Source organism: Meles meles, chromosome 4 (genome assembly GCF_922984935.1).
Source record: "Meles meles chromosome 4, mMelMel3.1 paternal haplotype, whole genome shotgun sequence".
NCBI classification, from domain to species: domain Eukaryota; kingdom Metazoa; phylum Chordata; class Mammalia; order Carnivora; family Mustelidae; genus Meles; species Meles meles.
In genome coordinates this window covers 33,097,412-33,385,769 of record NC_060069.1, presented here as the reverse complement: position 1 = coordinate 33,385,769, position 288,358 = coordinate 33,097,412, and the positions used below count along the sequence as shown (strand labels likewise).

General features: G+C 41.5%; 2 protein-coding genes across 4 annotated transcripts; both read left to right on the top strand.

Moving 5' to 3' along the window:
* Positions 1–86,413: 86,413 nt before the first annotated feature.
* STAC (SH3 and cysteine rich domain) lies at positions 86,414–233,080 on the top strand. 3 transcript variants are annotated; one of them, XM_046001455.1, is made up of 12 exons: positions 86,414–86,703; positions 146,572–146,851; positions 179,747–179,847; positions 181,397–181,478; positions 182,590–182,705; positions 190,187–190,265; positions 200,880–200,944; positions 202,764–202,852; positions 217,848–217,899; positions 218,017–218,154; positions 224,548–224,594; positions 230,862–233,080. In XM_046001455.1, the coding sequence occupies exons 1-11, from the start codon at positions 86,593–86,595 to the stop codon at positions 224,590–224,592; spliced, it is 1,158 nt and encodes a 385-aa protein (XP_045857411.1). In that variant the 5' UTR covers positions 86,414–86,592; the 3' UTR covers positions 224,593–224,594; positions 230,862–233,080. The 3 variants fall into 3 exon arrangements, with proteins under 3 accessions (XP_045857411.1, XP_045857410.1, XP_045857409.1); XM_046001454.1 differs by lacking the exon at positions 224,548–224,594 and having other exon boundaries at positions 146,605–146,851; XM_046001453.1 differs by lacking the exon at positions 224,548–224,594.
* A 39,243-nt stretch (positions 233,081–272,323) lies between these two features.
* LOC123940575 (60S ribosomal protein L21-like) lies at positions 272,324–272,860 on the top strand. The gene has a single exon (XM_046003494.1). It carries the CDS (start codon positions 272,341–272,343, stop codon positions 272,821–272,823), a length of 483 nt encoding a protein of 160 aa, XP_045859450.1. The 5' UTR covers positions 272,324–272,340; the 3' UTR covers positions 272,824–272,860.
* The last annotated feature ends 15,498 nt before the right edge of the window (positions 272,861–288,358 follow it).

Genomic DNA, 288,358 nt, shown 5'->3' with positions numbered 1-288,358 from the left:
TTATTTGTGTGTGTCTATGTGTTTTCATGGATATTTCAATGGGAAGATCATTAGAAAGCTAAATCTGCTAAAGATTGCAAGTGAGGCATTTGGAGCTTTAGGGATTATTTGTTGCTTTTTATCATCTACTCCTCTGGGGCCAATAACCATGAACTAGATAAAGAGAGGAAATGCAATTATTTTTGCTGCTTCTGTGTTAAAGAAACAAACCTCTCTCATGGCCTTTCTGTTGACTCAGTGAATCTTCCCTGACAATTCTTCTGGCTTTGTGGAGTTTTATTTCTCCACATGCCGCAAATGGAAGGTTTCCCACTTCGGGCCATCAGCAACTCTAGGTCATGAGAGCCTCCCCCTTCTATACCTCAGGAGGAATGTGTCTCCAGACATGGGTGGGAGCGCCCATCCATGAGTCTGGCAAGAAGACCCCCTAATGTCCTTTCCTTCTGCCTCCCGTCCTTTCCCCACTGCGCAGGGCAAGGACAAGCAGCAGACAGAGGAAGGCTGGAAGCAGAGGATGCCATTTCCAACATCCAAGATGAAAGCAGGCCTCCAAACAAATTATATGCTGGAATATGTTGCATTGAGTTGGAAAAAATAGAAAAAAAAATCTTGTAATGGCAACATAAGCACAGATTACCAGTTTTACCATTTTCTTGTTCATTTGTCGTCCTTCCAAATGTGCTGGCACAATTTTGAGAGTACTATTAAGGTTAGCTCATTCTTTTGTATTCTGCATTATTCAGTAAAATATTACATTTTAGGCAATTTTTCATGAAGCTATGTCATCTTTATGAGGATTGATTTAAATGTCAGCACAGTAGTTTACAAAGAGCCAGTTTCATGGGCAATATCCCATTTGCCCTTGTTTGGGGATATTCCATTTTGTTTTATTTTCATGCATTATAAGAGCACCATAAATGATATACTCATGTGTGAGTAACATTCTTAGAGTTTTTAAAATTTTTTTAGGTTCCCAGGAGCAAAACTCTTGGGTCAAAGGACTGAACATTTTTATAACCACCAAAATGGATTGTCAAATTGCTTGCTAATGCTGTTCATGTTCTCAAATTTTCCAGGGTCATTTCAGCTAACATCAAATGTTTATTTTCTCCATGACTGGATATTTAAAGAGACATATCTTCCTATGTCCTTGGCCCAGTGTTTGGTTCATTACTTGTTTGGACAACCACTATGATTCAAATTTTCATCTTTTCAAAGTGATCCTGTCACAAGGAAAATATGCGCAGGAAGCATGGGTTCTTACAAATGCCAGGGGGACTTCTCGTACATTTCTGCCTTCATAAGTGTGGTTTCGTTTACATAACATGGAAGGGCTATGCAATCAGGCAAGGTAAAGTGGCTCACCATCCATGAGCTGGGTGTAGGGGAAGGAGCTCGCTGGGCCATAGCCAGTCTGCAAGGGACTCATACCTGCTAGACTTGTGCATCCCAGCCCCGGCTTTATGACCTTGTGCAGTCCCTTAACCTCAGTGAACTTCAATATCATACCCTGGAAAATAAAGGTGGCTGGGAAAATCAAGCAAGAAACTGCTATCAAATAGCACATGGTGAATTATGCTTCTCCCCTTTCTTGGTAGGGAATGGTTCTATTTGAAGGAATTATATATAAAGTATTTCAAATGCTCACACCCTCCCCTCCTGGCTGTGTCATAAATAATCTCCATGCTTCACCCTCAAAATCCGGATGCGTGTATCCATGGCCTCCCTCCCCTTATTTCCTACCACCCCCCTCCCTCCTGCACACCCCAGGGGCACTGGTCTGCTCTCAGTGCCCAGAACGTGCCATGCTCACCCTAGTCTGAGGGGCTTTGCACTTGGTATCTCCTACATGAACAATTCTTACTGCCCACCTTTCCTGGCCATAATGCAGGCGTCGGCCAGAAGTCCCCGCAGGCTTCTCTGTCTGTCCAGGCGGAAGCCCAGTTCTTCGCCTAGGTAATTTACACCTCGCTACGTGATTTTCGTACCTTTGTAGACCCTATCACTTCCCAGAATTATGTTACTCACAGAGTCGTTTATTTGTTTATCACCAAAACTGCGTTTACTGACAAATGCCTAGAGCCTAAAGCGCCCCTCAGCACGCAGCAGGTGCTCATCAGCTGTTTCTTGCTTGGGAGCCCAGTTGTAACTCCTGTGTTGCCTCGTGAGCAACAAAAATTTGTTGACTAGTTGTTTCAGCTTGCAGAATATTTTTTTTATTCCTCACCAAGAAATTATATGTGGCAGTGCACTTAATCCGTGTATAGCACTAGTCAGACTTCAGATCCTAGAGCAAGGCATTCCAGATTCCCGCTCCTCTAAGATGCCTCGTCTCCACACTGCTGATCACTGATGCCAGAGAGAATGCTAAGATTTATGGCGACTACCTCTGAAGGGGAAATGGTGATTTTTTTTTCCTCTGGAATTCTGCAAGACTTTTAAATAGCAACGCCTTCCCATAATTGTTGGAGAAACCATGGAAATCATGGGGCTTCTTTCTTGGGGAGTCACTTTAAGATTCATCAAAGCTGATGCCCTCCCGTCTCCTTGGCCATTACAACAGCTTGCAAAAAATAGCCTAGACATAAATTATGCATCAAGTCTTTAAATATCCTGGTCTTTTTCCTTTCTTACCCCTCCTCCACACAAAGAGAAAGATTGCAATGCTTTTATGAAGTACCTGTTGTTTCTGCTGTTAGATTGTTTTTTTGTTGTGCTAGATCATTTTCTTTTCTGAGAGAACCTGATGTTTGATGAGAATCTTTCTCCAAACAACACACACACACACACACACACACACACACACACACACACGCTAGTGAGGTGCATTTTTTAAAAATTCAAAGTAGGAAGCAAAATATCTCATTATGGGAATTTGGTATATGATTGGCATGTCACATGGGGGCATAGAGCTACGAGGGTACAAAGAGGACTTTCCTTGTATTAGTCATGTTTTATGTCATATTTTAAAATGTGAAAATAGAACAAAAATTAGATTTTGGAATTCTGAATAATTGGTGTATAGGTACATTTTTATGCTCAATTTTTCCAGGTAATAAAATTTTACAAAGAAAAAAGTGAGTATTTTCACTTCAAATCTCTCTTTATTAAAATAGGAAGATGGGAAGACCTATAGACCAACAATTTGAATGCACAAGGCAAATGGATTGGAGTTACTATAGCAGAGGAGTTCACACACATTAAAAATTTGCTATGTCCCGGGGCGCCTGGGTGGCTCAATGGTTTAAGCCTCTGCCTTCAGCTCAGGTCATGGTCTCAGGGTCCTGGGATCGAGCCCCGCGTCGGGCTCTCTGCTCAGTGGGGAACCTGTTTCTCCCTCTCTCTCTGCCTGCCTCTCTGCCTACTTGTGACCTCTCTCTCTGTCAAATGAATAAATAAAATATTTAAAAAAAATTTGCCATGTACCTGAGGCTAAGCCAGGTGTTAGGAACATGATAGAGGAAGTTCTCTCCACGTCAGTAAGACAGAAAGGTCCTGATACAGAAGACAGAGATAGGAAAGCATATTTCAAAGGGTGTAATTCTGGAGTAAGAAAACTTACTCTCAAGGTTTAGGCACACATCTTTGCCATTTCTCGAGATGAAGCCCGGAAGCACAGTTTGTAGCACCAGAGGCCTCATATTTGGTTTCTGTTTTAAGGTGTTTTCTAATGATAAGGTTTTTAAACAGCTACATAAACTGAATGGTAGCACCTACATGTGATTTTTAAAAATTATGGGGAGAGTATACAGGGGAGCACAAAAGTTCAAATTGGAATCGAGCAGGAAAAAGACATAACCCGTGGATGCAATTACATGACTGAGTGCATTTTAAAATAGACCCTAAATGAGATTTTCAAAGGCTATGAAAACCATTCCAATAGATACTTAGTGCTTTCTTACTTTAGAACTAAATGATCTTAATGGCCAAATTAAACAGAGGAATATTATGGGTATGAAGAAATCATATTCTCTACATTTATGTGTGTGTATACAACTAGATGAGTGTGTGTGTGTGTGTGTGTGTGTGTCTAATTTAGCTAAACTTGGAAATGTGGTTCGGAGTTGTTATGTGGGCTTTTAGCATACCAAACAGCAATAAGCTGACTCACTAGAAGGGAAAACATTTTCCCACATTTTCAAGTGCCCTCTTATCAGAATCAGAATTAGTGAAATTCAGGGTATAAACCCAAATGTCATGGCCAGATTCATGGAAGTGTTCATTCCCCCTATGATTTGCCTTCTTCCTGTGATGCTTGTAGTGACTCTCGGTTCCAGACTGCTGCCTTTTCTCAGCAAGGTTATGCTTCATAATTTTTTCTAGAAGGAATCTGATGAGAATAGCAGACCTAGAACCAGGGTGCTTAGTTAGCTCCAGGTAGAGGTGTGGCCTGGCTGGTTCTTCTCTTTCAGATCTGCGTGAACCTTACCTCACTAATCCTCCCGGAGCGTGGCTCTGCTGAATGCTCCTCCTTCCTGACACTCCTGCCTGGGTACACGCTCTGCCCTGTGAGATGGTTCCTCCCACCCTTCTAGACACTCGGGCTCCTTCGGCTGGTTCTCAGCTTTCTCTTTTTCTCCTTTCTATAAGTTGTCTTTGACAATTTGCAGATTTGTATCTATTTTTCTAGAACAGATTTCTTTCCTAAATCTAGATCCACATTTCTAATTGTCCAGAGCTGGGGGTACCACTCTGAAAGGGGTGTGGTCAGAGTTGAGGCAGAGAGATCTAGAGGGCCAGCTTGTCCCTGTTATACACCTGCCCTGTGTCCAGCTCAGCTTCCCAGCACTGGCCCACAGCCCAGCAGTGGCCCCAAGCCCATGACAGGGTCCTGGACTTCAGTCCACAGAGCTGATGCTTCCACAGAGGTGGCTGCTTCCATAGAAGCAGGCTCCACAGACTTCTTCACAAGTGTACCATTTCTCAAAATTTCCAGCAAACTCTGGTTGATATGCCCTGATGCCTCAGGTTGACTTAGTGTCTGCCTTTCTCATCTTACCACCCCTGTTTCCAGACCTTCATTTATGCCTGCCAGATACATGGAAGTTCTCATTCTCCTATGAATTGCCTTCTTCCTGTGATGCTTGTAGTAGCTCTCGGCTCCTGACCAAACCCTGAAGGATACACCAATTCCAACCTGCTCGTCCTTCTTTCCTCATCTGACCAACACGTCCTTTCTATTTAAAGAACCATCACACTCTTTCCTACCCCTCACATCCAGTCAGGCACAAAGCCTCTCTCTCTAGGGTCCCTTGGACTTATTCTTTCCTTTTCCTCTCCATTGCCACTTCCTTAGTGCAAACATTCATTATCTCTGACCTGTCATTTCTTATCTGTTCAGCCCCCTCGAGGGGACGTGGTCTAGTAATACCCCTCTCACCTTAAATCCAGAAGCGTAACCAGAGTCTCACTCCCCCATGCCACCTGCCTGTGAAACAGCTGCCCCTCTTGTTTTTTGGCATTGGGTAATTTATCTCCATCACTCCTGCTCTGAACAAACCTCTGGTCAGCCTCTCCGTCAGCTGAAGGGTCTGTCACCCATTATACAACACCCATTTTCCCCCACATCCTGTCACCACCCTGGGTGACTTCAGTGTCCACTGGGATGGCCCATGTAAGCATCCGCCTTCTCAGTTCCTTGAGTGACCCAATTTCAATGATCTCCCTTCTGCTTCCTCTTCAGCTGCCCATCCCCTTGGTCAGGGTCTGGACCTCTGCTGTAAGTCTCGAATTATGATACCTCAGTCTTGCAACTCTATCACTCAGTTCCTAAGGCTTCCAGAGTTCCGTAAACTCGCTACCCTAATCATTTGTACAATTTCTCCCTCTTTCTCAAGCCCTAGCTGAGAAAAGGTTATGCCTACTTACCTCACTTACCTCCCCATCGAGATGAGATCCCGGGTACCACCACTTCCGACATCTTCTCATACAAGTCAGTAATTCCCTCACCCCCTCCCTGTGGGTCACATATCCCAGTACAGCCCTGGTCTCCCTCTCAACGTCTGCACACAGCAGAGGGATGCTACAGAAAAATCACATACTTATACAGACTGTGGTTTCCAAACTTGAATTTCCCAAACCAAAGATACCAACATCTCCATTCTGTGATTCCCTTCTCTGCTCTGCATCCCACTCCTGCTCCTGTAACCACCTCCACTATCAAGTCTCCCACCTCAACAACTACTTTCTCACTATCTACCTACTGCTTTAAAAAATTCAAATATAAAGCCCTTCAGCTCTCTGTCAACCTGCTACAAACTCATGCAAGCACTGAATTGGGTACTGAGAGTAAAAGAAGGTAAGCTAGGGCTTTTGGCATGTGAACTGTGGTAGGGTCTCCCAGTGGAGAAGACATGGGCTCAAACTGCACTCTGCTTCATGCCTTGCCCCAACTCCTGAATGACTTTAAACTGAAAACAATTATGGATAATGCTGACTTCTTAGGGTACTTGAATGAATTATATTAAATGAGACAACATAGAAATCCACCTGTCTCCATGGTGCCTAATAAACATCGTGGCCCTAGCCTTGCTGTGGAGGAACTCATAGGTCAATGTGATTGATGGAGCCAAGTAAAACCACCACCTGCAGCAAAAGACGTTTCTCTTGGAGGTGTGACCTCAATAGTGGAAACTCAGCAAAGAGAGTTACTTTTAAATCTCTACACTCTTATACACATGCATGGTGATTTGTTTGAATTTGAGAGAGAATTCGGGGAACGGGAAAAGAGGGCTGCAGCTCAAAGATTTGCAGGAGTTTTTATATGATTCAGTTCAGGGAGTCTCAACATATTTTCCTCAAGCAAACATAACGTGATTAATGTAGCTTATTATAGGAGGAAGAGCTCTCCTGACACAACTGTTCATCCCCCTCATATCCTGAGAGTTGCCCTGCAGGAATCCCATCTTGGCTGGTAATTCATGAGGAAGAAATGCATTTATAAGTGGCAACCTTGTTTATGAAGAATTCTCTCTGTCTGGCTGAAGACAGTACCGCTCTACTTTATTAAATATTTTGTGAAGCATGACAGATGTTTTTAGAGGTACTGATACAAAAGCTTTCTTTCTAGTTGTCTGGCTTCTCTCAGACTCCAGGGTGCCTCAGCCTGCTGAATTCACTCCTCCGTCAGTGACCTCCAATGGATCTCCACAGGACAGGCTCTATTCAAGGTACAGATGGTGACCAGAAGCTAGTTCTGCCCTCAGGCACTATATGGTCACTGTCCAGTGTGATGGATTTCATTTTTAATCGATTTCCAACATCTTACTTGGAACCTCACTAAAACTGATTGAAATCTATAAAACATAACAAAGAATAGTGGTTCTGATTGGAGCCAGGGAGTAAGACCAGGAGCTGTCTTCTCTGGAGCAAAATTAGAAGGAGACATGTCTGATGAGTGAGAGTTAAGATGCTGCCTGAATTTCAGAGGAAAAAAAAAAAAACCACTGAAGAGCCCTCAGCAGGTTCCACAAATTAAGCTGTTGACAGGAAATAATCAAATCAATCTCAACCCTTGCATACCTTCCTGCAGATAGTGTCCCTTCTCCCCAAGTTCACCTCCAGAGGAGAGGGGTTGCTATACCACGTTAAACTCTCCATTCATCCCTCTCTGGCTTCTAAAGTTTGAAGGTTTACTGTATTTTCACTTTACTTGCCAATCTCTTTCTATCCATGTATGACCCCTGGATTCAAAACTCTGCTCCATGGAGACACAGTCTTCCCACTTCCTTCTAATGGTTGTGTCTGGGGTCTCTGAGGACTTCCACCGAGTCAGTTTACACTCTATCTGTTCCCCCTTAAATATCACAGACCCTCCCACAAAAGCCCTACCCTTCTCTGAGGGCACTGTCATCCCACCTAGGGTGATCAAACATCCACGTTTGCAGGGACTTTTGTGGTCTTTCAACTAAACATCTCACATTCTGGGAACTGGGACCTTTAACTTCTCTTCCATGGTGTGGATCAGGGACGTGGGATAGAACTCTCTCTCCTCCTTTCTCTGCCCTTGTTAGCATGCTACTCTCTTACCTCACCATCCGGAATACCCAGCATGAGCTCTCCAGTCCTGATCATCAGGAAGAGCTAATAATATGTACAACATCTGCCTTCCATCCTGCAGAAATCCTTGTGGCAGAGAAGCCCTAGACACTGGTAACAGTTAGAGAACCAACAAAGAAAGGAGACCGTAAGAAGACTAGTCTAACTAATCAACCTACCATATGCCCAAGTCATTGAGCACAATGGTAAAGAGTAACCACTATTATTTTTCCTGTGTGCCAGATGTAATCAAAGCAAAACAGCACAGGGCTCTGACCCCTCAAGGGCCTCACACTGAGGTGAGAGAGGCAAGAATAGTGAGTGTGTGCGCTTTAAGTTAATCCTGACTCTAAGTATGAAAAACCTTATCTGGCCTGGTATGTGCAAGGTGGACCACATATTCCGGAGTCAGGAAAAATTAATGGAAGAAGGGCAGAAGGTCTGCGGGTTATGGGAGGCGACCATTCGCAGCCATCTCTGAAGCGCTCTGCTCCTCCGCGCGCGTGGGTTCATATTTTATGGTTTCTCCTCAGGGATTGCTCCTGCTTACGTCGTTTCTGACAGACTTCTAAATCTTCCTTTGTGGTTAAAATGAAATTCTTCTGCCTGTCTGGAAATGAAACGGGAGTTTATTTCTCTAGACGCTCATTTTATTGATCTCGGAATGTGCTGTAGAGTTTGGGGACACCTCATCATCTATAGCTAATGGAGACGAGGTTTTTTTAAAGTGGATTGTTCTCTTGCACTTTTCTAATTAGGTCAATAAACAAATAGACTAAAGAAATGCTATGTCTGCAAGCTCTTGTTAGCTGTGCATCTCGAGATTGCCCTGGAGACCCTCGCTTTAATTAGATTCAGTAGGGGGTCTAGACACTTTCATTGTCTTCAGGATTTTTTGGTGTCCCACTTCAGGCATGAATTGAGGAAACAGAGGCTAACACGAACTCCAAAACGAAGCATGTAACAATACAGATTTATTTGTTATCGCTTGGACAGTATCTTTGCCAAAGCTCAGCTTGTTGCTCTGCTTTTCGAATGTGTATTTCTCAAGTTCAGGGAATTCTGTCCTGGTTGTCACAACTTGGTCGATAAGAATAAAAATTGACAATAGCCTAGATACGAAGCCACAGACTATGGGTAGTTCACACATAGGCTGCAGTGCAACCATTCAACACATAGATCGGTGCAGAAAAAGCAACCGGCACAGAAAAATCAATTGGTAGAACAATATGTATGTTACAGACCTATTTTTAAAAATAAGGATAGACTATTAATGACATAGTGTTTTTGAATCTGAATTATGGGAATCTGATGATTTTCGCATATCTGAATATTCTATTTCCGGCATACCAGTGAATTACTGGTATGTGAGTAAGTGGCATAACTAAAACTAAATAAAATAATATAAATTAGAAGATAGAAATTATTTTCTGTTATAGCAGAAAATTTCTACTGACTCCAGTGGCCCCATGGACCTGGAAAGTGACTCAGCATGGCAGGAGGTGCTAGAATCAGAGCACAGCAGATCCAATGGGACCCTGGAGACCCAGCTGCACTCCCTCATCTCATGGTAAAGAGCTAAAGCCCTAGCAGCCAAATGTCTTGCTCAAAACCCTACCGTTCATTAGCGCAGGAACTGGGTTTTCTGACTCACATTTGAATTGTTTTCACATGGCTCAGAGTCTTAATGAGAACTGCTCACACGGAAGCCCATCAGCTTCTTGTCTCACACACAGTTTGATGCTTTGAAGAATACGGAATAAATTTTCAATGCAGTTGCTACTCACAAATAAAAGGGTGGAAAGTTTTGGAAATCCATGGCATCAACCAGGCTTGGCTAGGTAGACTGATGGGTGTGGGGTTGGGCTGAGATGGCTGGAATGACCAGCTCCTCTGTCCACACAGTCTCATCCTCCAGCAGGATGGTCCAGGATTATTCACTTGGCTCCAAGAACAGTGGGTGGGAACTGGAAAACCTCTTGAAGGCTAACATGGAACAGGTCTGCTGCCATTTTCACCTCATTCTGTTAGTTAGTCAAAGCAAGTCACAAGGCTAGCCCAGATTCAAGGTGTAAAGAAACAGACTGCTCCTGGATGGTAGGAGCTACAAAGTTGGGCCACGTTTGCCCTGTATTACACTTAGACAAGGAGGGCAGTCAGTTCCAACAGGAATAACTGAATGTGATCCTGTGTTTTTTGGGGCACGACTGAAAGATGAGCCCAGATACAAAGATGAGCCAATTAAACTGCTTATAATAATTGAGTCCCAGAGTTGGAATTTGGACTTGGGCAAAACAAGGCTAAAATGAGGCTCTCAGCCATAATTCTTCACCACTCAAGTCAAAGAGCAGCTCTTCTTTCTATACCTAAGCCAAACATACCAAGAGTCTTCATTTGAGCCTCCTCAGCAGTATACGGTTCATCTGTGATAGTCCTTATCTTGCCTTTCTATGTAGTAAAGTCGTGTTTGATCCCTGATTCTAAATTTAAGCTACTTGAAGGTAGCTTCTCCACCACTGCCTCTCCCAAAGCCTCAGGCACAGCAAACGCAGGGAAATGCATTTGCTACACTTTAAGACTTTTTTTTTTTTTTTGAGAGTTGTTGACCAAATGTTACATTAGTTTCAGGTGTACGATATAGTCATTTCACAAGTTTGTACATTATGCTATGTTCACCACATGTGTAGCTACCATCAGTCCTAATATAGCACTATCATTGTATATTATATATATATAATCATATATATGTTATATATGTATATTATTTATATCTATATATTTAAGATTTTATTTATTTACTTGACAGAGAAAGAGAGAGACAGCAAGAGAGGGAACACAAGCAGGAAGAGTGTGAGAGGGACAAGCAGGCTCCCCACTGAGCAAGGAGTGCAACATGGGACTTGATCCCGGAACCCTGGGATCACGACCTGAGCCGAAGGCAGATGCTTAACAATTGAGCCACCCAGGCACCCCTATGTTTTATAGAGAGAGATATAGATATAGATATCATTGACTATATTCCTTATACTGCTTTTTTTTACTGTCTATTTCTTTTTTTTTATTTATTTATTTTTATTTGTTTATTTACAGCATAACAGTGTTCATTGTTTACTGCTTTTTATTCCTGTTACTTACTCATTCCATAACTGGAAGCTTATACCTCCTACTCCCCTTCACCCATTTTGCCCAACCCCCTCTCCTCCTCCCCTCTAGCAACCACCAGTTTGTTTCCTCTATTTACAGGTCTGATTCTACTTTTTGTTTCTTTATTCATATTTTTAAAGATTCCTCTTATGAATAAAACCAAATGGTATTTGTCTTTTTTAGTTTGACTTATTTCACTTAGCATAATACCCTCTAGGGTCATCCATGCTGTCTTAAATGGCGCGATCTCATCTTTCTTATGGCTGCATAATATTCCTGAGTGTGTGTGTGTGTGTGTGTGTGTGTGTGTACATCACATCCTTCTTATCCATTTATCCATCTTGGCTATTGCAAATAAAGTTACAATAAACATAGGGGCACATATGCATTTTTTAATTAGTTTTTAAGTTTGTTTTCTTTAGGTAAATACCCAATTGTGGAGTTATTAGATCATATAATATTTCTATTTTTAATTTTTTGAGGAATTTCCATACTCTTATAGAGTGGCTGTACCAGTTCACATTCCTACCAACCAGTGTGCATGTGTTCCTTTTTCTCCACATCTTCATCAGCATTTGTAGTTTTTTGTCTTTTTTATTTTAATCATTCTGATAGGCCTGAGGGGATACCTCATTGTGGTTTTGATTTGCATTTCCTTGATGATGAGTGATGTTGAGCATTTTTTCATGTTCCTCTTGGCCATCTGTATGCCTTATTTGGAAAAGCATCTATTCAGGTCCTTTGCTCATTTTTTGATCAGATTGTTTGTTTTTTTGGTGTTGAATTGTACAAGTTCTTTATATATATAAGATATAATTCTTTATTCTATATATCATTTGCAAACATCTCTGATTCAGTAGGTTGTCTTTTTGTTCTGTTGATGGTTTCCTTTGCTATGTGAGAGCATTTTATTTTGAGGTCGTCTCAATAGTTTATTTTTGCTTTGATTTTCCTTGCCTTAAGAGACATATCTTAAAAATTGTTGCTGCTTTAAGACATTTGCATTTATATTTATAGCTGAATTTGTTCTGTAGTTTTTCTTCCATTTTGCTGTCTTTGGCAGGCTTTTTAAACAATGTATATATGCTTTATAAAGATAATTTGGAAACTCCTTTTTTGTTATTGTTCATGAGATAATTTAAATATCTTTGGAATGATTTCTGCCTTAAAAGTATAGTAATAGTCTCCTCTGAAACCTTCTATCTTAGAAGGAGGCAGTCTTTGACATCTTTCTCGATCTTTCTATAATAATAAACTGTTTAAATTTTCTGTTTCTACTAGCATTTCTTTTAGAAATTTATATTTTTCAAGTTCTCAAATTTATTGAATAGATATGAATATAATAGTTTCCATTGATTTTTTTTCATTTATTCCCTTTGTATCTGTGTTGATTTCCCCATGATTATTGCTAGTTTTTGATATTTGTGCACTAATGGTTGTCAGTTTTGCTATTTTTTCCAGGTGAATCAAATCTTGCCCTTAGATATTAGCTTTGCCATGTTTCCATTTAATACAATACTTTTGTGCAATACTATAAAATATAATACTCATACCTAAAGGTGAAAGCTCATGAAATAATGTGTAACTTCATGACTTATCATCCAATTAAAATTTATGTACCCATCACTTAAGTCAAGAAATCGAACATTTCCGGAAACCCAGAGCCCCCAACATGATCCTTCCAATTTCAACATTATCCCTCCCCCCCTTAGAGCTAAACACGCTGACTTTTGTGGTAATCATTCTTTGCTTTTCTTTGTAATTTTAGCAACTATGTTGGCAACCTCAAAATTCTAACTTAGCTTTTCCTATTTTGGAATTTTACATAGATGGAATCACACAGTATGTATCCTTAGATTATTTCATGTAGCTGAGTACAACCACTGTTAATGTTATTGCTAAATAATATTTCATTGTATGAATATACTTTTTTAACCATTTATTTTATTTTTAATGAGATGAATAACCTTTCTAAATGTTTACTGTTACAAATAATCTTGTGAAATGTAGTCTTCTAACTGTACCCTAATGCATACCTCTACAAAGATGTCCTTAACCCTTGGATCCATGGATAGAATTCAGAGAGTCCATAAACTTGAATGGAAAAAAAATTACATCATTATTTTCACTAACTTCAATCTTAAAAGCAACATTTTTTTCCCTTACAAATGTAGACAAAAGAAAAACAATACTTATACCTGTAACTTTGTCACAGATAATTTTGTCATTGACAGAGATAACAGATATTTTATATCACATCATGGTTGCAGGTATCTAGAAATATAATTTGTGCTTATCACTATCTTGAAATTATGGTAGTTATTAAACCTACTAGTTATTGTATTTAATATGTTAATAAAGATGGATAATATTTATTATAGCACAGATTTGTTGTTTTAATATTTGACAGTGGTTTTCTGATGCAATTTTTTCCTTTGTAAATACTACATATTTTACATATTTTAAAAAATCATAAGTTACTATGAAAAAGGATCCCTAGGCTTCACCAGACTGCCAAAGGGTACATGACACAAAAACAATCTGGTACTTCAGGGAATGTAAGTAAGGAAAATGGAGTTTGCATATCAGCCAGGGATGAATTAGGCTAAGCTTTAGAAAGAAACAACACCTAAATCTCAGTAGTTTAACACCGAATGTTTATTTCTCACACATTCTACATCTTGGTGTATCTATCTTAGGGAGCTAGGGACCTCACTCAGCAAAGAAGAAGGCTAGAGTTTCCATCATCTAAATAATGACTGGTTGCTGTGGCAAGGAAAGTGGAATACAGCAAATCATACATTTGACCTTAAAGCATTCACATAAGAACAAGTAACACTTTTTGCTTTTCCTCACATTTAATTGGCTAGAGCAAATTACATGACCAAACCTAACTTAAATGGGGTAGAAACAAAGAATTCTATCAAGTGTCCAAAAGGAGGAAAAACTAAAAATATTGGTAAATAGCTTTATTGGCTATCTGACTACACAAATCTTCAATTTTATTATATAATGTCCAACATGTTTCAAAAAAGGTTGTCAATGTACTGTCCCATCACTATATATACAAATTCATCTTGCTTAATAAGTCCTCGACAACACTTGGTATTTGTCATGTTCTTCTTTTTTTTTTTTTTTTCATTTTGGTCATTCAGGTTGTTTGAAATTTTCTTTTCATATACCTTTTTTCATATGTATATCCTGTTTTTTTAAGTGCCTTTTCAAATCCTTGACCATTTTTAAATTAAATTGTCTATATTTTTCTTATTTTTTTCACATTTTTCTAACTTATATTTTATCTTTTTCTATTGTCTTGTCCTCTATTCCTTATATCTTTTGTCTCTGTACTTACAGAGACAATTGCTTTTCTGATGGTTTTTAATTCATGAAGATAAATTTGATTATAATTTTCTTCTCTACCAGTGTAATATAAATATTTTTTATTTATAATTTTTCCCATATCTTCAATCATCTGTTGTGGTCATTGTTTTTACTCATAGTAATTTGTTAAGGACCTGTTTTGGGTCCTTTCTATTTATCGCTCATATTTGGATAAGATCAATTCTTCCTGGACCAGCTAAAAGCAATCAGTTGATTCAAAAGGTCATCTAATTTTAAAGAGTTCTATGAAACAGGGTTTTGTGCATGCAAGTGTAAATTTTTAGCCTTAACTTCTTCCCAGACCACCAAGATTGACACCTGTGATCCCATTGTGAGCCTCTCTTTTTAAAATTGTCTCATGATGTTTTCCAGAGTGGTTGCACCAGCTTGCATTCCCACCAACAGTGGAGGAGGGTTCCCCTTTCTCCACATCCTCGCCAGCATCTGTCATTTCCTGACTTGTTAATTTTAGCCATTCTGACTGGTGTGAGGTGATATCTCATTGTGGTTTTGATTTGTATTTCCCTGATGCCGAGTGACGTGGAGCACTTTTTCATGTGTCTGTTGGCCATCTGGATGTCTTCTTTGCAGAAATGTCTGTTCATGTCCTCTGCCCATTTCTTGATTGGATTGTTTGTTCTTTGGGTGTTGAGTTTGCTAAGTTCCTTATAGATTTTGGATACTAGCCCTTTATCTGATATGTCGTTTGCAAATATCTTCTCCCATTCTGTCAGTTGTCTTTTGGTTTTGTGAACTGTTTCCTTTGCTGTGCAAAAGCTTTTGATCTTGATGAAATCCCAATAGTTCATTTTTGCCCTTGCTTCCCTTGCCTTTGCCGTTGTTCCTAGGAAGATGTTGCTACGGCTGAGGTCGAAGAGGTTGCTGCCTGCATTCTCCTCAAGGATTTTGATGGATTCCTTTCTCACATTGAGGTCCTTCATCCATTTGGAGTCTATTTTCGTGTGTGGTGTAAGGAAGTGGTCCAATTGCATTTTTCTGCATGTGGCTGTCCAATTTTCCCAGCACCATTTATTGAAGAGGCTGTCTTTTTTCCATTGGACATTCTTTCCTGCTTTGTCGAAGATTAGTTGACCATAGAGTTGAGGGTCTATTTCTGGGCTCTCTATTCTGTTCCACTGATCTATGTGTCTGTTTTTGTGCCAGTACCATGCTGTCTTGATGATGACAGCTTTGTAATAGAGCTTGAAGTCCGGAATTGTGATGCCACCAACTTTGGCTTTGTTCTTCAGTATTCCTTTGGCTATTCGAGGTCTTTTCTGGTTCCATATAAATTTTAGGATTATTTGTTCCATTTCTTTGAAAACAGCATGGAGGTTCCACAAAATGTTGAAAATAGAACTACCCTATGACCCAGCAATTGCACTACTGGGTATTTACCCTAAAGATACAAACATAGTGATCCGAAGGGGCACGTGTACCCGAATGTTTATAGCAGCAATGTCTACAATAGCCAGACTATGGAAAGAACCTAGATGTCCATCAACAGATGAATGGATAAAGAAGATGTGGTATATATACACAATGGAATACTATGCAGCCATCAAAAGAAATGAAATCATGCCATTTGCGACGACATGGATGGAACTAGAGCGTATCATGCTTAGTGAAATAAGTCAATCGGAGAAAGACAACTATCATATGATCTCCCTGATATGAGGACATGGAGAAGCAACATGGGGGGGTAGGGGGATAGGAGAAGAGTAAATGAAACAAGATGGGATTGGGAGGGAGACAAACCATAAATGACTCTTAATCTCACAAAACAAACTGGGGGTTGCTGGGGGGAGGTGGGATTGGGAGAAGGGGAGCGGGCTATGGACATTGGGGAGGGGAGGCGAACCATAAGAGACTATGTACTCTGAAAAACAACCTGAGGGTTTTGAAGGGTCAGGGGTGGGAGGTTGGGGGAACAGGTGGTGGGTAATGGGGAGGGCACGTTTTGCATGGAGCACTGGGTGTTGTGCAAAAAGAATGAATACTGTTACACTGAAAAAATAAATAAAATGAAAAAGAAGAAAAAAAATTGTCTCATGAACAGACAATTTCCTACATAAGAGCTCAATTATTTCAAATTCTGACAAGTGGAAATGTAGGGGTATTCCTGCTTCTAGATCATGCACGCAGTGCCTGTTGTTACAAACAAGGGATTGTTAGTTTCGTACTTAAAGTCCTGGCACACACACATAGGGAAGTGCTCTGATTTGGCTTTTTCTGAGCACTGTCTTTGAATCTTCCTACACCTTTGTTATGCTGTAATTGTTTAGCCTATTTGTGGTGTGAGTTTTTAGGTGTATCTTAATTCCATCAAAGACTGAGGTTGTCCTTCTATTTCTTATTGTCCTAGCTTTCATGAATATAAAAGAGACTAATAATATCAACTTTACATCATTTTTTTAAAGCCAGAAGTGCATCAAAGGTTTAAAAATTAGTGATATGCTCAAATTTGTCTTTTTCGTTTGTTTGGTGGGAGGATGGAAAAGGAGAGAGAGAATCTTAAGCAGGCTCCACACCTAGTGTGAATCCCCTTGCAGGGCTCTGTTTCACAACTCTGAGATCATGACCTGAGCCAAAATCAAGAGTTAGAAGCTTAACTGACTACACCACCCAGATGCCCCTCAAATTTGCATTTTAATAGTATTCACAAGGAGGTACATGAAAAATGAAGACAAAGTAATGGCCAGTTAAGAATCAGTGTCAGTACTCATGTCAGTTGATGATAATTTGTGGAGCTGGGCTATCACAGACAGCAATATTTAGATTGCAGAATCAATAGAAATTGAAGGACAATTTAATATGGGACAGACCAATTGAAAGGAAAAAAATTCTCATGCTCATAGCATATTAGAAGAATCTAGATGTTTTCCTCTTTTATGGTATTCAGATCAGAGCTCAGAGTATATTTCCATGTTTACACTACAGTCTTCTAAAACATGTGTATATCTCCTGATAAGATGTCATTACTAGCTAGGACCTGAGATATTCCAATAAAGACAATGATACGAGTTATAATCATGATGTTGAAAGAGATGTTACTTCTGTAATAGGAAACCCCTCTGTGGATTTCCTTCCTCAGAATTCCTGAAAGATTAATGATTCTCCCTCCATCTCTGGAATACTCTAACCTCTGACAGTGTAACTACTTAAGTCGATCTCACCTCCATACTTACACCACAATAACAATTATATGTGCAGACATTCCATTTAAAACATAAAGTTTTATCCCATTTCATAAATATAGATGGATGAATGCATAGATAAACCAATGGGAAATAGATCAAAGAGCTCTATAAATGAAAAGTGTGGACAAAGGTTATTTTAAAATTAGCAAGATTAATTCTGAATCTGAGAATGATGGAATTAAAGGATCAGATATACATTGCTGCCAAAATAATTGAAAATTATTGTTTGTGAATACACAAACAAAATAAATAAAGTGACAGTTTTCAAGTCACTTCTCAGGCAACATAAAACAGTGATCCTTAATAAAAGGAAAACAAGGGCACCTGGGTGGCTCAATCATTAAACATCTGCCTTTGGCTCAGGTCATAATCCCAGAGTCTGGAATCTAGCCCCACATCAGGCTTCCTGCTTGGCAGAAAGCCTGCTTCTCCCTCTCTCACTTCCCCGACTTGTGTTCCTTCTTTCGCTGTCTCACTCTCTCTGTCAAATAAATAAATAAAATCTTTTTAAAAAGAAGAAGAAAAAGAAGAAGAAGAAAAAGAAGAAGAAGAAGAAGAAGAAGAAGAAGAAGAAGAAGAAGAAGAAGAAGAAGAAGAAGAAGAAGAAGAAGGAAAATAAATTAGTTGAGCTCCAGTTTACAACCTTGAGAACATTTCTAGTCTGTGATACAGACAGGAATCCAGGCAGAGCATAACAGTTTCCCTAAATTGAAGGAATGGACCTGATATTCTGGAGAGATCAAGGCAGCTAGAGTTTGCATGACAGAGCCATGAAGAGAGAGTTGCACAGAGACAACTTAGAAATCTTACAAAGATCCTGTTCCCTATTCAGCAGAGATCACCAAATGCATGTGAGGAATATCAGAAGCCAGGGAAGAATGACCAGAGAGGATTACAGGAGAACCAGGCTCCCACACAAGCCTGAGAAGAGTCTGCCACTGTCCAGAGTAAAACTCATAATTCACACAGCAGTAGGCAGAGTACACAGAGGTTCTCACCTTGGTGATGGGGAAAAATTAGCTCTACATTAAATGCTTGTGTTCAGTTCCATCCCACCCAACAAATCATAAAAATAAGACATAAAAAGATCAAACTGTTTCTATAATAACTATGTCTCAGGACAAAGCTCAGGAATATTTACAGAAATACAATAACAAACATCCAACACTTACCTGAAAAGGTAAAATTCAGAATGGCTCGCATCAATTCTAAGATTACCAGGTGTGCAAAAACAAACAAGGAATTAAAACAGGAAAATATGACTCAAGTGAGGAGAAAAATTAACCAATCACAACTTAAAACTGAAAAAGATATTAGAAATAGCAAAAAAGGAGATTTAAATTATTCTAACTGAATTCCAGGTGTGCAAAAAGGTAGAAAGATACATGAAAAATATTTAAAAATCCATATGAAATCTCTACAGATGAAAATCACAATGACCAAGATGAAAAAAATACTTGAAAAGGTTTAATGAAAGATTTGATATTGCAAGGGGAAAAAAAAGATTAGTGAAGTCTAAGACATAGCAATAGAAACTAATGAAAAGGAAATACAGAGAGATAAAACATCAAAAACTGAAACTATTTTCAGCAAGTTCTGTGGTCACATCAAGTATTATGATATATATGGAAGGAAAGGGCAAAGAAAACAAGAAAATTATTTGAACTGGTTCTTCCAAGTATGATGAAAGCTATAAAGATTTAAGAAACTCAATAACTCCAAACATGAGAACATGAAGAAATCATAATCAAATTTCTGAGAACCAGTGATAAAATAAAAAAATAAAAATAAAAAATAAATAAAAAAGAAGCCAGAACAAAAAAAGCACATTATACACATGTATAATGTATACAAAGAGAAGAAAGACACACTTCTCATTGGGACTGCAATGAAGAATAACAGCTCCCCAAAGACTTCCATACCCTTATCTCCAAAACCTATGAATATATCCCCTTATACTGACAAAAGAGGCTTTGCAGATATGATTAATGTTAAGGTCTTGAGATGGTGAGAATATTCTGGTTTACCCAGGTAAGCGCAATCTAATTGCATGAATTCTTACAATCAGAGAAAACTTCCTGGCTATAACTGGAGATACGAAGTGAAGACTTTAACCTCTTTTGCTAGTTTTGAAGGGAAGGTAGAAGACCACAAACGAAGGAATGCAACGACTTCTAGTAGCTAAAAGAAGAGCTCTCAGTTCAGAGCCAACAGAAAACAAACAAACAAAAACCAAACCAAACCAAAACAAACAAAAAACAGTGACTTTGACCCCCCACCAACTACCACAAAGAACTTAATTTTACAAGCAACCCAAATAGCAGCAAACTCTTTCCTAGAGCCTCCAGGCAGCAAAAAAAAAATTGCTGACACCTTGATTTTAGCTTGCTGAGACCATCAGAGTTACCACTGACAGACAGAACTATAAAATAATAAGCTTGTGTTGTTTGAAGTCCAGACATTATTCTATTTGTTATGACAACAATATGAAACTGATACAGAAACAGTGTAAGTGAGAAGAGAGGGAAGCATTATATTCAAAGTAATGAAAGGGAGGAAACACTATCAACATAGACTAATTTAATACCTGACAGAATGTTTCAAAAATGAACATGAGGGGCGCCTGGGTGGCTCAGTGGGTTAAAGCCTCTGCCTTCAGCTCAGGTCATGATCCTGGGGTCCTGGGATCAAGCCCTGCATTGGGCTCTCCACTCAGCAGGGAGCCTGCTTCCTCCTCTCTCTCTGCCTGCCTCTCTGCCTACTTGTGATCTCTCTCTCTCTCTGTCAAATAAATAAATAAAATCTTAAAAAAAAAAAGAAGCACATAGTCAGGTAAGTAGATAAGAAAGTCGCCAAAAAGCTAAATATTTCTATTTCATTCACACAAATGGCATGAGTTAAATCCATCTTAAAGCAACAGAATACACATTCTTCTTGAGTGCACATGGAACATTCTCCAGAATAGATCACATACTGGGTCACAAATCAGATCTCAACCTGTACCAAATGATCAAGATCATTCCATGGATATTTTCATACCACAATGCTTTGAAACTTGAACTCAATCACAAGAGGAAATTTGAAAAGAACTCAAGTACATGGAGGTTAACAGCATCCTACTAAAGAATGAATAAGTCAACCAGGAAATTTAAAAAGAATTTAAAAAATCCTTAGAAACAAATGAAAATGAAAACACATCTGTTCAAAATCTTTGGAATGCAGCAAAGGTGGCCCTAAGAGGGAATGACAATACAAGACTTTCTCAAAAAACACAAAAGGTCTCAAATACATAACCTAACTCTACATCTAAAAGAACTGGAGAAAGGACAGCAAGTAAAGCGTAAACCCAGCAGGAAAAGAGAAATAATAAATCTTAGAGAGAAATCAATGAATTAGAAACCAAAAGAACAGTAGAACAGATCTAGGAGCTGTTTCTTTGAAAGAATTAATAAGATTGATAAACACCTAGCCAGACTTATCAAAAAGTAAAGAAAGAGGACCCAAATAAATAAAATCATGAATTAAAGAGAAGAGATCACAACCAACACCAAAGAAATACAAAATACAAAACACATACTATGAGCAAATATATGCCAACAAATTAGGCAATCTGGAAGAAATGAATGCATTTCTAGAAATGTATAAGCTACCAAAACTGAAACAGGAGAAACAGAAAACCTGAACAGACCCATAACCGGTAAGGAAATTGAAGCAGTAATCAAAAATCTCCCCAACCCCGCCAACACTTGTTTCCTGTCTTGTTAATTTTGGTCATTCTAACTGGAGTAAGGTGGTATTTCATCGTGATTTTGATTTCTATTTCCCTGATGGCTAGTGATATTGAATATTTTTCCATGTGTCTGTTGGCCATCTGTATGTCCTCTTTGGAGAAGTGTCTGTTGCCGTTTGCCCATTTTTGACTGGATTATTTATTTTGGGGAGGTTGGGTTTGAGAAGTTCTTTACAGACATTGAATACCAGCCCTTTATCTGTCCTGTCATTGCCTAATATCTTCTCCCATTCTGTAGACTGCCTCTTAGTTTTGTTGACTGTGATTTTCTGTGCAAAAGCTTCTTATCTTGATGAAATCCCAGAAGTTCATTTTTGCTTCCCATATCAAAAGAAGTTGCTGCAGCAATGTCAAAGAGGTTATTGCCTATGCTCTCCTCTAGGATTGTGATGGGTTCCTATCTCACATTGAGGTCTTTCATCCATTTTGAGTTTATCTTTGTGTATGGTGTAAAAGAATGGTCTAGTTTCATTCTTCTGCATGTGGTTGTCCAGTTTTCCCAGCACCATTTACTGAAGAGATGGTCTTTTCTCCATTGGATGTTCTTTCCTGTTTTGTCGATGGTTACTTGACCATAGAGTTGAGGGTTCATTTCTGGGCTCTCTATTCTGTTTCATTGACCTATGTGTCTGGTTTTGTGCTGGTACCATAATGGCTCGATGACTATGGCTTTGTAATAGAGCTTGAAGTCAAACATTGTGATGCCACCAGCTATGGTTTTCTTTTTTAACATTCCTCTGGCAATTCTGGGTCATTTCTGATACCATACAAAATTTAGGATTGTTTGTTCCAGCTCTGTGAAAAATGTTGATGGTATTATGACAGGGATTGCATTGAAAGTATAAATTTCTCTGGGCATCATAGACATCATAGACATGTTTATTCTTCCAGTCCATGAACATGAAATATTTTTCCATCTCTTTGTGTCTTCCACAATATCCTTTGTAAATATTCTATAGTTTCTGGAGTATAGGTCCTTTATCTCTTTGATTGGGTTTATTCCTAGGAATCTTGTGGTTTTTGAAGCTATTGCTGAGGTTGTGGAGAAAGGGTAACCCTCTTACACTGTTGGTGGGAATGCAAGCTGGTACATCCACTCTAGAAGACAGTATGGAAGTTCCTCAAGACGTTAAAAATAGAGCTACCCTCCAACCCAGTGACTGCACTGCTAGGTATTTACCCCAAAGATACAGATGTAGTGAAAAGAAGGGGAACATACACCCTAATGTTCATAGCAACAATGTCCACAATAGCCAAACTTGGAAGGAACCAAGATGCCCTACAACAGATGAATGGATAAAGAAGATGTAGTACATTTATACAATAGAATATTACTTAGCCATCAGAGGGGATGAATACCTAACCATTTGCATTGACATGGTTGGAACTGGAGGGGATGATGCTAAGTGAAATAAGTCAAGCAGAGAAAGACAATTATCACATGGTTTCACTCATATGTGGCACATAAGGAATACGTGGAGGACCATGGGGGAAGGGAAGGAAAACGGAATGGGAAGAAGTCAGAGAGGGAAACAAACCATGAGAGACTCTGGACCCCAGGAAACAAACTGAGGGTTACAGAAGGGAGGGAGTGGGGGCATGGGATAACCTGGTGATGAGTATTAAGGAGGGCACAAGTTGGGATGAGCACTGGGTATTATATGCAACTAATGAATTTTGAACACTACAACAAAAACTTAAGATGTACTATATGCTGGATAATTGAACATAATAATAATTTTAAAAATCTCCCAACAAAACTACAGAGCCAGATGGCTTTCCAGGGGAATTCTATGAAACATTTAAAGAAGAATTCATACTTACTCTTTTGAAGCTGTTTCAAAAAAAAAAAAATGGAAGAAAAACTTCTAACCTCTTTCCTGAGGCCAACATTACCTTGATCCCCAAACTAGACAAAGACCCCACCAAAAAGAAGAATTACAAACCAATATCCCTGATGAAAATGGATGCAAAAATTCTTACCAAGATACTCGCTAATAGGATCCAAGAGTACATTAAAAGTATTATTCACCACAACCAAGTGGGATTTATTCCTGGGCCACAATGGTGGCCTGACATCCACAAGTCAATCAATGTGATACACTACATTAATAAAAGAAAGGACAAGAACCATATGATCTTCTCAATAGATGCGGAAAAAGCATTTGACAAAGTACAGCATCCTTTCTGGATTAAAACTCTTCATAGTGTAGGGATAGATGGAACACACCTCCATTTCATAAAAGTCATCTACAAAAAGCCCATGGTGAATATCATTCTTAATGGGTGAATACAAAGAAGTTTCCTCTAGGGTCAGGAATATGGCAGGGATGTCCACTCTTACCATTTCTGTTCAACATAGTAACAAAAGTCCTAGTCTCAGCAATCAAAACACAAAAAGAAATAAAAGGCATCTGAATCAGCAAAGAAGTCAAACTGTCACTCTTCACAGATGACATGATACTCTAAGTGGAAAACCCAAAAGACTCCACCCCAAAATTGCTAGAACTCATACAGGAATTCCACAAAGTGGCAGGATATTAAATCAATGCACAGAAGTCAGTTGCATTTCTATACACTAACAAGAAGACAGAAGAAAGAGAAATTAGGGAGTCAATCCCATTTACAATTGCACCCAAAACCATAAGGTACCTAGGAATAAACCTAACCAAAGAGACAAATGATCTGTACTTAAAAACTACAAAACACTCATGAAATAAATTGAGGAAGAAGCAAAGAAATGGAAAAGGTTCCATGATCATGGAATGAAAGAACAAATATTGTTAAAATATATATGCCACCTAGAGTAAAACTATACATTCAGTGCAATCCTGTCAAATTAACATCAATTTTTTCACATAGCTGGAACAAATAACCTTAAAATTTAAATGGAACCAGAAAAGACCCCTGAACAGCCAAGGGAATGTTGAAAAAGAAAATCAATGCTGCTAGTATCACAATGCCAGACTTCAAGCTATATTACAAAGCTGTAATCGTCAAGATGGTATGGTACTGGCACAACAACAGACACATAGATCAGTGGAACAGAATAGACAGCCCAGAAATGGACCCTCAAATCTATGGTCAAGTAATCTTGCAAAAAACAGGAAAGAACATCTAATGGAAAAAAGACAGTCTCCTCAACAAATGGTTTTGGGTAATTGGACAGACACATGCAAAAGAATGAAACTGTTACACTATACACAAAAATAGACTCAAAATGGATGAAAGACCTAAATATGAGACGGGAACCCATCAAAATCCTAGAGAGAAACAAAAGCAGCAACCTCTGTGATGTCAGCTACAGCAAGTTTTGCTAGACACATCTCCAAAGGCAAGGGAAACAAAAACAAAAATAAACTCTTAGGACTTCATCAAGATAAAAAGCCTTTGCTTAGCAAGGAAACAGTTGACAAAACCAAAGACAATTCACAGAATGGGAGAAGATGTTCGCAAATGTTTTATCATTTATAATCATTTTATCACTTTTGCTTGTATCCAAAATCTATAAAGAACTTAATAAACTCAACACCAAGAACATATAATCCAATAAAGAAATAGGCAGAAGCCTGAAAGACCCACAGCAAATATCATCCTCAATGGGAAAAATCTTGCAGACTTCCCGTTGAGATCAGGAACACGACAAGGATGCCGACTCTCACCACTCTTGTTCAACATAGTATTAGAAGTCCTAGCAATGGCAATCAGACAACAAAGAGAAATAAAAGGTATCCAAATTGGCAATGAAGAAGTCAAACTCTCCCTCTTCGCAGATGACATGATTCTTTATATAGAAAACCCCGAAAACTCCATCCCCAAACTACTAGAACTCATACAGCAATTCAGTAACATGGCAGGATACAAAGTCAATGTACAGAAATCAGTGGCTTTCTTATACACTAACAATGAAAATACAGAAAGGGAAATTAGAGAATCGATTCCATTTACTATAGCACCAAGAACCATAAGATACCGGGGAATAAACCTAACCAAAGAGGTAAAGGATCTGTACTCGAGGAACTACAGAACACTCATGAAAGAAATTGAAGAAGACACAAAAAGATGGAAGACTATTCCATGCTCTTGGATTGGAAGAATAAACATTGTTAAAATGTCTATACAGCCTAGAGCAATCTATACTTTTAATACCATTTTGATCAAAATTCCACTGGTATTTTTCAAAGAGCTGGAGCAAATAATCCTAAAATTTGTATGGAATCAGAAGAGACCCCGAATTGCTAAGGAAATATTGAAAAACAAAAACAAACTGGTGGCATCACGTTATCCGATTTCAAGCTTTACTACAGAGCTGTGATCACCAAGACAGCATGGTACTGGCATAAAAACAGACACATAGACCAGTGGAACAGAGTAGAGAGCCCAGATATGGATCTTCAACTCTATGGTCAAATAATCTTCGACAAAACAGGAAAAAATATACAGTGGAAAAAAGACAGTCTCTTCCATAAATGGTGCTGGGAAAACTGGACAGCTATATGTACAAGAATGAAACTCGACCATTCTCTTACACCGTACACAAAGATAAACTCGAAATGGATAAAAGACCTCAACGTGAGACAGGAATCTATCAGAATCCTAGAGGAGAACATAGGCAGTAACCTCTTCGATATCAGCCACAGCAACTTCTTTCAAGATATGTCTCCAAAGGCCAAGGAAACAAAAGCAAAAATGAACTTTTGGGACTTCATCAAGATCAAAAGCTTCTGCACAGCAAAGGAAACAGTCAACAAGACAAAAAGGCAACCCACGGAATGGGAGAAGATATTTGCAAATGACAGTACAGACAAAAGGTTGATATCCAGGATCTATAAAGAACTCCTCAAACTCAACACACACAAAACAGATAATCATATCAAAAAATGGGCAGAAGATATGAATAGACACTTCTCCAATGAAGACATACAAATGGCTATCAGACACATGAAAAAATGCTCATCATCACTAGCCATCGGGGAGATTCAAATTAAAACCACATTGAGATATCACCTTACACCAGTTAGAATGTCCAAAATTAGCAAGACAGGAAAGAACGTGTGTTGGAGAGGATGTGGAGAAAGGGGAACCCTCTTACACTGTTGGTGGGAATGCAAGTTGGTGCAGCCACTTTGGAGAACAGTGTGGAGATTCCTCAAGAAATTAAAAATAGAGCTTCCCTATGACCCTGCAATTGTGCTGCTGGGTATTTACCCCAAAGATACAGATGTAGTGAAAAGAAGAGCCATCTGTACCCCAATGTTTATAGCAGCAATGGCCATGGTCGCCAAACTGTGGAAAGAACCAAGATGTCCTTCAATGGACAAATGGATAAGGAAGATGTGGTCCATATACACAATGGAGTATTATGCCTCCATCAGAAAGGATGAATACCCAACTTTTGTAGCAACATGGACGGGACTGGAAGAGATTATGCTGAGCGAAATAAGTCAAGCAGAGAGAGTCAAGTATCATATAGTCTCACTTATTTGTGGAGCATAACAAAGAACATGGAGGACATGGGGAGATGGAGAGAAAGAGGGAGTTGAGGGAAATTGGAAGGGGAGATGAACCATGAGAGACTATGGACTCTGAAAAACAACCTGAGGGTTTTGAAGGGGTAGGGAGTGGGAGGTTGGGGAACCAGGTGGTGGGTAATAGGGAGAGCACGTATTGCATGGAGCACTGGGTGTTGTGCAAATCAATGAATACTGTTACACTGAAAAAATAAATTAATTAATTAAAAAAAAAAACAATGAATACTGTTACGCTGAAATAAATAAATAAATAAATAAATAAATAAATAAATAAATAAATAAATAGAAATGGCCAGAAGCCATGAACAGAAATTTCTCCAAAGAGGACATACAGATGACCAATAGACACATGAAAAAATGATCAACATCACTCGGCATCAGGGAAATACAAATCAAAACCACAGTGAGGTACCACCTCACACCAGTCAGAATGGCTACAATTAACCATTCAAAAAACAGATGTTGGCAAGAGTGCAGAGAAAGGGGAATGCTCTTATACTGTTGGTGTGAATGCAAGCTGGTGCAGCCACTGTGAAAAGCAGTATGGAGGTTCCTCAAAAAGTTGAAAGTAGAGCTACTCTATGGCCCAGCAATTGTACTACTAGGGATACAAATATAGTGATCTTAAGGGACACGGGCACCCCTATGTTTATAGCAGCAACGTCCACAATAGCCAAACTATGGAAAGAGCCCAGATGTCCATCAACAGTTGAATGGATAAAGATGTGGTATATATATACATATAATGGAATACTACTCGACCATGAAAAAAAATGAAATTTTCCCATTTGCAGTGACATGGATGGAACTAAAGGGTATTATGGTAACCAAAATAAGTCCATCAGGGAAAGACAATTATCATATGATCCCACTGATATGTGAAATTTAAGAAACAAAGCAGGATCATAGGGGAAGAGAGGAAGAATTTAAACAAGATGAAATCAAAGATGGAGACAAATCATAAGAGACTCTTAATCATAGGAAACAAACTGAGGGTTGCTGGAGGGGAGAGGAGTGGAGGGGTAGTGTAGCTGGGTGATGAACATTAAGGAGGGCACATGATGTAATGAGGACTAGGTATTATATTAGACTCATGAATCACTGACCTCTACCTCTAAAATTAATACATTATATGTTAATCAATTAAATTTAAATAAAATAATAAAAATTTTAAAAAATAAACATGAAATAAGGTATACTTCAGATATACAAAAGCTAACAGAATTCTTCATAAGTAGACTTGGGTTGTAAGAGATGTTAACGTAGGTTCTTTTTTTATTAAGATATTATTTATTTATTTGACAGAGAGAGACATAGCAGAAGAAGGAACACAAGCAGCAGGAGTGGGAGAAGGAGAAGGAGGCTTCCCACCAAGCAGGGAGCCCAAAGCGGAGCTTGATCCCAGGACCCTGGAATTGTGATCTGAGCTGAAGGCAGACTCTCAATGACTAAACCACCCAGGTGCCCCAACATAGGTTCTTCTTCCCTTCTTTTTTTTAAGATTTTATTTATGTATTTGACAGACAGAGATCACAAGCAGGCAGAGAGGCAGGCAGAGAGAGAGGAAGGGAAGCAGGCTCCCTGCTGAGCAGAGAGCCCAATGCAGGGCTCGATCCCAGGACCCTGGGATCATGACCTGAGCTAAAGGCAGAGGCTTTAACACACTGAGCCACCCAGGTGCCCCAAGTTTCTTCTGATTGAAAATGAAAACCAGCCAAAAGATGAGAAAAACAGCAGAGATGGTAACTACCTGAGTAACTGTATAAGAGAATTTTTCCATTATTTAAATCTCTTTAAAATAAAGCTGATTGCATAAACAAAAATAACAACATATTGTTTATATGTTATTTATTATATTGTGCATATAACCACAAGCAAAATGTCTTGCAATGATAACATGAAAGCCAGGAGAGGGAAAATGGAAGTAAATTCTTGTTAGTTTTTTATATAATATGTGAAGTGATATAATATCACTTGAGACAGACTGTGAATTCCACATAATAGTGAAATCTATGGCATTTTTCTTTCTCTGACAGACTTGTTTCCACTTAGCATAATCCATCCACATGGTTATAAATGGCAAGATTTCATTATTTTTTAGGGCTGAGTAATATTCTACATATATTATATATAAATAGATATAAATTATATTTTACATATAAAATATATAAATATATTATATATAATTTGTAGATATAGTACCGCATCTTCTTTATGCATTCATCAGTCAATGGACATGGACGTTTGGGTTCTTTCCATAATTTCGTTATTGTTGATGATACATTGGGGTGTATGTACTCCTTTGAATTAGCATTTTTGTATTCTTTGGGTAAATACCCAGTAGTGCAATTGCTAGATTATACGATAGTTCTACTTTTAGCTGTTTGAGGAATTTCCATACTGTTTTCCAGAGTGCCTGCACCAGCTTGCATTCCCACCAACAGTGTAAGAGGGTTCCCTTTCTCTACATCCTTGTCAACATCTGTCATTTCCTGTTTTGTTGATTTTAGCCATTCTGGCAGGTGTGAAGTGATATCTCATTGTTGTTTTGATTTGTATTTCCCTGATATTGAGTGAAGTTGAGCATCTTCTCATGTGTCAGTTGGCCATTTGTACGTCGTCTTTGAAAAAATATCTATTCATGTATTCTGCCCATTTTTTTAAACTGGATTATTTATTTTTGAGGGGTGTCGAGTTGTATAGGTTCTTTATGTATTTTGGATAGTAACCCTTTATCTGATTTCTCATTTTCAAATATCTTCTCCCATTTCATAGGCTGCCTTTTCGTTTTGTTGATTGCTTCCTTCACTGTGCAGAGCTTTTTATTTGGATGTATATAAGTCTTGAATCACTAACTTCTACACCTGTAACTAATATTACACAGTATGCTAACCAACTGGAATTTAAATAAAAACTTTAAAAAAAAGAAGGTAGACTTTGATGTTATACTAGGATCCTAAAGCAATCAACAAAATAAAAAGTTGTAAGAAATCAATCAGCTCAGATAGAAAGGAATCACAAAATGTAGTCAATTGATCCGAAAGAAGGCAAAGAACAAAAAAAAGGGGGGGAGCGGAAGGGAACAAAGAGCAGATGAGACCCAAAAAAAAGCAAATGATAGTTTTGTACTTAATCATATCAATAATCACATTAAGTGCAAATGATCTAAATACCCAATTAAAAGCTAGATATTGTCAGATTGGATTAAAAATAAAGATCTAGTTAATATTACTAATTGTGCATTTGGAAGTTGTGAAGAGAGTAGATCTTAAAATTCCTTATCACAGGAAAAAAACTGTATGTTTGGTGATGGATGTTAACTAGACTTATTGTGGTGCTCATTTTGTTTTATACCAAATAAGTTTATTGTAGACCTGAAGCTACTATAATGTTATATGTCAATTATATCTCAATAAAAAAATAATTTGAAAAAATTAAAATGTGGAGCTCCTGGATGGCTCAGTTGATTAAGTGGATGACCCTTGATTTTGGCTCAGGTCATGATCTCAGGGTGTGAGATCAAGGTGAGGAGTGCTCCCCACTCAGGTGGGAGTCTGCATGAGATTCTCTCCCCCTCTGTCTGCCCCTCCTCCTGCTCACGCTCTCTCTCTCTCAAATAAATGAATCTTTTTAAAAAATCAAGATGTGTAATGATATACTATTTATAAGAAACACTAAATATGAAGACACAAATGGATGAAAATTAGAATGAAAAATATATGCCATTTTACCACCAATTGAAAGAAAGTAAGAATAACTGTATTAATATCAAAGTGGATTTCAGAGAGAAAAAAATGTTACTAGAAATAAACAATGTAAAACCAAAAGCTGGCTCTTTGAGATCAATAAAACTAATTATCTAACCGGACTGATCAGAAATAAAAAAGAGAAAACACACAGTACTCATTTCAGGAATGAGAGAAGTGATATCACTACAGATACTAAAGATATTATCCATGCCTGTCTCCCAATGCTAAAATTGGCCCCCACGGCATACACATAATCCATGCTGGGGAAGCAGTAAAAAATACCATGCCTTGAGGCTGGATGTGGGGAACTTCTCTTAGGGCTTCCAGTGCTGTGCGTACAAAATAAGCAACTAATCTTGTTTAAAATGCATCAAATAGTGAACTGTTCCATACTGAGCCCCCAGCGAAGAACAGTATCGGGCTCACAGACAGCACACCGTACTGACAATGGTACGAGTTCCATTATGCACACTGCCCCTGGGCCACAAGAAGGGGGCCAAGCTGACTCCTGAGGAGGAAGAGCTTTTGAACAAAAAATGATCAAAGAGAGTTCAGAAGAAATATGATGAAAGGAAAAAGAATGCCAACATCAGCCGTCTCCTAGAGGAGCAGTCCCAGCCCAGAAAGCTTCTTGCATGCATTGCGACAAGACCAGACAAGTGTGTCCGAGCAGATGGCGACCAGCTAGAGGGCTCTAGGTGCTAGAGTTCTATGTGAGGAAAAATCAAAACCTGGAAAAAATAAATCTTCCTCCCTCCTCTCTTTGGTCATGTAATAAAGGTGTCTGTTATTCAAAAACAAAACAAAAAAAAAAGATGCAGTACATAATGTGAATAGTCTAATATCAAATAAACTGAATTTGTAGTTAAAAAATCTTCCCACAAAGCAAATTCCTAGGTCCCTGGCTTCATTTATATTTCTACAAAATATTATATGAGGCAATAGTACCAATTCTACCCAAACTCTTCCAGGAAATTAATCAGGAGGGTAATTACCCAAATGCCAATCAACTGTTACTAATTGTTATATAGTTACATAATGAAATATTACACAACAATGAGAACAGAGGATCTACAATGATATGCAACCTACTAATAATTCTTATAATGTGTTGTAAAAGAAAGTAGACTTCATGTCTATTTTTACAATGTATGTGTGACATGGTTCAGTTCAGAAAGTACGCATGCAGCCAATGCTAATCTGTGCTGTTAGGAATCAGGAGAGTGTTACGCTTGGGAGGTGTACCGTATCACCTGGAAGAAAGCACAAGAGGACTTACTTCCTAGGGTGCTGGCAATATTCTACATCTCGATCTGGTGCCAGCTGCATGGGTGTGTTCATTCTGTGAAATCTGGATAATGCAGACACTAACAATAAATACATACACTTCTATGCAAGTACATATGTTCAATTAAAAGCTTTTTAAGTGGTTGATTTGCACATCCTTTTTTTAGTTTCAGATTTCCCCCATTGAATTGTGACCAACCATGTTTGCATTTTTCCAAGCATAAGGCAACAGATTTTATATCTTTCATGCTGTACAGAGAAATGGGTTTTCCTTGAAAAAAATAACATTTCCCTCATTATCTCTGTAACTAGATGATCTCTCACTCCACAAGCAACCCACAGAAAATTCTGTAACTTTAATACTTTTTTCCTTTTTCAATTTTATGGATAGTTTTATTTTCTTGCTTTGGCTCTGCAAGAGTTTGCTGCCACACAGCTGTGCTAAATCAAAGAGAACGTGCTTTATCTGCTTAGTAAACACAGACAAAACCAACACAGCTGATGTCCAAGTGTCACAGAGTGTTGTGAGCAAGAAATTAAAATCTAAAAATATGAAATAATAAAATTGTACATAAAATTCTTCCTATGGTTGATTGAAGATAAAAAGGAATGATTGTGTTTTCAAACAAACGTTCAACTGTGGCCATACATATTTTAGCTGACTTACTTCAGATTGACGTGGTGGTTTTGATGAAGAGGTATTTGGGTCCTTTGCAGATTCTCAGCTTGGCTCCAAAGGAGAGCTACTGTGGTCACAGCCACCTTCCCTCCACAGTCCCAGATCACATCTAAGTTCTATTCAACACAAATAGGTACAGAGGATTAAAGTCAGATCAATGTATACAACTATGTGGCTAAACGCCTTAAATCAGTGATTGATAAGCACCACTATTTGTGTCCGAACATTAAGGGCTATAAGTAAAAAGGTGGAATAATAGAAATACAATGTTGTCTTCATTCTAGAAGGTTTGCTCTTTCATTTTGACATTACCATATTTTCTTAGTATTATGTAATTGAATTTTAAGTATACAGTGGACAAAAGATTATTCATGAGTCCTCATTCTTAGCCCCTTTACAATAATTCATAGGAAATATATGTTTGATCTTAGGATTTCCTTGTATTTTGTTATACTTTGCACATGGTATTAAGATCTGTATTAGGTGTTTCCACGTAATTTCTGGATTTTACAATTAATTGGAATTTTCCTTGTTCTACAGTTCATAACCCATTTTTTAATAAATATCCTATAAACCATTGAAAAAAACTTTTTTTTTTAGTAGACCCCAGAATTTTGTGTTTGTATTATGTGTGCACTAACCTCTTTTTTTTTTTAAGGTTTTTTTGTTTTGTTTTGTTTTTTTGTTTTTTTTTTTTTTTAATGAGAGAGAGAGAGCATGAGCAGGAGGGACAGCAGAGAGGAGGTGGGGAAAAGAAATCTCCCCAAGGAGCAGGGAGCTCAAAGCAAGTCTAGATTCCAGGACTGGAGATCATGACCAGAGTTAAAGGCAGATGTTTAACCGACTGAGCCACCCAAGCGCCCTGCATTTGCCTCTTTAAAATAATCATACACGCCTCACTGAGTTTGTTTGTTTGTCTTTCTATCATAAAGACTTGTGCTAATCTCCAAAATGTCAGAGGTGGTTTTGTTAATTTATCATTTTTATATGATGACTTTTGTTTTATGTGTTGATAGTCATTTTATATGGAAGACTTAATCCTGTTTTCCTATTATTGTAGATTTGAATACTTGAACACCATATATGAAGGTACAGTTTTGAAAATAAAATTCTAATTTGACAAAGATTCAAAAGGTGAAGACTACTTTTAACATATCTATCTGGAGATAGTTAAAGGTAATTTTACTTCATTTTTGTCCTCTTTATTTATTCAGCCATATTATTTATTTAGCAAATCAAAGTAAATTTTACTTGATGACATAGACTCAAAAATATATAAAGTAAAAATTAACAGCTCTACTGACAAATTTGTTGTCATAATGGGAGATTTTAAGATAAGTTTCTCAATAAATAACACATTAAGAAAACCAAAAAACTAGCAAAACCTTAAGTAGACAGTTTGAACAGCAATGTTGATAAGATTAGTCAACAGACACAGAAAATTGGATGCTACACATTTTTTCCATACAATTTACAATGACAGACTGCTTTATACCACAAGACAAATCTCAGTGAAAATGTATGGCATTGGAACTGCTGTGTTCTCCAATCACCAAACAATTACATTTGACAATAATTTTTAAAAGTGTAATGAGAAAAAAAGTATACATGTACACACATTTATATGTATTTGAAATAAAGAAATATTTTTAAATAGTGGTTTAAATAAAATTAATAAAAAATTAGATAGACTTTAACCAAAATATATAGTTCAAATACTACATACCAAAAGATGGAATAGACATAAAGCTTACTTTAAAAAAAAAAGAAGAGAATATGAAAATTAGAAATTTACTAGTGTAATTAATGTATTTTCAAAAAGGAAATATGAGCCATTTCAACTGATGCCGGAGAAGCATTTCTGAAATGAGACATATATTCATGATTTTTAATTTTTTTGGAAAACAAGAATCAAAGAAAAGAAAGCATAAGCTTCAGGCCAAATTGTGTGCCCCCAAATTCACACTGAAACCCTAACACCTGCTCCCACTGAATATGAATATTTGGAGATAGGGCCTTTAAAAAGGCGATTAAATCGAAATGACGCTGTTAAGTCAGGCTAGATCCAGTCTGATCAGGGTCCGTATCAAAAGAAGAAATTTGGACACAAGAGGGGACATCAGGGATCCTTGCAAACAGAGAGTGGCTGTGGGGGCCCAGGGAGAAAGCAGCCCTTCGCATACAGAAAGGAACCCTGCTCGCATCTTGATCTGACTTCTGACCTATGACAAAATAAGTTTCTGTTGTGGAAGCCACCCAGTCTGAAGTATTCCGTTATGGTAGCCAAAGAAAACTAAGATGCCATGTGTTAAAAACAAAACAAAACAGAACAAAGATCTTCTTTCACTTTGAAATGTCTAAAGCATTCCCTCTAGATTAGGAGCAAAGCAAGGATAACTGCCATCAACTCTTTTACTCTGATTTTACCCAAAGTCCTTGTCAATGTCATAGGGAAAGAAACAAAATGGGCAATGATCAGGAGAGAAGACACAATGCTGACACTATCACAGATGATAAGAGTTGCATACTTGAAAAACTCAAATTCAAGCAAATTATTAGAATAAGAGATTTTAGCAGGACCGTTAACAATGTCATGTTTTATATGCAATTAAAAATTGCATGTAATTTTATGTAATTAAAGTGTAATTTTAAAACATTTACAAATGCATCAAAAAATACTGTACTTAGAAACAATATGATTAAATTATTAATTTTTATTTTTTTTAAATTATTAATTTTTAGAGACAATTTTAAAATTTCAATGAAAGTCATCAAAGAAGAACTAAATAAACAGTGAGGTATACTTTGGTTCTGGATAAGAAAAATCAATGTCATCATGATGTCAATATGCCAAACTGTCTAGTGGAGTTGATACAATTCTAATCAAAATCCCAAAGCCCTGCCCCTACCCTCAGGTACTCAATAAGCTATTGTAAAATTTACAAGGAAAAACAAGAAGCAAGAACACACAAGACATTTTGCAGAAGAACAAGGAGGAAGACTTGTCCTATTTTAAATCAAGACAGATTTTAAAGCTCTAATAACTGGAACACCTGGGTGGCTCAGCGGGGTAAGTGTCAGACTTTTGATTTCAGTTTAGGTCATGATCTCAGGGTCCTGGGATCAAGTCCTGCATCGGGCTCCAGGTCTGGTGAGAAGTTTGCTTGAAGATTCTCTCTCTCTCTCTACCCGTCCCCTCTGCTCATTTACTGTCTCTCATTTAAGACAATATGCTAAAAGTGTCCATATTGATAAATGGGCATTAGAACAGTATAACAAATGAACAAGAGGAGAGAATTAAGAGCCCATACATAGATTTACATATGTGAAAACTTCCCGAAATGCACAACAGTGAGCATTTCTGACCAGCGAGAAAATTAATGATTTCTTAATGGCCATGGGATAATTAGGTTTCTATGCAAAATTTAGAAAATTGATTCTTTCCCAAAAAAAGAAAAAAAGAAAGAAAATGGATCCTAATTATATCACTTCAAAAAATACCTCTAAGTGGCTTCTGTATATAAATACAAAAGTAAAATATGTTAAACCTACAGAGGTCCCTGGATAGAAAACTGCTTAAGATACACACACACACACACACACACGAACAATCACAATGAAAAAAATTATAAAATCAACTGCATTAAAAATAAGATTTTCTATATAAAATTGTTGGTTGAGAGTCTGACCCCCATACACGTAGGGCAGGAAGAGATGAGGAAGCAGGCCACTGCAGATCAGGAGGTGGCAAATTTAACAACCAAGGGAACTTACAAGGCCAGTAGATCTCTGCACCCACTTCCAGAATCCTAAAGCTTTACACAGAGGGCTTAATGGGACTAAGCCATATATGCCATGCAGATGATCTCAAAAACACCTTACACTATCAAGGCTATGACCTGGGACAGCTCCTGCTGTGGAAGAGGTAGGCATAGCATACATGCCAAGGATAAGGTAGAAGGTGAGGAGCCTGTGAATGTCAGGGTCCAGCTCCTGGGTCAACTGGGGTCATATTTTCTTGACCTCTTCCAACATTAGTAAAAAAGGCAGAGTATATTTGCAAAACCAAAAATAGTACCATAATTAGAAAAATGTAAGAAAATATAAGAGGAAGTCAAGCAACTCAGAAGGAAAAAAATGTGTGTAAGAACAACAGATGAGGAAATCCAAGGGCCAATAAACATATATTTAAAAAAAGTTTCAGCTTCATTCGTTCTTAAGGAAATGTAAATTAAAACCACAATATGATACAATTTCACTCTATCTCACAGGAAAAAAATTTAAAGTGCGCTTATAAAAAACTATTGACAAGGGCACCTGGGTAGCTCAGTTGGTTAAGCATCTGTCTTCAGCTCTGGTCATGATCCCGGGGTCCTGGGATTCAGCCCCACATAGGGCTCCCTGCTGGGCAGAAAGCCTGCTTCTCCCTCTCCCTCTGCTCCTCCCTCCTCTCGTGCTCTCTCTCTCAAATAAATAAAATCTTAAAAAAAAACAAAAAACAAAATAAAAACTATTGACATCCTCTCTTGACATACATATCTTCAAACACAATTACAACCAGCTACATATACTATTAAAATTCCTAAAAGCATTCACTGAGTGAGATGTATAAGAATGTTCAAAGCAGAAAAAAAAAACGGAAAAACTGGAAATCATCCAAGCATCTATCAAGAGCAAAATGGATTAACAAATTTTGGTATATATGAAAATGAATGAACTATAGCCACAGGCATCAATACAGATGACACATTAAAAAGGAGAGTAAACAAATACACATCATAGAGGATGGATCTGGTTTCATTCCATGTATATAAAGCACAACAGCAGGCAAAGACTGAGCAATATTTAGCTTAAAGATACAAACACATGTGTTAAAACCATAAAGAAATCAAGGGGATAAATAACACAACATTTAAGAAATTGTTAACTTGAGACAAGGGAGTAGGATAAAATTAGGGAGACATATATGTGAGCTAAAGTTCTAATATCCTATCCCTTAATCAAGGTCATAAGTACACAGATATTCATCTTATTATCTAAAAAATATATATAAATTATGAAAAAAGGTAAAGACCAACTGCCAACACTTACCAGGCAGAGAGAATTTAGGAATTTAAATACACTCAGTCTTTAAAGGAAAAGACAATGCAAACAAAATTTTTTTCTGAAGTCTCCAAAGAGTAATAATGACCTCCCTTAAGGTAATAATACTCAGGCAACACCAAACACATACCCAGGCACAGTTTAACAAGAAGTCTGTTTTTACATCGATAACTCAGCTGTCCATCATATGCATTTAGCCTTTCTTTGAGGTTTTTTGGTTTTTTTTTTTTGAATTTTTTTTTTAATCCCATGTCTCCATTTCCATAGTAGCCTCATTGGATTGTTTCCTGGAGGCTCTACTTTCTTGATATGCTCTCAAGATTCCATTTGGAATGTTTTTAGGACCTATGAAGTAGCAACCTCACGAGTTTTCTATAATAAGGAATTTCGAAAAACAACTTTAGAAAGAAATGTTGAACACCAAACGGGGAGGTGGAAGCCTGGTTTCAGGGTCAACCGAAGGAAAGAGTCTGCAGCGCCCCCTATGCGATTTTGTCTTACTTTCTCAAAGCCACTGGCTTTCTTGCTATTCAGTATAAACAAAAGTCCTAAGCCTTACAAAATAAAGGTAAGATGACAGGGAGAACAAATACAACAAAATAATAACCAGAGAGGAGAGATTAAAAAGAAACAAAACTGTCAACTGAAAATAAAATAGAAAATTAAAATAATTAGAAGAGAATTTGAAAAACAACCAATATGTAAGCCTAATTGCAAAACTAATATTAGTAAAACTTTAGAAAACCAGATAAAAAGCTGATCAGGTAAAAGCATATAATAAGAAAGTGAAAGCAACAGAAGATAAAAATAGGTTCCAGAATTTTAAGAAATAGTAAATTAAAAGTGAAGGATTAAGAAGCCAAGGGAGGGGCGCCTGGGTGGCTCAGTGGGTTAAGCCGCTGCCTTCGGCTCAGGTCGTGATCTCAGGGTCCTGGGATCGAGTCCCGCATCGGGCTCTCCGCTTGGCGGGGAGCCTGCTTCCCTCTCTCTCTCTCTCTCTGCCCGCCTCTCTGTCTACTTGTGATCTCTCTCTGTCAAATAAATAAATAAAATCTTAAAAAAAAAAAAGAAGCCAAGGGAAATGCAATATTTTTTAAATGAAAATGAAAATACAAGTATATCAGGGGTCCCCAAAACCATGCTCAGGCTTCACGATTCCTGAGAATGATTCATGGGACTCAGAAAAGCTATTGTAGTCATGGTTATGGTTGATTATAGTGAAATGACACAGAATAAAATCAGCAAAGGGAAATGTCCATAAAGTCCAATCTTCCAGTTGTTCTCTCCCAGTGGAGTTACAGAGATGGGCTTAATTCTCCCAGCAACAGTATATGAGGACAGGTGCAAAGGTGTCTAGGATTTTTACTGGGGCTCAGCATGCAGCACCTGTATGACTGACCTTAGCTATCCTTTGCATACCAAGACCTTAGGCATACCACTACACTCTTATCAGGCAGAATATCCCAAAGGCTCAGAGCTCATTCTCCCAGGAACCAGCCACTGGCCAGTCCAGAAAACAGGTCATTCTTTTTTTTTTTTTTTTTTTTTTTTTTAATATTTATTTATTTGACAGAGAGAGATCACAAGCAGGCAGAGAGGCAGGCAGAGAGAGAGGAGGAAGCAGGCTCCCTGCCGAGCAGAGAGCCCGATGTGGGACTCGATCCCAGGACCCTGAGATCATGACCTGAGCCGAAGGCAGCGGCCTAACCCACTGAGCCACCCAGGCGCCCCAAAACAGGTCATTCTTGCGAATGCGCAAGTCTGGAGCAACCCTGGCTTGCTGAGTTAACTCTTTCCTGCACAGGATGGTAGGAAAAAATATATATAAGAAAATGGGAAAGAAGCAGAAAAATTAAAAACCGAAGAGCTAGAAGAATTAAGAGGTAAATCTTTAAAAAAAGCAATGAAAAATCAACATCTCAGAAACTGAATCTATTAATCATGCCGAGATTCTCAATTGAAATACTAATAGAGGGAAACAAAGAGAAGGAAAGAACTGAGGGGCATCAGCTATAGGCAAGAAAAGTGCTCCTTGTTTCCACCTCTCTCCAACTTCACATGCCCAGCATTGTCTGAAGTTCTATTAGCACCCACCAAGGTGAACACCCTGGTCAAAGAAGACACCCTCTCCAGAGAGGCTCAGCCAGCAAGCACCAGCCCATGCCCTGTGGTCCTGCCATATTCCGCAGGTGCCCACGTACCACTAGGAATGTTGCCAGCTCTCCTGTGCTTGGAAATTAGGCAGCACATTCAGGTAGGCATCTTAGATCACAAGTGTATGGCTTATTCCATCACTAATCACCTTAATTACATCTTCGTCCTTTGCTCATGGTGCATCACCTGTTAGTCTACCCATCTTCCCCCTCCCCATGTATCTACATTTGCAGAAACGCAGCAATTGACCATTTAGGACAACAAAAAGCCTAATGAACATCATGTCACAGCAAATAGCCGATGTCTAAAAGCTTCCATGTTAACCTGTAGGAACAGGCAACAGAAGGAAAGAGAGAGTGCCACAGGCTTTGAGAGCATGTTATACTCCACTGCAAAGTGAAAAATGCATTTGCTAAAAGCAAACTGTCACCACTTATGAAAAGCTATCAGGGCTCCGAGTCCAATTAGAAAGGGAAAAAAATCAATAGTGATTCACTTCCTTGTTAGAAGAATTGATTTTCCTGATAAAATTCACAATATTCTTAGAGTTTGTCTTAATCATTTTCTGGCAGAATGGCACAGCTCCAACTCTCCCCAAATTGTATAGTTAAGTTGAGATCAGTGCTTTAGCAATTCATGGAGTTACAAATCAATCTCATCAAAGAGGACAACACAACCCCTGGATAGAAGGTGAGCAAAACGCCAGCCAGTCCTCCTGCTGTTGCCAAATATTCAGTTATTTATTTTATCTTTTTTAAGAATCTAGGTAAAGGCCACTAGCTTCCAGTTTCCATTCAGACTTTAGTATCAACATGGATATGTGGTTTCATTTTTCCTGTGCTAATAAATAAAAACTCTGCCCTTGGATTTAGAAGAGCTAAATCTGCATTCCAGCTCCATCTCTTGCTGGCCACATGACCTTGAGAAAATCATTTCACTTACTTGAACTGCTTCTCGGTCTTTAAAAAAGAGGTTGGATTTGACCGTGTGTGTGTTAGATATTTATGTGGCTCTAAAGCAGTTACACATTTTCCCTACTGTCCAAAAGTAGAGCATTCTTATGAAATCTTTCATAAGCTGAAATAGCGTAAAGCCGAGTATCCCTTGCTTTTTGAAAGTTCACTTTGCTTTTGCAAAAGATCTACATTAGTACAGGAACAGCTTTTTCCACCAAAGTGAAAATCCTCTTCAGATTTCTTTTGGTTAGTGAAAATAGGTTCCAATGTACCTGTATGTGTAATTCAGCAATTACATATAATTAAGCAATTACATGTCACATGCACTGGGCTAATGCATCAACTCATTGAACCCTTCCAACCACCCCATGAAAAAACTATCATCGTCATTCTTTTTTATAGACAAGGACACAGGGGCTTAGAGAGGTTTATGTACTTTGCCCAATCTTCACCCTCATCCAGGGTGACATGAAACACAAGCTCTTGACCACGTGGCTCCTAAAACAGGACTCTAGAAACACCCCAACCTATATTTTCCTTTTGGCAATTTACATTTCACATTAGCTTATGAAAGTTTCTGGGGGGTCCTGAAACAAAGACACCAGTTCATCCCAGCATTTCTCAAGTCTTATAGAACTTGCTTTTTCATGTCCATTCGAGCAACATCCCAAAGCAAAAAGGATACTGGACTAAGAATCAGAAAATATTTGAGTCCCAGTCCTAAACATAAGCTACTAAATATATCACTTGCAAACTGTTAGAACTTTATGGATTCCTGCCTCACATTTAGGTCTTTCATCCATTTTGAGTTTGTCTTTGTTTATGGTATAAGAGAATGGTCTATTTTCATTCTTTTGCATGTGGCCATCCTATTTTCCCAGCACCATTTATTGAAGAGACTGTATGATATGTTGGCTAATTGAATTTAAATTTTAAAAATTGCTTAAATTTTGTAAGCCTTGGATTTCATTATTGAATCAGTGGAACATCTACCTTAGGAAAGCTGTACATAAATCAGATAGGATGCTATATGGAGAAGTTTTTGTAAATAATAAACTACAACACAGATCCTTGGTGATAGTATCATTAATTCAGTTTTTTGAACATGAAATGTGAGGAATGGTTTCCCAACCACAGGCAACACTTGTCACTCAGTCATTCATTAGACTTCTTTTGTAAGACCCCTTTCTTCCTTGGTCTTTTATTTTTGTAACCATCTAGTCCACTCCAAAACATCCAAATAGCAAAATAATTGAACCTCATCAAAGGCTTTTTTCTCTTACACTCATTGACATGAATCTCTATTCAATCTTGATATTTTAACTGATTGCCCTAAAAAATTAATTCTATAAAACCCACAAATGCTGTTTGAGACTAAGTTTTAAAGTAAGCACAGACGGGTGGTGGGCATTAAGGAGGGCATGTGATATGGTGAGCACTGGGTGTGTTACATGCAACTGATGGATTGTTGAACGCTACATCTGAAGCTAGTGATGGACTATAGGTTGGCTAATTGAATTTAAATTTTAAAAAATTAAGCCAATACATAAACCTGGTATCATTCCAACAAATGGATTTACCCGTTACCTGCGGATGGCAAACTCTGTTCCAGCAGCTCACCACCTCACATGCTTTTTTTTTTTAATATTTTATTGACAGAGATCACAAGTAGGCAGAGAGGCAGAAGCAGGCTCCCCGCTGAGCAGAGAGCCCGATGTGGGGCTCGATCCCAGGATCCTAGGATCATGATCTGAGCCAAAGGCAGAGGCTTTAACCCACTGAGCCACCCAGACGCCCCCTCACATGCTTTATTATGTTGTTCATTACTTGGTATTTCCCCCCACATCATTGCTTTCATGTTTTACATCTCCTATACATCCCATAAAACACTGCTAATTCACTATGGTGTGATACAACAAGATTGAGAATTCAGCATGAGAAAAAATCTCTCTCCAGACTCAAGGAGTTTAATGTTCAAAGTACCATCAGGCATTCCATGTGTGTGTCTGTATGTATATGGATGTGTGTGTGTGTGTGTGTGTGTGTGTGTGTGTGTGTGAGAGAGAGAGAGAGAGAGAGAATTATGGTCCACAAGCCAAACCAAATCCTACATCCTCCTATTTTTATACAGCCTGGGAGTTAAGAGTAGTTTTTACATTTTTAATGGTTGAGAGGGGAGAAAGGAAATATGTTGTGATAAGTGAAAATGATATGAAATTCAAATTTTAGTGTCCTTAAGTGTCACAGGAGTGAAGCCACACCTTTCAGTAAAACAGCAGAGTTGAGAAGTTGGGACAAAGAGTAGAAGGTTTGCAAAACTGACATATTTACTATCTGACCCTTTACAAAAAAGTTTGCTGACCTCAGTCTTATGCTCAGATTTTTCATCCAATGTGATTTAGCTGAGAAACCATAGTTACTACACTGAGCAGACATCTGGGGACAGATTTGGGGGAATAAGCTTAGTTAGCTTTTTAACTTGGCTTACAATCGAAGGTAGTCTGGGTTAGCAGAAATCTCAGGGCTTTGGGCCTGGGCGAGCACTTTTCCTCTGGTTTTCCTAGCTGTCTGTCCTAGGATATGCTGTTTGTAAATCCCCATTCTCAATTTCCTTATCTATAGAGTCAGACTCATGAATGTAGCCCAGGACCTAGCAAAAGCAATCTTCCGGTAAATGTCAGGTTCCTCTCTCAGGGTCACAGTAAGAGCTCCAGGGGACATATTACAAATGGACCCCAGCAATTCATTTTGCAGTCGAGGCCACACAACGATTGAAAAGGAAGGAGCAGACCACCCTCCAGATTGCTTCCTGCAGCTTATTCACAGCACTTTTCAGGTCCAGCCAACTGAAAAATAACATAATTCAGACAGATCACTTAATTTCGCCCTTCCTTTTTGGAAACAATTACCAAGCTACATGGACTTCTCTAGAAACGGGCTTAAATCTGGACCTCCAGCCAGCACCCTCCAACAGCCCAGCTCAGAGCAAGAACTGTGGACAATGCTGGTGTAGCATCTCTACAAGTGGGGAAAAGGTGGGAGGAGGGCACAGCCGGAGAACTGGCCCCCTCAGTGCTTAACCCAGTCAAATGAGAGGTACACTCTTTCTCTGCCCCAACCTGCTCAGTGCTGGAAATGAAAGAACACAAGGCTTTGCCTGGGCACTCAGCTCAAGTATGTTTACACCCACCTACTCACCTGATTCATGGCTGTATTCCAGCAGGGTCACCAAATGTAAGTGTGGTGACTCTCCCGGATCCTCTCTGGCAGGTGATGTCCATCCCTAGACTTCTGGAAGTGATGGCTTTGCTAAGGGACACAGGTGTCCCTGCTCAGGAGAACAGCCCTCGACCGAAAACTTGTGGTTTTGCACTCCCCTTCTCACCTAGGAGAAACACCAAGCCAACACATAACTGGTACAGGGTACAAAAGTCTGCCCCCTTGCCTCACAATGGGACAACTGCACTTCTCTGTTCGCTCCAAAGCCGCCTCCCATTATCCCCGGGCATCAGGCCAGAGCTAGACTTTTCCTGAAGTCAGGTCCTTGCTCGGCTCCTTCTGCTTTCCTAGCTCACTGCTTTAGTCTCTCCCTGAGGGATATTTCTTTTTTTTTTTTTTTTAAGATTTTATTTATTTATTTGACAGACAGAGATCACAAGTAAACAGAGAGGCCAGCGAGGGGAGGTAGGGGGGTGGGGAAGCAGGTTCCCTGATGAGCAAAGATCCTGATTTGGGGTTCGATCCCAGGACCCTGGGATCATGACCAGAGCTGAAGGCAGAGGCTTTAACCCACTGAGCCACCCAGGCACCGCTCCTTAAGGGATATTTCTGAAAAGCCCTCCCTCCCGAAGTCACAAATCCCTGTCTCCGTCCCTACTTCTAAGAGTCTTAACCTGAGGCACCTTGAGACGCCCAAAAAGCACAGACTTGGACTAATTCATGCCTGGGAAGGTGAGGTCACCAGGACAAGCCCCAGCACGGGAACCAGCAGAGTGGACTGCTCCCCCGAACGCTTCACTCAACATTCAGTGCACATTGGATGACGATGGGGCCAGATTCAGACATGGGTGGGCTGAGGAAAAACCAGAGGGCCTCTAGGGATGAAATTCCAAGATCATTCTCTGAAATTATAATCTTAGCATTAAAGCCCAGAAAGGTAGTAATGGTTTAAAGCTGACCCAAAGAGAAAGATGACCCTTTTGCAAAGTGAGGCCAAGGTGAGGGCCAGGAGAGCAGGCAGATCAGAGCAGCCTTGGGAAGAGATGAATGCTTGCAGATATTCTGCTTACCCCATGATCAACCTGTGATGCTATTTGACCTGCAGTATAGCACTAACCTGGTTAAAAAGGGGACTGTGCCAAGTCCATTGGGAGCTTAGGAGGGTAGGGACGAGAATGCACTTTCCTCCCACTTTCTTAACAGGGGGAGAATGATGGGAAACAGTGAGGCGACCATGAGGACTAGGAGGTCGCCACCACATCATCTGACAGTGCCACACACCTGCAGCTGCCAGTCTCATTGGGGTGGCAGGAAAGGTGGCGGGCTCTTACTCCACAAAGGTAATTTAAAAGCCTGCAGGTGAGACTCTTGGCCAGATCAAATGGCCAAAGTGACCAAAGTCACTTCAGTGACTTAAGGCTGATTAAGCAATCAGGGAGAAGAGGAAGCTTAAAGAGGATGAAAGGGGAGGTATGGAAATAATCTGTCATAGTAAAAGGAATTATGGCTTCAAAGGCAAGTCAGGGATGTGTCTGTGAACCCAGGAGAACCATGCAGCAATGGAGACTGAACCGTGATAGAGGACTTAGGTGGGAGAAGGGAAGAATGAGAAAATGTGAGCAGTCCCCTGGCGTCACGGACACGGGGGAAATTGACAAAGCGCCAACTTGCCAGAAAAACCGGGATTTGCCTGGTGGATAGAATGTGAGTTACAAGGTAAATTCGTAAATCTAATTCTATGTAACAAGTTTCTATACTAGATTGCAAAGGGCAGGAATCTTTTGGGAATGTAAAAATAATCTAGGTCTTAATGGCAGGTAAAGATTTGTCAAAATTAGATATCTGTGCGCTTGAAATGTGTGTCATTTGTTTAAAAAGTGTCAATTTTATGGTATGTGAATTATGCCTCCATAAAGTTGTTTTTTTAAGTTTGCACAGTGAATATATACTGGAAATATACTAATAAAAGGTTATTTCTCCTAAATAACATTGATAAATTAATCAGTTACTCAGTATAGATTAAATCTTGGTCTTGAGATCACAGAATGGTACAAATTGCACTGCTAGCTAATTGAGTAAAAAAACGAATTTTCAGAGATATCAGTTCATTTGAGTGAAAGGTGCCATTTTTACTTTGTGCAAATAAGCTACTTTTTCCTAAGACTTCTTTATGGAACAATTGTGTATATGTGAACTGGCAAGAGAAATAGTTTGCAATGTTTGGACTAAATGGGTGAGAATTTTGAAAACTAAATTTTATTATTTCCAAAATGGCTAATAGTCCTCAAACATACTGATGAATTGCATTGGGGACACAATGGAATTAAGTAGGGCATCATTATTTATCACACTGTATTTTTTTTTATTATAAACTCTGTGTGTTTTCAATCATTATTTCCTGTATTTCAGGAATAAATTTGTTTTGGAAAGCAATTTGTTGGACCAAAGCTGAAAGAGACAGAAAGAGCATATAGATCAGGCATTAATAAATGGCATTGTGTTTTGAACAATGGTTGTCAACATGATTTTTTTCCTAGCTGAACATTGGAAGGAATTTTTCCCATTTTTTGGCTTGCTTTAGAACCTCATACTGAAGTCACAATTTCTGTGGCTTTTCTAGGAAAGGCTGATTTTTAAAAAGCAAAAGTTTTACAAATACAAATTGGAACTGTGCTCTATTTGGAGACCTAACATTAAAAGTCTTCTCGTGGAAACCAACAAATTAAAAGGTATTGGAAATAAGTGTATTATAAAACTTGGAGAGGTAAAACCAAGAAATGCTTTCTCTTATTGTTCCAAATCGGATTAAGAAAAATGTTTTTGGCACGTTGCCAATTTTTGTGAGCATTAATCTGTTAAAAGTAAAGTTACTGCAGAATATAAAATTGGAAGGACTCTAAAATTTATTTGACTTTTAACCTTAAATTATTTTGCTCTTAGGTGGCATATTAGCCACAGGTCTCTAGAGAAACAAAACCAACAACATGTATGTATATATAGAGAGAGGTTTATTTTTTTTTAAGATTTTATTTATTTATTTGACAGACAGAGATTACAAGTAGGCAGAGAGGCAGGCGGGGGGCAAGGGGGGGAGCAGGCTCCCCGCTGAGCAGAGAGCCCGATGTGGGGCTTGATCCCAGGACCCTGGGATCATGACCTGAGCCGAAGGCAGGGGCTTTAACCCACTGAGCCACCCAGGCACCCAAGAGAGAGGTTTATTTTAAAGGAATTGGCTTCTGTGTTTGTGGAGACTTGGAAAGTCCAAAATCTTGAGGGTAGGACAGCAGGCTGGAGACTCAGGAAAGCATCTCAGTTCAAGTCCAAAGGTAGTGGTCTGCTTGCAGAATGTCTTCTTGCTCAGAAGAGCCATACTTTTTCTACAAAGGCCTTCAACTCTCTGAATGAGGCCCACTCCCATTATGGAAGGTAATCTGTTTTACTCGCAGTCTACTGATTTAAATGCTTATCTTACATATATAAGAGTACATTTACAGAAAAGTAATGTTTGGCCAAATATCTCAGTACAGAGTCCCAGCCAGGCTGACGCATAAAATTATCCACCACAGGTGGGGAGGAAGGGAAAAAAAAATTGAAATATATCAAAAATGACTGGGAATCACACATAACAGTATCAGGGGATACCTAGATTTTAGATAAATGTGGAAAGAGTACTGAAATATGATATAGCCACTTGTCCTTGAACTTTGATGACATGTTTTTGGTGGAACACTGCACAGTCAATATTGCCAAGGTCACAGTTATAAGTTGTGTTATGAAAACATTCTCAGCCAGTCTTCTCATTTTAATACAGGCTGTATTTCTCTGAGAGTGGAATAATAATAATTCTATTTTCTCATACTTCCAAATTTGGAATATTTGGCAGAGTGAAAGTTTAGGTAATAGTTACTCTATATACATATATCAAGGCCTCTGGGAATTTGAAATTCAACACTAAACAGTCTGCAATAATTATTTTTTAAAACTTCATAGTAAAAAAAAAAAAAAACTTGATAGTAATAGTGGCACTAGTGAAAAGCAAAACAGGAATGTGGAGGGAAAGAGAGGCAACAGGTACCGAGGTGGCTCCATTTATTATCAAACCCAGGCAAGTGCTCAGACCACGTGATTCCTGTTCCTCACAGTGGACCATGAGAAAGGAGAGAAGAATTTATCTGCCAGTTCCCATCTCCCTTTGATCAAGGGTTTAACATAAAGCCATGAACTCCCCTGCACTTCCAGCTCATGTAAGTGTGGGTGCCAGCAGGTGCCCATGGAGTCTCATGTCTCCACGGCAACCGGAAGCCAGGGGCGGCAGGCAGCGCGCAGAACAAGGTGTGCAGCCAGGTGTGCCTGGAGAAAGTTGCTCAGAGCCCACGGAGTACCTGTCACAGGTTGGGGTTCCTGGGAAAAAACCCCAAGATGGAGGAGCACTTGGTGGCTCAGTGGGTTAAGCCTCTGCCTTCGGCCCAGGTCATGATCTCGGAGTTCTGGGATCGAGGCCCGCATGGGTCTCTCTGCTCAGCGGGGAGCCTGCTTCTTCCTCTTTCTGCCTGCCTCTCTGTCAAATAAATAAATAAAATCTTAAAAAAACAAAACAACCTGAGATGGAGATTTTTCATACAGGTGGAATGTTGGGGGGTGTGGGTGCTCTTAGGAATAAGACTGGAAAATGAGTGAGGGAAGCAGGGTGGAGCTGGAGGGATCTGGGCAGCTCGCCACAGCCTCCATTTCAGTAAGCACTGCGGTGAAGGGCCGCGTCAGTGCGCAAGGTCCTGGAGTCTGGGCAGGCTGAAAGAATCTGCTTTTTTGGCATTAAGGGATGTGTGAAGAAACCAGTCCTAGGTCTTAATTGCAGGTAAAGATTTTACACGAAGGGTGTAAACCTTTCGGATATGCTCATATTCCACCATTACATCTGGCCCCTATGCTACAATATTTAGGGCCTCTATTCTTTTTTTTTTTTTTTTTTTTTTTTTTTTTAAAGAGAGGGAGGTGGGGAAGGGCAGACGGAGAAGGAGAGAATCTTAATCAGGCTCCACAGCCAGTGCAGAGCCCCATGCAGGGCTAGATCTCACAACACTGAGATCATGACCTGAGCCGGAATCAAGAGTCAGATGCTTAACCGATTGAGCCACCAGGCACCTCGGGGCCTGTATTTTTGATAGAACATACAACACTTCTTCCCTGAAAAAATAGAATTAATCAGCCCTAAGTTTGACTTAAAGGTTGTAGACAACCTCAGTCGTGTAAAACAATAGAATTAGTGGGAATAAAAGCTACAGTTCCGGCTGCTACGATATATCCCGAAACTCTTCCCCACCCATTCTGGATGTATTTAATCTTAGCTGAGCACTTCGGCTAGCCTGAATCGGTTGCCGGTGGAATAAACCAGAACTTAATCCTGAAGGGGTTTGAGCCGTTAATTGCTTTATCCTTGTCAAGTGGTGATCATATTTCTCAGCTGCCTTTATTTTTTTTAAGATTTTATTTATTTATTTGAGAGAGAGAGTATGAGAAGGGGAGGGTCCGAGGGAGAAACAGACTCCCTGCTGAGCAGGGATCCTGATGCAGGACTCAATTCCTAGACTCCAGGATCATGACCTGAGCTGAAGGCAGTCGCTTTACCAACTAAGCCACCCGGGCACTCCTCCCAGCTGCCTTTAACTTAAAAACACAAGAGACGCAGCAGTGAACTCTGGGTTGAAGACATAGTCCATCCAACCCATCTCTGCACCAGCAAGCCTAGCCTAGCTCTTGTGGAAAATTGGGTTGAGTGTGACTCTTTGTAGAAGAAGCAGACAAATGAAAACCTACAGAAGCCTGAGTCAGGTTCTACTAGCAAAGACAATTCATTCTGGCTCCTGAACAAACTGAATGAACAAAACAGACTCTCAAAACTCTGTAAACTCCTCCAACCATCTTTCAAACAATCTATCAATTAGTGACCTACAATAAGAGGCTCAGTGTTTCTTCAGACCATGTCAAAACAATTACCAGTGAAAAAATAAATTAGAAAAAGTCTGAGGACCTGGCTTCTTTTGATGCAAACCACTCCTGATGACTCCTGGCTTTGACCCTCCCGCCCACCACCCCCACCCAGGAAGAAGAGGCAGAAGCAGACCAGGTTAGGCTGGCATAAACGTAGTGTGCAAAAGGAAATGAGCAATCCTAGCAGTGTGGTTGATCACCAAGAATTCCTCCCAGTCAAGCTGGGTTTTATTCTTTCACATCGGCTCACAAATCATTGGCTCAACTGGATGGAAAATAAAAAGTTCAAATTACTTGAAGAAAGCCATCTTTTTAAACAAGTAAATTCAAGACAAAACAAAACAAAAACAGAAACTTGAGGCAGGAAAACTGAACACAGACATATTATAAGAATGTAGCGTGTGTTCAGAGATGTGTGACCCCAAGCAGAAGAGAGAATCCACAGAGGTCAAAGAGTGATAATTTCATCATAAAAAAGAAAATAATCATGACAATCAGAGGTAATAAGTTGAATTTTATGAAGGAAATATTCATCCATAATGATGTCCAAAAAAGAGAGAGGAAGATAGTTCAAAATGAGTTAAACAATGTTAAGTCACAAATTTTTGATAGTGTTCACTAAGTATATTATGAAGAGGTAAACCCAAATTATGAGTTCTATACTAGTTATACCCCAAGAAAATGTTTTACAAAAAAAATCTCAAGCATAACAAAAACTTGTAAGAATTTTACAGAGACCATCTGCATGCTTGTTACCTAGATTCTACCATTAAGGTTTTCCTCTACTTAGTTTATCATCTACCTATCCTTCAATCCCCGGTACCTCTAACATGACTTTGCTAGGGCCACCAGAACAAAGTTCCACAGACCAGGTGTCTTAAACAACATAAACATGTTTTCTCACAATCCTGGAGGCTAGAAGTCTAAGATCCAGGTATTAACAGGATTGGTTCCTTATGAGGGCCTCTCTCCTTGGCTTGCAGATGACTGACTTCTCTCTGTCTCTACATGGTCTTCCTCCATGCACTATGTCTTAATACGCTCTTCTTATACTGCCTTAGAGCCTACCTAATCAAATGACCTCTTCAAATCTGAAGGCCCGGTCTCCAAATAAAGGCATATACTGAGGCACTTGGAGTTGCAACATCAACATATGAATTTGAGAGGGACATGATTCAGCCTGTATTTTTTTTTCAAAATAAATTGAAAGCATTGAAACTCTTTCTTCTGTGATGGACTGTTGACCTAAAACTAGCTTTACAAATCCAAAAGGGTTTCACGTGGACCAAATCCTGTTTCTTGCCTTTTACAATTTTTTTCACTTCCCTGATACTATCAAGCTTCTGCTGACCCTCCTATTTTCTCCCTTCAAAATGCTCAGTCACCTCTGTATAAGTCAAAATTGAGTTCATTCATGCTACACTCTTTTCACTATCATAGTAGTATATTACTAACTAAAATCTGTGCTTATCACTTTAACTAGTGCCCAGCTGTGTTTATCATGGACAGAAGATGAGTCAACAGTTAACAGGTTCTGTCATAAACATGGAGTATTCTATTATTATACAGGAAAACAATACTGAGGGCTGATGTTAGGGAACAGTAAGAATAGATGAGAAACAATCATAAATAAAATTGTTTTTATAAGGAGAAATAAATTCAGAAAAACATGGAAAAATGAGTCCTTTTGAAAGGGCTGTGATAATCAAGTGGGAATTTATTTAATTGGAGGAGGAGGAGAACTTAAGATCACTTAGTAAAAGTTAAGTTCAAGGAAATGGGTCGGTGTGTTCAGAATATGTACAGGTCACCATGGATGATGTGACAGAACTGTGTCCTTCCCAAATTCGTACGTCGAAGTCCCTACCCCCAGTGCCTCAGGATGTGCCTATAAACAAAATTAAAAAGGAGCGTTGTAAAGTGCTTTCATTTTTGCGACCACAGTAGTCAGATGTGCCAAGAACAGTCTAGATACGACAAAATGAAGCAGAGGGTCCAACTGAGGCAAAACTGAGGATACAGCTCAACTGATTCCATGCAATGAGCCTCCTCCCCATGACCACATAATAAGAGGGAAATCACTAGTCCTGGGGACTGGATTGTGCACCCTCAAAGTTCTCACACTCATGTGCTAGGATCCTCTCAGTGGTGTCTTGTTCTTAAACAGTTGTTAGTAGTTCTCCTTGTGAGGAACAATGAGGTTAGGAGCAACCTATGTTGCCATGGTGGTGGCATCACTCTCAAGAGTCTTGATTGTCAGTGTTTCTTTCCTCTAGCACTTTGAATATGTCATTCCACAGCTTTCTGCTTTCCATTATTTCTGCTGAGAAGTCAGATGTTAATCATATTGGGCTTCCCATGTTAATAATCAGTCATTTTTCTCCTGCTGTACTTCCAGATTTTCTCCTTGTCCTTTGCATTCAGTGTTTTTGCTATGATGTGTCTATTTGTGTATCTCTTTGCTTATTCACTCTACTTGGAGTGTTTTGAGCTTCCTGGATGTGTTGGTGGTTTTTTTGTTTTGTTTTTTTAAAGATTTTATTTATCTATTTGACAGACAGAGATCACAAGTGGGCAGAGAAGTAGGCAGAGGGAGAGGGGGAAGCAGGTTCCCTGCTGAGCAGAGAGCCTGATGCACGGCTCGATCCCAGGACCCTGAGATCATGACCTGAGCTGAAGGCAGAGGCCTAACCCACTGAGCCACCCAGGTGCCCCTGGTGGGTTTTTTTTCCCAATATTTTTCCTTTTCTTATTTCCACTTATTTATTTTATCTTGTTTCCTGTTCTTGTTTTGGTACTCCCCTTATGTAAATGTTGGCACACTTACCACACTAATGTTTCTCTAAGGCTTGTTCATTCTTCTTCATTATTGTTTCTCTCTTCTTCAGATTGAGTAATCTCTATTGATCTGTCTTCAAGTCTGCTCATTTTTCCTTCTGCCAGTTCAAATCTACTGTGAAGCCCTTCAATTGAATATTTTATTTCACTTATTTTACTTTTAACTCAAGAAATTCCTTTAATATGCTTTCTAGCTTATTGTGGATATTTTCTATTTGATGGAAAGTTATCATCACACCTTCCTTTATTTCATTAATCATGATTTTTTTTAGTTCTTTGACATATTCATAACAATTTTTTAAAGCTTTTACTTATTTATTTAACAGAGAAAGAAATAGCAAGAGAGAGAGAGAACACAAGCAGGAGGAGTGGAAGAGGGAGAAGCAGACTTCCTGCTGAGTGTAGAGCCTGATGTGGGACTCAGTCCCAGGATCCTGGGATTGTGACCTGAACCGAAGGCAGATGCTTAACAATTGAGTCACCCAGGTGCCCCTTATAACAAATTTTTTAAAGATTAAATGTATTTATTTGAGAGAGAGAAAGTAGGAGAGAGCACAAGTGGTGGGGGAAGAGGAAGAAGCAGGCTCCCCACAGAGCAGGGAACCCAAAGTAGGGCTCCATCTCAGGACCCTGGGACCATGACCTAAGCTGAAGGCAGACACTTAGCTGATTGAGCCACCCAGCCACCCCTCATAATAACTTCTTTAAAGTCTTTTTCCACTGTATCTGACATCTGGTCTCTCTCAGAAACAGTTTCTGTTACCTGAATATTTTTTAGGTCTATGGGTCAAACTTTCCTGTTTCTTTGCATTCCTCATAAACTTTTTTGTTGGAAACTGGATATTTTAGGTAATAACAATTCTGGACACTGGTATTATCCTCCTGGGACTTGTTATTGTTATTTACTCTTTTGTTTGTTTAATGATGATTTTATTTTATTTTATTTTTTTAGTTAGGTCTATTCCCACATCTCACAGTGTTGGTCCTCTGATATTGAACCTTAGTGGGATGAAGAATTGGATATGCCCAAAATTGCTCTGGAACAAGTGTGATTTTGGCAGGTCTCTCTTTGACTCTCTTTCCCTGACCACACCCATGAGCCTCATGTGTGCCAGACACATTCCAATCCAGGGCATTTCACCATTGCTTCCCCTTCCTGGAACACTCTTCCTCCAGATATCATCATTTCTTACTTTCTCATTTCATACATATCTTGCATCAAATGTTATTTCCAAAGAAAAATCTTCTCTGTCATATCTGTAGAAAATAGCAGTCCCTCTTGGAGTGCTTCCTTGTTTTATTTTTTTCCCATAACACTTATACTGACTGGCATAATAACATGATTTATTTTTATTGTCCATCTCATACACTAGAATGTAATATTCATAGAGCAGGAATTTTGCCTGCCACATTCACTATTATATTATTTCTAGGGCCAAAGACAGTCCTTGGCATATAGTAGGCACTCACCAAATATTTGTTAAATAAATTACATTTTTAATTAATAAATAAATACTGTCACCCTATACCAGGTATTGAAAGTGGAGGGAAGTATGCTCTGAGAAGAAGACTAAGAAAGAGAAAATTCTGGATGCAGAAACACCAAAATCAACCTTCTCACCTCTTCCTTCCTGGTCTTGCTCCGCTATGTTTTGGGGGAAGTTATTCCCTATTACTTTACTCTAAAATTTTACACATCTCAAGCTGCAAGGTAGGAGAGAGGAAGAGCTGGTACAGAAGGAGAAAATAATTTGACTATGATTAATATTTACAGACATACTCATTGCCAGGCTTAGAAAGATATGGACAAGAGCTCAAGTGCAAAGGGTCACAACCATGCAGGAGGAAATGTTATATGCACATTTTTCAGAATGCTTACATAGAGCTCTATGCAATCAGTTCACTTCTCTGGTTCAAATCCTTCAAATATTTCCCTATTTCCCCCAGACCTCTAATATGTTTAAAAGATCCTGTAGGAACTGGCCTCAGCCTTCTTCTCTCAGTGTCTATCAAGCCACCTGCTTCCCAGCCTTGCTGGGCTTTCTTCACATTCCCAGATGGTTTCCCAGCATCAAACATACATGGTCTTGCACCCTGAAAGCATTCCCCTTCAGGCATGGCCTGGATAATCTTAATCATGTTTCAGGTGTCAGCTCAAATATCACCTCTACCAGGCTTCTTCTGACCATGAACTTAAATAGTCTCCTATGGTATTTAGGGTATATCCAGCTGCTGTAACAAAAGACTTCAACACTAGAATGGCTCAAACCCATAGAAGTGTGTCTCACATGGGTAGCAGTTCAAGGATAATTCAAGCACACAGGCTGATGTGGTCTCCAACTTCTTCAACACAGGGCTTCTAGGATCCCATGATTATCTCCATTCTGGTCAGCTGGGCCAGGTAAGACTATAGAGGAGCATATATGGGAGGTTTGATGGGCTAACCCAAAGTTGGCATATCACACATCTTCTCACATTCCAGTGGCTAGACATTAGTTATGTGACCATGCCTAACAGCACGAAAGATTGGGAAATGTAGTCTAGCTGTATTTCCAGGAAGAAGAGGAGAATTTGGATTTGGGCAAAAAGGTAGCAGATTCTGCCATAAGGTCCCTTTCTCCTCCCCTTCTGTTATTTTATAGCACTTGTTTTTTCTCTATCACAAAGCTATATAAAGTCTACAAAGGTGGGGAATACCCCCACTATATCCCTTGCAAGCCTAGCACATGGCTTTCAATATACATTACATTGAACTATGTGAAATTGCTGTTTTGTTTGTCATAAAATGTCTGATATCAGTGATTTCAAAGAACAACCTTTGAGGCACACCTTTGACAACCAGTTGCTCAGCAGAGCCTCTCCCACAGGTTAATGGAAACTCAGAACTCAAAGGCTTTCCAGCTTGCTTCTTTCCTCTTGTCTTAAGCCTTATTATGTTATTTAACTCCTTGCCAGGGAAACACTTATAGAACAAAGTGTTCTATGGACAACCTCTGAGGCCATGTAGCCTGTGGAAGCCCAGGGGAGGAGCGGGGGACTCACACGCAGACCTCCTCTTAGGCTGAGCAGAATGCTTTGTCATGCATGTTAATGAATGACAGACCTTCTGTTATATCCCAATTAAGTAAACATTTGTTCAGCATCTACTATGTGCCAGGCACTGGATCCAGAGACAAGGACACAAGGACTATTACTTCCTTTGAAGAGTTTATGGACTTGCAGGGGCTCACAGTCAGTTTGTTTTGGAAATACCCCTTTGGCAGTTTTCAGAAGAACAGGCAGGAGAGAAAGGAAAACCATCTGGGAGATGATTTTAATAATCCAGGCAAGAGATGGCGTCTCATATTGTTTTCCTTCACAGCTTTTTTCTTCTTGTTTTTCCCTCTAGGGGAAAAGAGGGTGGGAGGAGAGGTGTCATGGGAAGGGTGAAGGGGCTGGGGAAGACAACCAGTCAGGGAGAAAGGCAGTGGTTCTTCCCCTGCTGATGAGGGACCAGGTAAGTAACAGAAAGGGGCCGCCACTGTCTAGATAAACGTTGGGGATGCCTGTGCCTTGTTTAGATGGTGCTTCAGCTGAGAAGTTCCCACTCCTTTCCAATCCCTTTAAATAGAGACATCTGCTTCCAAAATTCGGAAAAAAATTGGGATCACAGTGACATCAGCAATGAGGCAGTACAGCCTTTCCTGGCATCCTTAATCCTTGGACTCCACCTTAATCCTTGTGAATGTAGTGTTGGAGAAATAGGAAGGAAAACCCACTCCAGAGTGTGTGCATTCCATCATTTGTCAAGCAGGAGCAGTCTTTTTGCTGGGTCTTTGTTGCTCTCAGGCTCAGAGCTAAAAATAGACCTTCCAAAGAAAGCTCCCTTTAGGTGGTCCTACCAAGGCAATTTACATTATCAGCTCCTAGCTTCAAGACTAATTTGGAACACTCCTGCATTTGATGTGCTCCATTTTTTTTTTTCAGGGGTGGCTGCTTTTTCACAACAGACTCCAAGGAAGTGCTCACCACAGGGATCTCAAATCTTGAGTCAAGAATTAGGACAGGAGGTCGTTAGCACCCTTTAGGTGTCCGGTAGACTCCGTCTGGATTCCCTGCACAGGGCTATCAAATGCTTCTAACCATTTTTTCTCCTAGGTGAAGGTTAAAAATATCTGCCCAAATAATCATATTCCTCTAAGCTTTCTACTAAACCCAGTAATTTCATGGACTACCAATTCCCTTTTACCTTGCATGGAGTGACAGGTCAGCTGGAAAGTAGTCTGCAGTTGTCACTGTCAAAGCAGAAAGAGCATTCACGTCAGAGTGCAGAGAACAGTAAGACTGTCCTCAGACTGAACGGCATGTCCTATCCAGGTCATTCCAAGCAGTGTCAGGGAGCCTGAGCCTGAGCCTGAAACCTGGCAGCACGGCCGCCTGCATCATTGTGGAGAATACTGTGGAGCCCATCATGGAGACCGTGGAGCTGGGCAGCAGCAGGGAAGTGCCTAAGCCATCAGAAAGTAATAAGCTGTCACTGTTGACCCCGCCCAAGTGACCCCTGTGGTGGTCTCTGACACCGACTCTGACAGGCCTGACTTCTCTTCCCAAAGGGCATGTGGATAACCTGTCACACTATAAAAAGAGCTTTCAAAGCCAATTTTATTATTCAGCCATTTTGACACCTTCATGGAATGACTTAAACTCTATATTAAAGATGAGGAAATGAAAACTCGGGAGGGTTAATTGACTTGTCCGAGTTCAAACTCGCCCAAATCTCAAGCATCAGAGTACGGGAAATAAAACGGACGCTCGTTTTAGTGACATCCAACATCTATTCAGCAATAATGTCTTACCACCCAGAAGCAAGATACCTGTCACCATCTATTAAAATCTCAAGTTTGTCTTCCACTTACTGACTCAGAAGCTACCAGACTAAGTGCAGAGTCTGTGTGTCAGGCACGTAGTAGATTTTGCTGTTATTGTTCTACTTTATTTCTTTCATTATACATAAGTTCTGCATGATTTTATAAAGGCTATTTCTTAATATATTTTTGAAGTATTCTTGCTGTTTGAATGTGATCTTGTTTGCATTATATTTCTCATTTACTCCAGGTAGAGAGGAAAGCTACTGCCATTTCTGTTTAATTTTCACACCAACTGCCCAATTGAGCTCCCTAAAGAGTTTGCATAGTTTCTAAGTTAGTTCTCTTGTTCTTTTCAAGTAGACAGCTATGTTGTCTGAAAATAACGATACTATTAATTTAAAATTTTCCTAGATCATTCCCTCTTACCACCTTCTCTTTCTCTCTTCCCTAACTACCTTCATTAATAGGACTATCTTGAATTGGTAAAAAGAAAGATGTTCTATGTTGGAATGAGGGTAGTTGGGATTCAGAGAAAAGTTCCAAGTTTCAGTATCTCAGTGGCTTTCAGGAGTTGAGAAGAGGGGCTATGCCTCCTATAGCCAGGTTCTGTAAAATAAGCTTAGAGAGGAAGGACTTTGTGGAAGAGCTGGAAGCAATAGCCTATTCTGGGCTCAGTTCTGATGGACCAGAGGACAATAAGGCCCTGAGCCATTGCTGCTCCTTTCAGAACCAGAGAACACCCATCCCCTGTGCGGACAAATTCGAGCAACAACAATATGTAGGGCTACCCAGCAAAACAGCACACCTCTTGCCTAGCACTACGCAGACCACCTCTCCAGGTGTTCATATCAGTTGGCTTATCCCATATGTCTCCTGGTGTTGGCCCACAAGATTAGAACCACCTTCCAGGAGCATCTGGGTGGCTTAGCTGGTCAAGTGTCTGACTCTTGATCTCAGCTCAAGTCATGCTCTTAAGGTTTTGAGATCAAACTCTGCCTTTTGCTCTGAACTAGGCATGAAGCTTACTTAAGATCCTCTCTCCTGCTCCCTCTGCCCCTACCCTCTCTGTCTCTCTCTCCCTATTAAAAAAAAAAAAGAACCCCCCCTTGAGGCAAAATGTGACACTGTTGCCTGAGGGGTAGGCATGTGAGCTCCGGAGCCCATCTGTATGGGCTCAAGCGCTGGCTTCACCGATCCTCGCCTGTGAGACCACTTGGGAAAATTACCCTTCTGTGCCTAATTTCCTTAGCTATGAAATGGTACTAATACTTATACCTACCTTCCAGGGCTTTAGAGAAGACTAAATTAGTAAATATATGTAAAATGCTTAAGTATATATACAATGTATATATGTATACATATAATGTATATATATACACATCTAATGTATATATTACATGTATATATAATATATATTAATATGTGTATATCATATATATATAACATATATTTTGTTTTGTGTATACATATGTATATGTATAAAATATATGTAAAAAGACTGGCTTATAGAATGTGCCCAATAAATCTTAGCTGGAATAGAGCCTGGTGAGTGAGTCTCTGGCATGCTCTCATGGTAAGACTGCAGGAAAGATGCTTCAAATTTCCAATTAATCTCTCTGAGCCTCATTTCCCTCATCTGTGGAGTTAAGAATACCTTCTTTATTTAACTTATAGGAGAACTACTTCAGACAAGGTATATAAAACAGCCGAAATGGCGATGACCTAAAGTTGATTTCCTTCCCATTAAATATCTTTATTATGTCATAAGTTCCATGAGGATGGAGACTCACCTCTATGCCTAAATACATCAGGGACTTAACTAGATCCAAAGAGGAAGCAAGGTTCTGCACTAAATAAGTTGTAGGGTTAAATTCCATCTATTCTTCACTCTACAACAGAATCGTTTTTTTAGAAATACCTTGACCTTGGTCTTGTCAGTTCTCTTTCAGTAGGATAATTTAAGAAGGGTCAATTTACAAAGAGACTATTTACAAAGCTATAATGATATTTGAGGTTCTTGCAGAGAATAAGTAACATAGGACTGGTAAGGTGAGTAGGGCTATTTCTATCCCTCAGCCTACAGAATCAAAGGGAAGCACTGGTCCCAAGTACTTGGAAGGAGGGAGTCCCTAAGATAAAGTCTCTGTGAGAAGCAGTGAGCTCCAATCAAGGAACAAAGCCAGGCCAAGTTCATCTCACACAAAGGGAAGCAGAAAGATAAATATTTTGAACTCCCTCCCTGATCTTACATCAGTCTCCTGCTAGAACTCCCCAGTAGTGAAATTCAACCAGAAACCAGGTGGGATGAAAGAAGTGTTGCCGGATTTAGCAAACTGAAAATGCAAGACACATAGGTAAATTCCAGTTTCAGATAAACCAATAAATTTTTAGCATAAGTATATCCCAACTATTTCAGAAGATATACTTACACTAAAAACTTACTGGTTAGTTTCTGAAATTCAAATTTTAACACTTTACCCTGCAGATGAGAGATCATTGATGGTTTCCATATAGGTCACCCTCCCTAAGCCGAGAGCAGGATGGAAAGGGATGGAGGGTGGATTTTGAGAGGCAAATGCAAAATAGTCTGACACACTCATTAGCTCACTTCTTTTGCTCGAACACATCCAGTATTTTTTCTTGTCTGGAAAAGTTTGAAACTCTAATATAGAAAATACGTGAAATCACAAGAACTGCCAAGTCATGACTGGGTCAATTAGGTCACAGCCCTCTCTAAAACTAGCATGGTTTTCTATACACTTGTTAGTATGGAAAAATTGACTTACTCTTTGATAACAATCTGACAATAGTGTTTTAGTCACTCCCTAAATTTCAATACCATAAATTTTAGACTGGAATTCATAAAACTTGGATTGCAGGTTTGGGAGTGAGTTTAGAAACAAAGAATATACAGAAACGAATACATATTTGAAGCATAAAATAATTGTTTATTAGCAATATTAAGAGTTCTTAACAATGTGTCATTTTAATCTATTATATTGCTATAACATCGTTATATCACATGTGTTTGTTTCAAATTAATAAGCTTGAAATATCTGATAAATTTAATAGTATAGTCTCTCTTGATCTTATGGTTCTTGCAAACAAAAGATAAATTCTAAAATTGCGTATCTCCAAGGACCAGAAGTAAGAATTAAGAAGCCAAACAGTTACTAGCATTTTAGTTTTAGTTTTAGAGGTTATGTCTACTTTTTGAACTTACAGGACTTTACATATCATCTTCTGGGAATTCATCACTGTCTCTATAATTTTGGCAGTGCTAATATTCCATTTAGGTGTTCAGTGAATGAATACTATAATTCAGGCACCCACAGAGGAGAATTCTAAAGAATTTTGATAGCACTTTAATGTAGTTAACTAATAAGAAAATGGGCACAGAGGAGACTCACAAGGGAAATTCTCTGTGATGACGCTGAAAGACTTTTCTAAGATTTCAGCTAGACAATTCACAAAGTAGATAGTTGTGGGTAGAGAATACATCAGGGACCATGTATAGAATCATAGTGCAAGAGGGATGTAAACAATATCAGAGAACATCTCTCTGAAGGACCTGATTTAGCCAGTAAGGAAGCGGGTGCTTAAGACAGTGAACAAATGTGCCAGGCCATGGCAATTTTTTCTGGTTTTATGTCCAGCTCTAAGACCCTGTCCAGAACCATTTCAACAAGAATGACACATGCTCTGGTGAGATTTTAATCATGCCTGAAGAAAAGATTGCCTATAAAATAGGATGTTTGACCTGGTGATACTTGGATGTATGGCTCCAGGAAAAAGAAAAGTGTACTTCATTGAAAAGAGCACTTATCCCTAAAGTGAAGGGTAGAAGATTCTCTGATGTTTTGCTGACATGCTTCTTTTTCCTGCTCTTGGTCTAATCACTGGGGTCAGGCTTATCTGGAAGATTTGGGGCAGTAAATGGCTACCATAATTTCCTACGGGTGACACCAGCAGATCCCACCAAGATAAGAGGCTGTGCCCCAGACACATGGCCAAAGCGTTTTAAAAGCATCCAAGTGAAATAATGCAACGACATAGCATGGCAACACGAGTTGGCAATGTATGCTATGAAGGAAAGGAACTCAACAACTGTGGCTTTCTGGAAAGAGGAGGTAGATTGAAAAGAAGACTGGAGCAGGAGCTAGAAAGTCTAGATTTTTAGGTTCATCTCAATGTTTCACTGGATTCAAAAGACTGAGTAAGGCACTTGGCTTCCCTCCCTGAGTGTCCAATCAGGATAAGAATGCTGAGAATAGGCTTGTCACAAAATAAGCACTCAAAAGTGTTATTTGTAATCATTTGGATTTTATTGTTATAATCTTGCAAGACTACTGTGTTACATAAAAATGCATCTATGGAAAATTGCAATGCATTATGTACACCCAAGGAGCTCCGTAATTTACTGTAGATTGTGATGCTGGTATCCTTTCTAGCAGTTGTTACTTGGACCTTTAAAATTCAGGTGATTGAAATATTTTTCAGGATATAACACTAGTGAAAATTTTAAGACATACACCAGAATCATTTCCTTCACAATGACTGCAGCTAAAGGGGAAAAAAAAAAACCCTCCTATGTGTATAGATATGTATATAGGAACATGGGAAAATGACAGTAATTGGATTTGTTAATGGTGGTAGAAATGTGACTTATCCTTTTGTGTTTTTATGTATTTGAATCTGTTCTTTAAATTAAAATAGCTTTAATTTGAAAATAATGAAATGCAGGAAGTTAAGCTAAACCTTGAGATTTACACGAGGGAACTCTGATATCCTAAATAATACTAATATAACAGTAGTTCGTCTTACTGAGCACCTCCCATGAGTTGGGCATGGCGCTGAGTGCTTTCCGTGCACAGATCTGTCTCATTTTCCCAACAACACTGTGAACTGTAGGAGACACATAAGGAAACTGAAGCTCACAGATTACCAGCTTGCCAAGGTCTCCCAGCTGGCAAATGCAGAGTACAGAAGCGCTTTGTGTGTAACAGTTCGGAATAAATATTGGTCCCTTTAATCCGGGGAACACAGATGGGTTCGCGTTCTACCAGCTTTTTGGTGGTATTTGGAGCACTGAAGAGAAGGTTAAGTCACTGATCATGAGTATTTTTCATTTATGTCTCATTCACTAGTGTGAATGCACCAACTTCCCATGGCTTCCTGGTTGCCTGCACACACCTACAGAGTGTGCAAGGACTATTCGAACAGCAAATGACAGGTGAGGAGCGAAGCCCAGAGAGGGAGGAGTCTGAGCTGGGGAGCAGAAAAGAACTGAAATGGCTTTGGAGGCCTCCTGGAGCCAACATCAGCTGCTAAAAAGAAGGAAAACACAAGCAAAGCAATGGATCTAAATTTAGCCATGGAGCCCTCCAGGCAGTATTTCACAAGGGCACTGCTATTTCTAGGAAAGAAGGAGGGGGCTTCTGAGAACCTGTTTCTCTTAAGGTGCTTCAAGCATCCTTCTTAAACAAGTGCAGACAAATTGGGGAACCTCGGCTACACCCCATGCTTGATGTCACTCAACTGGATGTAAAGATGGTTCAAAATGCCTTTCTTGCTCTCTGCATCTAATTTGCATTTTTCTAAAAATTAATGTAGCTGATATTATAGGAGATATCCTATAAAAAGAAATAGAGTACCCTTTTAAAATTTGGGAATCAAAAGTAAAATGTTTATTATTACATTTTTTCCAGGGATTTGAGGACATTTAACAGAAGGTGATAACAGTAAGCACGGCTAACTGTTCTATGATGTCAGTTATGACTGAAACTGATTACCAGTGGGTACATTATCATGACTTTCTTCAGCATGTCGTTTTCAAGCATAAACCCTGTACCAAAGCATCAGGACTATAGATAATAATTAGACATAATCGCCGCCTAGTCCAGAGACTGAACACTGTATGATGATAAATGATTCATTATAATGTGGTAAGTGCTCTGTTCGATGAATGTGCAAAACAGGGGTGCACAGAGAGAACCAGTGGGAGCTGGAGCACAGCAGGGTTTATCAGATAAAGAGAAGGTAATGTCCTCCAAAGTGGGGCATTATTCTTAAAAACTATGAAGGGATCCTTTTTTGAAAGACACTGTAGGATCAGTATTAGGGACAGACAGAAGTTCTGGAATCAGTGTTCAGAGCCAGGCTCTGTCACTTACTAACTGATGTAGCAGATTTCAAAATACAGCCCAAATCTTCTATTTCCCTCACAACGTGAAGCTAACTCCGAACAAGAGGGAGAGTCTTCTTGACTCCTTGAGTCTGGCTTCGCCATGCCACTTGCCTTGCGATACAAGCAGAAGTTTGACAAGCCTTGAGTTTCGCGTCGTGTCCTCTCTGGGTTTGCTGAACCCTGAGACCAGCGCGTGTGCAGCCTGATTACCCACTGTCGGATAAGAGACTGTGAGACCTGGCAGGGGACCTCAGATGTGTGAGTGATCGACCATAGGAAGACTAGCAGAAGTGCCCGGCTCAGTCCACACCAACTGTCTACCCACAGACTTCTGAGCTGAAGAAATGATTGCTATCATAAGCGCTAAGTTTGGACATAGTTTGCTATAAATAAAAACTAATTGGTACGTTCTGTGGCTCTGGATAATTTTATTCACCTCTTTAAACTTGGTTCCCTCATCTATAACATGGAAATAATCAGAGTAATTGTCTCTTCGGTTGCTGAGAGTATTAAATAAGATAAGGCATACGAAGAAATTACAATGCCTGGCACCATAGAAACAGTGACTAGATAGATAGTGACTAATGGTATGATTATATGCTTATAACCAGAATTGGATTTTTCCAAAAGTCAGGAGTGGCCCTATGGCATGTTATATGCTCTGTAACTACTAGAAACATAACATTTCCTGTGACATGTTTTAAAAGTAAACAACGCGAGGGGTGAACCTGAGTGGCTCAGTCCTTCTGCTCGACTCTGGGATCGAGCCCCACATCCAGGCTCCCTGCTTTGTGGGGAGTAGGCTTCTCCCTCTCCCTCTGCCCCTGCCCCTCCCCCTGGCTCGTGTTCTGTCTCACTCTCTCTCTCTCTCTCTCAAATGAATAAATAAAAAAAAATTTTTAAATAAACAATAGAGATTCTTGTTTCTTTGTTTGATGTTTCAGTTTCTTTGGGAGTTTCATATATCAGTTAATAGGTTTTAAAATGTTATTTGGTGAAGTGCTATGTATTTGTGGGTTTTTTTTTCCTAAATCCAACTTCTACTTTTTCTTAACTATTGCCTCTGCACCACAATGTTGAGCAGCTGAATCTTCTGCTTTCTCCAACTTCAGTGGCATATAACATCTTCCTGATTCATCTCTCACAGGGCAACACGGGGAATGCAATACTTAACTACATCATAGGAAGGATACGTGGGTTTGCTAATGGTCTCCTGAAAAAATTAAGTGTTAAGTGGTTTGATTCTTTCCACTTCTCTATTTTAAACATCAAGTCTAACAGAATTAATTTCCTAAAAATTAAAACTCTCTCCTAATGGAACACAATTAGGAAAATACATGAATGTACCCTTTTCAATAATGTGTTTTATATTGTTTATATTCTAAGTGTTTATATTCTAATTGAAGTCAGAAATTGACATAAATTTAAATTAGCTGCAATTACTATATAATACTCACATTTTGAATTTGTGCCTTTTTGTAATTAGTCATATGCTAGTGTTTCACACCTTTGAACTGGGTTCCCCCTGACCCTCAGTTCTCCCCTCAACCGTGGTAACCCTTAAATACAAAACCTTGCTCAAGGTGACATGTTTATTCCTCCTGATAGAACTAGCAAAAGAATCTTCAGTGATGCCTTTACGAATGGCTATTTCCTGGTAGGCAACAGAATCATGACATCTCCATTCTGAGTTCTATCTGAACGTAAAACATGACTGTTTGTAAGAACATGCATTGGGGCTACAAAAATCAAACCACCAGCTATTAAGACACTTAATGAGGGAGTTTTCAATAATAGTCATGTTTCTGTTGGTAGCATCAGTTCCTCCAATTTGTTTGAACTTATCTATATCATAGGCTGTGATTATATGGGCCTATAAATGAAAGATAAGGTGTTTAAGTCACAAGGATATGCTTGCTTTTCCCACTTGTATTTTCAGTCCAGCAAGGGGCTCAGGTTGGAGGCAATCTAACACATGAAAGCTTGAGTGTAGTCAGAGTGCCTCCACTTAATAGCTCTGTGCTGGTCCACAGGGTCCGCACCTGCAAAGTGGAAATAATAATATTTCTTCCTAGACTTCAGTGAGGCAATGCACACAAAAGTGTTAAGTGGAGGGGTGTCAGGGTGGCTGTCAGTTAAACATCTGACTTTGGCTCAGGTCATGATCTCAGGGTCCTGGAATCCAGCCCCGTGATGGGCTCTGCGTTCAGCGAGGAGTCTGTTTGTCCCTCTCCCTCCCCCTCTGGACCCCCCCCCCCACTGGAAACAGTGTCTGGTGCCTAATAGCCCTCAGTACATGCTTTTTGAATTTGACCTTTGTGGAATATTTCTTGTGGTGGAAATGGCATGGCTTAGATCACTGTTTATGAGTAGGACACAATAGTCAATGTTAGGGCTATATACATGGCTCCCTTTTAATAGAAATAGTATTTGAAACCAAGATTTGGGCACTCAGTGTGTTTGTTGCACCTGAGGTGTGCTTTCTTACAGGTCCTCTACAATAGTGAAAGACAAATATGTGTGCATATCACTCATGTATGTGTGTGTGTATGTAGCAAATATATATATATTTGCATATTAATAAGGTATATTTTGGGGCACCTGGGTAGCTCAGTCTGTTAAGCAACCACCTCTTGGTTTCCGCTCTGGTCATGACCTCATGAGTCATGAGACTGAGTCCCTCATGGAGTATCTCATCCAGCTTCATGCTCAGTGGGGAGCCTGCTTGAAGATTCTCTCCCTCTGCTCCTCCCCTAACTCATGCACGTGAGCACACGCGCTCTCTCTCAAATAAATAAATAAATCTTTAAAAGCTAAGGTATATAGAGGTATATATTAATATAAAGATGTGTGTATATATATGGTATATATATAATATATAATGTATAAGGTATATATACTTTATATATTAGTATTTCTACATGTAGCCATCCATGTCTATATTAGGTTACATGTGAGTTCAGATGTCTCCAACTTTTAATCCATTACCATGTGGATCATTCTCATCTCCACCTTTATGCATCTCCCACCCACAGTGGGAAACCTACTCCCACCAACATCTATCATCCGCTATCCACTGATGTAATTGTTCAGTTTCAGTATGCACGTATATCCGTATCAGAACTGTTCATCTCTCCTCCTGTGGGACCAGCTGATCAGCTAGAGCACAGGGCTTATGCCTTCCCCTCCAGTGCAGACAGGGTTCTGAAAAAGTTGTTTCCCTTGGTGTGTTTGACTTTGTTATGGAGATTGCTCTGGGCCTAAGGCAAAATAGTTATTTTTCTGTCTCCTTGCTCAAAACATGAGGAAGTTTTCCTATGATCTTCACTGAGGGGATCTGGTGAGTTTCCTAAAAGTAAAGCTCATAAAAGTGTAAAGTTCCCCCAACACTGGGTTCCAGGAGTTTCTCGCTCTGAAGCTAGTCTACCCTCATCCTCCAGCAATTCATAAAAATCTGTTTCTAGTCACTATTTCTACAAGTTTATGGCTCCAGTGGCTTTGGCTTCAAAGAAGCCAACCTTAGTTGTGTATAACATTTTTAGTGCTTATTCTATGCATTACATATATATGCCTGACTTATTATAGACTACTGGGAGTGTCATTTTACCAATTTGAGTGAAATATTAAAACCTTACCTTTTTTACATCCACGTACCCTCCCCCACTCATAATAATTGTCTTAAATATTACCTGTACATACCTTTAGAACCATACTCAGTGTTATTATCTTTGCTTCAGCAGTCAAACAGAACTTACAAAACTCAAGAAGAGATTCAAAGCCTGCTCTATTTACTGATCAATTTTGCTTACCATGTTTTTCTTCCTTCCTCGTGCATACTTGCTTCTGTTATCATTACCTTTCTGTCTAGAGAACTTACTTTAGCCATTATTTATGGTAACCTTCCAGTAACATATCCTCTTATTTGTTTTTCATCTGAAAATATCTTGATTTCCCTTCAGAACTGAAGGATATTTTCACTGATCACAGAATTCTGGGTTGATGCTTCTTTTCTTTTAGTACTTGAAAACAGTATTATTTCTTTTTAGCTCTCATGATTCCAGATGAGAAATCCTTGGTCATCTGAACTAATTTTTGAGTTTTTGTTTTAATGTGTTTTGTTCTCCTATAGATAAGGTGTCACTTCTTCTCTGGATGCAGTCAAGATTTTTTTTTTGTCTTTAGTTTTCAGTAGTTTAATTATGAGGTGTAGCTTCCACTTCACTGATTCTTCCTTCTTTCTCCTTCCTTGTGCTGCTGAATCCATCCATGGAGCTTTTTTAAAATCTTTTTAATTCGATTTACCTAACATATAGTGTATTATTAGTCTCAGGGGTAGAATTTAGTGATTCGTCACTTACATATAACCTCCCGTGCTCATCCCAACAAGTGTCCTTAATGCCTTAATGCCCATCACCCTTAATGCCCATCACCCCGTTACTCCATCTCCCTAACCCCTTCCCCCCCAGCAACCTCCAGTTTGTTCCCTACAGTTAAGAGTCTTTTACGGTTCACCTCGCTCTCTGTTTTTATTTTAGTTTATTTTTACTTCCCTTCCACTATGTTCATCTGTTTTGTTTCTTAAACTCCACATATGAGTGAAATCACACGGTATCAGCCTTTCTCTGACTGACTTATTTCTCTTAACATAATATTCTATAGTTTCATCCATGTCATTGCAAATGGTAATTCTTTTTGACAGTTGAGTAATATTCAATTTTGTTTCAATTTCTGTATTTTGTATGTCTAGAATTTCCACTTGGTTCTTCTTTATGTCTTCTATTTGTTTACTGAGATTTTCTATTTCTATGCTGAGCTTCTTACTTTTCATTTGTTTCAAAGATGGCCATATTGGTATTGGAAGCATTTTTATTGTGCTGTTTTAAGATCTTTGTCAGGTAATGCTAACATCTCTGTCATATCACTGTTGGTGTCTTTTGATTGCTTTTTTCCATCCAGCTTGTTATCTTCTAGTTTCTTAATATGATGAGTAACTTTCTGTTGAAACCTATATGTTTTTGCATTGTGTTATGAGACTGAATGCATTTAAACCTTCACTTTTAGCTAGTTTTCTCTGTCCCACCTCTTGCAGAGGAAGGGGGGCAGGTTACCACCTTATTGCCAAGTCGAAACTGACATCTAGAGCCCTAGGGCCTGTTGGCCCTTTGTTACTGCTGGGGGAGAGTGAAAGCCCTCCCCCCATGTGGTCTCCAACAACACCACAGGGCATGGGGAGGGGGGATCTCATTAGCAGCCAATGAAAATTAAAGTCCCAGATCCCTACTTCACATTCTGACACCCACCCAGCAGGGATGTCGGGACACTGCCTGACAGCCTCGTAAGAGTGGAATCCTGGGCTCCCCACTTGGCCTTTGCTGACATGGCTCTGGTACAGTCTCTGTTTTTTATGTGGCATTGGCTGCAGGAGAGCAGTTATTGTCTAAAATCTGTCTGCACTGCTGGGTTGACCCTTTCTTGACACTTTAACTAGAAGAACCAGCCTCTGGCTTGCATTTTTTCCCCCTGGTCTGTCCCCATTGGCATTTCTGGTTTACAAGCCTGTTCACTTCCAACTCTGGGATGTATAGAACAAAAAGAAAATTCAGGGGACTCACCATCCCTTAGGTCCAGAAATCTCAAGCCAGTCTGCCTCCTTCTCTCCACCTTTCAAAGTATTCTTACATTCGGTTTACATAAAACATTCAGAGGTTTTAGTTGTATCTAATAGGAAGACTAGGGAAAAGCATATCTTCTCCATATTCTTGTTAAGTGGAAGATGACTTACTTTTATTTGGACTGTTTACCTTCCTTTTGTAAAATTCTTACATGCTTTATTGAAACATAATATATGGACAGAGAAACTCACAGACTGTTCACATATAGTTCAGTGAGTTACCACCGCCAAAAGTGGAGAGCTTCACTGGTAGGTGCCCCCGGAAGTCACAGTGCTTCTTTCTAGTTATGAGCTGTCCTTCGTCCCTAAATATGGCCATGGTCCTGAACTCTACATAAATTATATAACTAGTATGTACTCTTCTGTGTCTGATTTCTTTTTTTCTATTTTGTGACAGAATCTGAATGTCCAACAAACATATGACAAGGGGATTCAACTTCATTAGCCATCAGGAAATGCAAATAAAGCTGAAATAAAATAAAACATGATGAAATAAAAAATAACGCAGTATCCATGTTCGAGCAAACAACTGGAACCTGTAACTGTGCTTCAGCTACAGCTGAATGATACAACTGATAACTACGCATCAGCTCCAAAAGTCATACACAAGAATGTTCAAGCAACCCTATTCGTGATAGGGAAGAAATGAAAACACCCTAACAGTCCAGCCACACATAATGGATTAAATAAATAACGGCAGATTCATACAATCAAATTCTATACAGCAAGGAAAAAGAACAAATAATCTGCATATTTTACTTCTAAGTGACTTTAAAAAATGAAACTGTTTTTCCTGCGATAAATTAGAAAGAGGAAATATGCTATAATGTAGGATGTTTTATGCAACTTAAAACACTTATACACATGAATTAATGGCATATATTTCTCAAATAAGCATACATGTCTAACATAGCTATTTTCAAAACATGATAGTGGGGGTGTCACTGAAGCAAGAGTATTTTGAGCAGGATGTGGGTTAGGTTTGGGACAATTAAAAAACAAATTAAAATGAGAAAGAGGAGTTACAAGGAGTGATGATGACAATTCTAGGTCCCTCCACTTCTCCCTGAGTATCAATAGTAAAATAAATAGACACACAAAATATAAGCAGAAAAGTAGACTCGTATTGAAATGTCAAGAATGCCCTTCCCCTTCTCCTTCTGGAAAATTGCTCCTTTTCTTTCAATAATAATGTTTTTCCCCTTGGTGAGCCTTCTCCTAGCTCCTCAGTGGAATTAGCATTTTCCTGCCCTGGTGGCTATGGCCTCTCTTCATATTCGTGGTTATCATTTGTCCCCAGTTCTGTCCTCGATAAGCCGAATTTCCCTCTGGGTCAAGAAAGAGACATATATCTCTCTCTATCCCTGGACCTAATAAAGGGCCTGGTACATAGCAGTTCTCAGCAACTATCAATAAATAAATCAGCAAATAAAGTGAGGACTTCATTTATTTAGATATCTCTGCCTTATTTTGTAATGATCTCAAATATCTTAAGCTGAATAACGCCTTACTCCCGGGACCACAGAAGCAGTAGAAGCAACAGGACATGGTGACTCACTACATAAGATGGTTGAGGAAACGCAAATGGTTAATTCTGCAGATTTTATTTAAAATCTGAGTGTTGGGATGCCTGGTGGCTCAGTTGGTTAAGCCCCTGCCTTTGGCTCAGGTAACGATCCCGGGGTCCTGGGATCGAGTCCAGCATCGGGCTCCTTGCTCGGCAGGGAGCCTGCTTCTCCCTCTGCCTGCTCTGTCTGTCACGCTCTCTCTTGTGTGCGTGCTCGCTCGCACGCTCTCTCTCTCTCTCTCTCTGACAAATGAATAAGTAAAATCTTTAAAAAATAATAAAATAAAATCTGGGTGTTTCTCTGATTGACACAGCAGCAGCTCTACGTGCAGTCTAAGGAACTCAGGGATTCCATGTCATATAAAACTACCAGCCAGGTTGAGTGACATCAGAGCCCTAGGCCATTGCTTGGTAGAGTCTGGCATTGTAGCAGCTTGCATTTTGGGGAGGAAACTGGATAGAAACAGCCAACAACCCCTCTGAGTGTTTGTCCAAATAACACCACCATCAATATTAACTCCTACTCTACTCCACACCATGATTACCTGCATCCAGTATCATTATTAACCAAGGAGACAAAATGGGCCAACTCGACAAGCATAAAGACAGATGAAACAGAGGTATGTTTCCTAAGTCCAGGTTTTGTGGGTAAGCTGGCCTCAGCTATGGAGGGAAGAAAGTAGCATTTAAGCTTAAGGTCTGAGTCATCTTTTCCAGACCAACTGTCAACTGCCTGATGGATGGCTCATGGCTGCCAAGTGAGTTACTGGAGGAACAGAGAGGGTTACAGAAGGCAGAAGGACAAAGAGGTAATATAACCCCTCTCTGGAAAATGGTTAAGAGAATCTGTGAGATTCATTTGCCCCCAGCATAACACTACAGGCTTTTAGAACATATTTCAAAGTAAATGCAAAGCTTTAGAGATAAAGAGCAGGAACTATTATCCGTTTTTGTTGGAGTTCTTGGTTTTCGTTTTTGAGAGTCACTCTTTACTCCTCATTTCTAGGGATGTCATTTAAGATACAGAAGGATTAACTGAGCATACATTGAATATCCATAATCCTCTACAGATTGTATGCTAGTGACACATGTGTTTGAATTTTAGGGCCCTTCGAGCAGAATACGTCCCTGACTCAGAGGGAGCCTTAGCTCTCCCTGTCTGGAGACCAGGCATTGAGAATCCATGTGTGTCTCTCGGAACTCTGGATGCTGGCTCTTTCTTACTCTGTGACCCAGAAATCCTCATCATTCTTTTTTTCCTCCCTTTGTTACTAACAAGGCTGTTCCTCCCAGGCTGACTGGGATCCAACTTTCCCCATGGACCATTTATAAAAGTACTTAAAATGATTATTCAAAGGATTTCTCCAACATTTCCCTTTTTTGAGCATCATGTGTATCATCTTACCCACAAAGAAAAGAAACTGTAGTTTTCTAGGAACCAAACATGAACAGCCCTGCACTAGCACACTCCTTGTCTGTATGGACACTGTACATTCCGCTCAAGATTCCTTCCACCAGGCGCACCTGGGTGGCTGGGTCCATTAAGTATTTACCTTTGGCTCAGGGCATAATCTCTGGGTCCTGGGATTGACTCCTGCATGGGGCTCCCTGATCAGTAGGGAGCCTGCTTCTCCCTCTGAATCCCCTCCTCTGCCCTACCCCACTGCTCATTCTCTCTCTCCCTCTCTCTGTCAAATAAGTAAATCTTAAAAAAAAAAAAAAAAAAGATTCCTTCCACCAAAACCATAATCACTTTTCAATTTCCACAAGAACCTTCCTAAACACTCTTTCCACTGATAGACTTCATCCTCCCCTGGCCGGTGCTCTCAGATCATGTTATATAGCCCCCTATATAGCAGTGATCCCACTGAGTTTTTACAGTTTGCTTATGCATGGCAAGGAGGCTGAGGTTTCGAGTCCGAAGGTGGGAGATGGAATCTCTACTCTACACTTGCCATTTACCATTAGGAAAAGTCATAAAACCTCTAAGGCTTCTGACAACCTCATCTGCAAAATGGGTCTAATGGTACTTACCTTGCCAGGGTGACATTTAGAAACACAAGAGATAAATGAGTTTTTAATTGCCCTCTAACAGTTCCTAGGAAAAAGCATGAAAGCTCCTTTGTAAATAAATAATGGCACATCTATACAATTGGATACACATTCATTAAAAAAAGGATAATGAATACTTACATTTATTGACACAGAACTATCCTTATGAATTATTATTAAAGACACGAACCCTTGGTGTCCTGAGATCATTTTATGTGAATATATATACATTTAATTTATACCCATAGGGTTCCGGTCAAGATGGCGGAGAAGTAGCAGGCTGAGACTACCTCAGGTAGCAGAAGATCAGCTCAATAGCTTATCTAAACATTGCAAACACCTACAAATCCAACGGGAGATTGAAGAGAAGAAGAACAGCAATTCTAGAAACAGAAAATCAACCACTTTCTGAAAGGTAGGACTGGCGGAGAAGTGAATCTAAAACGACGGGAAGATAGACCGCGGGGGGAGGGGCCGGCTCCCGGCAAGCGGCGGAGGAACGGAGCACAAAATCAGGACTTTTAAAAGTCTGTTCCACTGAGGGACATTGCTCCAGAGGCTAAACCAGGGTGAAGCCCACGCGGGGTCAGCGTGGCCCCAGGCCCCGCAGGGTCACAGAGGATCGGGGGTGTCAGAGTGTCAGAGAGCTCGCAGGTATTAGAACCAGGAAGCTGTTAAGGATTTCAGCGATTAGTCACAATAAACATCATGGTTTTAAAAATAAAAAAAAATAAAAAAAATAAAAAAAAAAGAACCAGGAAGCTGGCTACAGAGACAGAGCTCTCAACTCGGCGTTACCTTGAACTGGTCGCAGGCTGGGTGAGCATGGAGCGCGGCTTGAGGCTGGGGATACGGGAGTGATTGGGTGCTATTCTCTGGGGGCACACTGAGGAGTAAGGCCCCAGGCTCTTGGCTCCTCCGGGCAGGAGACTAGGAGGCCACCATTTTCATTCCCGTCCTCCCAAACTCTACGGAAAGCGTTCAGGGAACAGAAGCTCCCAAAAGCGAACCTGAGCTGATTACTTAGTCCGGCACGGGTAAGGGCGGTGCAATTCTGCCTCAGGCAAAGACACTTGAGAGTCAATACAACAGGCCCTTCCCCCAGAAGATCAGCAAAATATCCAGCCAGGACAAAGTTCATCTATCAAGGAGAGCAAGTTCAATACCTAGGACAGCAGCGGAATTCCAGAGGAGGAGAAAGCAAAGCATGGAACTCATTGCTTTCTCCCCATGATTCTTTAGTCTTGTGTTAATTTAATTGTTTTTTCTTTTTTTTCCTCCATTTTTTTTCTTTCTATTTTTTGTCTTCTGCTAAATTTTTTAAAACTTTTACCCTTTTCTTTTTTAATGTTTTTTGACTAAATTATCTAAAATATATATTTTTTCTTTCTTTTTTATATTTTTTCTTTATTTGTTTTATTTTTTTAATTTTTTTTTCTGAACCTCTTTTTATCCCCTTTCTCCCCCCCACAATTTGGGGTCTCTTCCGATTTGGTTACAGCACATTTTTCTGGGGTCTTTGCCACCCTTTTAGTATTTTATTTGATCCTTCATATCCTCTTATCTGGACAAAATGACAAGGCGGAAAAAATCACCACAAACAAAAGAACAAGAGGCAGTACCGAAGGCTAAGGACCAAATCAACACAGACATTGGTAATATGTCAGATCAAGAGTTCAGAATGACGATTCTGAACGTTCTAGCCGGGCTTGGAAAAGGCATGGAAGATATTAGAGAAACCCTCTCTGGAGATATAAAAGCCCTTTCTGGAGAAATTAAAGAAATAAAATCTAACCAAGTTGAAATCAAAAAAGCTATTAATGAGGTGCAATCAAAAATGGAGGCTCTCACTGCTACGATAAATGAGGCAGAAGAAAGAATTAGTGATATAGAAGACCAAATGACAGAGAATAAAGAACTTGAGCAAAAGAGGGACAAACAGCTACTGGACTACGAGGGGAGAATTCGAGAGAAAAGTGACACCATAAGACGAAACAATATTAGAATAATTGGTATTCCAGAAGAAGAAGAAAGAGAGAGGGGAGCAGATGGTCTATTCGAGATAATTATTGGAGAGAATTTCCCTAATATGGCAAAGGGAACAAGCATCAAAATCCAGGAGGTGCAGAGAACCCACCTCAAAAATCAACAAGAATAGGCCCACACCCCGTCACCTAATAGTAAAATTTACAAGTCATAGTGACAAAGAGAAAATCCTGAAAGCAGCCCAGGAAAAGAAGTCTGTAACATACAATGGTAAAAATATTAGATTGGCAGCAGACTTATCCACAGAGACCTGACAGGCCAGAAAGAGCTGGCATGATATATTCAGAGCACTAAACGAGAAAAACATGCAGCCAAGGATACTCTATCCAGCTAGGCTATCATTGAAAATAGAAGGAGAGATAAAAAGCTTCTAGGACAAACAAAAACTGAAAGAATTTGCAAACACCAAACCAGCTCTACAGGAAATATTGAAAGGGGTCCTCTAAGCAAAGAGAGAGCCTAAAAGTAGTAGATTAGAAAGGTACAGAGACAATACACAGTAACAGTCACCTTATAGGCAATATAATGGCACTAAATTCATATCTCTCGATAGTTACCCTGAATGTTAATGGGCTAAATGCCCCAATCAAAAGACACAGGGTAGCAGAATGGATAAAAAAAAAACCCATCTATATGTTGCCTACAAGAAACTCATTTTAGACGCAAAGACACCTCCAGATTTAAAGTGAGGGGGTGGAAAATAATTTGCCATACTAATGGGCATCAGAAGAAAGCTGGGGTGGCAATCCTTATATCAGATCAATTAGATTTCAAGCCAAAGACTATAATAAGAGATGAGGAAGGACACTATATCATACTCAAAGGGTCTGTCCAACAAGAAGATCTAACAATTTTAAATATCTATGCCCCTAACGTGGGAGCAGCCAACTATATAAACCAATTAATAATAAAATCAGAGAAACACATCAATAATAATACAATAAAAGTAGGGGACTTTAACACTCCCCTCACTGAAATGGACAGATCATCCAAGCAAAAGATCAACAAGGAAATAAAGGCCTTAAATGACACACTGGACCAGATGGACATCACAGATATATTCAGGACATTTCATCCCAAAGCAACAGAATACACATTCTTCTCTAGTGCACATGGAACCTTCTCCAGAAGAGATCACATCCTGGGTCACAAATCAGGTCTCAACTGGTATCAAAACATTAGGATCATTCCCTGCATATTTTCAGACCACAATGCTCTGAAGCTAGAACTCAATCACAAGAGGAAAGCTGGAAAGAACCCAAATACATGGAGACTAAACAGCATCCTTCTAAAGAATGAATGGGTCAAACAGGAAATTAAAGAAGAATTGAAAAAATTAATGGAAACAAATGATAACGAAACACAAAGGTTCAAAATCTGTGGGACACAGCAAAGGCAGTCCTGAGAGGAAAATATATAGCGGTACAAGCCTGATTCTCAAGAAACAAGAAAGGTCTCCATACACAACCTAACCCTACACTTAAAGGAGCAGGAGAAAGAACAAGAAAGAAACCCTAAACCCAGCAGGAGAAGAGAAATCATAAAGATCAGAGCAGAAATCAATGAAATAGAAACCAAAAAAAAAAAAAAAAGAAAGAAAAAATCAATGAAACTAGGGGCTGGTTCTTTGAAAGAATCAATAAGATTGATAAACCCCTGGCCAGACTTATCAAAAAGAAAAGAGAAAGGACCCAAATAAATAAAATCATGAATGAAAAAGAAGAGATCACATCTAACACCAAAGAAATACAGACAATTATAAGAACATACTATGAGCAGCTCTACACCAACAAATTTGACAATCTGGAAGAAATGGATGCATTCCTAGAGACATATAAACTACCACAACTGAACCAGGAAGAAATAGAAAACCTGAACAGGCCCATAACCAGTAAGGAGATTGAAAAAGCCCAGGGCCAGACAGCTTCCCAGGTGAATTCTACCAAACATTTAAAGAAGAACTAAGTCCTATTCTCCTGAAACTATTCCAAAAAATAGAAATGGAAGGAAAACTTCCAAACTCATTTTATGAGGCCAGCATCACCTTGATTCCAAAACCAGAGTAGGATCCCATCAAAAAAGAGAACTACAGACAAATATCCTTGAGGAACAGAGATGCAAAAATTCTCACCAAAATACTAGCCAATAGGATTCAACAGTACATTAAAATGATTATTCGCCAATAATAAGCAGGATTTATTCCAGGGCTGCAAGTTTGGTTCAACATCTGCAAATCAATCAATGTGATAGAACACATTACTAAAAGAAAGAACAAGAACCATATGATACTCTCAATAAATGCTGAAAAAGCATTTGACAAAGTACAGCATCCCTTCCTGATCAAAACTCTTCAAAGTGTAGGGATAGAGGGCATATACCTCAATATTATCAAAGCCATCTATGAAAAACCCACTGCAAATCTCATTCTCAATGGAGAAAAACTGAAAGCTTTTCCGTTAAGGTCAGGAACACGGCAGGGATGTCCCTTATCACCACTGCTATTCAACACAGTACTAGAAGTCCTAGCCTCAGCAATCAGACAACAAAAGGAAATTAAATGCATCGAAATTGGCAAAGAAGTCAAACTATCACTCTTCACAAATGATATGATACTATATGTGTAAAACCCAAAAGACTCCACTCCAAAACTGCTAGAACTTGTCCAGGAATTTAGTAAAGTGTCAGGGTATAAAATCAATGCACAAAAATCAGTTGCATTTCTGTACACCAACAAGACAGAAGAAAGAGAAATTAAGGAGTCAATCCCATTTACAATTGCACCCAAAACCATAAGATAGTTAGGCATAAACCTAACCAAAGAGGCTAAGAATCTATATGCAGAAAACTATAATGTACTCATGAAAGAAATGGAGCAAGACACAAAGAAATGGAAAAATGTTCCATGCTCCTGGATTGGAAGAATAAATATTGTGAAAATGTCTATGCTACCTAAAGCAATCTACACATTTAATGCAATCCCTATCAAAATACCATCCATTTTTTTTCAAAGAAATGGAACAAATAATCCTAAAATTTATATGGAACCAGAAAAGACCTCAAATAGCCAAAGGAATATTGAAAAAGAAAGCCAACGTTGGTGGCATCACAATTCCGGACTTCAAGCTCTATTACAAAGCTGTCATCATCAAGACAGCATGGTACTGGCACAAAAACAGACACATAGATCAATGGCTCAAAATGGATGAAGGACCTCAATGTGAGAAAGGAATCTATCCAAATCCTTGAGGAGAACACAGGCAGCAACCTCTTCGACTTCAGCCGCAGCAACATCTTCTTAGGAACATTGGCAAAGGCAAGGGAAGCAAGGGCAAAAATGAACTATTGGGATTTCATCAAGATCAAAAGCTTTTGCACAGCAAAGGAAACAGTTAACAAAACCAAAAGACAACTGACAGAATGGGAGAAGATATTTGCAAATGACATATCAGATAAAGGGCTAGTATCCAAAATCTATAAGGTACTTACCAAACTCACACCCACAGAACAAACAATCCAATCAAGAAATGGGCAGAGGCATCAGAAAGGATGAATACCCACCATTTGCATCGACAAGGATGGAACTGGAGGGGACTAAGCTAAGTGAAATAATTCAAGCAGAGAAAGACAATGATCATATGGTTTCACTCATGTGGAACATAAGGAATAGCTTAAAGGACCACAGGGGAAGGAAGGGAAAACTGAATGAGAAGGAATCAGAGAGGAAGAGTAACCATGAGAGACTCTGGACTCTGGGAAACAAACTGAGGGTTATGAAATGGAGGGAGGTAGGGAGCTGGGGCAACTGGGTGCCAGGTATTAAGGAGGGTACGTGTGGTACATGTGGTGATGAGCACTGGGTGTTATATACAACTCATGCATCATTGAACACTTCATCAAAAACTAAAAAAAAAAAAAAAAAGAAAAGAAATGGGCAGAGGACATGAACAGACATTTCTGCAAAGAAGACATCCAGATGGCCAACAGACACATGAAACAGTGCTCCACATCACTCGGCATCAGGGAAATACAAATCAAAACCACAATGAGATATCACCTCACACCAGTCAGAATGGCTAAAATTAACAAGTCAGGAAATGACAGATGCTGGAGAGGATGTGGAGAAAGGGGAACCCTCCTCCACTGTTGGTGGGAAAGCAAGCTGGTGCAACCACTCTGGAAAACAGCATGGAGGTTCCTCAAAATGTTGAAAATAGAACTACCCTATGACCCAGCAATTGCACTACTGGGTATTTACCCTAAAGATACAAACATAGTGATCTGAAGGGGCACGTGCACCCGAATGTTTATAGCAGCAATGTCTACAATAGCCAAACTATTGGCTATTGGAAAGTACCTAGATGTCCCTCAACAGATGAATGGATAAAGAAGGTGTGGTATATATATACAATGGAATACTATGCAGCCATCAAAAGAAATGAAATCTTGCCATTCGCGACTACGTGGATGGAACTAGAGGGTATCATGCTTAGTGAAATAAGTCAATTTGGAGAAAGACAACTATCATATGATCTCCCTGATATGAGGATGTGGAGATGCAACATGGGGGGCTAGGGCGATAGGAGAAGCATAAATGAAACAAGATGGGATCGGGAGCGAGACAAACCATAAGTGACTCTTAATCTCACAAAACAAACTGAGGGTTGCTGGGGGGAGAGAGGTTTGGGAGGGGGTAGGGGGGTTATGGACATTGGGGAGGGTATGTGCTATGGTGAGTGCTGTGAAGTGTCTAAACCTAGCGATTCACAGACCTGTACTGCTGGGGATAAAAATACATTATATGCTTATAAAAAAAGAAGAAATAAATAAATTAATTAAAATACACCCATATATACATGTGCTTTGAAAAGGCAGCTTACCAAAAATCTAACAGTTATTACAAATAGGTGGTAGAATTCATGAAGATTTTTAAATTTTCTCAGGATTCTTTTTGATACTGTTTGATACTGTTTGAAACATGATAAAGGTGCTGTTTCAGAAAAGACTATCTAGAAATACTTTGCATAAGGGCAAAAATGAACTATTAGGACTTTATCAAGATAAAAAAACTTTTGCACAGCAAACAGTCAACACAACCAAAAGATAACCAATAGAATGGGAGAAAATATTTGCAAATTACATATCAAATAAATGGCTAGTGTCCAAAATCTATAAAGAACTTATCAAAATCCACACCCAAAGAACAAATAACTCAATCAAGAAATAGGCAGAACACATGAACAGGTCTTTCTGCAAAGACATCCAAATGGCCAATAGATACATGATAAAGAGCTCAACATCACTTGAAATCAGGAAAATATCACAGAGAATACCACAGCGAGATATCACCTCACACCAGTCAGAATGGCTAAAATTAATCATTCAGGAAACGACAGACGTTGGCAAAGATGTGGAGAAAGGGGAGCCCTCCTACACTGTTGGTGGGAACACAAGCTGGTGCAGCCATTCTGGAAAACAGTATGGAGGTTCCTCAAAAAGTTGAAAATAGAGCTACCCTATGATGCAGCAATCGCACTACTGGGTATTTACCCTAAAGATACAAATGTAGTGATCCAAAGGGACACATGCACCTAAATATTTATAGCAGCAATGTCCCCCATAGTGAAACTATGGAAAGAGCCTAGATGTCTATCAACAGATGAATGGATAAAGAAGATGTGGTGTATATATACAATGGAATACTATGCAGCCATCAAAAAACCTGAAGGCTTGCCATTTGCAATATGAATGGACCTAGAGGGTATTATGCTAAGTGAAATAAGTCAATCAGAGAAAGACAATTTTCATACCATCTCACTGATATGAGGAATCTGAGAAACAAGACAGAGGATCATAGGGGAAGGGATGGAAATATGAAACAAGACAAAACCAGAGAGGGAGACAAACCATAAGAGACTCTTAATCTCTGGAAACAAACTGAGGGTTGCTGGAGGGAAGGGGGATGGAATGGATGGGGTGACAGGGTGTTGGACATTGGGAAGGGTATATGCTGTGGCGAGTGCTGTGATTTGTGTAAGACTGATGAATCACAGACCTGTACCCCTGAAACAAATAATACATTAAATGTTAATTTTTAAAATTCTGTTAAAAAAAGAAATATTTTGCATTAAATAATAAATTTAAAGACTCGGGAAAGAAACATGTGCTTTTAGTAGTTTGGTCATATGTTCCAAATCTGAGTGTAGCAGTGAGCATTGAGATTGGTAAACAAGTAAACAGACAGTGTTTCATTGTGCCACATATTAATTAACTTGGCACAGTATTTAACATTTGTGAGTTTTGAGTTTCCCCTCTACAAGAGTTTTTCCACCAGACCTGTAAGTTTCTCTACAGGCTGGCATTTTATCTTTCACTCATTTAACAAATACTCACTGAGCACCTATTACACAAGGACCTAAGCTCCAGAAATAGATGATGAAGAGGAGACATGAGGTCCTCAACGTCACAGAGCTTAGATCCTAAGGACACCAAACAAGGAAAGAAAGAAACAGGATTCTTTAGATGGTGGGCTCTGAGGTCTGAAACTGGAGGAAAGCTGACCATGGGGAACAATGGTTAGGGATTCTCAGATTCAGGAAATGGTGACAAGCACCAAAACTAGTAGAAAGAATATACCAGGCATTTTGAGAAACAAAAAGGCTAGGGTGAAGGGGTTCTCACATCTCCGAAACTATTACCCTGAACCCACAGAAGAGGATACGTGAAGGCACATGCTAATCACTAATCAAGGGACCAAATTCTGTAGGAAACTGCATCTGAAGTTTCCAGGTAGGAGCTGTCAACAATTGTAGAAATGTGATACTCCAGCTTGTTCTTCTTTCTCAAGGTTGATTTGGCGATTCAGAGTGTTTTGTGGTTCCATACACACTCTACACACTTTAGGATTGTTTGTTCTAGCTCTGTGAAAAATGCTGCTGGTATTTTGATACGGATTTCATTAAATCTGTAGCTTACTTTGGGTAGCATGGACATTTTAACAATATTGGTTCTTACAAACCATAAGCACGGAGTATCTTTTCATGTTTGTGTCGTCTTCAGTTTCTTTCTCCAGTGTTTTATAGTTTTCTGAGTACAAGTCTTTCAACTCCTTGGTTAAGTTGATTCCTAGGGATTTTATTATTTTTGGTGCGAATGCAAATGGGATTGGTTTTTTAATTTCTTTTTCTGCTATTTCACAAGTAGCGTATAGAAATTCAACTGTTTTGACATCGTACATGCAGTTGGTTGTAATGAGCAGAAAACCCAACTCAAAATGAATATATTTGAGCAAAAGCATACAACGAATAATGACGATGATAGTAACAATAATAATTAGCAGTATGAGACTAGTTTTGACCAGGCCTTTAATCCTCTGATCCTTACAGAAACTCTATGAAGTAGGAATCATTATCTCATTTTAGAATTGAGGAAACCAAGATTGAGGCAGATCAAGTCAATTGTCTAAGATCTTGTTATTTTTAAGTGGAAGAGCTGGGGATGTTTGAACTTCGGGCTCATGGCCCTTCCACTAAATGTGAAGATTCAAGTCCCCCTCCATCTCCCAGAGGTTAGAACCAACTAGAAGCAGCCCACAAATTTACTCTTTAGAGAATAGAAGCAGATCTTAACCAGAAACTAGCTCTATGAGGCTGTCTTTTCCAGCTTCTTCCAGTGGGAGACCATTAAACTGGTCTCAAACTGCCATCTTACTGTCATCTCACAAACTGTCATCTCACAAACTGTCTCACTGCCATCAAACAGTGCTATTCAAATATAACCTACCATCATTGTTGCTGTCATTATTATTAATTGGCAAGTCCAAAAACAGGTTAAGAAGGCTTGCACTGGGTCTCGTCCGCCCTGATAACAGGAGTCTCCAAATAAAATGATTAGCTTTGATGCTGAGGAGGGAACAGTCAGGAGTTTTTGTGAGGACTGCAGTCCCACATTAACCATTTTTCAAAGCAGGGGCTGGTGGGGTTGCTGGTAGGACTCTGGGAAAAGCGTTGGGTTTCTCTGGCTTCCAGGCAGGTCCCTCAGGCAAGGTGGCCAGAGGTGACAACTAATGTCCCTTCACAGGTTGAATGACAGCGGTTGGTGCCTCCTGCCACATTTGTCTTGACTTCTTGGCTATCACCTCCAAAATGTACATACGGTGATTTTTCACTTTTAAGATACAAGAATGGAGTGGGCAACTCTCCGTCCTTTGAGGACTCTCCCTATGCGTCTTCTAGGCTTCTGTCTGTCAATCTACGTCACTCTTCTCTTTAAGGCCTGAAGCCTCTTCACCAGATCTGAGTTCCACATACGTGTAAGGGACAGCAGAACAGGGTAGCCAAAACTTGGCCCAGGAGCAAGATCTATCTGAGTTCGAGTCCCTGTTCTCACAGTCACTGTAAAACCGAGCATAATTATCTTGTTAAATAAAAGATTAAATGAAAAAACACAAAGAAAATGTTTATAGCATAGCAGAAGCCCAGTGCAGGTTAGCAGTTATTATTATCATTGATTTAACTGCCACACTCCATACCCTTCATGTATCTCATTATTCACAACAACCCCATGCATCAGACATGGAGAACCAACTGACTGAGACACGTTTTTCCTCTATCCTTGTCATTTCCCATTCCCTGGTCATTCTGCTTATCTCCTCTCTTCCTTTCCTTGCTATTCTTTTTTGTACCCTTCCTAGGTATGGCATTTTAAAATTTTAAATAGTCTTGATAGTATCTTTCTACCAAATGGCTCCAGAAGAAGCCAAAGCCCACAGAATCAAAGTCTGAGCATACAGCTGGCTTTCAACTGTTTAAAAAAATAAATAAAATAAGATCCAAAGATGAAAAATTCTTTGTACTTACGTTACGGTGTGCTTACCTACCGAGATTGGAACTGCCCATGATCCTGGGGGGCTTCACTTTCTCCAAAGATCCCTCTCTGGCCACACACTTATTCAGTCCTTACATTTATTCATAGTCATTAGATTCCTATATTTTTCTTTATCACAGTTCATAAAATCTGTGTGTGTGTGTGTGTGTGTATGATTTAATTAATCTCTGTCTCTCTCTCTCTCTCTGTCTCTCTCTCTCTCACCAGGCTCTCCATTCCAGGACAACAGACTAAATCTATTGATATTTTCTCTCTGCTCAATCATTATTTTCTAGCACAATGTCTGGTAAAGAAGAGATGCTGGATAAAGATCCGTTGATACTGTTGCCCCTGTCATTGTGTGCTCTGGTTGTTGCTCTTGTGATTTTGGCTACTAGAATTTTGTATCTAATGAGCAATTAGGAATTTTGTTTTGAGAAGGAAAGAGCTGTGGCCATTTGAGTTAGCCAGTCTGGCCTGGTCAAATGAGAAGTGAAGGGCCACTAGGGTATTTGGAGCTCTTTGAGAGCCAAATGCCCATTAAGAGCCTGGCGCTTGGAACAGGAGCTTTCAGTTGATGTCCAGGATAGAGAGGGTAATAGGTTCTTTCCAAAGACATGAGCTAAGGCAAACATGCAGGACCAGATATATAATTCACAGGATCCAGTTCAAAATGAAAATTCAGGGCTCCTTGTTCAAATATTATTAAGAATTATAAACAGAGCCATAAATACAGAGAGAACAAACTGGTGGTTGCCAGAGGGAAGGGAGGTGGGAAGATGGGCAAAAAGGGGGAAGGGGAATGAGAGGTACAGGCTTCCAGTTATGGAGCATATAAATCACAAGAATGAAAGGTAGAGCACAGAGAATACAGTAAGTGGTATTGTAATAACATCACATGGTGACAGATGGTAGCGACAGTTGTGGAGAGCAGAGCATAATGAATAGAGATGTCCAATCGCTATGTTGGACTCCTGAAACCAGTGTAACACTGTGTATCAACTTTGAACAAAAATTGAAAATAAGGGAATTTCAAGATGGTGATAGAAGAGCATCAAACCAAGTACAGGGTCCTGTGTGAGACTGCACAGGTTGCACACCCATGAAGCTGGCATTGCAAAATTTACAGATAATCAGGAAAACCTAGAACATAATGTTACAATTTTCTGTTAAAACAATTGTGGGAGTTTTGTGTTTATGAAAAAAAATAAGATCTTTTAAATATCCAGATGTATTTCCTTTCCCTGAATACCAAGGTTGTGTCTTCGAAACATAATGGATCCTTCTGTCCCTTTATTCAGTGGGGCCATCTCTCTGTTTCCAAAGGTCCTATTAAGGCAGACTGGTTTGCCCCTCTGTGAACAGCCCTGAACTCCTTGCTATGCAGAAACACCCTGTGGGGTGTTCAGCCAGGCAGAGCTGGCCTCCATCTGAGGCCTCCGAGTCCAAAGGGCATGAATTTTTGAAGCCAAAATGGGTTTCAATCCCAGCTCCACTATTTATAGTTCAATGACTTAAAGCAAATTACTTAGCCTCCCTAGAACCTCGGTTTCCTCGTCTATAAAATGTGAGTGATGCTACCCAGCCCAAGAGGTTGGCCTTGAGGATTAAATAAGGTTAAAAAAAAAAAAAAAAAAAAAGTCTAGAGGGCTGAGCACAAAAAGTACACAACAAAATGAGGACACAGCCTCTTTGCATTTTGCCTCTGCTTTAGTCCAAGGCTGAATGCGGGAGCGCGGAGTGCCTTCAAGCAGGGGGAACCCCAGCTCTCCCCGCTCTCCGTCACTGAGCCCTATAAATAACTTAGCTAAGTCACCGTCTCCCTTGGAGTCGCTGTTCCTTAGGGTGCGGAATGAGGGTGGTGTTGCAGGTGGTCCCTCCCGGCTGAATCCTTCCCGGGTTTTGTCTGCCTTCCACTACCCCTCCTGGGGCACCCCTCGCGCGCGCGCGGCTGGGCTGCAGGACCCCTCAGCCGCGGCCTCCACCCCTCCCCCCACCTTCAGCCTCCCGGCGGCTGCCACGCAGCCCCGCCCCGCCCCGCCCCGCCGCCCCGCCTCCCCCGCGGCAGGCTAGCGCTCCCGAGCCGCCCGTCCGCCGCCGGCTGCCAGTCCCGCCAGTGCGCTGGCCGGCGAGGGGCGGCGGGCGTGCGGGACGGGCGTGCGCACAGGCGGAGTCCGCGGAGGACGCGTGGGCGGCTGGGCGAGGATGGGAATCCCTGGGACCCGCGGCTGAGCTAGCCCGAGAGGCGGGAAGGCCAGCCTCGCTGTTCCACCGGGAGCCCAACACCGTTCCCGGGCCGCCAGGATGATCCCCCCGAGAGGCGCCCGCGAGGACGGCGTGGACGGGCTGCCCAAGGAGGCGCCGAGCGCCGAGCAGCCGCCCTCTCCTGCATCCACCAGCAGCCAGGAATCCAAGGTACCGCTCACACTTGCCCCAAGAAAACATGAACTCACTCTCCTGCCCTCTCGGTCCGCCTTCGTTTCCCTGGAACTGGCGCCGACGCCGGCGGGAGACGTACCCTTAGTATCCTCAGGGCTCCCCTGAGACTAGAATGTCGGGCAGGACTCGCTGTAACGGTGCTGGACCGCGTCGCGTTGACCCAGCCACCTGCCCACGCAGACCCGAGGCTGCGCTGGCTTTTCCCCGCAAGCACACGCCGGTTGTGCGCACTGACTCCAAGCTCAGAGACCGCTTTCCTGGGTGCTCGGTGGCTTGGTGGTTCCGTGCTTTCAACCTGCTGGTGCCCAAAGTACCTGGAGGTGTTCTGCTGCTTCTGAAGGATGAAGTATGATAGCGAGGGATCCGCCTTCAGAAAAGCTAGGGCACTTGTGGCCAGTAAAGGGGTGTTTGTGTCACAGGGGTCCCTGAGACTCTGTTTAATTTAAGGGCTCACCCCTAACTCCGGAAAAGCTAAGGGAAAGGAAAAAGCCGCGTTCGTGGGAAAGTTGAGGTTCCTCTTGTGGAAGTTAATACTTGGAGAACTTACGCTTGCTTTTTAGGAGTTACACCAATACACACACACAAAGCCAGCCCCGCGGCACTTGTGCCACCGTCCCACGTCCTCTGAAACTCTCGTGGGGGCCAGGCACATGTTTGGAAATCTTGGAGGAGGAGCAAGTAAAATGTGAGCGTTAGCAGTGACATGTCAAATGGCATCTCAGCCTGGAGTGAAAATCCTAAGATGGAGTTTGTGGTTATATGGATTTCTTTAAGTGCAGGGCTCCTGGTTCTCTATACAGATCTCCTTGTGAATTCCCCAGGCATCTTTGGAATTCTGGGCGGTTCCTGTATAGGAGTGAAGGGAAGGGGGATGCCGGTTTGGAAGGCAGGGCAGATGGAACCAAAACAAGTCCCATCCCTCTCTCCCTTTAGGTACATCCCTAAAAGCCATTGACAAATCAGCAGGATCAAAATCACAGCCAAGTGCATCTTGGTTTAAGTGCTGCTGGGCACTATACACTTCTCAGCCTCTGGAAGTTAGCCATCAAGGAGAGCTTTGCATTATCTTTATCTTTTTCCCCCTCATAAATGTCTGATCTGGGGCATGTGTGTGTCAACTTTTCTAAAACTCGGTTGGAAATAGGGACACCAGACCCTCCTTCCAAGGTCACTGTGAAGAATAGGTAAAATGACCCAGTGCAATGTAAAGACTCAGTCTGTGTTTATCCTTTTCCTTCCTGAGATCAAGGGGCTCCACCCCACTACAGATACCCATTCCAAAGCTGTTTCATAACCTGCACACACATACCTATCACCTCTCTTTTGACTGAAAGTTTCTGGGTGTCTCATCATTGTCTATCATTGACCATCAGCCACCCAAGAGGTATGGGTTAGGAGCCATTTCAAAGATGGTCTCATAGACTGTAAATGAATGCAGCAAAACTCAAGAGTGAAACCGGTACAAAACTTTTCGAGTTGGGCCTGTTGCTCTGCAGTAGGTGTGTTCTGGTAGGGGCTTAGCATTTGCGTATACCACGGCATGGTTTAAACACACTATATGGGTTTGCTATTTATAGATATCCTGATGCAAATTCTTTGGCAGAGCAAAAACTACATATGTAATACCCATAATTATCCGCTGACTTCTCTGACTAGGCTTTCAAATTTGTACATGCCAATTTTTCTCCAAGTGGGCTACACACCTGAAGGGCGCATATATGTTCTGAAATTTGTCATGCCTTCGGTGTTCTTAATCAGTGGAGATGACCCGGGGGTGGGAGGGATGGACCATGAACCCCAGGGAATTGAACGCAAAATAGTGTGCCTGAATGTGAATTTTTACGGTGTGGCGTGGGTGATGTTCTCAAAGGGGTCCAAGCCCCTCAAAAAAAGCTTAGCTGCTGGCATGGAGGAACATGTGGTAAGAGACTGGAGGGCGTGAAACAGGAGCAGAAGAAGGTTCTATTTATTCTTCACCAGGGGTGCCAGGTCTGAAAGTTCACTGCCATTTATAGGGATTTTCTGCCCTGAAGATGAGAGCATAGAAAGGAAAGCCTGAACAAGGTAATAGTAGTCATTTCACCTCACTCTGCTCGGACGGTCTGTTTATGAATCTACCACGTGTTAGGCTTCTCTGGGCATTAAACTTCCGCAAGAAAGATTTCTAAAATTACCTTCTAAAAGACTTTTCTTCTCTGATTATAAGGGTAGCAAAATGCTCTTTGTAGAAATTTGAAAACCCCAGATAAAAATAAAGGAAAAAGAAATAACCCATTGGCTCACAATCCAAGGCAACTACTGATAACATTTTGATCTATAGCGTACGTCTTTTTTTTTAAGATCTATTTTTATATTTGCACAGTTGAAAGAACTTTGGTCAGCATCTACTGAATGTGTACTCTATGTCAGGTACAACTTGATTCTTCACAATAACTCTGTGAGGGAGATTGCCCGTTTCTTTGATTTCATGAATAAGGAAGCAGAAGCTCAGAAAGGTTGGGTGACTTGCCCAAGATCATACAGCTAGTTGAGTGACAGACACAACCAGGACAGGGTGCTGGGCAGCAGACCTCTGGAGCCCAGCCCCCACCACATCTATCGGTCATGCTTGTGTACTCTTTCACTTGCTCCTCGTTCCCGTAATATCCTAACCACATAGGTCACACGCCACTCAAAGTCATTTAGCAGTATGTTCATCTTCTCTTAAGAAATCTTTGAAAACGAGTTGAGCTGCATGTGAAATGATTAAAGACCAATTTTTGTTGAGCTTCTTCGGTTTGGTTTTGCTACTCTTCCTCCAAAAATAGACTTATGGAGATAATTAAATATAATGTCACAGAAATATCTGGAAAAGGAGAACACAAACCCTTTAGGAACAGAGAATCCATTAGGAGTGGAAGAAGGTTCTGTGCCCTGAGCCCGTAGCATGTTTTTGGAAGCCCATTTCCTTTGCAGGTTCTTTGGAATGCAACATCATAGCTTATTGGAGTTGGAAACATGAGCGATCATCTGCTTGGAGTATTTTTCAAATCAGGGATAATTTTTGTTGTGTAAATTTATTTTAGTATGAAAAATTTCAACAGGCATGAAAGTAGAGGAAACAGTATAAAGAACTGTCATGGAACTAATTACCTGGCTTCCCCAGTGACCAATTCTTGGGTGATCTTGTTGCATCTGTTATTTCTGTTACCACCACCATCCCTCCCCAGATACACTGGATCATTTGAAAGCAAATTCCAGACATCAGTTCATTTCATCCATAAATATTTCAGGTTGCCTCTCTAAAAGATAAGGGCTTTTTTAGTGAGCATGACTGTAGTTCCCTTATCACAAATGCCAGGTGTATTCATCAAGGGTTAGTGTGTTCTTTGGGGGTCCACAAACGGTCTTTGGAAGATGCATGCACAACCAGAATCTGCATTCAAAATTGTGCAGTTATGCACAGAGGTACATCACCTGTGGAAAGGATCCACAGCTTGTATAAGATCGGTCAAGTACCTAGAGCCCTCAAAGTTTGCTGAAATGTCTTCTCTTTTCTCTCTTGAGGAAATCAAAGCCAAGAGAGAGACAAGGACTTGCCTAAAATCACACAGATTGTTAGCGGTGGGACTTCTGTTTAAGAACACTCTTTTGGGGCACCTGGGTGGCTCAGTGGGTTAAAGGCTCTGCCTTCTGCTCGGGTCATGGTTCCAGGGTCCTGGGATCGAGCCCCACATCAGGCTCTCTGCTCAGCGGGGAGTCTGCTTCCTCCTCTCTCTCTCTGCCTGCCTCTCTGCCTCCTTGTGATCTCTGTCTGTCAAATAAATAAATAAAGTTCTTTAAAAGAAAAAAAAAAAAAACATGGGGCACCTGGGTGGCTCAGTGGGTTGGAGCCTCTGCCTTCGGCTCAGGTCATAATCACAGGGTCCTGGGATCGAGTTCCGCATCGGGCTCTCTGCTCTGCGGAGAGCCTGCTTCCTCCTCTCTCTCTCTGCCTGCCTCTCTGCCTAGTTGTGATTTCTCTCTGTCAAATAAATAAAATAAAAATAAAAAAAAAACTCTCTTGGACCTTGGATACCCCATGACAATTTCCTCAGAGCATATGCCTGTGAACCGAAGTAATAATGTGGTTTATGTGGTTTTCTTTTTCATAAAATTAGTTGAAGTGAAAGAATGTGAAAACCACTGATGAACCTCACCCCTCTATCTTTCCACTAACTGTTCCAGAAAGACCACAACCTCATTTTTTTTTAAGTATAGAGACTGTTGAATACTAAGAAAAATGTCATGTTTCAGCATCCCTTATTTCAATGAATATCCCTTCTCCTACTGACTTACTGACGGCATAGAACTCTACCTCATAGGAAGGTTTTGTGTGGATACCCTTTGACATCACTTATATGACCCAAGATGTTGTGGAGAGATTATAGGTTTCCAGGCCAAACAGAGAAGAATTGAGATCTTTTCTTATCAGTTGCCCTATGACTCTGGGCCAGTTGTCTAGCCTCGCTGAGTTTCAGATTCCTAATCTCTAGAATGGGGATGCTAATACCCAGCTGACATGGGTTTTTTGTAAAACCTGTAACCTAGTATGTTGTAAGCATATATGAGCATATAACATTATTTACTTTCCCTTCCTGCTTCACATTAGATGGCTTCTATCCCTAGTCAACCCCACATGTCATCACTGGAATCATTTCAGTAACCAAAACTGATGTTCCAATAGTATAACTGAATTTGCCTCCTTTTGGACTTTACTTATGCTGTTGAGTGCTGAGGGTTTTCACCTTAGCTGTTTTGCACCTCTGACGAAGATAAACCATTGACTCACCAGCCTATGGCTTCAATTTTGGAAGAGGGATATAAGCCACTCGGTAGCCCATAGGAGCCATGGACCAAGGAGTCCCCTCCTTCCATTGTTCTCTCTGAATCTGGACTACCATCCGAGCTAGGGTGAAGGAATCTCTTAACCCTAAGGATGTGCGCTGCATCTTCCAGAAAGGTGTGTGTTCACCAATCAGCAGCTGTTTATCGAGTGCCTCCTTTGTGCCCAGCGCATCTCATACGTGTATGTGAAGATATTATTGATAAGGGACTTAACTGCTATTCAGGGGAGAAGATGAAAGAAAATGGGACCTTGGCTTCGCCTTCAGATCCCTTGGGGGAGTCCGATCCATCAGTTAGACTACGAAATGGAAATCTCTGAATGAGGGCTCCAGGGATCAGTATTGTTGTAGAGATTCCTTCATGATTCTATTGTGCAGCCAAGTTTGCAAAACACTGATTTAGACTCTAAGAGTTCTAGATTGTCGAAGAAATAGAGAATAAGAATTAAATAAGAATGGTAGACTGTCAAGATCCTCATCTTTCTAGCCACAGTACGTGAAGGAATCATTTGTAATTAGTCTCTCTTCTTCCCCTTCCTATTTACCATTCAGTCCAAAGGATTAGCTCTGGCAACAGTGACCCGCTGTTGATTTCCATGTTACCAAATAATCCTAAGCATTTCTTAGACGCATCTGGTTTTACAACAGTAGCGATGTCCTTACTGAGTTATTGTCATAATCATAAAAATAACAAGTATTCACTGCAGAAAACTGGAAGACAGAAAAATAATTAAGAAAAATTTCTTTATCACACAACAACCTGGAGATAAGGATGGTTACGTTTCTTGCTGTATTTCTTTCATTTACATTTCCATTATGCATGCACACACACCCTTGAAACAAAATTGGAACAGCGTATATACATAAATGCGTGTTGTACTTTTTCTTCCACTTGATGTTATGCAGTTTCCTTATACCCTTAGATAATCAATAACATGAATATTCAAAATGGTATAATATTCTACTTTGTTGTTATACCAAATCTATCCCAGAAGTCCCTTCTGACTGCATATTTAGATTCTTTCTTACCGTTCACATATTTTAAAATATTAAAATTTATGTCTTGCTACATAAACCTTTTATTATATTTCTGACTAGTTTCATGGGAAGTAGAATTGCTGGGTCCAGATATAAATACTTCTAAGGTCCTTTATTCTTATTGACACAGTACCCTCAAGAAATATTATACCGTAGCTTTTTACTTCTTAGTAAAGTTTGACTCAAATATGGCATCATACCAAAAAAGGCACACATTTCAAGATTCCAGCTTAATGAATTTTGCAGAATATAAACTTTTTATCTGTCTGCAGCCAATGGAAAATCAAGAAATAGGATGTTACCAGCACCAGAATCTCCCTCAGACCCACTTCTATTTCTGCCTTCCCAAAGATAAATAATATCCTGACTTCTAACAACATAAATTAATCTCAGTTATTTGAACTTTATGTAAATGGAGCCATATACTGTATATTCTTTTATGCCTGGCTTCTTTCACTTAGTATGTTATGAAAGTTATCTATGCCGTTGCATGTAGCACAAGTTTTCCTTTTTCGTTGTTGTATAGCATTCCACTATATGAATAGTCCACTATGGATCTACTCTTCTGATGATGGACATTGGATTGTTTCTTGGTTTTGACAGCTATAAGTGGCACTGCTGTGATCATTTTTATGTATATCCTCTGTGGCACATCTTTTTTTTTTTTTAATTTTTTTTTTAAGATTTTATTTATTTATTTGACAGAGAGAGATCATAAGTAGGCGGAGAGGCAGGCAGAGAGAGTGAGAGGGAAGCAGGCTCCCTGCCGAGCAGAGAGCCCGATGTGGGACTTGATCCCAGGACCCTGAGATCATGACCTGAGCCGAAGGCAGCGGCTTAAACCACTGAGCCACCCAGGCGCCCCTGTGGCACATCTTTTAGGTGTATTCGTAGGAACAGCATTGCTAGGTTGTAGGGCATATGTATAGATACTGTCAGCTTTCCAAAGTAGCTGTGCCAATTCATACTCCCACTAATGGTTGTTATGCTGTGTTCTATTTATGAAATCTTTGCTTACCCCAAAGACATGAAGGTATTCTTCTGTATTATTTCCTAGAAATGTTGTTTTGCCTTTCACACATAGATTTATAATCCATTTAGAATCACTGTTTTGGTATGGTGTGAGGTAGGGGTCAAGATTCAGGATTGCACTGCTGCCTTTGCTCTTCTAATAACATATACCACTCAAGAGTGTTTGCTTCTGGGATGCCTCAGTCAGTTAAGTGTCTGCCTTCGGCTCAGGTCATGATCCCAACGTCCTGGGGTGGAATCCCGCATCAGGCTCCCTTTCTTCCTATCCCTCTACCTGCTTCTGCCTCTGCTTGTGTGCACGCTTTCTCTCTCTCTCTCTGACAAATAAATAAATAAAAATCTTTAAAAAAACAAACAAAAAGAAAGAACGTTTGCTTTTGCAGGTATCCCAGGGCATCACTAGCTGAGAACCTAATTTTATATTACTTTTTCAGTTTGGAAGTTCTCAGACCAAACTGTGTTATATCAATTCGAGCCTCAAATCTATGTGAAGGCAGATCTGTAATTATGAATTCTCAGGAAATATGTATATATGTATGTATATATTCTGCTTTATGACTATGTTAAGATTTCTTTATCATGAACCTGAGTTGGTGAGAAATTTGATTCTAGTTCATTCTTTCTTTCCTTTTCAAGTCTCCGTTCTATTTAGGCATCAAAATCCAACCACCCTAGTTTTTTTTTTTTTTAATTTGTGATAAAATATACATAATTTATTATTTACCATTTTTACCATTTTTAAGTGTACATTTCTGTGACATTAAATAGATTCTCATTGTTGTGCAACTATCACCACCATCCATCTCCAGAACTTTTGCATCTTCCCAAACTGAAACTCTGTCCCCATTAAACAATTATTCCCCATCTCCTTTTGCCTCCAGCCCCTGACATAACCATTCTACTTTCCGATTCTCTGAATTTGACTTCTCTAGCTACTTCATGTCAGAAGAATTCCATAATATTCGTCCCTTTGTGATTGGCTTATTTCCCTTAATGTAAATCTTCAAGGTTCATTCATGTTTTGGTATGTGTCAGAATTCCCTTCCTTTTGAAAAGCTAAATAATATTCCATTATATGGATATATCACATTTTTTGGAGCTAGGAAATTTTGCTATATTTTCAATAGGATAATATTTGATATCATTCATAATTTATTATTTTTTATTTTCTCACTCTCTGAACTTCTTTCCCAGTTACACTAATTCACTTACCATCAAGGGACATTTGGATTTCTTCCATCTTTTGGCTATTATGAATAGTGCTGTTATGAATTTAGGTATGCAAATGTCAGTTCAAGTCCCTGCTTTTATTTCTTTCAGGTCTATGGCATGAAACATGATTGCTTTATTATATGGCGATTTCTTTTTTTAATTTTTTGAGGAATCATCATATTGCTTTCCCCACTGGCTGCACCATTTTAGATACACGTCAGCAAAACACAATGGTTTTAATTTCTCTACATCCTCTCCAACACTTTGTATTTTCTGGTTTTTTTGTTTTGTTTTTGTTTTTATTCTAATGGGTGTTCAGTGGTATCTAATCATGGTTTTTATTTTGTATTTCCCAAATGATCAGTTGAGCATCATTTCATGTGCTTATTGGCCATTGGTATGTCTTCTTTGGAGAGATGTCTGTTCAAGACCTTTGCCCATTTTTTTTTAAAGATTTTATTTATTTATTTGACAGAGAGAGATCATAAGTAGGCAGAGAGGCAGGCAGAGAGAGTGAGAGGGAAGCAGGCTCCCTGCCGAGCAGAGAACCCGATTTGGGACTCGATCCCAGGACCCTGAGATCATGACCTGAGCCGAAGACAGCGGCTTAAACCACTGAGCCATCCAGGTGCCCCCCTTTGCCCATTTTTTAACCAGTTTGCTTGGGTGTTTTGGTTAAGTTGTAGTTTCATAGCCTTTTAATCAGAACATTTGAAGGACAAAGATATATGGAATTTTTCTTATTGTTTTAATTACATTTATTTACACAAGATTATTTTTTTTTAAAAATTTGTCTTTTTTCTTTTGCATATTATCTGATCATGTCCTTGTCCATTTTAATAGAACATTCATCCATTTCCTATTGATTTTTTAAAAACTTCTTTATAAATATTAAAACCATGATCTTTCATATATGTTGCTAAGCTTTTCCCTTAGACTGAAACTTGCTTTTTTGATTTTATGACATTTTCGTATGGCTTCTTTTTTCCATTTATATTTAGAAAGGTCTTTGCCACCCTGGAAGCAGATAAATAATAACCTGTTTGTTTCTCTAGATCTTTAATAAATACTTGTTATTTTTATCACCTTAATCCATCTGGCTTTTTTGGTGTTATGTGGTATGGGAGAACTCTAATTTTTTTTTCCCCAATGATTACTGAGTATTTCTAAAACCATTTATTGAATAATTCATTCTTTTTTCACTGACTTGAAATGTTACACTTATTATGTAATAAATGCTAATATGTACTAGGTTCTCCTTTAGAGTCATCTGTTATATTCTAATGATTTTGCATGTATTACTCTACAGTACTTTGGCATGACTACTATAACCTTTTAATCATTGTAGCTTTTTAATAGATAATTGGTAATACAAGCACCTTCTTGGGAGTTTTATTTATTTAGCTGCACACATTTCTGTTTTTCTACCAAGTTATAAAAATGATATTTTGGAACTCACTGCATGAAACTTTTAAGATCATCTCAGTGAAATCTTTACTAGTAATGGGGTTTCTTATCCAGGAACATAGTATGTATCATTAGGTATTGACATGCCTTTTATGATACTCATAAACACTTGAGAGTTTTCCTCAAATCCTTTCTGCCCAATTCTATGTTAGCTATTGTCTGGGTGTTTTATACTCTGGCTTGCACTTATAAACCATCTCTTTTATATTTTCTGACTGCTGAGAGCTGATATACAGGACATTTGTTTTATATTAATTTTATAACCTAAGATTTTCCACATTCCATTTCTTATTCATCAATAAAGAAATACAGTCTTGCTTAGCGGCTCAAAGCATGGGCTCTGGAGTCAAAAATAGCTGTGTTCACATCCACAGTACCACTCTGGGACGCCACTTAATACGCTTCCCTGTCCTTTGCTTTCCTGAGCTTCACTGTTCTTTCTGTAAAGTGAGCATAATAATGCCCTTCTGCAGCATTGTCATTAGGGTTACATTAATTAGTGGATGCTAAGTGCTTAACACAATGCCTGGCACATAATAAGTAAATGTGAGCTATCGTTATCAGATTATAATTATATCTGCAATAATAATTTCACCTCTCTAAATATAATTTTCATTTTGGGAGATGGGAGATTAGGGTAGGTTTGGAACAGGGGCTTACTGCACTCCCAAAATACGATAAATATTAGTGGAGGTATTGAGCTAATGCCTGGCTTACTTTAAATGCTAACACTGTTTGGCCGTAAGTGTACATCCTCTGTAAGAGTGCATTGTACAGAGTTGGGTGCTAAGGACTGGCCTTAGCTCTCTTGTTTATCAACCCATTGTGGAAGCCACTGCAAATTTACACACTCAGCCTGAGAAGCATAAGGTGGTGCTTTGCAAAGGAGGTCCTTAAGACCTCCTTCTCTACAAATTCCAGACTTCCCACTCATGCTCACAATTAAATTGAGACAGTCTTTCTTGTGTTAAGATGGGTAATGTTCTTAGCTTACTAAGAATTTCCATCAGGAATGGATGTGGAATGGTTTCAAATGAGTTTTTGGCAAGTATCAAGGTAATCGTGTGATTTCTTTTCTTTTTTATTTATTTTTTGTCCTTTGGCCTCTTTATGTGGTGGATTATATTTATAGATAGCCTAATATTAAACCCTTCTTACATTCCTGGAAAAGGTCCTACTTGGCCATGAGGATTTTCTTTTAATAAACTGCTAGGATTTGATTGCCAATACTTTATTATTTTTTACATCTATATACATAAGGGAGATTATTCTGTAATAGTTACTTTGTGTTCTTGGTCCGATTTTATTTTTAAGGATATGCCAAGTTTTAAAAACCAATTTGGGAAGATTTCTATAGAAGCTTTCATTTGTTTTGTTTTGTTTTGTTTTTTTCCCATGGAGCAATTTGTAGAACCCAGATCCTGTCTTTTAATGTTTGGGGGGAAAAAAAAACCTCCAATAATATCTAGACCTAACACTTATTTTAAAATAAATTTTGAGAACATTTCTTTGATTTTATTATTCTATTCTTTTTTTAACGAATTGGCATGATTCAGATTTGTTAATTTGTATTTTTCCATAAAATTATTCATTTCCTTTCAATCTTACTAACATCCCTGAATGGGTTATTATAAAACAGCTCCAGACCGTCCTTCAGTCTCTGTTCTCACTTTCTCTAGTGGGGTTCCCATGTGCTCCTATGTTGTGCACACCCCGTTTTGTAGTTCTCTGTATTTATACAGCATTAGTCCCTTAGATCTGGGAATCAGAAGAGTTAAACACCAGTGCTCCCCGCCTTCCTTCTCTCACTCCATTGATTCCCCTCCTACTGCTGGAACAATTCCTGTCTGGTCCTTTGGACTATCACTTTCTCCTCCAGGGGTCACTCAAATGCTGGTCTTCTCCAGCATCCTAGTGTCAGCCCTCAGCTCTTCTCACCCTCCATAATCTCTCTACATCTCTCCTGGGACATGTTACCTGTTTTAATTTCACCCACCAGCCGATATCTTCCGAATCTGAATCCAACACAAATCTGAGCTCTAGACTGATCTATCTAGCTGCTTTTCGGACCGCCTGACTTGAGGCCATCCATGCCTTTTAAATTCAGCCTATTCTCAACCAAACCCATCCTGCTCGACTCAAGTGCCAGCCCGGTTCTTCATGTGTTCTCATCTATTGGTGAGCATAATCCCTCAAGTCAACTGAGCCAGAAAACCAGAAGTTATCCTTGATGACCCCCGGGGGCCAGAGCAGAGAGGTGGCTTGGCAGCAGGTGGACGAGGGACAACATGTCTGTCAGCTCCCAGAGGGTGCTTCACTGATCTGAAATGCAACTTGTCCATGCTGCCTTTTGGTAACAGCCCCATAGCTGATGTTCCAGTCCGCATGTTTTCCTCAGGTCTGACAGCAGCTGTGACCACAGCATGGACGACTGAGGTGAGACACAAGAGAAGGGGGCAAGAGGAGGGATCCAGAACACCCTGGGCTCTCAGGAATGCCACCATTTTTGCTCTCAAAACCAACATGAGGGAAAGTAGTAAAAAGGGATACTAGAAATCCATGTGCCCCTGGAAGGGCCTCCCCTCCATCTCCAACATTCTCAGTTTTACCAGAACAGGGCAACATGGAGAACTTGGAAAAGAATCCCAGCAACCCCCTCCCCCAGTAATGTTGGTCACCAAAAGAAGCACAAGATGGCGGAACCCTGTCCTCTCACAGTGCACCCTCCACACAGGTCTGCACATCTGCTAAATCATCCTGTCTGCCACCCTCCCCAGGGTCAGCATTCCCAATTCTACCCTCTGCAGCTCACTCTTCAGCAAAATCTCAGGTAGTGGCTCTTGTCTCCTTCCCCGGGCTTGGTAGCTGGGGGGGCACCCTCAGTACTGCTTCCAGACTCTGTCTCTCCTCCTCTGAAACTCACAGTTTTAAAATCCATGTGCTCAGGCTCCTCCTCCCACCACCAGCATCCCCAGTCAGCTGCCAACTCCAACTCCAACTCCAGCTCTCTCTGGTCCCCACCATGACAGAGCCATGCCCTCTCTCGCTCATTCCAACATCACTCCTGCTCTGATTGTTGGTGACATTCATACACTGCAGATGACTCTGCTAAATACCCTGGCTTCTGTAGCCCTTAAGCTTTTCTCCTCCTAAGCCTTTGTCTTCCATTTTCTTGCACATCGCCACCCACTTCCATGATCCTTCCCAGGACTTTGTCTGAGTAGTGGTTGTATCATCTCCAGAATCTCCCTTGCAAGCTTCCCGTTCTGGGACCACCATCTGGCATCTTTCCATCTAATTCTTTCTGACACCTCTACTCCAAGAATATTTCAACTGCACCTGAGTATAAAATCCATTAACTGGGGAGCTTACCACCTTTTCCTTGTCCCCCACCCACATTAGGTTCTCAGATTCCTTTTTGTCATGATTGTATTTCCTCCCTTGCAAACACCCCGAACTCCTTTGCCCTTCTGTGCCTTTGTTCAGAATCACCTAGAGAAACCTCAGCTCTGCCTGAAGGCAGTTTCCCACCTACTCCATACCCACACTTCTGGAGAAAGTAGAGAAGACAGATAATAAACAAGGTGAAAACATGTGTATATTTCAGGCAGTGATAAGGCCACTTAGAAGAGAACAGTGTGGAAGCAGGGAGCATGAGGACCTGTTTTACTTCTGTGATCAAGGAAGGATTCTCTGAAAAAGTGACTTGAGTCAGAGACTGGAATGGAGTGAGGGTATGAGCTGTCATTTCAAGATCGAAGATAAGAAGGGAGTAGGGGGAAGATCTGGGCAAAGCCCCAAGGTGGGAATAATTTTGCATTGTTGAGGAGCAGCAAGAAATCTTGGGTGCTTGTTCCTGAGTCCAGAAAGCGAGATTCACTTCTGAAGAGTCCAGCCACTAGAACTGTGCCATCCAATATGGTAGCCATTAATTATGTGTGGCTGCTTAAGTTTATATTTATTAAAATTTAAAGTTTAGTTTCTTGGTCATACTAGCCACATTTCAAGTACTTATAATCATCTGTGTCTAGTGGTTACTACATTAAACATCATAGATTATTATTCTCATTGTAGAACATTCTTATAGACAGCACAGGCTAAACCCTATGGACTTTCCATGGCTGTGATAAGGAATCTGGATTTTGCTCTAAGTTTGAGAGGCCACCACTTGAGAAAGCCCAGGAGGAAATGGATCTGGACAGTACATGGTTTACATTTTACCAAGATTTCTGTGGCTACTCCCTATAGTAGAACTACAGCATATCAAGAATGGAAGTAAGGAGGCCAGTTAGAAAGCTGTGGCGGTCCAGATTAGGGAGAATGGTGTGTTAGACGAGGTATTAGTTAGTGAAATATTTAAGGAGTGATGAGTTTCAGGATATATTTTGAGAGTAGAATCAATGAGATTTGCTATGAATATAATACAAGGTATGTGGGAGAAAGAAGAACCAGGGTGCCTCCTAAAAAGTGAGAAGGGAGGAGCACAACATTTCATGATCCGCGAAGCCCTGTGCAAACATGACTGGGTAGTAGTCACAGTACACTTCAAAAATATGGGGCATGAATTTAATTTTATGGATGACCTTTCAAAGATGGAGACAATATGACTGGCTTGACTGATTCTGCATACAGGGATGTTAATGGGGGTCAGATTAACATCTTAGAAGCAGGACAGAGGAAATCAGATTTGAAGAGTGAAGACGGGAAGCGCCATTAATGTTGCCTCAGTAAAGTGAAAGATGGATTGGTGTGGAGAGAACCTAAACCAGGGAGAGGGGCAATCTAGGCCTGAGAAAATGCAGTGGAGAAATAGGAAAGAAGAAGAAAGAGCAAGAATGGGAGGACTTTCAAAGACAAGGGAAAGTGCCTGGTTGCTCCAGAGAGAGTTGTCTTCACAGAGCTTGCATGGGGTTAGAGGCTGGGTTCACCCACGAGGACCTTACCCAGCCAGAGACTCCACAATCAGAGTGAATAGCCAGAATAACTGAGTAGCAGTTCCACGATCAGAGCCAGAAACATGGAGATGGGGAACATCCCAAAGGGTGGGATTAGCAGGCAAGAGAGCATAGAGCTGATGCTAACAGTGAAAAAAAATCAGACGCAGGATGGAAAGAGGTCCAGAGTCATTGAGAATCAAGACTGTGAACCTCACTGCTTCACTGAAGTTCCCCTCTGGTGCCTGGGCCATGGAGGATATCAGACAATCATTAGTTGTGAGGTTGGTTGTTAGTCACCGTGATCTACATTCATATCTCATCATGTGACAAGACAATCACCACAATATACAATGGAATATGACTCAGCCATCAGAAAGGATGAATACCCACCATTTGCATCGACATGGATGGAACTGGAGGAGATTATGTTGAGTGAAATAAGTCAAGCAGAAAAAGACAAGTATCATATGGTTTCATTCATATGCAGGATATAAGGAACAGCATGGAGGACCACAGGGGAAGGGAGGGAAAACTGAAGGGGGGGAAATTAGAGGGGGAGAGGAACCATGAGAGACTATGGACTCCGGGAAACAATCTGAGGGTTTCAGAGGGGAGGAGAGGGGGTTGGGTGAGCCCGGTGATGGGTATTGAGGAGGTTACGTGTTGTAATGAGCACTGGGTATTATCCAGAAATAATGAATCATGAAACACTACATCAAAAACTAATGATGTACTATATGGTGACTAACATAACATTAAAAAAAAAAAAAAAAAAGAATAACACAAGGGCCAGAGTCATCCAACAAGAAAATACTTTGATTTTTTCCTTCCATAAGCATGGGCCATCTCACTGTAAAACTAAAAGCCAGGTGAGGGGCGGAGATAGACCTTGGATTCGAGAAATTTCCTTCAGTCAGGGAGTCTTTCTGGTAAATATTGTTGTTATCTCTGGAATAGAAAAATCTCCCTGATTATAGTTTCAGCAGAAGCCTATTTCTACCCTTCCCCATTAATCTTACTCTAAAAGCTCAGTGGATGTCTCCACCCTGAAGTTGAATAAGCTTAACAAGATTTTTAGACTGGTTTCTTTAACCACATCATCTTTTTAGACCATATGAAACCAACGTTTCTTCAAGTGGGGTGCAGGTGACATAAATATATGTACAGAAGCCAATTATAAATTGTATCTCGTATCTCTGCTCATTGAATGAAATTTGAGATGAAGTTCCTTGGGAAAAGAACACTAAAAAATCACATGATACACATCCAATCTTTTAAATTCTATTTCCTATTGAAAAAGGCTAGGGATGATTTTCTGATAACATTACTACTGTTATGCAAAGTTAGTTACTACTTTTTGTTCCAGAAACATTTTCTTGGAGCTCCATATTTTGGGAGAAGTGTGTTCCTTCCATCTCAAAGCAGCACCAGGAAATCTTACCAGGCACAGACGCTCAGGAAAAGAGTCATCCTGGAGAGTCAAGCCTTCCTTATAACAGAGAACATGTCCTCTGATGTGCCAAGCATTTCCCAGTTGAGAATTTTGCTTGCAAATCTTTCCGTAATCTAGTTCACATTTCCCTGCTTTCAAAAGGAGACTATGACACATGGAATTTCATTCACATAGAACAGGGCTGCAAATGCTTTGTAAATTTCAAAGCAATTACATTGTTTTTGCAATTTACTTTGCCTAATTACTCAGGATTACCATTTTAAACAGCAGCTATTGAACTTTATGCAGATAGCAGAGGTTTTTTTTCCTTGTACCAACAACTCCACACTGCTGTGCTCTCCTGGATCTTGTGTCTAATGCTAACATTTTTCTAACTCTTCCTTCAACAAGGCCATTTCTCTGTGCAGAATACTTTGAGGCTTTTAATGTGCTTCTTCTAATTTGCTTTTGTATTAGAAGCTAAATCATCAAACTAGTTGGAATCACATTTTCCTTAGAATGGAAACTGAACCTAGTGGACTACCAGGGAAGTAAATAAAGGGTTTTTAATTTTTAAGGTTTTTTGTTTTGGTTTGGTTTTGCTTTTTACTTAGTGATTGGTCTGGAAGTTCATCAGGCTTTGCTTACACATCCTGGTTCTTGGCTACATTTTCTCTAAGTCAGTTGCCAAATTTCTAATATGTTTGCTCTTTCTGAATCCTTGTTCAAAGGGCAAACTGGTATCCATTTGTTTCATATCAATACATTTTTACTGGATACTTTATATTGGTCAATTTCTCAGTGATTGTCCTTGGTGGACCTGATATTCCGGTTAAAACATTTGGAAAGATAAATTCCTAAATATAAGGTTTCATTACTGTCAATTTCTTTGGAATGGATTTTTTCTAAGTTCTATATTAGAATGTATCCCTTCTATTCAGCTATATAGCCTGTAAGTGATATGATCAAGATAAATATTCCATGAATAAGTTACATGAGGAAAAAGCGAAAGAGCAAAAGACAAAAACATCCAGCTTACAAAATTTAAACATGCAGTTATGGTTCTTCTGATGAATATAAGGAGGAACACAATATAAAATCAGGAGGCTTCATGTCAGATCACGACTCAACCCACTGGAGCCCCTCAAACCATTGACTGTGCATATTCTTGCTGTGAATGATCTTTTTTCCAGAAGGAATAACTTCAATCTGGTTCTAGAATTTCATGGGTTTTATGAACTTGTCTGAGGAAGCAGTGTGCACTATTTCATATGTGATTGACTTGTTTGTTTGGTTGGTTAGAATTACTTTGGCAAAGTTCTTTTCATAGACTGCTGATAGGATGACCTTGGCAGAGAGAAGAAAAAAAAAACTGATTTAACAAATCATAGGGTCAAAGATGGCAGACATTTTAAACTTATAAGTCAGGAACCAAGAACGAAATGCCAGGACCTCCAGGTTCATGGCAGGACAATTCCTTATTCTTAATTGGACCTTCACTTGTAAGTTTGGCAACAACCCATTTGGACAGCAGCACAGGGAGCCTAAATCTCTTTAGAGTCTTAAAGCCCGTGCATCTGGCTCCCAGGCTCTGGGCAGCAGCTGTGAGATGGACAGAGGTCCATTGGGAGACATGGCTTTCTCATCCCAATGGTGAGACTCACCATCTTGGACCAGCTCAGAGGAAGCCTGCTTCCAGCTCATAAAGTTGCTATAGCTGCTGAAGTTACCAAGTTTCTGTCTTTTTCATTATTCCCTTAACCTTTACCATAATTTGGTAAAGATCCATGAGGTTCAGAAGCATGTAATTTATTGTTTTTATTTCTTTTTTAGGGGGTTGAGACAGAGGGAGAGGGAGAGAGAAAATCTTAAGCAGGCTCTACACCCAAGGCAAAGCCCAATACAGGGCTTCATGTCATGCCCCTGAGATCATGACCTGAGCTGAAATCAAGAGATGATTGCTCACTGATGGAGCCCCCCAGAAGCATGTAATTTATCGAGGCACACTCTCAGGAAAAACCTACAAGGAGGAGAGGAAACAGCAAAGGGCAGGAGACAGGGCTGAAGAAGAATGTAGTCAAAAGTGAAGTCTTCCCTGATCCACAGTGGGGCTCTCAAGTGCAAGAGTTGTCCCTGCCTTTACGGCAATAGGACAGGACTGTTTTACTCGGCATCAGTCAGTCTTTGGCCCAAGGTGGAGGTGGGGGCGGGTGTAGGTGACGGTTTCCATTAGCTGAGGTCAATTCTCAGAAGAAAGAGCCCTCTGCAAACCAAAGCAGCTGTGAGATGGGTGCAGTGGCCCCAGCAGAAAGGACCTGGGTGGGGTACCAATGGCACCTGCCAGCTCGGCTCTCTACCTGTGCTATTTCAGCCAGGGCAGTCATTTCCCTCTTTCATGCTCCATATAATTAGGAATTTTGCTAACATTTTTGCTCAAAAAAAGAGTGCTGCGTTTGAAAGAAGTCTGGTAGAAACCCAATGAAAGCCTATGAGATGTTGGCTATGGGAACTGATTGCTCACTCCCTAACACAAGACGCATCCTGTAGCAGGAGAGCAAGCCAGGGATCTTGGCAGAAATGTGCCCTGATGGAGTCTTGCATACCGTGCCCCAGGAAGAAACAGTATTTTAAAGTGAGGGGTGCCACTTGTTGAGATTCCGGTTGGCCAGTTTGAAGTGCAGAAATGACTAGAGGACAGGTGGCCCAGGTGCCTTGCTTCTCCAGGACCACATTGGTGGTCTTATCCTCTAATATAGGCATTCTTTAACCTTGGGATAAAGACCTCCTGAGAAACTGGCCAGTATGGGGTAACAAATTTAAGACTCTTGGAAAGATTTTCATGAAATTGATTCACACATTGGCAGGTTTGTAGACAAGTTCTTCCAACTGACTTTGAAGTCATGGATGAACTGAAGTCCTTCCCAGAATCAGTGCCTGGACAGTCCGCCTGGATGGTGTCTCTAGGTTTAGTGGGTTTGAGCGGCTGCTGTCAGTTCAATGCCTCACACAGCCCCACACAACATAGGAGCACTCATGCTCGAGTGCTTTGGGCAGGACTGTTTGGGGAGAGGGATAAAGGGAAAGGAGGGGCTTGTTGTGCTTTAAGATGGGTGGGAGATAATGCTCAGGTCTATGGGTGTAAGGCGACACGGTAACAGTGACTGCCCTTTGGAAGCTCTCAAGCTCCAGACCCAGAACCAGACACTGTCTATTCATCTTCTCCTCCCTGCAAGGAAGGCGATTTCCCAATCTGATGGATGATAAGTTGCTGGTGTCAAATTCGGGTCATCTGACTCCACACCTGAGCTACCATGTTCCAGATTCAGATAAACAATAGAGAGGTAAATAGATACAGAATAGAAGTATATAAATAGATATAAATATATAAATAGATATTTATCTATTGTAATATTTATCTATTGGAACAGCTGTTCATCTGCTGTCAAATGACCATTTGCCCGTGTGTTATATAACTATTTGTGAGTGTTACTAGGTGACTTTGAACCCCAGAGCATAGAAAATATAACGTGCAAAGAACATCCGAGATCATCACAGAAAAATCTGATGATTTTAGGATTGGGGAGACTGAGGCCCAGAGAGGCTGAATTTTTCTCTCACTTCCACAACAGTCACTACAGGCCAAAGCCACAGGACAGGCCATTTAGGCATTCACATGGGGTTAGGAAGCCTTATGAATACCTCCACAGAATGCCAGAGAGCAGTGAGTTACAAATATCATGTGCACCAGAGTGACCTGAGGAAGGGGGCTATGAAAAAACAGAATACTAGATCCTACGCTCAGAATTTCGGTCTGGTGGGACTGGGGTAAGGCTTAAGATTTTGCAGTTCAAATGCAGTTCGGGAGATGCTGGCACTACAAGCACAGAGATGCTCTGGGAACGAGCTCCGTTGATGTAACTAGCTACTCCGCATGCTTGTGTACTGTGCTCTACGTAGATCACCCTGGCTGTAATTATACAGAGATGTTCTCTTGACTCAAGATGGGCTGCCTGGGGGCGCCTGGGTGGCTCAGTGGGTTAAGCTGCTGCCTTCGGCTCAGGTCATGGTCTCAGGGTCCTGGGATCGAGTCCCACATCAGGCTCTCTGCTCAGCGGAGAGCCTGCTTCCCTTCCTCTCTCTCTGCCTGCCTCTCTTGTGATTTCTCTCTGTCAAATAAATAAATAAAATCTTAAAAAAAAAAAAAAAAAAGATGGGCTGCCTGTATGCAAGGTCTCCAGCCATAGCCTCTGTCAACCCACAGAGAACCAGAATTCATTCCGCTGGCAGGAGGGAAGCCCCAGGACCATGCTGGGTTGATGCAGCCTCTCCCGACCTCCCACACTCACTGCCTCCCTCTCCAGCTGTGGACTTGGATAAAGAAGGCAGAGGGGGTCAGCAACATAGGACTGAATTTAACCTGAAACCTCCAAACTTGTGCGTTCGTTTTGAAACAAGCAGGGGATCAAGCCTCTAAGGTTTCTATCCCTCCATTTTGGAGTCATATTAGCATGTGAAAAACAGTCTCCCTCCCTTCTGGAAATAGAGGAACAGATGGCCAGCTGAAGGTTCGTGAAGGAGGCAGGGGAACCTCCCAGCTATGCGTTTCCTTGGCAGGGATTTCGCATCCAAGTCCACACACAGCATGAGCCTGCCTTTCCCAGCATATTCATAGAGGGCGTGTGTGTGTGTGTGTGTGTGTGTGTGTGTGTGTGTGTGTGTGTTTTCTTTTATACTCAAAAAATACTCATTCCTTTTAAAGTCATAAACAAAAAGGTAGTAAGGTGCGTCACTTCAGAATCTGACAGAGAGGGGTACCTTAAGAACCCGGACAGAAAAGAACATGTGTGTAGGACCGGGGCTAGAGTCCGAGCTGCTGCAGGGAACCCAAGGCAGCCTGCAGGGACTGCTTCAGGGACGTGGATGGAAAGGGAGCTGGGCGAGGGGCAGCCACAGCCAGGTGCAGGACTCCAGACCTGCTGCCTCTAGGCACCTGAGCACCTGCTCCCTCTGTCCGCCGGGAGGGCAGCAGGATGGATTCTTCCGTGCATCGTATCACAGCGAGCAAAGCCAGCCACATAACTTGTGGGGTCTAGTGCAAAATGAAAGCAGGAGCTGCTTGTTCAGACATTATGAAGAATTTTAAGACAGCAACAGGAGAGTACGAAACCCTCCTAAGTGCAGACCCTGCACAGCACACACTGGCCCTGCAGCAGAGCTTGGCGGGGGCGAGGGAGGGGCACGGACTTTTCCCTAGGACTTTCTGTGCAAGGCCATGCTCGCATAGCCTTTCATTTGTCCTCATTTTACAGATGAGGGAACTGCAGATGCCCAGGCTCGGGAAAGGGAACCGGCTGGTCTGGAGGCGTGTGGCTGCTCCAGGCCTCCCCTAAAATTCATACCCAGTTCTGGCACTAAGTCCCAGTTGGCTGGCTGGTTTGTTGGTTTTTGCTTTTGCCACACCCACTTTCTTAAAGCAGTAATGGGTTGTAGGGGAAGCTCTTACATCTGTTTTCAAATGTTATTCCCCACAAAGCCAAAGTAAACATTTCGTATAGTTTTTCTTAATGAATAAACTGATGAGTGAATGGTACAGATCCGGGTTCAATTAAAAACAACGGTGACAGTAATAATCATAGTGGGAACACAGGAAAAGAAGACAAAGAAAAGGAGGAGAGAGAGAGGGGCAAAGAGTGAGTAAGAAGATGGGAGAGAGGGCCGGAAGGAGGAGGCTGGCATGTGCCCACCTTCCATGATTTACCATTCCCCATGCCTTGTTTTATCTAATCCTCACAACAACCATCCCAAACAGACCTTGTTTCAATGCCATCTTACAGATGAGACACTTACAACAGTTGGTCAACTTGCCCGAGCTCTTGGCCCCCCCCTCCCCCACCCCCACCATCCACAAGAAGCTAATGCCCCGCAGGCCATGTGCCCTGTATCCGTGAGTCTCACGGCGCCCAACTAGTGGCCTGTCTGCACTTCCCCTCCAGCAATGCACAGCAAAGTCACATTGGTGCAAACAGTAATGGCAGGTACCATTCGCCGAGCCCCTGCTTCTGGTTGCCAGCTATTCACCGAGTCCTTTGAATCCTGTTATAAGCCTCAGAACAGTTCCCGTGTCGTAGGTTAGTAGGTGACCCAACGGAGGCTGAGAAGGTAACACGTCCAGGCAAATGGTGGGCCGTGCTTTAGATGCCATTAAAGACTCATCATTTTGAAACCAGACCAGGTATAGGCGTTTCATCATCTTCCCTTGCAAAATCCCATCGGTGTAGCAGAAACGGTATGTGAAAAGATGACATAGAGAAGAGTGTGGGACAACCAGAAAAGATACCATCAGCAGGCTGGAATTTGTGAAGAAACTGTAGAAGATTTAAGCAGAAAACACTGAGGAAATGGAGAAACCAGATGAGAACAGTTGTCCAAAGCAGGTTGTCAAATTGGTAGTTACAGACCTGAGCACAGATGTTCCCAGAAAACCCCCGGAGACTGAGTCAGCAGATGCAAAGAGTAGGGGTGGTCTCAGCAGGGCCTCAGGTAAGCCACAGCACAGAGGACCCATCATACCTCCCCATTCCCCAGGAATGTGGAGAGCTAGAAGCATAGCCTCCCAGCTGGGGTGAATGCCTCGGGAGTTCTATCTAAACACCCAAAGCATTGGCTTGGGAGGTCACCCAGAATGGATTCAGGGGCCATTCAGAGAAGCAGAGCCCAAGATAATACCAGACTTCAAATATCATAACTGCAAGAAAATGACAAAAGAGAGCTCCATCCAGGAATAAAATATACAAAGGCCTTCAGTCCTCAAAGTAGAACCCACCATACGTTGACTTTTGTGGGAGTCTCCATCCTGCCTGCTTGATCTCCACCCACGTATCCTAATAGAGGCTACTTGTCAGTATCCCCGAGTCAGGCAGACTCAGGACACCACACCACAGCTATCCATATAATCAAGCTCGTTCTTCAGCCATAGGTACGAACAGACAACCGAAGCACGAACAAAAAGAACCAATGTACACTAACCCTGAGAAATGAGAGGTAACACAAGGATTATGGCTGCCCATGGAAACTTTCCAATTGGTACCTTCAGAGAGATTCAGATATATTTTGACCATATCAAAAGAACAGGTTTCTAGTACAAAAAAAAATCAATGAATAGGAATCAGTTTTTTGGAAAAATACAATTTCCAAAGTAAATTTAAAAAAAACAACAATGCAAGGTCTCGGAAGTAGAATAAACAAAGGTGAAGACTGAATCAGTAAGATGGAAGATAATGTCATCTCCCAAAAAATACAGCAAAAGAAAGGATATTTATAAAAGAAAAGCCTCATATTGAGAGTAGAAAGGAGACCAACCAGTCATTGCCCATGGGAGAGGGCAGCTGAAATGGAGTTGAGGAGATAATTAAAGAAAAGGATATAGAAGAAAAAAAATATTTAAAAAGGAAAAGGAAAATGAATAGAAAGTTAAAAGAAGATTAGATTTATACGTTCAAATCGAAAGGCCCCAATAAAGGCTGGGCATTACAAGTATTTCTCTTATAACCAAGAAGAATATATCCCAAAAAAGCAAGGGCAGTGAAACACAAATAAATATATAATCCCTTTCTTTGATAGAAAAGAGGAGAAAATTGCCTGGACTCTGCTGGTGCAGAATCAACTGGAATTGCTGATTATCAAAAAGATCCCTAGTAAGCTGGGATTTATTTACCTGTTGAAGAGTATCTACCAGAAAACTGTAGCAATCACCCCATGAGTGCCTTTAAAGTAAGGGACGCACTCATGCCTGTGTTATTCAGCATCGCTCTGGAAGTTCCAGGATGGGAGACATAAGCAAGAATAAGTATTAGAAGTGAAGAGATGGGTGCCTGGGTGGCTCAGTGGGTTAAGCCTCTGCCTTCAGCTCAGGTCATGATCTCAGGGTCTTGGGCTCTCTGCTCAGCGGGGGGCCTGCTTCCTCCCCCCACCCCCAACGCTTCTCTGCCTACTTGTGATCTCTCTCTCTGTCAAATAAATAAATAAAATCTTATTTTAAAAAGTGAAGAGACAAAGTCGCTATTACTAAGCAGTTGATAAGAAAGTCTATCTGTTTAAAATAATCAGTGAAACTCCTACAACTCATAGGAGAATTTGGTATGCTACAAGCTCAAAATCAAAATGGAAAATCCATTCGTTTTCTTCAAACCAGCAATAACAACTATGTCATGCCTAGGAATATCTTTAGCAAGAAATATGTTATCCAGTGTAAGGAACATGCAAGCATTATAGAAAGACAAATGAGGATATTTAAATAAATGAAAGGACATGACATTGTTTCGATGAGAAGGCTTAATGTTGTAAAGATGTCAGTCCAACTCAAGTTAGTTCCAATCACATAAAAACAGGACTTTTTAAAAAAAAAATGACAGTGAGCAATTCCATTCCAGTCTCTTTCTTGGGGAATTAATTGCAGGTTGCTTAAACTCTCTCAGGCACTGTCTCTTCACTTGTAGTATTGGGATCATAATGAAATCGACTTCAAAGAGTAATTGTGAGAATTAAATGAGTAACACATATAAACACTTTAGCACCGTGCTCGACCCACAGCAGACCCATGAAATTAGTTTTAATCATATTACTAAGTGCACCTGTGCATTTGTATATGCAAATACACATGTGGTAATGTTCATCGCAGCAGTGCTTACAACAGCAAAAATTAGGACCGCCCCAAATTGCCATCATTTTTATGGTGATTAAATACAACACCCTGACCCCGTAGCATGGAAAAGTATTCGTAAAGTTGATGACATACATGTCTGATCGACGTGGAAAAAGCAAGTCACGGAACAAAGTGTGTAGGATGATCCATGAATTTTTAAAATATTGAAATAATAGATCAATAGATGATAGATACATGTGAGTAAGTTCTCAGAAATTGTTCTGGGATGCACACCAAACTGTTGCCGGTTGTTGTTTGGTGGGATATTAAAAATGGTGATAAAAATTACATAAAGTGATTTTCTTTCTTTATTATAAACACCCTTATCAGGGGAGACATATTCCAAGAGCCCAGTGGATACCTGAAACTGTGGGTAGTACCAAACCCTTTATAGCTGTTTTTTCTATACATACCTATCTATGACAAGATTTACTTTATAAACTAGGCACAGTGAGAGAATCATAATAATAACTAACAATAAGCTGGAACAGTTACTGCGATGTGTTAGGATGAAAGTTATATGGACGTGGTCTGTCTCTCTCAAAATTCCTTATTGGCCTGTACTCACCCTTCTTCATGGGATGACGTGAGGTGATAAAATGCCTACACAGGGAGATGACGTGAGAGTGACGTAGGCACCGCCACACAGCGTTAGGCTACCGTTGACCTTCTGAGTTTCGGTCAGTGGGAGGAACATCTGCTTCCGGACCACAGGGAGCAGAGACCATGGAAAGCAACACCCTGAATAAGGGGGGCTACTGTATAGCCATATTGTTTGAATTTTTTTGAAGATCAACTCTTACTTGTTTATTTTTTAAGACTGTGAAATAGGAAAGCATGGATGGTTTTCTAAGGGTCTTCTTAGGCTTTAGGAGGTCTTGGTGCCAGGGGAGAAGCTCTCACAGGCTACTTCCTTCCTTAACCCCCAGAAGGCAAGCCCTTCCGGCCACACTCTTTCCCTTCTGGCTTCTCTGCATTCTGATCTGAGCTTGCTGTCCCTAACCTGTGGTGTCGGTCTCCAAGCCCCAGCCTTCCACTGTGTCGTCTGAGATCTGGAAGCCTGGGGGCCCTACTTCGACTGTGAGGGTCTTCAGATTTCCTCCATTGGGTGACTCCCTGAGGCCAGACTTGCCCCAAGACACAGAGCTCCCTGCAGCCCTCTCCTTGGAGAGGGCTCAGGCACGGTACCCTCGACCTCATGATCAGAAGGTGGAGAAGGGCCCTGCAGACACCTGGGGCTGCTTCTTGGCAGTTACTCCCGCCTCTTCTGCTTTTCAAAGCCTTACGTGTTCTAGCTCCTGTCCCTCTCCGCCTCAGATTCAGCTAATTCCTCAGCCACACATCACACCCCTGCAACTATGACCACATCTGATTCCTGGAAGCCATCATGAGTCTCTTGTTTCCATATTTTTGTCCCTGCTTTGCCTTCTCCATTTCTCCTGCAGCCCCTCTCCCTCCTCACTGGCTCACCGCTACCTCCCTGCACACAGACTCTGAGATGGAGAATCACCTGCAGGGAGTTTCCTGAGAGGCATTCTTGAGAACAGCCCCTGGAAGAGACTGGAAAGCAGGAGTGAGCAGAAGGGGGTGTGCAGCGTCAGTGCGGTGACAACAAAGGCCTCCGCCACCTCCTCGGGGAGCTCTGAAGCGAGGGTGGCCCATCACGGTTATTCCGAATCGAGCAAAGAGTGTGGGGACTCTACCCTCGTGTGCATCAGCCATGCCTCAGAGGGGAAGGAAGGCCCCAGGTGAGGGAGATCCCTTCCCTGAGAGCCTGCAGTCAGCTGCATCCCAACAGCAGGGGGATGAGGCAGCTAACCAGGCCGTGCCCCACAGCTGCTCACCAGACCAGGGTCTGCCCATGACAGCCCACAGGCCCAATCCAGCCCACTGCTGTTTTTGTAAGTAAAATGTTACTGAAACACATCCGTGCTTATTCATTTACATATTGTCTATGGTCACTTCACACTGTATCCCCGAGTAACTGTGACAGATATCCTATAGCCCCCACAGCCCAAAGTGGTTATTAAATGGCTCTAGACAGAAGGAGTTTACCAACCCCCACTCTTTATCTTGCTCCTCACACCCTATCTGGTGCCCGGAGACAGAATTTTGGATGAAGGACAAATGAATCCATGGATGGGTGACTGAGTCAGGTGGCCTTGAGTTTGATTCTCTGCTGCACCATTCAAAGCTGTGACCTTTGGCCCATTGTTTAACCCAAGTCTCGAATTTCTCCTCCAGAAGATGAGGTTGACATTACTTCCTTTTCAGGGTTGTGGTGAACACTAAGTAAGAAGGCAGGCCGGATTACCAGTGCATTACCTGATAGGTGCTCTGTGTTCACTTAAGTGAGAGCCATCAGGTCTGTTCAGAAAGTGTTATGACATTTTTTAAAAGCCTGGAATCCTACTAGGGTAGAGTAGATGTTAGTGTGTTTATTTCATTAAATAAATAAATAAATAAATAAATAAAATTTTTTGGAATAAAATATAATGTAAAATCCTTAGCACCTGCCAGAAATGCAGGACCTTTTCTGCTACATAAATGTGACAGACCGTGCTGATGATTCTCAGAGGTATCATGCTTTATGTATCTGGCCCAGATTATAATTAATTGGAGCAAACCAGAACCCAAAAATGAAAAGGAATGTAGTTTGGAGGTGACAGCTAGTAAATCGTAGCTGTTCAGAATTCCATTTCATCAGCAGGTAGAACCACGCTACAGACCAGCCCCAGGAGAAAGTCCCCATGAAGAGACTTCCAGAGGAGACAGTCCCTAATCATTTGACAGGGCTTTTACTGCCTTTCTGTGAGCAACCTTGTTAATATCATCATATTTAGATAAAGGGGCAATGCTAGCTGTTATGAACCCCCAAAGTGTAATGGTGTAACATAAAAATAAGTTTATTTCTCGCTCATCCCCAAGTCCAACGTGGTGTATCTGTTTCTGTTGCTGCATAACAAAATACCGCAAATTCAGCAGCTTAAAACAAGACGCATTTATTATCTCCCAGGTTCTGTGGGTCACAGGTGTAGTGGGCTCCCTTGCTTAACATCTTACCAGGACAAAACTGAGGGGTCGGCCAGCTCTGTCCTCTCGTCTGAGGCCCGGGGTCCTCTTCCAAGCTCACTTATTGTTGGAAGAATTCATTTCCTTGCAAGTGTATGGCTGCGGCCCCATTTTCTTGCTCAGCACAGGCCAGGGATTCTTCCCAAGGTCAGGAGCACGGCCTCCCTCCAGTCTGTGAGGATGGAGTTTAAGGTAACATCGTAAGTGATGGCTCCATCACCTTTCTCATATAATGTGTCCTAGCCAAGATGGTGCCTAGTCGTATTCACAGGCCCTGCTACGCCCCCGGGGGACAGCTGATGTACTTGCATCCCTAAGGTCGTGCCTTCCTCTTCTGCATCTCCCCTACTTCCCATCATTCTCTACCAGGGGTCTCCATCTGTTTACAAGACTGTGATGGTCGTCTACCCCATAGTCATTTACCTTTCACCTTTCTAATGAAATGCTCATTTTGCCCTAGTATTCACCCTTCTCTGTGCAGCCCATTTTTTTTCAGGAAACGCTCTGCTCAGCACTGGTCCTGAGGAGGTAAATCCTGACTGATCGAAGCCAATCTTGGCACTTTCATTCTCCTTGCCAGTGTTTGGTGTAGGAGGGAGTGTGTCACTGCTCTGGCCAACACGGGGAGGAAGTCTGAAGACAAGCTGCTGGGAAAGGTTCTCCAGGCCAGGGAGAACAGACATAAGGGAAGATGCCAGTACTCTTTGCTGCTCAAGATTTCCAAACAGGCAGCCGTGGTTTTTTTTTTAATTAATTTATTTATTTTTTCAGGGTAACAGTATTCATTGTTTTTGCACCACACCCAGTGTTCCATGCAATACGTGCCCTCCCTATTACCCACCACCTGTTCCCCCAACCTCCCACCCCTGACCCTTCAAAACCCTCAGGTTGTTTTTCAGAGTCCATAGTCTCTTATGGTTCGCCTCCCCTTCCAATTTCCCTCAACTCCCTCTCCTCTCCATCTCCCAATGTCCTCCATGTTATTTGTTATGCTCCACAAATAAGTGAAACCATATGATACTTGACTCTCTCCAGGCAGCCGTTTTTTGTTGTTGTTTTGTTTTTGTTTGTTTGTTTGTTTATTGCAAGGGAAGCCAACTTTAAGGCTGGGATGAGGAAGGCAAAGTAAAATGGTGAAAAGAACTTGAGTTCTTTGTGATGTCCTTCTACTGCTGAATTAGCTGTCTTTAGTGTTTCCCTGCATTACAACCTCTTGTTCTGTGAAGCAATATCTTTATTGTGTGAGCCAGGTTCAATCTGGGTTTCTTAATACCTGCAGTTGTAGGTACTAAATAATGTGTGTGTGTGTGTGTATTAGTCTTAAATTGTGGCACCTACACCGGATCACGGTGAATCAGTGCAAAATACTGTATTTCCTTTACTTACTGTACTATAGTTGGAAATATTAATAACCATTATGATGATGACAACAGGTACCTCTGTCCAGGGAATGTTGTCAAAGTCACCAACATGAAATTTGCAAAGTCCATTGCTGCTGATTTTACTGAATGGCATCTAGAGGATATAACTATGGATTTGGCCTATTTCCTGTAGTCTCCCAGATTCAGGGCTCTGCAGTTTGAAAATCCAGAGTAAGTGTGTCAAGACAGACTTTGGAGGAGCTGTTAAAGATACAGTATTTAGATCTCGATGGAATGCCTCCTTCCAATCCAGATCAGGAAAGCACAGTGGTCCAAATTGGAATTTAATTGGTTTGTGCATATTAAAGTTATAAGGAGGTAAATAGAAATCATGCTCAGGTTCTATTAGCATTGGGCCAATGGTGTTGATTTTCCCAGTATAAAATGCATTCTAAGTGTTGTAGTATTTTGATTTGGGGGAGGAGGGGTGTTGTGTTTCTTTTTGCCACAAACCTATGCATCCCAGCAGTGTGGGTGATGTGAGCCGAGTAGTCCTTGACCCAGAAAGTCAAGCAAACTCTTGAAGAATCATGTCTATCAAAAAATCGTTTGGCTTGTAATGCTGAAAGCAATTCATCTGCTTCTGCACAGTGACAGTGGCTTGAAAAGTACCTTATATCCACTCAGTTCATTCAGGTGCGTCTGGAAGAAGAAATAGAGAAATCAAGTCACACATTAAATTATCAAGGTAAAATACTCCAGGTAAACAGCTCCATAAGGCCAAACAGAATGAACATTCAGCTGGCAGAACATGGAGAGAAGTGTTAGCCTTACATTTATATTTTATATAAATCCAATAAACAGGTGGGGCAAAACTAAGGCATTTTGCAAAAGAAAAAAAAAAAAAACGTTCATTTTCATAGAGTCGTATTACTTGGGATAGATTAGCAGTAAACCTCTAAAAAGAATGGAATTTTTCTTTTCCAGGTGTATGGAAATGAGAATTGAGGGTAAAGATCATCGGGGTGGTCTATTTTTAGGGAAAGTGATTTGCTGAGTGTATTTGTCATTCATTCAGGACAGACAGCTGTGAACCACGGCAGGCATTGGTAGTAAAAGCCAGCTCTTGGTTGGGGGGTGGGAAGAAAGAAAAGAAAATCTTTCCATTCTTGAAAAGCATTAAAAAGGAATGTTATCAAGTCAAAGGCAGCGAGACAGCCGATGAAGGGATGAGAAATTTTAAGGCATTTTCTGTATATATGTGTGCATGTACTGTAGACGGAGATTGACTGGTGTGTGTTTATCGGTGCATGGATGTGAAGATATGTGTTCAGTGGATGATGAGTCTCTGGCTTGCATGCCTCTGTGGATGTGAGTGAATAATGGCTCATATTTATTAGGTTGATACTTTGTACCAGACTCAGTACTAAGAGTTCAATGGAGATTATGTCTTTGAATTACCCCACGGCCTGTGTTATCCAACCACCAAGAGGTTAAGGAAGCTATTAGGAATGAAAACCAGAATGCAGACCCTGACAGCTGGACCGTTGGGGGCAGTCCACTCCCCAGAGCCCTTCGCACTGATTCCATTACCATGCTGCCTAACAGCCGTGTTTATGTGTGTTTGTATATTTTTTGTTTGTTTCAGAGAAAATCTTAGAGGGAGGCAATTCTCTCTGTTATCTGCAGTAAAATATAATCAGTATGTTTCCCAAGCTGAGGCAATGGACCAAACGAGTAAATACACCAAACTTTTTGTCACATATCGATGGGCTCAGCTGCAAAATGAGGTAAAAAGCTAAAATCTCAGAATGGGTGTTTGTGACTCCTGATGGATATTTGTCTTCATCTTCAAGGATATATTATAACCTATCCAGTTCACTCTAAAGCCTTGCCATCTGGCCTCTGGCTCATCAGAAGAGTTTGGGGTGATGTTTGGGACTGTAAATTTAGTGGATTTGAACTCTCTCTGATTACCACATCTTCACATGGGTGTCTGATAGTCATCTCAAAATTAACCTGGCAAAAACAACTGTCCTGTGCCATCCTCCTCCCCTTCAGATGTGCTTCTCCCCACTGTCTGTCATCTGAGTAAACGCCTCAAAAGGCCACAGCTCAGGGCATGACCTTATCTGCATCTTTTTCTCCTCCTGTCCTTCCCTCAGTGTGTTCTGGTCACTGATGCTCAAGGTCCTTGGCATTCCTCAAACACACACAACGTACTCCCATCTCAGGTTGAGAGGATGCCAGAAGGGTGCTGGTGGCCGAATTCTAAAGGTGCTTTTAAAGAGATGTCCAGGAAAGGCAGGCAGGGGCTCCTGGGTGGTCAGTCAATTAGGCGTCTGCCTTTGGGTCACGATCCTGGGGTCCTGGGATCAAGCCCCACATCCCGCTCCCTACTCAGGGGGTAGTCTGCTTCTCCCTCTCCCTCTGCCCCTCTCCCCTGCTTGTGCTCTCTCTCTCTCAAGTAAATAAAATCTTAAAAAAAAAAAAAAAAAGCTGGTCGCATTTGGCCAACAGAGTTCACCCCCATTGTAGGAAGTGAGACCATGGTAACTAAGCCCAAGAGAGAGTGTGCACCAGGGTGAGGTCTTCAGAGGTCCATGTATCTTCATGAGGCCAAGGCATTTGGGTTTTGCAGGCAGTGCACACCATGCTTATGGCCAGGAAGGCATTAGCATGGGCTCTGCAGTCTTGAGGGACCTGGGTTTGATTCTTGACTCTGCTGCTTCCTATCAGGAGACACTTGGCCTCTCAGAGCCTCAGTCTCTTCATATTTCAAAATTTTTCAGTGATTTGCTTTCCTGCGGTAATATTTTGGGTTTGCCAAATATCTGCGTATAATCTTGGGAGTGTGGCAAATACATGCTGTACCAGTTAAAGATATCAGCTGGATGAGTTAAAGATAATTTTGGCTAAAAGTGACAAAAAAAAAAAAACAAAAACTGACTTACAATGATAAACAGCTCTGGGTTTTTTTTTCTCACATTTCAAGAAATCTAGAGATAGGAAGTTGCTGGCCTTGGTCCAGCTACTCAACCAAGCCATCAGGATTTTCCTCTTCTCTGTACTGTCATCATAGCCTGGTGGCTTATGTCCTCCTATTTAGGGTCCTGAGATGACAAGATGGTGCTATAACTTTAGACATCATATCTGTACATAAAATGAGAAGGAACGAGAGGCCAAACGAGTCTTCCCTCTTTTATCAGGAAAAGAACTCTCGGGAGACATCCATATCGGATGTACACTTCCTTGGCCAGAACCATGTTACAGCCATTTTCAGCTATAAGGAAGGCTGGGCACACTGCTGTTCCACACAAAATGGAGATTTTGTAAGAAAAAAAGAAGCAGAAACTGGAAGTTGGGTATGTAGTTAACAGAATCTGCCAGCTAAAAGTCCTACGAGAAAGACTGAAAACTGCTTTGGGAGAGGTTCAAAGTTGATTGAGACCTAATCCAATCTACAAGAAATTTGCAAATCTTGCGGTGGGGAGACATAAAAAGAGAGTGGATTATAATAGCTACATAGTAAAATAAGAACTGTACTTAGAATACAAGCATCATGTTATAGTAGGCCCAAGAGGCAGTTAGTTCTTGTCAGAACAATGGAAAACTCTTCATTGATCTGGACAACAATGATCTTTGAGTACTTCCTGTGTACCAGGAATTTCTTTTTCTTTTTTTTTTTTCATTTTATTTTATTTTATTTCTTTTTAGTGTTCCAAAATTCATTGTTTATGCACCACACCCAGTGCTCCATACAATACATGCCCTCCATAATCCCCACCACCAGGCTCGCTATTAATTGCTAAGATGTCCCCAAGTGAACAAGGCAGAAAGCTGCCTGCATTTGTGGAATTCACATTTTAAGAAGGACATAGACAACAAACAAATAATTCCAACTGTGGCAATCCTGACATAGCAGATGGCTTTCTGAAAGGGTGGGAGGGTGTTCCCAGGCAGAGGAATAGCATGACCAAAGCTCAGAGGCAGGAAACTGCACCCTTGCTAGTCACTTGCTGCTGAAATACAGAATGTGAGGAGGGAGGGGCATGCTAAGACTGGGCTGTCTGCAAATGCCCAGCTTGGTCAAAGTGAGCAGAACTGACTCCTGGCTTCACCACTTACTTGTACCACGTCCTTTTCCACTCTGACCCTCAGTATCAGCATCTATGCATTGGAATAGTAATATGTCATAGAGTTGTAGAGTGATTTTAATGGGAGTGTGCATATAATGTATCTGCTACACAGTAACTTCTCTGGGAATGAACAATAGCTTGTTGTTCCTCTTCCTTTGAATACTGCTTCATTAGGCATCCCCACTGAAGCCACCCTATTCCCAGTTCATAGAACATTTTTAGTTACTTGTAGTGATACAAGACTGCACAACAAATGGAAAAAACTAATGCATACTGATTACAAGAGCCATTTGGACTAACATGCTTATTCATTCTTTTATCCAGCATCTTTTAGCCCTGTAATATTCCACTCATTACTCTAGACAAGCACTGTCCAATAAAATATAATGCAAGGCACATATAGAAGTTTAGGTTTTCCAGTTGCCATATTAATGTAAGTTTTTTAAAAGCAGATGAAATTAATTTTAATAATGTATTTTTAGGGGTGCCTGGGTGACTCAGTGGGTTAAGCCTCTGCCTTCAGCTCAGGTCATGATCTCAGGGTCCTGGGATCCAGCCCCGCATTGGGCTCTCTGCTCGGCGGGGAGCCTGCTTCCCTGTCTCTCTCTCTGCCTACCGCTATGCCTACTTGTGATTGCTTTCTGTCAAATAAAATCTTTTAAAATAATAATAATAATATATTTTTACTTAACCCAATATGTCCAAAATACTACCATTATAACATGTAGTGGATGGAAAAAAATTATTGCTAAAATGTTTAACATTCTTTTTTTTTTCTTTGCACCAAGTCTCCTGAATCAGAGTGCATTTTAATGAGCATCCCTCGGCCATGGGTTGCAATTGGTTACATATTGGGCAGCACAGCTCTGTGCGCTGGAGTGAATGAAACAGACAAAACTCTGCTCTGGAGGACTTTCCATTCCGCTTGCCCCTCTGGATTTTTTTTTTTTTAAAGATTTTATTTATTCGTTTGAGGAAGAGACATAGCAGAGTGAGAGAAAGAGAGCATGAATGGGGGTGAGAGGGAGAGGGAGAAGCAGACTCCCCGCTGAGTAGGGGACCCAATGTGGGGCTTGATCCCAAGACCCTGGGATAATGACCCCAGCCGAAAGCAGATGCTTAACCGACTGAGCCGACAAGGCGCCCCTAGATTGTTTTTCATTAATTGGGGTGCAGACTTTATGTGAGGATTTTAGTAGGGTGACACCAAAACTATACAACAGAGAATATGTTCATCTCCTACGGTTTCCGGCAGAGTAACCTGCTCAATTTTCATTAAAATTCTATTATATTGATCCGGCATTTCACTATTAGACATTTATAGCTCTATTGTACAAACAGAAACCCCAACCTCTTGCCAGACCCCCTGCAATTAATACCAGACATAAGCCACACTGTTTTGGTATGCCAGTTGTCCTGCTCAGTTGTGTAACTAAAAAACCCCCAAATCCCATTGGTTTTTCCTCACAAATGATTACTTTTCACTCACATCAAAGAACAATGTCAAGCATGTGCCAGCAATTGTTAATGTTGTAAAACCCACCAAAATTGTCTCATATGGTTTATGATGACTGGGTCTGTTTAAGAAATTTTCCCTACCCAGGTGCCAAAGATACTCTCGTACATCTTCATTTGTTAGCTTTCTTCTTCCACATTTAGATTTTTAATTCAACTGTGAATGTGTGTTTGGTACAAAGAGAGGAAGGAACCAAATTTGTCTGTCTCTGTGTGTGCTAATGCTTTTCTGACAAACCGTTGTAACACTCACACGGTTCTACACACGCCCACACCCTGTTTCAGGGTTCTGTGTTTAATTTGAGTCCTTTGCTTTATATAGTTCTACATAAATATCACATATCTTTTTATTCCTGTGACTTTGTAGTATGTCTTCAAATCTGGTTGGGATATCACCATCTTTACTCTTCTTTTTAAATAGTGCCTTTACTCTTTATTCTGGTGTAGGGTAATTTTTATATTCAGATGTCAATTTGTTCAAACTAGCCTATTGAAATTATATTGAGTGTTTACAGTAACTTGGAGAGAATTAATAAAAAATGTTAGGTCATGCCATCCATGAACATGGAATATCTTTCTTTCTATTCAGGTATTTTTATATGTCCTTTAATAAAACACTTAAAATTACCTACAGAAAACTATCCTGGTGCAGTCAACCTTTCTCTTGAGTTCCTTATATCAACTCATATTTTTACATTCAGTGTTTCCACATCTCTGAAAGCTTACTTATTCCTGCACCATGCTAACGTTGTCCCTTCATGCTTTGAGATTTTTATTATGCCTGTGTTAAATTCGTATTCTGTTCTGGTCCATTAATTTTCTTCTCTGTGTTATTTTTCCCTGTGAGCTAATATTATCCTGGGAGTATTTGCTGCCTTGGCTAGTGATCTCTACCTGATGGGAAGTCCATCAGGTGCAAAAGCCCAAACTGTACAGCATGTCCCTGGTGAGTTTTAGGGGGAAGGATACCAAGAGCAGCCATCCTTTTTTTTTTTTTTCAACACACTGATTTTTATTGATCAAAAAGCCATACAACCCACCCAGAATCAAGGGAATCCCCCCTCTTAATGGGACAAGGAACAAAGGCTTTATGGCCATATTTAACCTCCTGTACTGCATAGAAATAGCCCCCTTTGTCTGGGTGATTCCAGGTGAGCTGAGTCCTGCTTTAACAATAGCACCTATGAAACTTGATGGCTCTGTAGAGATGTTACCAAGAAAGACCTCAAACTTGATCAACAGTGTCTGCCGAGCTGCTGTGAACAGATACAGATGTAGTGAAAAGAAGGGCCATCTGTACCCCAATGTTTATTGCAGCAATGGCTACGGTCGCCAAACTGTGGAAAGAACCAAGATGCCCTTCAACGGATGAATGGATAAGGAAGATGTGGTCCATATACACAATGGAGTATTATGCCTCCATCAGAAAGGATGAATACCCAAATTTTGTAGCAACATGGACGGGACTGGAAGAGATTATGCTGAGCGAAATAAGTCAAGCAGAGAGAGTCAAGTATCATATGGTCTCACTTATTTGTGGAGCATAACAAATAACATGGAGGACATGGGGAGATGGAGAGGAGAGGGAGTTGAGGGAAACTGGAAGGGGAGATGAACCATGAGAGACTATGGACTCTGAAAAACAACCAGAGGGTTTTGAAGGGGCGGGGGCTTGGGAGGTTGAGGAACAAGGTGGTGGGTAATAGGGAGGGTACGTACTGCATGGAGCACTGGGTGTGATGCCAAAACAATGAACACTGTTATGCTGTAAATCAACAAAAAAAAAAAAAGAGGAGAGGTGGCAGAGCAGAATTTAAATAATGAAGGACTTAGGGCGCCTGGGTGGCTCAGTTGGTTAATCATGAAGGACTTTCCTTTTTGCTCACCCTTTTAATGGCTTCCTGAATTGATCTCATCCATTTTTCAGCTCCTGCAAACACTGAAATGAACTAGGTGGGTCTGTGTTGTTGAGAGCTCCCAGTTTGCTGCCTCCTTCATTGAACACCAGCTGGACTCTTGGGTGTGAGCATCAGCACTGGTAATCCAGCAGTGAGGCCTGCATCCTTTTTTATGGTTGTGTGGACTCAGTCATTCTCTGTTTACAGTCCCCCTCTCCCAACTAGACCACCTTGCGCTTCAGGAGACTTCCCTGCACTTCCACTTCTCTTATATCAAGAGCTGCCATAGAGTTTACATGTGGGGGGAAGCCTGGAAGGAGTTTGGACAAGTCTTTGGCTTGTCCCCATGGTACCAGGTATCTGGTACCAGGTACCAGAGATCCTTGATGTTACTCCATGGCCCCTAATTGGCCTTCAAGCTGGCATTGCTTCTTCAGTCTCCGCATGAATATGAGTGTGGGGAAAATGAGCTTCCTAAAGCCTTGTAGGAGAGGAAAATGTCCAAACAAAAAGTGTTTCCCTATGCATCTCATGGTGTTCAATTTTCTTCCAAATGTAAGCTATTTTTTCCAATACAGTGGAACCAAACACCTACTAGTTTCTCTATTTTCCTATGTTGGGGGAGCCTTCTACCTCCTTCTTGCGTATGTGGTGTACCCAGGAGTTGATTCAGGAGAATCAGGTAGCACAGTCTATGTTTAGTCTTCATTTGGTGAGATATAGTGTATTTTATGAACATACATAGACACACAGTGTTATACACATACACTCTCACAAAAATTTTCCATTGTTTGCTTTACTATTTCTGGCCAGAATTTTTCAGAACAGTGTAATAGTCTATTCCTAGAATAAGCCCTCTTTGACCATGAGATATAATCCTTTCAACACATAGATTTATTTGATTTCCTTGTGTTTAGAATGCCCCCCCATATTAAGAAATGAAATTAATGTGTAGAATGTGGATATTTGTACACTTTTGGTACCATTCTCCTCATAAAGTTCTAGCAATGATATTTATAATACAGTGAGGAAAGAACAAATTCTATTTGTATCTATGTTATGATATAGCATATAAAGTATAGAATTTATTTGTTCCTTAAATTTGAGGGGGAACTTGCCCATAAAACACTGGATCCAACCACATTTTGCAGATGATTACTTAGAAATTGTTTCCCATATTTCCTATGGCAATTGAGCTAATTTGCTACACTGCCAATAGCATAAATCAATCTTAGCAATTTATATTTTTTTGGAAGTTATCTTTTTAAATTTAACAAAATATTCAAGTATGTTATTAGTAAAGGATTGCAGATCACTTGCATTTGTGATTATGCTTCCTTTCTCATTCTACATTTTGTGTATTTAGTGCAGATATTTTCTTTTCCTCTTGATTAGACTAAGTATTTCCTGTTCTCATATTTTTAAATAAACTAGGTCTTGAATTGATCTAGTCTCTGATTTTTCCTTAACTTCTGCTTTTATCTATTAAACACTGTCTCCTGATTTCTTCATATTCACTGTCTTGTTCTTACTACTTTTTAAGTTACATTCTTAGTTTGTTAATTTTCACTATTTTGTTGTAACAATAAACATAAACATTAAATGTAACTCTTTTATGGCTTTGGAGTCACTCCTGAATGTAATTGTGATTATACCCTCTACATTTCTATGATTGTTAATTTCATCATTATTTTCTGAGTACTTCAAAACAGGAGCAGAGGTGTATGCACCTGCAAGCTAATGAGATGGTGGAGGGGATTCATTTCCAAATGTTTGGGTGTTTTTATATTATTTATTTAACCTCTGGTTATTAAATTCTTGTCCTATAGCTCTGTGTTCATTGTCTATGTCCTGTGTAGTTATCTATGTTGAGGAGCTCTTTGAGGATTCCTTTGTGGTTGCTTATAAGATAATGCTTGTGTTTCATGGGCCCTTGAAAAGAAATGTATTTACTAACATGTAGAGAACTTAATACTCTCAATTAAATCAACATTATGCATTTAACTTCTGAAATTTTATGCTTTCTTTTACAATGTTACATGTATTATGGACTGAAGAAAATCAGGTATTTAACTACTGATTCATTTCAATCTATTTCTTTTTACAATTTAAAAGTTTTATATATTCTAATGTCATATTATTTGGTGCATAACAGTTCACAACTGTTTATACTTCATTATGGATTGCACCAGGCACCTGTAACTTCCCATTCTGTCCCACTGACTTTTTTCAACTTAAATTCTTCTCTGTGAGACAAACCCTAAGAGACTGTTAATCATAGGAGACAAACTGAGGGTTGCTGGAGTGGAGGAGGGTGGAAGACGGGGTAACTGGGTGATGGACATTAAGGAGGGCATGTGATGTAAAGAGCACTGGGTGTTATACAAGACTGATGAATCACAGATCCGTACCTCTGAAACCAATAATACATTATATGTTAATTAATTGAATTTAAATTTTAAAAAATTCTCCTCTGTGTAATATTAATACTGCAAATATCCCTCTCCTTTGCTGGCATTTGCTACTCTTTTTGCTCCTTCGTTTATTTTATCTCCAGGAATTGTTTTTGTTTTGGTGGGGCTCTTCTAAAGTACATTTTAAATTTATTTAAGAAGAACAGAATCCATTAGCATTTATTGACATGTGTGATTTCATCTTTGTCATTTTAATTTCTGTTTCTGGAGGTTTTCATGCTCTTTGCTCTTTTCTTTTTCTTTAACTATTCTCTACTATATAAATTATTTTTCTAATAAACTGAAGATAATACAAGTTTTAGAATGTACTAATGGTTACTTTTTAAACTATGCTAACATTTATTGAAACTATGTGCTTCGAATTATTACTATTTAGAATAGAATAGCACATCATTCAGTCTCCTTTTTTTCCTAATTGACAATAATAATAATAATAGCACCTACCTGATAGGGTGGATTGGCAGATCAAAGAGATGGTGGATGTAAATTTGTGTGACGAGGTAGTAAGACTCACATGTCAGCTGTAACTAATACCTTTGTGGTCCGTGTTCATTTTCCTCCATATAAAATGGGGAAATTGACACAACCTGATTTCCTCTTCCACACCCCGCCCCCCACTGGCCTCCACTGCTTGTTTTGTTACTACAAGTCGTGAGATTTTTATTCCTGTTAAAACATTTCTAGAGGTGCCTGACTGACTCAACTGGAAGAACATGGAACTCTTGATCTCAGGGTCATGAGTTTGAGCCCTACATTGGGTGTAGAGATTACTTAAATAAATAAACTTAAAAAAAAAAAAACTTTTCAATTATGTGAATCTCTTTCATTATGTATTTATAAGAGGTGGATTTTCTCTGTGAACTGTTTATACCAGTCATTTTAACTTAAACGTGTTCGAATTATTTCACGCACAAGTCCTTTCATGCCTCGTGTTTTCCGTATTTTCCCATCCTTTGTTTTCTGTGCTCATTAACGGTAATCTGTTTGGGTTGGTTGTTTGATTGTTTTAATGTGTCTTGGAATAAGAATACTTGGATCATCATTTTGTCTTCGAGTGTTTCATGGGGTAAAAGAGAGATTCGAAGTGAGACTGAGGTCTCTTTCTTCAGAGATGACCCCTTTTCCTGCCTGTATGCTTGAATGTCCTTCTTTACTTTCAACACCCTACTATTCTGACAGGACTCTTCAACCTGCTGGCAGGAGGAGAGATGTCTGATCTGGATCTGTTTTCCTCATTTAGCCAGGGAACTCTCTTATCTTTGAGCCATGCAGCTGCTCTTGTCTTTCTGGAGTCTCCTTCAGGATTCAGTTGCTTCTGTATGGCTTCTCTAATAGGATCATCTCTAGTGGTTTTCAGATTACTGTACCCTCCCTTTGTATTGTGTAGGACATCCTCAAACCTATGCCCCCACCTCACTGAATCACGTCTCTGCAAAGCTAGTCTTTCTTGCTTTTACTTTTCCTGTTGTTGTGAATTTCACTACGCTATTACTGGTTGTTAGGCATTCTTCCTTAACTCTTCCGGATCCCTCCCTCGCTAATCTACTTTGGTCACGTCAGTTTGCATATCTTGTTTTGCAGTATTTGCAGACATTCCCTCAGAGGTATTGAGAGCCCAAAGTAGAGAGTACATAAAATTTTATTTTTATTCCAGCAGTAAGCATTTTTATAATTATGTCCTTCCTTTACTACCTGAATGTTATAATCTTTACTCATTTTATGTTTTAGAAGTTTTCAGAGGCTCACCATATTATTAGTTTGTGTTTTATGTCCTTTCATTTCTAAATGAAAAGAGTTTTTCACAATCTGGAATTTGTACCTACACGAGTGAGAAAAGGCTCCTGTGATCACTTTAGTATTCCTGTTGATATTGTTAAAGTCCTTATGTTATATCTTAAGCTGGAAGGGAGGACAATATAAGTATATATCATGAGTTAAGTGATAGAACAGCCTCAAGGACCACAGAATAAGCAAGTACTGGAAGTCAGTATGTGTTGGCCCTTATCAGCAGCAGATGATAAACTTGACTCCAGAAAAAATGTTAATTCATCCACTGTAAACACATTCAATGAATGAAGTCCAAGATAAATGACAAATGGAGAAAAATGTTTGCTATTCAAATATAAAATCAGTTTATAAATCTATAAAACATTTACATATCAGTAATGAGATTTATAACCTACTAGAAAAAAATCATCTTGAGCAGTTTTTGTTCATTTATTCCACGGAAATTAGCTTATCAACACACAAAAAGAAATTTAGTCCTACTGATCATTAAATATGGAAAGTTTTTAAAGTTTGTATATCATTTGTTATCCATAAAATGGGCAAATACTTAAAAAATATAACAGGTTTGGCTATAGTATGGAGAAAAGGAGACCCTCTTGTACCAACTAATGGGACTGTGAATTTAAAAACATATTTTTGGGGCGCCTGGGTGGCTCAGTGGGGTAAGCCACTGCCTCGGCTCAGGTCATGATCTCAGGGTCATGGGATTGAGTCCCGCATCAGGCTCTCTGCTCAGCAGGGAGCCTGCTTCCCTTTCTCTCTCTCTGCCTGCCTCTCTATCTACTTGTGATCTCTCTGTCAAATAAATAAGTAAAATCTTTAAAAAAAAAAAAACATATTTTTGGCCAAGCAAATCTAATTCCAGCACTAAAGCTCCTAAGTATCTTTGTATATATACAAAGATGTATGTGCAAAGTGTTCACTCCAGTATTGTTTATAATTGAAAATATACTAGTGAGGATAACAATAGACTGTTGTAACAATGAAGCCCAACAAATACTTAGTGGCTCAAGAAATATTTATTTCTCTCTCACACAGATTTCAGGGAAAATTCTACTCCTTATGGCCATTCAAAGACTCATTTCCTCCCAAGATGCTGCTCCGTCATCCTCTAGCATGGCCACTATCTCCATGCTGAAAAGAGGATCGACACCACGTCCATATTGCAGTTGGTGCGGAAGGGGAAGAGAGGACAGAGCAGACAGGCACACAGCCTAAAGTCCTAGTTTCAGAAGTGAAACATACCATGTCGTTATATTCCATAAGCAAGAATGCTGTGCCATTTGGACAATTATATGCTGAATGCTTTGGGAAATGCAATCTAATCATACACCCAGGAAGAAAATGAAAATGGATTTTGGTAAACAAATTCAGGTCTCTGCTTCAAGAAAATGCTAGAAACAATCAAATGTCTATCAAAAGAGCAACAGCCTGGTACCCCCATTGGATGGAATATTAGACAGCAAGTAAAGAATAGGTTGAATCTCCCATATTGTTAGATGCATATCATAGGAAGATCCCAGTACACATTATGAGATGGAAAAGCAAGATACAGAAAAATGTGCACAATGTATTCACATTTGTGTTTTTCAAATGAAAATGCGCTACATACTTACATGCAGATATATACCCAGAACAATCCTGGAAGAAGTCGTTAAGGTAAGTCCCTTTTTCTATTGTATGATTTTTTTTTACCATAGGTATGCATCCTTATTAATATTGCAAGGCATAAATATATAAATACGAGTAAGTTCTTCCCTTGCTTAATACTTGCTAGCAATTCTCAATTGCTATAAGATAGTGTCCAGGCTAACTGCCCTTTTTTTCAAGCTCCTTTTTTTCCTCAGGTCCCTTTGTACCTTTTTATGCCTTAGACTTGAAGCTCGCTTCATGTGCTATTCCTCATTTTCCTACCTTTGCTCATCAATAGTCTATTGGCCTAAAATACTCCTCCAAAAACCCCGGTACACTGTATTTTACATTATTCTTTTTTTTTTTCTTTTTTTCTTTTGGCATGCAAGACTGAGTTGTTTAGTACCATAAAACTAATGTCATGGATCTGTCTGGGTATCTCCCCAAGATGAGAACAAGGACAAGGGCCAATGTTCTTCCCCTCCTCATCCCTAGCAGAATGGATAACAAATAATAGGGAGTCAATAAACATGTCTTGAAGTGAATAAATCGTTTCAGCCACTTAATTTAAAAAAAACTTATTAAGTGACTTCCAGATTCCTCTCTTAAGTAGCTTCTCTGCTCCTTAATTTTTTTTCTAATTTTTTTCTTTTGTCCTGTATATTTTCTTCCAACTAATTTCTGTCCCCTCTTCCTTGAGGACACTCACTTTAGAGTCCAACTATGCACATTATAACCGGGGGGGCGGGGGGATGAAACATTCTTTTAATTAGTAAAGGAGTACATCTGAATGAAATCATGGATTTTAATCGCTATCCAGATAGAAAAATAAACATAGATAAGTGCGTAGGGGTATTGAGTATTCAGGAATGTATTTCCTAGTTCTGTTCAGTGAGAGAGCCGTAGGTCACTAACACCACAGCAGCAATGAACACGTCTAGTACCCAAATGCCAGCTTGTAAGAACCATTACAAAATAAAACTAACCAGGCTTCTTTGGAGAAGTGACTGGCTACGAGACCAGTACGGGGAAAATATTATAAGAAATATTATAAGATTGTCCAGAGAGCCCTGTAGTGTTAGAGAGTAATGAGGTGTTCAGAAAGAATTGGGGCATGTTGCAAAGGACACAGATGTCAGTCTAAAGGAGCTCACGGTGACCAAACCCGGGACAGTTTGAGCAACAGTAGCGAATTGTAACTCGTAGAGTAGAGGACATATCCATCAACCCACACTAATAGAAATGAGTAATTGAGTAAATGAATGAATGAATAAGTAAGTAAGTAAATAAATAAATAAAGGAAGGAAGGAGACTTCTACAAGAGACTGCTGATTAATAAGTATAGGACTGATGGACATGAACACCACCATTAGGAAAATGCCATGTAGTAAGTTTTGCAGGCAATAATCACCAATAGGTATTGAAATTAGAAGGCAAATGTGGGATGCAAAATAGGATATTTGCACCATCACAATGTGTTTTCCCTACACAAAACTCATTCACTACAAATAGAGAAATACGCAGTAATTTTACAGTGGAGCAGTCTGGCCAATATCACTTTAATCCAGCAGTCAGAGTTAGTACTGCCAGCCATGGGACATGTTTGACATCAGGTACTTCTTCATATGCGACACTAAGAAGAATGCATCATTTTTGTCCTTTTGTTATGAGCAATATATAAAGTCAGTCTAAGGAGGAAACATCAGACACACCCAAATTAAAAGACATCCTACAAAATACAGGCCAGTAGTCTTCAAAAGGGTCAAGGTCGTGAAAGACGGATTGAGAACCTGGTATGGATTGAAGAGACCAAGGAAACATGACTAGATGCAATATGGGATCTTGGGTGGATCCTGGACCAGAAAAAAAGACCTTTTGGGACAATGCAAAATTCCAATAAGGTCTGTAGATTAGTTAGTAATTTTATATGGATATGATTTTCCTGGTTGCAGGAAGTTTTGCTATGGTTATGTAAGATGTTAACATTAGGGAAAACTGGGTGAAAGATATATGGGGGGCTCTACCGTTTTGAAACTTTTCCGGAGAGCTAAAATTGTATCTATTTCTTTCTTAGAAAACATGGTTATTTATTTTTTTATTATGTTCAGTTAGCCAGCATATGGTACATCATAAGTTTTTGTTGTAGTGTTCAACGATTCATTAGTTGCATTTAACACCCAGTATTATCATCCAGTTACTTCCCAATCCCCCTCCTTTCTGTAACTGACTGATCCACCCAGGCTAAAATTATTTTTAAATACAAAGCTGAAAAAAAAAAAAAAAGAAATAGAGCATGCAATTTATCACTGGTTTACTCTCTGGTAGGTCAGGGGACCCAGAGCCCTGCTGAAGTAGACAGTTCAGAACAATTCTCCAACACTTAATGGTTAATGTTTAAAATCAGTAGGGTTTTTTTTCCCCTCATTTCGTGTCATTGAACACTGAGGTTTTTTCTTAGTTATCCAGAAGAAGCAACATCTTGGTTGTTCATTTAGTAAAGGAAACTACCCTGATCTAATCCTTAGCTAAACACATGGCTAAATCCAGAGGAAGTGCCAGATGGGGCCCTTCCATGGAGTTGGGGTTCTTGCTAGGTGCTGCCCTGAGTCTCCGAGCCGCCTTTACAGCTGCGAGCTGTTTAAACGAAAACGGTTTCTCAGGTTTCTGTAAATCTGACGTGCAGGTTTAGAGGTACCCTGCAGTGGTCTGGGAATGCAAAGTCAAGGAGAATCCTCAGTGTATGAAATACACAAAAGATTCAGCAAACAAACTGACTTCATCTATTAGCCACTTTTTTCAAGACTTAAGTAAGTTTTTCCTGAGTAAGTCAATAGGAAAGAACAGAAGCAGGCTGTGGGAAAGGTGTTCAGATGGGAATTCAGAGCTTGGGTTCACGTTCTGATCCTGCCACAGATTATATGGTATATCTGAAAATACATCTCGAACAGGGATAGAGACACCAGTAGGAGGGGTGCTCAACCCCGTGTGGTGCCCTCAGCTATCGGTTTTATGTTTCTTCTTACCCTCCGCTAACATAGTTGGTGGGAATTCTGTTCATCGCCTCTCACAACATTTTGGGCACATGTCACAGCTTTCCTTGCCGGCCCTAAGAGTCTCACCTTCAGGTAATTAAAGTTCACTCCACTACTGGGGATTTACCCTAAAGATACAAACGTAGTGATCCGAAGGGGCACGTGTACCCGAATGTTTATAGCAGCAATGTCCACAATAGCCAAACTGTGGAAAGAACCTAGATGTCCATCAACAGATGAATGGATAAAGAAGATGTGGTGTATATATACACAATGGAATACTATGCAGCCAGCAAAAGAAATGAAATCTTGCCATTTGCGACAATGTGGATGGAACTAGAGGGTATCATGCTTCGTGAAATAAGTCAATCGGAGAAAGACAACTATCATATGATCTCCCTGATATGAGGACATGGAGATGCAACATGGGGGGTTAGGGGGATAGGAGAAGAATAAATGAAACAAGATGGGATTGGGAGGGAGACAAACCATAAGTGACTCTTAATATCACAAAACAAACTGAGGGTTGCTGGGGGGAGAGGGGTTTGGGAGAGGGGGATAGGGGTTATGGACATTGGGGAGGGTATGTGCCATGGTGAGTGCTGTGAAGTGTGTAACCCTGGCGATTCACAGACCTGTACCCCTGGGGATAAAAATACATTATATCTTTATAAAAAAAAATTTAATAAATTAAAAAAAAAGAAAAAAGTTCACTCCATCTGAAACACGATGTCAGTCTGACCATTACTTCAGGGCCCTTCTGCTTATCTGCCATCATCCCCCTCCTCGCCTCCACCCACAAACACCCCCACTGAGGCCTCAGGCTAAATAAGCCTTTGGTAGAGAACCTGCCTTGGGAAGATGAGCCGACTTCCCTTCTTCCAGTCAGCGTCCGTCTCCCCTGATTTCCTCTCCACCTTTCACCCTCCCTCCCCCACTTCTGAATCAACAGGGAGTTGGCACACAGGAGCTCCGGGGGGTCTCAGTCATGCCCCACTCTGAAAGGTGAGGATAGAGCCCACCCTTCCGGTGCTCTGACGGCTCCTGTGACGGGGAGTCTGTGAGCCTGTGGAGCACCTCACCTCCCTCCACAGCCATGCGCACCACCCAGCACGACTGCTCCCCCTGCACAGCCTTACCCACGCCCTCCCCCCACCAGCAACATAACATCATGGCTCCCTGCCCCCCCTCCCCCTGCTCCGACAGCCTCCAGCCAGTCCAGGGGACATTCCCTCTGGGCTAGCCTTGGAAATAAGTGCCTAAGAGCCCCCAAGGATGGATTTGCAGGCCTTAACCTGGCTGCTCAAGGTGTCTTGAGGCTGCCTGGCATGCTGTAACTGCTCAAGAATACACAGGATAGGGGCACCTGGGTGGCTCAGTGGTTTAAGCCTCTGCCTTCGGCTCAGGTCATGATCTCAGGGTCCTGGGATTGAGCCCCGCATTGGGCTCTCTGCTCAGTGGGGAGCCTGTTTCTCCCTCTCTCTCTGCCTGCCTCTCTGCCTACTTGTGACCTCTCTCTCTGTCAAATAAATAAATAAAATATAAAAAAAAAAGAATACGCAGGATAAGGAAATGTTCTGGAATTCTCTGAAGGATGCTGGGATAAGTGTTTTTTGTTTTGTTTTGTTTTGGCTTTGTTGTTTGTTTGTTTCTGGTGGTTAAGTGCCTCGGAACTTTAGAGTCAGCCACACCTGGTTCATTCTTTGGATGTTTCTTGAGCACCTATCACATGCCAGGCTTTGTTTGAGGTTCTGAGACACAGAAGTAAATAGAACAGTGAAAATTCTCTTCCCCTCCCCCATGGAGATTACATTCTGGTTTTGGAAGCAGATAGTCAACAAGTAAATAAATGAGTACATGATGTGAAATAGAAAGAATCATATATGCCTCCTGATATGATCTGTTGAGAAGGTCACAACATCACTTTTGTAAAATTTCTGCCAAAAATGTGTAACCCAAATCTGTGAAGAAACATCAGACAAGCCGAGATTGAAGGACATTCTACAAGACAGTTTTTCTGCACTATTTAAAATAAAAATGTCATAAAACACAAAGAAAAGCTAAGATGCTATTCCAAATTAAATGAGACTTAACTTATCACAGTGAGCATGGAGTCATGTATGGAACTGTTGAATCCCCATGTTGTCCTCCTGAAACTGTTATAATAGTGGATGTCAAGTACACTTCAATAAGAAAAAAAATTACATGAAAATCAGAAGCAGTGCATAATCCTAGATTAGATCCCAAAGCAGATTTTTCATACCCTGAAAGACAGTATTAGTATAATTCTCAAAATTTGAGTATGACTTGCATGCAGAGTAACAGAATCTCATCAATTTTAATTTATCATATTGAGTTTGCATAACAAAATATCTTTGTTTCTGGGAGATACACGATGAAATATTTAGGCATAAAAGGTCATGATATCTGCAGCGCATTCCCAGATAGTAGTGAAAACAATAGCGCTGATGACAACAATCATAATAATAGCTGTTACTTTAGAGAGAATAATAAAAAGCAAATACTGCAAAACATTCATAATTGGCAAACCTGAGCATAGGGCATGATCAGCATTTGTGGGACTATTCTTGCCATTTTTATGGGGGTTTAAAGGTTTTCAAAGTAAAACCTTAAAAAAGTAAACAGCAATAATCATTCTGAAGAAGGTAGGGGAGATGGAGCATGGGGGTCAGGGAATGTCTCTTGTGACATGACCTTTGTGCCGAGAGCTGATGGGAGGGAGGAGTTCATGAATTCTGCAGAGGGAAGAGGACAGCAGGAAGAGAGGACAGCAGCCCCTATGTGGGAGTGTTCTGGTCTTTCTGTGGAACAACATGGAGATGAGGGGCTCTGGGGCCCTGGGGCAGTGTAAGTGATGAAGGACAGTGGTAAAAATGGTCCCAGGTCAGCTCCTGGAGGGCCTGGGAGGCAACAGAAAAGTTGTGAGGTGTTTTAAGTGTGATGAGACACTACAGTAAGGTTCTGAGCAGAGCAGTAACATGACCTGACTTTCATCTGCAACAGTCACTTTAGGTGATGTTGCGGCAAGTAGAGTACCGGGAGGCAAGGAAATTGATTGCCGTTGATTCATTTTTCGGGATGACCTTGAAGAAGCACGTGTGCAGGTGAGATAGGACATCAGATCGGTCTGGGATAATGGTGGTGGAAGTGGTGTGAAGCGGGTGAATTCTGCACGTGTTTTGACAGTCTTGTTTGGCTAATGTATTGGCTCATGGACTGGATATGAAGCGTGAAGGGGAAACTGGAGTCAAGGTCAGTTCCCAGGCTTGAGGCCTGATAAAATTAGATAAAATGGGTCATGCCGTTTACCGACTGGGAGCCTCGAGGGTAAGGAAACTAACTGGAGGACTGCCTCCTCGGCCCTCCAGGGGCACGAGGGTCATCAGCTCAGGGCCTTTCTCTGTAAGAGTCCAGCTCTTGGACACCTGGGTGGTTCAGTGGGTTAAGCAGCTGCCTTCAGCTCAGGTCATGATCCCAGAGTCCTGGGATCAAGCCCCACATCGGGCTCCCTGCTCAGCAGAGAGCCTGCTTCTCCCTCTCCCTCTGCCTGCCGCTCTGTCTACTTGTACTGTCTCTCTGTCAAATAAATAAATAAATAAAATCTTAAAAAGAAGAAAAAAAAGAATCCAACTCTTCCCTATGTTTTGCCAACACCCCACCATCAACCTTTGTTCCCGGTGCTTTCTCCATAGGGTACTTGAGAGGAAGGCTGAGCAGACAGGCGCTCCCTGTGACCAGCCCAACCTTGGCTTCGTCCACCACCAGGGGGCGGTCTCGGAGTGCTAGAGTACATTTCAGAACCTATTCAGGGTCTTCAGGACTCTCTTTTTCCCTCTGTCCGTGCATGAGGATCGACATATACTGTAGAAGATGTTCCCTCCCCTTGCATGTCCTTCGGTCATCTAAGGTCTGTCTCCTGGTTTTCTGATGTGAAGAGTAGAACTTTTCCTTTGGTTTCGGCACTAAGGACAGCGGGAACACACTCATCTGTTTCCTTCTGTTCCAAACCTTCACACAGGCCTGATGTGTTCCCAGGCCCATCTTTGACCCCCCCACTCTTGCCAAAGCCAGGCAGGCAACCCTGCCTGACTGCTGGAAGATAAGTCTGCTAGAATAGGTACAAAAGGAGAGACTTGGGGCCACAAGACGGGGGGAAACAGAGTTGGCGTGGTCTGGAGAGAAGAGGGAATACAGGAGACATTTTCAAAGGAAAAGGAATTAGCCTTGGTTACTGGCAGAGAGTAGGGTTTAAGATTAGAGAGAAGGAAAACTCAAGGAGTCCTCTGCCAGCAGATTGTTCCAGGTCAAAAGTTTGAAAGGATGACTCCTCTTTCATTCTGTCACTACTAAATGAGGAGAATTCAGACACGCTTATATCATTCACTCAATCACTTATTCCACAGAATGCCCATACCAGACCAAAACCCATAATGGTGTATCAGAGATCCGAACCTGAAAAGCGTTGACCTCAGTGAATAAAATGAGTATGTGGAAGGTTCGTTGTGGTGATGTATTTCTGCTGCAGGTTATGGCGCGATGATGCTAAGTCTCCCAGAGCTCACATAATGGAGAAGTCGGGGAAGACTGGGGATGGGCCTTGGGAGGCATCACTAGAGCTGTGACTTAGACAATGAGCAGAGGTCCCCAGGGATGTGTGTGAAGAAGGACATTCCTAGCCAGACAGCACAGACAAGACAATCTACCAAGGCTTCCATTCTCATTACCCAGTGAAACGCATGGCTGGGCATATTGTCATGTGGGACATTAGAGACCCTGAGGGTAAGGCCTCAGTGTAGCTCTTTCTGATTGGAACTGACAGCTCTAGGAACACCATGTTTCACCCTGACAAGCTTTAACTGAGCATTGTATAGTTTTCTAGGGCTTCCATAACAAACTAGGAGGGACAGAGTGGCTTGAGCAACTGAGATTTCTCTCAGAAAAATCTCTCAGAAGAAATCTCAGACTGAAAGTCTGAGATCGAGGTATCCGTGTCTCTGAGCCCTCTCCCCTTGACTTGCTGGTGACCAGCTTCTCCATGTGTCCTCCCATGGTCTTTCCTCTGTGCACATGCATTCCTAGTGTCCATGTGTCTGCATTTCCTCTTCTTGTAGACACCAGTCAGGTTGGATTAGGGCCCACGGTGAAGGCCTCACTTCAGCTGAATCATCTACTGAAAGGCCCTGTTTCCAAATACAGTCATACTCTGAGGTATGGAGGGTTACAGCTTCAATATATTAATTTGGAGGGGGGGGCACAACTCACCCCATGATAAGTTCCTCCTGCTTGCAAGGCACCGTGGAAAGTGGTATTAATAAATGAGGCCCAGCATAGTTCAATGTAAATACTTCTGTTGCTTGGTCCATCACTTCATCAGAAGAATCAGTTAATATATGAATCAGAATCATTAATTCTAAGCTCATTTGCCCTCGAAACAGTTTTTCCCTTTTAGACAACCAGCACTTTTCCATTTTCTCTGGGTTCATTGGCCCTTCTAGGGCCCAGCCCTCTCCCTTTGCTCATGGGAATAGAAAATAATAATAATGTGATCCCTGGGACTTAGCCCTCCTCCCAATCTATCACAACAGTGACAACAGCAGCAGAGAGGGGACTGGCCACTGCTGGACCTTTGAGGAAGGGGGGCCACAGCATCACACAGTCCAGTGTGACCCCCACTTGATGGGCCACATTGTTCGAACCCAGTACTCTCAGTCCCCGCCTCTGTGCCTCCTCTCTCTGGCAGGATTCCGAGGCTAAGGAGTATACTCCAAAATGGGCCACAGAATCCATGTTAATTCAGGCGCTCATGCCCATGTCAGCATTCTCCCTGAAAAGGTACCCCCTCACGGAGTGTCTGGATGGCTCAGTTGGTTGAGCAACTGACTCGTGATATTGGCTCAGGTCATGATCTCATGGGTTGTGGGATCAAGCCCAGCATTGGGCTCCATGCTCAGCCGGAAGTCTGCTTGGGAGTCTCTGTCTCTCCCTTGCCCTCGGCCCCTTCCCCACTCTCTTGCATGTGTGCTCTCTCTCTCTTCCTCAGATAAGTAAGTCTTAAAGAAAAGTTCTCCCTCACCAAAGCATTAGACTTCACTGAAGATCTTGAGAAGAAGGAAGAGATTTCTGTGGCACATCCTATTCAGTAGCTTTCTGACTTAAAAATCCATACCACCTCTAAATTTGTTTTCTCACTGCCTTTTCTTGCACACCTCCTTCATGGCAGCCCGCCCCCACTCCCAGCTCACCTCCAGTGTACATTGTAGTATGACTCCATCCCTCAGACAGCAAGCCTCACCCTTCTCAGTGCTTCCCAAAACTCAGTGCCATATTGTTACTATTATTGTTGTTGTTGAGTTTGGTCCTTGAGGGGCCATCTTCCCTTGCCTTTGGCTTCTCTAAGTATTTGTTCTGAGCACATATAGTACTCTTGCCCAAGAGGAATCTTAACCCATCCCTGACGGTGATGCCACAGCCCGGGATTGTGACTCTGACATCCACATGCATGGGAAGGATAAGAGCAATTCTCCCAACCTCAGGCCGACCAGAAAGGACGGTGGTGTGCTGGGGATTCTGGGACATTGAGAGGACGTGGCCCCTGAGGGCCAGGACTGTGCCAAGGGCGGCAGAGGTTTATCTTATTTAATCCTGCAAGGAAAGTATTATTGTCCCCATTTTGTAGATGGGGAAGTTGGGTCTCAGAGAGGTCAAGTAACTTCCTTGTGCTCATATTGCTGGAGATCCCCAGGCTGGAAAGGGCAGCGAAGTCTGTCTGACCCCAGAGCCTTGACTGTGTCATCCTCAGTTTTGAAAGGATCCTCTGTCCCTGGGCCTAAGATGATCTTTAAAACTCTTCCTCCTCGTTAAGCATTTCACCCTCTATGGATCTTGGGAATGTCACTTTAAATCTTTTGTCTCATTTTGCTCATCTGTGAAATGTAATATTTGCCCAGCTGCATTCATGAGGCTGTTTCATGGAAAAGTATGTCAAATAAAAGTGTGTGTGCATGCGTGTGTGTGTTGCTGTACCAAAAAGTGAAGTATTAGTATCTTGATGTGTGCTATTGAACAAGATCTAACCAGCGAGGGCCACTACTCTTGGCTTAAACACTATAGGTGAGGACTGTTTTCAGGATAAGACCAAAAAAAAAAAAAAAAAATGCACAACATTTAGGACTTCTAGAAAGGAACATGGTAGTGTCTCAGGAAACTGATGATCTTGAACTTGTCCACAAAGAGCAGTGGGTGAGAAGCAGCCAGGAGTTCCATGCTACTACATTTTTCCTGTTCTGGACTCTGTGAACTTGGGAGCTACACAGAAACATCTTTGGAAGAAATATGACTGGAGGGTGCAACTGGCTAATTTGTCCATCCCAGGGTATGTCTCTCACATTACTTCCTCTAAGACACCTAGGTCCTACCACAACTTGATCATCAGGACTTGTCTCTTCCTTCTAGAAAACCTGCAATGGGTCTCTGTGGATTACCATACTTAACACTCTTTCCACCAGGCTACCGTCATTACCTGGGACACTTACCCACATGGACTCACACACATTTCCTTCGTCACCCACTTGTCCCTCATACCAGCACACCTAGGGAACCAGGCAGGCTGACTTTTCAGTCAGGGTTTGCTTCATAACTAGTATGTTGAGAGTCTGGTTGCAAGCACTGCCCCAGAGCACGTGTTCTTGGTACACTCATTCCTGCCTCCATATCCAAGTCTCCAGTCTGAATGTGGCTTTTCCTCTTCATTCAGTCCATCCATCAGTCTGTGTAGCAGTCATTTAACAAATGTGCCCAGAGGCTAAGACTTGGATTCTGAAGTCATCTGGTGCTTGGTTCTAATCCTGACTTGACCACTTCTTGTATTTGGGCACATTATTTCACATTGGTTCAAGGTTAGCACAAAGGTTAAAAGACATCTTAACCTAAACCATCAAGATAGAGTCTGGTGTGTAATAAGAGCTGAGTGATTTTTTGCTAGTCTAATTACTATAATTACTACGTGCCAAGCACTTGGTAGGAGTAGCCTAATGGTCTGAAGAGGAGGCCAGAGCAGAAGGCAGGAGGGACACATCTCCACTCTGCACACTTGGGTCACACACAAGAGACAGTCCCTGTCCAGCTGCAGGGAAGATCAGGCAAGAGGCCAGAAAAAAGTCAAGCAACCAAGGAGGATCAGGCATTTTCTGAGTAGACTGGAACACCACTTCCGGGCAGAATAAAGGCACTGAAGTCTTCCCTATCCCTGAAAGTCTTTGGGCTCCTCTTACTGTGTCTGTGTGCCTAGGCTGGCAGAGGGGTGGCTAGAGTCTGCCGGCAGGTGTAAGGCCGTCACCCATCAGGGAGGGTCTTGTATCACACAGTGAGGAGACCGGGTATAACCTAAATGTATGGAATGCCATCAAAGCACTTGTACAGTTCAATTATGTGTTTTAAAGTCAATTCATTCTTTAAGTTTGGAAAGAATGTCTCTGCCTCTTCCCTTTTCTGACATATTAGAACAGACAGCAAACAAAACACTCTTCTGATCACTTGGTGATCTGAACATACGGTCTTGTGCCACCCTTGGGTGGTCTTAAACATTGCTACTGGTCTCCAGAGTTAGGTCTTAGATTTCCGGTATGTAGAGACTGTTTCGAATCTTTTGTATGTCCTCACTGTGCTGACTTGCTGGAGCAGGAAAGGACCTACCAGCCGCTGAGCTCTTCCTCTCTGTTTATGGATAGAACCCAAGCTAAGGGGCTTGAGGCCCTGCCCAAGCTAGCTGTGTTCCGTACTGTTTCTTTACCAACATAGTCATTAGCAACAGTTTTGGCAGCTGTTAGGACAAAGCCAGGTAGATGTAAGAAGACTATTTCTGACTTTGAAACCCCATCCAAACGGAAGCTAATCAGGACCTGGCGTATATTGTGTCTTAAAAGAAACCAGGCCGTGAATGGGTAAAAGGATGGTGAGAAGGCCCTCATCATAGCCATCACATTTCTCAGAACCCCAGTGCTCGCTCTCTGCCTGCAGAGTCACACATAAAATGTTAGGGGTGAGTGTGGGAGGGACCAAAGCATCACCCAGACTTGCAAGGGAGGAAGTGAGTCTGTGTGGCTGGCGGAGGACGTGGCGGAGGGACTTGAGTTTCTGAGGGAGTGAGCCGGACTGTGATACCATGGCAGGAAAATAACTCATTTCCTCGAGTCTTAGCTGTCAGCAGTTGGTTTAATAATACCTTTTCAGGAAAAGAAAATTAAAAATGAATATTTCAGGGGTACCTGGGTGGCTCAGTTGATTAAGCATCTGCCTTCAGCTCAGGTCATGGTCCCAGGGTCCTGGGGTAAAGTCCCATATTGGGCTCCCTGATCAGCAGGGAGACTGCATCTCCCTCTCCCTCTGCCTGCTGCTCCCCATGCTTGTGCTCTCCTTCTGTGGCAAATAATTAAAATCTTTAAAATAAATAAATAAAAATGTAAAAAAGAGTGAGCATTTCAATTAAAACACATCCCTATTTTAGAAAAGTTAAAATACAAACCAAGGATGTAGATCACATGTGGGCACCAAGGATGAGGCATGACCTTGCAAATGACCTCATTTCAATCCAGAAGCAAAAGGCAGCACATTATTGGTGGAGTCTCAGATAGCAAAAGAAATGTTCATAGAGGAGTCTTGCCAGGAAACAAACGGATGCGGTGACTGTGCCTCCCGACTCATGCCTGTGTGGACGGGGGTGCTTTGCAGCAGACCCACCTCTTTCCCACATAGCACGACTTCAGGTCCTGGCTGAAATGACCAAGCACATGCTGGTTAATTAACCTGACAAGCTTCTGCAGAACAGCCCAGCAAATCACGCGTATGCCGCTGCCATCACCTGCAGGCTGTAATTCTCCCTGTTCCGTTGCTCTAATGATGCCTGATTTCTGTGTTCCCCAATTGATTGCCATGGAAGTGTTGCTCAACATGGCAACCACACAGACTCTGGCTAATTCCAGCTGGCGCCAGAAGATAGAGCACACCAGACAGAGGACTTTCCCTAAGAGGAGGCGAAGGGTAGGAAACCTTGTGTTTTGTTTTGTTTTTTTAAAGGTTTTATTTGTCAGAGAATGAATACAAGAGTGCACAAGCCAGGGAGCAGCAGGCAGAGGGAGAAGCAGGCTCCCCGCTGAGGGGGAGCCCGATGTGGGGCTCCATCCCAGGACCCCGGGATCATGACCTGAGCTGAAGGCAGACACTTAACCGACTGAGCCACCCAGGGGTCCCAATAGTAGGAAACCTTATGAAAGTCTGACTGGCTTAAGGGGATTTGGAGTTAGCCCTGGATGTGGATCTTCATTCTGCAACGTAACCAGCTATTTAAATTGGGATTTCAATTGTGTCCTCTCTAAAATGAGGTGATAACCTAAAACGGGCCCTGTGTACCACCCGCATCCTTCCACTGTGCACGGTGCTAATAAATGCACTGACGCAGCTCTTCTCCATCTTCTCACCTCCAGCTTCCAACTCTCTCCCTTTCCCCTCACTCAGGAGATAGATTTGCTTCTGTTTTCACTGAGAAAGAAGAAGCAATCGAAAGAGAAGAAGCACATCCAACTAGACTCGCGCCAACTTCACCAGCCTGTCTGCCTCTCTCTCTCTCCGCATGGATCAACCATCTCATTCCAGTCAAGACTTAACTGTTCCTCCAGTGAACTGGGTCTCACCTCCTCCCATCTACTCGAGGACATCACTCCAGCATTTTCCCACTCTCTTCTGCAGCATCAGATTAATAACATGCTGAAATCATCTCCCATGTTGAAATAAAACCAAACCCACCCTTCATGCTGCATCCCCTTTCCCTGTAACTATCCCCCTCTAGAGCAGAACTGCTTGTGCTCACCGCCGCCATTTTTTCTTGAAATCTTATCAGTTAGGTCTTCACCCCTACCACATCACTGCATCTGCTACCATTAAATGCCCTCCCCTCTTTGGGACATCTGGATGGCTCAGTCAGTTAAATATCCAACTCTTGGTTTTGGCTCAGGTCGTGATCTCAGAGTGGTGAGACTGAACCCTGCATCAGGCTCTGTGCTCAGCATGGAGTCTGCTTGAGATTCTTTCCCTCTGACTGTCCCTCCCCCTCTGTAGTGTCCCTCCTCCCTGCTCACATGGGCATGTGTACTCTCTCTCAAATAAATAAATAACTAAAAACCAAAAGATCCCCTGAAGACATTCTCCCTAACCCTCACATTATTTGATGTATAAGCTTCATTTGATGATGTGGGTTCTTCTCTCTTCCCTGAATCATTTTATTCCCAGAGATTCCACTCCTTCCTCTCTTCAGATTCCTTTGTTTTTCCTTGATTGTCTTGGCTCGAAATATTTCCTTAATCTCCTTGACCTTCAGGTCTCCATCCTCAGAGCACTTCTCTTCAGCGTCCACACGAACTGCATAGTGGTCTCATCAAGCCTCATGGCTGTAAGTACCCCCTGTGCCTTCATGACTCTCACGTGTATTTCCCTAGCTTGGACCTCGCACCTGAATTCCAAGGTCATACATCCAGCTCCACATGAATTCCACATAAGCATTTCAAACTTACTTTCCCCAACTCAACTCCTCATCCCCACGCCACTTCCCCATACCAACTCTCTTCTTCTCCAGGACTCTTCCTTTGAGTAAATGGACCTTCTGTCTACCCACTTCCTCAAGCCTGAAACCTTGAAACCATCCATGAGTCTCCTCTTTCCTTCGTATTCCATATCCAGTCCCTCAACAAGCCCATTTTGTTCTACCTTCACGCTGTACCCCATATTCAACCATGTTGCATCATAACTATGGCAGGCCAAGACAAAAAGAATTCTCCCAGGGATAATTGCAAGAGTCTCCAACTGGTCTCCGGCTTCCTTCTTGCCCTCGTGTAGTCTGTTTTCCACAGAGAAGCCAGAGGAACTCTTTTAAAATTCTCTGCTCAAAACGATCATCCTTAGGATAAATTCTAAGGCCCTTGCCATGGTCTGCAAGGCCTGGCATGAAGCTAACCCTTGACTTCTCTGCCCCTTGTATCCCTCAACCTTCTTCCCCAGGCACACTGACCTCTTGGTATTCCTCAAACACACCTACCCCTTGTCATGGCCTTCGCCCATGGTTTCCCCCACTACCCAGAATGCTCTTCTCCAAAGTGGCTCATGTCCTCACCTTTCATGTGTCCTTGCTCCAATGTCACCAGTCAGAGAAGCCTTCCTCATCACCTTTTTTTTTAAAAAAAGATTTTATTTATTTATTTGATAGACAGAGATCACAAGTGGGCAGAGGCAAGCAGAGCGAAAGGAAGGGAAGCAGGCTCCCTGCTGAGCAGAAAACCTGATGCGGGGCTCGATCCCAGGACCCTGGGATCATGACCTGAGCTGAAGGCAGAGGCTTAACCCACTGAGCCACCAGGCACTCCTCCTCATCACCTTTTAAAGCCTGGCTCCACGTTTATTTCCTTCATGCCTCTTATCCTTAGCCAAACTTATATACATCTTTTATTATTTATTTACTTTCTATCTCCACCCACTAGACCTTAAAACCTTAAGGGGAAGGATTTTACTTTTTTCCACTGCTATAGCCTCAAAGCCAAGGCCAGTGCCTGGCTCATTGTATGACATAATAAATATTTATTGAGTGAATTATTGAATGAGTGAATGATCTCTTACTCATCAGATCACTAAGATGATTACATGAATTAAAATACATAAAGCAATTTCTAGCACATGGCAAAATACTCAAGAATATATGTTTCTTCTCCCATTATTATTAGTATTAGTATTCGTATTGTATTTAAAAATGGAGCTGGGCTATCACAGTGTTACCACAGCTAATCATTTTGTGACATCTGCTATTATCAAGGTTTGCTTCTATTTCTGTATTTTATATGTTCCCATCTGACCTCTACTCTTTGAAGAATAATTTGAGAAAGCGTGTTCCTTTGAGCTCACTGCTCAGACTTTGTTTAACTTGTAGGCATTTCTTTTAAGCTATCCACTTGAATAAGAAATGTCACATTGGCTTCCAAGGCAAATTCTCCAGCTCTATAAGCAGGGAGGCTCTGAAGGTCTGAAACAGTTTCCAGCTACATCCCACAGGACAAGGAAAATGCTACAGGTGTCTTGGCATCATGCTAAACTTCCAGGGAACACTGAACACCATATATGGATAGTTCTGAAGTCAGAAATAAAGCACATGAACACAGGAAGGAGACCAGACTAGATGTACATAGGTAGCACCCCATGACCTTCCCGGCATAGCAACAGAGTCCATAGAGTGTCAGAGAAGCCTTAAAGGGGAGTCTGCTGCTCCCCTTTGATAAACAGGCACACTCTTTTATTTTTAAGAAGTTTGAAATCTGTAAAACAAGGGAAATAGCTCCCCAAAAATCAGATTTGCTTTCTCACTGCACATTCTTTCCCACTCTCACTGTCCTCCAAAAGTAGTTCTATCCCCCTCAGGGGTGAGGGTCAAGCTCTCCTCCGTGCCCTTTCCATCACCTGTCAATCACTGTCAGTGCGAAGAGTGTAGGTTTAAAGAAAGGTCAATTTAATCCTGATCCCTGGGCTTGACTCACGTGAGCTGTGTGACTTTGGGCAAGTCCCTTAACCTCCCACAGCCATTTCTCCAGGAGTGAAAACATAGTGCCTTCACTGGATGGTTGGGAAGATGAACAAGGGTCACCTGGGGATGAAACTGCTATTATTACAATCAGGATAGGTGCTTTTGTTCTGCTTCTGAGACAAGGCGAGCCAGTTTATTGAACCATCTAACCTTCATGGCAAGCAATAGGCAGGACTTCATTTTTCTATATGATGATATTTGCTCAGATAAATCACCCTCGCCCTGGGTTGCACAACCCACGACAAAATCGTAGCACATTCCTTAATTTCCTGGTCACTTTATTAAAATCTGTCCACAATAAAACTCTAGTCTTATCTATTTAAACCTTCCCCTGCCTCCAGCACCAGCCCAGCTGATAGCCTGAAGGACCGGAAGTGTGGAAGTTCTGGTCTCCAGGGCCAGAAGCAGAAGCACCTTGGAGCCTCTTTGGGCAGTCTGGCTCAGCACGGGGTGGAGAAGGGGCTGCCAGATACCCCCTAGGCACAGGGACATCGGGGAGCCTCCGTGGGGCGGAAGGTATCAGCGGAAAGAGCGCAGTAACCTGGAGCAGACCTCACCCAGACAGCATGAGTCTGCATGACTGATCGTAAGAGAGTGTTCTGTCATTGCATTGCAGCTCCAGAAACTAAAACGATCACTTTCTTTCAAGACCAAGAGTTTACGGAGCAAAAGCGCTGACAACTTCTTCCAGCGAACCAGCAGTGACGCGAAGTTGCCGGCCGACATGCTGGCTGAGGTCAGCCCCGGCTCCAGCCCCCTCCCCGCCTCTGGAAGCCTGACGTCCACGCCCACCAGGGCCAGCCTGCATCCAGGAGCTGGCGGCAAGGCCCACGCCTTTCAGGAGCACATCTTCAAGAAGCCCACTTTCTGTGACGTCTGCAACCACATGATCGTGGGTAAGGCCTCCCCCACCCCCCATCCAGGGTCCCTGCGCCCCCTGGAAGGGCAGGTGAGAGTGGTATAGCCTGAGTCCAGGCCCCAGGACATATTCTGAGCCTCAGAGATGTACCTGAGAGCAGGCTGTTTGGGAATGTTCTGGAGAACAATAGTTGTGCAAAGGGAAGGGAAGTAGGACTGGGCAGAGGGAGAAATTGGATGGTGATACAGTTGGAACTTCAGCCATTCCCCCAGGAAGCCCTGGACAGTCAACTGCACTGAGGCTAGTGGTCTGGGACTTTGTACCACTGTATCACCTCTCAGTGTGGCTGGGCAGCCCCTGGGGAGGGGACATAATCTGGACAAAGCAGCTCTTTTCAACCAGAGGCAGTGGGCAGAGAGGAAATCAGTGGGAGGCAACCAGGATGCTGGGCAAGTGGGCACAGAATGCTTCGATACATCAGGGAGACCTAAGGGACACATCCCAGAATCCACCACGGGGCACGTGGCGCTGTCTGTCTGGGGCAGCCTGGGCAGGGAGTCTGTAGCTGGGTGCATTACAGGGGAAGGACCAGACGGGCAGGTGTGGGAGGGATGATTCTGGCGGGGAGACGCTGAACCGGGCAGGAAAGGTGATTGAGCCACCATTCCGTACAAGTCTGGACCTGGCACGGACTCACTCACAGTACCTCAGAGAAATGGGGGCAGCCTGAGAGTTTGGGGTTGTACCCAGATGAAGCAAATGATCCATAACATGTCCCAGCTACAAGGAAAAGGTAGGCCATTCAAAGCCACATGCACAGCAATGCCACAGTTCCTATTGTTCTGCCTCTCCTATGTCAGGAACCCAGTGACCAAACAGATGGAGGAAATCATAAAGGCAGTTTGGAGTTGCGGAGTGGGGCGGGACTCAGAGTGAGTTCAAACCAGTTGTTTCAAGAGCAGCTGTCAATCCCGGTAATTGACTAGTGGCCACAGAACAGACAGTCCTGTGCGTGCTATCAGGGCACAGTGAGGGTATTACCCAACCCCACACCCCACCCCCAGCGGGAGAAGTTAAAGGGCATCACGAACGGAAATGAGGCCGAAAAATGAAAAATGCAGGGCTGATCCAGATCCAGATGTGGACTGTCTTCCCAAGATGGTGCTGACCCTCCAGATGTGTAGCCATTCGAATTCCTGGAGCACCTGGAAGCACCCTGAGGCCTTCCCCACCCCCTTGCAGCCCAAATGCCACAGGGCTGGGTTTTTACATGAATGCTTTAGGGAAGGACACTTTTATGATCCAGTTGGCCCCAGGGCCCAGTGAGGACCCAGGCAAAAGCCAATAAGCCCTGCAGTCTCATGTTCCAGCTCTTCTACCCTGACACGCACCTCCCAGCCCCACCCCTTCCCCACCAGGACCAGCTTCTTATAGCCTGGCATCTCTTCTGAGGCTAACTGTTGTCTCAAGCCAGATTCCCTAGAAGCAGAAGCTTGAGCGGGGAGTTAGGTGCGCTGAGATCAGTTGAGGGGGCTGAATAAGAAAGTGGTCTTAGTAGGGGTCTCACTTCAGCCAGCTCTGGAGGGAGCTCTGCCATGGGTCGCAGAGCTGGTCCTTCCTTGAGGCAAGCCTTTTGTAGCCTGCTTTCAGTGGGCCTCCGTCCTCCTCCCACGATGGAGGCCCTTTCAGAACTCCCTGGGCCAAGTGGCTCATGTTCTGCTGAGGCAATTTTCTGGAGAAGGAGTGTAGCTGTGAGTCATCAGCAGCCAACACACACGCCTCTGGTATATTAGGGGCTTTTTGCTACTGTGAGAGAATATCACAAACTTAGTGGGTTAAAACAACACAGATGCATTATCTTATAGTTCTGGATGTTGGAAGTCCACAGTGGGTCTCACTGGGCTAAAATCAGGGCTTCGGGAATCAAAATTCCTTTCTGGAGGCTGTAGGGGAGAATATATGTTCTTTCCTCCTCCAGCTTCTATGGACGCCCCCCACCTTGGCTTGTGGCCCCTTCTGTGTTCATACAAAGTTATAATGACAGGTTACATCTCTCTCACACAGCTATCTCACTGGTCCTGACTCTCCCTCTTGCGCCCACTGGGATACTCCTTCCATCTCAAGGCCTCCTGACTAGCCACCTTACTCCCTTCTGCAACCTTGACTTTCTCTTGCCTTGTAACATAACATGTTCTTCGGGTCTGGAGATTAGGAGGCGGACACCTATGGGGGGCCATTCCTCTGCCTGTGCCCACCCCATAGGAGTATCTGGGCAGAGTATCAACAGTGTCCACCACAACAGTGGAAGAAAACTGTGGTTGAAGATCACAAGACTGGCCTCTTGATTCCTCTCCATCCTGGCTTTGGTGCCAGTCATGTGATTGTCGCGCAGCTGATGGCTGTGTCATGTGACGTGGTGAGAGGTATTTTCATTCAGCGTAGGCAAAGAGGCACCTTTCTGTTCAGTGCACAGCGTGAGGACAATGCCGACCCGTGTTTTGCTTGTGGCTACTACCACGGTATCATTAGCCTTTTGCTTTCCAGATAAAATGATGAAAGGGAGTGAGGATAGGAGAAAGATCAGGTGCATGGAATCAGGCTGGATTTGAACCCCAAGCAGCTGTGTAACCGAGTGCCAGTAACTCACCTTCTCTGAGCCTGTGTCCTCATTTTATATGGAGATGAAAATACCACCCTCAGGGGGTTTGAATGGTTTAGTGAACTGGCAGAGGGGAAGTACTAGGCATCAGAAGGCTCAGTAAAGGGGGCCCATCGGAGTTGGTATTATCATCATCATTATTAGAGGAGAAAATAGTCATTGCTGTCCTGAAGCAGAGACATATACTCAGAGGATAAACCAAATTAGCTTTACTTAATAGACATAAATAGTTGAAATAAGTAATGTCCAGCTAACAAGAAGTAATTAGTCCCTCATGTATGTGGCAGTGTTTTAGGGACATGTCAAGGATTGTCTGTCATTCTGCATTTCATATTTTATGAGGGATATGGACAAGCAGGTGGGTGTCTGGAAGAGAGTGATCAGAATGGTGAGTGATGTGTCAAAATAAAATCGTGAGGAAACTCTGGGAGTTTGGTGTGTAAAAGATTTAGGATGTGCAGCTGTGTTTGAAAGTACCGTCTTAGAAGTCGAGACTCATGCAATGTGGCTTTAGAGGGGAGGGTTGGGAACAAGGGGTAGAGTTAAAAGGCAAATTCCAGTGGGAATGTAACCATTTAACCCATGCACTTGACCTGTGAATAGTGCGTGGTTTAACTTCTGTCAGGCAGAGGTCATCTGAAGGGCTTTTCTCACTTAATTATCTGACAGTCTTCAAAATGTTCGTGCTTCCCAAAGAAGCCAACGTCTCTCATCACTGAACTTGGACGTATCAGTGATTTCCAGTATGCCCAGGAAGGCGGGATTCTGCTGTCCCCTTCACTCTTGGCCAAGACCCAGTTAAGGGTGGAATGCTCAAACAGGGGAGCAATGTCTGCCCCTCTGGCGATCATGGACACAAGGACTGTCTTCATCATCATCTTCAGAAAACCGTATTCTGCTCTTGAGCCCCAGCTTTCTTGGACTCTTCCTCAGGCTTCTTTGGAACCGCTGAGGTTGATCTTCTCTTGCATGTTCTTGCTCATCTCTTACCCTTTCCTCAGACAAGTGGACCATCCGGGGTGTGTTCTTCCCATGGCAAGGACAAGGGCAAGCACATGGAGCTTCTTAAGGCCTCAGCATCCCGGAGGAGGCACGCCGTCCCATCTGGTGGCATTCCTCCAGGGTGTGGGCCCAGCCCACGTCAAAGGGTGGAGAAATGCACTGTCTCCAGGGACGGCAGAGCCACCTGGCAAAAGACACAGGTGTGGGCCGGGGCAAAGATGGGGTCAAGAATCTAACCTACCACAGTACCGAAGGTGACCTCTGGATCATTGAACCTTTTTGGTGGGTGGATGGCACCCAGTCTTGGGGCTGCCCCACCCTTCCGCTTCCCTTCCCCATCTGGAAGCGATGCCTCGGGTCTGACTGCGAGCCTGGCGGGAAGGGGGTCTCATGTCCTGCGCTCAGGGTGCGGAGGCTGCTTGGCCTCTAAGCTTGCTTTCCTGTCTGCCTAGCTGTCTTCCAAGGCTGCTGCGTCACTTTCAGTTCCCTATAAATTCCCACCAGGCCTTTCAAGGCAGTGCTCTTCGTAATCTTTCAGCAGGTGACGATGTGTCTCTATTTTAATTCTCAGTGTGATGAGTGTGAAAAGACAAAGGAACGTGTGTTTTTTAAATGAGTAATGGAAATGAGTTTGCCTCTGAGGAATATCACAATCATTAACCTCAGGGGGGATTTTAGGAACTTCTCAAGTACAGCCCAATTTTGAAAGACTCTATTTTGGGGAAAAAAAATTAAATAAAATGCCCTGTGCTAAAGAGAACTTTACCCTATTTTTCCCTTATGAGAATTAAATTGATATCATAGCTACCATTTTATTTTTAAAAAGACAAAGGGAAAAAAGAGGTCTGCCAGGCATTCTGCTGTTTTCAAAGATGAAAGTGAAGGAAAGCAAGCAGGTTCCTTCTAGGAAAGAGGAAGGAGAATTCGTGAAGGGCTCTCTGTGAGGTGAGGTGAGGTGAGGTGGCAGAGGAAGGAGGTGAAGAGAGTGAGCCACAGTGTGAAGCAGAGACTGGCAAATGTTCTAAATTCCCAAAAGGAGGCGTGGGGTACCATTGTCAGTGACACCAGAGCACAGGTGATCTGCCCCCACTTCCCTTTCCTTGCTCTTCAAATTTAGCCTCCTGTCTCCACACGTATTACCTGCAGATTCGCTTCCTACAAGCCCCATCTCATCTCCATTTCCCGAATTCCAGGGAAAGGCCACCTGCAGCTATCTCCTGGGAGGGACATTTCAGAAAATCTGTTAGAGCAGTTTCTGTTTTCCTTTCAACTGAGAACCAAAGGTTATACAATGATGGCCAAGAAAAGTCAAAAGTCATGTGTGAGGTTCCTAGCTGATGGATGTTTGTTTAAAAATAAAAGGAATCTGTCTGGCTTTCTCACTGTCTGGGATTTCTGAAGTAGAATGGACACTAAGGGTTGGGTGGACAGGGCCTCACATTTGTTCCCCGCCTGACTGCCCGTGCCCTAAAGCTGAAAAGGCTACACATTTTTCACAAGAAAGTGACCAATAAAAGTAGACCAGGACCCCAGCCTCATTCCCCGTTTCTGTGTTTCTAATTTCCTCAGCTCTCACACTCCATAACTCATTACCTATTGCCAGCTTCACCCTTGCCCTTGGATTTGCACCTCCCCCCCACCGATGTGGCCCCCAGGCCCTTGGGTTGAGCAGGCACTGAGGCAGTCTCTTCTTCAAGCCTAATCTTGCCTCCAGGATATGGCTATCCTTTATGATCACTTCCTAAGACTGTCCTTTTCCAGAAAACTTGGTCAGCTGTGCAAGTCAAAGATGGTCAACCCAACCATTCGTGGAGACGTGAGAGAAATAGGCAGCCCCGGTGCTGGAATTCCCAGCCCTTGAGTCAAGAGAACTGAAGACCCAGTCTTAGGCTAGGAGAATCCTCTTAGTCTGAATGCCCGTTCTCCACCAAGCAGATCCACTCTTCCAATCCCTGGGCCTTGGTGATTGGGGCTGTCAGGGGTAGGGACTCATCTTCATTGTACGTCAACTCAAATGTATTCCATCTATGGCGGCCTCATTTCAGGAAAGCATTGCAATTGCTTTGAAATCTGCCTCTCCTTAAAATTGCAGAGACTTGAAGAAGCACTATTAACATAACTGACTCAATGTATGAATCTATTCCATCAATTAAGGAGGATTTTTCAAAGGACTTTGTTCTTCCATTACTGTGAGATACCTTGTTTCCTTCATGATTTTTATATTAACTACATGTTCTTAGTTGGCATCCACTTAGAAGACAGTGTATTAAATGGGCTCATATTTTCTAAACATGCTCATAGTCACTGCACAAAGGATCACTCACTTTCAAACTGTCCAAGTGGCAACCACAGAGGAAAACAATAATGACTTTGATTTAGGTCAGCATCCCTAAAACAGAGCCTGAGATAGAGATCCTTGTGAAAGTGGTTTACTGGGGGGGGGGGTGCCCTCAGGAGAGGAGGATTCAGACTCTGCTGCTCTCAGCAGAAGAGGCAGGGGAAGGAGCCAAGCAAGGATGTGCCCTCGGTCGGAGTTGACTCAGACTGATGCCACCCATGGGGAGCTCTGGGACACAGATTGTTCTTACCTGGTACTCCCACCCTGGGATGAGGGTGCCCAGCCTGTATCTCCTGTCATTCAGTCTTTAGAACGATTTATTCTCTAAAAAAAGAGCACCTGCAGGCTATCAGCAGCCCATCGTCACAACATCAGCGTGATAAACCAGATCTGGACAAGGCACCAGCCGTATCACCATATCTTTAAATGTAGATGCAGCATAAAAACATCCTCCATTATGAGTGAATATAAAATACAGATGGACCTTGGCATTGTTGTACCAATAACATCATGCTATCCCATCACAATGAAAGGTAATACGATAACATTATTAGATGAGGAAATATTACATTACCCTCAGTCCAGGAGCCTACTGCTATGATCTTCTTTGACCATTAGTTTAACTGTTTTCTGACCTCATCTGATTGCTCGGAAAAGCCATAAAACTTTAACCAAATCATAAATGGAAAAAAAATTGTAGACACACACACATACATAGGTACATAAAACTAAAAAGACAAGGCAGTGTTTGCTCAGCAATGAAGTGTCTCTTGATGGGAAAGGCCAAACAGAAATCAAAGGGAATATTGAAAAGCAAATGTCAAATCTGTGTGTTCTCAGAATAGAATTAAAACTCTGAGGTGCCATCAATCACTTAACCAGACAATTGTTTTAGAAGTTGTACAGCCAATAGATAAGAAAACACCAGTGCTCTCTAGAATCTTTTTCTTAAGTTTCAAGTAGATCCTTTCCATTGGGTCATGGTATGTATCTGTGTTAAGTACCCAGACCTCAGTACTTTGTCAGAAAGGATTGTTCGCCTCTGGTGTCTTCACTGCTTCCGAGTAGCACAAACTTAACTGCTACTTTTCTGTAGAGGACAGAATGCTAATACAATGCCCAGGCCAAAAGAGGTCGTTTTTCTGTATTCTTTGCTCCTCTGGCCCTCTTGAGAGAATCCTGTTGACTCTAGCAACAGAAAGTCAGTAGCTAGCACACAGGCAGGGTAAGGAGATGGTGACCCTTCCAGATGAGGAATGTTTGCAGGACATGGCAGTGTTTGGCGTGGAGAAGACTTTGGGGGATATGGTCAGTGTCTCAAACAGCTGAAGAGATCGCATTCAGAAGCAGATTTAAACTCGCTCCGGATCCCAAGTGCCAGGTGATGGAAGACACCAAAAGGGAGAGCTTTTAAAGATGATTCCAGAAGCTCCCACAAGCTTGGGAAGGTGGGGGTTCCACACTAACGTATATGTTTGGGAAATACTGTATACTCTGTTCCCTTTGGATACTGATAGCTCTCATGAGCATTTCATAGTTCCGCTCTTCTGAAAACCGCCAAGTGTTATCAGCGGAGAACAGGCAGTGGACCAAGTGGATTATAACTACAGAGTTCTCTCTCCCAACATCTCCTTTTCCCGAATTCCACTTGGCTGCTGTTGAATAGTTTTTGGCTTCTATCTCTTCAGTGCATGTAATTCACAGAGCCTTTTCAATGCCCGCAAAGGCATTAAAGAGTTATTAAGACTTCAATGCAGGTCCAGCGTTCTCAGAGAACATTGTACCCAGCGCCTTTCAAGGAAAGGGGCACAAAACACTTTTAAGGTAGCATCTTCTGTTGGCTTCTAAAATGTGATGCTTGCCACCACATGCTAAGGATTTTATGAAATCTCTCACTGGAAATTACTTACATGAGAAAGTGATCCACATTCTTTCCAGCAAACGCTGAGCAGAAATGGATGCTGGTGGGCTCCAAGAAAGGAGGTTTCTTGGAGTCTCACACAGAAGTGGAAGCAACTAGGGTCTAGGGGCCAATGTTAGGCTCTGGGGTATCACATGGGACCTGCACATCTTTGCCTTGGAAAAGTAAAGATCCTTTACCAGAAAAAAGATAGGACAAGAGGAGAGAGGTGGAGAGGATGTTACCATATTTCCCACCACCCTCCCTCAAACATCTACTCCCTGGGGAACGTCCTAATGTGTTTTTTGGAGCCCATTTTCAGTTTGCTGGCATTTTGCCATTCCTTGAGGAACATCTGAATGCCCTTCTTTCCTGCTTCTCTCCATCGATTCTGGTCCCAAAGCTATCAAGACCCAGTTACAGTGCTTCTTGGAGTTCTTTAGTGACCACTGTTTCTCTGAACTTGCATATCATTCCTCAAACAGACTATACTTCAATAAGCAACCTGAAGACATGACCAGGTCTCATTTATGTGCCCATTTTCATGACAGCTAGCACACACCTGTACACCCTGAGTCTTTAGAAAATAGTACTTCGTGGGTGGGAAAAAAACCAGTCTGCCCTCAAATACCAACCAACAGAAATAGAAGCCAATTAAAAACAAAATAGGAGAGGTGTCCAGGTGCCTCAGTCAGTTAAGCATCTTACCTCTTCTCAGGTCATGATCCCAGGATCCTTGGATAGAACCCCACGTCCGTCCAGCTCTCTGCTCAGTGGGGAGTCTTCTCCCTCTCCCCAACTCTGCCCCTTCTTTCTCATGTTCTCTTTCTCTCTCTCTCTCAAGTAAATAAATAAATAAATAAATAAATAAAATCTTTAAAAAAATAGGAGAAGTACATGGAAAATTCCTAATCCCTCTGAAAGTTATGTCCAGGTATATTAAGTCTTCAGCCTGCCTAAAAAGAAGCTTGACATGGAAGCCCTATTTCCTCTTCTGTGATCTTCCTCTTCATTTCTCTTTGTGTTGCGTATTTTAACACAAAGTTACTCAGTACACCAAGGGTCAATAACAGGGGTATCTTCTTCATTTTGAATTATATCCAGATACAAATACAGTGCCATTCCAGTCTGTTTAACACTTGTGTCCTGAGCTCCCACTGTTAATAGTAATACTTCCACCTTAGTTTTGGTTTTGTTTTTGTTTTAGATTTTCCTTTATCTACTTTCGATTTTAAACATTTTTGATCATTTGTCTAAGTGCTGCTTGCAAATAAACATAATTGGATTTTAGATTTCTTTTTTCCCCAACCTGAAGTTGTATTCTTAAATAACAGAGATTTATGGATTCACATTAATTGTTATGAGTGAAATACTTGCCTTTCCATCTTAAAGGAAGGAAACTAGAAACTGTGCCTATGTAGTTTCTATTTTGTGTTTTCTGCTTCCTTCCAGTTCATGTGTGTGTCTATGTGTCTCCTTGTGTGAGTGTTAGTCATGTGTGGATTGTGTGTTTCTTCTTTGTATGACCTCCTGTGTTTTTTGGAACATGTTTAATACACTCCTCCTTCTGATTACCTTTGAGTAAACACTCTTTATTCTACATTTCTCAAGTTATTAAAAAGTAAAAATAAATCTTGTATAGATTTCTCTATTATTCCAGATAATTTACCAAACTTTTTTTAAAGATTTATTTATTTATTTTAGTGAGAGAGAGAGCATGAGGGGAAAGAGCAGAGGGAGAGGGAGAGAGAAACCCAAGAAGATTCCATGCTGAGCATGGAGCCCAATGTGGGGCTTGATTTCACAACCCCAAGATCACGACCTGAACTGAAAGCAAGAATTGGACACCTAAGAGACTGCATCACCCAGATACCCCATAACGTTAACCTTGACCCAATATGTCACCCATGTCAATTCAGACTTTTACCATTCTTCCAATGTTTCACAAGTCATACTTTTGAGAATAAATACTAAGATAGATAAGCATTTTATAAGATTTATACATCTACTTAGACATTTCTAGTTCTGATTTCTGTATTTACCACTTGTTCAATTGTTGCATAACATCTCCATTCTTCAACTCTTGTTTTTGTTTTGTTTCTTAGTTGTTTGGTGTATATTTTTGGCACCAAAGGCATATCAGAGTGAATTTCCAGGGGCCCCACTTACTTAGCTAATGAAACTCTTGCAGACCTGGACAGATTGGTGAGCCACTGAGGGCTTCTTGCAGTTTCTATGAAATGTCCCTTAGCCATGTCCCGTAGCTCTGTCTCCCTGCCCACTCTGCTTCCTTTGAAGCTAGTGGCACACTCTCCCCTTTCCTCTTAGTCTGGAAAGTCCAAAAATCTGGGAATTGCTGCTTTATGACAGTAATTAGATCATCTGTAGGGGCACTTCTGTCCGGCACCATCTCTCCTAAGAACTTTGATGGTGAAATTTTATCTCTTGCTTCCCTATATTCCCCACACTATTCTTCTGGGGGTTTGTTTCATTATTTCATTTTATTTCTTCTCTTGACTCCTTTATCATAATATCAGGATCTCTTGTATTTTGTTGTCAACCCAAAGCAAATGCTGTCTATAATTGTCTTTTGTTTAATATAGTATAATCTTCCAAAAGATGTCTTCCCCTAAGTCATTGTGGAAAGGAGGCAGGTTATGAGACGTGGTCATGTTCATGGACAAAGGACAAGTGTGGCCGCATAACTTCCAGAGGGTGGACGCCGTGGTGCAGGTGTTCTCTGCAGTATCCTCAGCACCAAGCCTGACACCATCCTGTAGGGGTTGCTCAGTGCAAATTTATTAAACGAGTGAGTGAACAGATAAACGAGTAGTCAGCCAATCAGAAATAACGGCATCAGAATTATGGGTAAGAGGATCACTTTTGTTATACACAAAGCAAAATATTCAGAAGTACGAAGGTAGAACTACGGATAATCTCAATAACCATGTATCCATTAGACACTGAGCACGAGCTGTGTGCCAGGCCCTGAGCTGACATCTCACATCTTCATTTATTTGAGTCAGGAGTCTGGGAGGTAGCAAAGGAAAGGGATCGGCGTTATTCAGAAACTGGAGAAATTGAGAAGGAGCCCCTGCCACTTCCAGCTGAAGGTGCACTGGACCTACTTCAGTGACAGACACTAACATTCAGTGGACAGGGTGGGTTTAACAGGCCTCACGATGCTGTCAGTAGACTTCCGAGGCCCTCTCTCCCCAACCCCCTTCCAGGGGACCCAACTGGGATGCCTTGTAGCCAGGTCACTGCTGGGATAATATTTGAACTCCATTTGGGGACCAGTTTGGGGAAGTCAGGAAGCGAGAGGAACTGTCAGAGTCTGGTTTATCTAGACATGAGTATGATGTTGGTCACACTTACACAGATGTTCCTAAATATGTTTCTCATGTTGTACCCATAAGTTGGTATTAGGAAGACATGGACACTGCCTCCCTCTTCTATCCCATCCTTAAATACCTCACAACTAGGAAGTATAAGAAAGGGACCAAGTGGTGAAGGAATAATCTTTCTATGCATAAAGGTCTCCAGAAAATAAAAATTTCTCAAGTGCCAGACACTGCCACTCTTTAATCAGTGTTACAGAGAAAATGTGAGATGTTATTCCTGAGAACTGTTTACCTTACTAGTAATGGACCAAAGTCTTACGTGTTACAATTTGGGAGAAAAGTCAGCCAAAGGACAGAGACTGTCCCTCTTAAATTATAGATCATGATGTCTGAAAATACTTTGGTGATTTCTTTTTTTTTAAGATTTTATTTATTTATTTGACAGAGAGAGATCACAAGTAGACAGAGAGGCAGGCAGAGAGAGAGGAGGAAACAGACTCCCCGCTGAGCAGAGGGCCCGATGTGGGGCTTGATCCCAGGATCCTGGGATCATGACCTGAGCCGAAGGCAGAGGCTTTAACCCACTGAGCCACCCAGGCACCCCACTTTGGTGATTTCTTGAATCATGGCATAGCAATGATCTCCTAGAAGAATAATGTTTTTTGTGCCCCAAAGAAGAGATTTGTATTTTAAGAATCTTTTAAGATCATATCTTAGCAGAAAGAAAGGGCAACACAGGACAGTATTTTCCCTGCATAGATGACCCACCAGAGAAGGGAGAGTGATCATTTTAGGTGGTCTTTTGTTCAATTTATAGTCCTTCCTACGGATCACCAGCTAGGTGTAGTAATATAGCAATATTCTGAATATGGGTGTTTCCATGTTCCCCCAAGACCCACTGTGCTTCACATTTTTTTCTCCTTGACCCATCCACCAAGAAATAAAAAAAGGTGCCCAGGGCAAAAGGAAAGGAGGAGGAATCACCCAAGGCAGAGTTTGAGCAGTCAGAAAGTGGGAGCTGCTGTGAATCCTGGCTATGCTCAGAGAGTTTTCTAGACCTGAAGCTGCAAAACCTTTTCCTGACTGATGCTGCTGATTTGTGCCTTCCTACTTGAGGTGCGGACCAAGTCCTGACAGACACAAGTAGAGGTCACCTGCCTTTGGACCCATTATTACTTCTGTGTTTGGAGGCTGGGAAACCACAGGAATAAGCCATCTCCAGTTGTAAACCTGGGAGATACAGACCTGTTGGAAAGTGTGTAGCCCGCACTTCTATTCAGCTGCCTTATTGGAGAATGTTCCACTGACCTACTTTAGAATGGTCCCCGTTGGTTCTCCACTGTGGATACTGCATCATAAAGTAACAGAATGAGGCTGGTAAAATATAGGGCAGGTCCTTGTATGTGTCTGGGGCTCAAAGCATCCAGCAGCACGCGCGCGCGCGCGTGTGTGTGTGTGTGTGTGTGTGTGTGTGTGTGTGACACCTGTGCATTGTAACCCAGCTATTCAAGACTGCGGTTTGGGGGGTGGTGGACAAGGTGGTGGGCAGGGGGGGGGGACATTCATTGCCAAATGCTACTAAAGCATTTACTTTGTAGCTTATCAAACACTGCCTGGTTGTTGAAGGAGATAAAAGAAAGCAGACTGTTCTGTCACAGGCTACACTTACCTGGAAAGAAAATCCAAAAGCAGATTGTGACCCTTTCCTCCACACCCCAACAACCTAACAACAAACAAATGAAATGTGGGTGTGCACACATGTACACACCACGCACGCACTCACTTTCCATCAGGGGAAAGCATCTGCCGTTGCCACAGCAAGAACATTGTCTAAAACCCCGTCGCTTCAGCCTGTCCACGATATCCAAGCACCACCTCTATCCTGTTCCAAGGCCGTAAAGAGAAGCAGCCAGAATGACTTACTGAAACTGAAGAAGGAGACTGAACCAGCCTGAGTCTGTTTGATCCGGAAGGCCTCTATCGCTTTGCCTGAGATCAGCCTGCTTTCCCGGTTTGAAAAGGACATTTCAAGAAACATTTTCTGGGCATCCATTTTCTTATTTTAAAAATAGAAATAAAAAATGCCGATCTGGCGGGTTTGGTTTAACGTTTAAGTGAGACAATGCCCAAAAGCAGTAGTGTCCACTTCTAGTAACTTTCCTTGTTTCTCCCTGTTTCCGGTCTTACCACCCCAGGGAGCAGGAGCTGCCTCCTGCCTCCCTTCTCTGCCCAGGCCCAGTCTCTCACTTCGACAGCCAGAACTTGGCTTCCCAGATGCCTTGGCAAAGCTGACAGGCTTCAGTATGTCCACAGTGGCGCAGAGCCGCTCCTTTCCTTATAAAACCTGTCACATCCCTGAGGACCTCTCCTGCTGGGGCAAGTGGTCTGACCATCTTTGACCCCTTCGTCCAGAAACCCCATCCGTGCATGCACTCTGATTTCTCTGTGCTCAGGTCAGGCTCCTCCTCTCCCCCTCACCCGCCCTGCTGCTCCCACCCCAGCCCAGGCTTCATCCAGCCCATCTCACATGAACTATTTCAAGAACTACCCCCGTCATGTTCTTTCTCTCCATCTCTACCTCCTCGTCTACTTTACTTACTGCTGCCAAACCTTGTCTGAAAACAAACGGACATCGAATTACTGATGTTCTCAGGAATGGCTCTCTATCTCCTTGCCTAAAGAATTACAATCAAGCTTCCCTGACTTGACTCTTTTTCTGAAACCTCCAGGAGTCAATAAAAGCAGAGAAGCAATGGGGCTTGTCCCATCAGATCTCCAGAAAGTGAAACTTTGTTTGCTACCCCTGACAGTCCTCATCAGTGGCACGAGCAAACATCTGTAAGTGGGTCATTTGCAAACAAGCTCAAAATGCAGGCCTGCGCGAGAGAGCGGGAGAGAGGCCAAATGGTGCAGAGGAGTCTGGGTGGGTATGCATTCTGGCTCTGCACTTAGCAGATCAAGTGACCTCGGACAGCTGATAGACCTTCCCTCAATCCCAGTGTCTTTCAAACAGGATTGAAAATTACAATACCTACCTATTTCTTGGAATTTACTGAAAACTACATAGAGTGACACATGGGAATATTCGCTGTGGACTATGAAACATATCTTTAGGTACAGAAGATTCATATTAACAGTATGCCAAATTCCTAGGCAAGCACTTGGGGGATGGAGAGAAGGCGTAGAACCTACACTGGCCAATCCATTCTGGAGAGACCTGAGAAGAAGTACAAATTCCCAAGACTTAAGCTAGAACAGTTATGAAGAAAGCAAGGGGATTTCTTCAAGGGACTGTAAAAACCCCACACCTAAGGCAAGGGAGAAGACAGAGCAGCAGTGATTATCAATATCAGGGTCATGGGTGTCAAGTTCAGATAGTTGCCAGATGGTCATGGGAAAGTAGTCATTCAGGAGGATGTCTTCACTCAACATTTGAAGCCAAACACATGTAATAGAGGGAAAGCTTGGCGGCCACGTATTCCAGTGTGAACCAGTGACCCAGAGGGCAGAGGCTGTGGTCTCCAAACACAAAGCCCTGAGCCAACCCAACTCCCGTTGCTATTTTTAAAACTCAGTGCGGGTGAGGGGAGGGGTAAGTAGGGAGAGTTTTTCCACTAGCAGTCAGGAACCGAAATAGGAAAGATCAACAGAAGCATTTATAAACAATGAATGCCATTAATTTTTTTTAAGCTAAGAGGGGGTTGGAGAGATGTAGAGAAGCAAGGAGTGGGGACTAGAGGCAAGGAAAGATGGCCCAGGGGTCTTCCCATTTTTTAGTGGTCCTTTCTGCTTGCTTAATGGCATTTCAGGCCATTGGTGAATTACTGTATTAGCGAGTTTCCCGGAAAACTGGGAAACCACCTTGTTCAAGTGAAGTAGGGGAGAGATAGGAAAGGTTATTTTTAATCAGGGTCCCATGACTAGAGTTCAGCTGTGATGGAAAATATGTTCCCTTTTTTCCCCTTTAGCAGAAAACTTTCTAAGTATTAAGTGTTAATCTAAAGTTTGGGAGCAGTTTAAGCTGTCTTGTTCTAGGTCCAAAAGTCAAGCTAGCTCTTTCTGGTACACCACATTGTGAGGACAGTGACAGGTAACCTAGGGCTCTTTTGTGGATGGTGAGAAAGAACTGTAAGTCTTGGACTGAGCTATGTCTGCCTCACTTCCCACTGTGGTGCGACAAGAGCATTAGAACAGGGGGCTGGACCCGACTCATTCAATACAGCTCTGCTGTGAAGGAAGAGTGTATATGTCAGATCACATTGCTTCTCTAAGCCTGTTTCTTTATCTGTAAAACGAGAGAGTTGGCTAGGTCAGCCGCGGTGGGGGGGAGGTGCACATTGATTTCCATACTAATGGATTGGCAGTGATTGCCGAGAGAAGCTTCTAACCCTTCTCGATGAGAAAATTAGTATGATTGATGAGTGGTGTCTGCCGTGTATACAAAATGAAGTGCTTCTTCAGTACACGTACTATGTATTTGCCGTCTTCAGGCTACGGATCTCAAAGGCAGGACTTTGCAGAAATTGAATATGTGTGCCCATCACCTGGAAGTCTTGGTGAAAGGCATTTCCTGATTTAGTGGGTCTGCATTCTGCATTCCTCCCAGGGTCTTAGGAAATGTCAGTCATGCTGATCTGTGGGCCACACTTTAAGTTACAAGCCACTGAGGATCTTTATGACTAAATTTTGTGACACTCCTGGGGCGCCTGGGTGGCTCAGTCAGTTAAGCGTCTGCCTTCGGCTCAGGTTGTGACCCTGAGTCCTGAGATCGAGCCCGGCATTGGGATCCCTGCTCCCCAGGGAGTCTGCCCCACCCTGCTCCTTCTTTCTCTCTCTCTATCTTGTGTGCATAATTAATTAATTTTAATTTAATTTAATTCTCAAATAAATAAAATATTTAAAAAATTAAAAAATTTTAAAAAGAAATACTCCCAACAAAAGTCACCTAAAAGAGAAAAACGAAAATTAGATAATTAATTCTGTAACACTAACTCAGCAAGTCACAAAGATTTCTGTGGGAGGCCTTGCCATACCTACCTGGGAAAGAGAAGTGAGGTACATAAAAGAAGAAAAGAGCTCATTTTAAATTTTCATGAGATTTCTGACTTTGTCTCTTGCATAAATATTCATCTTTCTTTCCATAGATAATAAATACGGAAAACTTAATAAGTAATTGTTGATACACCTACACATGAAAAAACATGCACCAATGCATATAAAAAGTGCCAGGAAAACCCAACTGAGAGAACAGTAGTTCTACCTGAGAAGAAAGAGGTCAATGAAAGTTCCATAGAGAATGTGACCTTTCAGGTGGGCATTGAAGGATGAGTAGGAGTTTACCACTTCATACCAAACTTAAAATATTATAAGTCTTAGACCTCCCCATTGAGTATGTACAAAGAGCCAAAGTATGCCATATTTTCTTTTTAAAAAAATGTTAACTGAGAATCAACACTTAATTTCTCAAAAACTGATGATAAAGCCTATGGATGTATTCGGGTTAACCACAGCCTCTCTGTTCTTTTGGTAGACTTCTCTCATGGGAGGCACCATACCAAAAAGCAAACTAGCAGTTTCACTACTTGGTTTTTGTCTGAAATAGTATTTGAAAAGAGTTCTGATAGGCACTTGGATGGCTCAGTCGGTTAAGCGTCTATCTTTGTCTCAGGTCATGGTCCCAGGGTCCTGGGATCAAGCCCCACATAGGGCTTTCTGCTCAGCAGGGAGTCTGCTTCTGCCTCTCCCCTCTGCTCGTGCACTCTCTCTCACGTGCCCGCTCGTGCATGCATGCGCGCTCTCTCTCTCAAAATAAACAAATAAAATAATTTATAAAATGAAAAGAAAAGATTTCTGAACCAGTTCATCCTTTTATCCCTGATTTTCAAATGCAACAGATCAGATCTGATACCATGATGCACCCAGAATATACAGCTAAAAGATTTCAATCAGACCTAGTTGATTGAGGGGAAGAAATAAATAAGCAAAGGACACCAGCCAGAGGTACGATGTTGAGTATGGACTAAGTCAGACCTGCTTTACGATTGCCACCTTACTACTTACCAGCTAAATAGACTTGGGTCAATTGCTTAAGCTCTGATCCTTAATTTTCCATCTATTAAGTGTGGAATAATAATAACTAAGTTCAAGGGGTTATTGTATGACAGAGAACAACATATGGCAAGAACCTAATTCTTGGTGATCCTGGGCACCGGCTAGGTATTCAGGGGCCCTGATCCCTGTGGTATCCCAGTTTTCAGTTTCCCAGGAGAAAAGACAAGCAGCTCTGTGTGCAGGAAGGAAGAGGGAATTTGTAATCACAAAACTGGGTTCACATCTCCTCTCCACCCTTGTCTCCATAAGGACTTTAACCTTAAAGCAAGGACTTCCATCCCCAAAAGCTTCATTTTCCTCTGCTATAAAAGAGGGCTGAAAATAATTGATGCCTTTCAACTGTGGTTCTCAACCAGGGGGCAATTTTTGCCTCGCAGGTAGGGATTCAAGATTCAGCAGGTAAAAACACAAGACACTACGTTAAATCTGAATTTCAGAAAAACAACGAATAATTTTTTAGTGTAAGTGTGTTACAGGCAATATTTGGGACACGGTTATCCCTTGCAATATTTGAAATGTTCATATATTTTAAAATAATTTGTTATCTTAAATTAAAATTTAACTGGACTTTCTGTGTTTTATCTATCAGCCTTATCTCCAGGGACATTTGACAATGCCTGGTATTGCTTTTGATTGTCATAATTCTGGACAAAGCATGCTAACCGGCCTCAGGCAAATAGAGGGTTCTGATGCTGTTAACCATGCTTCAGGGCATGGGAAAGCCCATCACATACACGTGCAGTGAAGAATTATCAGGCTGCAAAGGTCAGTAGGGTAGAGACTGAGAAACTCTGCTCAGAAAACTTGGATTTGAAAAAAAAAGACTTTGAAGGGCTCCTGGGTGGCTCAGTTGGTTAAGCGTCTGCCTCTTGATTTCAACTCAGGTCATGATCTCAGGGTCCTGAGATCAAACCCAGACTGGGACTCAGCACTCAGCAGAAAGTTTGCTTAAGATTCTGTCTCCCTGTGCCTCTGCTCATCCCCCACTCATGCCTGTGCGTGCGCACACTCTGTGTCCCTTAGGGGGAAAAAAAAAAGACTTTGGAATCTAGAAGGCAATGAAATCTATCCACTAAATTTTAGGGGTGGGGAACAGAGGGGTTGGGGGTCGGGGAGGTTGATGGTCACGTTTCCCTTGCAAACTAGAGATAATTGAGATGGAAGAGTCTATGAAGTCCGCAGCAGAATGTGCTCTGGGGAACCCAGAGGAAGGCCCCACCTCGAAGGACGTTGTTCCAGGAAAGGAAAACAAAGCCCGCTGTGCAAGTTAGCATGCCCCGGCAAGCAGCACGGGAACGAGTGGGCAGCCAGGGCCTGGCAGGACCAGCAGGACTTGGTATCCAGGACAACACTCTCCATTCTACCGAGTCCAAGGTCGCGGTGAGTGCAGATGGGGGAGAATTGCTGTCACCTTATTTTCCCAACCTGTCCACATCCTGACCCCAACCACAAATTCCCCACAGTGGGAACTCCCAAAACCACACCATCAGGGTGATCCCTCTCATCTCAACGTGACCTTATTTTTATAATTCTTCAAAAATAATTGCACTTCCTTTCAACAATAGGTAGCATCTTATTTCTCATTACAAAAGGGAAATGTACTCTGTAGAGAAAATGAGAAAATACAGATTAAACAAAAACAAGAACTAAAAAGCATTTGTAATTCCACCATCCAGATAGAAATACTGTTAATGTCTTGGGTATGGCCTGCCGGACTTTTTGACATCTATGTGATGTTAATTTTAAGTGAGGGTTTTTCTAAACATTGTGGTGTATCACCCATGTTTTGACACTTTAACATTATACTGTGAGCATCATGTCAATCATTATTAAATAAAAAATTGCCTCAGTAGCCAAAAGGTATTTTGGTTATGGGTTTTCAAGCTTTTATTAACTAATACCTTATTCTGTGATATTTTAGTTATTTCCTGTTTTGTAATATTCACAAAGCAATGGCAAACATCTTTGTAGACATATTTAGGTATTTTTTAAGATCAATTCTGAAATTTAAATTGCTGTAGCAAAGAATTATGCATCTCTTTAAAGTTTTTGGTACATATTCCCAAATTAACTGTTGCATGTTCTCAAATTAACAAATTAAGCCCCCAAATTAAGGGCTACCATTTACCCTCCTAGCAGTAGTGTGTGGGAGTGCCAATCATCCCACATTCAAACACTGATGGTTTTCTTTTCCATTTTTTTAATCTTTGCACATTTGATAGAGGAAAAATGGATATCTTGCTACTTTGATTTCCAGTTCTTTGATTACTAAGTCTGCCACTTAATAAATGTTTAACTTTTAATTCTGTTTCTTGTATAAGCTGTAAGGTTATGTCCTTGTACAATGCACCTTTTACTTTATTTATCTCTCCCTTTTAATTGGTAAGAAATGTTCATCAACCCCATATAATACAGTGTAACATCCTAAATTTTATAAGGCACATATTTTCCCCAATTTATCTGCCCTTTTTTTTATTAGTGACTATATTTTAATGTAATCAAATTTATAAATCTTTTGTATATTTTCTCTCATAAAGTCATACTTAGAACGATCTTCTCTATTCAAGAATAAATAAGCTAATGTTTATATTTTCTTCAATTAATTTAATAATTTCAACTTTTTAAGGTTTTATTGATTGATTGATTGATTGATTTTAGAGAGCAAGAGTAAGAACAGGGGGAGGGGCAAAAGGCCTGGGAGAGAGGGGATCTGAAGCAGACTCCCCACCGAGCATGGAGCCCAATAGAGTTGGCTCAATCTCAAGACCCTGAGACCATGACTTGAGCCAAAAATTAAGAGTTGAGGGGTGCCTGGGTGGCTCAGTCGTTAAGTGTCTGCCTTCAGCTCAGGTCATGATCCCAGGGTGCTGGGATCGAGCCCCACACCGGGCTCCCTGCTTGGCGGGAAGCCTGCTTCTCCCTTTCCCACTCCCCCTGCTTGTGTTCCCTCTCTTACTGTGTCTCTCTCTGTCAAATAAATAAATAAAATCTTTTTTAAAAAAAATGAAGAGCTGGATGCCTAACTGACTGAGCCACCTAGGCACCCCTAATGGTTTCAACTTCTTGGTAAATTTCTTAACCCATCCAGACTTTTTTCAGAATTTGTTATGAATTAAATGTCTGGTCTTTTCTCCAAATAATTTACCAGATTACTCACCAAAATTTGTTGAATAATCCTTCTTTTCACTGCTGATTCAAAAGTCACTTTTATCAACCATTAAATTTTTAAAGATATCTAAGTATATTTCTTGGTTTTCAGTTCTTTTTATTGGTTATTTTGTTTGTTTGTTTTTTCAGCACCAATATGTCTCTGGCTTAATTATTATTGTGGGTTATCACAGATTCTTTTTCAAAAATGTTTTGCTATTCTCAAGCATTTATTCTTCAAGATTAATTTTAGAATCACTTTAGGAAATCCCCCACCTAAATCCCAGTGAGACCTCAGCTGGGATTCTGGTGAGTATGCAAAACTATTTGGAGAAATTTGGCATCCCTTCATCACAAATTTTTTTCTTTTCTTATTTAATATGCTGAGTATTCATAACCACAGGCATCTTTGTCTTCTTTCAAACTTAAAAGGAATTCATTCAACAAATATTTGTGGCGTATCTCCTCTCTTCCAGGTTTTATTTTAAGCACTTGGGATGTAACAATGAATAAACCTGGAAAAGATCCTGGCCCTTGTAAAGTTGGCATATTCGTCATGGAGACGGATGGATGGATGGATGGATGGATGGGTGAATGGATGGATGCGGGTGGATGGATGGATGGGTGGGTGGATGGATGAATGCATGAGTTTTCTAATGTTCTAAGTTCTGTGGAAGAAAGAACAATGTAAAGCAAGGTGAGGAGGATTGGGAGTTCAGAGGCAAGGGATGGTTACAGGATCACAGGAAGTGGTCAGTGTACGCTTGTTGGGATAAGACCTGGGCAAGACTTGTGAAAGGTGGGAGAACTCTAGGGAAAGGGCATTTCAAGTGAAAGGAACAACTAGAGCTAAAGCCTAAGGCAGGAGTATGCCTGGTATGCTCAGTAACAGCCCAGTAGCCAGTGTGCAGTAGAGCAGAGTGAATGATGGGCAGAAGAAAGGAGGGCAAATCTCTTGTGTAACTCTGTAGACCATTGTGAGGACTTCGGCTTTTACCCTGTAAAGTAATTATAGGACTTCAATGGTATTTGCAAAAGGTGGTTTTAGCTTCTGTGTGAAGAATAGCAAGACTTTGGAGGAATGGGACAGGGATTGAAGCAGAAAGGACGGTCAGGAGGCTGTCATAGCAGCCCAGGTCAGAGGTCAGGGAACAGTGGGAAGAACTGAGAAGGGTCCGGACTCTTGATATATTTTGAAATGCCCAGCAGGATTTTCAGCTTGTGAGCTGCATGAGGAAATTAGCATACAGGGATTTTTCCAACAAGGTTTCTGGCCCGAGTAACTGGAGAAATGGAGTTGCCATCGAGCGAAATGGGAAAACTGCAGGTCGAATAGGTTCTGGGGTAGGTGCTGAAGGGGAAAGATCACGAGATCAGTTCGAGACATGTTGAAGTTTGAAATGTTTATCTGGCAGCCAAGTAGAAAAATACCAAGAAGTCAGGTGTGTACGTAGATTTGGAATTTGAGGGCCTTTTCTAGGTAGAAGATTAAAAATACTGGAGTCGTCGGGGCGCCTGGGTGGCTCAGTGGGTTAAAGCCTCTGCCTTCGGCTCAGGTCATGATCTCAGGGTCCTGGGATCGAGCCCCACATCGGGCTCTCTGCTCAGCGGGGAGCCTGCTTCCTCTCTCTCTCTGCCTACTTGCGATCTCTCTCTCTGTCAAAAAGATAAATAAAATCTTAAAAAAAAAAAAAACTGGAGTCGTAAGCATGTAAATAGTATTTGAAGGGATAGTGTGGGATGATATGACCAAGGGAGTAGGTACAGACAGAAAAGAGAAGAGGACCAAGGAGTTAGCCTGGGTAAATCTTAAAATCTTAAAAAGTTGGGTAAAAGGAGAAAAACCAACAAGAGACCAGGAAAAAGTGCCTAGTGTGGTAGAGATAAGCCAAGAAGATACACCATCTTATAACCCAAGAAAGAAAATGTTAGAGAATGATCAACCTTATCAAATCCTGCTATTGGTAGATCAGTTATGGGATGAAATTCGACTACTGGATTTAGCTTGATGTTGGTGTCTGGTAACAATGAGAGCAGTTAGCTGGTAAGAGAGAGTTTCTAATGTTTCCTCATTAAGTATCAGACAGATTCATTTCAGATGTGCATCCTTTATTATATTATAGAATATCATATCGTTCTATCCCACCTTCACTAAGAGCTTAAATCAGAATGAGAAATCTATTTCTATGAGCAACTAGATTAATGGCTATTTCTAACAATAAACTAGACTGCATATAATGGAATATTCAGTCATAAAAAGGAATGAGATACTGATACGTGTGGGTAAACCTCAGAACCAAACTACGTGAAAGAACCCAGATACAAAGGTCACAGATTGATGAGCTGTTTATATGAAACAGCAAGAATAGGCAAATCCATAAAGACACAAAGCAGTTTGATGGTTTCTAGAAGCTGGGGGAGGGAGGAGTGGGACATAATTGCTTAATGGATATGGGATTTCCTTTTTGGGTGATGAAAATGTTTCAGAATTAGATAGAGGTGGCGGTCACACAATATTACAAATGTACAAAATGCCACCGAATTCTTCACTCCACGGTGGTCAATTTTATGTTACGTGAATTAAACCTAAATTTAAAAAAATACTGGGAAGAATTAAAAGCTGTGTATGGCCCACTGGCCAAATTTGGCCCACGGCCTATTTCGAGCCAGGAATAGAAATGGTTTTTATTTTTAATCGTTAAAAGAAAATCTAGAGAAGAATATTTCATAACACATGAAAATTATATGAAATTAAGTTTCAGTGTGTCTAGATAGAGTTTTATGGAGACACAGCCATGCTTATTTGATTACTTGTTATTTGTGTCTACTTCACGCTACAACAGTGGAATAGATGCAGTAGAAACTGTAAGTTTGCAAAGTCTAAAATATGTGTTACATGCAAGTAGTGAATCATGCAACACTACATCAAAAACTAATGACGTACTGTATGGTGAGTAACATAACACAATTTTTTAAAAAATGTACTCTCGGGGCGCCTGGGTGGCTCAGTGGGTTAAAGCCTCTGCCTTCCGCTCAGGTCATGATCCCAGGGTCCTGGGATCGAGCCCCGCACCGGGCTCTCTGCTTAGCGGGGAGCCTGCTTCCTCCTCTCTCTCTCTGCCTGCCTCTCTGCCTACTTGTGATCTCTGTCAAATAAAGAAATAAAATCTTTAAAAAAAAATGTACTCTCTTGCCCTTTACAGAGACACTTTTCAGGCTCCTAGTCTAATTCCTCAGGAAGAAAAAACAAACAAAACCAAAAACAAAAACAACAACAAAACTCCTTTATGACCAAGTTTTTCATGGTGGACAGGTTTTCTACCAGAGAAATGCTCCATTTTGCTACTAGAATCTCCAGATTCTTAAAATATAAAGTGTTTTTCAAAGAAGGAATTGGGAGTTATCTGCCTTCCTCCTGGTAATTACGCCTTCACTTGATTAGCTTGTAAGCTACAATTTTAAAAGACTAAACTAGATGACAGGAAAGCATTTCTAATGCTGTGGTGAATGTCGTAAGAATGTCATTGGTGGCGTGCTCAGCATGGGCGAGATTCTTAGCAGAGAGTAAGGCCAGAAGAGTAATTCTGTCCCCTCTCCATCCTGAAAGGGTAAACTCCAGAGAAGTCTAAGCAGCATGGTCCTCCGCAGCACTCAGCTGCTTTTTTCTCCCCTGCTGCCCTAAAATCAAAGTGACAGACGGAGTCAAGGGAGGACCGCGCCCATGTCAACGGAACTGACATTCTCAGTTCTGACAGCTTTTCTCCACAGTCCCTGCCAGGGCTGCCCAAATCCTAGTCAAATCTGAAATGTGAAGCTTAACATCTCGGTGGTCCATCTTTCTAGAGTGTGGATGGAAGTGTCTACCTATTCGTTTTGTCTTGCTTTGCTTGGGGGATGCTTGTTTGTTTATTGGTTTGTTTTAATATTCTCTTCTCAATCTCAAACCTCTCCCAGTGCAGCCCTTTCATACAGATCCTCCAGGATATATGTGACCCTTTAATGCAGAGATGCTCCAGATGAAGGCCCAGTTTTGCACTGCAGACCTTCTCCCAGAAAGCTGAGGGATCAATGTCATGCAACTGACAGTCCACCTGGGCTTTAACCATTAGTTCTAATTCTCTCTCGCTGGCCACGGCTGCTAAAACTTCCATCAGCCTGGTCTTCATCAGGTGTTAGAAGCCCTTAAATGGTTAGCTTATTGAGTTAATACATTTTTAAAAAATCATTATATATTATTGTATTTAAATGTTTAACTATTATTTAAATAAATCAGTAACAGTTAATAAATATGAATCTTATTTATAAAAGATCACTGGAATGAATTCTTCTATAAATAATACATTTCTTTAGTATTTGATGCCATAATCGTGTTTCAAGGGTATTTGAGGTAAACCTTTACAGAGCAAGGGTCACTTGGTTAATTTCTAAACTGAGTGTCCTCTCCTGAGGACAGGAGAATGTAGTTGGTGCTCTAGCAGAGTCATGCCTCATCAAATCCTGAGTTTGGAATATCCAGCTCAGCCTTAAGGAATCTGGAAATCATGACCTCAGGGAAAACTGTCATTTAGAGCTGCAGGTGATGCACTTTTAGCCCTGTGACCATTGACTTTTGCATGTTGAATTGTGCCTCTTAAAAAGAAGGCCCCTTGGTTTTTCCACTTGGTGCTCGCGACACCCTTTCTCGGATGGAGAGACTGAGGTCCGAGGACTGGTGCCCGTCCAAGGTCTCAGACCTAAGGACTAAGATCTAAGTTTTTTGATACCTTAAGTCCAGCTTCTTCTACCTCACCATAGTACATTTATTACGTGTGCATATATATACACACATATCCAGATCAAACATAAAAATAGAAGACAATTTATGCATGGACGTCATAATAAGTTGTAGAAGAACTGTCCTGCTTTGGTACTTTTGTCTTCTTACATTTGTATCTCTCCACCTTGCCTCCAATCCTCCTTTTAAAAAGAATCAACCAAGATGAGAACATTTATGACATCAGTGTCATTTTCGAAACAAAAAGAAGTCCCCAGATAAGTGCATAGGAAAACTAGAAACAGCAGGGTACTCTTATATTGGCTAATGCATTTGCAGCCTTGATTCCTAATGTGTATTGATCGCATGAGTCATCACCAGCTTAGTGGGTTTGGCAATGTCTGCAATGGAAAATACTCCGTATTTCCCACACGTTCCTTCTGCATGATTCAAGAGCCTGCCCTGAGCTGCAGAGTAGTGGAGCCTATAATCCCTTCTACATACCTGTTACATGGACCCGCATCTCTGCAGTGGCCAGCTCATGCAAAAAATTCCTGTTCACCTCCGTCCGCTATGAGAGCCTATCTGTTACCCATTGTAAATGTGATCGGAAGAGGATGTTGGGACAGGAACCATTGCTGACCCAGAATCTCCTCAGGGAAAACTTTGGTATCTAGAAACTCCTTGACGCTTCTCCTCCAACCTTCCAACCCTGTCTTCAATGGCTGTGGTAACATACTTGCAATTTTATTCTACGATTATCATAAACAGAGCTTGGAGGACCATGAATGCCTTTGGAATTTTTCCCTTTCAGTTTCAATAGGAAAAATGCAGACCAGGCCAGGGTAGAGATCTGCTGATGTGTGGACATCTGGCAGGAGGCAGTGGGGGCAAGGGAAGACAGCCAAGCTCCAAGTTGTATAGACCTGGACCCTCGTCCCATCTCTGTCCTCACTTGCTATGTATCCCTGAGCTTCAGTTCACTCTCTGTAACAACAAGAGAACAGAGGCGCCTGGGTGGCTCAATGGGTCAAGCCTCTGCCTTCAGCTCTGGTCATGACCCCAGCATCCTGGGATCGAGCCCCGCATCAGGCTCTCTGCTCAGCAGGGAGCCTGCATCCTCCTCTCTCTCTGCCTGCCTTTCTGCCTACTTGTGATCTCTGTCTGTCAAATAAATAAATAAAATCTTTAAAAAAAATAACAACAAGAGAACAAAAATCCCTACCTCACAGTACTGTGTGGTTAAAAACAGGGGGAAGATTACAGTATTGAGTTCAGAGCTAGTGAATCACATATTCAACCCAACTCAACTTTAGTCCATTCTTTGCCATCGAAATTATTGATTACCCCCACCTTCTTCAATTAAAATGATGCCTTGCATATAACAGGTAACAAGTATTAATAAAATGAAGAACATCCAGGAAACTGCCCAAGAGTGCACAAGAGCACGATAATTTTTAGTTCCTTCCTGTTGCCTTTCCTTCCAGAAGGATCAGGGTGAGAATTCCCTTATGACTTCTAGTACAATGTTCTTCGATCTCAAATATGTGTGTGCAAGTGTGCGTGGGTGTGCACACACAAGTGTGTGTATGCAAGTGTGTGTACGTATTGACTGCCGAACTCCTTCTGTCTTAATTATGCTGATTTTTTCCTCCATTCATTTGTTTTTCTCTCAAGTTACCTTCTGTCTATAGGAGATGAGAAAGGATCATGCCCAGTGACTCTGTTTGGCTTAGCTGGTTTCACGTGGCCTCACAGTCTTAAAGATCATCTCTTTAATACCATGATTTGACGTCAAAAAGAAGTAGCATGTGAAAGTCACAGAAACACTTCCCATGTCCTGCATGTATTACTTTTAATTCCACTATGGAGCACTGACTCTTCCAAATAATCCTATTATTATTTAGATTCTGAAGCCAGAGTTTTTAAGAATGAAGCTACCAAAGATACAAAATGTAAGCATTCCCGTACTAGAAATCAACATTCCACCTGAGGTCATTCAGGCCATCATTTACACAGGGTACCCTCAGATGTCTCTTCATTGCACCAGTACAGGGAACCATGGCTGAAGTTATGCCTATGCACTCCTATAATCAGGCAGCTTTAGGTATGGAGGGACTGGCCTTTCTGAGTTATAGGTATGAGATGAAAGCAATGATGGAAATCTGAAGCTTCTCTCTCAGGACAACAGAGCACTCACAGACACTGCCGTAGGTCACCTGAGAGGTGTCATGGGAGCTCATGCCAGAAGGAGGACTCAGAGGCCCATGTAAGCTGTTAGCTGCGAGGTGTCCACAAGGAAAATGACATAAGTCAAGGGGCATGGCTAATAGGATTCCAGTGCAGATAGTTTTCAACACCTGCAGACCAATAGCAGAGACGGACAGTGGTTCCCAGAATCAGCTTTCAGGTCACTTCCTAGGTCAGGCAGGCAGTACCTGGCCTGGATCGTATGGCCACGCAGGACCTGGGGAGTTCTGAGTCCCAGCAAAGCAGGATTAGTCACATTGGAACGTGGATGTGAAAAGTTAAACCCAGGTGGGGGCTCATACAATGCAGATCTGCAGGTAGTTTAGAACCCAGTAGTCACACAAGCCTCCAGGATTTGGGGCCACAAGGAGAAATCTGTCTCTTTGCATAGAATGAGGGGGGTGGACCCCCAGCATTGGACCCTCATTCTCCATGTTATTTTCCTGGTTAAGGGGTCTTGATTGTAAACCCCTGGTTTATCCTGTTTTATTTTTAAGAGATATAATATGAAATGTGACTAAGAGTTAAGCAATGCTTAAATGGCCAAATGTTATCAAAATGATTCTTGCCAACTCTTTTATAGATATATATATAATTAATGTTATTTAAAAAAAAAAAAGTAGCGTGTCATGCAGTGCTGTTGATTAACCATTCGCATTGAGAAAACCCTTTTTATATTTCTCCCAGTATCTATATAGGGACCCGTTTATTCACAAGAGCTTCAACACTTGGTTCCTCTAGGGACAGCTTACTTATCCATAATGGTAGACCTGACCATGCTCATAAAAGATCCCAATGCCAGGAAGTTAGTCATTGTTGTCCTGGCTTGCACTGATCCATTCCAAACTCCATCTGAGTATCATAACTAACATTCTTAACAATTTTCCACTGTAACTCATAGGACTATCTTAGTTTATCCCAGAAGTTCAAGCCCCAGGGAATAACTGATCGTTACATGATGAGCCGGCCCTCTATTTTCCCTGTATCTCCATATACCACAAACCACATCAATCCAAGGGGGGAATAGGACCCAGCTTCCAGCAGCTTCATTTTCACTTGCTTTTTGCCACAGTAGGACACGAGAGTAGTTTAAATACGGTACAGTTGGTACTGAAAATACTTCATTGGAAACGTTCTCATCCTACAACTAGGACACTTCTGAAAGGTAGCCACTTTCATCCTCTGCAATTGTTTCTTTGGCATTTATTTCAATATGTCTAAATATTGTGCTTACTCTTTGTTCATTAATGAAATATTTATTGATTTCTGGCTGCCACCCTCCAGCACCCCCTGTTTGTTCTCTGCCTCACTCTCACCTTCCCACAAGAGTTACATACAGCACAATCTTTGCTCTCCCTTTGTTCTCATCTTCCTAAGTAGTTTTGTCACAATTTTGTGTGAACTTGATAGTCCGTGTATACACTATTGTGACTATTGCTGATTCAAATATTGTATTAGGATTACATTTCTATTCTTACACAGATTTTACATTTCCTCAAGTATAAATCACCTTTTTAATTCTCTTGACTTTTTATGTATCTATAATTTTTTTCAAATGTTTCTGTCAGGTGCCATATCTATTACAGCATCCAAACGTGAAAAGCATCAATAAACTTCTAAGTTACATTTTTCCCCCGAGGATATGGCCTTACTTCATCTTGCAGCACCTGTATAGGCCTTATCATTTACCTTTCCTCTGTGTCGGTTCCTCTGTTGTGCACTGGATCCAACAATTTCCTCTTCCTTGATTTATTCCCTGATCTCTCTGAGGCACATTTTTCATTAGTGTTCTGAGAAATGGTGTATGGAAAGCAAATATTTGGAGTCCTGAATATGTGTCTGTTCTGCCTACATAATTGTTACTAATTTGCCTGGGTATAAAATTCTAGGTTGGAAAGTCTTTTCTCCCAGAATTTTGAAATTCCACAATTTTCAACAGTCCCTGATCCTCCCATTTCCAAATTGCTATAGGGAAATCAGTCTCCCCCTTTTCTGTGAAATTCCTTGCCCTTCCTCCAGTTGCTTTCTATCTTCTGAATACATGCTGAACTCTCCTCTATGCTTGCCACTCTTCCTGGTAATCTTGTTATTTGGGGCTTATGTCACTTTTTATTATTTATCTGACATTTTAGTGGGCTTTGGTATGAATAAATGGGACTCTCTTGTGGCCAGTCCACCATGTTTACTCAGAGTCTAGTGACATCTTTATGTTTGCAAGTATTTAAATCCATGCAATCCCCTTTGCACGTATTTTGACACTATTACTGTTAGCAACCCTAGGAGGACTTAGAAGCATTGCCATTTGATGAGGAGACAGCTGAGGCTCTGGGAATGTTTGTAGCTTTCATAAGTTTAAGGGGCCAGCATGAGACAGATTCCAATTTAAAACCATGTTTTTCCCACTCTTACTGAGGCATAAGGGTCACATTCAGTGATGCCTTTGTGATGGAGGTCACTAGTAATGGACCAGACCGTAGATTTCCCATATCCTGTTACAGTAAACTAACACCACAGAGTGATGTGAATTATCCCTTTGAACTATTCTCTGAACCACAGAATACAGGCTTTCCTCTTCAGTCACACTCATGCTATTCCACTGTAGAAATTGGAACACCTAAAACCAAATTATTGCTGGTGATCTGATTCATTCAAATAGTGGAGTGTATTAGAACAGACAAGGAAAACTGAAATTATGGTGTTCAGGTCTGATGGAAAATATACCTTAATACATAATAGTGCTATTTCAGAGTCCAGCACACAATGAAATAACTCTTCTTTGAAGCTTTTACTTACATTCTCTCATAGGGCACAAATAGCATTCTCTAATTTGAAAACAAAAAAATGAGTGATTGTTTTCAAAGTCCAGTGTTTAAAAGGCATTGCAATAACCACTCTCAAAAAAAGGAAAAGAGCCTTTCCAATTAGTATTTATGAACAAGCACACATACCCAGTAATTCATGGTTTGTTTATATGTCACTTTGCCTTTCTGTGGTTGTAAGAGCAGACACACTTTGTGTTCAATGATACCTTCTTGAAGGCAGTTTTCAGGTAATACCTCCTGAAGGGTTTGTGGATCTTTGTCCAGACAAGAGTTTGCCTGTGGCTTTTCCCAGCTGAATATCGATTCTTGTACTCTTCTTTTTTTTTTATTATATAATTATCCCCTTTCATATCTTCATGTACCTTACTCCCAATAAAGGGAGGAAGTTTTAGGGTCAAGCAGAGGAAAAGTGATACTAGGCAGGACCTCTTCTGACCTGGTACCTCAGGCTTCTCATCTGTGGAATAAAATCATGCCTACAGTTGATCTTCAAGTCCTCTCTCAGCTCTGGAATGCTGCTTCTACACCATTAATGAATCAACTCCACTTAATTATCTCAGTCAGTCACTCCTGTTTGAGTTCATGTGTGACTGTGAGAGAATTTGTTGGTTAATGTATTTAGCACATATTATTGGACATCATGCTTAGAGCTGGGTACACAGTGACAGATGAACAAACATAGCGCTTAGCCTCATTGGGTTCACAGTCCAGGAGGAAAGACATACAAAAACAAACTCTTGAATGAGTAATTGTGATAAATGCTGTGAAAAACAACAACAGAAAGCTGCAAGAAAGATTAATTTTAAAGAAAAAAAAGATAATTTAGACAGGAAAGGAGAAATGTGGCCAAGAAAGCTTCATGGGAGGAATGACAAGAGACCCAAAGGATGAGGACTGACCAGCCAGGTGAGGAGTGATATAGACAACATTCCAAATATTTAGGGCTACATGTTTGAAAGACCCTGCACAATTAAAGAGCTCATGCCTTCAGGGAACTCGCTAGAGCATAGCGAACAAGGGGGTTGGCCTAAGATAGGACCAAGTATGGGCTCCCACCAAATCATACAAATCCTCCCCACCATGCTGAGCATTTTGTATAATGCCAGAAAGGCAGGGAGAACCTACTGAAAGCTGTTTACACAAGAAAGGGAGGTGATTCATGTCGTGTTTAAATGATTGTTCTGGTTCCTGTGCATGCATTGGAGGAAGACAAACACAGATAAACTAGTTCAGTTAGGAATTAGTCTGGACAAGGGCCAATGGTGGTTTGGATGGCGTAGAAGAGGGTGATTTTCACATATGATCTTCATTTTGCTTCTGTTGTCAGCTGTGTTTGCAGCGGGGGCTTTCTGTATCCTCATGTCTCCAAGTATATGTATGAATTAATGCCTGTGAGATGTTGGGAGTCCCATTGCCTGTCCAGCAGTGTTCTTGGTCAGCATTCTTCATGTGGTATAGCCACAGCTGTGTGTCCGGCAGACTCCAGGTCATATAAGCCAAGCTTTTAAAATAATCTCCTTGAGGCTTCTCTAAGTAGGACTGAGTAGAGACAGTCCCATCCTTGTCGCTATGTGGGAAGAGCAGGATGAAAGGAGTAGGACCTCAGCAGTTCCACAAGGAAACCCTTTCCTGTACCCCCTTTCCTCACTTTCCCAATGTGCTTCATGTGCTTGGTCATCTAAGAGCTATAAACTCCCATTTTGGCAGCCCATGTTTGGGGGTGTGTGAGGAACCTACCAGCTCACTCCCTCTGTCTTGCACATCTTGTCTTGGGCCAAATGAAGACAAAACATCCCACCGTGACATCCTCACCTAACCTCCCTCTAACTGCTCTGCATAATGTGAATGCAAGTGGCCAGCACCCCTCACATCTTTGAGGCCGTCCGGGCCCTTCCCTTGTGTCTGCCTGCTAACACCGCTGCCTTGAGCCTCACTTCTGCAGCATGGGCTCCAAGGGGCCTCTCTCCTCTGTCTCCTTTCTTCGCACCCTGTCACAGCACCCTGTCCCGGGAGGCTGCATGACTCCCTGAAGCAGTGCTCTCATGGCCACTGACCCTGCTCCTCTTCCACCAGCCAGGAGCTGGTGTGGGACCCAGTCCTCCATCCCCACTTTAAGTACCATCAGCCTGTCTCTCACACAGACTGTGCCATTCCCCCTTTATTGGCCATTTTCCTGAGCATCTGTCCAACAGCTCAGACTCTGTGACAGAAACTTGGGTAAAAATGGGCAAAACTGCAGCACTTACCCTCCTTGGCAAGACTTACAGAAGAGCGGAAATGGGTGACCTCTGTGAGGAGCAAGAAATTGGCATTTGCTAGATTGAAGTGAGTGAACAGTGACATGGAGGAGACAGATTTTCTGGAGTAATGAAAAGGAAAGGAGTAGAAGGAAACCAGAGCTGCTACCTGAAGTGGTACCAGATGTGGGAGAAGGTCAAAGAATCTACCATAAGATCTTGTCCATTTCAAAAACATCATGCGACTTCAGTGTGTGAGAAAAGAAGAATTACCCGGGTCTGGGGATTAACCCCTCTTTCGGGGACTTCATGTTAGCCACTAGGTGAAGGCAGGCTGTCTCCTAACCAAAGCTCGCGCATGTCTGACAGGAGCAAACGCTAAGCATGGGCTGCGCTGCAAGGCCTGTAAGATGAGTCTCCACCACAAGTGCATGGATGGCCTAGCACCCCAGCGGTGCATGGGCAAGCTGGTAAGGGCCGGTGCCAGGAGTGAGCCCAGACCCCCCTGCCTATCCAAGCTCCTCCACCCTCATAGCCAGACACTAGGGAGGCAGCCCCCAAGGCCCTGGCCTACCAACCGGGCTTCCTTGTTGGCCTAATGACCAATCAGAAGAGCAGCTTTATCATCCTGAGAGACAAATGTTCCCCATGTGAAAAAGACTCTGTGTCCTTAACAGGGTGACTGACTTGTCCCGGGTTAGAACTTCTCCAGCGTTAGCACTGCAAGGCCCACATCCTGGGACTGTCCATGTTTGGAAGTTGAAAGTGAGGCATCCCTGGAACCCTCTCTGCCCAGAAGAATGAGGGTGGCTGGTCACCTCAGTGTTAAATTGGCTCAGCGGATGTCAAGAGAGGGAGAGAGATTAACCACCATCCTAAAAATGGAGCAAGTAATAAAAATCAATGTACCACTTTAAGAGATCATGGCGGCCAAACCAAGGAAGATCAGATGGCCGTGGCCCATTCTAGGCTGGTCTTAGCATCTTGGAAACATGGGCTTCAGTACTGGGGCAACATGTGGAAAAAAAGGAACCCAGAGCATTTTTTGAGGGTATTGATACTAGGATGGCCAAAGAACTGTCAAGGGGACCAAGAATGTCTAGCCTAGAGACACTTGGACTGTGACAGCTGCCTTTAAAAAAAATTTAAGACCTTTCATACAGAAGAGGAATTATCTTCTGTCCTATGGCTCCAGAGAAAAGATCTAGGATCAGTAGATACCAAGTCTTAACAAAGAGAGGAGGTCACCAAAGACCTGCCTCCTTGGTTAGTGAGAGCTCCGCCCACCCACACCTCAGAAATGTCAGTGTTCAAAAAAAAGAGGATACCACTTGCCATGAACAAGGGTGAGGATTCAGGAATTCCAGTAGGGGCTGGGCCACAAACGTCCCTTCCAGCGCTGGGATGTAGTAAGTCAGGGTTCTTAGAGAGTTCATCTCCTTACTCTGACTGACAGTGTCATCTTCTCTAAAATCCCGGCCTCACTTGTTCCCCTCCTTCTCTTCCAACGGTGACTCCCACATACCAAGGCAAAGACTAGGAATGAGAGATCAGAAAAACATGATAGAATCTAGAACACAAGACAAATGACTCTGGGGGAGCCACATATACAAGGTCCTTTGGGCCTCCCTCTGAGGTCTGCTTCCCCTGGCCCAGGTCTTTTATGATTTTAATAAACCTTAATCATGAACTGCTATGAACTAATGCATGCCAGTCCATTTGTACTGTGGGAGAAAATGGGGAGCCTAGCTGCTAAGGTCTGCCGAAGGAGGAGAGGCAGGAAAGGGAAGGGCAGGGTTGGGGCTTGCTTTCTGGGTGGAGTGTAGCTTGCTTATTGCCACCTGTACCTCCCGTTCTACCCCCCCACCAGGGATAAATTCAAGGACAAGTCAGCATCTTCAAGGGCGACAGAGGGGTGCCCCCTGGAAAAATCAGCTGGTATGATTTTCAGAGCTCTTGTGTGGTTTTCTCCATCACCTCTGTGACATTAAGCCTTTCTCTTTCTCATTCTTTCTCCAGCCAAAGGGGTTTCGGCGTTACTACAGCTCCCCCTTGCTCATTCATGAACAGTTTGGATGCATTAAAGAAGTTATGCCCATCGGTGAGTTGGGACACGATGAGTTGAGTTGGTCTGGGGCAGCAGCATCAGCCTTAATAGCTGTTACGCTCCTCTCTTGGGACTGCAGACCCAAGGGCCATGTTTGTGCATCGGTCTGGTGGCTGATTGCGTTATGACTGTTTGCTTTGCTGGAAAGGAGATTTAAGGAGGAGCAAATTCTCTCCCCGATGAAGCTTGAAAAACACTTAAGTCCCAAAGGCTGCTGATACGCTATTCCACCCATTAGCAGAATAGCAGAGTGGGAAGAACTTGGAGCCTAGCAGCCCACACACCTGGCTCGGAGCCCAGCTTCCCCGCTGACCCACTGTGTGTCTGGACAAGCTACTCAGCCTGTCAGACCCTACAAGTGAAGAACAGCAAAAGCTGCTTTTCCTAACGGTTGCAGAACAAACAAACAAACAAACAAAAAACACAGATTATAGACCCATGCTTGGAAGGAACTCTGAGTATCAGTTTTTCTTTAATGAGGACCAAAAAATGTCTTATATTTATAGATATTTCTGGCTTCAGTTTATTCTTTAACAATATCTTTCAGTTTATTTCTATTTTTTTTCCCTCTATCTGTGAGAATCTCTACATCTTTTTGCCTTTGGAGGGAGGCAAGTTTTAAACTTAGAAAGCTTTTAAACAGAAATTCACAAGGCCTGGTAATGTCAAATTCCTTCAGAAACACTTGCCTCCTACAACGAACTTTAAGCCATGCTCAAGGCTTCGAACCTTGGCGAGTAGAACCTCACACTAGGGCAAATAAAGCTGGTGTCCGGGAAGAAGCTTGCTATTGGAGTCCTGAGACTGGATAACAAAAGAGGAAAACCGATAAATCAGGAAGCGTCTGGGAGCAGAGAGTTCTGGGTGTAAGTGGTGGGTGCACCGGAAGAACCTGGTCAATGGCACATATTGTGGGGGGCCGATCTGCCCGGTGAGCTTGACCACACACAGCTCCTTTTTTCCCAGGGGTTACTAGTGAGCCTGTGGCACAGAACCTTCTTCTTAAGTGCTGTTGACCCAGAAGGTATGATAAATGCTTGGCTGCCCTCCTGATGGTGAGTGGAGGAAACCTGTCACTCAGACGACCTTTCTCTTCCCGTTGCAGCCTGTGGCAATAAGGTGGACCCTGTCTATGAGACCCTCCGCTTCGGCACCTCCCTGGCCCAGAGGACGAAGAAGGGCAGCTCCGGCAGTGGCTCTGAATCACCTCACAGAACCTCTGTAATTATCCTCTTTCTCCCTCAGTCCACCTGCAGTGCTCCGGGGAGGGCAGACCCCAGACACAGCAGCGCAAGGGGTTCCCCATAAATGTATCATGAGGACAGGTCTCTGAGAGTCAGGCATCCTCTGAAGGGAAATCCCAGGTGCCTTGGGCCACTAAAGGTTAACTTCCTGTTTGTGGCCAACACCCAGGGATCATTGGACTTTTGTCCTCAAAGACCATGTTCTTGGTTTCATGCACCTCGATTCTCCATGTACTTGCCCTCCCTCCCCTCCCACCAATGCCTGATGGCATGGCAGTCGACAAAGAGAAAGGTTCACCAAACAAGGGCAGAAGCAGGGAAATCCCGGCGGTGGCCATTTCTCCTTCCGGCTACATCCCAGTTCAAGAATACAGATCTTTCTCACATTTTCTCATTCTTTTCTCCCAGAGACAAGGTCCTCTTCTTGCTTTCACACAAAAGCTGCCCTCCCCAGAGGCGCTGGACTGGTGACTTAACAGGGTCTGTTTCCAAGGGACACTCACCCTCCCAGACACCTCTCCCACATGTTTTTTGGTCTAAAATGACTACCCATGGCTCTCCGTGACATGCTGTCATCATTCTGTTTCTGGTGGTCCCAACCAGAATTTCTGGAAGTGTCCCAGGATGCCACACAACTCTGCTGTTCATGCTGAAGGCCACCATCTGTCCTGCAGAGACAAGGACCTTCCAGCCAATGTTGCCAGCTAGGATGGCTCGTACCCAGTTACTGGTTCCATTGTTGCTGCCCATGTTAAAATGGGATTTCAGGGCAAGGCAAAGATGAGCCGCCAGGTGGTCTGCCCAGCTGGGTCCTATAACATCGAGTGATTAGGGTGGATCATGGGAGAGGGAGGGGCGCGTACCCATTGGAGGGGTTCTCGCGCTGAGTGAAAGCCGCTCCCTCAATGAGTGCAGGTCAGTCCACAAGATAACTGAGATTATAGGCTGTAGGCAGGTGTGTAGGTCAGGTGGGTGAGTAGGTAGGTCTGAAGGTCTTCTGATTGGTGCCCCATTATTATCCTAGATGCCATCTTTTTTTAAAGATTTTATTTGTTTATTTGAGAGAGAGAGATAGCATGAGCAGGGGAGAGGGAGAGGCAGACTCGCTGCTGAGCAGGGAGCCCAGCATGGGCCTCTTGTTCCCAGGACCCTGAGACCCTGACCTGAGCTGAAGGCAGATGCTTAACAGACTGAGCCACCCAGAGGCCCTTAGAGGCCACTTTACACTCACCAAAAGCCCTGCTCTTCATGCATCCCACCAACTTCTAAGAAGGAAGAACCAAAACTTCGGGCACACTGATTCCTTGCTGACCCTAAAAGTGATGTCAGTTTTACTCAGGTAGCAAACATGAATTAAGTACCTACAGTCCGCCAGCATAGAGGACACAGAAGGGGAGGACATGACTTCTTACCCTCCGCATTCACCACTTATTTCAGAAGACCAGAACAATAGAGCGCAAAGCAGATGGTGACGGCATTGTCTGGCACTTCTTAAAGAACACACTTTTATATGTCTTGTACTATTTGTATTATGAATCGGAACATAACATACACGTTATGAGTATTATAATAGCTATGCTATTATATTATATTGGAGCACTGCAGGATTTCAGAGTAAAGAGGGAAACAGTTTCAGTAGACATTGCCCTCAAAGCAGTGCAGGTATAAGCTGGGACATTTTAAGGTACCTGATCCTGGTGATCTCCCTGGGGAGGCTATACATCAGATTGGCAGTCCCGATGATAACGGTTCTGGTGACGTGGGTTGGATGACAGTAAGAGTATAAGTAATTTTCTAGCACAGAGCCTGGCACTCAATAAATGAAATTTGCTGATGTTTTATTTCAATTAAGCATTTAGCCCTTGGCTGGGATTTCTTTGAATTTGAGTTATGATGAAGTGAAACAAGGGTGTGATCCATTAGAAAGGTAAATCCATTCCCTGAGGACATTTCCCTGGCCATTCCTTACTGGGGCCCATTCTTGGGCTCTGTAAGAGGCCTCTGGGTCCAGCCTCTGTAAGAGGCTCTTACAGAGGCTGGACCCACTCCTGCTGTCCTCCTCAGCCAGTCTCCTCTCATGTGTCCTCCAGTCACTCCTTAAGTCAGGGATGTTCCCAGATCTCTACTTTGGTTTGGCCTTCTTGTGCTACTGGTTCTTTGCGATCATCTCATTCACAGGCCTCTGGTCCAGCCCCCTGGAGATGACTCCTTAGATACTTCTCGTCCTAACCTCCAGATGGGTCGTACAGCTATTTCTAAATCAGCAGGTCCATGCTCTAAAGATGCTCCACTGGTGATTGTGTCCTCTAACTCAGAACTCAGAAATGTAGGGGCGCCTGGGTGGCTCAGTCGTTAGGCATCTGCCTTTGACTCAGGTCATGATCTCAGGGTCCTGGGGATCAACCCCACCCATCGGGTTCCCTGCTCAGTGGGAAGCCCGCTTCTCTCTCTCCCACTCCCCCTGCTTGTGTTCCTTCTCTTGCTGTGTCTCTCTCTGTCAAATAAATGAGCAAAATCTTAAAAAACAAACAAACTCAGAAATGTGCATCGAAAGTGCCCTTTGTCTCTGTCCGCAGGGCTGGACGTTGAATATCATCTCTCACCCAGACTATTTCAGAGGAATAGCTGTGTTCCCCTCTTCTCTTGGGTCATTTAAAGAAAGACCTTTGCAGTTATCCAAATCGAAAGACTGTATTGACTTCCTTATGCCCAAAAGACGACATGTAAACTGTAGCATGGCGTGGGAGGCCTGTCACTGCCCTGAAGACCCACCTTCCCTTGAACACGCCAAGCTCTTTGCATCTTTGTACTTTAGGACATGCTGTTCCCCCAGCTGATGTTCTTTAAGACCAGCTTGGTTTTTACACAAACCCGGAAGAGTTCTCAGACTCCCCCAAGCACAACAGTTGTTCCTCTCACAGGCCTTCAAAAAATCCTTTTCTTACAGGGTAGAGACGATTGCAACATAATTTTCTGTTTTTACCTCTCTTTCCTGTACTAGATACTGAGTCGCTATACAGCAGGGCCCTGTTCCCTGTTCATCTCATTTTACCAGGGCCTGGCATCTCGTGCTCAAGAAGTGCTCAAAGAGTGAGGAAAAGTATCAGGGATTCTTAAAGACTGACCTCAGCACCCTCAAAATCGACCTGACCTTTCGATGTTCCTGCCCCCAGTTACATTCACACTTTGAAGCTCTCTGGACTGCCACATTGTGCCCCCATCTTGTTTCTACCTCTACGCAGACAACATCTCTTTGGGGTCTGGGTTGGGGTGTCCCTTCTGTGGACACCCACAGCAACCAACTCATCAATCATAGTGATTTGCAGATTCCTTGGTATTTTTCACTTTCGTGTTTCACTTTTCCCTCTCTCCTTTAGTTTCCTCCCCAACTAGATGAAGCTGCTCAAACACAAGGACTCTTGGTTCCCTTCTTCTCTCTGTTGTTTTATACCAGTGATTCTCAAATGTTGGTGGGGATCTGGATCCATGGAAGGGCTTTGTAAAAACAGAAAGCTCAAGGCCCTGTCTTGCTACAAGTTGGGCATCTGTGTGCTTTATTACCCCTCCAGGTGATTCTGACACCTACAGAAGTTTGAGAACCTCTGATCTGTAGATCATGTCCTTAACCGCACCTACCACGTTAGGTCTTCTTCCGTAGGAGCGTGAGGAGGGCCATCGCTTCCCCCAGGGCCACACAGAGATGGCTGTCAGCCTGTAGCCGTCACTTCTTACAAATCAAGACTTTCTGCCAAAAAGAAAAACAGACTGCTCTGGTCACTTGCCCTGCATGCTGAATGGGCCTTTCTCATGTCGCTGGGAAGAACTGGTATATACCCTCACCCCCTCCCAGTGCCTACATCTCTCATGCTTGTCTGAGGCCGGCATTCGTGGAAAGGCCAATGAAAGCCAGCCTGGGGAGGCAAGAACAGAGAGGGGGCTCCCCGGGGACGGCCCTCAGGTACACATCTCGGCAGCGGAGAGCTGCCCCTGCGTCTGGGGCTGTGGCGACCCCAGGACGAGGAGACCTCCTCAGAACCTCCGCGGCAGGCAGTGACCATGTTAGCCTCCATGGTTTGTTCTCACGCAGAAGTAGCAAGAATGTCAGAGAGACAAATTAAGGATGTCCAGTTTGCTTTTCTGTCTGAAATGGTTTTGTTTCTAGCCATGTCTGGCCCCTACAGACCAGTTCTCAGGGTGGAAGACTCGGTTTTCTGAATGTCAATAAGGTATCCATTCATCACAGTCCATTTAAACTTCCTGACACTGGTTCTATCAGTAAATATTCTCGGAACTGTGCTCTGTGAAGGCATTGTTCTCAGGGCTGCGGGGAGACAAAGACAAATCAAATTGTCCTTAAATATCTGTCACTTCACTCTTTCTCCAGAGTCCCTCTTGCTTCAACGAAGAAAACAGAAACAATTGATTGATTGGTACTTTAAAATGATTTTGCTTCCTTCCTGCAGGGTCAGATGGTAACGAACTTCAGCCACTTGCCATTCTTGCAGTTTTGTTGTGTCCTAAAGCTAACATATTCCCACACAGCAAACTCTGTTCCACACATTTATTTTCTTCCAGGGCTGTGGGGCCGTTGGCTTTACATTGTCGAGGAGTCACCACCTGGCTGTTTCTAAATCATTATGTTTCTTTTAATGTGTTTTCACATATTCTGGAATATAAAAGGCTGGATGGCTTTGGGAAGGCCTGCAGAAACCAAATTCAAAAACTTTCTGGGAGTGGTTTGACTAGTTTGGGAATCATCTTCAGTTTCCTAAGATTAAATTAACATAATAATAGCAACTTTTGTTCAGAAATAGCCAGCTTCAAAGGAGCAGGGTATAAGTGACTTAGAAATCCTGTGACTTTTTTTTTTCCTTCTTTCTGATGTGTCATGCAAGTGAGAATGGCTGGGGAAAATCTTAAAGCCGGATTATATTAAAAAATCAGTCTCTCAAGGGTCGTGCTAAAATGCTCTGAGCTGACTGGGAGGGCTAGAGGGCTGGGAAGGCAAACTTGTTCCTCTGAAATAAGGTGTAAGCAAATTGTTTTCAAAAAGCCAGCGCCTGGATAGCTCAGTCCTTAAGCGTCTGCCTTTGGCTCAGGTCATGATCTCAGGGTCCTGGGATCAAGCTCCACATTGGGTTCCCTGCTTGGCAGGAAGCCTGCTTCTCCCTCTCCCACTCCCCCTGCTTGTGTTCCCTCTCTCACTGGGTCTCTCTCCATCAAATAGGTAAATAAAATCTTTTAAAAGAAATGTGATCCTCTTCTGAGGCCCCCTAAGTTCCTCTTCCAAAGAGATGGGGGCTAAGCAGATGAAAGCCAGGGCATCTGGCCGTTTGATAGAAGCAATCAGGGGTGTACTGATAAATGTTTAATGACCAGCTGGGGCTGGACCCTGATCTGCAGCATTTGCCAATTTCTATGGTGTAAATACTCCCACGCAGGCCTGTTTCACTCTTCCAATGTGAAGGCCCTCAAGGCTCTCACCAGCCCACATGATCCCTTCCTGCACACCGCTGGAAGAAGCTCAGACACATGAACTCTGAAGAAAGCACCCGGGGTTCAAACCCCAGCTCTGGCACTTAGTGGCTGTGGGACCTTGAGAAGGACTACTGATTTCTCTCTGGGCTCCGCATTCGTCACTGAAAAGTGTGTCTGTCACAGGATTACTGTGAAGAATAAACAGATACATATTTGGTACATAAAACAGCACATGACAAATGACCAGGAACCATCAGCCGTTTAGAGTGATGATGTTATTTCTGTAACGGAAGCAGAAGAATGGCTGTGGCTTATCCTGTTAAAAGAAAAGAAAAGGCAGAGTAAGTATTACATAAATAATTGTGCAGCCGAGGAAACAACATTTAACTCATACCTAGGTCACGCGCCCCTCGATGCTGCATCTTGTTCTCTATAGTCAATACAAGTCTTCCTCAGCTTATAATGAGGTTACATCCTGATAAACTCATCATAAGTTGAAACTATCTGAAGTCAAAAACGCGTTCGCTACAACTGACCTCGAAAACATCGTAGCTCAGCCTGGCCTATCTCAGATGTGCTCAGAACACTTGCATTCCCCTAGGGTTGGGCACAATCATCTAGCAAAAAGCCTATTTGGTAACAAAGTGTTGACTTGCTCATGTCATTGATTGAAACTGCACTGAAAGTGACAAACAATGGCTTTGTGGATGCTGCCTTCGTGATCATGGGACTGACCCAGAGCCCTGGGGGCTGCTCAGCAACCTCTGGGGATAAACTCCCATGTAACTCCAGCCCGGGAAAAGATCCAAATGCAAAATTCAATGTAGCTTCTACTGATGTGTTTTGTAAAGTCAAAAAATCAAAAAAAAAAAAAAATCAGAAAGGGACCATCTATATTTATTTTTTTTTTATTGTGTTATGTTAGTCACCATACAATACATTATTAGTTTTCAAGGCAGGGTTCCAACATGCATTGTTTATGTACAACACACAGCGCTCCATGCAATACGTGCCCTCCTTAATATTCACCACGAGGCTCTCCCCATCCCCTTACCCCCTTCCCCTCTAAAACGCTCAGTTTGTTTCTCAGAGTCCACAGTCTCTCATGGTACATCTCCCCCTCTGATTTCTCCAATTCACTTTTCCTTTCCTTTACCTTGTACCAGTTAGAATGGCAAAGATTAACAAGACAGAAAACAAATACTGGAGGGGATGCGGAGAAAGGGGAACCCTCTTACACCGTTGGTGGGAATGCAAGTGAGTGCAGCCACTTTGGAGAACAGTGTGGAGGTTCCTCAAAAAATTAAAAATAGAGCTTCCCTATGACCCATCAATTGCACTACTGGGTATTTACCCCAAAGATATAGATGTATTGAAAAGAAGGGCCATCTGTACCTCAATGTTCATAGCAGCAATGGCCACAGTTGCCAAGCTGTAGAAAGAACCAAGATGTCCTTTAACAGATGAATGGATAAAGAGGATATGGTCCATATAGACAATGGGATATTCTCAGCCATCAGAAAGGATGAATACCCGACTTTTGCATCAGCATGGATGGTACTGGAGGAGATTATGCTGGGGGACCATCTATATTTAAAACTTACCACTAAAAGAGTTCTAGTGTCAGTGAGAATTTGCCATGACAGCATATGGGCATGACTTCTGATTTCTCTCTGTTGTGTGTCCCTGGGAAGAAGCCTCACTATGACCTGTGCATCTAGAAATTCATTCCACACTCACTGAGTGCCTCTCATGTGCCCCCTCCTGCTGAGCCTGCAGACACACCGGAAGGGAGCCACCACCCCCATGAGGGAACACACAGCCTCTCTGAAGTTAGCCAGACCAGGGAGCATGATTGGGTTCCTTAGTCAGTGTCGGGCAAATTCTACCTTAATACCTCTACTGACATCCAATTTCTCTGCTCAGTTGGCCCACTGAAAGGGTTTTGCTCATTTCATGTCGCTCCCTCTTTTCTCTAAGACTTCAGATCTTGTGGAGGTTCCTGAAGAAGCTGATGGGCCTGGAGGTGGATATGACCCACGGAAACGCAGCAACAGTGGTGAGTGCTTGAGCCCGGAGGCCGGCATCGCCCCAGCAGGGACCTGAAGGGCCTTGCCCAGGTCCAGTCCGCAGCCAGGGAGAGTTGACTTGTAGTTCTTTTCTTTCTCTCCTAGCTCTGGAATTCACTCTGAGCAAATGTACAATATTCTGGAGGAAAACTAGGCCGAATTCCTGGTGGATCTCCCTGATTTTACTGCAAAATTCCCTGAGTTCTCATCCCTTATGAACTTAGCTACACTGGGGTCTAGGAGTCACTTCTGAGCCTTTTTGTTAATACATCATTTCCCTCACTGACCGACATTAGATTAGCAAACCGTTCTGGAAAGAAGCCACTCCCCACTACAGCTGAAGTACCCCAGAGCAGGTGGGTGGTGGTCCAGGTAAGTAGGGGTCTCCCACAGGGCTCCTCCCCAGCACAGATAAACTGACACTCAAAAACTGATCTGTATGATGGAGCCAAACACTCTTTCCTAATGTTATTTAATTTTCTCATAGCTTAGGCCCTTGTTACGATCATTTCTAGAATTTTTATTGAATGCTAACTACACGCTGTTGCTTGCTAACGTTAAGAAAGAACAACCTCTTAAACCAGAGTTTAAAGATACAACCAGCCCCTTATGGAGGAATCTTGCCAAGCCTCTCTGTCATCAGCAACTACTTAACTCCACTCATTTATGCAAAAGGTATTTATGAAGTATTTACTATGACCAGCAAAATGATACGAGTCACTGGGCTGTCCTCAGGTCCGCTCATAACCCAGCCAAGTTGTGGGTTCTGATTCGAGTTGCTGACCTGGGCTGAATGTATTCTTCTGGCAGACGTTATCCCTGCATTGGAAGCATGGGGATGTGGCACCCTGGGTAGATTTTCCACTCAACTGGTCACCTCTGCCCTTCCAGACTGGAAGCAGAAGTTCTGCATTCAGTACCCCAGAGCTGCTTTCGCAGCAAATGTCTTATGAGGCATCTCTTCCATTTCCTTAGCCCTAGGAGCTCATTTATGTGTCTTCTCTAGTTAGGGCAGTGTCTCTGTGATTCCGCATGAGAATCCTCTGTGATTCTCCTTCCTAAATAAGCATCAGTGTTCACCAGGGGCCCCCCTTGCCAAGCCCACTCACATCTGCTAGAGCGCACTGCTAGGCGAAGGATTCTTTGGCATCATCTGGGGAAAGCTGCACTTTTAGATCAATGCAAACATTCACTGAGCACTTAGCAGTGCCATTAGACGAATTAGAGTGCTGGCTGCCAGGGGAACCTCACAGCAGGGCCATAATGCCGCAGGACCCCCCCAGCCCATGTCTGTCTAGCCCCACAGATACGTTAACTGAGTTTGATCAAAATTCACCAGCATCTGAGCACAGACGTATCAGACACGGGTATTCAACCAGACCTTCATGTTAACACTTCAAGTGTGGTCATCTGTGCTGTCCTCTGAGTCTGCCTTCTGCCTGCACCCTTCCCTTCCCCCAACTGCTGATGGTCTGCTTATGACTACCTGCAGGGATGTATTTGGTCCTCAGCCCCTCCTTACTCTGGAGGCTGACCACTGGACTTCCCTCGGTGGTCATGTGGCCTCAAAGCAGTGACCTTGATCTCTCGGCATCAATCTCTTCATCTCTGAAATGAAGGATAGTGATCATACCGAATCCATAAGGTGTTGTTCATTCAATGAAATAATGAATGTAAAGGCTCTCTATATACTGATGACTCTGAAACCTCAGGCCCCTTTGCTGCCTCCAGATGCCTATCGCCCGCTGGACATGGCCATCTGAATGGGGAGTAGACATCGTGAAGTTAACACACCCAAACTGGATTCTTGATTTGCTCACCCACCCACCCACCACCACAACCTGCTCTTTGCCATTGTCCCTGCTCAGTAAATAGGAGCTCTGTTCTGCTAGTCAGTCTTACTCCAGGTCAGAACTTTTGACATCAGACTTGACACCCCTTTCTTCTCATGTCCTGTAGCCAATCTATCAGTAAATCTTACTTTCTGCTCTTCAAAATCATTCCCAGAATGTGCCCACCACTTATCTTCCTGCCTCAGGCATCCTGGGCAGCAGTTTTGGTGCTCTTGCTCACCTCATCCTCAGTAGCTAAGGTCTCTGTTTGCCCTGGAGACTTCTTTATGCAAAAAGTGGTCTTCAATAAGTTTTTATAATGTGAGGCAGCTATATTTGGGAATCGTCAAAGGGAAGCATGTTTCCTTCTAATAAACCCATCATGAGGTCATCAGGTGTCAGAGGCACAACCCAGGACCGTCCCACTCTCAAGTGTGGCCCATGGACAAGAATCCTGGACATCACAAGAGAAGTTGTTAGAAATGCAAAACCTCAGGCCTTGCCAGAACTACAGAAGCAGCGTTTCAATATTAATCGTATTAAAGTTCAAGAAGCAGGATGAGAAGTCATCTAGTCGAACTCCCTCCCTTCCAATACACACAACACATACACACACCCACAAACACATACTGTATGGATAAGGAAACTGAGTCACGGAGTAATACACTCAAAGACACAAAGTTTAATATTTGCCATTTCTTTTATGTTAAGAGGCATTTTTAGAGCCTAATTCAAAGAAATCTGTTGAAAGAACTTCACAAGCAATAAACCTCTATAAAGCTTTGGGGATCTATTAACTATTCCTTTGATCAGCAATAGCTTTCTTTACAATGCACCCGTGGAAGCTGGAGGGATTAATTATACAGCAGTTTGCTTCAAAACATGTTCTTGTGATTGGACTTACTCCCCTGTCCACGCAATTTGGGAAACAACGCAGAGAAAACACCCTGCTTGTGTGTCCAGGCTCCCACTGGTCTCCCCACAGTCATGGCATGGAGGGTCCTGGCCTTTCAGAAGTAGCACTTGGCTTCCGGTCACAAGCTGTTCTGCATGACATGTTTCGTTTATGTTCTAAAAATTACACAGTGCATACAGGTGTTATTTCTGCCAGCTAGGTGTCATGTCAAAATCCTTGAGGAAGATTTCCAAAGTCTCCTTGGAAGAGGATACAAGTCATACTCCTTTCTTTCTAACCAAGTGTGCACTCTCTGTTTTCTCTCTCATGAAAGATGTTGGGCTGCTCTGTCTGTTTCTGGTTGTTGTTTTCAACACTATTTGTGGATGCATCAGAAACTTAGAGGGGAGAGTTGTTGGTCTTCATCTTTGGCCAGAAATTCCACTTGAAGCTATGTGGTGAGCAAAGGGAGAAGTAAAATCTAGGCTGCCTATTGCAGCTCAAAATGCCAAATAATGACATTGTTGGCTGCCTTCAATAATTGCATTTCAGTATGACTCTATGTGATTATAACTTTCCTGGAAGAGAAGCAGAGGGAAAAGAACATAAGTAAGACAAATTCCTAGAAATATTCTTCACAAAGAACTGGGATAATCACATCCACTGGAGAATATTACGAAGCCCAATGATACCTTACTTTTCACTGAAGCAAAGAAATTTTGCCCAGAAAGGAAAAAAGCAAGCTCGGATTTGGAAAATTTGTCCTTGCCTTTAACATGCACTGATTTTATATCTCACATTTTGATTTGTCACCCAGAAAATGAAGCAAATATTTTAATGCCTTCTTCAACAGATACCCTAATATCTAGATGTCTCATATCTAAAGCAAGTAAAGGTCTTTTTTAAAACATAGAGGACTCTCTTTTCTTAAAGAAGTTTTTTTTTCCACTTTAGTACACCTAAAATTGCTGGGAAAAAGAATTTAAAAAAAAAAAAAGTTCCAGTTAATGCATGGCTGAGCTGGAAGCAAAATAAGACAATTCCTTGGAGTCTAAAAATGACAATAAAGCATGAATCCAGAGACATAAGCAGGTGAGGGCCACTGTTTATTCTGCACATCACTGGGGCCTCAGATTGGAGAAGAATAAGCCCCAGGTATGGTCAGTAGGGAGAAAGACCTGACAAGCAGGCATAGTAATAGGTACAATGAGAGGCCCTTTGGAAAAAGGCTGATACTCCAAAAAGCACCTTTAGTGGCACCAGGAAAAATGAATGTCCTGCAGAGGACATTTAGTAAAGAAAAATGTTATATTGGCCTGCAGAGGACAATTTAGTAAAGAAAAATGTTATACTGGCCTTAACTCAAGTGGGGAAGAAAAGAAAGAAATGAAATAGGAGCAGAGAGGAAGGAAAAGAAAAAGCAAAGGAGGGAAGAAACACTTCTTACTTGGGTTTAGGGCCTGAATTCATACTACCTCTGTGGACAAAGTAAAATAATATAAAATTTTAGATGAATTTATTTAAAGTGGCCTTGTTGGATAAATGGACAGGCATTTGCCAGAAGTAATACAAATGGCCTCTGGAGAAAAAGAATTTAAACCCAGACCTCAGAAGTTTCCACAAATGAACTTTCAAAGGACATGAACTAAACATTGAAATATGTCAAATACACAATAAAATGAGCTAGCATGTGTAAGAGTTAGCCAAAGCCCACCCTTTTTATGATCAGACTTCAGAGACTGTATACATTAGAATTATCAAATAAAGAAATATCTAATTGTATAGTTAGATATATTTAAAGATACAAAAAATGGACTATAACATATAACAAGAGCAAGACACTATCAAACAGAAACTTTTATCAAACAGAAAACCAAACAGAACTTTTAGAAATTAAAAAAAGGAGAAGAGGGGTGCCTGGGTGCTCAGTCCATAAGCATCTGCCTTCAGTTCAGGTCAAGATTCCAGGGTCCTGGGATTGAGCCCCGCATCAGGGTCCCTGCTCAATAGGAAGCCTGCTTCTCCCTCTCAAACTCCCCCTGTTTGTGTTCCTTTTCTTGCTGTGTGTCTCTCTCTCAATAAACAATTAAAATCTTTAAAAAAAAAGAAGAAATTGGATTGTTGGATTTAATAGCATATTAGATATAGCTGAAGAGAGAATTAGTAGTGTGGAATACACAGGCAAAGAACTTTCTTACAGTAAAGTCAGGGAGACAAAGCAATAGAATTCATGACAATGAAAGATGCAGAAGATGAGCAGGAAAGTCCAGCCTGCATCTAACTGACACTTAAAAGATACATAATGAGAGAATGGGGGAGAGACAATATTCAAGAAGATAGTGGCTAATATGTTTCAAGATTGATTAAAGACACCATTCCTCAAATTCAGAAATTTATACTTAGACCCATCTTTGCAAAACTGCAGTTACAAATGTTAAATGCAAAACGAAAGACAGATTACCTGCAGAAGAATGAAAACTAGACAGACAACCCTTTCTTATAAGTGACAAGAGAACCAAGTAACAGTATCAATACATTCAGTAATCCAAAAGAAAAGCAACTCTTAAAATAGAACTGTAAATGGAGCAAAAGCAAAACTCTTTCAAGAATATATATTTAGACAAACACTGTGTCTACAGTGCAGTGAAGAAAAAGCCACTCTAGAAATTTTGAAAGGATGTAGTTCAGAGAGGAAAGTGTGACCTCAAAGGAAGGAATGAAGGAATGAAGCACAAAGAAAGAACCAAGTGAACTTTGGCTACATAAAAAGACAACAATGTCAGCAAAAAGTTATTAATATGACACTAACTGAAATACTGGATATTTAAGAAAGAAATGGGCATTCAAAGGTTCTCATACTAATTGGAAGGAAATTAAAGATATTCTTTCACTTTAGATTTTGTTAAGTTAAATATACCTCTAAAATTTTTAGAATAGCCACTAGAAGATTAAAAAATAGATTTAACCTCGTAAGCTTAAAGGAAGAAAGGGGAAAGGATACAGAAATAGATGGAAAAGCATGAGAAATATGAGACAAATAGAAAAATACAAAATAAAATGCTAGAAGAGAATCCTAATTTATAAGTAATCAAAATTAATAGAAATCAACTAAGCCCTAGATAAAAGAGTTTTACACACTGGATTGTGTATGACTACATATAACAATCTAAAACATAAGGATATAGAAAGTTTGAAAGTAAAAAAAAAATGCATGTAATTTAAAAGGCAAAAGAAAGATTGCATAGCTGTATTAAAGTATGAAAAATGGACATTAAAATCAGAAAAGCTTACTAGAGAAAAAAACATCATTACATGACCATGGCCACTTCAGTAAAAGATATGAATCCTAAACATGTGTTTACTTATTATATAGCCTCAAAGTGACAGGAACTCAAGGGGCAATTGATAGAAGTATTAGGAAAATTGACATACCCCTTCATAGTGAGAAGTTTTTAACATGCCTCTGAAGTCATGAAAGCAGATGCATAAAAAGATTCAGGATTTAGAGGATCTGAGGACACATGTGACAATCCTAGTCTAATTGACTTAAAAAGGACACTCCATCTAACAAATAGATAATTCACATTCTTTTTAAGAACACAGAACAATTAAAAAAAATGATCACCTGCTAGACTATAAAGTAAGCTTCATAAATTTTTACAGGATTAATATTCTAGAGAACATACCTTTCTGACTATAATGCAAATAAGACAGAAACCAATCACCAAAAGATAGAGGAGAACCCATCATTTCAGAAATTAAAACATGCACTGGGAAAGCTCATGTGTCAAAAAAGAATATAATGAGAATTGGAATATACTTAAAATAAGTCATAATGAAAACACTACATATCAAAATTTGTGGGGTGTAGCTAAATTGTGACTAGAATATTTTGCTTTAGAAGTATTCTATGGGCACCTGGCTGGCTTAGTTGTTTGAGTGTCTGACTTTGGCTCGGGTCATGTCTTGGTGTCCTGCATCGGACTCTCCACTGAGCCAGGAGTCTGCTTCTCTGTCTTCCTCTGCTCCTCCCTCTGCTCATGCGTGTGTGCTCTCTCTCAAATAAATAAATCAGATCTTTAAAATATAAATGAAACTATTCTATTAAAAAATAAAAAGGCTGAAATTAATAACCTAAGCATCATATTTGAGAAGTCAGAAAAGAGACATAGAATAAGTCCCCAAAAAGCAATAGGAAGGCAATAAAAAGGTAAGAGCAGAAATTATCAAATGAAAAAGATAGGTCAATCAATCCTAAGAATGGTCCTTAAAAGAAGGATTGCCTGGGCGACTCAGTCAGTTAAGCCACTGACTCTTGGTTTTGGCTCAGGTCATGGTATCAGGTTCCTGAGATTGAGCCCCATGTCAGGTTCTGCACTCAGTGCAGAGTCTGCTTAAAGATTCCCTATCTCTCTGCTCTCCCCTTCTCACATGAGTGTGCTCTCTTTCTCTCTCATAAATAAATCTTAAAAAAAAAAAAGAAGAAAGAAAGAAAACTCAAAATCACCAAGAATTTTTTTTTTTTGAGAGAGAGAGCATGAGTGCTCACTTCGGCAGCACATATACTAAAATTGGAGAGAGAGAGCATGAGCAGGAAGAGAGAGAATCTTAAGCAGGCTCCACACCCAGGCCAGAGCCCAAGGACAGGCTCAGTCTCATGACCCTGAGATCAAGACCCTAGCCAAATTCAAGAGTCTAGTTGCTTAAGCAATTGAGCCACCCAGGCACCCCTATAATTACTAACAATATTTTTAAGCATAAATGAGATGAAGCAAAAGGTAATAATGAAAAGATGATTGTAACAGCAGTTGAAAGAAAATAAAAGAATCTCATGACCAACTTCATGCCAATAAATTTTAAAACTTTTTTTTGAATGGGCACATACCATGAAAAATATCAATGATCAAAATCTGACTCAAAAAGAAATAGAAAATATGAGAATTTGAATTTGCTTCTAGTCATGATAGAAACTGGATCAAGTATCTCGAATTTTGCCGGGCGAAAATACCAGGCTCAGACAACTTTATAAGTAAACTCAACCAAACATTTAAGGAATGGAAAATTTCCAGATTATGTAAGCTCTTTCAGGAAAATGAAAAATTTGCAGGGAAGAAGGGCTGCTACATTCTCTAACTTAGTTTATGAGGCTAGTCTAATACTGACCTCAAAATCAATTGAAGGCACCTTAAGAAAGGAAAATCACTGGCTAGTCTCCATCCTGAACATGGATGCAGAAATCTGAAACAGAATGTTAGTATACTGAATCTGATAATTTTTTAAAGATTTTATTTATTTGAGAGAAGAGAGTAGAAGTGAGAGAGAGAGAGAGAGAGAGCATGCACACAAGCTGGGGTAGGGGCAGAGGAAGAAGCAGACACCCCACTGAGGCAGGAGCCTGATGTGGGGCTCGATCCCAGAACTCTGGGATCATGACTTCAACCAAAAGCAGAAGCCACCCAAGCACCCCCAATAATTATTTTTTAAAGTAATGCATAATTACTAAGTTAGATTTATTTCAGGGATACAAATTTGTGTCTATGTTAGATAAGCAAGTAGCAAAACTTATACATTATTTTCTTCTTGAAGAAGAAAAACCAAATAACCATCTCATTGGAAAACGAAGTTGTGGACATGGTCCTCACAGGACTACAAAGTGAAGGAGAAAGAATATGAAAAAGGAAAAGAAGGAAGTCCTTTGGGGATGTGGCAGAAACTAAAGATTCATTTGCTTCCATAACATTAGAAAATATGTCTCCATGATGGATATATTCTTTGAGTTCTTGTCCTGGGTGATATCAGCAACCAGATTATTTTTAATAAAACAAATTTAAAGCACTAAATATAAAAAGTATATGATACATCTGTAGTAAAATAGCTACCTTTCTTTATTCTTTTCCCTTCAAGTCAAAGTCTTAGAAATAGCCCATAGGAATAGGTAATAGGTTTTTAAATTTTTTTTTTTTTTTTTGCAGTGGTCTGCTTTCAGTCATAGAGTTAAAAATACATTTGGGGGTCACTTCAAACAATGGTAAACAAACAATGGTAAACAAACCAAAAAATGGTAAACATTTTGAACCAGATGGCTAATGGATATTCAATAAAAAGCTTAAAATATTGTGAAACTGCAAAACTGTGAAATCCGTTCAAACTGATATGTAGCCTATGAAGTCTCCTTTTTTAACTCCAATCAAGAATTTTCTAGGAACATTCTCTGCATTTTTCCTGCAGATATTCAATATTCTTTTAGAAATATCCAGTTTTATTCTTATGGGATCAAATATTTACATCAAGCTCTTAGGGAATCACATAATACCCATGAAGAGTATTGTTGGTTTCCACTCAGTTCAGATTGGTAAGGTGAGACAGACAAGGTCTTGAGGCTGACAAGGTCAATAGGATCATTTTCCACTTACCTACAAACCAGAGCTCCTCCAGTGACTGCATATTTATGCCTAGGCTTCCAAGAAATCACGGAATTTCATGCACAGGCTCTGGAACCATAAACTGTGGAGAATAGATGTTTACTGAGCATCAGAACGTATACAGAGGCTTTTGTTCTGAACCATGTTTTCTGCATCCCACTTATTGAGGTCATTTTAAGGATAGTGGAGATGTCAGTGCAGTAACTGATAAAGGTTATAGCGTTTTCTGTGGAGTGTTTCTCCTCCTTTACTGATACTTCCTTACAATCTGAAGGGAGACCAAAGGGAACAAGAAAGCAGCAGTGTGATCTTTTTAAATGTCAAGTCATCTAACTGGTAGGTTAATTAAGACACCAAAACTCTATTGTACAAACTTGGAAACACTTGCCACTTTTTTGTTTGAGGCAGATATATGTGGTGAAAATAAGGCTGTCGCGTTGGTGCCTGGGGTAAAGGTGGCTGATCAAACAAGTTAAGGCAGAGCCCACTCCACCCCCCCCCCCCCCCCCGCCCCCGCACTACCTACCAAGGATCCCCCCAGCCATGCATCTGTATGGTGAAAATCCCTGCCCATTTGAGGAAGCTTTGTTTTTCATTTGAGACCACAGGGTGGCTACTTAAACGCAAAAGGAAGAGAATTACACATTTCAAAACCAACTAAATGAAAAGCCATTATTTGTTTTCTATTCTGAATAATAGTCCCAATGCATTGATGATAAGAGATGGAGGGAATATTTTGAAGTTCAAAATTAAAACTTTAGGGGCATCTAGGTGACTCAGTCAGTTGAATGTCTCGCTCAGTTTGTCTGTCTCAGGTCATGACCTCAGGGCGGTGAGATCAAGCCCCAAGTGGGGCTCTGTGCTCAGCCAGGAGTCTCCTTGAGATTCTCTCTTTCCCTCTTCCTCTGCTCTTTCCCCCCATCTCTCCAAAACACAAATCTTTTAAAAAAAGAAAAAAAGCTAAAGCTTTAATGTACAACATATAATATAGATACCAAGAAACTGAAATCAAAATATTGAAAATAGATAAAAGAATCTGGTATTTAGAAAAGGTCATTCAAATGCAATTAGGCCATACCTCACCCACTATTCTCTTAACAAATGATCTGATACATTCGACAGGTAAATAACATTGTTTCAAAGATGAATGAAACGCTTTGCCAAATAAGGCTTAGTTGTGAACACAACTGCCAAATATTCAGGAGGCATGCTCGCTGGAGGCGTGGGCACGGCTGTGGACACGCAGGGAAGGGAGAGCGGAATGCAGCTTGGGAGGCAGGAAAAGCCTCACGTGGAAGATGACATGAAAGCTGTGTAACTAAGATGAGGAAAAAGCAGTGAGGAACAAAGTAGAAACTATGGGACAGGGAAAACATAAAGCCACATCTTCTAGGCATGATTCCAAAACGTGGTGACTGGATTCATAAAGCACCTGCTTTTTCTTGTCTCCCTCAGTGTTTACTTATCCAGAAAATGGCACTGACGATTCCAGACACCAAGCAAAGAACATCAACCACCAGGTATTTTTCACGGTTAACCTTAAAAAATTGCTTTCCCAGCAAAACACAAATTTATTCAGAAACATTAGAAAATGTCAATGCAGGACAAGTAAACTATGGCAAAACCATAGGCAATCCCACCAAACAAAGACGGGAAAGGCTGTGTTGTAGAGACAAGAAGGGAGTTGGGGGAGAATGTTATAAATAAAAAGTCCATTGGAGGAAGCTAGGAACACTAAGTATGGCGGCTTTCATTGGCTGAGCTGAGATTGTCTCTTATTGGCTGAGCTGTTGGCTTCCCTCTTCCTGCTGGGACAGGAAAGTAGTAGTTACATAGTATCCACAGCAAGATCCCTGTCTTCCTGCTGGGTCTAAGCTGACTACGAGAAACAGGCCATAATAGCTTCCCCAGCCCAACCTCCTGACTCCATTTTAGTGAGAATTCCCTGTATTTATATTCACAGATGTCACAGAAGATAGACCAGGCATGGTCCCTAGATCCCATTACAGATCACTACTTAAGTGGGTTATGAAATCTAGTTAGTAGGTCCCAGAACAGAACAGAGTGTAGAAGAGAACAGAAAAGAACAATGTAGCATAAACGTGTGGTAGCATAGGTAGCTAAAACCATGCATCACAGTGCATCAAAGGTAAAAAGGATATGTATTGTGTTGTATACATTTTGCTGCCATTGTATGTTATATACAAATTGATGCATACTGTAAGGTGTGTACATTACATAATTACATAATCAATTATGACCATATTTTATAGTATGTAAATATATATTTTATGCTCACTTATATATAATACTATATAATTATATCTACATAATTAGAACAAGATAGACTAGGACAGAAGTATATAACTTAAGGTACTTGAGCTTCGGATAGAAGAGTGAATGAAAGTTGTGTACAACTTTTGTTTATGTCTTATATAGTATATGTTATCATATCATGTATTTAAATATATTATACAATTTTGTATATCATATATAATTTTATATACACATATATAACAATGATATATATATGTCATGTATGTTCTATTGTATTATATAATCATAATATGCAGTTATATTGTATATATTATATAATTTGTGTTCATTATGTATTACAAAGTGAAAACATTTATATAACATTGACATATATTTGGATAATAATGATGGGTAATATTTACATAACACTTATAAGACTCTTGGATAATCTATAAAGTGGGGACAACAATTGGGGGCTGTTGTGACTATGCCAATGCATGTAACATAATGCCCAGCACACACAGTAAGTTATCAAAAATGGTAGCCTTTATGACCATTATTGCAAGGTTTCATGGTCAGGAGATGGTGATTCTTTGATAGAAACCAAATCAGTCTGATGTCGAACACTATGCTTCTGTCGCAACATGCATGAACTAATTGCTCTTGACTATACCAGAGTCCCTTTATAGGCTAGGTACCAAATTTTAGGCTAACTGATAAAAAGTCAATTTTGGGAAATGAAAACTGATTACTACTATTCATATGTCCCTATTTCTATAGTGTAAATATTCCCATTCTTGGGGCCAAGGCTGTCAACTTTCATGAACAATGGTAGCAAAGAAAAAGTTGATTTGAAGACATTTGTAGTTATTTCTGACATATTTACACACTATTGGTTTTGGTTTCTAATGAAATCAAACTTAGCTAAGAAATTTACAATAAACCTGTGGTTGAAACAAAGCCTGAATAATGGTTTGATATTTTAACACTCACAGCCCTTACACTAGAATTACATTGCATTCACTTACTTATTTTCTGTTTTCTTCCTTCCTTCTCTAATTTCTCTATTATTTTCTCTTTCAGGGATCTCTTTCCAAAGAACCATTACAGATGAACACCTATGTTGCCTTGTACAAATTTGTACCACAGGAGAATGAAGATTTGGAAATGAGGTAAAAAAAAAAAAAATTTTAGAAAAGAGAAAGAAAATTTAAAGTCAGTGTTTTTCATGTGAAAAAAAGAATTCAATTAGTGCTACATTCTAATGCCTTGGAGCAGTGACTGTCACACGTGAACCAGCATCCAGTGACCTCTGGGGCTGGTTAGCAGACAGATTATTGGACCCTGTCCCTACAGTTTCTGATCCTTCAGGTTTCAGGGGCGGGGATAGAGAATTTGCATTTCTAACTGGTCAGCGGGTGCTTCTGATGCTGCTGATCAAAGACCCCGCTTTAAGAAGCACAATTTTACTGCATCAGCAACAGAACTGCCAATGGGTGTTTGCGTGCACCTTGAGCGTCAAATGCACTTGGCATCTTGCGGGGTCTAATCGGGAATCAAAATCAATGTCTTGATTTTTTTATTTTAGATTGGTTTATTTATTTATTTATTTCACAGAGAGCTAGAGAGAGAGCCCAAGTAGGCACAGCAGCGGGCAGAGGGAAAGGAAGAAGCAGGCTCTCCACTGATTAGGGAGCCCGACTCAGGACTCAGTCCCAGGACCCTGGGATCATGACCTGAGCTGAAAGCAGCCACTTAACCTACTGAGCCACCCAGGTACCCCAAAATCAATGTCTCTAGTGGCCAAACTGACACAGGTTAAAAGATCAAACTAAAACCCATTTGTTTATCCTGGCAGCTCCCCCCTGCTGCACACCCTGAGCTGTGCTTTTGTTTCAGGATCCATCCCACTTCATGGTACCTGAAATACGGGGGAGGATAAGGTGAGCTTTGGGACCCTCGTGCAATCCAGGGAAGCTGGAGTCCGTGCTGGGTTCACATGCTGCTTGTTGTGTGACCTTAAGCAATGTATAAACATTTGATTGTTCTGATTTCCTTACTTATAAAAGAATAACAATGACCTCTTCACCCTGAGGTATTTTTGAGGATGCAATGAACAATGTTCATAGAACATATAGCACAGTTCCTCGTCATTATAAACACTCAGTAACTAACAGTTATTACAATTTTTATAACGTGGTGTTCACTGACCTATCTCAGAGAAAATGCTTTATTTCTTTCCTCCATGTATTGACCCCAAAACATAGGACTTTGGTGTTTTTTGACCCTAGAACAAGATAGAAGGGGTTGTTTTCTAGTCAGATGTTCCCTCAGAGATCAGTTCTTTCCTCTTCTGACGAGAACAGAGAGCTGAAACTATTGAAATGCCAGAGCATTAGGGATTTAGCCTCCATTTTGAGGTGGACTCCACTTGTCTGTCCTGGAGGTCAGGCGACCAGTTGCTAGTCACTCCCTTCACATGGCTTCTGGAAGGTGTCGTCTCTCCACCCTGGAGCTCTTTGGACTCTCCTCCTCAGACTGTGCCATTTCCCAGGCATAATCCCTGTCCTGCTTGCCTGAGCTGGTTTCCCATTTCTTTCACTTTACACAAAGCCCCATAAAAGGAAAGAGCTACTAAAAAGTCTCCAGTTAGCCCCCTTTCCCGTGTTCCTTGTGCCATGAGGTCAAGCCCAGCAGTCTGGCTGCCTTCATCCAACAAGACTCTATAGCCGCTGTGTGTATCCTGCCAGAGTCTGGCTCATACCCAAGGTCAGCTTGGTTTCAGTATTCATTTGCCATCTTCTTCCAAGTGATTCTTGGGCCTTTCCAGAGCAGAGTTCAGGGCCTGAATCCTGGCGCCTGGGATCTGTTCAGACAAGTAGGCTCTTGTAATCTGAGTTGTCTCCATCATTGAGTAGGACTCACCATGCTGAACTCACTGGCTGGAGCTATAAACAGACCCAAACAGTCTGGCATCCGTGCAGCAGGAGGTGAAGGCATTTACCAAGTGAAGCTTTGTTCTCTCACAGATAGAACCAGCCCTAGAGTCAGAGCCTGCCTGGGAGTCATGGCTGGGGGGCTGCCTGTCCAAAGAAATGTGGACAGCTGACTGTCCACAGTCAACTCTCTGCCGATGAAGACAAGGGTAATATCTATTCACATTGCAATAAATACTGTTTATTGTGTCCTTCCTGAGACCATGATTTGGATATCTAGACTTTAAACTGGAACAATTTCTTTGTGTGGCAGTCTCACCGTTTTGTACCGGAAGATTGTTCTGAAGTCAGCAGATGAAAGAAACAATTCCAGAATGATAGGATGTTGTTAGGGTACTAAGGAATGATGTCTAGCTGCCTGGTGTGGTGGTCATAAGTTTTTGTGCTTATTTTAGACAGTTGCAGGTCATTAAAAGTCAAGTTGTCTGGTCACGAATCAAACATTTACAGTCTGCTCTGAGGCAAACAGGGCTATTCATTCCCAGGAGTGAAATGCCTGCATTACATAGACTGCAAGATTGGAGTGATAAATCATACTTTTTCCTTTTTTTTTTTTTTTTTTTTTTGCCAAGAGATTTTATGTTCCCAGTTTAAAAGCCAGGCACTTGATTTCAAATGTGTAAAGCAATGCTTTGGGGATTTGATATAATTCCTTGAATGAACTGATGCTTTGTGAATTATCCTTTCCTCATACCATAAGGTAGAAAAAAATTCCTTTTAACAAAATATCATTCTTATCCACCTACATTCTTATCCAGGGGAGCACATGGGTATTGTCTTAAGGGCAGAGGACAAATGAGGTGAGGGCACAGGGAATGTTTGGAGTGTAAGCTTGAGGGCAAAGATGTCCCAATCCGCGAAGCCAACAGCTGTAGCTCAGAGTAGCTGAATCATTGCTTCAGCAAACATCCGTTATGTATCTGCTCAGGAGCAAGGAAAGCTTTTCAGCCAACAGCTAACAGTCCAGACCTTTCTCCTGACCTCCACAGAGCTCAACTCAGGTTTCACTTCCTCGACGCACCCTTTCCTGATACCCCCAATCTGGATGTGAGTCCTCTGTTATCTCCTTTCATGACACCATATTTCTTTCCTTTAAAGCACTTACCTCAACTTGTGTTTATATATTTCTGGAATTATTTGGTGAACCTCTATTTTTCCTATAAACTCCCTGAGAACAAATCTGTCATTGCTAGCCTGTCTAGCATAGGACAGTTCTTGAAATACAGTAGATGCTTAATGAATAGGTGATGAGGAAATGGAGAGTATCGTGGAGGTGAAATGAACTAATGTTGTGCCTGCCGTGCACAATGTGGGAATGTCAAGTACATAATAATATCCCGGGAATGATAAAAGGGGAAGCAAACGAAGCTCAGAGGGCTTAGCCCAGACCTCTTTCCTGGAGAAGATGGGCCTTGATCCCATGATGAATATCATTTGTCAAAAAGAAACGGTAGAAAAGGAAGACCAAAGGCTTTCAGAGGGTTGGGAAGAAGCCCTGGTAAGCCCTTACTGAGCACTCACGGTTGAGAGGTGGAAGAGTAGGCCTCAGAAAGGAGCCTCTGGGGGCGCCTGGGTGGTTCAGTGGGCTAAAGCCTCTGCCTTCAGCTCAGGTCATGATCCCAGGGTCCTGGGATCAAGCCCCGCATTGGGCCCTCTGCTCAGCAGGGAGCCTGCTTCTTCCTCTCTCTCTGCCTGCCTCTCTGCCTACTTGTGATCTCTGTCTGTCAAATAAATAAATAAAATCTTAAAAAAAAAAAAAAAAAAGAAAGGAGCCTCCGGGGCACTGCCCCCTCAGTCTTAGGGCAGTGAGTCCGCCTCTTAGAAGTCCCACGGTCCTATCATTGGTCTCCAAACGCTGTCTAAAGACAGAGGCTTTCATGAAGTCATCCACTACCTCCCCAAGTTTTTGGAGCTCTCATGATAATAGCTCTGTCCACCCAGCATGAGCTCGAGAGCCAGACAGAACAAGGCAGCAAGGTTGAAAAGCACTATTGGGGAGTCACAGAGACCGAGCCCGTTCTCCAGTGTGATCCTTCCTGGCTGCGTCTATTTCAGCCAATGTTGCAATCTCTGGGGGGCCGGGGGGGGGGGGGGGGTGGAGTTTTCTCCTTCCTAGGGAGACTGAGTATTAAAGCAGATGATGTAACTAAAAGGTGGGATATCATGCCCAGTACAAAGCGAGGTGCACAGTGTATTTTAGATACCTTCTTAATTTGCATCTTTTCACAATATGTTTTATTTCCAAGTCCTCTGGATCTCATCAACACTACCCTAAGGATATAATAGTTGAAAAAAAACATAAAGTCTCTCTCTGGCCTTTGCGCATGTTCAGTAGGACTTCATCTAATTTGTCCAGCCAAAAGGAGACTGTGAGACCCTGCCCCTTATCTGAGTCCATTTTGCAGTTGCTGACTTACAGATACGACATTTTACCCCTGACATGAAAGACATGGTGTCAACACACACAGGATCCCCGGACTATCACTGACCACTCAAGGTCTGATAACATCAAAGAGCACCCCATTCCTCCATCTGAGTGTAATGAGCTTGTATAATAGATAAACTTCTGAAATTAGGGTCTTAAACAGCTTCCACCAATGACACCTACTTTCAAATTTTTTAAGAGCTTCGTAAATTACACTTTACGGATGGCCAGCTTAATACATGAGCCAAGCTTTTTAAAATGCTACTTGAAATACAAACCATTATCATCAGCACTGACACCGTTATGGTATATGCTGCCTTGTGAGGGCACGCAGTGTGTATCCTACTGGGTGAGTATATGCATGTGAGACACTTAATATGCTCATACACGCCCATGTGCTCACAGTCAGATACACACACACATTCTATGCCATGCACGCTTAGATACATGTCCATTCACACACACATAGTTAGCAAGAGCTTGGTAGCACATGCTTAGCTTTTCTCCTTCCACATTTACAAGTGTAGCCAGTCCCATTATCCTTGCCAATTTGGGGTTCAGAAATCTGCAAAACAGTCTTAGAGCCGTTGCTTATAATTCACACCAATACGCCTTTTAAAAATCACTAAGAATAGGGGCACCTGAGTGCCTTGGTGGGTTGAGCATCCGGCTCTTGGTTTCGACTCAGGTCATGATTTCAGGATGGCAGGATGGAACCCATGTAGGCTCTACACTCAGCACAATCTGCTTGTCCCTCTCCCTACCCCTCTGCTCCTCCCCACCCCCACACACACCTGTGTGTGCATGCACTCTCTCTCTCACTTTCTCTCTCAAATAAAGAAAATATCTTTTAGAAAGTAAAAATAAAAGTCAATAAGAGTAATTTTTATGACTTTGCCATGCTGGTATATCTTGTAAATAAGCAGCAGGTGTAAGTAACTCCAAGTAAACACAAACCCCTAAAACACCTTAGGGGCTCTGAAACAAAGAATGGGGAGTAAATAAAAGACTGATGTGTTCAGATGTATATTCGAGTGACCAAATAATGCCTATTCCAAAGAATCCATCTTGCCTTCCCACATCTAAGTCATTTTCATTTTTATTAGTTCTCCCCAAGCAAATTTATATGATAATGGCCATGTTTCATAAGGGGGAAAGAAAAAGGAAAAAAGAAAAAAGCTTAGGAGTCAGGAGAGGGAAAGAGGAAACTGCTTTTCCAATGTTATTAAATTCTAAGATACAGATTAATTTCCACTTCAGTGTGTGTCTGAACACCTAAACTAGGGGGCTTCAAAGAAAACTGTATTTTCTTTTATAACCCCAAATAAGGATTTAGCTTCTTGACTCGCCAACCTCTTTCTTGGAAGCAGCAAGTCTCGGATTTTCCGCGGTTGAGTCTGAATGAAAGCAGGCAGCCATTTGTCTCATTAGCTAATGTTCACGAGAACCTCTGGAGATGGGATGGCCTGAATTCATTTCTTTCTGATTTTTTTCAAAGCACCACTTGAAATCGAGTTAAAACTGATTTTAACCCTTCTGTGGCTGTTCTTACGATTTGTTTCATCTCTTCACTGCTCACCACGTGGTGAATGAGCATTGACTGGCTGCTGCGTGAACAGTTTGCAGGCCCTGCCCTCAAAGAGCAAGTGGTCCTCGGGCTGGAGGGACTGGGGTGCAGAAGAGTAGACAAGATAGCACGCTCCAATGTGAGATCTCGTGAGAAGGAAGGCAATTCAGGATGCTGCCACACAGCCTCAAGGCAACATCAAAGCAGCCACAGGAGGCCAAGGAAGGCTTTGCAAGGAGGCAACATCATAACCAAGCCAAGTTTCCCAGCAAGAGGTATATCTTGTAAATAAGCAGCAGGTGTAAGTAACTGTAAGTAAGACCTGGGTGCCTGTGCAGTTTACTTAGTGAGCTGGCATTCTCTCTTTCCAGTAAGGAAAGGATAAGGAAAAATGGGTTCAATGGCAGAACATGAAAACAACTTTAAGAGGTAGGAGATGGGGGGCAAATGCCAACCTCATTACAAAGAGTTGTGCAAATTCATTGCATGTGTGAGAGCATATTTTCATATTTGCATTCCAGTCCTGATTCTGAAAAGACTATCTTCAACTTCAGTGGAATTTAATGAATGGACACCTAGCTGTTTTAGTTCATATTCTATTGAGACAGTTTGTGGTTCTTTACCTTTTGTGGTGGGTAATTTGGGAGAACCAGAGCCAAGAACTGACAGATAGCATGTAGAGGCTCAGGCTGGAAACCAAGGAGACATACTTCCGGTCCACTGGTCTTTTTCCTACCCCAAACTTTTCATCCTGCATTGACTGTGTGGGCGTGCCCGCCAATGAGGTTGACAATTTCTTCTAACCAGCAGACTGGTACAATGTATTAATTTATCCTATGCCGGTCATTCATAAGCCTTTCTTAGGAGCTTATTAAGATTGTTCAAACTTTGTTTTTAAGACCAAGAAGCTTGGGGCGCCTGGGTGGCTCAGTGGTTTAAGCTGCTGCCTTTGGCTCAGGTCATGATCTCAGGGTCCTAGGATCGAGTCCCACATCGGGCTCTCTGCTCAGCAGGGAGCCTGCTTCCCTCTCACTCTCTCTGCCTGCCTTTCTGCCTACTTATGATCTCTCTCTGCCAAATAAATAAATAAAATCTTAAAAAAAAAAAAAAAAAAGACCAGGAAGCTTGTGATCTACAGAATGTGTTCATGAAAATTCCCTCCAGTGCATTAATAATTTTTTTAAATTAAGGTAAAATCATGAGTCTATACAAATATAAAATGAACACGTCAGAATTTTTATTTGACTCATTAATTAATGAGAGAACCAATATAATGTCCCATCTGGTACAAAGGAAGAATTCAAACATCACACATACGTAGGTGATCAGGAGCGATGACATGAATTTATGAATGCATACCAAACGGGTCGGTCCTCAGGGCCAACAGCTGATTGCATCCCACCAGACATAGTTCACTTGCATTTCTAGGGACAAGGGGCCTTTGCATCATCAACAGTTTTCTACAAGTTGTAGAAAATATGTAAAATAGCCCAACAACAATGAAAAGGGGAGATGGCCAGAAAGGTGAGCTAGACACCCAGATCTGTAATATTTATGCCTGTTTCAAAGTCTTTCTCAATTTTCCCAACTTTCCCTGACATCCCCTTGAGTTCTTTTCACAAATCTATGAGGTCATCCAAGCAATTCGTATTTGACAGCGGAGAAAACTATGGTTGGGATTGTTAAAACACTTGTCACTAGCCCTAAGAACCTCTTGGAGAATATTATTAAAATAGAGATTCCTGGGCTCTGCCCAGGCCTAGAGGGTCAGATCCCATTTGGAGATCTGAACAGCTAAGAGTTTCCCTGGCTTCTGAGTATCATCAGACTTGAAAATGGCTGTGACATCCGCAGACCCGCAGTGGCCAGGACAGACCCAGGACTACATGGCAGGCTTCCTGCTCCTCTGTCATGCTCGGTACTCGGGTCCACATCAGGGTTTTGGCCGGCTGCTTGTGTGGCTGTGTCCTTCACTCTGTAAGGCTTTCTAAATCCTTCATAAAATGAGAAAAGGAGAGCCCTTGAGACAGAGTAAGACAGAATAAGCCTCCCTCGGTGTCTCGTTTCCATTCTCTAAGTACATTACCGCTTGGCAAATGCATCAACTTAATTAAAACTAAATGTAATTCTAATGCACCAATTTGATTTAAAAATAATCTTCACAGTCACCAGGACATCAAAATGCAATTAAGGCTATTTGAGGAAAGTCTCTGATGCATATTATGTTCTGAGGCTGCACCATGTCAGGAAACCCAGACCCTCCTGAATGCCGCTAATGTCCTCAGCAGCCATCCTCTCACTCAGATGCCTCTTCCAATTAGGTTCTGGAGAGCGTGATCCATGACAGTTCAGGAACATTTACCAAATCCATCCAAATGGCCCTTTAGCCGAATGCTTTTTCTCCAAGCTGCTCCCCAGACTTGGGGAAACGCAGGCAGTCTCACGGATGTCAGGTTTAAGACAAAATTAAACTGCAGATTCAGGAGTTCCTCGTTACCTACTCGTGTGCTCAGACTGTAAAAGGCTCTGGACCAGGACTATGGAAATTGAGAAGCAGGTCTAGCGAAAAATTAAGCAGTAGATCTGAAGTTAATGGAGTCGTTTGGCTCCTTTTTATGTTCCCCTGAGCTGGTTTTTCCAGGACATCTCTTTTGGCTGAGTGACTCTTGTTGCTATAAGACTGATTTGGTTTTTATTCATTTGTTTGGCTTTGGTTGGTTGGTTGGGTGGGTGCTGTTGTTGTTTGGTTCGTTGACTTTTTTGTTCCTAATGAATAGAAAAATGTCAAAAATACTAAAAGTAGGGGTGCCTGGGTGGCTCAGTAGGTTAAGCCGCTGCCTTCAGCTCAGGTCTTGATCCCAGGGCCCTGGGATCGAGGCCCATATCAGGCTCTCTGCTCAGCGGGGAGCCTGCTTCCTCCTCTCTCTCTCTGCCTGCCTCTCTGCCTACCTGTGATCTCTGTCTGTCAAAGAAATAAATAAAATCTTTTTAAAAAATACTAAAGGTAGCTGAAATATACTTGGCAGAGTCAAATGGGCAGTTCTGATGCGTTTCACAAGGCTTGGGTGATGTAAGAGGCAGCTGGATTTAGTTGTGCTAGTCGTGGATTCAGATCCTGCCTTTCACTGGTGAACCTTCTTACCTTCTTACTTGTGTGCATAAGGGGCTGGCTGTGCCCGCTTCATTCAGTGAACCCACTGTCCCTCTCCAGCCCGTTTGGCTGTCCTCCTCCACTATTCCAACACCTCCGTCGCAGTCAGCAGCTGGCTGGGGAATACTAGCTCTAGCCGCCAGCCCTTGCCCAGCTTTCGCGTCACTACCTGGGGTGGAGGGCAAGAGGGAGGGCAGATGAGAGAGAAAAGCTTTTTCCAAAGCTCTGAATCACACTGAGGCCACTTAAGAGGCCAAAGATGATTTCATGAACCAACCATCCCTGCCAAAATCCTCAGAAAACACCCATTTGAAAGGTAATAATCACTAGATCTTCTCATTTTCTAGTGAAAAAAATTACACTTTCAGGAAATAATTAGAACTTTTGAGCCCTTAATGTCAGGGCTAAAGCGTTCCACATATGCATTCTCATCCAATCCACCCAGCAACTATGCAAAATCAATATAGTTTATTAAGTATTTATTATGTATAATATGTAGTTGTGTAAACATCATTGAGGTAGCTGAGTCTCAACAAAGCAGGTATGTTGGGATTTTGGCGGGGGTGGGGGTGGGGCAGTCAATTCCACACTTGCTTGTCCCTTCCTCCCCCCAGCATATTTCTTCTTGTTCAGCAAAGAGGCTTAATGTAAATTACCAGCTTCCATGCCTTTCCCCTTTAAGAGTACCAGCACCTTAACTAAAGTAAAATCTCTTAACTACTTGGAAAGAAAAAAAAAAAGAGTAGCAGTATCTTGAGGGCAATAATTATGTCTTAACAACCATACCAGCCACCATCTGCTGTGGGCTTATCAAACATGCTATACAAGTATTACCTCACGCAATCCTCAAAAATACTGGTGAGGCAGGTACTATTCTCTTCCTCACCTTACAGATAGGAAAACCAATGCTTCAAAGACTCTCCTCATCTTGTGTACTCGACACATACCCAAACCTACCACAAGCAATTCAGAAAATACCTGGATGTCCTATAATTTCCTTTGGCTCAATAGGCAAAGATGGAGGAATAAAGAAAGACCAATGTCGCTGACATTCCAGAATATACAGTATAGCCAAAACTTTGTGAAAAGAGCCCAGAACATCTTTCCTTGTCTCTGTGCCTCCCAGTTGAGGGCCATTCTGAGGTCTCAGGTTGTCTCAGTGGAGAAGGGTCTTCTCAAATGTCGTGACCTCATCAGGGGTGTCAGCATCTAAACTCCTAGGAATCTGTGGTGCCAGTGCGGAATGGAGAGACTGGGCAGGGGGCCTCAGGACAACTCCCCTCCCACCTTCTAGAAGACCAAACCATGGTCATACACCTTGCAGAATAGTTCTCTGAAGCTGGTAGGGCTCAGCAGGCATTATCCATACACTCTGTGATGCCATGCCCTCTAAGTCACTAAAACCAGTCTCCCTCATGGTGAAAGAAAGAGGTTCCTCTGTCCACGTGAAAAATTGAGAAATGAGGGAAGCAGAGGACTGCGGAAAATGAACCAGATAGCAGCCCTCCTGTTCTCACACACAGACACAAACACACACACTCATGACCAGCGCTGTCCCCTCACTGTTGAGCCGTGATTCTGCACTTAGCTGTTGTTACTCTGTTCCTACTCGGATGGTAGCACACAGTTCCCTCATCGTGTCAAGACTTTCTGAAAATCATCCTCTGGATCCAAGACCTATGTTACTGAGCAAACCAAAAGAAAAGGCCAGCTGTGGTGTTCTGATCAGTCTATGCCAAAGGGGAAACTGATCCCTTTACCATTTATGAATTACATTATATTGTGTACATGTATAATTCTTGGGTACAGCAAAAGGCTTACCTGAACTTAGGATGCTCTGATTGAATTAAGCAAAGGGAACCTTTTTTAAAATATTTGGGGGCCTGACAAGTTCATCTCCAGGAATTTGGAAATAGAGCTAAATTATAAAATCTGCACATTATGGATTGGGAACATAAGGTCTTCTGAAAGAGACCAGCACAGGACTTTGAAGTGTGAGAACCCAAAATGAGAAAGAATTGTCCATGAAGAGGGGCCTGGTCGGCCATAGAAACCCGAGACATTTGGGGGAAGAGAGTCACTCATTGGTGGTGTCCATCCTAAGAACAGCCACAGGAAGGAGTATTTTTCGGCGTTGGCCCTCTATTCCTCCAGGAACCATGGACAGGCTCTCCCTATGTGGAGCAAGGGAGCAGAATGTTTGGACTTAATTCTTTGATGGCAGGATATAGTGCACCAAAACCACAGACAGGAGACGAGAACAAAGCTGAGAACCGATTGAGTGGAGGACTCACAGGTGATAGGGAAGGGTGGTCACACTGGGCCACCCAAGCTTGCAGCTGGGAGCCAGGGGAAGAGCGCAGCCAGGCTGTAGGGGCAGCTTATGTATGGCAAGCAGCCAGGGTTAGCTGGTTCCCCAGGCTCCCTGTGGATTAGCAAATCTGAATAAAATTTCACCTGTTCCAGGGCATAAAGGTTATCCCTAGTTATCTGGTACATGGATCCAGGAGCAGGCAGGGCTGGGGCTGGGGCATCATGGCCTGAACTGTGAGAGTCCAAAGAGAAGAGGTTGGGGTGTTGGCTTAACAAGTAGCTTAAGGGGAACTGACTGGCCTCTAGTGAGAGTCTCAAAACTAGGTCAAGACAAAACATATTACTCAGAGGGGTTTTATCTTGCTTGCCTCCTCGGATCCACAGGCCTGGATCCCATCTTGAAAAGGAGTCTTAGTCCGAGTGAAGGTGCAGTGGAGTGAGTGCCAAGATTGGTGGGGGATGTGAGGCAGGGGCAAGGAGCAGGGCCATGTCAAGGTCAAGGCCCATGACCCACGGGCCATGAGTTTGCTGATCGAGATGTCAGAGCGTTGCTGTCTTGGATTCAAGTGCTGCCTGGGGCAACATCCTGCCTGCAGTGAAAAAGAGACATTAGCTGTCTCCATCAGATGATTACAGTAGTTGGCTAATATCAAGAGTCTACCCTTATGCTTTATATCTGCATCCCATCTATTCCCTTCATAGCCCTTATGACAATTTGCAATTATACATCCATCAGTGAGAGATATAATCTTCCTGTTAGTATTTATAACCATATTCAATGTTCTGTTATCTACGTGCTTATTTGTATCCATCTTTCTCACTAGACATTAACTCCAGTGAGGACGTTATTCTCCAAAGATTACCCAGAGTCAGTATTCTGGAATATTTGTTGAATGAGTGGGTAAACAAAGAACAAAAAAGGAAAAAAATAATTTTTATGAGGCAGTTTTCTGGTCCTGGCAGTGCTCTTTTATAAGATAAGACAATCCCCATCACACTGTCAAGAGGACGTTTGGTATTGCTCATAAAATTATAGCTTGTGTTCCAGTGAGTGCCTTGTTCTAATATGTGGTTTAGTTACCATGGGTCATATGCTCAGGGACAGCCCAGCTATGGCCATGATAAAGAGTGACTGTCTATCTAAATTGTAAAACCAGCAGTTAGATCCAGGCAGTGTCCTTTCTCACCCTTAGGAAAAGATGCCTCCGCCCCCGCCCTCACCTCCACCTTTTTTCCTTACTTCCTGTTTCTACCAAGCCATCAGCAAAGTCACTGGACTTGATGCTAACACATTGTTTCTTAGGTTATTAGGTTAAGTCAAATCTGCTGGAGCAAGAAAGATTTTTCTACATCAGCTTTCATCCTTGCTGCTTAATTAAATCCCTCATCTGGGAAAAGAGCGATTTTCAGCCATCTCACTTTCTATGGCATCAGCATGGAACTGTGACTGTTGAAATACCAAAATGCCACTCGTGTTTAATGCTTCAGGTGTAACAAGCCTGTTCTATTTGGAATCCCCTACGAAGATAGATATTAACTGAGAATTGAAAGTGACAGCAGAGGAAATTGAATCAGAATACCAAATGAACCCACGGATCTATCTCCTCTCCTGTTCCAATCCCTTGAAATGTCCAAAAATATATTTAAAAAAGAAAAAACCCTCCATAAACAGTACTAGAAAACAAGAAATAATAGTATCTGAGACCCCAAAATTTTGAAAAGTTCCTGCCAAACTATAGCAACTAGAATTGAGGACAGTGAAGATGCCTGGAGACCAAAGCATGCTCAGGAAAAAGTAACTTTTAGATATAGGTAGGGGGACATTCAAGAAGGCACTGAACTCCCAGCAAATTCATTGAAGAACATGAGGGTGTCTCCAATAGCTTGATTGCATTAATGACCCAAATTCTTCACGTTTTCCTATACTCCTGTCCTTTACCATGGGACCTTACAGTTACTGTCACCACAGAGGTGGAGCCGCTGTCCCATCCCTTGAATCTGGACTGGTCTCATAACATGCTTTGCCCAATAAAACAAGGCAGAAACAACAGTGTGTCAATTCTAACCCTGGCCTTGAAGGCCTTATGTGTTTTGTGTGTTTCCATTTGCTGCTCTTAAAATTCTGGCATTGACATGAATGTGCAAATTAGCCTTCTGGTGTATGAGAAACAGGAAATAGGGCCAAGTCTCCCCAGTCATTCCAGCCAACAGCCAGCCGACACTCAGGTATGGGAGTGAGCCATTGTTTTGTGGCTCTATGTTACACAGCATTATCATGGCAACATATAACTGACACGGACTCCCAGCTGTGTTCATGACACCACATTACTGCTTCTAATGGGCAATAGGTAGCAATGGTATTTGACTCTAGAATCAAAGGAACAGCTGTATTCAGAAGAAAAGGAACCTACGCCTGTGTGAGTGCAGAAGTCTAAGAAAGACAAAGAGCTGTGTTTAGGTAACTCTTGACCCCAGACCATCTAGAAAGCAAGGGGAGGGAAGGAAAAGACAGGTGTACTTAACAGGAGAATAAATTGATCCCCCCCTCACAAAGGTTAAGAAAGTCCCCCTGTTTAAGCCATTGGAGTAGTGGTAAGAGGCCCCACACTGCTTACCTGCTACATTTTCAAGCATCCAAAAATGATAGGCCCCAATCAAGACTCCCTGCTCTTTTAAGCAGAACCTGAAATTATCCCTTGCACTTGGGGGAGAGAAACAGTGCAGACACAGAAGCATGTAATACCAGAGAGGCTCGCCCAGCTGCCCACACCCATCTACCTCTGTTTTCAGCCATTAATGTAAAGAAGCAACCAAGAAAAAAAGAGAAACAACCAAGAAACACAGATATTGAAGAAAATCCCTTGACATGAAGGTGAAGCAATAAAATAAAGAGGAGGCCAACCAATTCTAGGGGAAAGAAAGAATTCAATAAAGGAAAAAAATACTGTTTTTAAAACAATATAATATTCTTAGAAAGATCTATTATAATATCACATCAATAACAGGAAGTGGCAAATATGAATAGGAGGGGCGCCTGGGTGGCTCAGTGGTTTAAAGCCTCTGCCTTCGGCTCAGGTCATGATCTCAGGGTCCTGGGATCGAGCCCCGCATCGGGTTCTCTGCTCCGCAGGGAGCCTGCTTCCTCCTCTCTCTCTGCCTGCCTCTCTGCCTAGTTGTGATTTCTCTCTGTCAAATAAATAAAATAAAATATATATATATATGAATAGGAAACTTCCAGAAATAATAAAGAACCCTTCTCTATATGTAAAAATAAAACTAATGTTGAGGTACCTGGGTGGCTCAATTGGTTAAGCACCTGATTCTTCGTTTTGGCTCAGGTCATGATCTCATGGTTTTGAGATCGTGCCCCAAGTCAGGCTCTGTGCTCAAGCAGAAGTCTGCTTGAGATTCTCTCTCTCCCTGTGTGTCTGTGTCTTCCCCTGCACTCTCTCCCTCCCTCTCCATCTCAAAATAAATAAATTCTTTAAAAAAAAATAAGGCTATGTTATTTTTTCAAATACAGCTTGGAAATAGTACTTGTTTTGAATGGATAACAAAACTATTTTCATGGGTGGGAAGAACTGAAAAAGTCATGTTTATTTTACTTCTATTTATTTTAGGATTATTTGTGTAAAGGAAAAACTATTACTTGTGAATCTGAAGTGTCATCTCCCCCGCCCCCTTCCCCACTCAACCTGTTCACTCTTCATTATAGGCCAGGAGACATGATTACTCTTCTAGAAGACACCAATGAAGACTGGTGGAAAGTAAGTATTCCTCATAAAAAAAAGAAAAAGAAAACAAAACGAAACAAAGAATCACTTGGTAACTGTAATTACAACAAATGAAGCAATTGTGGACGCATGTCTCCTTTTTCCTTCCAGGGGAAAATTCAAGACAGGATTGGCTTCTTTCCAGCCAACTTTGTTCAGAGAGTACAACAAAATGAGAAGATTTTTAGATGTATTAGGACCTTCCTCGGGTGTAAAGAACAGGGGCAGATGACACTGAAGGAGAATCAGGTGAGTAAAGCATGCAAGCACATGCCGGGTACCACCAAAACAGAAAAAATCACTAATAAACATAATGGCACCCATAAATCTGAATGAATGGGGTCATAGTCCAAGTGTTCACTTTGAGAAAAGAGAATACTCACTCTGGTGGTATTATGTAGTGTAGCAGAATCTAAACCTGCAAAACCAGAATGTTCAGAAGCTCATTTAGTGCTATGTGTTCACAAGAGGAAATATACATAACGTTATGGCAGCAGGGTAAGGACATCTATCTGGGCCTGGTGCCTTTTCTCTGAGGACTGCTAGTTTCTGATGTGGACACCTACTCCAATTTTGGCTCTGTGCTGGTCTGCACCAATGCATGGTTAATTTTTCGTAGTCTCTTAGGAATACTTTGTTATTGCTTCCTGAGGGTTCCACAGTTCATTCATTCACAGTTCATTCCACAGTTCATGCATGTATCTCCAGTCACAGAAACCCTTCTAAATAAGGTCTCCTTGTCCAGACTCCAAGTTTCTGCCTTTCACTGGAATCCAAGACACCTTCACATTGCTGCATAAAACATAATCAGGACAGAGGTAACCAGGGATTATCTCACACCAGTGCCTGGATGTCTCATACATCTAATCTAGAGGTGTCTGGTGGCATCTTGCTCTAAAGCCATGTTGAATGCGAGGGTCAACATGCAACAGCAAATGAATGATGCTGTCAATTTCCTAAGAAGTGAGGAATGAACTCCTTCCACGTGTATGTCTTTAAGATCCTTGCTTCTTGCTTCTCCATCTCACTCTTGGAATGTTGACAGACACAAAGTGACAAGACACACACAGCTCAGCTCCTTGTCCTAACTCTGCCTCTCTTTGCCTTCTTCCAGCAGAGAAAGGGCTTCCTACTGTCCCTGCTTCTCTGACTCCCAACTTCCTTCATGGCAGATCCCGTATCCTCACTATAAAGTAAAAATAATACATGAAGACCTCTACATTTGCTCTTGGTGTATTTGAGGATGATTTGAGAAATCAGACACTGGAAATTCTTTCAGTCTCCAAATAAAGTTCCACAATTAGCTCTAATTTCCAGTTTTGGAAGCCAAAGCCTTACCTTTTTTTCTGTATCCACTTTTGGTATGGTAATTCTAATATTTCCTAAGGCAATTAATTCCTCTAGTTGGAAATGATGAGGCTCACCCTACAAAGAAGTGAATGAAAATGAAAAATATATTAGTAATTTTAATACTATCCCAGGGTGCCTGGGTGGCTTAGTTGGTTAGGCGGCTGTCTTCAGCTCAGGTCATGATCTCAGGATCCTGGGATCGAGACCCCCGCATTGGGCTCCCTGCTCAGTGGGGAATTTGTTTCTCCCTCTGCCCCTCCCCCCAGTCATGTGCTACTTCTCTCTCTCTTTCTCAAATAAATAAATAAATAAAATCTTTAAAAGAATAATAATAATTTTAATACTATCCCAGTTCGGTAGCATTGCCCAAAAGACATCTTGAATGTCATTTTTGCAATTGCCTACAAAGATAGTTTCTAAGTTCCATAAGACTTTATATTATTTTATATTTCCCTTACTTTATATCTGATTTATAATTTAAAAAAATTAGTTTATCTAACTTGATCAACAATTTTATGTGCCACACATAGTCTCAAGAATACTAGATCATCTTCAAACTAACAAGTATACTCTCAAAGAATAATGATTTACCTTTTCTTTACAACGATTTAAAAGAAAAATTTTATATCTAGCCCCTGGTTCACAGAGAAGGAAAGAACAAATTAATACAGTCCTGGACATTGCCACAGTGATAATTATCACAAGGATCATCATTATTATTACTAATTATTGATGTCATATATAAATTTATAGAGTATATATACCTACAACATTTTACTTGAGATCCCACACATGTCCTATGAATTTTTTGAATAATTAATCACTATTTATATTTTATAAATGATGAAACAAAAGTTCATAAAGGTTACATCCCTTGCTCAAGGGGACAAAAACCTGGTAAGTAGCTAGGCTGGAACTTTTTTTTTAAGATTTTATTCATTTATTTGACAGAGGGAACAAGCACTGGGAGAGACAGAGTAGCAGGCACTGCTGGGCAAGGAGCACAACAGGGGGCTTGATCCCAGCACCCTGAAATCGTGACCTGAACAAAGACAGACACTTAACCATCTGACACACACGGGCACCCCCAGGCTGGAACTTAAACATAGGTCTGCAAACTCCAAGCCAAAATGCTTTCCACGTGCTCTGGACAAGGTGGCACCAACTTTGAGCTGTACAGCACCATTTGCATAGTTTGGCTCCCAGGGAAGGGAATGTCATTAAGGCAAGTATCCTAGGATCAGAGAACTCCTTAGAAACATTCTTACTCTTGTAAGTGTCCTATTGGGTTATCTTTCATTTCAGGCAACGGAATCATCCTCATCAGGCTGAGACCCCAGCTCTAATGCCACACACACCCCATACAGCAAACGGGCACTTTTCCCAGCTGGGTTCTATGCCAGGGCTTCTCCAAGTATACCCAACTGTATCCTCCCTGTTGCAAAAATTTGGAAAGTCTTTTGAATGAAATAAATTCAAGAAGGATATCCATCTTTATTGGCAGAGTGTTAATAAATAATTTTGCCAGCATGTTTGATTTTTCCCTGAAAATAATCCTATGCTTCCTCACTTGAAATTGAACATTGTCTTTATGTTGTTACTATACAAGTCAGTGAAATCAGAAGGCAAATTAAAGTTTGCTCAACTTGATCAATTTCCAGAAGCAGAGCATCAACTCAGTGACTCCTACCAAATCCTTGACTGTTAGTCCCCAAAATTGTCTTTTCTGGGAATGGGCTCACACCTGTCTTCTCCACTCCCATGGTTGAAGTAGTCTTTCAGGATGGGGTGGGTGGAGGAGAGGCATATAACACAATCTCTTCAATTAGACATGCTCAAGACATAACACAGCACTTCAGCCTGAACCAAATGAATCTGTCCATGATCCTTAAAAAAAGTTCTACAATCCCTGATATTTGTCCAGCCTGGCATTTCTGAGGGTGTAGTTTGAACCACCTGAATCATAATCACCTGAGAGCTTGTGGAAAATGCAGATTCCTGGACTCCATCCCAGACCTGTGGAAGCAGATCTTCTCAGGGCAAAGGCAAAGAATCTCTCTCTTTACAGACTCCCCAGGATCAAAGCTGAAGTTTGAGAATGACCTTCACTTCCATTCTCTCACTTTCAAATCCTATGTAGTCCTGTAGCAGCTGAAGGCATTTTTATGTCCAATTACATGTAGGTCAACAAAGGCACTGAGGTCTCTAACCCTACACAAATTCTTTATTTTCCATCTTTGGCATCAACACAGCAACCAATTTTGGAAAAACTTCAGCCACTTAAGAGAAAATGTACATTTTAAAGATCTATTATTGTGGACATTGCTGCTACGAACATTGGGGTACAGATGGCCCTTTTTTTCACTACATCTGTATCTTTGGGGTAAATACCCAGTAGTGTAATTGATGGGTCATAGGGCACCTCTATTTTTAATTTTTTGAGGAATCTGCACACTGCTTTTCAAAGTGGCTGCACCAACTTTCATCCCACCAACAGTGTAACAGGGTTCCCCTTTCTCCACATCCTCTCCAACACTTGTTGTTTCCTGTCCTGTTGATAAGTCAAGCAGAGAAAGTCAATTATCATATGGTTTCACTTACTTGTAGAGCATAAGGAATAACATGGAGGACATTAGGAAAAGGAAAGGAAAAGTGAATTGGGGCATATCAGAGGGGGAGATGTAAGATGAGAGACTGTGGATTCTGAGAAACAAACTGAGGGTTTTGGAGGGGAGAGGGTGGGGTTTAGGTGAGCCTGGTGGTGGGTATTAAGGAGGGCATGTATTGGATGGAGCACTGGGTCTGGTGCATAAACAATGAATCTTGGAACATGAAAAAGAATAAATAAAATTAAGATGTTAAAAAAAAGAGAGCATACTAAAAAATAAATAAATATAAAGATCTATTATTAAGAAAAATTTTTAAAATTTGGCTCCAAATCACTTAGTGTCCTAAATTAGTTTAGTTGTAAAATTTCAAAACATATTGGTCAAAATGATGAGAGCGTAACCTAGTAGCACACCCCGTGTGATTTTGGCAAAGTCACTTCTGAATGTCAGCGTTCTTATCTGTAAAGTCGGCATAGTTGCACCTCCCGCTTGACATGGGTAAGGGTTAAACATGATCCCCTGTGTAAAGTGCCAGCACGGTGCCTGGCCACCGCCAGTGCATAACAAGGTCCCCATGCAGCCGGCACCATCTAGAGTGAGTTCCAGATTCGTCTGCAATAGCCAGCACTGCCTAAAATTACCTAGTAAACATCAGAAAATAGCCAGGATGGTATTTGCAACTCTAAAAATATAGACAAATGCTCTTTAACAGGGAAATAGAAGAAATTCGATTCTGAAAACAAATGCAATGCATCTCTTTGATCAAATCACATTTCTGCCTCTGGGGTTAATTTGTCTCATAACGATTATATTATTTTTTCACAGAGCTCTTGTTTCCAAAGAGAATCAAGTTATCCTTTTGTTGTGAACACAACTAGAGTTTGCACTAATGCCAAAGTTTGTTTTCCTTATTTTTAAAATCTAAAAAGTGTTCTTATTAAACCATAAAAGTATTTCTTAAAATTCATCCATAGTTCTGCCATCCCAATAGAACTGTTTTTACTGATTCTTTGTATTATGTTGAAGCCTTAAAGAAAAATAGGCAAATTATTTTTAGATTACAAAACCAAAATGTATTTATTGTGGAGAAATTAGAAAATCACAAAAAAATATAAAGAAGAAAATAAAAATAGCAGGTAACTCAAGCATCAAGTTATTATTGACAAAAACAATTTGGTATATTTTCTACCAAACTTTTCTTATAATTAATATTTTGGTGTATCATATTCTATTTAGTGTTCTGAATTGTTTTTTTTTTAACTTAGTCATTAAATGTTTCTCAAAACAGTTTTTATCAGTTCTCTAACATTTTATCACATATATTAGGGTTTGGCAAACCATGGCATATTGACCTATGGTCAAATCTGGTCCTGTTTTTAAAACAGGGCTTATTGAAACAGCTATATTCATTCATACGTGTATCATCTGAAGCTACTTTCACACTAGAACAGCTGAGTTGAGTAGTTGTAGCAAAGACCATATGGCCTGCAGAGCCAAAAATATTTACTATTTTCTTCTTTACAGAAAATGTTTGTCAACCCCTAGTCTAGATGTACGAGAATGCATTTCAGTATTCTCCTGTTGTTGGATATTCCATTTTAATTTTTTAATTTTATTTTTATTTAATTTTTTAAACTATTGATAATGCAACAAACATGTTTAAAGCAAAATCTTTTCTCCATAACTCTGATTATATCCTTATGATAGACTTTAGAATTTATAGAAAAACAGATAAAAGATTTTTACAGTTCTTGATACATATGACCAAATTGCTTCTAAAAAGTGTGTGCCAATTTCTACCCACATATGTTATTGGTTTCAGAGGTACAGGTCTGTGATTCATCAGTCTTATATAATGTCCAGTGCTCATTACATCACATGCATTCCTTGATGTCCATCACCCCTTTACTCCATCCTTCTATCCTTCTCCCCTCCAGCAACCCTCAGTTTGTTTCCAGTGATTAAGAGTCTCTTATGGTTTGTCTCCCTCTCTGGTTTTGTCTTGTTTTATTTTTCCTCCCTTCCCCCATGACCCCCTATAGTTTTAACCTCTTGATTGAGTTCCACTCCATCACTCTCCACTTCCTCCTGAGAGAACATTTTCAGATAGTGCCCCAATTCCTTTAATATTCTGAAGTTTCAATCCAGTCTACCACTGCTTCTAACATAGATTGAACTGAATGTGCATTGCCTGTAGTGTTTTCCTCTCGATCAGCCCCCTTCTGCCCACAGAATGTTTACTTTGCCTCTCTTCACATCCTCTCTCCACCTGGAGATTCTCTCCTTAAAACATCAAGGCTGAGTCTTCCTTCAACCCGTGGCATTCAAGAATAACTTATTCTTTCAGACATATGCATGTATTTCCTACAGTATTTTTTTAATGTTTGATAGTAATAGTTTTGATCTTTTCACCTTGTGGTAGGCAGAACAACAGCCCCACGTTCTAATCCCCAAAACTGAATGTGTTACCTCACATGGCAAGAAGGACTCTGCAGATGTGGTGGAGTCAAGGATGGTGAGATAGGAAATTATTCTGGATTATCCAGGTGAGCCCAGTGTCATCACAGTTCCTTAGAACAGGAAGACAAGAGGGCCAGAGTCAGAGAAGTAAATGTGAGGATAGAAGCTGAAGTCAGAAAGAGAGAGAGAGAGATTTGAAGATGCTATGCTGTTAACCTTGCAGATGGAGGAAGGATCCAGGAGCCAGGGAATGCCTCTTAGAAGCTGAAGGTAAGGAAACAGATTCTCTTGCAGCCGAGCCTTCATCTTCACATTTAAGGACTTCTGATTTCCCAAACTGCAAGATAACTTTGTGTCATGTTAAGCCATCAATTTAGTGATAATTTGTTATAGAAACCATAGGGCACTAATCCAGATTTCATGCAAAAGGGACTTTACATTTTGATTAAGATTATGGGCCTTGTGATAGGGAGATGTCCTAGATTGTGTGGGCTGGCTAGCTCCAATCAATTGCAAGGACCTTGTGTGCAAGGCCTTCCAATTTGAGCCCTTAAAAGCAGTGAGATATATCCAGCTGGAGTCAAAGAGGGAAGAAGGGTAGGTCAGATAGAGATTAAATGTGAGAAGGACTCAACCTACACTTACTGGATCTCAAGGTACAGGAAGGGACCACAAGACAAGGACTGCAGGCAGCCTCTAGAAGCTGAGGATGATCCTTGACTCAGCAAGGAAACCAGGACTGGACTTCAGTCCTACAACCTCAAGGAACTGGATTCAACAGCAAAAATGAGCCTGGAACTAATCCTCTCTTAGAGAAAAAGAAGTAAGAAAGGAGGGGGAAAGAATAAGCCCTGTTGACTCATTGATTTTGGCCTTACGAATCCCAGAGCAGAGAAAACTAGCCAAGCCCACCAGACATCAGACCTACATAAATCTAATGTAATAAATTGGTTTGTTTAAAGGCACTGAGTTTGTGGTAATTTGTTACAACAGCAGAAGCTATTACACATCTCAGGTTACTCAAATTGAGTCAACCTCATAAGGTGGATTTTACTCACATAACGAGAGGTCTGGATACAGAGAAGTTCTGGGATTCATAATTCAACAGCTTAATTCCATGGTCAGGAATCTAGATTCTTCCACCCTGATTCTCTGCCATCCTTGAAATACTAGCCACGTTTTCTAGTGGTCACAGATGGCTGCAGCCACCCCAAGAATCCCTTCCAGATGAAGAAAGAAATTTTCTTCTTAATGTATCTCTTTTAAGAGGAAAACACAGTACCTCAGAACTCCCCATGCTGTTTCATTAGCTAGAACCCGGTCCCATGGGAATCAGTAACAAGGAGAATCAAAACAGATTCGGACAATTAGGATTCACCCAAGTCATGTAGGGTAGGGAGGGACAACAGAACAAAAGTCAGGGCTCTGCTGCATGGGAGAACCATTGACATTAACAAACAGTGTCTGATGGAAATGATTTACTTATCCTAGAACAAGGAGTAACTGGTGCAGAGTGGAGGGTTCCCAGCTGAAAGATGAGTGGACCAGAGTTGGTCCAACTCAGCGCTCACTCACGGGTTTTCAGGTATCCTCAGCTGGGGGAGCAGGTAATTATGCATGGTTCTTACACTAACTTCTGTTATCTAAGAGGCCTTTATCCAGTGTTGGTCTACAGAGTCAAGTTAGGATTTTCTACTGCCATTGCTTTTTTCCCCAACATTCTCAGCTCTGGAACACGTGCAAAGCTACCTCTTCCTTCATGCAGGATCCCGTGGTCCTTCTGTCTCCATTCCCACCCACTGTTTTATCTGATGAAGTCTCACCTCCCAGGAGACACTGGTGCCTAATGTGCCCCTACTTCCTGTCATTTCCCTTCTTGGAGGACCACTCCAGTAAATGGATCAATAAATGTAGAAAGAGAGGCATTAATTAGGAGAAGGAAAAGATGTATTTTGACCACATTAGGAAGTAGAGCCCATAGTAGTAAGAGAGAAGTGGCTGCCCAGCTTTCTGCTCAGGGCAGTTGCAGAATCTCTGTGGCCAGGGCAGACCTTGGAGGAGGAGCTATCTTTCAGCCTTGAATATTCATCCTAAATCCAACAGTACAACTTGCTTAAGGCATCAACTGAGTTCTCTACAACTCAGTGGTTGTAGAGAAGTGCCTGTCAGCCTCCAGATGGCTGCCAATCCCAGTGCTCAGGACATTCTACCCTCTACTCCCTATCTTCTCATAGGTATTTTGAGGGAAGACTGAGTCCAGAGCGCCAGGCAAGAAATCCTTTCAAATTAAATGACTGCTCATCTGTTTTAAGTTGCAGCCCAGTTGGATGTTAATGAGTTTAGAGGCAAGGCCAGGGAAACCTTAGATGTTATGAGTAGATGTGCTCCCCAAAGTGCTCTCTCAAAGTTAGATTGTAGGACTTAAGCCAGGCAAGACCATGAAGGGACTGAGCCAAGAGGGGCACTTAACTGGCAGGGAGCAGAATTAAAGACAACATAGGAGAAGAAGAAGAGGGCTAGGGAGTGGGTCAACAACAAGATATCAAGGAGAGACAAGAATGGGGAAAAATCTAGTCTACTCCCATAGGAGAAGGGGGAGTGAGAGGAGGAGAGTGGTAAAGCCATAAACACAGAAACCAGAGCAAAAAACCTGGGTGAATGGGGTTATCATTAGAAACAAACACTAAGTGGGATGGCTGAATGACTCAATCAGTTGAGTAGCTGATTCTTGGTTTCATCTCAGGTCACAATCTCAGTGTCCTGGGATTGGAGCCCTCGTAGAGCTCCACACTCAGTGAGGAATCTCTCTCTCCCTCTGTTGCTCCCTTCCCCCCAATACCCACAAGTGCATGCATGCTCCCTCATCTCTCAAAAAAAATAATAATAATAATTAAAGAATGCAAAGTCTGCGTGATGCCCAGGGGCTGGCAGTATCCGGGCTGCATGTCTAAGTAAGCACTAGGCTACTGGAGATGCTGTGTTGAGTATGGTGGGTGCTAGTGCTCTGTACATGCTGTACTCACCTCGGTACTGAGATGCCCAGACCATCCCTGATGCACACCTGGTGTCCACCAGGCAGTCGGCAATGCTGTCAGCAAGCAGAATGGACAGGCCAGGATTTGTCAGCAGTGGGAAGGAAATAGTCCCGTCTTCAGAAGTCTGGCTGGCAAGAGAATGGGAGGGAGAGAGGAAGGAAGGAAGAGAGGGAACGAGGGAGGGAGAGAGGGAAAAAGGATATCAGGTAACAAGAGGAGAAGAAGGGAGAAGAGAGGACAGGAGAGGAAAAAACCTGTTTATATAAATTTGGACATCTCCTTCCTCTACTGAAAATCCTCTTAACACCCAACTGTTGGTTGGTACCAGTAGTCATCTCTGCATTTTTCCCATTTGGCAGAACCGTGATTTTTGTTCTCTTGTCCATGTGTAACTCCCACGACTCACGTGAATCCTAATTGAATTAATTCTTGCTAGTGATGTTTTCAGTGGTTGGCCACTGCCCCACTTTCAGTCAAAGAGATAGGTCAGAAGGTCAGCAAAGGGACCCTTTTCGTCATGAGTTCATTCATTCAAAACTGTTAATGACTTATATTGTCAGTTTACTAAATAATCGCAGATTAAAACACACAAGGCCCTTGCACTCATCACACATGTAATTACTCGTGAAATGTCTCTCCTTCCAGTTCTGCCCAATAAGCTTCATGAAAGCAGGTATCTGCCTTTTTTTCCCAGCTTCTGGAGTGGTAGCTAGCACATAGTGGCCTCTCAATAAAAACTTGGAAAATGAGTGAGTGAATGAATGAATGAATGAATGAATACAGAAAGTAGGGAATCAAGGGTCCTCAGACACTTGGAAGTATCTCTCACATGGCCTGGCCAGTAAAACATTTCCTGGCATAATCAACTGTCTACTTTATCTGGGGCTGAGGAATTTCCTTGGATGTGGGACTTTTCAGTGCAAAGACTGAGAACGTCCCAGGCAAACCAAGACAAGTTGGTCACCCTATTTGTGGCCCTGCGAAGCAAAGGAGTTCCTCTGCCTCTCCCTCACCTCCCACCCTTCTCTACCCATAAGCTTCTGGGCTCATCTTTCCACTTCATCTTGAAAAGAAATGTTTCCAACCTTTTTATCGCTTCCTAAAATGGCAGGTTCTCAAGCCTGGAGAGCTATGTATTTGTACCATCAGAAATTTAAATCCTAGACCCTTCATTTCTAGGAAGAGTACAAGCTGCTGAAACCTATTTTCAATCCTTTGTATTCATCCTTTTCGACTTCCTTTAGCTTCCTCATCTTCCCCATTGTCTGCCCCGGAGACTGTCCAAGCAGTGCATGGTGGGTACAGAACTCCTCGCCCTTTGGAAGGTCTCCCCAAATCAAATCACTGGAGGGATGCCAACTAGGAGGTGCAGAAGAGATAAGTACATGCAACAAAGTAAAAACATTTGTGCATCTTGGCCTCCTATTTTTGAGACACCTTCAAACAACTCTTCCATGGCCTCTACCAAGCACTGTTTCTCTTCCACACTGAAATCTTGAGAGAGAAAAAGGGAAGATAAAGGTTTGGGGTATATACGGGCATGCATCTGAACTGTCAGTGGCCTTTTGCTAGAGAGACTGAAATTTACTACTAATGTAAATCAGGAAAACTGTGAAAATGACCCCAAAAAAACTAATGGAGACTCCAGACTGCAGTCATTATTTTGTTTGCTTGTTTTATGACTTGGGCTAATGGCGTAAGGCTCTGAACTCTGGCCAGAATTTCCATTTTCCGATTTCTTGCCCAGTGTTCTCCATATTTGACATCAACATGATACAACATCTGTGTGTATATAAGTCCGCAAACTGTTTTCATGTTCATTTCTTTATTTAAATATTTCAACTGGACATTTTTAAATAAGCATCTAGAACAAATCTGCACAAGGGAGCAGGTTTAAAGTTTTTCACTGATGTGGATTGGTTGGTCTAACAGTAAGAGTTGTTGAATTTCAGGCACATTTCTTGTTCTTCAACAATGAAGAAAATTCCGTCTTTGTCACTGTTTTGAAGGTAAATCGTGCTCTCAAGGCATTTTGATGGGTTCTTTTTAAGACATATACTCCCTGCCCATCACGAGGGTCCCTTGTCTGTGGTGTTTCTGGCATGGGTAATGACAGGTCTTAGCTTTTGAAAATCAGGTGGTTCACTTTCCCTTTGGCAGCCACTTTGCCCCTCATGTTCTAGCAGGATCTAACATGGCCTTTCTTTCTCACAGCTCACCTCTGACCTTCAGGAAACAGTCACCACATCTTCTGTTCTTACAGATCAACTCCTCTTTACTTCCCCATCTGAGCTTCTTTCCAGTCAAGTTTATCATAGAGTTAGGTTTCTGAAACTTGAACTAGAAACCAGTCCCTTGTATGTCCTAAGCGCTGGGAGTCACAAATGAAGCCCAGCTCCTTTCCCAACCCCTTCACTAGGTGGGTGCACCCATCTCCTGGTTGCTATGTTGATGGACAACGCACAGCTGTCCCTTATCCAGCTACTGCCCTTCTGAGGACCAAGAGTTGCCTCACTTGACAGGTCACACCTCTCACACCCAAGTCAGCCAGTGGCCAATGACTGACAAGGGGCCCAAGAAGCCAGACCCGTTGCCTCAAGGTGGGACCACTCCTTGGCCCACTTCATACTCCAGAGCTCCCTGTGGGATCAGCCTGAGGCTCACCTCCAGCTGAGTCCTCACCCTTGCTCAGCTCCTTCCGCCCCCCTGCTTCCCTCACTTCCCACCTCCTGAGAGCACGCCCTCAACAAGCCACTTCACAAGGATTCACACCTCAGGCTCTGTTTCTAGGGACTCTAACCTAAGATATAATCTACCACGCATCTAAGCAGGTCAGGTGGGTGAAACTCACAGCACTTTGCAAAAACTTCTTATTTCCCTCTGACTCTCTCCACCCTTCAGCCTTTCAGTGGTAAATAGCAGTGATGATGACGAGGGCATACAAACAAATTTTTAACCACTTTCTTGTTCAGTCCCACACAGGTGGGCGAGGGGAGGTGTTAGCATCTGTTTGCTTTGCTAGGAGCCAGGAATGGAATAGCTTCCTTTGACTTCCTGTTGTCATATGTATACATTTCCAAACACATGACAGGAGCCTGCTGAATGGTAGCTATTAGTCTGTATCTTTAAAATAAAGTATTGAGGACTCATTGCTGCCACATGCTAGGTTCTCTTGTGAGCATTATATCGTTCTGTCCTCACAGTGACACTTCAGGAGAACAAAATCTGAAAAATCCCATTTTATTGATCCTCATTTCTAAAACTTCATTCCTAAAACTCAGAAAACATTCAGCACCTAGGCCTATTTCCAAACCCAGGTTCTGCCTAATATTTATTCAACCTTTTCCTTACAGAGCCAGTCTCCCCCCTTTCAACACCCCCCTATTTGAAACTGCACTCCCTTTTCCAACTTGGTGCTCCTGGCCTCAGTCCACCGTGATTCAAGCAGCTCCTAATTTATTCCTTGTTGACACTTTGATGTTTCTCCTTCCTTGGCATTCAGATCTGCGTGACTTCCGAAGAGGAGCAAGATGGCTTTATCAGAGTCCTCAGTGGAAAGAAGAGAGGCCTTGTCCCCCTGGATGTCCTAGAAAACATCTGATTGCTGGCCCCTCCTGCTTTGGCAGTGGCCGAGCTCTGCTGCGATGCCTCGTCTCCCACTGTGTCCACGCAGAGGAGCTGCCACACTGACCCACCCTCCCCCCTGGGAAACAGTGAGACAAGACTCATGGGTCTGAGCCTGGGGTGTCAGCCACAGACAGAGGGTACATCTCACAGCATTGCCAGGCTGCCCAAGGTGAGGGCAAGGCTGCCCAAGGTGGGGAGCTGAGCGCCAAGCAGGCGGCGGCCGAGGCAGGGTGGCAGCCACAGCTGTCCCTGAGGATTCACCTCGTCCCCGTCCATGTGATGTAAGTTAGCCTGCTGGAGGGTGTTCCGGCCTGCAGTGTGGGCCCAGTGCGAGGCTGGGATCCTCACGGCCGAGTGTGATTCTGGTTCCAGACATGCGTCCCCAGCACTGGCCCCTCCACACCATTGCATTTGCGGTCTCTCTGCAGAGCATTAGGAAGTCCTGGTCCCCAGTTCCCGACATGCCAGGGCTCCCCACAGCCCCCCTCGCTTTGTGATTGCACTGTCTCTTCTGTCCTCCGATGGAGTCCTGGGGGTGCTGTGAGTTGGGAGGGCTGAGCTAGTGGCACTAGCCACTGAGACCTGATCTGCCCAAAGGTGACCAGTGGGCAATCCCTGCTGCTGTTCGGTTACTGGCAGAGGTGACAGAGAAGGACACAAGGCACAGATACAGAGAGCAAAGTGGGAGTCAGGTGGGGCAGAGAGCCCGATTTGCTGCAGATTATGCAACCCCTTCGGTTAGGAAAGCATTCTCTGCGGAGGTGAACCTGGGGAAGAGAATGGGGCAAAAAGTCTCAGCAATGAGCCCATTTCATTTCATGTCCTCGGTACTGGGGGCAGCATTTTCCGTCAGGCCATCCTGGAGGACCCCCTTTTGAAGGCTGAGCCCACCTTGCAAAGAAGCAGAAACATGGAGGAGAACCAATATCATCTTGAGACAAGTAGCCAAATCAGAATCCATTCTTCTTTAGGGCAGTCTATTATACCCTAGCAGACATAACATGGAAACGAATCCTTAGTGTTTCATCCCTCAGAAAGTAGAGGAACGTGGGTCCAATTTAGCATCAGTAGGGGAGTCTCTCTTACTCTATACTTGTACTAATGTTTACAAGCATTCGGTACACTGTGATGCCTTCCCCCGCAAGCCTCCTCCTAGCAGTCAAACTTGCATCCGATTACTTATTAATATGGTTAAACGTCAATTCACAATGACCTTGGAATCAATGTCCGCTCCACTTAAAAGCATTGCAATAAAAGCATTAGAACAGTTGGTTTTTAAAAGAGCTAAGTGGGTGTATCTTAAGCATGTAAGCATTATTTCCCACACCCTAGTATTCGTAGTCTCCACTTATTTCTTTTGTTACTGGTCAGCATGATGGTGGGAGCTGAGAGAGGGAGCTGCTGGTTTCCCAGCGGTCTGGATGCCTGACTATCATCTTAAAGCCAGCATCCAGAATTTCCTCCCTCTCGGTACAACCTGAAAAACTGAGTGTACACAGCCAAGGTGGGTTCTCCAAGAGCCAGGACGGATACTATGGCTGCCATTCTCTAAAATGGAATGCCAGAGGACAAACCCTCTCTGCCTCTAATTCAGTACTCCATTGAATAAAGACAACACAGTGGCTGGAAGGAGCATAGAAAACGTGTGTCCTGATCTCTTCTTTCTGGTGCATATCCCTGGAAGCCTTTGGGTATAGTGGTGTCAGATCCTAGACAAATTTAACTTGCATTAAAAAATCCGTTTGCCTTTGGAAACTGAATAGAAGGGGGCTGCTGTAGCCAGCCAGCAAGGTGGTCCCTGCATCCTAATAGTCTCACCTTTGTATAGCCCACTCCCACATTGAATCAGTACTGGTCTTATATGGCCAATAAGATACAGCAGAAGTCATACTGCATGACATCTGAGGCTAGGCCAAAGAAGTCCTTGCAGCTTCTGCCTTGCTCTCTGGGAACACTAGCCCTTGGAACCCTGAGCCACCTACTCTGAGACCACCATGGGGGAGAGGCGCAATGGACAGACCACGTGTGTCTGCAGCTGGGATCCTGGACATCACAGAACAGCAGCCGTCCCTGCTGGGCCTGCCCAAGTGATAGTTTTACAAACAAAATAAATATGATTTGGTGGTTTTTAAGTCACTAAGTTTTGGAGTGATTTGTTTTACAGAAACATGTCATGAGCAGGAACTCACAATTTGAGCCAATATTAGGAAGGAGGAAAAAACACACCTCTGCACAATGAGACCCAAAATTTTTGACATACATCAAGTGTTGGTGGACAGTGAGCCCTCCCAATGCAAGATAGCCAGCATTCCTGAAAGATCTTAGGTCATGCAGATAGCAGAGACAAGGCTGGTCCTCAGTGCAGGTTGCCGTGGATATTCACACTCTCACACACACACACACACACACACACACACACAAACTTGAGGACCCACAGCACTTATCCTCCTCCTACCTGTCTGCAGAAATGGCAAGAACAAGGACAGCTGTGACCTACCAAAGTCCTGAAGGTTTCCAAGACTCACAAAATGGCTGGGAGAAGACCCAGAGTTCGGGAACGGGGATGAGATGAAGGGGAGACAGATTCTAGAGAGGGGGCAGGGATGGAGAGGTGCTAATATGAAGAAAAAAAAAGGGAGGCCAGAGGGGATATTCTGCATAGTGTGAGAAAACAGCCTGGTGCCCCCTCACCTCCTGCCCCTGCCTGCAGCTAAGGGAGGGCACATATTTAACTGAACCAGGGACAACGTTCTGCCCTGTGCCCCACCAGCAGTACTGTAGGACTTGGATTCTATCAAGATGAATTTGAAGTGAAGAACTGATTAAAGCTTCCTCAGGCTCTCAGGAGGTAAAGAATACAACTTGTTTTACCCCATCACTAGCAGACAACCGAGACACATTTAGTGTGGGCCATGGGCTGCAAAGAGAGCCCATGTGTAGATGTTCAACTGACTGCTAGTAGGGTTGATTTCACAGCCACCTTCCTCCTCACCTCTACACACCAAACACACATACACACACACTCCCATTGAGAAGAAGACTCCAGCATCTGGGTTATATTTTTAAAACAACCAGTGAGATGGTACGTGGTAGGCGCTTATTAGAACTAATGTTCTTTTTCTTAAAGGAAGAAAAATAAAATCAGTGGGAAGATCATAGTACATGTAAACAGTCTGGTGCCAAATACTGCTAAAAGGTCAAAAAGCAGCATGAAGGTCCAAAAGCCGGTCCAGGTCACTGGGTACTCCAAGGAGTACCTACTTCAGGAAGGAAACCTACTGGTTGGCCTTGGCCTAGAACCAGACCCAGCCAGCTATGAAAAAAAAGAGTTCTGTGCTCAAATAGCTTAGGTTTAAATAAATTAAACCAGGCTTCTTTACTCGGGACTTCCCATAGACTTTAATTTCTGAATTTTCACAGTAAACCTGTGAAAGGGGATTTATTTTTTTTTTAAGACTTTTATTTGTCAGAGACAGAGAGAGAGGCAGAGGGAGAAGCCAGCTCCCTGCTGAGCAAGAAGCCCAATGCAGGACTTGATTCCATGACCCTGGGATAGTGACTTGAGCCAAAGGCAGATGCTTAACCGGCTGAGCCACCCAGGCACCCAGGCATCCCTATAAAAGGGGATTTAGATCCATGGAACACCTATTAGGTTAACTAGACTATTCCAAGGCACATAGTTTGGAAAATGCGGTGGTAGAGAATTCTTATATAGTATTGGATCCATCTAATACCTTCTCTCTATTCCTATATCTCACTAAGATATCCAGGAAATACTGAAAAGGACAAAAGTGCATAACCATAGTAAAAATGGAGGCTGAAAGACAATCTACTCTGGAATCAGTATTTAGGGAGTAGGAGAAAGTGGGATCTGTGTCCCTAAGGGGTGAAAAGCTCAGGAAGAAGATCAGCTTTCTCATGCTCTAATGGCTTCAGCAAGTACTGACCAGCAGGGCGTAGGCTGATATAAAACTGGGAGTAAAAGAAAGTTCAGCATTGCCCAAAATAGCCTCCCCAGGAAACCAAGCGAGCAGGTGTGTTCCACAGCTTTAACACAAAACAAAAATCCTTACTAACAACTTGGACAAAAAAAAAAAATTAAAACTGGTTTAATGATATCTTGAAAACAGTCTCTTAGATTTTGCTGAGTTGTTATTCTGTTGTGTGTTTTGTAGAACACCTGATGTTTTTGACCCTTAGAGCATGTGTTTTTTTCTTAGCTTCCAATAAAGAGTTATAAATAGTCCTCAATCTTCCCTTGGGTAATGGAAATGTAATTAACTGTACCTCAAAACATTAACAAGATAATAGCAATTTACTTTATAGCTCCTTTTTAAAAATGAAAAAGTAGCAGACTTTTTTATCATCTCACCATCAAGTTTAAACAGCTGTTGAACATCTTTCCTGTTTTCATGGAAGTTAGGGTGTACTGAAATCCTGAAAATATACCCTGGGAAAGTACAATACCTATTTCCAAGAAAAATGGGTGGTTCCTCTTTAGATTTCCTCCACTGGCCTCATTGACTCAGGTTCTCAGGTTACACTAGACCCCATCTGTTTTTATTATGGCAGTATTTTCCCTTATCTTCTCCTTTTAAACAAGTTTCCTAAAAAGTGTTTGCTTAGTTTACTTTCATTCTTTACTAAGGTTAAAAAAAAAAAATCACCCAAGGTTATGACTTTTCCTCTGAGTTCAGGTCTGACCATATGAAAGTGTTCCCATTTTCATTCATTTCTAAATACTTTGTAATTAGAGCTTTGATTTTTTTCTCTTAGATTTTTATTTAGTGTGTGTGTGATTAGTTATGCATTGTGGTCAGAAAATATGATCCACAGGGTTTCTGCTTTGAGGAAATCAATTGGCATTTTGTGCTCTAATACATGAGTGATCTTTAGAAATGTCCAATGGATACTGATAAAAAAGAGAAGTCACATGTGCAGTATATAAAGTTTAATATGTACCTACTAAATAAACACTTAAAGTGTTCAGGTCATCTGTGTTTATATTTACTAATATGCTCTCTCAAAGACAAGGAAGTCAAGAGCAAGCGACAGTAGACTGAAACAAGAGACATCTTGCAAAGACCTCCAGTTGCTTGTTTGGTGCCAGCCCTTGGAGGGAGGAAATGCTCTTCACCACAGCTTCCCCTTTTACACGTAGGTTGAGTCACTAAAGTCAGCTCTTAAGTAAATATTCTCTTTAACTCCCTGGAGTAAACTGTAAAGGACCCACTTTTAAGTAAAGAGGTTCCAAAAATATTCTTGAAAAACTTTAATATTGGATCAGAGAGTTTTGCGAGAAAAAAGAAAATTAAAGTGTAATCAGCAATCATTATTGGGCTAAGACCTCATAACATCTCCAGTGTGTGCCACCCACGGGACCGGGAAGGGTGGAATCACCTCATAAACTGATGAAATGTATTCATACCTAGGAGTCTAAATCCCAACGTGGTGAGTCGCAAGCTGCTGGTTTCAAATATGCATGTTTCTTCAGTCATTTGCAGTGGACTCAACAAATACTTGTTGGAGTCTACCGGGAATGACTGTCGTCAAACAAGTAATACTGAAAAAGTATAATTAGTGCTACAATAGAGGAAGAACAGTGAACCACAAGAATATGCTGCAACTATGCTGCTTCTATCAGGACCAGGGTCTACAAAAGTTCAAACCTCTCACGCCAAAAACATCCTGGCTTTCTGAAAGGCGATTTTAGACTGAAAATGCTAAAGCTGCTTTTCAGCCCTCTCTTTTATAACTTACCAATACCTGAAGCACTCTTAGTTCCACTAGAATTTATGGATGATGAAGGAGAAGGACATTTGCGGAGATAAGTCGGGTTAACCTTAAAGAGTAAAACTGCCAGTTATTTTACCATCAAAAATGGATTTATTTAGAAACAGCAGAGAATTGCAACCCCAGACAAACAAGCTACAGCGTGCGCGCACGCACACACACACACACACACACGACTGCTCTTTTACAGAGGAAGGTGGGGGGGGCTCTAATAAACAAAAAGTCCATTGGAGGAAACTGGGAGTTCTGAGTATAGTGGCTTTTCATTGATTGTCTATCATCATGACGATCTCTCATTGGCTGAGCCATTGTTGCCAGGGTAGGAGGAAGCCTTCCTCTTGCTGGGATATTATGGTAGTAACCAGGTGCAAGATTCTGGCTCTTCCTGTTGGGGCTGCGACTGATGAGGAGCGTAGGGCATGACAGCTTTCCCTGAAGACCTCCCAACACTATTCTAAATAAGATTTTCTTTTACTAATTTTCTCAGGTGAAGCAATATATTATAAAAGTGAGCCAGTTCTTTTTAACGTTTTAGTATGTCTCCAGCAGCGTGCTCCCTTCAGGCTCTAGTGTAGCACGTTTGTGCAATATTAGCAGTTAGTAGGAGATTGGGTGGGAGAGAGGGGAGCTGGTGAGGAGGAGGGAGGAGGGTTGGGTGAGCACAGGGTGTGGTAATAGAAGGAGGAGGCTGCTTATTCATCTATGCCATCTCTTGTCCCAAAGAGCATTTACCTTCTTGATCTCATCTCCAGAGAAATGCCCCAAGGAGAGAAAGCCATCAGGTAAAACCTCATCCATCCCACCTCAATCTTGATGTCTAGGACCTTAGGAAAAATATTTCAGAGAATAATAAAGTTTAAAACGTCTTCAAAATGGGAACACAATAGAGACTTCTTCACAACAGGGGAAACAAGGATTTTTTTTTTTTAAATCATGGGGAAACAAGGATTTTTTTTTTTTTTTTTTTTTTTTTTAATCACGAGTCCTGTGATTCGGGCCAGATTCCTACTCTATACATGATGAACTTCACAGGAGTCTTCCTGCTACAGAGAGACAACAAAACCACTTGCCGTAGTGCTGTAGTTGCTTTTTCCTCTTTCCATCACAGGAAAGAAAAGGTAAAATCTTAAGTATTCAGAAATCGGTTTTATAGAATCCGTAACTCTTACGGACATGTGATATTAAAACCATAAAATTCAACACAATGAAGCAGTTCAAGGCAAGTCCTTTTAAGCCAGTGCTGGAAATAAAGAAAACGGTGGGCTCTGGGGACCAGGAAATGTTACCTTGAACCCAGGAGAAACAGCCATCCAAGGAGTATCATGTACTCTGTGCAAAGGGTGTTGGATCAGTGAGTGCACCAGGACTTGGCCAGAAGGGAACCAGCTAGAACAGATAAGATTCCAGTTGGAGCACTCTGTAGGGTGGGCATGGAGCAGCAGCAGGAACTAAAGGCTCACAAGCAAAGGAGGAGAGCCTTGTAGGCTATATTTCTCAGAATTCTGCGGGCAAGATCTGTGTTGGCAGAGGAAAGAAATTCTTTACAAGCCCTAAGAGTATGAGACCTTCAGGAATGAGCTGAAGTAACAACAGATTGATATTAACCTGACTTTTAGAAAAAGTAGATCCTGATCGCTGTGAGACTTTACTCTTGCTCCTGGAGTCTGCAAGCTGGACCCCCACTGAGCCTCCTTGAACTTAAAGAAAAGAGCCATTGGGCCCTACTCCAATAAGACCTGCTGAGGCCTTTCAGCTGTAAAATAATAATTTTGTATTGTTTAAGCCTCTAAGCTTGCATCACCTGTTTCAGCACCCATAGGAAACATACGACATCGCACTGCCACTGGGGAAGGTGGAGAAAGGATGGGGGAATCTAACTGAATGTCGTTGTTGCACCTTAAGAACATGGCCAAGGGGGACCAAAGCCTGCAACACAGATCAGGAACAAAGACAGAGCTACCAAAACTCAGAAAAAGCAACCAAAGAGAATAGGAAAAATGCAATGGGAAGGTAGTAACACTCAACCAGTGTGGGAAGCTATTATTGCCTTTCCTGGATAGTAACAGACCGAACTAACCTCTGGGGATGAGAAAAGTAAAAAAGATGGCTTAGTTTGGCCAGTAAGAGTGCATCCAAGAGTGTGTGCATGTACACACACACACACACACACACACAACACACACACATTCTCAGATTTAATTAATATTATCCTGTGATACAGATTTAAGCAGTTATAGATTCTTTGATCCAGTTTGTTGGTTTTAAAGCTTTTCCTTACCCATTTTTTACACATGAAGCAGAGTCTCATTGTCTAGACCTCTGGAAGAGGACCCCCGGGCCTCTCTTTTCTTGCAGCTGGCTTCAATCCCTTCCTCCTCCACCGTCCGCATCACCACCACTACCCCGGACTCAGTCCCACCAGAAAAAATTCAGCCTCCTTAAGGAAATAATACCTCTCTTGTATGTTGTAAATTTCATAACGTCAGGAGATGAATGTAAAGGATTTTCCCCCCTCCCAGTTTCTATCTTCCCCAGAGGGGAAGGGTGGATTTTGGTCTTAGTGACCTCAGGCTTTGTGTGATAGGGAGGTAACAGGAGCAAAGGCGAACTTGCCTTGATAAGGAGATGGTTAGATGGTGGGAACTTCACTCACAGCTCTGATTTGTTTTTCAAATGCACTTTATATCTCAAGACAGATCAATCTTGAATACAATAATAAGTAATTTATAAAGCATGAGGAAAGGAGATGTCTAATCGAAAATGGAATTGTGGAAAATAAGAATATAACACAATTGGGGTGAATCAGGCAGAATGAAAAAATCCTAGGAGGGTTATGAGACATCATAAAATGTGGGTGATACCAATATTCTGTAAAGGTTGGGATGAAAACAGAATTGGTACTGGGAGAGGTGAAATGGAAGGGAAGACACTTCTAGGAGTGAGAGAGGGGGCAGGCTACAGATGATGGAGGCCCATGCCTGAGTGGCGGAGCCTGGAGCCGTATAGGGCAACAACAAGGGACCCATGGCCATGCAGCAAGGTCAGCCAGCCTGCTTGGTAGCCTCATCCTGGCATCCTGTGTTCACAGCTCCTCCACCACTGCAAAGCCTTTTTCAGTGGTGGTTCTTCTTCAGAGGCAATCTCAAAGCCAGAATCATCTTCCTAACGCATCACTTTGATCCTGTTACTTCCCTGCTCAAAATCCCCAGTGGCTCCCCACCCCTCCAGCCGGTCCCCAACCCCATCCCAGTCTACAGAAGCAAGAGCAACCCCTACAGTGGAGTCTTTTCTGATGGCCCCAGACTAACCTCAGTACTCCTGAAACTGCACAGCCCTGACCAGATCTACCCGATTGGCATCCATCCTGTCTCATTCAACTGCTGGTAAATGTTAAAGTTTATTTCAGTAAATAGACTCTACACCCCTTGAGGGCAGAATGCTAGGCTGGATTGCCCTGGAAAAGGAAAACACTCTCTTTGTGGTAGTTCAGGATACCATGGTCATTACTCTTCCCCAGCCTGTCCATCGTGACCAGCCCACTGCCTCACCTCTTAGCACATCTGAGACATGATACTGGATGACCATGACCTCTGCCTAGCAGGTTGGATTAGTCAGAAAACCCCACCAAGATAGAGATCAAAGTGGAGGGGTGGGAGGTTGGGGGAACAGGTGGTGGGTAATAGGGAGGGCACGTTTTGCATGGAGCACTGGGTGTTGTGCAAAAACAATGAATACTGTTATGCTGAAAAAAATAAATAAAATGGGAAAAAAGAAATTAAAAAAAAAAAAAAAAGTGGAGACCTGGACTAGAGCTTGGGTTTTGTCCCGTCCCTTGGCAGGGAAGGCAGCTGCAGCCCCAGTCACAAGGTAAGCGTGTCTTGTTGCTGATCATTGGTCACCACCTCCAGACAACTCAAAGGGCACTTGTTCACAGGCCTGCCTCCACAGCCGTGTATTGAGTGTACAGAGGAAGTCTGTGTCATGCATTAATGGTAAGACTGCCATTAGTCCCCAGAAGGGGAAACTGTGAGCCTTTCACCCAGATGTTCCCACAAATTGTCCCAGGCCTCCTGCAGTGTCGTGACAGGTGGGGGCTCTGTGTTCAGACTGGCTGTTCCCATCTGGGTCAGTACCTGTCATTTGGGTGAACTTACAGCCCATTTCCTCAATTGTAAAATAAATACCAAATAATGCCCATCTCGTGAGATTGTTTAGAGAATTAAATAGGAAGAATTAAATAGGAAGATCTTAGCAGAGGTTACAGTACATAGTAAATGCTCAGTAAAATGTAAAAATCTATAAATATACCTCATACATGCAGTAAGGATAACCTCCCTGAATCTACTACCCATTTAACTGATTGCTCTCTAGCTCTCTATGCCTTCCCAAAACTTCCTACCTCATCTGCTTTGTAAACTAGATGCTTGCTTGTCTCTCTCTCTGCCTAGATTGTAAGCAGCTTAGGGGAAAGGACTCATTTTTTTCACTTTCAGCAACACACAATGTGAAATGTCCAGCGGAACCTCTCTTTTCCTTGCACCTATGGTTCTTTAGAAGTATAGTGAATGATCAATAACTGTTTTTCAGGTTAAAACAAATTTGTCTCCAAAATAGAGGTGCTTTCTGAGGTCTTTTCAACCTTTGAAATCTAAAGAGGGTCGCTAGGGAGTCTCAAGTCCATAGCCCAGAAAACTTTAAAGCCTCCATTACTGGGAACATAAGTGGTACAGCCACTTTGAAAAACATCAGGGGTGGGAGGTTGGGGCAACCTGAGGGTTTTGAAGGGTCAGGGGTGGGAGGTTGGGGGAACAGGTGGTGGGTAATGGGGAGGGCACGTTTTGCATGGAGCACTGGGTGTTGTGCAAAAAGAATGAATACTGTTACACTGAAAAAAATAAATAAAATGAAAATAAAAAAAAAAAAGAAAAGAAAAACAGTATGGAGTTTCCTCAGAAAATTATAAATAGAACTACCATATATGATCCAGCAATCCCACTTCTGGATCTAGATACCCAAAGGAAATGAAAGCAGCATCTCGAAGAAGTATCTGCACCCCATGTTCACTGCAACATTAGAACAGCCAAGACATGGAAAGAAACTAAATGTCCATCAGTGGATGAACGAATAAAGAAAATATGGTATATATACTCCATAAAATTTCATTATAATTCCAATATTCCAATAGCATTCCTTGTGTGTCTGTGTGTTTATATGTGTGTGTGTAATTAAGCCCCCATCACAATCTCCAGAAACTCCCAAAGTCTTATGTTCTTCTGGACTCCCCTTCACTCCTTGTTCCCATTCCCTTGCAAAGCTGTTTCTGTTTCTGCACTACCTCAGACTGGATGCTGAACTCTGTCTTCTCAGCAGTGTTTACAAGAAATCCACTCCCATAAATCATGGGCTAAGGTTCATCCACTTGACAAGATGATGTCAGCAAGAGACCCAGAGAGGAGTCCCAGCCCATGACACTCCATCAAATCTCTGTCCCCTCACCCCCACCATCCTCCTTGCTCTTCTGCTTCCTCTTGCCTTGCCCCCAGAAGCTCCAGCATATCCAAATGCTCAGAAGGGCAAGAGGTCTTCTTTCTGACAACACCTACTCTCTGTAGAAAGACTTAGATGACATAATAAAAAGAAAGAAAGACTTAGATGACAGTTAAAATTATAATAATAAAAAGGCAATCTTCAGTTACCAAGGAAAGCCTCCATTTAGAACAACACATGAAAACAGCTCCAGAGGTTTCTCCCCTCCAGGTCTGTGGCCTGCCACCGGCCCTAGAGGACACAGCTCCATCCTCAGCATCTTAGAAGGACACTTCACACATTCTCAACTTGTGTCATGTGGCCAAGCCAACTGCCATTCATCTTCACCATTTCTATGTCATCTCTTTAACGCTTACTTTTTGAAAGGTACTGCATGTCAGTTCCTCAGTTGATTGTTGATGTGAGCTAAGTGTATGCTCAGTTATTTATTAATGCCTTCCTTTCAACCTGAATACAAATGATTTTCACTGGGTTTCTGATTTGAGATATGGAAAATTCACTGCAAACAGACTACTTGTGGGACGTCATCTTTCCAACATACCACAGACAAGAAACAGGGATTCTTGGTGATGCTTCATTCTTGAAGAAATAGAAATTATACCCCCAACTGAACAGCAGAAATGGGATGGTCTGAAACACAATGATTTTACTGCACAAGTACACTTTTTTTTTAAATAATGCTTTTGGCTTGTGTTGTTTTGTTTTTTAACATGTATGCTTCAGTTCTCTAGAGCTTTCTTCCCAAAACTGGATGTATTCAACCTCCCCTTCACAAGAATTCCCGTTAACACAAACTTTCTTCCAAGGAGTATAATCTGTTTCACAAATGGGCAAAATAGTGACAACATTTTTGCTCTTTTATAAGTTTAGGTGTGCTACTAATCCAACTGCATACTCTAAAATGTATTAGCTATAGTCCTTCAAAGATATATTTCTTCTATTACCACCTCATCACATAAGAACATAAATAGTCAATGCTTAATAGTATAGCTGTTGACTTAAAAGACAACTATTAGTATTTGGTAACAGAGTGAGAGAACATGGATTGTCTTTTTAATACAAACAACCTAAGTTGGAACCCTGATTTAGTTCCTTCCTAGCTTGTAGACAAAGTGCTTAATCCTTCCAAGCCTCAGTGATGATAATACTTATTTGAAATAATTGTTGAAGGGACAAAGGGAGATATTTATATGAAAGGGTATAGTGTAGTGACTGGCAGACAGAAGGCTCCACAGTTCTTGCTGTTGGCCCCCAAGAGTGGTATTATCCTAGTAAAAAGCTGTTGCCCAACTGTAATCTGTTGGCTGCAAGAATCCTCTTCTATTTTAAGATATTATAAATATTTTTGGAATATCTTTGTTCAGTACGTGAATAGTTAATAGTTAATAAACCAGTGTAGTATACACTGATCTCTAATTCTCCACTTAAACTTGTCTGGACACAACTGTAAACAGAACACACCAAAGATTGGCCCACACCCCTGTTGACTGACCGCAGCCTCCTGCAAGAGCTATGGGCAAAATTCTTTATGCTTATATGGTCCCTATGTCTGAAACACTCAAAGCATTTTTCCAGAGATTAAATCAGAGCTTTCCTATGACCCTTGTTAATAAATGTCAAGTCTCCAATGTGAAACCTCAGAATATCCTTTTGAGGAAGGTGGTTGACAACCTTATCTCCCATACAAATAAACTGAGGCATGAAGGGATAAATCAGAGGGCTTGTTCCAGATTCTTCCCTCCTCATGTATGTTTTTAGTTTATATGTGAAGACCAGTGTTCATGGGAATGCACAATGTCAGCAGGGATCGCCAAAGAGTCTAGTTGTGGTTTCTTGGAGAAGAAGAGCTTATGATTCCCTGAACATGGTTGGGAGGTTTAGGGTATATGGGGATGGGGGATGGAAATGTTGAGGAGGCAGGGGCTGCCCTAATTGGGTAAAAAGTCTGAGTCAGTGATGTCAGCACAAGTAGATAAGCCAGAACTCCAAAAGTGAGTGGTAATGACACCTTTCATGGAAAATCCAAAGTTCCCATTTTGAGCTAAGTTCCTGTGGCTACTGTAAGTCTCTTCTTAGGAGGAAAGAAGAGCTCAAGAGGGACTAAAGAGGAGGTTCTTTGTGCACAGAGAGTGTGAGAGTGCTCTGATGAGCAGTCGTGAGGGGACTGAGGTCCAAACCGCCTGCTTTAAGTACTGTCAGCAACTACAATAGGAAGAAACAGGATGATTTCCACCTCCCACTGACTGTCTCCTGTCATACCGTTGGGGATCACCACCTTCTGTCCCATTATTGGTTTTCTCATAAACTGTCTGCCTCTCATAAACTAACCACACCAATATGATGCCCACTCTTTAACTTGTTACGTTGGCTTTATAGGCTTTGTGCTATAACAACACAGCTAAGCTGGAATCACATCTTCCAGAATTCCCTTCCCTGAATGGTTCCATGTCAGGGTAGGCCACAAGAGAAATTTTACTTGAGACTCGAAAAGCAGAAAGAAAGTGGCCTCATATTTTGTATGCTTTGAAGGTCAGAAGTGGGCAACAGGCACTATGGCACCTGGCTCATGTCGTCATTGTCACTTACTCCAGTCCCTACTCTCTCCCCTTCTGCAACTTCCCTTTGTGCACATGTGGCATCTTGGGGGAGGGCACAAGCCACCCCTGCAAGTCAGCCATGGCATGGACTTTACAGGTGGGTCCCAGTTCGTCTTCATGGGTTCCAGTCTGTCTTTACCTGTGAGCACACCTGGATTTCTTAGCTTCCTGACAACCTGGTTAATGGTACAGTCTCAGCACTAGAGGAAGAGACAACAGCCCAGCATCGATACCTCTGCCAGTTTCTACAAAGGGCAGAGTCTACTGCTTATGAGGTTTGTTTTCTCTATTACTTAGAGTAGTTCACTTCTCTGATTGAACCCTGAGTGATACACATACATTGTCTCAGTGAATCCTCACAGCAGTCCTAGAATATAGGCACTACCTTTATCCCTATTTCACAGGTAAAAAACTTGAGAAATGAGGAGATTGTCCTTCATTGGTCAGCTAGTGTGTGGTGACACTGAGATTTGAACCCAGGCAGTCTGAGGTCAGAGACTGAGTTTCAACTCTTTACACATTTTTCCCCAAATTCCATATAATCTTGCTTCTGTCTTTGCACTTTTTTTCTTAAGAGATATGTTTTCAACACTTTCAAAACTTATCTCATTTGAGAAAACTTTCCCCTACTCTTCTTTGTTGATCTGATTTTTGTGGTTGTTGTTATTCTTTCCCTCTGACTACACAAAGTTGTCTTTTACATTTCTTTTCCTGGCTTTTCTGTGTTTTCTGTTGTATAGCACATTAGTACACAGGTGTGACTATGCCATCTGTCTTCAAATCACATGCTCATCTCTTCAGAGTGCTTGCCCAACAGTGACCCATCAGTCCCTTCGGCCAACCCAAACCTCTGCCATCTCCCACTGGGGGCTGCCAGAGACCCTACCCCGGCCACCCTAATATTAAACCAGTAAAGATCAAGCATAAAGCACACAGAAGGACAGACACCAAATGGGAAAGAGACAGAACAGAGAAGGGAAGAGGGGAAGCTGAGACTATCAGCCAATTTAAGGCTACCAGAAGAGCAGGGCAGAACCCAGTGAAGTCTTCAAAGACAGAAAGAACTTCCAGAGGGAAAAAAATGGCCAGGATGCTTTTATGGCTTTCATAAAGAGAGAAGGGCCCAGGTCATAAATCATGGAGACAAGGGAGAAAAGATTTTCCAGAGAAGAAAAACCAGAAGGACCACAGCAGGATAGTTGGCAGGATCAACTGAACAATAAGAACAGTTTTAATGTAAAGCTAATCAACAGATATAGAACTAAGAGATATTTTACTCATCCTTAGAGTAAGAACTAGAGCTGGGCAAAGCCAGAAATACAGGGGATAGATGTAATATCTGGACCTGCTAACCCAAGAGAAGTGATCATCCAGGAAGGAACTGATAAGTTCTGGGAAACTTTGCTAAGTCAAGAAGCTTGAACTGCATGTATGAATGATCTCAGCAACCCTTGAAAATAGGGATGACCCAGCCAGGGATCTGTCTTTTATTGAAAAATCTCCACCTCCACCCTGTTTTCCTCTGGGAATGGGAAACTCAATTTTCCAAGAATGAGACAGGGTCTTGTGTCTATTTTTCCACATGCATACCAATATGAGAGCCGTAAACACCAAGAAGTAAACAATGAAACTCAAACCAGATCCAGGAATAAAACTTGACTGTTTTGACTCCATAAACTTGGTAAACCTTTTTGCAGAGGAAAACTTAGACAAGAAACTCATGAAGGCATCCAAAAAAGAGGCAAGTGTGGAAAAAAATGAAATGTATAGTCCTTAAACCCAGTGAACTTGGACCTAGGATATTGTATTTCTGAACTACATAAATGGAAAAATACTAAACAGATAAACAACTTTTTGTCCAAAGTTGTTTAACTGTTACTTATAATAGCATAAAATTGGAAACTCTCTATATAGGGCACAAAGGGGAACAGTTCTATAGTAATCTTATAAATAGTTTATTTTACAAAAAAAAAAAAAAAAAACTACATTTCCCAGTACTCCTTAGAATTAGATGTGGCCACATTTGCCAGCATATATGCAAAAATCTGAGCCACTTCTAGGTCAAGGATTTTCAGAGACAGTGAGCCACTGCCACACATTCTTTCTCCTTCTACCAGAATCCCAGATATTGGGACCCAGGCTTACTTATTTATAACAAAGACCGCAAAACAGAATTCCTGAATTATGATGGGGAAGAACCCACCTGGAACTGATACATAAATGAGAAATTAACTTCTACTGTATTTGAGCCATTAACTTTGGGCCTATATACATGGATGTTTATAGAAGCCTAATTTACAATAGCCAAAACTGGAAAGAAATCAGATTTCAATGTTGGATAGCAACTTAGATTAGTCTAGCTGCCCTTAGATTAGCCTAGCTAAAATGTCCAGTATTACTTCTTTGTTGGTTATGCCAATCCATGAACCCAGTATGTGTCTCCACTTACTTAGATCATCTTTGATTTTTCTCATCAATGTTATGTAGTGTGGTATAGTTTTAGTTTTGGATATCTTTGTCATTTCTTGACCTAATATCACTAATTATCTCATAGAGAATGTTAAATTTATTTTTGTACATGCTACAATGTTTTATTTTTTCTCTCAGAACTGTTATTTGTTTCTGACTATAACATTTTGAGCTCAAAGTATTTTCTTTCACTCAGAAAATTTTTAACTTTTAATTTTGATTATATTTTAAACTTAAAAGAAGTTTGTGACAACAGTACAAAGAACTCCTACATATCCTTTACACGAGTTCACTAATTTTGCTACATGTTTTCCTTTATTTCATCCCTGTGGTTTTTACATATTTTAGAGTAAATTACAGACAGAATGCTCTTTCATTCCTAAATATTTCAGTGTGTATTTCCTAAAATCAAACATACTTACTTCCGTCACCACTGTACAATTATCAAGGTCAGGAATTTCAACCATCAAATCTTATTTAAATTTCACCACTTGTCCCAATAATGACTTTAATAATAATTTGTCCCTTAACATTTAATGTAAAGTCTGATGTCAGCCTAATTTTTTAAATTCCTTTTTAGGTTCTTTGTTTGCCTCTCTGGAAGGTTTGAAGTTTTTCTCTTTCCTTTTAAAGGCTTAAAATTTCACCAGACTTGGACTAGATTAAATTTCTCTTCCTTAATGCCAGGTAGAAAAATACAGTCTGAAAATTTGTGCCTTTGTTTAGCCCGATACATGTTTTACCTTCAGTCCTTATTTTATTTCTTGTCCTCTACTTTCTCTGCTCCTCTGAAACTTCGGTCTCTATTCTCTCAATCAGAATCTATTGGGTGCCCTTCATATGCCAAACACTGCCCAATTTAAAAGAAAAAAAAAAGGTAATTTAACCTCAGACTAAGCAACTGGACTGATTCTTTTCCAGTAAGGATATAATACTTGGAAAATTGCAAGGCAGGATGCCCATCCTTCCAGGGAGTCCCACGCCTAGAACAGAGGCTGTGTGCCCCAAGACAGAGGAGAAGCCATTCAAATACACTTGCAACTAACTAAATAAGGTATTTTGAAACATAAAGAATGAAAATCCAGAACTTTTGACCAGAGCCTTATCACTCAAAATAAACCACTTGTATTTATAGTCATTAAATACAGAAAACCTGGACATCAGGAACCTCTCTCAAGAATTTGCCCTCTGCACTTGAAATTAATGTAATATTATGTGTCAACTATACTTCGATTAAAATTTTATATATAGGGTGCCTGAGTGAGTCAATCAGTTAGGTGTCCAACTCTTGATTTCGACTCGGGTCAGTTCTTGGGGTCATGGGTCACGTCCCACATTGGGCTCTGCACTGGGCATAGAGTCTACTTAAGATTCTCTCTCTCCCTCTCATTTTGCACCTCCCCTCCCTGCTCTCTTGCTCTCTCTTACACTCTAAAAAACAAACAAACAAACAAAAACAAAAACAAAACTTGCCCTGACATTATCGAATACAAAATCCTTTATTCAAGGGGCACCTTGGTGGCTCAGTCATTAAATGTCTACCTTCACCTCAGGTCATGATCCCAGGGTCTGGGACCAAGCCCTGCATCGGCCTCCCTGCTTGGCCAGAAGCCTGCTTCTCCTTCTCCCATTCTCTCTGTTTGTGTTCTCTCTCACTCTCTCTCTCTCTCACTACTGTGTCTCTCTCTCTGTCAAATAAATAAAATCTTTTTTTTAATTTATTTATTTTCAGCGTAACAGAATTCATTTTTTTTGCACCACACCCAGTGCTCCATGAAATACGTGCCCTCCCTATTACCCACCGCCTGGTTCCCCAAACTCCCACCCCCCCGCCTCTTCAAAACCCTCAGGTTGTTTTTCAGAGTCCATAGTCTCTCATGGTTCATCTCCCCTTCCAATTTCCCTCAACTCCCTTCTCTCCATCTCCCCATATCCTCCATGTTTTTTGTTATGCTCCACAAATAAGTGAAACCATATTATACTTGACTCTCTCTGCTTGACTTATTTCACTCAGCATAATCTCTTCCAGTCCCATGCATGTTGCTACAAAAGTTGGGTATTCATCCTTTCTGATGGAGGCATAATACTCCGTCGTGTATTGGACCACATCTTCCTTATCCATTCGACTGTTGAAGGGCATCTTGGTTCTTTCCACAGTTTGGCGACCATGGCCATTGCTGCTATAAACATTGGGGTAAAGATCGCTCTTCTTTTCACTACATCTGTATCTTTGGGGTAAATACCCAGCAGTGCAATTGCAGGGTCATAAGGAAGCTCAATTTTTAATTTCTTGAGGAATCTCCACATTGTTCTCCAGAGTGGCTACACCAACTTGCATTCCCACCAACAGTCTAAGAGGGTTCCCCTTTCTCCACATCCTCTCCAACACACGTTGTTTCCTATCTTGCTAATTTTGGCCATTCTAACTGGTGAAAGGTGATATCTCAATGTGGTTTTAATTTTAATCTCCCTGATGGCTAGTGATGATGAACATTTTTTCATGTGTCTGATAGCCATTTGTATGTCTTCATTGGAGAAGTGTCTGTTCATATCTTCTGCCCATTTTTTTATATGATTATCTGTTTTGTGTGTGTTGAGTTTGACAAGTTCTTTATAGATCCTTTTGTCTGTACTGTCATTTGCAAATATCTTCTCCCATTCCAAGGGTTGCCTCTTTGTTTTGTTGACTGTTTCCTTTGCTGTGCAGAAGCTTTTGATCTTGATGAAGTCCCAAAAGTTTATTTTTGCTTTTGTTTCCTTTGCTTTTGGAGACATATCATGGAAGAAGTTTCTGTGGCTGATATCAAAGAGGTGACTGCCTATATTCTCCTCTAGGATTCTGATGGATTCCTGTCTCATGTTGAGGTCTTTCATCCATTTTGAGTTTATCTTTGTGTACGTTGTAAGAGAATGGTTGAGTTTCATTCTTCTACATGTAGCTGTCCAGTTTTCCCAGCACCATTTATTGAAGAGACTATCTTTTTTCCACTGTATATTTTTTCCTGTTTTGTCGAAGATTATTTGACCGTAGAGTTGAGGGTCCATATCTGGGCTCTCTACTCTGTTCCACTGGTCTATGTGTCTGTTTTTATGCCAGTACCACACTGTCTTGGTGATCACAGCTTTGTAGTAAAGCTTGAAATCAGGTAACGTGATGCCACCAGTTTTGTTTTTGTTTTTCAACGTTTCCTTAGCAATTCGGGGTCTCTTCTGATTCCATACAAATTTTAGGATTATTTGCTCCAGCTTTTTGAAAAATACCGGTGGAATTTTGATCAGAATGGCATTAAAAGTATAGATTGCTCTAGGCAGTATAGACATTTTAACAATGTTTATTCTTCCAATCCAAGAGCATGGAATGGTCTTCCATCTTTTTGTGTCTTCTTCAATTTCTTTCATGAGTGTTCTGTAGTTCCTCGAGTACAGATCCTTTACCTCTTTGGTTAGGTTTATTCCCAGGTATCTTATGGTTCTTGGTGCTATAATAAATGGAATCGATTCTCTAATTTCCCTTTCTGTATAAATAAATAAAATCTTAAAAGAAGAAAGGAAGGAAGGATGGAAGGAAAGTAATCTTTTATTCTTTCTGGTGTGGATTACCAAATCCCTGAAAGTAGTCATATTATAAATATGGAGCTTTTGTGGATTTAGGGACAAACAACTTTTTTTTTTTAAACAGAACTTCCCCCAGATCACTTGCCACTTGCTACAAGAGAGCTACAAACACTCCCCTGATGATTTTCTTCCTTGCCTGCCATAGCTCCCCATGGAGGTTTGCGATGTTAAAGCTAGAGAAAGGAAGCAGGGCTGAGATTTCTTCTGGTAAAGATGGAGGCTGGAGCAGGTGGCCAGCTGGAACCACCTATCCAGACCCCATGTCTCAGCTTTTCAGATCCAAGAAAGCTTTGTCCTGGTCTCTACAATTGGTCAATCTCTCATGGACTTACTCAGACTGATCAACCCACCAGCATTTGAGAAGAAATAGGTAATTACTGTACAATAAACAATGAAAGCACCAAGAGTATCTTCACTCTTTGAAGACTAACAGACCTGATCTCACGTCTCAGCTCTACCCCTTAAAAGAGTATGATCCTGGGCAGTGATTTAATTTAACTCTCCTGAATCTTGATGTCTTCATTGATGAAATGGAGACAATAAAAATACCACCACATAAAGCTCATATGGGAAAAGTTAAGATAACATATATTAATATATTCCTGGCACCATGTGAGGCATCCTATAAATGATAACTGCTAAAAAAAAATCATACTCATATTCAAAGGTAGATACATTTTCCCAAACAGACAAATTTGCACAGTAATATAAGTCATAATCATAATTTTGGGGGCACCTGGGTGGCTCAGTCTGTTAAGTGTCTGACTCTTGATTTTGGCTCAGGTCATGATCTCAGGGATGGTGAGATTGATCCCATGTTCAGGTTCTGTGATAGCAGCGGGTCTGCTGGAGAGTCTCTCTCCCTCCCTCTCTCTCTCTCTCTCTCTTTCTCTCTCTCACTCTTTTTCTCAAATAAATAAATAAATCTTTTTAAAAAATCATAAGGTTGTATAATGCACAGAAAAGTAGGGAAAAGAGATTGTAGCAAATCCCAGTGTCTGACGTTCCTATCTCCCAAAGGCAGCATTGCAGCCAAGCTGACTAGCATAACTTGTATTTGCAACAAGCTTACTCCTTCCTGGAAACTCCTTTCCAGACCTTGCAGATGCTCTTATTTTCCTTCCTTGCTCCTTAGGACCCATCAGTAATGGCAGATAGACCAACATTTAAGCTGGCTCTTTATAGAAGGCTCACTACTATCAGTTTACTGTGATCCTCAAAGGATCACAATGTTCTGGGGTTGTGAAGATCCTTCGCTTGACCCACCACTGAGTCACCACAGCTAAGGGGTTATTTTTATCCATTGCCCAAATCTTCATTTTTTTATCTGTTGATCCATAACTTTATGAAGAACTGATCATTATGAAAAATAAGTGATTTTAAATAGGTGTCTCATAATCATTCCCTGGGTGTAAAAGAACCCCTAGTATACATTTGCAACATGAATGATTTTATAGAATCACGGAAGTCAAAAGATAAGCTTGCCCAGTGATGATGAAGAAAATTCAAAAAGTTAGGGTTTTTTTTCCTTCCTTTCTTCTTACATTTCTGAAATATCTTTAACTCTTTTGGAAAAGGTCTACTATCTGCTCTTTTGGATGAATTACAATGTATGCCAGATGCTTAGAAAAACAGGCTTATTTCCTTTATTTCATAACTAATATAGCAAATGAAGAAAGAGTGTGGATTCTTAACACTAGAACACTTACAATAAAACTTGACTCTTTTTTATTAATTTGTCAATCACCCAAAAAATACTCTAAAATATATAAAGCATAGGACAAGTTCAATACATACAATAAATCATAATTATTAATCACCAAAAATGAAACTCCTATAAGCATTTTGTCAGGGAAGAATACACAACATTATGTACACTCAGAAGTAAAATGAGTCTTTTAAAATAAAGCTTTATGGCAGTTTTCAGCGATTCCAATAGAACTCGCCCACACTTGTAATACAATCTGTTTCTTCCAAAAGGTATAATCATGTGATAGCTTGCATAGTAAATGCAGAGAAATGTCTGTCCTGCCATTGGCTTTTGGAAGTGTATTTTTCCTGAACGGTTTATAGTTATATAGAAATTTAGATCCAGTAAACAGATAACATTTCTGTTTTCTTTCCTAAAAGTTGTACCACACAATTTAAGAACATTTTGTATGCCATAATTGATGATTTCTTTCTTCTTATCTTGAAAAAAGGCTGTATTCATAGATGTCAAATCATTCCTATGTTCCCATTTGAATTTGCCTTCAATTGGACTTTCTAAAATACTTCTCTTTCTATGTTTCCATAAACAGAAATATAGCATCATGTTTAAATTTGCTTCAACTTTGAGCCAAGATGATAAATATTCAAGTCAGAAAGAACACTCTGGATTATACAGGAATGAAAAGGTGACTAGGAACGAAAGAGAAAGATCAAATTCTCCTTTCTAGTTCTACCATTAACAGACTAGAGTCTCGTTTTCTTATCCATAAGTAAGTTTTACTAAGTCTGTTTTCTTTTTTTATTTCTTTTTTTTAATTACTTTTCAGTGTTCCAGAATTCATTGTTTATGCACCACACCCAGTGCTCCATGCAATATGTGCTCTCCTTAATACCCACCACCAGGCTCATCCAGCCCTCCACCCCTCCTCTCCAAAACTCTCAGTTTATTTCTCAGAGTCCACAGTCTCTCATGGCTTGTTTCCCCCTCCAATTTCCCCCAACTCACTTCTCCTCTCCATCTCCCCATGTCCTCCGTGTTCTTCCTTATGCTCCACAAGTAAGTGAAACCATATGATAACTGACTCTCTCTGCTTGACTTATTACACTCAGCATAATCTCTTTCAGTCCCATCCATGTTGATACAAAAGTTGGGTATTCATCCTTTCTGATGGAAGCATAATATTCCATTATATATATGAACCATATCTTCTTTATCCATTCACCTGGTGAAGGACATCTTGGTTCTTTCCACAGTTTGGCAACTGTGGCCATTGCTGCTATGAACATTGGGGTACAGATGGCTCTTCTTTTCACTACATCTGTATCTTTGGGGTAAATACCCAATAGTGCAATTGCAGGGTTATAGGGAAGCTCTATTTTTAATTTCTTAAGTAATCTCCACACTGTTTTCTAAGTGGCTGCACCAACGTGCATTCCCTCATTCTAATGTTTTATGATTATTTCTTAAAATAAGTTAGTCCAAACCCAAGACCCTTGTCACTTCATTCTTTAGATAAAGATGATGCTTACAAAAGAAAAAAAAAATATTCTGACTGATTCTCCTATAAACTTCATCTTTGATACAAGTCAGTTTTCTGGAAACTTCTGCCTCCTGTTGGGAGTTTACAATGCTAGGAACACTGGCCTAGATAGGACGATGCTTGTCAAATACACTCTCCATATCAAGAGCATTTTTATGATAGGCAAATCCCATTTCATTCCTGTTCATGACATGCCATCACACCAAAAGGGAACACTGTCCTAAATATTTATTCTCTGTTTCATGTGTAAGCATGTATCGTGTTATAAAGCAGTGAGGTCATTACTGGGCCAACTCTTTGAAATTGAGTGGTTTCTGTCAGATGGAAAGGATGGTAGGGTTTCTCATGGTACCATGCTGAAAACCTGTATCAGGCTTCAGCTCCACTTCCAACTCCTTGTTGGCCCTTCCGAATAGAGTGGGAGGGGGTGAGGACACCAGGAGCCAGGCTTTGTTCTAATGGCCTTTAGTAAGTGACTTCTGTTGAAGCAACTTCTTCTTTAAGAAAATATTGACAATAGAAGTGCCCATGATTTTCTAAATAAGAAAGTTCCACTATTATTATGGGGCCACATGACTTATGGGCTAATGATCTCACTCACTCCCTAGCACCCACTGAACACAACCCTCTATTCTGCTGTTTTGCTTACTGGATGGAAAAACTACAGCCAACTGACACACAACTACCACTTCTGCTCTTTAACATGGCCCAGCACAACCTGCCACAAGCCTGTCAAGTCACACAAAAGGGTGTCCAGACGGTATCTGTTTCCCAAAGGTGCTGAAGTCCTATTCTTATAATACACAGTAGGGTTTCTCTAACTTTCAACATTTGCCAATGACCTAACTGCAAAGTTGAAAGAAAAGAGTACACTAAAACCTGATCTTTTAAAAAGACAGGGTGGTCTGTGACAACATAGATGGAGCTAGAGGGTATCATGCAAAGTCAAATAAGTCGGACAGGAAAAGATAAATACCATGTGATTTCAGTCATAGGTGGGGTCTAAGAAACAAAACAAATGAACAAACAAAGCAGAAATAGACCTGTAAATACAGAAAACAAACTGATGGTTGCCATGGGAGGATAGGCATGGGAGGGATGGGCAAAATGAGTGAAGGGGAGGGGAGGTACAGGCTTCCAGTTATGGAATGAGTGAGTCACAGGGATGACAGCATGGGCGGTCCAGTCAGTGGGGCTGTGTAGCGCTGTAAGGTGATAGATGGGAGGTAGACTAGGGGTGAGCAGAGCATAACATACAGAGTTGTTGAATCACTGTGTTGCAAACCCAGTGGAACATTGTGCGCAAATAAAAGAAGCAAAATAAAATCAAAAGACTGGCTGTCCCCAAACAAGATATTGTAAAAGTTATTCAATTCTGATACTTCCTCCGAAAACAAAATGATACTCTTTTGATGGGAAAATTACATTTTTCTAGAAATGAATGTCTGAACAACTAAATACGTATGTAAGGACCCTCAAACTTATAGAGGAGTAATTCTCTTTTAAACAATTTCCCAAGAAAATCCCCTAATGTATGCCTATCACCACAGATAGAAAGAGCCGTGGGCAATTTGTTCAACAAGGAACTGGCACCTGAGACCTAATACCCACATCTCTATCAACATTTTTTATTAAGTAAAAACTGTTGCCATTCCCCATTAAAATGGGTTCAAGATTCCATTTCAATTTCTTGTGTCAAATACCAAAGGAAGAAGGAACTTTTAATGTAATGAGAAATCGACAGAGTGAAGTTTCTTTTAGCTCCTTGCATTTACAGAAACCTGCCTAAACCCAAGGACGTGTTTCACCTACTGTCCTCTTAGGAGGTGACTGTGTTTTTCTCCTACACCTCAGGTGTCTCAGTACCAGGAGAATGAGGCATATAGGTGTCCTTCTAGAATTTTTTTATTTCTATTTCTATTATTTTTTTATTTCTAGAATTTTTTTCTCTCTTCACAATCAGAAGCCTCCTTTCTTTTGCAATCGATGCCAAAAGTCTCCATCACCTGCCATTCCTGTCTCCTGAAGCCACCTCCTGACTTCTCAGACATTCTCCCTTACTCATTTTCTTCTTCTCAATTCTCTTATTATTCTTTGTTACTTCAACATCCATGCAGACAATCCAGTCAATGTCATGGACATGGTTCCTTGCCTTACTTTCAATGATCTTTTGCTGCCCTCTTCCTTCCCCACTCATTTCTTGTCATCCCCCAAATCTCAGTATCAACCTTCTCATTCTCCACACACCATCTCCATCCTACTTGTTGGGAATGGCCAGCTAAGCTTTCTAGCCTCACCAGGTTATAATATAACAATGTCCCCCAAGAAGATGACATGGGGTAGAAGAATAGAAGGGAAATACGGAAGATAGTATTAGAGATCAGAACGGACTTTGAGGTACCGAGTAAACCATAAGAAGAAAAAAAGGAAAGAATGGCAGATGCTTGCTAAAGACTTCAGCTTCTCCTCTCCTGACATGCTCTCCTGGGAAATAGATTTCACAGATGTATGCCTCTGCCAAGAGCTGGCTGGCCAAAGGAGAGAAAAAATCAAAGTAGCACCTTCCCTGACACTACTGAGGGATCCCTTCCTACATTTAAGATCCAAGGGTCTGGGGAAAAGGGACACTAGTGAGGTAAGACATGGATTTATGGATCCTAGAGGGGATAGAAAATAACCAGGCAAGATGGAAAATATTCCCCTGAACATAGGAGTCCCTTCAGGGATATTCATATATGCCAGCATGAGAAGAGGTTGAGCATTAGTGACTGAGGGTGAGGAGAAGAATTGGAAAAGGATATCTCCCAGTTAATGGAGAGTCTGTATACCACTGACATGCTTAACATTTGGAGTACATTATCTATCAGCTCTGCAAATTTCTTTATATGCTTGTCACAAGAGTACTTTTTAAATTTTTTATAATTAAAATCTATAATTTTAAGTGTAAAATTCAGTGACACAATACTGTACAACCACCTCCTCTATCAAGGTCCAAAACATTTTCATCACCTCACAAGAAAATCTCACACCGTTAAACAATCACTTCCTTTCCCTCCTTGCCCTGTCCCTGGAAACCACCAATCTATTCACTGTCAGTATAGACTTGCCTATTCTAAGTATTTTATACAAATAGAATCATATAGTTTGTGGTATTTAGGGTTGGCTTTTTTCATTTTCAAGGTCCATCCACAGTGTAAAACATATAAGTGCTTTATTCCTTTTCAAGGCTGAATAATATTCTATTACATGCATATAAACAGACTTGTTGGGGTGCTACTCCCTAGCTACCTGGGGAGGTGAGGTAAAAATATATGGCCTGAACAAATGAGCAATCCACACAGACAAGGTGTGTAGCCCTGGGTCCTGGTCAACAGAATTCAGTAAGTGTTCACTACCATCACTATTGTTATTATTGGGATGATAATTTTTGTCATCATTTGACTAAATTTCTTCCCAAAAGTCTACAAATCCTAACCAATTTAAGGGCAGCTCATCTCTTTAATCCTCTGTGATGGCTAATTTTATGTGTCAGCTCAGCTAGGCTATGGCACCCAGTCATTTTGCCAAACACTATTCTCAATGTTGCCGGGAAGGTATTTTTTTGGATAAATTTTGAGGAAATATTAACATTTAGGTCAATAGATGAAGTAAGCAGTTTACCCTCCATAATATGAGTGGACTTCATCAGATCAGCTGAAGCCCTAACAGCAAAGACTGAGAGTGCCGTAAGAAAAGCGAATTGTGCCTCAAAACCATTACACAGAAACTCTGCCTGAGCTTCCTGCTTGCTGGCCTGCCTTACAGATTTCAGACCTGCTAGCCCCACAGTCATGTGAACCAATTCCTTACACACACAGACACACACACATGTATGTGTGCATGTGTGTATGTCTATGCTGGCAGAAATATATGTATATGTATTATTATTTTATATATCTTCATATATATTATCTTGCCTATAATATATAGATTTGGTTTAGTTTCTCTGGAGAACCCTATATCCTACATACATCCCACCTTAATGAAGAAGGCATCTTATGGTCCCTTATCTCCCAAGAGTGAGCATCCTCCCACCCAAGGCTTATTCAAGCAGCTTCTCTTGCTCCCCAGCTGTCTTTAGACCAACTTCGTCTCACCTCATTACATAATAACACTCCAAGTCAACATCATTAGATGATGATGCTGAGGTTCAGAAAAGATCAACAACCTCCCCAGGCTCCTACAATTTGTCAGTTACAGTACCTGATATGTGTCCATAATTACATAAGTGTAAGACTCATGCTCTTCCCAACGACCTTGCATCTAGTCATCATTATATGTCATGTAATATCCAGCACAAGTCTTGACAACTCTTAGACACTTAACGTGTGTATCTTTTGGACTATATCAAAACTGTAGGGTTAGTTCCTTCACTGGAGAGTGTCATTCTAAAAACTCATCTTTATGCTATCTTGAGCTTCTTGAGTGAACTTGAAAATTATCCTTAGATATTTTCTATACTCTTCACCGAATAATCAAGTGTTTGTGGTTATCACACAATTCTCTGACACTTTGTCCACTATAGACGAACCAAGTTTTAATGTCTAAACCTTGGTAGTAATGATCTAATCCACTTATCCCCCCCCCCCCAAAAAGTAACCCCGGGCTCAGTTGGTTAAGCGACTGCCTTCAGCTCAGGTCATGATCCTGGAGTCCTAGGATCAAGCCCCGGGTCAGGCTCCCTGCTCAGCGTGGGGAGTCTGACCCTCCCCTTCTTGTGCTATCTCCCTCTCATTTTCTCACTCAAATAAATAAATAAATAAATAAATAAATAAATAAATAAAATCTTTTAAAAAAGAAGTCACCCATATGTTATATCATAGAGTTCAGGAATTTAAAAAATTAACCAAAAAAGCTGTTCATTCAAATATTGATCTTTTCCTACATATTTAATAAGTTTGGACTTTGAATATACTTTCTTTGTCTTTCCTCTGAGGCAATGATGCAAACTCTTCTAGGGTTTACATTTAGTGGGAAATATGTCCCCTCATCTGGTAAGTTTTACATGTTTGTGGACATGTATTCAATAAAGATGTAATTCATAATTGGTTTTCCATGAAAGGATCCAGTTTGGGTTTTAAGTCCACTTCGATCAGTGGTTTTTTTTGGCAAATCATTGTTTGCAATGGAAAAAAAAATTTAAATTCCACTGGCAATGAGTGTGTGTTTAATGTTTCTGGGTCAATGGAAGTCTCACCTTTTTTCTTTGAACTTTAATTGTGAAGCCATGTTTTATACCCATAATTCTTTAAACTGCAACTTTCTGCTAGTTACAGATTAAACAGGCAAGAGAAGCTCCAAGAGTAGTTCTTACCTTCTCTGGAGAACAGTGAAGCATGAGGAGTCTGTATATATCATTTATCTAGTACAGATCATTAATGGTTTGCTACAATTAAAACCTTCTATGTGCCAGAAACTAAACTCTGTGGCTACAGAGAAGTATACTGTCCTCTTCTGCAGTGGGTATGAAAAAATCTAACTGGAGAGAGAAATAATGTTTCTGAAAGATAACTAAAGAACCAAGGAGGAAGCATAAAATTGTCAGCTGGATGGTGTAGAGCAAAGGTGGTAAACATAGGGCCACTCCGTCACTGATACCCATGGCTGACATGGATAATCATACTTCCTTTACCCTATAAGCATGGAGAAGCCTCATTTCAGTATCTCCTCAACACAATATCCCTGGTAGCCACTACCCATCAGATATGGGAGGGTATGCAATGACACCTCTTTGCCATTTTTATATAGATAAAGCTCTAGGAGGTCAAAAAAAAAGTGAAGACACAGGAGAATGAAATGGGTAGAGAAGACTTCTTCGGGAGAGTAGGATATAAGTTTGAACTGTGGATGGGACAGCTTAGTAAAAAGGGGAGCTTAAAGCATTCAAGCCGAGGGATTGGTGTGAGCAAAGGCATGTCAGTAGACATTCATTCAGTGGGTTTGGGCTGGTGAAGAGAACTTGCAAGTAAGAATAAAAACTTTATCAGCCCACTGCCTAACTCAGTGATTGTTTTCCTATGTTGGGAAAGCAAATAGAATAGATATTAATTTCCTGTCATCCTCACTTCTCCTCCCTCACAGAATTTTCGAATCAGAAAGACAGCCAGAAGAAGCCCTGCCTCAAAACATAAAAGGGTAATAGTCTCAGAGAACTACAAACCTCAAAACATACATACCAGATTTAAATCATTTACTCTAACTATATCAGACATGGAATAGCCAAATAGTTGGACCTTCTACTCTGCAACAAGTTATATGGGAATTGTGGTGCCCTGATTCAACCCCAAAGAGGATCAGTTTTCAGGTCAGACTTCAATCAGGATCACTTCAGGGACAAAGAAAAACAACAACAACAACAAAAAAACAAAACAAAACAAAACAAAACCGTAATGCTGAACAAAATGGCAAATCTACCGCATATGGCTGCAGGTTCTCAGAAGATAGAAAAAAAAAAAACACCAAAAGAAGAGAAATATTCCCCAAACATAAAGATCCAACACTAAGCATTTTTCCAACTATTTGACAATATTGAAACTTCAAACAAAGATTTAAGGAGAGAATGAGACTCAGCATTCTGATATGAAATTTCTGCTTCCCTTGCATTCCTCTAAAAGGCAAAAATGATATAGGCCAAAAAGAGTGATTTATACTTGGCAGAACATGGACAAAGGAAGAAAAGGATGTCAAGGCTGTGTGACAAGAGAGAATATTCCCTTGGAAAAATCTGTCTGGTCAAGAATTCTAACCAAACTTTGAGTGGAAAGGGAATTAGAAATCAGTATATGTATATAATGTATGTACATGTATAATGTGTGTGTGTATATATATACATATAAATACATACATATTTTATGTATTATAGTATATGTATAATTATGTACAAATTAGTTTATAAGCATCATTAAAAGTACCTATAGCTGTTGCATTACTTATGTATGAAATAACTTTTTCAAAAAAGTCTGTATGATTGTTATTCTATAAGTGGTTTCAGTTTTATTCTCAAAGTCTTTTTAATGTCTCCTAAAATCCATTAAATGACTCCTTCAGATACTATTATGGATGTCTAATAGAATAATATAGACGTTTCTCAGCTATCACATTAGGAGTCTATGCTCAGGGTGAACTAAATAGGTGAGCAGACGATCTTAGGTCAATGCCCTGAGAAGCAGAGTCTGAGACAAGGTTTCAAGTACACAGGGTTTCCTGGAAAAGCACTCTCAGGAGAAATCCGGGAAGGAAGGAGGATAGCAGGGTAAGGCAAGGGGAGGGGACTGAGCAAGACAGTGGTCTCTGCTATAATCTGACCTAGTCCTGATCTACAGAGGGGCTGTGGGAAAAAAATCCATACCCTGGAGGTTTCCCTTCTTAAAAGAAAGTAGAGTACATTCCCATATTAGTCATTCCATAGCTCTTAAGGCCAGTTGCTTCCCTCATCCCCAGACAATTTTCCATCTATGAAACACTAGCAGCCAACATTCACAGAAGCTGGAAGAGTGAGTGCACCAACCCAATACAGGGAATCTGGAAGGGGCACCATAGTCCCTTTGCAAAATATTGTCTTCTTTGGCCTCATTTTTATCTAGCAAAAGTCCATAAGCAGCAATGTTGGCAAACCTTATTCCAGCACCTGCAGACTCCTTGTAAGGCCCTTTGGGAATAACCCCTGTTCCTGGAACTCGTCTCTAAAACTCCATTTCTGAAATGGAGTTCTGAAGTAGAAACAACAGCAGCAATACAGTGGTACAAATTAATGCTATCAGATCAGTCTTTGATATGATAGAGGAACACACTAGGACTTGCCACTAAGTATTGTGAGACTAGGGAAAAAGAATCCAAGGGGAAATGGAACAGGGGATCAGGACTGGCAATTCCACAATGAGACCAGGACATCTCCTAGAGTCAAGCATATCCAGTTGCATTCCAAGATCTGGAAAATTATGGATACGCTTAGATGCATAGTTTCTCCATTGGTTAAAATACAGTAAGACATGCCTTGCATAACTGGTGGAGAGGGAAATATTTCAGAAGCCACTAATGCAGTGTTTGGCTCATTGTGTGCACAGCTCAATAAATGGTATTTTATTGCAATGTCATATAGCTCTGCTCCCCACTCCCATTCACTGAACTTCTTCATCCTCTGAGTCCAAACATTTGGATTGATTTATCCACTGCAGGACCCCTGAAAAAACCCACAAACATTCAAATACTAACCAAAAAAACCATGGGCCAGAGTACAGATCAAAAAAGTAGAGTTGTATTCTTACAGAGCAACTTTCCCCATCAGAAAAGAGAATTTTAAACAACACCAAGCCCTGGGGAAAAGGGGAGGAATTCAAACTTGGTAGAACAGAGAAGGTAAAGTGGAGTATTTGCAAGCCACAGTTTGAGGCTGAATTAGCTCAGTATTGTAACACCACACTGAAGAGTTTTGAGTAACGATGGTGCTAAGTTGTCCTTGCCATTGCCTTCTGATAAGGACCACAGATTGCCAGCAGCCTGCCCATTGCTCTTTGTCATCTAGTGTGGAGTAAGACTTGTCTGATTCTGGAGACTCTTTCTAGACTCCATCCAGACAATTTCATATGGACGACCACCATCTGATGACAAGGGTTCCTCATAAGTCTGCCGCCCCCATCTCCAGCATGGATGGTGAGGATGAGTATTAGGGACCATGGAGGCATGAATGGAGATTATGAAATGCACTTCCCCGACATCTCCTTCTGTCTTATGCACGGCTGGCCCTTTTGAACTTCACATTTACTCAGAACTCCAAGAAGCACCAAATGCAGCTTAAGCCCCCTACAAGTCCACCACCCAGAGGGAACTTGGCCAACGTGCCAATTCTATGTTGCCTGCAGAGTTGTTTGGGAGAAGATTAGTAGGATGTAACAATTTACACTTGGGTTTTTCTTTTATTTGTTCAGAATTTGGTGTCCCCTTCCATTTTTCCTCCCTCTTCTTTTACCCCAGCTCCAATTAGAAAATTCCATTGTACAAAGTCCCACTCCACGGGAACCTATATCAAATTTAGGAAGCCATTGGTGTATAAAGGACATTCATTTCAAGTGGGTAGGACACAGTGTGCCATGTAATCAAAGGAAATTAAAGACATTCAAGCGACTGTGAATATACACCCTTTGCATACACAATTATGGAGAATTGTTCACAAAGCTTACACACTGTAGCACTGGATGGTTTCCAAATGGCACTTACGGCGTAAGAAGTGTTTATTTAGGGATTGCAAACATGAGTTTTGTTTGTGTTCTTATGCATGTTTGGCAAATACAATGCAGGCTTTGCTTTCAGAACATTTGGCCCTAAATAAAAAGAAATGTTGTCAGCAAATCCACCAAGAAGTACACTAAATCTAAAACTTCTTCTGTCAGATCCAGAGGGAGGCTGAGGTAGACTCTGTTTGTTTTCCAGCTAAAGGCAACATCTGGATGCAATAGACAAGAGTTCTGGCTGCTTTGGCCACATCTAGCAGAGAGGCAGAAAGCCTTACCAAAGGCCCCGTGCATTCATTGTGAGTCTGCCCACTGCTTATAGCACACCTGGAGTCAGTTATGAGGGCAAAATGTCCATGGGAGCAAAATGACCCTGTGCCTCTCAATGACCTCCAACATTTGCCATGTACTCCAAGACACGCAAAGCACTACCTACATGCATATTAGATTTCTTGGATGGGGGCAGAGGTGAGGAGGAGAAGGACACTTTTCTACCATCTTCATTAGTAAATAAAAAACAAGCCAAGATTTTACAACCCATCTACTAGGCTAAAGTACCAGCTCTGCTTGCTCTGTGACTAAGCAAGTTATATAGCATTGGCCTCACTGTCCTCTTTGGAAAAACAAAGGTAATAGTACCTGCTTCAAGAAGCTGTAATAAGATGACAAACATAAGGTGGCCACACAGAGTAGTCCTTCAAAGAACGTAGGCTAAGAGTATTAAATGATTTTATTACATTCTCCTTATCCCTTCTCTTTGACTTCTATGCAGAAAAGTCTCCTCCATTAAAAACAAAAACAAAAAAATTTGACCTACCACTAACCCCCATGTTTCACCATGCCTCCATTTCCTTAAATGCCAAGTTCCTTACAAGAGGAATCTGTATGTGTTGTCCTTCCTTCATTCTCGTTCACTCTCAGCTCCTGTTACTTCCCCAACAATGGACGATGAGGATAGCTCATTTACAGCCTCTGGCACCTGACTCTGAGGGTTTTCCAGGCTACCCCATTGACATGCTACCCACATGGCTGATGTCAATCAGTGAAATATGGACAAACATGATAGTTGCCACTTGTGAGCAGAAATTTTAAATATGCTTTCTCCATTCACTTTAGCTTCTTGCATTCTTACCTCCTTGCATGAGAATGGTATGGAAAAGAAAGGCTATTCCTTAGCCTGAGACCTGCAATGAGATAGTGCCTTGAGCCCAAGACTCACAGCCAACTCTCAGCCTTCATTTAATGTCAGAAGGAAATAAGTGTTTGGTTTTATTCTGTTGAGAATTGGGTTGGTTGTTACTGCAGCAAAAGCTAATTGGTACCCAAAATCTGTTCTTCTCCCTACCCAAGTATCCTCACTATAATGATCAAGAAGGGATGATCTGCCAAGGATTTCCCCTCTTTATGGAACTCCCCCTCTACCCCCATTTGCCACTTTGTATACATGAGTCCCCTGAATATTCCCATGTTTGTAATTGCTGACTCCCTGGCCAGCAATTATTGGCTTATAAGTTGGTATCTGACCCAGTCTGCGTGGGGAAAAGAACAAAGCCACCATACACACAGAAACAGAATGAGAAGGATCACCCAAGAGGGCTTGAGCCACTGGCTAAGGTTGTTCTGTTTCTATTGCTAAATGTCTATGTATAGGAAAGAGTTCCTGGCTAAAGGGGGCAGGGCCAGGATGACTACACACATGGACAGGAAAGAGCAAGATCCTATGTTCACACAGGAGGGACTTACCATGAGCCATTTTGTGGTTGATGGACAGTAACTTGAAGAGTCAGCTTCAGAAAGAACAGGTTAGTATTGAAATGGTTTAGAGCCAAGTCTTTCTGTTCAGACACGGTCTTGACCAAAGACTCAAGGAGCCATCCAAAATTCTCCACACTGTGAAGCCAAATCTAAAGGAAGAATATGAGGGCCTGAGAAAAACTGATGCCCACAGGACTGGGAAGAGGATCATCAGGCAGACCTGGGACACCAGAGAAAGCATCAGAGCACCAGATTTCTGACAAGGCTACCCAAGACTGTGAATAAGAGACATTCCCACCCTCAACAGCAGTTTGAGAGCTAACCTGGGACCCTACCTTCAACTTACTTCCAGCAGAGCAAATCTAACCAGAATCAAAATTGCTATGACTTCCCAGACACCACTCTGATAGTTCACAGGAAGAGATTCCAGACCAAACACAAGAGTGTTCTGGTCTTTAAGAGTAAAACAGTCCTTCACCCCACACCCCATCTGTTTTTCAATTGTGGTCATCTGCACCAATGGAGAAAAGTATTTTACAAACCCATCATCTTCCTCCTTTTATAAAGATGGAGAGGCTACAGCAGGCAGAGCACCCACCAATGTTAATCCTTAGCAGGGTATCCTGTTCAGAAACCTGTGGGCTTGTTGGGTTAAAGACTGATAGGGGTTTCCTCCTGTTGGCTTATTCCTGATAATTCACTCGAGGCTGTGGTACTCTCTATGACAGTTACAACCCTCAGATCCTCTTCCTAAGGCGCCTAGAAACCTTAGACATACTTGGACTTAACACGGAACAGTCTATGTTTGTCACTCAAGATGACCTGTTACGGGATCACTGCCCAACATCTGAAGAACCAGGGGAATACAGGCAATAATGTGTACAGCCGGGTTGGATTATAGATTACAAAGTATGGCAACACAATCATAAGAGCCAACACCTCTTGGGTGATAAGTGATACACAATGATCTAAACATGACACAGAAGATTTATGATAATCCTTATACCGTCCCTGTGAGATAGATGCTATTTAAAGGCCCATCTTACAGATGACAGACATGAAATAGGGGAGAGTTCAACTAACTTCCCTAAGATGTATTAATGGAGAATGTAACGAGGTAGACACAAAGTCTGCCTGGGTGGCTCAAATGGTTAAGCATCTACCTTTACCTCAGGTCATGATCCCAGGGCCCTGGGATCGAGCCCCATATTGGGCTCTTGGCTCAGTGGGGAGCCTGGTTCTCCTTCTCCCTCTACTGTTCTTCCTGCTTATTCTTTCTGACTCTGTCTTTCAAATAAATAAATAAAATCTTTTAAAAAAAGAAGTAAACACAAGACTATTCATTACAGCATTATTTTTGATAATTGTAAGGTTTCCATAGTGATATTTTAGGCAAAGTTAAATGTCAACAATAAGGAGTGGATTACATAAATCACAATATACCCACATTACATTAAAAACAACGCTGTAGGTGTGTACTTTGGAAATGAAAGTCTGTTTATCATGTATTATTTAGTAAAAAAAATCAGGGCACAAAATAAATTAAGGCATAATCCCATATTTTGGCATATATATATTTTTTTTTATTTCAAAAAATGCTTATATATATAAGCATATATAAGTTCTGAAACAAAATGCATCCAAGAGTTTCTAGCAGTCCCCAAATGGTAACACTGTAGATGCTTTAGATCACCATTTCTTTTTTATTTTTTTATTTTAAAGATTTTATTTATTTATTTGAGGGAAATAGAGAGTGAGAAACTGAGACAATCCAAGATGGGGAAGGGTCAGAGGGAGAAGCAGACTCCCCACTGAGCAAGGAGCCCCATGCAGGACTCAATCCCAGGACTCCAGGATCATGACCTGAGCTGAAGGCATTCGCTCAACCAACTGAGCCACCCAGGCACCCAGTCACCCTTTCATTCATGTAAATCTTCTAATAAAAGTTAATTGACTTATCATGACAGAAGAGTTACATTAGTTTTAAAGATAATAAACTAGAATTGCAGATTACCTGGGCATCAAGATCAGATATGTGGAGGACACTTAATGCCATGCACGTCAAAGGCAAGGCCTCTGCTGTAAGTGCAGTTAGTGTGATCCAGCATTTTCCAGTACTGCTGGGGAAAAGGGTGTTTCATGGTCGGGTAAACTGGAAAATTCTACTTACTCTTCTCAAAGATTCACAGTGCATAAATTCTGTTAAAAATAAAAGAAAATCTATTTCAGTTAGCTTTTTTTAGATTTTTTTTATTATAGTTGATACACAACTATATTAGTTTTAGGTGTACAACATAATGATTCAACATTTCTATATATTATGTTATGGTCACCACAAGTGTAGCTACCATCCATCTGGATACAGAATGGATTATTGCACAGCCATAAAAAGGGATGTGGTCTTGCCATTTGAGACAATATGGATAGATCAAGCAAGTACCGTGCTAAGTGAAATAGATCAGACTGAAAAAGACAAATACCATATGATTTCATTCACATGTGGAAATTTAAAAACAAAACAAATGAATAAACAAGCCAATAAAAAGCAGAATCAGACCTATAATTATGGAGAATGAACTGATGATTGCCAGAGGGGAAGTGAGGGGAAACATGGGCAAAATGGTGAAGGGGAGGAGGAGGTACAAGTCTCCAGCTATGGAATGACAACGTCATGGGAAGAAAATAATAAGTATAGAAACTATAATCAGTTCTATTGTAATAACATTGTTTTACTCCGTTTAATCCAGAATTTTCCAATTTTATTTAATCATGAAGCTTCTTCAAATAATACTTATGGTTGAAGAAATGCTCATAGTTTTGGAAGCAATAGTATTACTTATCACTCATCGTTCTGCTGAGTATAAAACCCTTATATAGAATAATATATATTTGTATATCATGGAGCTTGGAAATACCACAGAGTTTGGAGAATTGAAGTTAAGCTCCTCCCTCTGCTCAACCCTCATACCCTCCCTTCTTTACAGGTGTGGGTCACAGGAGAATTCCTGGAAAACCTCCTAAAACCATCACCTCAGTGTTTATTCCAGACAATGATATACAAAAAAATTAAATAGACTAAAAGACAGGTATACCGAGTTAGAAAACACAAGTAACATGCTTATTTAACTACTTATTTTCATGATGATTAGAAAATCAAATTTTAGAATTAGATTTTTTTTCTTTCTTATTCATTTCTTTTTGAGATGGTTAGTTTTTGAAATGCCATGAGGAAGAACAACATAGAATGATTACAAAATTGGCCAGCACTTTTTTTAAAAGACTTATTTATTTATTTATTTATTTGACAGACTGAGATCACAAGTAGATGGAGAGGCAGGCAGAGAGAGAGAGAGGAGGAAGCAAGCTCCCTGCTGAGCAGAAAGCCCAATGTGGGGCTCGATCCCAGGACCCTGGGATCATGACCTGAGCTGAAGGCAGAGGCTTAACCCACTGAGAGCTACCCAGACACCACTGGCCAAGACTTTTTTTTTTTCTATTTTCCCCTTACTGAGGCTTTGGACAACATTAATGGATCCACGGTTTCCTCTATTTGTCTTATTGCTGCCTTTCTTTTTTTTTTTTAATTTAATTTTATTGTTTTATTTGTTTATTTACAGCATAACAGTGTTCATTGTTTTGGCATCACACCCAGTGCTCCATGCAGTACGTGCCCTCCCTATTACCCACCACCTGGTTCTTCAACCTCCCACCCCCCACCCCGCCCCTTCAAAACCTTCTGGTTGTTTTTCAGAGGCCATAGTCTCTCATGGTTCATCTCCCCTTCCAGTTTCCCTCAACTCCCTCTCCTCTCCATCTCCCCATGTCCTCCATGTTATTTGTTATGCTCCACAAATAAGTGAGACCATATGATACTTGACTCTCTCTGCTTGACTTATTTCGCTCAGCATAATCTCTTCCAGTCGTGTCCATGTTGCTACAAAAGTTGGGTATTCATCCTTTCTGATGGAGGCATAATACTCCATCATGTATATGGACCACATCTTCCTTATCCATTCATCCGTTGAAGGGCATCTTGGTTCTTTCCACAGTTTGGTGACCGTAGCCATTGCTGCAATAAACATTGGGGTACAGATGGCCCTTCTTTTCACTACCTCTGTATCTTTGGGGTAAATACCCAGCAGTGTAATTGCAGGGTCATAGGGAAGCTCTATTCTTAATTTCTTCAGGAATCTCCACACTGTTCTCCAAAGTGGCTGCACTAACTTGCATTCCCACCAACAGTGTAAGAGGGTTCCCCTTTCTCCACATCTTCTCCAACACACGTTGTTTCCTGTCTTGCTAATTTTGGCCATTCTAACAGGTGTCAGGTGGTATCTCAATGTGGTTTTATTTATTTATTTATTTATTTATTTATTTATTTATTTATTTGACAGAGAGAGATCACAAGTAGACAGAGAGGCAGGCAGAGAGAGAGAGAGGGAAGCAGGCTCGCTGCCGAGCAGAGAGCCTGATGCAGGACTCGATCCCAGGACCCTGAGATCATGACCTGAGCCGAAGGCAGCGGCTTAACCCCCTGAGCCACCCAGGCGCCCTCAATATGGTTTTAATTTGAATCTCCCTGATGGCTAGTGATCATGAACATTTTTTCATGTGTCTGATAGCCATTTGTATGTCTTCGTTGGAGAAGTGTCTGTTCATATCTTCTGCCCATTTTTTGATATGATTATCTGTTTTGTGTGTGTTGAGTTTGACAAGTTCTTTATAGATCCTGGATATCAACCTTTTGTCTGTACTGTCATTTGCAAATATCTTCTCCCATTCCATGGGTTGCCTTTTTGTTTTGTTGACTGTTTCCTTTGCTGTGCAGAAGCTTTTGATCTTGATGAAGTCCCAAAAGTTCATTTTCGCTTTTGTTTCCTTAGCCTTTGGAGACATATCTTGAAAGAAGTTGCTGTGGCTGATATCGAAGAGGTTACTGCCTATGTTCTCCTCTAGGATTCTGATAGATTCCTGTCTCACGTTGAGGTCTTTTATCCATTTCGAGTTTATCTTTGTGTACGGTGTAAGAGAATGGTCGAGTTTCATTCTTCTACATATCGCTGTCCAGTTTTCCCAGCACCATTTATGGAAGAGACTGTCTTTTTTCCATTGAATATTTTTTCCTGTTTTGTTGAAGATTATTTCGCCATAGAGTTGAGGGTCCATATATTGGTGCCTTTCTGACACCTTTCCTATACTTTGGAAATTTCCTACTTGGTGAGAGCCACATGTGCAAGACAGAAATCAGGGAACATATTTTCCTGGACTCCCTTGCAATTAGAGCACAAGGAAGTGAACCAGGTACACCTTCACAGATTTCAATGACAAAAATAAGACAAGGAAGGATTGAGCACCAAATCCATTTTATTGGAAAGGGAGAGGGAGTTTGGAAGAGAAATACAAGGATTTCAGAACTTGGAATGCCAGAGGCTTTCACAGCAGTGTCTCAGGTCATTGTTTTTGTGAGAATCAGGCAATGAGTGTCCAGCCATCAAGGAACTGTATGAGTGAGGAGTCCTGGGGAATATGATTTTGGTTTTCTTCCTGACTACAGAGACTCAAAGCCTGACTCTCTGAGTACCCAATAACTTCCTATTCTGTTTCAGCTAGCTGTAATGGGCAAGCAATGCATTGTTCCAGAACCAGATGTTCTGACACACCACAAAATCCCCTAAATGCATCTCTCAGCTGCTCTACCCATTGGTCTAATGCCATCAGGCTGCCCCTTCTCACAGGATGAATGACAGATGCTAGAGAGGAGACAGGTTAATTTTTTGCTGATATTCCAGTGCTAACTAGATGGTTGTTCATTTTATTCCATCCAGTTAATATTCATTTTACATTGGCCTGGGTAATTGCACTTACTCTAGCAAATCCAGATTGTCTACATGGCTAAACCAGTGAGAGTAGCCTTCAGCACTTTTCTTTCTTGGATCTGTAGCATGTCATAGTCTACCTTTCTTCCTACATAATTGATCCCTCCTCTGCTTCTTTGTACACTCTTCATCCTTTACCCAAAATGTAAATGTTGGCGTTTCTCAGGACTGGGTCTTTTCTCTCTGTATACTGTCACTTGATAAACTCAAGCACCCTCTAGTTTTCATTAGGACCCACATATAGGTGATAACGGCATTTGCAACACCAGCCTCAAACTCCCTCATGGGGCTTATACGTCATATAGCACCCGAGGATTATCTAAGAGCTATCTCAAACTTTACATATCCGAAATGGAATATTGACACGATGTTGTCACTCACCTGGTTGCTCACCCCAAAAGACTTCTTTCATTCACCTTTATCCCTGTGACCTACATGATTCAAAGAAATACCAAGCATTCAAAAGAAGCTGCTATGAAACAAAAAAGTAATCTTCATGATGGATCTAACTTGTGTTCTCTATTAAAATGTAAGAACGTATCAACTCTATTATTAACATACAAAACAAACTAGGAAATGCATAGACTAAAATACGGACTGAGATTAAAAACTCACTCAAAGTTGCTGGAGGGCAGAAGGGTGAGGGGATGGGGTAACTGGGTGATGGACCTGAGGGAAGGCACGTGATGTCATGAGCACTGGTTATGATATGACCAATGAATCACTGAGTTCTACCTCTGAAACTAATAAAACTAATAAAACACTATATGTTAATTAATTTAATTAATTGAATTTAAATTAAAGAAAGCTCACTGGAAAAAAGAAAGAAGCCTTTGAGAAATGATGCAGGAAACCAAAAGCACAAAATCAGAATAGATTTTGATGTTCATAAAAAGCAGGATCACAACTACTGATTTGTAATATAAAGGAAGTGATTTGACAGTAATGATAGTCCAGACTTTTATAATCCCAAATCCCAAATTTATAATCCCAAATCCCAGATTTTATAATCCCAAATTGGGATACCAAGGAACAGGAAATGTTATGGTGATCAGGGATAAATGAAAGCAATCTTGATACCAAGAATGACATAACGATGACCCAAAATCACTGAGTTGATCTTAAATTTAAGCACTGGAGAAATAGCCTTTTGGCCGAACCACCATCTTCCAGTAATTTGCCAAAATGACCAACACAAAGGGAAAGAGAAGGGGTACCCATTACATGTTCTCTAGGCCTTTTAGAAAACATGGAGTTGTTCCTTTGGCCACATACATGCGAATCTACAAGAAAGGTGATATTGTGGACATCAAGGGAATGGGCACTGTTCAAAAGGGAATGCCCCACAAATGTTACCATGGCAAAACTGGGAGAGTCTACAATGTTACTCAGCATGCTGTTGGCATTGTTGTAAACAAACAAGTTAAGGGCAAGATTCTTGCCAAGAGAATTAATGTACGCATTGAGCATATTAAACATTCAAAGAGACGAGATAGCTTCCTGAAGCGTGTAAAGGAAAATGATCAGAAAAAGAAGGAAGCCAAAGAGAAAGGTACTTGGGTTCAACTGAAGCGTCAGCCCGCTCCACCCCGAGAAGCACATTTTGTGAGAACCAATGGAAAGGAGCCCGAACTGCTGGAACCCATTCCCTATGAATTCATGGCATGATAAATATAAAGAAAATAAAAGACCTCAAGACTGTAAAGACTGTAAAATTGTTTCTCTAAAAAAAAAAAAAAAGCACTGGAGAAATAGAGATGACTGTTTCAGATAAGTTGAACAGTAAGATCGAAATGGAAAGCATTACACACATTTAACAAATGCATGGAAAATAAGGAAAAGAAGTACATAGGCAGGTAAGCGGATAAGAAAGTCACCAAAAAGCTAAATATTTCTATTTCATTCACACAAATGGCATGAGTTAAATCCCCTATCAAAAGGGGAAAGTTCTCAAATTGGGTTAAAAAGTAAAGCCAGTTGTATCCTGCTAATAAGAACCCCTAAAGTAAAATGGTATGTAGAGGGCACCTAGGCAGCTAAGTTGGTTAGCATCTGCCTTTGGCTCAGGTCAGGATCTGTGGGTCCTGGGATGGAGTCCCCGCAGCAGGAAGTCTGCTTCTCCCTCTCCTTCTATCCCTCCCCTCCCGTTCATGCTCTCTCTCTCAAGTGAAGAAAAATTTTTAAATAAATAAATGCGTTTTTAAAAATGGTACATAGAGGTTAAAAGTTAAATGATGGACAAGAAAAAAAGTAATAAAAAAGCCCATGATGGTAACATAAACACCAAATTAATCAGAATTAAAGGTATGAAAAGGGTCATTTTCTAAGGTGAAGTTTATAGATTAAAATTAAGCAAAACCATGAACTGTTCATAACAGCCTCGAGGTTTACGAACGAAATTTTCTGCTGTTGGTCTGGCTGGGTTTGTGGTGTCAGTGCTGCGCCAGCTGCCCTCATGACTTCCACCCACTTTGATCATTCTGCATCAAATTGCGTTCTGCAAGAGTAAGGACACAACCTCCAAAAAGAGGGGTAGTGCAGTCTGCGGAAGTGAGATCCCCAAAAAGGAAAACTCCAAGCGCTCTGGCAGCAGGAGGTTATAGAGACTAAAGATTGTCACGAACTCCATTTGTTTAAGAAGCAAAACGACAGTAGAGATTTTTTTAAAATAAATAAAAGATCCCCCTTTCCCCTGCCCGAGGGGCCCCAGGATGGACTGGGGCTAGGAATCATTCACATCAGCTTCCAAAGGGAACTCAGGCAGAACCTGCACGGATTTAGAATGGGACCAAATGTAAGTGAATGTTTACCAAAAGACAAAAAGAGACTCTCGTGATGTTCCCTGAAAAGAAAAAGAAAGAAAATACGTGTGCACACACATTGACTGATCCTAAAACAAAGTCTCAGCCTCATTCTGCCAACACTAAAGCATATCACCTGGTCCTTCTATATATAGATTATATAGATTTACATATATATGGATCTATCTAGATATATCTATATATATATCTATATATATATTGAGATATATATATATAGATATATATAGATATATATATCTAGATATATTGAGATATATATATAGATATATATAGATATATCTATATATATATCTAGATATATCTAGATAGATCCATATATATGGATAGATATATATATCTAGATAGATAGATAGATATCTATATATATATAGATATATATAGATATATCTAGATAGATCCATATATATGGATATATATATTTATATATATGGAAGGATATATATAAGAATATATATAAGAAGAAAGAATATATATATATCTCCTTCTACATATAGATTATATATATATATCTCCTTCTATAGATTATATATATTTACATATATATGGATATATATTCATATATATCCAAATATATATATTTTTATATATGAAGAAAGAATATATATATACATATATAGATCGATAGATTATATATATAACTATATATATACATATATAGAGAGAATATATATATATATTCTATATATAGATGATATATATATGTAGATTGAACCAAATGAAGAAGACGGGCCTGGGGGCTAACGCTCAGCTTTTCACTCATGCGCACAAGGCAGTGGGTCGGTACACCCTGAGGCAAACTCCTCCAGTTTTCCCCTGGAGTGGGTGCCTGTTGGGAGCAGGAAACAGGATCAGGAATGGAACAGGAAAGAAACAATAAATAAAGTACTTAGCAGTGAAGAGTGAGACAGCGCAGGGAGTAATCCTTCCAATTATTCATGCCAGGGAGGGAACAAAGTCTTCCATCCAATGCCAAGATAGTGTCTCTTTTAATGCTTACAACAGTCTGAGACACACATTAGCCTCACTTTACAATGGAGTGAAACAGACGAACTTAAGATAGGTACCCAAGGTGCCCAACTTCACTGCATTGACAAATAGAGATTAAAATCCAACCCTCACATAACTCCACAGCCTATATCCCAACCATGACACAATTTTCCTTCTCTGATTTTCATGCTGAATGTGATTTTTTTTTTTTAAGATTTTTATTTAAGGGTGCCTGGGTGGCTCGGTTGGGTGACTACCTTCAGCTCAGGATCCCAGTGTCCCAGGATCAAGTCTCGCATCCAGATCCCTGCTCATCAGGGAGTCTGATTCTCCCTCTGATCCTCCCTCCCTCCCATGCTCTCTCTCTCTCATTCTCTCTCTATTTATTTGTGTGTGTGTGTGTGTGAGAGAGAGAGAGAGAGAATAGGAAGGACAGGGAGAGAGTCTGAAGCAGACTCTGCACTGAACACAGAGCCCAGTGTGGTGCTGGATCCCACAACCCGAGACCAGGACCCAAGCCAAAGCCAAGACTCGGATGCTAAACCAGCTGAGTCACCCAGGCATCCTTGAATGTGGTTTTCTACATGCCCTTTCTTTGGTTGCACAATATCATGGTTATGCTAAAGTAAAGGGCTCCCTGCCAACACCCCCCTGTGGGAGGGGGGTACATACATTCCATCTCCTTTCTGTATCTCACTTAAATTGCATTCCTCCTATAGCCAGATTGCATATATGTGTCTGGGACCTGGAAGGAAGCTCCTTCTTGAGACCTTTTTGGGAGAATCTATGTAAACATACAGAAAAATATATAACCAAGTTTCACATTCCTCAAAAAGAATTTCTTGATAATTCGAGTGGCTATATTAAAACTTTCACAAGCTACCTCACCTTTGTGTATAGAAACCACTGCAGAAATCCTGAATACAAGGTCTTTGTTGAAAATCTGTACTGTGTCTCCTTACAACTCCCCATGGTCCTTCCAAAAAGAAGACATTTGAAAAGTCTTTGGGTTAACCACAATGAACAAGCCCCACTCCTCCTCATAAATCATGCTATTGTTTAGTGATGCACTGTCAAGACAGGCCACATTTATCTCCCCACAGCAAGCCTGGCAAAAATATGTTCAGAAAATATTGGTCATGTTATCTTTCCAAAAGGTTAAGAGAAGGATTTGCTTATCTCTGATGATTTATGGAACTGACAAGTGGGTGCACAAATGTGGCCAGGAAATGCATAAGAATAGAGAGACTGGCTTAGAACAAATTTATGGTGTCAGGGCACAAGGTTGATAGATGCGTTCTATAATGGGACCGAAAAAAAAAAAAAACTGGGATTCATAAATCGCATTTGTTAAGAATAAATTTAAAAAGAGAAGGGGATGAATCCAGAGCCCCTTGTTTCTATATCATAATTTGCTGGCCTGCCCTGCCCTGCCTCTATCAGAGATAAGGACTTCTATTGCTTTCTTCCATCTCCAGATTAAGTCTGAAACACCAATAAATAAGACACTCTGGCTTCTGTTCGCGTGTCCTGTCCATACCTGACTTACCTAGTGACTCTTAAATGATTTTCAGTGACTGGATGGTTTACGCAGTTGAACAAGCATGTCTGACTCCCATCCAGTGAATAAGCCTGCCTCCGTGGCTACAACAAGAACACCCTGATTCCAGTTCTAGCTCTGAGAGTCCCCACCTGCATGACTCTGGACACGTTTTCTGTTTTCACTTCTTTCGTCTGTGACATGGCTGAAAAACACCTCATCCATCAATCTGAAAAGCTGAAAAGAAGAAAACAAAAGAAACTGCATGAAGTCATCCCAGTCCTCTGGACCCCAAAGCTATTCCATTGCCAAGCATATTGGGGGGCGGTAGGGAGGGTTGGTGAGAGCGAGTCAATGTTTGTAAAATTGACTCGAAAGACATGTCTCGTATCTCTAAGTGGCAAAATAGAATAGATAAATATATATGGGATTTGTCAGTCTTTTTAATTCTGGAATTATATCGTTGAACTTGCAAAGAGGAGTAGCTAACCATCTGCTGATTTAATTGACATTTTAGCACCGACTGAACTGTTCTGGAATAAAAATATTTTATAACTTCCTGGGTTTTGCAAAACATTCTCTCCTTGTGTTTTATTGTGGCCCTAACAGTAATTCAAAGACGAACAAACTTCAGTACAAGCCCCCTCCACCCGCCATAGTCCCTTGGGTTATTTTAAGCTCTCGCTGCACCATGGGTAGCAGTGGTATGAGCACTTTGCCAGAAAAGCTTTGTTTTCCTTCCCTAGAGAAGATAGCTAACAACCAGGTGTTCCATTCAGTGGCTACCGTGCGTGCAGTGATGCGTGCATGCTTGTTTTTATCCATTTTGAAGCCTAAATTTGGAACAAATACCATTTTAAGACCTTTGCAGGATTAAAATATAGAAGTTTTCATTAGATCAGGTTCTTATCCTCTGGCCCCTCTTCCAGCTTCTCTTCACCGAGTAACCCACACAGCTCCAAGGCGGCAGCACTGCACGACCCTCATCACCTTCGTGCTTGACCTCCCTACTTACCCCAGCTCCATCCAGGCTCCGCAGGCTCCTGTCTTGTTACCTTCATCTCCCAGTTCCTGAACCTGACTCAGCTGCCCCCATTGAAACGTGTACTTTCAATGTACGTCCCACTCCTGGGACGGAGGCTTGTACTTGTTCTGTGGGTCCATGCATTTTTTAAGGAGGCCACCCAGTCCTGGTCTGGCCCTCTTAGTCTACATAACATGGTCCTCCCAAGCCCACTAGGAGGAAAACTGAGGCAGTTATTTATTTGTGACTGTGAGGTCCCTGCTGAGCTACTGCAGAGTATGGGCACAGATGCCACCCCCCGCCCCCTTCCTCCATTCCTTGAGCAAGGAAACACAGAAGGTTAAGAGTCAGGAGAGTTGTCAAAGATGGATGATTACTCAGGTCAGGGAAAACCTGACAGATATGACAACCTATGATTTTTTTAAGTAATCTTTTTTTTTTAAGATTTTATTTATTTATTTGACAGAGAGAGATCACAAGTAGGCAGAGAGGCAAGCAGAGAGAGTGAGAGGGAAGCAGGCTCCCTGCCGAGCAGAGAGCCCGACGCGGGACTCGATCCCAGGACCCCGAGATCACGACCCGAGCCAAAGGCAGTGGCCCAAACCACTGAGCCACCCATTGAACTGTAACCTTTAGAGAGAGGAGTTCAGAATAATACACATGGAGGTTGATGGCCCATCTTAAAAAACAAAACAAACAAACAACAACAACAAAAAAAACTATCTGTCCACCACCCAGATACAGAAATAAAATGTTCCCAGCCAGAAGCCACCTTCATCTGCCTCCCGTAAGAAGTCCCTCCTGGGGTGCCTGGGTGGCTTAGTTGTTTAAGCATCTAACTTTGGCTCAGGTCATGATCCCAGCCCCATGTTGGCTCTCTGCTTAGCAGAGAGTCTGCTTTTCTCTTTCCCTTTGCCCCTCCCCGCCCTCCACTTATGCATGCTCTCTCTCTCAAATAAATAAATAAAATCTTAAAAAACAGAAAAGGAATTCCTCCTTCCTCCTCAAAAGCAACCAATATCATGAATTCTGTCCCCAGACATCATTTTGCTTGTGTTTGAATTTATATAAATGGAATTGTACCTTTCATATGCTTTCAGGTCTGGCTTCCTTGGCTCAGCATTGTTTGTGAGACTGATCCACATTGTTGCATATAGATTATTTTCATTTTTACATAGTATTCCCCTGAATGAATGAATGTACCATAATTTATTTATCCATTCTAGTGTCAATGGACATTTGACTTTGTCATTTGGAGCTTTTACAACAAAGACTGTTCTGAAATCCTTGCATTAATTCTGAGTAGCTATATTTGCATGCTTCTGCTGGGTGCATCCCTCCAGTAGACTTTCTGCTGAAGACCCCAGCAAAGGCTGTGCAACAATATCTCAGTGTTCTAGCCATTTATACACAATTTATTACCAGTGGTAGTTAAGAGTTCCAAAGTGCTATTTCTCACCTATACTTCATTTTGTCAGTCTCTGTAATGCCAACTCTTCTGATCTGTATATAATGGTAGTGCTACCCTAGACCTAGGCAAGAGTGGGAACTTCTAGGCCATAGGCTTTGAAGGCCCTGCTGGGCCCCTTCTAATGACATACCACCCCTGGAAGTCCTCTGGGCAAAGGCAAATGAGACCAAAAAAAAAAAAAAAAAAAAAAAAAAAAAAAAAAAAAAAGACCTGACTAACAGAACTAACATGATAGGCCTCACTGATGTATGAACTATACTTCCTGAAGACAGAAAATGGATCTTTATTTTTTCCCCAAAAAATGTACAAAAATGCTTTTTAAGAAATCTTATTATAAAAATTTTTTTACCAAAAAAATGAAAAAAGGTTAAGTATAAATAACTAGAGAAAGAGAAAACATTTAAAGATTAACACTAGACTATATTACTCAAGATTATAAAAACTGAATGAAATGTATATTTTCCTAGAAGAGTGTAAGTCATCAAAACTAATGCTAGGAAAGATGGAAACTCTAAACACACTGATTTCCATAGAAAATAGAAAAAAAGCTATCAACTTACCAACTTCCAAAAAAGCCTCAGGTTCAGAGGTTTTCACAAGGAAGTATTACTTCAGAATATAGAAAAAAAAAAGAAAGAAAATGTTGACATTTTTAAAATTATGTGATTATCATACTAATATCAAACCCCAACAAAGATTACCCAAAATAGAAAACCTTAAACCACTTTTATGTGTTAATACAAAAATCCTTATTAAAAAATTAAAAAAGAAAAGCCAGTGGCACACACAAACAACAATATATCATGACCAAGAAGATTCGGTCAAAGATGGTCCAGTATTAGAAAGTCTGTTACTATCGGCCATCATATGTGTATAAATAAAGACAAAAAGCATTTAATCCTCACTATAGACCATGAAATCACACTTGAAAAAATTCAACAATCATTCTTGATATGAAAAAGAAATAACAAAAACATTCAATACATCTGTATAGATGGAGGTTACTTGACTGAATAAAAGGTGTTCTCCTCAGCCCACATGGCAGCCTCATGCTAACACCAGAGACATTCTCACTAAAGTTGGGAACAATGGATGATAACAATAACAATAACAATAACAATGGATGTCTAATGGCACCCTGACTCCACCCACTATTATCACTCGTATTGAACATTATACTCCGGTACTACCCAATGTGATCAGAAGACACAAAGATATTACAGGATTAAATTGAAAAGACTTGTTGATATTTTGCTTACAGATGATATGGTTACATGTGGAAATTCTCCTCTCCTAAACTGACTGAAAACCACAACAAGTCATTAGAGATTTCACTAAGTCAGCAAGGAGCAAACTTAAAATGCAGAAACCAATGGCTTTCAGTTATATAAACAGCCAACAGTGAGAAGATAAAATGAAAGAAGAGACTCCATTTACACAAGAGATCTATAACAGAAAATAGTCTTGGTAATAGTTTTAACAAGACAACAATATTCAAGGACTATAAAACGGAAATTTTCAAAACTAGTAAAAGAAGATTTGAAAAAATGGAAAGGCATCATATAGTGTTCCTGAATAAGATGATTCAACATCATAACGTCAAATCTCACTAAGCTAATTTATAAATTTAACAAGTTTCCATAAAAATATCAAAGGGTGCTTTTAGAAGTCTATAGGCTGATTTTCTAGTGTTAACATAGGAGAAAAATGTTTCCAGGATAAGTCGGAAGAATGACGAGCAAAAAGAGACTACCTTCCAGGGGCGCCTGGGTGGCTCAGTGGGTTAAAGCCTCTGCCTTCAGCTCTGGTCATGATCCCAGGGTTCTGGGATTGAGCCCCACATCGGGCTCTCTGCTCTGCGGACAGCCTGCTTCCTCCTCTCTCTCTCTCTCTGCCTGCCTCTCTGCCTACTTGTGATCTCTGTCTGTCAAATAAATAAATAAAATCTTTAAAAAAAAAAAAGAGACTACCTTCCAGATATTAAAAAGAGATTACAAAGCCACTGTATAAAATAAAGCCACTGTGTGTTAGTGATGCGTGGATATATGGACAAACCGAAGAAACATAATGGGAAGCATAAAAATAGACCCAAATGATTAAGAATCTGATGTATGATAAATGTAGCATCTTAAATCAGTAAGGTGAATGTGCATTACTTGATAAATGATTTTAGAGTAGAGTTTCCCATCTTTGGCACTATTGACATTTTGGGTTGGAAAACTCCTTGTCCTGGGTGGCTGTTCTGGGCATTGGATGCTTTTTAGTGGTGTTCTGGACTCTATCCACTAGATGCTAATAATACCCACCCTCAAGATGTTATGACCAAAAATGTCTCCAGACATGGCCAAATGGCTCTGTGTGACAAAGTTGCCCATGTTTAAGGACCACTGCTTGAAAGCAACCAAGTAACCCTCCAGGGGCAGTGGGGGGGGGGGGGGTAGAAACTGAGCTATATTTCAGGAAAAAAGGTAAACTCCAAATATGTTAAAGACAATATTTTTAAAAAATAATATCACTCACTTGAGGAGCATAAGGAATAACACAGAAGACATTGGGAAACGGAGAGGAGAAGTGAGTGGGGAGAAATCGGAGGGGGAGACAAACCATGAGAGACTGTGCACTCTGAGAAACCAACTGAGGAATTTGGAGGGGGGATGTGGGGGATTGGGTGAGCCTGATGGTGGGTATTATGGAGGCCACGTATTGCATTGAGCACTGGGTGTGGTGCATAAGCAATGAATTTTGGAACACTGAAAAAAAAATAAAATAATTTTTAATATGATATAAATGTAATTCAAGGAAACCTGGGTGAATTACTTTATAATCTTAAATTAGAAGAGCCCTTTCTAATTTTGACTCTAAATTCGGAATCCTCTTCTCCATCTCCCCACAAAATTTTAAGCAATATATGCAATTCCCGTGAGCATTTTGTGGAATCAGAGTCATTTGGGGGATACAAGTTTGTGAAAGTAATAGTTTTAAGATTGCCACTAGGAGACAGCCATGGGCCATTGAGCCATGGGATATATTTTTAGGTTCTCTCTTAAAATAAAATTCTGACAACTACTGAGTATGGATGCTACTTCTATAATCCAAATATGGAGGAACAGTTTTTTTCATGATAAAACAAGTAAATTGAGAAGAGGATCCAGTTGAGGGGAGGGGTTGGAGGATGAATAAATTCAGTTTCAAACATATTTCCTTATTCCTCAATAGTGAACTATCAAAAAATAAACTACCAGAGGTCCAATTTGACTCAATTCAGTCATTGAGATTGTCAAGGCAAACAGCCAATCATATTAATAAATGCATTGGCTATGAGCATTCTCTCTAATATTTGGCAATTAACCTGCCAACAGTCCATCATGCTGGGCATTTACATTGGCCACAGTCATAAAAATAAAACTGAACGACTATGGTCTGGAACAATGTTTCCCTAGGTACCACCCAGGATTCTATTCTTGTCTAGAGTTTGAAAATGACCTGAAGATCAGTTCTGAGTAAAGCAGTCAGGGATGGATGTGGTACTTCCAAGACAATTCTGCTTTCCTTTGTATGTCAGCTCTCCAAGAATCCTAAAATACAGAACTACCTAGTGCAATGCTTATCATATAATACACAGTCATGTTATAGTCAGGTCTTTACCAAATTCAATGTATTTTTTGTTCTATGGATCTCATTTGAGAACTACTCCTACAGAACTGATTCTCTGTGTAGTAGAAAATAAACAAACAAAAACCCACGTTTTCTTTACATTCCAGTCCATCACAGACTTACAGTTTTATAAAATAAAATAAAAATGAATTACTAGAAAAATGAAATTTTGAAAAAACAGACACTTATGTACAAATATAAGTCCAAATGTTTTATGATTAGATTTAGCAGGTACAAAATTACATACCAATAAATATATCAATTCATTGACAAATATAATCAGAACCAATAAGACAGGGGAAAGAACAAAAACCTGTGTATCAAATTCATTGGAAGCATGCCTAGAAGCAATGAACATAGAGAATAATTATTACCATTGTAACGTTGTCATCTCACACTTACAACTAAACCAAAAATTATGAGTTAGCAATTCCCCACATTAAGCACCTAGTGCACATTTTGAACAAACACCATGTACATCACCATTTAAAGGTTTTAATGTAACAAATGGATTTGGTACCCTAAATGGGATTGGCCATGCGATTCACAAGGAATAAAGTATGTCCAATTATTTATCTGTTTTGTTTTAATAACATTCATAGACTCATAGTAGATAAACCTTTCCCACAGAGGTATGTTAACAGAAATGTAAGAAGGTTTCAAGCAATTTCAACAGGTTCAAGTTGCTCCTTTCCAACTTCTAATGGGGCCATACGAAGCAGGTCTAGTAAAACTGGTCTATAGTCCATTCAAAGACGAAGCCACTGATCATTGCTTGGGTGACAGCAATGTCAAGTCGACTTTGAATAGAGCTGGCCTGTGGATCCTGAAAAATCTACCGGTCATTATTTCCTTCTGCAAACTCCCAAGGAAAATGGATGCAACCTCTTTTAAACGTCGGAGATTCACTCAACAGTGTGTGAAAAGTTAGCATATTTGGGGCAGTGTGTTTAACTGCTTCATGTCTCCAAAACCATGCAGATGGCAAAGTAGATTCATGTCTTCGGTTTTAAGATTAGGCCATTTCCACACAACATTAACTTTACATTTGTTTATAAGGGATATGTTTTGATTGAAATTCTTGTAAATAATAATTGTCATCTAACATTCATAATGACATCAGGAAACAGTGTCAGCCAGACACATCCAATTAACATGAACACACTGCAGTTTTGCCAACAGACAAGAGAGAACCACAAGGGATAATCCGGCACCCCAGAGGAGGAGCCAAAGTCAATTCTAAAGGCTCATACCAATTCATGCCTTAACTGCTAAAGCCGGACCCACTAGCTGGAAAGATCCAGCATCCTTGTAACAACTCAGCTGATCAGCGGCTGTGTGGAGTCCATCCACGTATGGGGACATACTCACACCCCACAGGCGATCAGGGAAGCCAGACGTGGAGGCCACAGCTTGGCTTGGGAATGGTTTGCAAATTGCTTGCCTTCTGTAAAAAATGGCTTTTTAGGGAAATATTTTGCCATTCCACAGCAGTGTGCTTCATCTGTCTCTGTCCACTTCAGCTCCCACTCTAGGGCTCTGCGTGTCTCTCCCCGACCTGTCTGGGTCAAGGGCTCTCAATCCCCACACCCCAGAAAACAGCGTCCACACAAGTGCGCCCCCAACTGTTGATCACTGTGAAAGACCTACTCCTCCCACAGCAGGGGACATGCATTGCTGTCCACCAGCTGCCCGGTCTGAGCCAGGCCGGACAACGTAAGGAAGCGCCACATGCTGGGGAAGACAGGGAGAAGGCCCAGCAGAAAGTCAGACAGTACTCAGAGGAAGAAAATGAGACTGTGCCTCCACCTGTATTCAAGAATGTAGTCAGGGCAGTAACCATTTAGCTTAAACAAGCATGATTCTGAGGAGCGGACCACGGACTAGGGGGTGGTGGGTGCTCCAAGGCAGCCTGAGACACTGTCTACAGTTGGGGGTTATGCTGGAGGGGTGGCTGGCTTGCTGGTGCAGACTGACTTCCAGCACCCTCACCGTGTGCTGCCCCAAATCCACCAGGGTGCTGCAAACACAAAAAGCTGAGAACCGCGCTCCACATACTGTCTGCCACCCCCCAGGACAGTGTTTTTCAGGGTGGGAACCGGAGGGGGAGGTGAGGTCATAGGCAAGAGGAAGAGATGCTTTAAAGTAAATGCACATTCCCAACTCTGACCACAATCCAAAAGGGCAGAGTCTCCAGGAGTAAATCCCAAATGATGGATGGTTCTGGAAATCCCAGTCCCAAGTAAGGCAAGCCACCTCTGCTGGTCTGGACCCTGAAGTCCAGCTCTATACATGTGCTTTGCTGTCCCCCGATGCTGCAGGCTTAGCCACACAGACTCTGGGTCTCTTCTATCCAGGACAGTGAGGACCACTGCTGGTTCACACTCCTCTCATCAATGTTCAGGGTCTACTCTGCTGCCATAAAACCTGGTTGCCTACGCAGCATGGGAGCTGACCCTTCCCCAGCCATCGGCATATTAGCCCAAGTCTGATTTCCTGATCAGCTCTCTAGGGTTTAGCTGAAAGAACTCCACCTTGCCGTGATGGTAGTAAACGTCCCTATACCTTGAGAATGTATGATGTGCTAGGTGCCATAGCGGGTGCTTTCAATACCTGATGTCATCCTCACAGCATCACTCTGAAGGAGGAATTACGATCCCATTTCACAGATTTGAAAAATGAGGGCTGGTAAAGTTAGCACACAACCAATGAATGGTAAAAGTGGTTGTCTCAACACCCCTTTCCCAACATACAAAGTTGGACTGTGATCCAGACCCTGGAACCCCATTTAGTTCTTGCCATCCTCCTTCTCCTGACTCTGATCCCTTTTCCAGAATCCTCCACTGTCCAGGATCTTCAAGTAGAAAACCCAGAACATGTTAGGATCCCGTCTGTCTGCAGGCCCCAGCTCCTGACGGAACACCTGGGATGTCAACCAGGGCCTGGATCAAGCTAGACTTTGTTTCTCTTGAAGCCTGTTTAAACTGCTCACCCCAGCAGAGAGTCCAGTCTGACATTTAGGTTAAAGACTGCCCCTCTCTGCCCCAGACCCTAAAATTTTCCCCCTCTCATGGCTGGAGTCTCAGGAAAACTGGTGGGAAACTACATTTTTCTGGGATCTTGGAACCTCAGCCAGCCTTTCCTGTTTAATAATAAAGCGGTAATCCCCAAAGTGCAGCGCCCGGGTACCGCCTGCATCAGAGTCAGCTGGAAGCTCGGGAAATGCACATTCCCAGGTACCCCAGGATGTCCCAAACCAGACTGTCGGGGTAGTTCTTTTCCCACAGGTGCTCTGTACACACCTCCTTGATTCCAACAGCATCCTCACGATAGAAACAGCTTGCCACCATTGTCTTCGAACTCTGAAACGGATCTATATATTTGCTTTTTAGACATAATTCACAATGCTCATAAGACCTTCTTCAGTCATGTTAAGAGCAAAGGAGAGAAAAAGGAAACTAACACTACAGAGATGCTATGAGACATCAGGCACCTTGTGGTCTTACTATAGTTAATCTTCCCAGTGGCTTATTAACACCTGCATTGTGAGTCAAGGACACTAAGACTCCAGAAGGTTAAGTGACTTGTTTGAGGTCATGGAACTAGATCAAGATCAGTGCAGATACATACCCAAGTCTCTAATCCCAGGCCTAAGCTGGTCCCTCTTGCACCACTCCAGCCTTCCCCCATTATAACCCATAGTGGTGCCCATGTGTTCAGCACATCCCTGGCTGTTTCGGCTTTTTTTTTTTTTTTTTTTTTTTTTTTAAGAAAGAAGGAAAGAAAGCAGGGGAGGAGAAGCTGGAGAGGGAGAGAATCCCAAGCAGACTCCATGCCCAGTGCATAGCCCACCCCAGGGCTCACAACCCTGAGATCATGACCTGAGCCGAAATCAAGAGTTGGATGCTTAACTGATTGTGCCACCAGTCGCCCCTTGACTCATTTTAATACTCAGTTATTTAGTTGGTTGTTTTGCCATAATATCAAAATTACTCATACCTTTTGCACACAAGAAGTTGTCAATCATGATTTGGCTAATAAATGAGTGAACTCTGTGTAGGCTTTCAAATCTATAACTAAATCATATATTTCAAAATGCCATGCAAAAAAAAATCTGCAAAAACGTGTTTATTTTAACTCTGAAATTTGGCTGATTTCATCGTTACAAATCAGGGAGGTGGCAAACTATGGAATGTGAGCCAAACCCGGCCCACAGTCGGTTTTCATATAGCCAGCAAGCTAGGAATTGTGTTTTCTTATTATTATTTTTTTTTCATTTATTTGACAGAGACAGATCACAAGTAGATAGAGAGGCAGGCAGAGAGAGAGAGAGAGGGAAGCAGGCTCCCTTCTGAGCAGAGAGCCCTATGTGGGACTCGATCCCAGGACCCCGAGATCATGACCTGAGCCGAAGGCAGTGGCTTAACCCACCGAGCCACCCAGGCGCCCTCTTATTATTATTTTTAAAGAATTATTTAAAAAAAAAAAAGGCAAAGAGAAGAATATGTGACAGAGGCCAGACACCATATATGGTCTCTAAAATATTTACTATCTAGCCCTTCACAAAAAAATAAATAAATAGAAAATTTGAGCCCCTTTGTAGATGTTAAGAAATTACTAGGCTAAGACGGAGTATTCTCAGCAGGAATGATACCATGTAAAACTGATTTTTCAGGAAGTGAAAATATATTGTACTCATTTTATGTATCAAGAACAACACACATATATGACATAAACAGATACATAGTGTACCTTTGGTTTGAAATTTCAGGGGACAGGAGCAATTAGAGAAAAATGTCTAAACAGGCTCCTTAAGGGGCAATAATGAGAAAGAGGCTGAGAAACACTGTGTCTTTTTGTAGCAAACATTCGCAAAAGAGCTGTTTTCATGTTCTTTCAACTCACTCCAACCCACAGCCCTCCCAAACAGCTGCTCTCAGCCACAGCCATCCGTGAGCTCCATGTCCACATGCCCAGCCGATGTTCTCGTCTCATGTTACTAGACCACCTGCAGACTTTTGACATCTCCTCTCTTTCCTGTCATACTCCCCTCTGCTTTTCAACAACTCCACACTTTGCTGACTTTCCTCTTACCTCCCTGGCTCACCATTTTGAGTTCCCTTTTTCAGATTCCTCTTACTCCGTTTGAATTTTGAACGTCAAAATTTCCCAAGGGCCATCCAGGATCCTTCCTCTTCTTTCTCTGTGTTCTCTCTATATATTACATAACATAATCTCTCCCTAACTTTGAAAGTCACCTGCATGCAAAGGAGCCCCTCTTCATCTCTCCCCTGAGTTCTGGATCTAAGTCTAGCCACCTTCTTGACATCTCTGCATTTTTTTTTTTCCTGCGGGGGAGAGGGGCGCTGGAGGGTAGCTGCATTGCATTTCTATGGTGTTAAGATGCAGACATTTGAGGATTTTTTTTTTTTTTTTTTGCTATACTTTAACTCTTACTAATACCAGTGATGAAACAGGAAATGAACTTAAGTTGGTCTGATTTCAAGACCTGTTGGGCCTTATATGTCTTCCTGTTGTTCCTAGACATGTCGGTGTAGAAATGCTCAGTATTATAATATGGCCTCTCCCATCAAGGACGATGTCAAGGAAGACTCACTCTTTGACATCCCCACTTTGATATCTATAGGATACCACAAATGTCAGGAAATTATTTTCCCCTCTCCCTCCAACAAACCTGGTCCTAA

What these genes read in the sequence shown, in the direction of transcription:
- STAC (XM_046001453.1), top strand. Translation starts at nt 86,593, where the DNA reads ATGATCCCCCCGAGAGGCGCCCGCGAGGACGGCGTGGACGGGCTGCCC. An exon ending in AGCGGTGCATGGGCAAGCTG is followed by an intron (nt 179,848 to 181,396) that starts GTAAGGGCCGGT and finishes TTCTTTCTCCAG; the next exon opens with CCAAAGGGGTTTCGGCGTTA. An exon ending in AATCACCTCACAGAACCTCT is followed by an intron (nt 182,706 to 190,186) that starts GTAATTATCCTC and finishes CTTTTCTCTAAG; the next exon opens with ACTTCAGATCTTGTGGAGGT.
- LOC123940575 (XM_046003494.1), top strand. Translation starts at nt 272,341, where the DNA reads ATGACCAACACAAAGGGAAAGAGAAGGGGTACCCATTACATGTTCTCT.